This window comes from Corvus hawaiiensis, chromosome 17 (genome assembly GCF_020740725.1).
Source record: "Corvus hawaiiensis isolate bCorHaw1 chromosome 17, bCorHaw1.pri.cur, whole genome shotgun sequence".
Lineage (NCBI taxonomy): Eukaryota > Metazoa > Chordata > Aves > Passeriformes > Corvidae > Corvus > Corvus hawaiiensis.
The window spans coordinates 6160979-6449336 of NC_063229.1; the positions used below are offsets into that span (position 1 = coordinate 6160979).

The 288358-nt window shown below is 42.7% G+C and overlaps 3 long non-coding RNA genes across 13 annotated transcripts; 2 read left to right on the top strand and 1 right to left on the bottom strand.

Moving 5' to 3' along the window:
* The first annotated feature begins 71130 nt into the window (after positions 1-71130).
* Positions 71131-86814, top strand: LOC125334806. 2 transcript variants are annotated; one of them, XR_007207249.1, is made up of 9 exons: positions 71131-71462; positions 71547-71708; positions 74381-74599; positions 76559-76633; positions 78147-78231; positions 80289-80488; positions 84472-84696; positions 86423-86591; positions 86716-86814. It is a non-coding gene; the product is annotated as an uncharacterized LOC125334806 (long non-coding RNA). The 2 variants fall into 2 exon arrangements; XR_007207250.1 differs by lacking the exon at positions 74381-74599.
* A 184-nt stretch (positions 86815-86998) lies between these two features.
* LOC125334804 lies at positions 86999-203270 on the top strand. 10 transcript variants are annotated; one of them, XR_007207241.1, is made up of 15 exons: positions 86999-87099; positions 93737-93898; positions 125913-125995; positions 126350-126453; positions 136625-136856; positions 142364-142461; positions 150437-150520; positions 150612-150741; positions 162170-162263; positions 168201-168244; positions 170818-171665; positions 173723-173784; positions 176516-178138; positions 188326-188517; positions 198805-203270. It is a non-coding gene; the product is annotated as an uncharacterized LOC125334804 (long non-coding RNA). The 10 variants fall into 10 exon arrangements; XR_007207245.1 differs by lacking the exon at positions 168201-168244 and having other exon boundaries at positions 170818-171293; positions 171560-171665; XR_007207239.1 differs by lacking the exon at positions 168201-168244.
* Positions 203271-243115: 39845 nt separating this feature from the next.
* On the bottom strand, positions 243116-248993 carry LOC125335049. The gene is made up of 3 exons (XR_007207314.1): positions 248903-248993; positions 248759-248826; positions 243116-246426 (listed from the first exon to the last, which is right to left on the bottom strand). It is a non-coding gene; the product is annotated as an uncharacterized LOC125335049 (long non-coding RNA).
* Positions 248994-288358: the final 39365 nt, after the last annotated feature.

The following is a 288358-nucleotide window of genomic DNA, read 5'->3' on the forward strand; positions in this document are numbered from 1 at the left end:
TTTTTTTTTTAATGGAGAAAGATCATAGAATTGTTAAGGCTGGAAAAGACCTTAAAAATCAACAAGTCTGTCAACTCAGTACCATGATTTGAGTGGGTGTTATTCAGGCTCAAGTACCTGAATAACATCTCATCCACGCTTTGCTGGCAGTGGTGAATTTACCCAGTATCTCCTGAGGGAAGAATGAGAAGTTGAGGCAAGGGGGTGGAATAGAATTGCCCACAAACACATAAAAATCTGTGGCTAAGGTGGAAATTGAATTAAGCTCCTCTGAGGCTCCTCCTGTGACAGCTTTTTGTGTTTTGAAACCACAGCTGAGCAGCACCCAGTGCTCCCACCAGGGAACCTGACTAGAGGGTCATAGTGAATTTTATGCACATAAAAAACCCACTATCATTGAGGAATGATACCACAGGCTGTTTCTCTGGAATTGCTCATTGCTAGGTCCTGGTCTGTGGTATCTGCACCTGTGTAACACAGCTGGGCCAAGTGCAGCCTGGATTAGTGTCCTCACCTGCTGATGGGGCTGGGGCTCACATCCCCTCCTGAACTCCTTCAGAGCAGAAGCTTGGGGCTGACTCCTCCACAGCTGAAGTGAGGGTGCTACCTCCTTGCCTCTTAGGTGTCTTCTGGATTTAAAAACATTTTGGAAACGCTGTGATGCTTGGGTGCCTTTCCCTTCCATGCTCTGGCAGTGATACAGCAGCACCTCTTGGCATGTGGAGACTGCTCCAAGGTAAGGGCTTCTCTGCGGGCAGTTATGGGGCAGCAGGTTGTTCCTGTGTGAAGGAGCATCTCCTGCCTCCAGTTTCTCTTTTGGAACTCTGTGTGGGTGCCTAAAGAAACCCCAGCTTGCCATGTCTGGTTTGTATGGAGTGGGAAGAGGTGGGGCCCAGGGTTTGTGAGGTATGTAGGTGATACATGTGTGGCTTAAATTTTAAAAAGTGTTGTAAGGGAGGACTTGGGATGAAAGGCTGATTTAGGGAGGTGGATAAAATAGAAGCAGAGGGGAAGTAATGAGGAGCAGAGTGTTAAGTTCTTTGCTGGGAATTTAGGAAAAAGCATGGAACTGCAGAAGCTGGGTACTGCTGGTGTTTAGTTTGCTCTTCACACTTGCTTCCAGCAGTGCCCAAGCAAACTAAATTGGGAGCCATTGGCAGTAATATCCAGATTAGCTTTAATATAGTACTGGAAGGCTCTGCAGTGCAGCACCTCTGCACTAATTTAGCTCTTTGTCAATAAAATGAGTTCTTGTGATGTTTCCAGTAACTGAAGTGGCTTCTTGACCTGGCTGGGTCCTGCCATTGAGTGTGGGCAGCACAGCTTGGCTCAGAAGTGAGGCATGGAAGAAGGGAGACTTGGAGAAGCTTACTATCCATATTTCTGATTTTTTACTTCTCTTCCATACATCTTTTGGCTTCTTTTAGCTGAAGGTAGCTCTCCCTGCAGTGTTCACAGCTATTGCATTTTGTAGAATACCCCAGATAATGACAAGAGATCTTTTTCCTAAAGAAAACTTATCCCAGTAGAGGTCTAATCCAATATATTTATGTGACAAATGGTTGAAGCCTTGAAAATGTCTAGGTGGCTCAAAGATTCAATTAAATCCAGCCCAGTTCTAGGTGTACTTCCTAATTAAAGTATTTGACATCCACGCAGACATAAATATTTATGCTTAGTAGAACCTATCCCAAACAGCAAAACAAATTACTCTGTCAACATGGAAAACACAAACGCTCTCTTATCTGCACAAATAGCTTAAGTTTCAGCAGGTGTCATTTTACAAACCGTGGAAGAAGCTGTCAGATGTGTTTGGAAGAAGGCTGACAGTATGAGGGAAGGTGATAGTTTTAGTGGGAATGGCACAAGAATTCTGCAAGCAGCATCACGGGCCCAATTCTGACCTCACTTTCTTGGGCTCAACAATCTGGGCCATATTCTCAAATATTTGATCTTTTACCGTGCCTGGGTGCCACAAGGAGCCTGGCAGCACATACAAATGTGGCAACAGATCGTTTTTACCTTGGGAATTGTGAGTATTTGCTTGGTGGGTTCCATGTTGCTGCCTCCTGTGTTCTGGCCAACAGCCTCAGTCAGATACGTGTTATGCGTCCATGTTTCCTGGCTTCCTAACAAATCCAGAAACCATCCAGTCCCTCATAAATTCCAGTGTTATCAACCCACAATTCCTGCAGCCTCACAGTCTAGTACAGACAAGCACTTAGCAAAAATATTTTGGGGCTGTGTTTTGCTGCTTGCTTTGGAAGTTGAAGTTACTGGCATGAACAGAGTTCTTAATTTATAGCATTAGTTAATTTTCCCTGGAGACTCGGGATCCTAAACTATCCCAATTCTGTGTTTTGGGTCCTAATGACATAATGAGGGTGGTCATGATTTAGCATTCTTCTGGCTGGTGTAAACAAGGGATCTTGGATTTGGAAAGACCCTAGTGTTCAAACAAAAAAATAAATCTCAGAAGAAAGGTTCAGAAGCAAGATGCATGCAAGATTAGGTGTTTCTGTTTTGTTTGCCAGCCTTCATTTAACCCCTAAATTTTGTTTTCCCCTGTGCCTTACTGTTGAAAATGGGATTAAAAAAGCAAACCCAAATCTGGGGACATCTCATAGATCAGAACACACTTGCATTTATTTTATTTATTTAGCAACAGACATCTATTTTTAAAGGAGTCAATAATCACTCACATCCCTGCTTCCAAGCAGGAAGAACACCAGTCATAAATAGTGTAATAGACGTGGTGCCAGGTGAGCATCTACATATTTTTTCCATTTGCCTCCCTTTGTGCTGGTGATGCTCCAGGATCCCAGAAAACTAACTCTGCCCCCATCCTCCCCTCTACTTCTGTGGTCGCTTATGGAGTGGCCACCCCTTTATCCAGCCCACCTTGGCAGTTCCCTGTGTGAATATCCCGAGCTCTCCTGTTGGCCTCTGCTCCATCATGTAGGAGAATCCAAGCCACGCGCAGTGCTGCCGGCTTGGAACAGGGCAGGGGAGAGGCAAGACAGGGATGCCCCCAGGGAAAGCTTCATTTGAGTCCCTTTTCCCCAGGCACATTTGGAGGAACAGAGTGCATAGACCCGTGTGGGGATATTTATCAGTGTGCAGGGTGGAGAAGCCCGCCCAGGCTTTTCTAGGAGCTGTTCCTTGGGAGAGCAGCCCGTATTTACACCGCGGGGCCTCGTAGCTGGTTAGTGTTAACATTGCCTCTGTGAGCATTGGGGGAATTGCAGTAAATCTTCCAAGAATGGAGAGCTAGTTTCATCTTGTTCGACACATTGTTTCCTGATAAGAGCTGCTGGGAAAGTACTTCAGTTTTCTTGTCAGACTGTGCTCGCTGAGTTGCCAGGAGAGACTCTGAATCCACAAGGTCCTGAAAAAGAAATTCGAACAGCCAGGCTGTGGAGGGGGGGAACAGTGATGTGTGAAATGCCTGAACACCAGGGGCAACTTTCTGAAGTACAGACAAATGTAAAAGTATGTGGAAATATCTCTTTGTCTCTGCCTGACAAAGAAAGGTGAAGCTTTTAATTTTCTCTGTGATTCCTGGTTGCTGTTGCTGATTCCCCAGTTGTGCCTCCAGGTGGGGCTGAGCTGTTCAATCCTGACTGAAATTTCCAGTAGCCAAAAACTGCAGACAAGGGACTTGTTCACCTGGAGAAACTTTGGAGAGCCAACGTGACTCCAATGATGCTGCGTAGTTTAAAGGCAGTAAGAAAAAGGGCAAAACTGGTACAGGAATATGCTTTACTTTTTATTTTTGGTGGGGGGGGCTGAAGGGGTTTGTGTTTGTTGTAGCTTAGTCCTGCTGCAAATCCATTCCTTAAGTTATAGTTGGTGTTCCCATGCATCCCAAGATCTCTGATAATCTCATTGATGCTTCTTGGAATCTCAGTCTGTATTGCAGAACGTTGTTTTGAAAGTGTGAGCGTGTGCCAGCAAACACAGAGGCTGCTGTTCTGAAAACCCAAAGCTTGGATAATTCTTGAGCTCTTTATCTGTGCGTAAAGTTAAACATTGGTCTAATTTTTGGTGGAAAACCTGCACTAAAATTTTATGTCAACCTATGTTTCAACTCACAGCCTGTACATGGGCTCGACAGGACTTGATGCTGGTTTTTGACTGAAGTTCTTTCAGGCTCTGAAATTCGAGGGTTGCAAGCTCAGATAAAAGTAAACAGACTTTCCATGAACCACAGTGAACTGAAGCCATTATTCTCAGCAAAACTCACACTGAGTGGTGTTCAGCCCTGAACTGCATGGACTCCAGCAGAGAGTGAGCACTTGCTGTAAAACAATTGTGGGTGTTTATTTTTGGCATCTCTGAAAATCCTATGCACATGTGCATAGGTGTGTAGTGAGGATTTATTTGCCACTTGAGCTGTTAAGTATGTTCTGTGCATACAGCATGAGAAAGAAATTAAAACATGAGTGTGGAGAGGGGTATGGTTTTATCACTGTGTCTGTGTGAAGTAGGAAATACATTACAAACTCTCCTCTGAACGTTTCAATCTGACTTTCTGGTTGCAAGAAAGGATAAACACTTGTGAAAGAGCACACTCGTGACAGACACACACAGTGACAAACTTTTAAAAAATACATGTCCCTAATTTTCTGAGCAGCTGTTTAAAACCAGATACATGTCAAAAATTACCTTAGTGATGTCAGCTCAGCCTTTTGCATTTTTCACTACCTGTCCCTGGGCAAATTCTGATCCACCACCCTGCACAATCAGAGGAGTGTTTCTTCTACAAATTAAAGTAGTTAAGCAAAATGGGAGCTTGAATAGAAAAGTTTATAAATTAGCTATGAAGTTCTGTAAACATGTTTGCTGCTTTTTTTTTTTTTTTTTTTTTTTAGATTTAATTGCAGCTCTAAATGTTTAAATGTTTAATTCAGAGATTTCAGCAGCAGACATAGCTAAGGGTTCTGATGGGGCTGCTGCAGCACAGCCTCCTGTCTGTCAAATGGACAGTGCTCCCAGAAAAAAACAACCCAGATTCCCCAAAAGACATCTCTGTCAAATTGATGATGAGCTTGACTGGCAACTTGGAAAGATCTTGAGATGGCAAAATTAACCCTCAAATGGCCTGGGAGGCAAAGGGCATGGCATTTGAAAAGAGGGGCACACACAAGACTTGGCAGGTGGAAAAACCTGCACGACTCAGCTAAATGCAAGTCTTCTTCAGAAATGATAACTTTGGAACTGGGGGAGGGGATGCAGGTAATGCTGTTGGCTCTCCCCAGTTTTCCTTGGGGTGGTATGGGTTTTTAGGATGTATTTTCTATGGAAATAGCCATTGTGGATGTTCCATGTGAATAGCCACTGTAGCTTCATGGAAGTTCCAGGCTGTGTAATGTTTTTCAGGAAATATGCTGGAAGGTCCCAAGCACAGAACCTTAAAATATGCTGAGCTGGAAGGGACCCACAAGGATCATCGAGTCCAGGACCTGGCTCTCCACAGGACAACAGCAAAAACCTCACCCTGTCTCTGAGGGTGTTGCCCAATGTTGCTGGAGCTCTGGCAGCCTTGGAGCTGTGCCCACTGCCCTGGGGCCCTGTTCAGTGCCCCAACACCCTCTGGGGCGCAGAACATTTTTTAACATCCAACCAAACCCTCCCCTGGTACAGCATCATGTCATTCCCTGGGGTCCCGTCCCTGTCACAGAGGGCAGAGATCAAAGCTGAGCCTTGGGAGGAGCTGCAGACCCTGACCTCAGCCTGCTCTGGCCTCAGCTCCTCCTTGTATGGCTTCTTCTCTAGACACTTCACATCTTAGTGTTCCTCCTTTGGGCACTCTTTAATAAATTTATGTCTCTTATACTGTGGTGGCCAAAACTGCACCCCGGACTTGAGGTGAGGCAGCAGCAGCACATCCTCCTGCTTTTCTCCAAACTGGAGAAATCCATCACAGCTGGCCCTTGGTGCTGCACTGGTGCCACCAGATACTAATGAGCCACCTTAAAAATTCAGCAGTAGCTCTTTAATGTTACCCTGGAGAAAAATAAGGAACGTGAAAGACACACAATTGCCCTGCTAGTAAAGGGAGAGCAGTTGCCTGTGCTTGAATTTCCTTGTGTTTGAGTTTCTGTGCTTGTGTAGTGTCAGCAGTGTGACTCCTGGAATGGAAGGAGCCAGTTCCTCCCCTGGTGTGTGCCAGTGGGTCTCTGCTGCTGTCATTGGAGCAGAGTTTTTTACACCAGAGGAAGAGCTGACCTTCATAAATTGTAAATAGTCCTTGACAGAAGTACGTACCCATGGCCTTGTCAGCTCTCAAAGGTTTTGTGAGTGTTGGGTCTACTGGTAGATGTACTGGCAAACTTCCTCTAGCAGAGCGAGCAAAATCTTGTCCTTCCTGGCCTCGTATTCCAACATCTCCTGTTGCAGTAAGAAACCTAAAGAGCCACATCTGACCCAAAGTGAGTTCTGCTGTTGTGATTGTGTCCATGGCACAGTGGTGTTGGTTGGAAATTTTGTGTCCCTGTATTTCCCAGTGTCTGGATTCTTAGCAAAATTGTGCATTGTAGGTATGACTTGATGTCAGTAATAACTCCACCACTGGAAGTAATTGACTGTCTCGGTGAATTTAGCTTTTTTCCCAAGGCTTGCCAGTGTTTCTAGAGCTGTGAAAAAAACCTTACATTCTGGTCATAAGGAGATAATCATAGGTCTTTTAAACATTATTTTTAGGTCTTATAAAAATGTAGACTAAGGCAAAGATTTGGGGTTTTCTCTTATGATAGTCACTGGCCTCAGTCTGGAAATAGTCTTTGGAAACCAAATGTAAGTTGTGTGCAAGTCTTATGTTGCTTGTGGTGTTATGACAGCATTAGAGCCCCCTGTGCTTTCCCCGCTTCTTGGGAATTAATCAAAGCATGCTCGACATTTTCTGAGGATCAAAATAGATATTTAATAGTGGATAAATACTGAGATTGTTTTATTCCTAAAAATGAGCAATAAATTGCCTAGAAACAGTTGCTGAGAATGTAAAAATTATTTAATACCTATTAGGCAGAAGCTGATGGACCTCAAGGCACTTTATTAACAAGGAACACGGCTCCCACATAGTGTTGTGATTGATGTGAGTGTCTCCATGTACAGATGTGAAATACTAATGGAGACTTCAGGAGAAGAGTTAGGGCTCTCCTGGGGATTTATCACATTGCTTCAGAGTGGGGAGAAGCAGAAGTTAACAGCGAGTTGTAACAAAGGCTGTTGTAGGTTTTCTTACCTGCTGTATATACTCATTTAAGGGACAACAAATATTTGCTGAAGAGGAAATGGACTCTGAAAATGTGAAGTTTTATGAAAAAAAATGCATTTGGAGAAATTTGAGAATGTATGAAGGTCAAGTGGGGGCTTCTCAGAGTAGAAATTCCCTAAGTTTACAAGTTTCTTTTGGGGCTGCGGGATGAGATCAGGTGTAAACAGAACTGGAAGCTGTAAATTGGGCTGGCAAATGCAGCTCTGCAGCCTTCAGAGAGCCCTTCTGACAGCGTGGATGGTGCCCAGGAGAATCCTGGCTGTGATGGAGAGCCAGAGGATGAACAGCAGCCATTTGAGATAAATGCTTCCTATCGGTCTGTTCACTGGGATCATAAATACAGGTGACCAGAGTATTATCCTCTGTGTGAGGACATCCACCAGCTCTGGCTTTGTGGGTCGTTAATATCTCAAAGTTCTAAACTGGCACAGACCACAGTGGTTTACAGCAAGTGAATTAGATCAATTAATTTCCAACCCAAACCTAATGGGCATTTTAGAAAAGGATTTAATGTCTCATTTACTCTCTACAGTTATCTTGTTAAATGCCAATTAAGTATCTAAATATTTCTTACAACCTTAATGAATTACAATATAATAAGTAATAAATGATGACTACTATTCGCTAGCATGCTGAAGTCTGCTGTTAACTTGAGAAAATGAACATTAAATTTTCTTAGGACAGTTGTTTGTGCCAGTGAAAGAATTATTTTTAATAACACTGTAATTTTTAAGTAACATATCTGGTAGAATACAATCTTTTTTTTCTTTTTATTTTTTGGTCCGGTAGGATAATGTCAACAAGAAAAAGTTGAGATTGCCCTTTAAAGGTCACATATATGAATAAGTTTTTAACTTTTTTTTCCTCCTAAATTTTGCAAATACTTCTATTTCTTCCAATTAATTGCTGATGTAATTAACCCCATTTTCACATGCGATTGCACAGCTAAATTGAAAATCTGGCTCCACATTTTCAAACTGATGAAAATCTTATTGTGGAATTTCAGAGTACAGTAGCACAGGTATATTTTTCCAAGTGTAATTGGTGTCCTCCAAAAACATCTGTGACTTTTTAATTTTTTTTTTATTATTATTTGCCCGAACTACAACAGAATACATATGAGTATGCAGGTGCAAACAAAATGCTTGGAGGTGATTTCTCCCCCATTTATATTTGGGCTCTATCCTTTCTTTCCACTATTTGAGAACCGTATGCAAACATCAAGGAGGTGATTTTTAATCAATCCTTTCTGTCAAGCTCGAAGAGAAAGAAATCTTATTCTTAAGGACAAGCTGGGTTATGTTGAGGTAAGAGGTGCATAAAGCTGCAAAACCGTGCAAACAGGCTCAGGTGGGGTGAGGCAAAGGACAGGACTTCCCCAAGCCTGTGAGTAACCCCTGGAATGAAACCTGGGCTGCACAGATTCCACAGTAATGATGCTGTTGGGTTCTGGGCCTATGGCAGTGAAAGACCTTTCACTCTTCTGAGGCCTTGCTCCATCTGATGAAGTGAATGTGAAAAAATTAACTTTGTAAAGCCAGAAGGGACACTCCTCCTGCAATAATTTAGCACCCCAGAGCAGCCTCAGTTTCCAGCAGGATGAAGTGTCATGGCTGGCACTGGGTTTTTGAAGAGTGGCTGAATCTCCTGGGCTGTGTGGAGCTGTATCCTACAGCCATGCCCACAGCTTTCTGTTCCTACAGCAGAGCTGGCTTCTGGTTTTTTGTGCTTTCTTCCCAGATCAGGGGCTCTTAGGAGTATTCTGCAGGTATTGTTTCTAAGCAGTGTCTCTGTACATTGTATTAAAGAGAATGCAAAGGGATTTAATCTCCTATGCTGTATTAAAGAGAATACAAAGGTATTTTCAGAGTCTCTTTTCTTTGAGCATTGTCCTCCCTATTTATGTCAGCAATTAGTTTATTCTTAAAAGGAGGAAAATAGAAAAAGCAGCACACAAGCACTCAAACTGTGCAGCTCCCTAAGTGCTTTTTTCCAATTTATGAAACAAACAAAACAAAAAAAATTCCCTCCGAAGTTAAACTAATATGAAACAGCCCCAGCATTTGAACTTGTCGCACGAAGCTGGTTTAAATTTTAATGTGAGCTCTGGAGTAGATTTGTGTAAGGCAAGGTAAAGCAAGTCCCATGAAATATTGATTCTGTACATTTTCTTATGAATTTTTATACTCCAATTTAGTAAATTTTTCATCTTGCCTGCACTTAGAGGTTGCCTATAAAGTCGTTACTACCAATTGTATTAACTGTTGTAAATAAATCATCTTGGTTTGGGCTATTTGTATGAACATGGGCCGACAGGGCCCGGTTTTGTTTGAGCTGTGGCATGTTATGGCCTTAGTCTGAAAGGGCTAAAAAGGGATTATCAAAATTTAAAATCTGTCATGGCACAGTGGCAGGGCTGCAAAGCCCAAGAACATCTGTCAAAGGCAGGAATCTTCCTTCTGCATGTCCCACCTGGACCAGACAAAGCAACAGGGAGGGCTCTCCAACAGGAAGGTTGTTTTCTGTTTCGTGTCAGCAGAAAATGAGGTGGGAGGGGTGGCATTGCCACCTGTGTCTTTATACCTGCAGATTGAAGAGAAGAATAAAAACTATAAAGGTTTGCAATGCTTGGGTATAGCCTGACTTTGCAAAGAGTTTTCTTTAAAATGCCACCTGCAAAGGGACATTGGAACGCCTGATCTGAGGGAAATTGGCAAGTAAATATTTTTCCTTTGGCATTTTCAAGCTTCTAAATTCCACTTGTCTGTCTACGCAGAGCTCTATCATAAGCTCTAACTAATATCCTCCATCAAACCTAGCTTAGATGTTCACACTGCCTCCTCATCTCTAATTATAACATATTAAGTGGGTAGGTAGGCAAGATTCTGTTCTACTTTGTGTCTCTATATGAAACACAGAGAAACATAGGTTTTCTGATGCCTTTCCTTTTAAAAGAAGTATTTTCAAAACAACTTTTAAAACATTACATAACATTCAGCCGAATAAACTTAATAATTTATTTTCTATGAGCTTTTCCGCTGATGAGTTTGGCTGTTTCACAGAAACACAGCACGAGAGCCTCAAGGTGTTTAAATGGCTCAAGGTGTTTTATTAATTTTGAACTATATTCCAATTAATGCCTTTTATTGTTTTTTAATTGGTTTTCAATCCCCCTCTTCTGTTGAGACTCTGACTCAGTGAATTTCAGTAACACTCTGAGCTTCAGGTTGATCATGTCTGGACTCTGCTGTAGACACAAGTGCAGGCTGTGAGCTGTTAATGTTGTTGCAGCTCTTTTGAGTCATAAATGTCAGCAATCATTTGGTGAGGGCCTGACTTGAAGCAAGTTTTTGTATGTGCTTATACCCTGTAGTCTTGAAGGGTGCTTAAATAACTCCTTAAAGCTGGAGTATATGCTTCAGTGTTCTGAAGATGGATGACATGAATGTGGCTTGCTGTGGTTGATGTGTAAGTAAGAACAGATGGTTTTTCCAGATTCTAGTTAATGGCAATTAAACTCTAATTTGTTATTTTATACAGAACAAATCTCTGTTAAATTTCTGGTTTTGTAAATATTCTGAAACAATGCTTTTTGAGATCCTGTGATGAATGTTTGGGCTATTTTGAGATAAGCCTTATGGTAATTTGACAACAAAACATACCAGGTGCACTTCTCCTGATTCTTGGTTGTCTAGGTATAATTTTCCAAATATTTTTTTTAATTTCACCTACCTATAAATAAAGATTATAAGTTTATTTTCACAATAGCCCTAAGCATAACATTTTTCATAAAATGAACCTCTTAATAAAAAGAAATTCAGTAAGAGTTTGGAGATAACAAAACAATCCATAACTGATGGAAGTTCACTCAAAGTGTGCAAATAATCCTCTAACTTGTCCTCTTCTATCCAAGATGAGTCCTGCTCAGAAACCAGCTGTGCTCTGTTGGTTCGTGTGTTGCTTGTAGGTTGGTTTCTTAAATACATTTAAAGCTTTTTTTTTAAATTCAGAATATCAATAGTTTCCTAGGAAAAACTGGACTATTTTTCCAAAGGAGCAGCACCTCATTAGTTAAAAGGCTCTCTGCAATAATCACTTCGTATTCTGTTTAATTTGCCCTCCGTGGCTGGAGCTGACCTTTCAGCTGTCTGTGTATTCTGAGTGTTTGTGTAAACAGCAAAGGGCCCCGTTAATTACAGAGCCTTCCTCCCATTCAGCAGAGCGATGTCCGGCCTCCTCTGATGGTGAAGGCGATAGGAGAATCCACTGGGAGACAGGAAGGAGCCTGCAGAGAGGGAAAACGCTGGGGGGGGGGGGGGGAAGGAGGGAGGGAGGAGGCAGTGGGAGTATGCCCTGCACTAAGGAAAAGTGAAATGGAGCAGGGGCAAGGGCAGCATCTTGCACGGTGGTCTTGAGAAGCTGTGGAGGGAGATCTGGGGTTACAGAGATGAATTCTCTCTCTATGCTGGGGTTACCAGGGTTGTAGCACCAACACCTTTGGCCCGGGTGAGAAGTTCTCACCAAGCATTGATGTTGGGATGTGTGTCATATTCCCCAGTCCGTGCTGCAGAGAGATCTGACTGATGTGCTAAGGACTGACCCAAATATTTTCTCCAAACTTACAGCCACTCCCTGAAGCTTAGTGGAGTTAAAAAATCAAGCCAACCCCCTCGTGTTGCTGCTTTTCCCCACACAGCTGTCACTGAGTTTGTAGCTTGTCCTCTTCAGTCACGGCTCTCGATGATTTGGAGCCTGCCTTTCCCTTACCCTGGCCCAGCATTAGTGGGACTTTGTGCTCTCAGGCAGAGAGAGCAGGCCTCAGGCTGAGGTCCCTTTTCTCAAGGGACATGGGAGTTTTGAAAAATGATAAGTGGAATATCACTGCAGAAAGCAAGTGAGGTTGACAGCAAACCTTCGTGAAAGGGTCAGCATCTGCATTGCCTTGGTGTGGAGTGCCAAGACTGGGAAGGAAAATTAATTGTACAAGAAAAACAAGTTTTTCCTTTGTGTGTTTATTTTTACAACCCTGATTAGTGTTGGCTATTCTAAATTTCCACGCTATTCAGCCTCATTGTAGATATGATGTTGGAATGATGGTGACGTGTTTTGCTGGTTTGGGTTGGATGGCAGCCCTGCCTGAAGCTGTAAAATTTGGAGAGTCTCAGATGTCACTCTTCCACTGCAAACCTCCATGTTATTGATTCATTTTGTTTCAAAGATGCAAGTAAAATCGTGCTGTTTGATTGGAACTGACAAAGTGTAACTCAATCAGTTACATATGAAAGAGTTTTGAGGGTGGTTAGAAACCAATATTACATTAAGTTCAGATATTTAGACTTCAACATATATGGCAAAGCCATATATTCAAATTCTTAAAAGCTGTTTGGTCATCACACTACTCTCAACCAAAAATCTTTCTTCTGAATAGCTGCTAAATGCATCATTCTCAAATTCTGTATGTGCAACAAATAAGATGAAGACACAGCTAATTTTTATCAGGGAAGGGAGGATGGTCGTATGCAGGAAGAAAATCTTGCATGTTTCCAACTGAATTTTTAACCAGTTGGATATACAGGGTTGTCCTCTTGGCTGTGATGTTGCCCAGAGTGGTAATACCAAATCAGTCTGGTAAATGAAGCTGAGGGACAGCCCCGTGCTCACACAGGGACTGTTGTTGAAATATCACCGAAACCTTCCAATATAGTTAAATACTTTTACTATTTGTACTTTTCTTTCTATCAGTTGAGGAAGTAAAAGCTCAGAAAACTGTTTTGATAGAAAAATGTATGATTTTAAAATATGTTTTCTTTCATTTTTCCCCTGAGATACAACTGGAAGCAGGGATAGCCAACCCCTGCTTTGTGTGTTGAAGTGAAATAATGATCACATTAGAGATAAACTCCTAATGCAGGCAGCAGTTTTGGTGTGTATCTGCTTATTTGCTGAGGTTCCTTAACTCCTCATAACTCACCCTGAACAGACTCAAATGTCAGGTGCTAGAAAGTTCAGCAGGGAGCAAGGTCAGGCTCAAGGGCCCAGCATTTTCAGAGAGAGGAGCAGATTAAATTCTCCCTTCAACCCTCTCCTCTGAGATCTGCCACTCCTGTAAACCCATTTTAGCTGTAGTACCCAAAAGCCTGAGAAACAAACTAGAAACACCTCAGTGTGTATTTCTCCTAGAAGCAGGCAGTGTCAAGAAATGCAGTTCTGTTAGATGACCGCATTAGCCTTGAACTTTGCAGGCAAATCTAAATGAAGAGGAGGAGTTTATTCTGGCTTCTAGGAACTGATGGGAGCCCTGTGGGGCGTGGGTTCAAACTTTTAAATGTTCACATAAAATCAGATAGTGGTATCCGCCCCCTCAAAAGCTCCACGGGTGGAGAAGGGAAGAACATACCAATAAGCACACGCAATCCTTCAGAGTTCATTATACAGCAAGCATGTTTCAAAGGACCTTGAGAGCATGTTTCCAAGGGAGGGGTAAGGTCGATGCATGGATGGGAGAAGCCAATTGAAATCAATGGGAATTGATTTAGAGTCCGGGGGCACTGTGTTAAAATCTCCAGTCTTACGATACACCTTCATGAATATTAACAGCAGCGGGATCAATACGCAGCTGATTTTCAGATGTACAGCTGGCTCCTTTTCGTCTGTAGATTAAAGACACGGCAATCTTGCTTTCTTTAGATAAGACTGAGAATTCCAAAAAAATGACTTGTGACTTCAGATCCCCTTCTCCAGGGCCGTTTGATGAGGTCTACGATATTTTTCTACTTTTTAAGTATGCGTTTTCCTAGTTACGTTTATCTCTGGTGTCTGTTTCAAGGATTTCATGTAAATAAAGCGGAGCGGGCTGCTCCTGGGAGCACTGAGGTGGCTCTTTCATGTGCTTGGGAATGCTCGGGTTTGGGAAAGCCCTGGTGCCTGCCCTCCTGCCGGCTGCCTGCCAGCAGATGGCTGCCGCTCTCTGATGGAAGTGAGCGGCTCCACCGCAGGTTTTACCTCGTGCTCCGCAGAAAGTCACTGCAAAGCTCTCTGCTTGTCTAATCCGTGACAGCTCTGCCTCCAAACGTGCGCTCCGCCAGCCTGCGAGCCCGAATGACTGGCACCATCCACTCGGAAGAGCTCCGCAAGGCTCAGAGGTAGAAACCTCTGCTGCTGCTGTGAGTGGTACATCAGCTGAGCCTTCGCGGTCCCAGAAGCTGCCCGAGCTGTGAAAGTGAAATCGGACTTCTTCAAGTGTCCTTTTTCCTCCCTTAACAAAGGATACACATTATTTGAAACATCCTGAACGTTTTTGTTTGTTTGTTTTGAAAGTGCGGGTCAGGATCCAGACTTGGCAGCTTGTCCTGACTTCCTTCAGGAGCTGAACAAATGCCCCAGGTCCAACCAGCTTAAATTCTGGGAACATTTTGGTCTCCTCTCTACAGCAGACAAAGATTTCCATGTTCAGGCAGCCTAATGACAAAGAATCATGTCTCCAGTTTCTATATACATTACAAAATACTTACAGAAAGCTGAGTATGTCTCAGGGCTTACAGATTTAATGCTTTTCCCACTGGTTTCTTTAGGTGGTATCTGACAAACTGCATATAATTGAAAATATATTTGTTTTATTCCAGTTTTGTCACTATGGCTGGTGATAAAGATGTGGACACTGAAAGATATGCACATTATCTCTGGCATCAGATACTGGAGGAAGTTACTGGGATTCCTCAGAGAGCCTGGGCATGCCAAGGGTGGTCGAATGCACCTCAGGAATATGAAGTGGCCAGGTTTGCTCCTAGCCAAAGCTTGCTGTATCCAGGTGTTCCTGGTTATTCCAAAAGTGGCAAAGTTACCCCTGCATGAATTCTGGTGATTGCTTGCACTTCTAAAGGCATTGCTACATTTGCATGTTGTGTTTGTTTTGCATTTAAGGGAGTACAGGTTTTGAGACAATTTGCTTATGTTGTTTTTTTCCATGAATTATGCAAAACTGGAGTTTGGGGGCTGAGCTGATGCTTGTGACAGGGAAAAAAATAGCTCGAAAAATTAGGAAAAAAGCTAAAAAGTGGTTTCTGTAGGTCTATGTAGCGGTGCTGCAGTGGCTTTCAGAACAGTTTTTGAAAAACAGAATTGGTGTGGAGGAAGGCAATAGGAACAATGTAACACAAAATGGGGTAAACTTTGAGACTTTGTCTTTCTATACATTATTCATCACGGCTCGTGAAAGGCGACTTGGCTTCTCTTGTGTTTTTGACGGCCAGTTGGAAATGGTGAAAATGTTTGTAACTTCTATTGTGTTTTTTTCTAATTAGACAAGGCAAATAGTTTATGAAGAGCAAGGACAGAATTAATCATGGGCTCTTGCTCATCACAGCTGTGCTCTGAATGCCTGACAGAGGCACATTATGGCATATAATTCAACATATAGAATAAATGTAGTACAAAGGACAGAGTTTTGAAAGCATTTTCAGTGGCGATCACGTTGTTTTGCAAAGTCCTGAGCATAACTGATTACAATTGAACTGAATGGGAGCTGTGAGATGCTTTGGAAAGTGAAATCCTCGCTGGCATTTCCAAAGAGGAGATCTGAATCTGGATTACAGCTTTTTGTGCAATTTGGATATAATTTCCATGTCTAATTTGGTGGGTGCATAAATGTATTGAGTGTTTTCTGCAGGCAGTTGGTTACCTAAGCATCCAGCTCTCCCTTTCGGTTTAAAAGCATTGAAATCAGGAGGTTCTGATGGTACTTTCTAGTCATATGATTAAAGTCTTCTCTCTATGTCAATCTGAAGACTAGAAGCTGTATTTGTATTCCATATGAACCATATGTATGTTTTTCTGAATGATCCATTGCCAGTAGCAATTGTAATTAATGTTTCTTATGAACTTCAGAATGCATACATCTTGGTATTAGCTTTCTAATGAAATATTAACTTGCTTATTGCTCTTCAACTCTTTTTCTTTCACCTTAGAACAAATCTGAAAGACTTCTGATGTTCTTCTTCAATTTTAAAAGCCCTCTCCTATTTTTACCTCAGTAACTGTCCACACTTGCACATAGCATTACCCTTTACATTGTGTAACAGTGGTTTAGCTTTACAGGGTGCAGCTGAAGCAGGAAGCAGTGGCTTCTCAGTCTTTTAACTGAGCCAGACTTCAAAAATGATCAGTGATCACTTTCACCTGCAAATGGGCATTTGTTTGCCTTGTACCTACTTGCACTGAATAACTGACCTACAAGCACAAATTCTGTCTAGATGTGGAAAGCCAATTCATTTACATATTTAAGTAGCTGTGTCCACACTTTAGAGGTCTGTTTTGAGTCACTTTGAGCATGCTACTGACAGGCAGAAGTGTGAGCCTAAGTGTTAGTTCATAAAATATCTAGCAGAAAAGAAAGGGGTTTATTCTCTATTACAATATTGTTATATTGCAGCGATGTCTGTAAATTTCAGGCTGATGTGAAAACTGAATTGGATGAAAGTGTGTCTTGTTTGGCTCTCAGTTCATCTCTTGCTAGAACAAAATGTTCACAGGTTTCCATTGGATTCATTGGTGTTTGTATATAGTATGCTAAAACACCTGACTTAAACTCTGCCAGCTCTGGCTGGAAATACTGGAAGCATTGCAACTCCACAGATTAAAGTTTCAGAGAGGTGAGATAAGTGTCTGATCATGGGGGTGCCTCATGAAAACAAACCTGGTCTTTCAAAATCTGCCACAGCTGTCCCATGTCATATGGTGTGAGCATGTTGTGGCTGTTGGATCCAATGCACTTCTGATTATCAGTTTTAAAGCACCAGTTTTCACAGAGTGGAAGAGGAATCTTGGTTTGCTTATTTGTGTTATCAGCAGACAGGTTTCCAACGTGCTTGTCTCAGTGTCTGGTATCTCACACACCGGTGCTTAGAATTTGGGAGAGTTGAGATCCTCACAACAAGGGATGATGCAAAACAAACCCGCTGCTCCTTACTGCTGTTTGATACTTATTTCAGTATAGCAACTCAAAGTTTCACTGGGTTCAGAAGTGCCAAACCAGCATATTTTGTACTCCTCAAAAAAAAAAAAAAATCAGCTTCTGGAAGTGAAGAACATCTGCATCTAAAACACGCCAATTAGCAAGAAGACATGAGTGATGCTAACGCGCTCGCTCTATTTTTGGTCACTGTCTACGTGATCAGGAAAGAAACAGAGAATGCTATGGCTTTGATTAACTCTTCTCATTCCCTTTTAAAAGCATTTCTTCTTGTTTTCCGCAGTAAAAGGTTGGTGAACAAAGCAAGTCCGTGATGTATGAATATGGCTGGAATCAAGCAAATACATGATCATAGGCAATTTATTTGATATATTTACTAAATAGTCTGCAGGCTACTGAGTGGGATACACTGCATCCTGCTATACAGAAGGCCAGGAAAAGGCCCATATATTTACATAATTCATATTTGTACAGCTAAAGCTTGAATTAAAATCTCCAATTTTAATTTCATTTTGACTTCTGTCATGTCACTTGACATTGTCTTTTAATGTTTTCAGGATGGTGCTGAGTTAGTGGTTAGTTTTAGCACAAGTAACCACAATAATATGGCAGGTCCTGGTACCTTCTGCTCTACCAATCCATTATCCATAAGATTTTGAGACCAGTAAAATTGGTATGAAACTGTGTTAGCAGAAGAAATCTTAGTAGAACCTGTCCAGCTCTGTTCACTGCCAGAGAACAGAGATGTGGGGTTGTTGTGGTTTAAGAATGGCTTCCTTTTTAAGGGCTTTTTGTTTGTTTAGTTGGGTTTTTTTTCAGTAGCTTTTCGTACAAAATTATTGGTTTTTTCTGAAGTCACTAATTGAAAAGTCTGTTGAGAATATCCTTCAGACTACAGGAAAACATAAATTTGTAATACATCGTAATCTTTTTAGTTCATCCATCTGTGTGTCTAAATATTTCACAGCCACCAAAGTATAGCAGAAGGTGTGGTTTTAAGTTAATCAAGGAGATTCTGCCTTTTGCATAATTTGCATGACAAGGCAGAGTGAACATCTGAGCCCTCACTAAGGGCGTAACAGGCAACCATATTAATGCTGGTTATAGAAAGATTCTTCAACTGGAAGTTGAATTGGGTTCCCAGTACATCTAAACAGTAGGAAATAATTCAGGTGCTTGGGGTTTATGTGAAGTGCATTGGAAGTTGTTCAAGGCTTAGCTTGAGAGCTCGTGTGACTTCTCAGGCATGTGCAGAACGTGAATATCTTGGCTCCATTTGCTCTTTTACTTCCTTCCAGAGGTCAGGTGTTGTCCATACATGATACCAAGCAATTGCCATTCTGTTGGGGAAGATGAAACAGGAAAGCCTTATAAATATGATTGCCTGACAAAAGATTTTGGGAATATGAAAACTACAGGCAACATCGAAATGAAGGCCACCTTTGAAATACCAAGTCTTAGTTACTGAACAACTGGAAAACAATGGTATGGCCGACTGAAGGTAATCCCCTCTTGATTGAACAATACCCTCTGCTTGCAGGCAGGTCCAAGGGTCAGAGCAGACCCTACTAGCTCAGCAGAAGGGGTCCAAAGAGTAGTTTTTAGAAGTTAAGATGTAACACTCTATGGTAATATAAGAACTCTTATAGGCTGTATGTAAATGCTATAGGATTTGTATCTTGTATTAGATTGGTTAGTGAAAATTAGAATATTCAGTACAGAAGATGATTTATTGTATTGTAACCAAGATTCCATTCCATTCCTCTCTTACTCTTCGCACACTCTTACACTCTCTCTCTCTCTCTCTCTCCTTACTTACTCGCTTACTCTCTTGCTCTCTTGGGCCTGCTCAGAGCTGCCAGCTGCAGCTCTAAGCAGTGCCCCTATACCCACGCCCTTTGCAATAAACCGCATGTTCCAAGATCTGATTATAGAGATCTCTCGTCTCCATCCGTCCCGACCGTCCGTCTACGCCCGGTCCAGACTGAACCCCAGAACCTACACCATTCATCCCTGGTGGCCTGACTCAGCCCCTTGGAAGTGAAGTCAAAGCTCCCCATGGATTCTGTAGTGTTGCAGACAAAGCCATTAGCAGCAGTGGAGGCTCTGCACCTGTCAGAGCTGCCATACCTTAATGGCTTTGAAGCTGATTTACAAATACTTTAGTGTTGTTTTATCTCAAATGTTTAACAATTTTCCTGGTCCTGTCAGGTAAAACAAACTCAGGTGTTAATTATTGTTATTCCAAGTGCAGCATATGGGGAAATGAAAAATGTCTGGTGGGTACAGCAATAAAACAAAATCCTAATTAGTCTTTGGGTAAAACTGACATCAAAAGAGGGCACTAGTCCTCCACTGAACCCAGGTGTGGTGTGTTCCCAGGTTTCCCTCTCTGTAAGTGTGGAGTGCTGGTGATAGAACAATTATCTTTCTGGGGTGGAGCAAAATCTGTGTTTATTCATATTTGTAATTTCAGTGGCATCCTTCCAATGCTATTTATGAGACCTTGAATAGACTGTGAGATAAGGAACAGGGAAGCTCACTGCAGAACAGCAGTAGCCTCTATTTTAATCTGTCAGACCACAGGTGTGGAATTTGGCAATAGTCTTGGTGCTGGTGGTGTAATAGATGTGATCTTTTAAAGAGACAACTTAAGTTATGCAAAACTACCCAGAATAGGGCAGTGGACACAATCAAACTGCTTTTTGTACACCAAGAGTAGGGTGGGTTGCAGAGACCTCCATGGTGCTTTCATGGGCTCTGTCACAGAGTCCACTGAAATGAATGAGAAGATGCCTCCAGAGCTAAACTGTGGTGACTTTACTGGGTTTTGGGTCTTGCTCAGGTAGCTCATAGCATCATTTTCTGTGCTGCTGAGCAGTGGGTCCCTTAGTACCTCAAAATTGCATTGTTTTGGTCAGCAAGAGTTACAGATGGTGAGTTGGTGGAAAGAATAAAAAAATAGAAAAAAAATCAGCCTTTTTTTCTTGGTGATTGTTCAAGGCCCATGGTTATTCTGGTCTTTGTGTTTTGTGTGTGTTGGCTGTGTATCTTCCCTCGGGAAAGCAGATGGATAAGTCTGTGCAGCACTGGAAAAGGACTGCAGCGTGGTAGTTTAAACCCAGTTCAGCTAAAATGTAGGGAGCCAATGCCTTTGGCACCAATCCCCAGAGGCCTCAAACAGATCTGTTACGGTCACACTGCTGCCACTGCTCCACAGAGCAGCTGAAGCTCTGAAATGGCTCAACTCTGGTGTCAACTGAGCATCCTGAGAAACAGGCAGTGGATTTATGGGTGGTACCACTGCTCAGGTGGCTGTTAAACGAGGCTCTGAATTTATATATCAACTACAATCTTGTTCCAGCTACTTTCTTTGTTCCTTCACTTGTGCTTTGACTTAAATGGGAGTATATTTTCTAGAGATCCGCAACAAGAATAGGAAAGGATCCTGCATGTTAGTTATTCCAGTTGCAAATGCAAATAGTAGAAAAAAATAAAATCACAGGTTTTAAAGCCATCATTTGATAATGGTATTATTTAAATGTTAGGAATTTTTCAGCATTCCAGATTCCTTGAAATTAAGTAGTATACTCAATTTTATTCTTGGGCTTTTTAGGTTTCTCACTTCAGTGCCTTTGGTGACCAAGAGACTTTATTTATATTTTCATTTGTGTGCCAGTGATGTTGCTGTCCTGGCTTTGGCTGGGGTAGTTCATTTTCTTCCTAGCAGCTGGTACAGTGCTGGGGTTTGGATTGGGGATGAGAAAGGGGTTGATGTTTATCTGTTGCTGAGTTGTGCTTGTACAATGTCAAGAACTTTCCAGCTTCTTGTGCTGCCCTGCCAACACGAGGATGGGGACACAAGCTGGGAGGGGACACTGTTGGGATAACTGACCCCAGCTGGCCAAAGGGCTGTCCCAGGCTATAGGACTTCATGTTCAATCTACAAACAGGGGGAGGTGGCCAGGGGGCAGTGGCCGCTGCTCAGGGACTGGCCAGGCATTGGTCAGGGAGCGGTGAGCAATTGCACAGTGCAGCACTTCTTTTGTATATTCTTTTACCATCATTATTATTTTTCCTTCCTTTCTTGTCCTATTAAACTGTCTTTATCTCACCCCACCTTATTTTTTTGGATTTTCTCCTCCCTCCCACTGGGAGTGAGCAGCTGTGGGGTGTTCCACTGTCTGCCCAGTTAAACCACAGCCGTTGCTTAAGCTTCAGTGGAAACATTGAAAACCTCTGGCTTAAACTCTGAATTTAGGTCTGGTACAACTAGATAATGACTAGGCATCAAAGGCTTCAAATACCTTTGCATTATAATTGATCTCTCTTACATACCTATCAAAATTTCTTTCAAAATTTAAAACAGCCTCAGGCTTTCCCCATATAAAAAGTGGATCCTGCCTTTCGCATATTTAAAGAGTTGATTCCGGAGAGGTTTGCCAGTGTTTGGTTCCTCTTAAATGCTTGCTATTTCTGTACAATTCCCTGAAGTGTATGATGGTTTATTTGATTTCATTAACATTTGGAAAGGATTTGAGGAATTGCATGGTTTGGTCACTACAGTAAAAAGATAATAATGCTCTTGGGAGCAGCTGAATGTGGAAATTGCATGTGAGAAGCTGCATGTCCATCCTTGGAGGCTGTAACAGCCTCTCTCTACGGTGTGCTATAAAGTTTTAACTGCTCTAATCAGCCAGGACCATCACTACCACTCATGTCAGAGGAATGGCTCTCTTCTATGATAACATCTGAGGGCTGTTCTCATTGATGGCCCTGCCTATATATCATTTTCCAAGCATGAGACTATGTTCAAGCCCAAACTTGTTGCATATTGAAATAATTTGGAGAGAAGGCCACCACGAGAGGAGGACTGGCTGGGATCTGGCACTGGATGGGGAAAGCTTGGATTCACATTTCTTCTTTCCATGCCTTCAAGCACGTCTGTATTACAGGCATGGTTATAAAGCCATTTTCTTTACCCAGCCACCTCTTTCACCAGCTACAGAATGCCATGAATAGTGCCCCAATGCCAGAGCAGACTGCTTAGCCAGTTCCCTTCCTTAAATGTAAGGGAAGGCAGGCAGCAGGGGTGCTGGAGGCAGGTGAACTGCCTTAACACTCTGACTGGCAGTGGCAGCCCCCAGTGTGCTCTGGGCTGCTCTTCCAGGAGTGCTTTAAGCTCTCATAGTCCATGTGGACCAGCTGACAAGTGCTGATGTGGCTCCTGTATTTCAGCAGCATCTTACAAAGGTGTTTGTGGAGTCTTACAAGTTTTCATTGAGCTTGGCAGGAATGTGAAGGGACTTGTGGGATGTGGCACAGTTCATGCAAATCCCTGGTGCTTAGTAGTATTTAGATAGGCTTTTGCAAGACCTCAGGAGAGGATGCAGTGATTCCTATGTCATAACTTGTTGCAGTGGCTTGCCCCAGAGACCTTCCAGCATTGCTGGCAGCCATGGGAAATTGCACTTAAAAGAGGCTGCTATCACAGCAGCCCAGGCTGACAGCAAGAACAAACCAGCGTGTGGCCTGCAGCGTGTTCCTTGCTCAGGATCACTGCCTGCAAACCAGCAAAAGTGTTGGAAGGCTGGTGTAAGAATATTGAAGTAGTCTCATCTCTCTTTTTGAACTTGATCCTTATATTTTGAGAGAGTTGTGCACGTTACCCGGCATTTGAGAGGATAATACAGGGCTTTATCTCAAATCTTTGAAAACTGCTTCCCTTGAAGTCTGAAATGCTGTATCTGATAGTATCCACTTCTTGGGAGGAAGGCTGCCCTGCTCCAGATTCAAAAGGCAAAAGCTTAATTTTATCTTTCTTTTCTTTTAGAAGCAAATATTGTGAATGAGGCACAGAAAAACTTACCAGCCCACTGCCACTGCAGTCGCTTGTGTTGAGAATTCAAGCTACGGTTTACATCTCTCCCTCCCTCCTTTCTCTGCCCTTCCCTCCCCACCTCTTCTCTCAGCACCATACATGTGTTTAATCTTAGACATGGATGTAAACCTGTCTATTCCTTATTTTGCATCCTTCGAGTATTATTATAATCAGGTCAGTTTATTAAGAATTAATGCCCCTTCGTGAGCAGAGGATAATGGAATGGCCACATTTCCTCTTGTGCTGGACTGTGATTTACTAATAGGAGCTTCTAGGGAAAGGATCATAAAAGAGTGAGGCCCCCACCTCTGGATTAATATTTAATCAGGTGTTACGAGAGCCTTGTGTTGGATCCTAGAGTTGCTAGCAGAAACCTGCAGGGGAAATGAGAGGGTCCTGCATCTTAAAGGGGCAATGCCATTATAATTAAAGGCTTGATCCAAAGCCCTTGGACATAAATGAAAAGTTCCTGTTGATTTGAAGACCTTTGGATCTGGCCCAAAGGGAACCAAAAATAATGAATGTTCTTGCATGTGAGACATAGAAAGACAGGCTTACTTATTTATATAATTATTTCAAAGGTATCAAACAAGGTCAACATGCATGGTCTAAATTTAAAATGAATGGGATGGAAGAGGTCTGCTGCCAAAAACATGCATCAAACAAGCTGGGGGCCAAACTGCTCCAAACTTTTTAAATACATGAACGTGAATTCAGATGGCCTAGTTCTTGTATTTCATGGCTAAAAAAGCTACACTGAGAGAAGCGTGGCAGTTGACTTGTTCCAATTCTTGTTATGGTTTGTGGACTATAGCTCAATAATCTGTTTTTAAGTAGGCACAGATCAGCTCCCTTCAGCTTACAGACCTGCAGCTGCTTCCCTAAATCAGCTGTACCACATCCTCTGCAGCCCTGCCCTCCTGCAGGAGCAGCTCAGGTGGGATGCTCTGGGTGGGACACAGCCCTGCAGGCCCCCAGAGCAGAAAGTGCAGGTAGCCCATCCGACAGTGCATCTTGTAAATCTAATTTTTGCAAAACAAATGCCTTTTTCAGTTACCATATCGTGTTCCCAGTACTGTCACTGCGTTATCTCATAATAAAGCTGGGTGTATGGATTTTTAAGAGCTTGAAATATATTCTTGACTTGGAACAGGGTGTTGGGGGAGTGTTGTTGGTCAGTGTAGTTTATTGCTGTGTTTTAAACTTTGTCCAGTAAGAAAAGCCTTTGGCTGATGTGAAACCCCTGATAAGAAAAAGGAGGAAAAACTGAGGGTGGTGCTGAGGCTCTTCTCTTCAGATGAGGGGGGGAAGGAAGGGCTGCTCTTCTCCTGTAGTGCCTGTGAGAGAACAAATTTTGACCATGGCAGATCTCTTCTTGCTACAAAAAATACTTTGCTGTCTGGTGATGGTGTGATGAGGGGCTGCCCAGATGAGCTGATTTGTATGATTTTGAGCCATCCCTTAAAAGTAGCCCTTCAATCCAATATCCTCAGTATGTCTGGAAGCATGTCAAATCCCCCAGGAAGGTGGCACATGCAGGTGCTCAGTGTGGCTCACTGCATTTCAGAGCAGTCTGACATGTCCTAGGTCACTGTGTTTCCATTGATCTCAGTTTGCATCTGCTCTCCATCTCTGCTGGTTTTGCATTTGTGCTAAATATAGCACAGACAGGGGGGACAGATTAGGGCTGTGTTTGTATCAATAAATCTCTCCCTCTCTCTGAACACCCTCGGGATGCCTTGCACAAGGTAACTTGGTGCAGTGTGATGTGGAATGATGACATGGTGCCTTACAACCGGTTAATTTAGAAAATCTGCCAGTATTCCTTCGATTGATTTTTGGCTATTTGCATTTAAAAAAGTAAATCCTGTAACGGGAGTGTAGATTTAGCTCTAAAACACAGTTTAGGCGCTTGCATGAGTGATAAATCATTTTAGAGAACACTGGTTGTGCACTTTCTGTTGTTCTGTGTTTCTGCAATTGCATTTTGAGCATGAATTGTAGTTTTCCTGCAAACTTACAACCTAGAGTTCAACAGAGACCCCCAACATGTGGTGTCTTCCAAAACAACAGTGGGGCTGAACTTCTTTACTTTACTTCTTTACTTGGAACTGGATATGTTTAGTTCTAATAGCAATATTCTCATGAGCTGTATCTAAACCAAATATATTCCTAAAAAGCCTCTTCACTCCTTTTTCCCACAGTCATCTTTTCATTCATTTGATGCTTCTGATTTCATGGGGGAAATTGGAAATCTTTTATGCAGAAATTTTAAATTATTTGTTTGTGGGTTTTCCCCACCCTCTCTTTTTGGAATCAGAAATTAGATTTTACTAATTGAAATCTGTAACTACAGAAAATTTTTTCACTTCAGATTTACACTGAAAAAGTTGATTTGATTGTACCCTCAAGCCTTCATTATCTGAAGGCAATAGAAAATAGGGTGTATGTTTTTGTTGGGTTTGTTTTCATCATCCTGAGGTCTTTGCAGCTACCTCAGGCTCCGCAAAAAGTTGGGATGCCCAATTTTGGCATTTTGAAGTATTACAGTACAGTTAATGTCTATGAGAGTCCACAGCACAGAGGTACAGGGATAAAGAGGGCATGTGCCAAGCAGGAAGCAAGGATGGATGTGGAACCTGCATCCACTAGATCTCAACTGTGCTCCTGAACCACAGAGCTGAACATCTGCCTCCCTTGTGATGATTGCTCCCAGAGAAAGACTTTCCCTGAAAACCTCTTTCCAACACCATCTCTAATAGGCAAGGCTTATTTCAGCATTTTATTCCAGCTCATTTAAGTTTAGGGACCTTCCCTGTTGCTCATTAATCTCAAGGAAAAATGCAGATGAGAGAGGTTCAGCCAGTGTGCAGCCACTCCAGATGAATTTGGGCAAGGACTTTTCTTTCCTCCTGCTGGCTGGAGGTCAGGAGCCATGGCTGCATTAAAACACCTCAGCAGAGCAATGCCCAATTACACAGCCTCTTGTAAGGGCTGGAGATTGCAAGACCATTACTATTGGATAGGAAGAGCTGGGTCTCCCCATCGTTTGGTGGCAGATGAGAAATGATCAAAGAAAACTGACTGGTGTTTGAAACGGAGTAGGGAAGGGACTTTTGCTTCTAATGAAACACTAACAGCTGCTTTGTGATTCAGCCTGCTGCCCTTGCTTGAGAGTAGTACCAAATTGTCCATTAGTGGCACATAGCATTGCAATAAAACTTATGAAAATTATTTATTGCTACATCAAGCTGTACAGTTCCTTCTTACAAAGCAAGATATAGCAGAAATGGGGTAAAGGCCAAGCATTTAGCATTAAGTTCCCAAATACTAAGGTCTTACCTAATGTGCAATGTATCCTTTGCAATTAAGAGTGGAAGTTAATGAAGTTTCTGACAGTCCTTATTTTTTCCTGGGGAAACTTTGGCAGTCTGGGGCTGGCCACAAAGCAAGTTATCTGCAATTCATGCAAATCTCAGCTTTGCTAAGAAAAGCTTCATTCTTTTCTCAGAACATACCTATTAACCTTGCTTTCCTTTTCTTTTTGAGACAGAAGTTCTTTTTTGCAGAGGGAGTTTATTGGCTGTGCAAATCTCAACCAACCAGACCTCGTCCCCTCGATGTCTGAGAGCTTCAGTAGGTAGTGGCAGGTACCTGACCTGACCAGGCAAAACCCTCCCCCTTCCTGTGGTCAATGGGAATTCTTGTTAGAGTCAGGATTTCAGCCCTGATGTTCTCAAAGAGATATTGATTGCATGTGGTGGAAAACACAACAAGGTATTTTATCACAAAAACAAGCACAAATGTGCAAATAAAACCACAGAGATAATAAAGGTCAAAGCTGTTTAATGGACCTTCATAAAGTTATATACCACTTAAATACTAATTAACTCCAGTTTGGGGCATTTCAGTGGGATTTAATAAATAGGCTTGTGGAGAACCTCTGCACAGGGTTGAATTTCAGACTTTGCAAGGAAAATGGGAGTAGGTTAGTTTACATTAGGCATCTGTGTATTTTGTTCCCAAAGTATCATTTAGGAAAATGGCCACAAACAGCGCATGCTGTGTTATAGCTGGCAATTTAATCTGCAGGCAGGAACATATAAAATCCATGACAGGATGAAGTTTGCATTGCTGTGAATGTTGTATAATGGAAGCACTCAACAAAAGCTAGAAGGCTGAGCAACAAGTGGCATTTCAAACCTCTGGGTTTACCTCAGGCTCACGTATTTTGCAGGATGGATATTGTACTTTGGTTTCTAGTATTCCAAATGCACGACTTGTCGTGGAAACAAGGGGCTGCGTTGGCAGGGGTGGAGCCAAGTTGGTGTTACTACAATGCAGGAAAAAAAATCAATTTATTCAGTGGATTACAATTTATTTCATGGCTGGGGAAATATCAGTGTAAGTGATGATTATGTTCCCCAAGCATGCAGTATACTGGCTCTGTGTCTAATACAAACAATTACTGTATATGGGTTGCATGTGTGGTTATAATGTGGTGGTGTGGTGTGGTACTGAGATTTTATCACCTCTGGGCTTGTCACATTACTCACCAATTCAAACTTTCCCTTTGGTCAAATTCTTAGTATCTGTTCAGATCATCCCAAATGAGTGTGAGAAAACTTTTACATCACCAGTCTCTCATCATACATTCCATTGTTGGCATATCCTGAATAGGAATATTATAAATTCAGTGTTTGATGAGTCCTTAAAAGCACTCGAGGGACTCTACCTGGAAGGGTTGGCTTCTTCATTGTCAAAATCCCATGGAATAAAGTGTTAGAAGAAAAGAAAATTATCATTTTTTTAAGACTCTCCAGATATTATTTCTTTGTAATGTGATTCTCTGTGGCATCTCAAGATTTTTGGCAATGTAGAGATAAGTGGTTTGAGCTCCTTGAAAATGCCCGGGGAATTGCACTGTTCCTTAGCACGTTTAGTTCACAAGACACTGTACTTGCTACCAGTTTCTGGGCTAATCCAGCTGTCCTTATCATCTGTTCTCTGAATTTGCAAAGCAGAAAAATCAGCTTCAGTATTTCAAAATGTGGGGAATAAAAGCACTTCTACTCATTTCAACCTCAGCCCTGGATCCTAGTGATGCATTTGGAGCTGCAGGGTCCAAGCCTCTGTGCCTAGTCTCTCAAGGAAAGCAGAAGTGCTGTCAAACCCAGCCCAAAGGCTCTTCCCTCCCCTCGTGCCGTGTTTGGCAGGCAAGGAACCAGCCAGGTTAACCCTGACAGGAGATCTGGGTCAGGCATGAAAAGAGGCCCAGTCACAAAGTCGCTGAAAATGGTTAAAGCTCTGCTTTTGGTTAGCTAGGAGAGGAAGGAAAGAGGAAGGGATAGGACAGTGTTCCCTTGCCAGCAGGCAGATAAGGGTTACTATCTCAGCGTGGCATTTCAGTCTTGCCTCTTACTCCAGTCCCCTCCCCCCATCCTCCCTTCAGCTTTAATATCTAGGTTTGTCTGATTTTTAAACTGGGTTATTTGAATGTCAAACTTTCAATAACACTTTAACAGAGGTGTCCATTAACCCATGCTAAATTACAGCAGAACATCTCTGGAAATACATGTGACATCCACATGAATACCAAATGAATTCATTAGGATCAGCGCTATTACAATGAATACCAAATGAAACCCACAATGATGGGGACATCATCTCTCTGGGAATAATCGACAGCGTTCCTTTGGCACTAGTCAAAAACATCAGCTGTTTGTTTCCACTGATGAGAGGTGGCAGTCTAGGTTTTGGTTAGATAAACAAATGATGACACCAATAATCACTTAGTTGGTGGCTGTAATGCTTAATAATCACATCCTGATATCATGCACAGTAGAAGCAGAGCTGCACTTTTTATGCATAATGAATCCCAAACACTTCATAAAAGGTGATAACTTTCTTTGACCACTGAATATATTATTTATAAAAGTGCTCCCTTCCCTTCCCCCTCCCACCCTTGGAGATCCTTTTAGATTTTTTTTTTTATCATGTAGAATACACTGGTAGCACATCTTAGACTGAGGCCTCTTCTTATACATAATTTATAAAACAATTTACAAGTGATTTATTTTTAGCAATAAGATAAAATATGGTGTGAAGGGTTTTACCAACACAGATATAGACGGTTTGGGAGTAATACTCATGGAGGAGCCTGGGGTCAAGTGAAAATTATTTTTCTGTTTTTCCCTGACGTGTGAACTTTAAGGAGCTTCCTCTTGCACCCATTTGCACCGTGCACTAAATACTCACACTTCCCTAAAACTGCATGAAATTGTATGGCAGCACGTTTCAGATGGCCTTGAAAAATATCCCTTCAGCAAACATAGTGGTAGATAGTTCTTGTTGATAGACACAGTGGGAGTGTCCTTTCCAGATGCTCTCTGTTTTAGTGGCTGTCTCTGTCTGACTGACTTGAGGCCCTCCTGAATGCTGGAGCTGCTGATGCCCATAGAGGTGATGCAAACTCTAGTTTATAATTAACAACGCACTGATGAAGAGGAGGGGCTGTGCTGCCTCCCCTGCCCCAGGAGATGGCAGTGTTTAAGAGCAGGAGCAGAGCATCCTGCATGTCTGGAACCTCCTGTCCTTGCACCAACCCTGGTCCTCATCAACCAGGAATTCACAAATATGCTGGTGGTAGTCTAATGGAAGAAGAAACATGGGTTAGCCCAAGGATAGAGAGAGGGCTGTGTTGCAGCAGAACCTCTTTATGCCACTTGTGGTGGTCATTGGCTTGAATTACTGTTTTGGACTTGTGTATGGCAAGATGTTTGAAGACGTTGACCTTGTAGTTTGCTCACATCCCAGCCTGCAGCTCTGTGTATTGCAGTAGGAAAACCCATCTCCCTGGCTTTCTCTCATACTAAATATTATTTTATATCAGCCATGATTTTTCACAAACCTAAAAAGTCCATTTCTACAGGGATCCTGCCTTGGAGTGCTGGTAACCAGCACAGCATAAAATATAATCAGCATCAAGGACAACATGTGCTTATCTAGTAACCAATGAATGAGGTTCTGGCCTTCTCTTTCCAAGCCTCTTCAAAGAGATTCAGGAAAAATTTGCCAGTTCTCACTGGCTGTGTAGAAGCCCCAGTCAGGAATGATCCCTACCTGCTGTGGTCACCAACTGGTGGCTTTGAAAATTGAAGCTATAGGTTGGGTTCTCCAGCATCACAGCTGGCACAGCAATTTGTGACGATGCAACATGCACCTAATGAGCACGCTGGTGCTCTGGTGGTGTGTTTAGAGCTTTGCAACTGTGCTCTGTACATGACTGTGTAAGACAACAGAGAACAAGACTTCCGATCTCCAGTCTCTGCTTTTTGTGTAAAAAATCTAGCTGGCTCTGACTTCTGGCATTTATGTGTCAGAGCTGGGGAAATGTGCAGCTTTTGTGGGTTTCCAGGTGTAGGGTCAGGGCACCAGCATTTGTCTGCCTGGAGCTAATATCCTCTTGGAAGGCCATCTGAAAGGGTAAACCTATCACTACTTAACTAAAGACTTAAATCAGAACGGTGCCCATAGTTGTGTTGTGGCCAGAGACTGAAATGCCTATGACATGAGAGGAGAGCCCAGAAACTGGGGATATCCAGCCATTTCTGTGGGGCATGTTCAAAAAACCTGAAGAAGAAGTTGGAAACACAGTCTGGGCTGTTCTGGAGTCGCCTTGCAGAATTCCTTATGCATGCTCCACTCCTCTGCATCTCACCCTGCACTCCTGGGCTGCCTCTGAGCTCTCCATTGTGCAATCCTGGCCTTGAAACGGCTCAGCCTTCCAAGTCCTAGGAAACTAATTTCCTACTAACCTATTTGTTTAAAATTAGCATCTACAAAGATAACTCTGTGAGCAGCCTGGACTTTGATTTGGGGAGACTGGAGATGTACACCTCAGAAAACTGTAAATGCAGGCACTGCTTTCCTTTGCATCCAGAATTCAACAGAGCTGTCAGATAGCACATGAGAGATGGTTAATAATAAATTAAAAACATCGCAGCCACAGGGAAACTGCATCCCTCCCCTCCCCCCAAACTCCCCTGCTCTTTTGCTTTTTTTTACCCCATGGGCTTAATCAGCATCAAAGAGTAACAAATCCAATAAAATGCTTCCCTGAGCCAGGAACCAGCCTGAACTGGATACGCATACACACACACACACACGCACCAGCCTCTCTCCTCTCCCCCTGACTGCCAGCCCCTTTGCAAAACAGCTGACAGTTGAGGTAGAGATAGAACAAAGGAAGAAATGGGGAATGGTAAATCACAGAGACCCCCCATCTCTCGTCTGGCACTGGAAAGCTCTAACAGGCCTCCCGTGCTTTTAGGCTACCGGTACAGAAAGAGCTTTTCTTGCTCCTGACTTGGTTTTTATCGCACCAAGAACAGAGATTCAGGGGGAGGGAAAAGAAAGGGGAAAGCACACATGTATTTCTACTGATTTCTTCCCTTTTAAAACTGAAGTCAAACAACAGCAGCTCCATCAGTTGCAGCAGGTCATACATAGACCTTTGAGTTTATGGCCATGGTGCTCCTCAAATGCCTGACAGTGCTTTGCTTGGCTGAGAGCAGGTGATGCTGTGCCAGGAGCGTCCCCAGTGAGGGTCCATACAATGGTCCTCTTTCCACCCTGTCCTTGCACGGTTCTCCTGTGCAGGAACATCTCTTTTCAGAGCTGGAGGAAATGTCTATCAGTCCTGATCAGGAGGAGAATGTGGTGAGCTGGATCTTCAGGGGTGAAAATAGCCGTGGGTGTATTTGAAGTCAATGGGCTGACGTTGCTTTTCCATAGCTAAAGACTCAGCCTAAGGGATCACCTGTCTAGCACCAGGGTGCAAGTACTCCAGTAGAGCTTATGGCACCAGGAGATTGGAAAAAAATTAAAAAGAGGTTAGCAGGAAGAAATAGGGAGAACACAGCCTCAGCAAGTTCTTCATTCTGTGCTGCTCTTTGTGGATTACTTCTCGGGGTATGTCTGTGTCCCCTGAAGCTGTAATATCTAAGCACTTCCTAGTTATTAATACGGTGAGTGCATCTTCTCCATAGCATTGGAGAGAGAGTTGCCATCATTTCTGTCTGAGAGATGAAAACTGGAGCACCACAGGAAAGAAGGTTTTGCTCATGGCCATGCAGAAAAGCCTATGGCAGAGTCAAGAAATGAATCCCCATAACTCAAAATCTGCTATATCAGATCATAGCTGGAAGAAAATCCTTGCCTTTGGCCTGTCTGAACTGTAACACTTTCAGGTGAGTTCAGACATCAAATCTGCACTGTGCTGAGTCCAGCTTTCTAAATCTATGCTAGAGAATAACCATGCTAGAGATTCCAAGTAGCTGACAAACATCTCTGTCTACCAGGCTAGTGGACATCTGGACAACAAGCACTTTGAAACTTGAAAAGTCTGTGTAAATTGGCTGTGCATTTTGCCTGTGCACACCTCTTTCAAATGAGAGCCCCAAAACCTGCTCATGTTCGATGTACGTTGCCAGAAAGATCCCTTAGCATTTTTCATAAGAATATTTCTTTACACTTCCTGTTCTGTTCTAATCCTTCCTGTGTGTTGCAGTGGTGTGGTTGCTGTCACCCTGCTTACTAGCTGTATCTCAAAAGGTACTCTGCGAGTGTTGTTTGTGTGGACAGGGTAGGTGTAGGGTAAGAGGAGTTTGTGGCTCCTGAGCTGCCCAACTGGACAGGGCTGGATCACCCTGATCCAGTATTAGTCATGAGAGGAGGTTAAGGTGGTGTTGCTAAAGCCGTTCTCTCACAACACTAGAAGATACTGTCTTAGAGAGCAGAGTTCTTTGGATTCACTTTCTCTGCAAGTCTCCCCCATGAGAAGCTGTAGAACTGTGAACTCGCCAGGCTATAATGAATGAATTCGGAAACTACTAAAGAATTCCGATGGAAACACAGATGACATCTGCATTACAGCCATAATTAATTAACCAATCAATTATCATGATGAATGCTATTTTAATGAATCAGTTGCAAATCATTTTTGGTTCTTATGGTTTTCATTCAGAGCACATTAATCATGGCAGACTCTCTGGGTTGCAGAGGAATGCAGGACGTGAATCCAAGACCTTAGTACATCTTTAACAGAGGTGAGCCAGGTTCTCAGCAATCAGATCCAGATGCAGGTATGGAAAGCTCTCCTGAAGGTCAGAGGCTCTTCAAATTTGGGAAAATAATGCTGGCATATTATAGCCATTGGCCCAGAGCATGAAAGAAGCAGATAAGAAATGGCCCAGGACTGGGACGAGCTTTCAAACACTTTCAGATTTGGACTTTGCTGCTAATTCCATTTATACTGGAAAGAGGTACAATAATGTTTTCAAAATGTTGGAAAAACTATACTGGTGTGGGAGTTTTTGGGTTTGTTTGGTTTGGATTTTTCCTGATATTAGATTAGAATTCTCAGAGATTTCTATAAATTCAATTGGCTTTGGCAGTGCTTTCCAGGGGCAGGGCAGGGGCTGTCTGAGTGGAACCAGTGCAGCACCTTGGGTTAAACCTGTTCTTGAATGTCTGCCTGGACATTGCACTTATTTTCAGTGTAGTTTTCAGTTACTCCTGTGGAGAGCTTGCATGGTTCTACCATCTCTGAAAGCTTCCAAAGAGAGTGATGAATGAAGCACCAATTTAAATTATTGATTAGATTAAATTAATGATTCAGCCCTTGGATATAACATCTTTATTTATCCAAGGTGTTGCCAAAACTCACTGCTTGTTCCTGTAAGTAGCCAGAAGATGCACTGAGTTGGGGTGTTTTGTACAGTTGTGCCTAAAGCTCCTTGGAGCTGGAGCTGCTACAGAGAAGTGCAACAGGTACTTCACGACACCCATGGCACTGAAGTGGAATAACACTGGAAACACAGGCTTTTCTACTGCAGGAAACAGTGAACTTGTGACGTGGAGGGTAATTTAATTTGTATTTTTAAAAATTTATTTTAAAGAAGAGATGGAGTCTTGGATAAAAAGACTTCGGAACCAGTTTGAGGAGAATTATTGGCTCTTTATTTCAGGACATTGTATCTAATGAGGAGAATCAAAATAGAACAAAACCCTAAACCAGCTAGAAAATGTGATTTCATCCACAATGTCAAGCTTGAGCCTGAGGTAGTTTTAATTTAGGAATTGATCTCTGCAGTGTACCTGTTAGGAATAGCTTATGTCACTCGCAGCTAAGAAATACATAGATATCCTTCCTGCACAGCTGAGGGAACATCACAAGGTGGAGTTTGGATATTTTATTATACTATTTGTACTCACCCTGTTGGTGTAGCAGCTCAGAATGCAGTAAGAAGGTATCTTTAATGAGTTTAATGGTTTGGGTAGATAACACCGGAAACATTTTTGGAGACACAGGTATTATTTATATTATTAGTTCAGATAATACGTTTTCTTTCAGTGTTTAATATATGTTACACTCTAAAAGTCACAGGTTTGGCAAATGGGAGCTAAATATTTGTTTCATAAAGCTATACGAAAGTATCCATTGACTTTTGGAAGCCCTTGAAAATCTCTGTCTTCTGATGGGATGTGGGCATTCAATTCATGCAACGAATACAAAAGCTTGTGGGTAGTCCTGACATGGCTGTATGAAAAAATGTGGGGAAATATTTGTGGGATATTTTTTGGAGTCTTTATACTGCTTTACTGGCAATCACACGAATTTTATATCTGTCATGAAATCTGACATTTCCACCAATATGTTGCAAGGAGGTCATTAGAACAATTACTGAGATGTGGGAAAAGAAGTAGCATTCCATAGCATCAATTGCCAGCACTGCCATCTCTACGCAATTAAAAACCATGAGAACAAAAAATCTGACATTTTTCTGGCCTACGTATCAAGGGGGTGCACCCGCATTTGTTTTTGAGGTTTTCGGCATTGCTATAGCACTAGACGTACATTCTTGAAAAAGATGAAGCTGTTTTGGGAAAAAATTGAAGTCAAACATAAAAAAAAATTCATGGAAACTCTTCGTTTCATCCATTAGAACTCACTGACTTGATACACATTAAGATTTTATAGAAACTATTAAATTTGGAGGACTTCCCATGGGAAACACACAAGTTTTGGTAGAAAGTTTGTTTTTCTGAGGTCCCGTCAGATTTTGTTTCAGTTGTTTGTGAAGCTGAAGCAAAGAGTTGCCGATCCAATAGACAGAGTTGTCCATAGTCACCTCAGCCCTGAACCTGGCCAGTTCTGGTGGGCTGAAGAGGAACAAGTGAATTTGGGAATATCACCCTGGTGTAGGGAACTGGGGCTGGGGGAATGGTGTTTCTGGGCTCCCAGATCCTCACCTGTCTTCCTCTGGGGAGAGGGAATTTCCACAAGGGCATGGAGTGATAGGAAAAGGGGAGAAGGCCTGAAGGGGAAGGGAGGGCAGGTTTCGATTACATATTAGGAAGAAATTCTTTACTATAAGGGTAGAAAGGAACTGGCACAGGTTGTGTATTCTCCATCCCTGGAAGTGTTCAAGGCCAGGTTGGATGGAGTTCAGAGCAACCTGGTCTAGTGGAAGGTATCCCTGCCCGTGGCAGGGGGTTGGAATTAGTTGATCTTTGAGGTCTTTTCCAACCCAAACCATTCACGATATCCGTGTTTTAACCTATTACCAGCGACCTGCGGTTTTCACAGGCCTTTGGATCTCGGAGGTCTTTAATTGCCAAATGGCTGCGACAGATTTGAAAATGAATGTGACACTTTTCAACATGGAGTGGTAATGGCAAAATTACTGAGATGCTATTTCACCCTTGCTTGGCAGGGATGGGTGATGCTGAAGCCAACAAAAATTTTGTCAGGCTTGGGCTGTAGCAACCAAGGCTGTTTGACTTGCTGTAGTCCTCTAGGAAGGTATTTGGACATCTGAGAGATCGTAATTCATTCTGGAAATGACATATTTCAATATTAAAGTTGAATTTCACTTCCATGACATGAAGCTGATTTCTGAATCCAGATGGAAAAAATTCCGAAACTTAAATAATTGATATCTGGTTTCCTGACTAGCTCTATTTCTCCTGTGGCAATAAGCTAGAGTTCTTGAGAAAATCATCAAGGATTGAAAGAACTGAGGTATGGATGTATCAAAAAGCTCAGCCAGTCTCCCACTGTCAATAAGGCACGTAGGATTATTTCCCTGGAGACTCAGAGCCGAGCCTTCTGATGGTGTGGCCGTTAATAAAACAGGAAAAAATATTAGTGAGGTTTGTCTGAGACCTGCTTTGAGTTTATGGAAACACTTTTTAGTCTTCTTGGATCCAAATATGTGATTTATTCCCCTTAAGTCCTAAATTTAGCAGAAAATAAACCAGACTGGGCTTTCCTCACTTGGGTAAGGAATTTCTGTATGTTATGTTGCTGGACCTTGGTTTTGGGCTGTAGGGGCAGGATTTAGTTTGTTGATCAGCCAGACTGCATCTTCCTTGCCATGCCTTTGCAGAAAGCCAGGTTTGCCCACCCTCTTACACCCACATTTTTTCATGCAGTTGGGAGCATTAAGTTGGTAATTTGGACAAATGATAAACCTGCACGGGACGGGGGTCTGTGATGGGTCTGGTACCTCCTGTTGGGTGGGATCTTGGGGTGGGGGGCTGATGGAGTGAGAGGGCTTTATGGGAGCACCTGTTTGTGTTTGGGCAAGCCCCTTGACTGAGCCAACCTTGAGCCTTCAGACCAAACCTCCAGAGACTCCACTACTGTTGGAGAGGTGATGGCTTGCACTTTCCCAAACAGAGCACAGCGATGTTTCCTGTAATTCGAACCAAAGAGACAACTTGCTGCTTTGTAATCTGTGGGTGGGGGAGGCATTGTTGAGTCAGGAAGCCCCCAGAGGGTGCTGGCTTTACTGGTTTCAGCTGTGAAATCAAAACACATGCATGAGTCAGGCCAGTGGTTAAGTTCTGCTCACTTTGAGGCTCTGGCTTTGATTAAATTCATGTGTCATTTTCAAAGGTCCATGTTTAGCTTGGTTTTAGATCATGCTTGCATAATTAGTTTATTTAAACTATGTCTCATGTTAAATCAGATTTTGCCTGTGGACTTAAGTACAACTATGTAATAAGATATACCTATTAAACAGATGTTTAATCTTAATGACTATGTTCTTGACAATCAATTGAAATTGAACATCTAATAACTACATTGCAACTAGGCATATCTCTTTGCATTTAATAAGATACTATAGTAATATAATTATAGTAATATAGGATATTATAAATAACATATTCATGGCAATATACCAATGTTTTTATAATACATACTATATATATATAAAATTGTCTGAAAAATGAGGAGGTTTTACCTCAGCTCATCATTTCCCTGAAAGAAGAGAACAAACCCCCCCCCCCCCCACCCCCCAAATGTTATCCTCTTACAGCGGAAACAATTTGTATTGGCACTTTGCACTGTGTGTCCTGTAACAGCCCTGTGTCCCCAGGTCATCACCCCGAGCAGTCTCTTCACCTCAAGTAAAGTCCAAAGCAGTGGTGTGACAGAGCAAAGCTCCACCTTACGTTCATATATTTGGTGACTGGTGGGATACTTTTTTCAGACTCAACAGAAAGAAAGAGGACTAAGAAAAATTAGGGGAACGATTAGAACAGGGATGTGGAAACACTTGCTGGAAAAAGAGCCAGCCAACCCTGTCAATCCTTATTGGTACTCTGCTTCTACTTGTGTGTAAATGCAGTATTTCTGCATTTGTGCACCCAAGTCTCTGACTTTTGGTTGTGACCAATAAATGAGCCATTTCAGTAACAGATCCTACAGAATATCTGGTTGTTCCACAAATTTGATCTGATAGTCCCAACCCTTTATATTCTGCTACCAAGATGTGCAAAAATGATTTGGATAATCTCCCTTTGTCATGCTTCTGTACCATAACTGTATACTGATGGACATTTAAGTGTAAAACCAAATAGCTTCATAATGTTCTGTTCAGAATTAGCAAGAATGTGTCAAATAGCCTGTTGAAACAGTTGAATATTTTGGTAGTTGTGCAGTATTTTAGGATTTTATTTTTTTTAGGCTGTAGTTTGAAGAGGCCTGAAAGCCCATGCTTAAATCTATCTTTTCAGCAAATCTGTTGCACATGTGTTCAGTATTAAGTGCATGCTAACTAGAACTAAGCTGATTAACTTTTGTCTTATGGTTGAACCTACTCTTCATTGAACTGTATAGAAAACTTTCCATTGAATCCAATTAGCCCTGAGCTGAACAGTTTAAAAATGTGGTGGAAAGGCAGAGAGAGAGGGTGGGAAACAGGTGGGATAAAATTAGCCTGGATTATGTGGTATCTTTTGGGCTATTGAATATGTATAGAATGGAGCTCTTGTTAATGCAAATTACAAACATGTTTCAGAATCTGTTTTGTGGCACATGTACAGTGCAGTGATGGACTAGCAACATATGAAAGACATATTGATGATAGTAAACATTAGCTTGGCATTCTGGTCTCCAGCATTGCTCAGAACTGGGGGGAAAAAAAAAGTCCTCAAACTTTTAATGTTCCATAAAAATAGTTATCAAGGTCTCTTTTTGCTCAGCCTTCCAGATTCCTCTTTAAAAACTAGCCTGGCTTCCCTGAGCATCTCTTTCCCAGTGTATTATATTTTCCCCACGCCTGCCTACGTTAATTTTTGTTAATATTGTTGTTGCCATCTTTGCACTAAAAAATGCATGAAGGAGAGAGAAGTGTGTGTTCGTGTTCTCCCTTCCTCCTTTCCTCATCTAACTCAGAGGCTGGAGGAAGAAGACACTTTTTAAAAAATTCCTTCCTTCACGTGCCAGGTTTGCAGTGAACAGGCAGTGAACTCTCCAGTGGGAAAGCCTATTTTGGTGGCCTTCTTGTAATTGTATTACGCGAGGGCACCTCCAGCTAACAATGTGCTAGGTTAAATTAAGCCTAGAACTTCTCAAGAGACTGTTTTTACTACTGACTTTATTTAGCCCCCTTTACCCCCTATTTAGGCTGGGAGAGGATGCTCTGTGCTTTGTTTTGGGTCTTTTTTTTTTTTTTCTTTCTCCATTCTGTTGGTAATTTTTCCACACACCTTTATTAAAGACAGTGATTGCAAACACATTTGACTTAATATTCCACTCATGCTTTAAGTTAACAAGTAGTTCAAAGATTAATTACCATGTACCTTGCAGTTCATAGATTCTATTATGATATAGCTCAAGCAAAGGGAACAGGGGAAAAATCCAGCTGATTAGCCTGTGATTATGTGTTAGCCTGTGCTTGTGGTCTTTGGTTGGTTGTCACTGCATGATGCAAGAACTTCTGAGTGGTTACACTTTCCCATCTGTATTTATTTTGATGTAGTTGGTGAGTTTCTAGGACTTAAAAAAAATATTAGTGGCAGTATTTGTCAGGTTAGTACAGTTTCAATTGTTAATGCTTTAATGGGTGAAATTAATCTCAGTGGTGGGCTGAGGGCAGCTGTTAGCTGTGTTTCACATGTGGCTCTCTGGAGTGTGGCTCAGCTCTGGCTGGGAACAGGGTCATGCACTGCCCCATCACCCAGGGTGCAGATCCGAGTGGGATCTGCAGTGGGAGTGCTGGTGTCTCTGACAAGTTCGCCAGACTGCAGGGTGGAAGCCACCCTGGGGCTGTTTTCTTCCCAGCTTGCAGGCTCCAGGAGGGAGTGTATGATTTTGGACCTGCACAGTGAGACCACAGCACACTGGGCAACCTGGCCTTGATGTCTCTGCCCACAGTTTGGTCTGGAATTAGATTATCTTTAAGGTCTTTTCCAACCCAAACCATTCCATGATTCTATGATTCTATGCCATACAGATGCCCAGCTGAGTTAGTATTGTGTCTGGGCACTTTTGATTTAGTAGTACTGTGCCTAAAATTACACTTACACCTTATCAGACTGTAGCATCTGGTAAGAGTGGATTTAGCAATGTGCAGAAAGCCCCAGATGAAGAGTTCATCCTGTCGTCCCCCTGTTAATAGCTGGGGTTCTGTAGTTTAAGATTTGCAAAGTGAGACCTGTCAGAGCTGTGATTAGAATTTTCTTCCCGCTCTGTTCTCACTGCAAGCAGCTCACTGTTCCCCTTATTCTAGAGTAAATCGATTAGGACTCAATAAAAAGCACGGGCAGAACCCGCTTGTCACTTCTTAAATGTCTCAGCCTGCTTGAAGACTTTGCCTGAATCCCTGAGCAAGTGGGAGCTCTTCTAGTGTGAATTCCCCACATCTATAGCTTCTCCTGGCTAACAAGGGAAGGCAATATACATAGGACAGAACAGGTTTCTATTCAGCCGTGGAGAAAGCACTTGTGAATGTTGCAGGAAATGAGATCTTAAGTCAGTGCATGAAACAATCTAATCCATCACAGCCCCTAGAATGGCCTCTCATAACTCAGGGGCTGTCATACCCCTTTGTGTGCACGAAGGCAGTTGTGGAAGAAGTGACGAACTGCGCACATATTCTGCTAAATCCGTTCTGGCAGCTGAGGTAATATATTTTCAATGCCAAGTCACATAATTTTACTTTAGCTCATTTGACTCCAGGCTACAAAGCTATTCCAGGAAACAAAGGGATGGTGTTTGAATAATGAATAATAATGAATTTAATTCTGTGGGCTTGTGCTGGGCTGAAGCCTCTAGGAGGTTAAACGCAGATAAAGTAATGGAAAGGAAAAGTTTTACCTTACAAAATGGTGTTGTTTTACTCTAGTTGTCTTGACTTCATTAGGCGTTGATACATTTGGACAGATGCAGCTGGCATATAATTTTAAAACTTAGTATATTACTAGGTGTGATTTACAGATTTACACCTACAAAATACCATAGAATTACTCTCAGCATCTTCTTCTTGCCTTCTAGTTGGTTTTTTGGTTTTTTTCCCCTGTCCTGTTATTTTCTTCTGCTTTTCATAGTTGTAGATCTTCACAGTAGTGGCAAGGAAATCCGAGTGTAGCCTTGCACCATGATAATACATATGCACTCTTTTTTTGGTGTTACCAAACATCCTCAGCTGATAATTCAGTACTTTTCAGGAAATAAAGAAGGCCATATTCCCGTGGGCAGAGAGGTGATGCCTGCCTCTGCCTATACAACACTGAACATGCACCTGGTCCTGACACTGTTTGACACTTTTGGAATCAGTTTAGTATCAATGATGGGTGGGCAGACAAGGAGAGGGATTCCCCCACAGAGAAATCCTGGAAGGCAGCTTCAAAGAAGACTTCTGTATTTTTTAATTTGCCACAGACAGGATTGATTTAATAACACTGTGGCTTTAAAGACCACTGAGCTGTGGGTGTTTAATTGTACCTTATCCCTTTGAGAACCCCCTTTTCTTTAGCGTTTTGAGGGAGCATGAATTTATTTACAGTTGTTTAGGCTGTTTGTGAAGTTGCTTAAGACTCTCAAAGCTTTATTGAGGCAGATCCAGGAGAGCAGGGGCATGGAGAAGTGCTGCAGGTGTTTGTCTGGGAGGCCTCGCCCCATCTGGAGGGGAAGCTGGTGAACCTGTGCATGAGGATGTGGTAACCTTTGAGTTTCTCAGCACCTCACACACTTGTGTTTGGTTAGAGATGCTGTTCCAGCTCAGCTGCTTCTGCTGCAGGTGGGTCTTTCACTGCAGGTGGGGTCCTCAGACCCTAACGAGGACATGCAGGAGGTACCTGCCCAGGTGCTGCTCTGGGAAGGGTGAGGTGAAACAGGGAAGGCAGGAGCAAAGCAGTAACTCAGACTGAGGCAGAGGCTGTGTGTGGCTCCCCTGAGAGCTGCAGGAAAGCCCTGGTGAGGTGATCCCTGAAGATGGAAAGGGCCCCATGGTCAGGGAGAGAAGGACACTCATTTCTCGCTGGTGCTAAGTGTTTGTCTGGCAATCCTGGGCGATGTGCTGCTCCCATCTTTCCTGTGTAAACTGACAGCAGGTCTTCTCCACCCTAAATGATTCTATGCAATGGAAATCAGTGTGATGCCAAAGGTTCAACATCATTGTTAATTCACAGCAGAAGATCAGATGAACCAGGAAGGGGAAGTCACCTCTAGAAACAACTTTAAAAGTATTAAAAAGGAAAAAAATCTAGAGACTTGGTAGGCAAAGTGGGCTGTGGAGAGCCATAACACAAACAGTATTTTCTGATCCTATTTAAGACAATTTATAGAACAGCTACGTGTGGGATGTACATTCTTTATCTGCAGCCTGAATGTGGCAATACTTTGTTAATTTGTGAGAATGAGAAAGTGAAGCTGATTATAAACAGAAATGAAATAGTCATTCAGGCACCATGTGCATGGGACTTCTAGCAAGCTCCATTGGAGGTCCTGGCACCGAATATTTGCAGGATTATGTGTCATCTCGTGGATCTGTTTTCACGGTCCAAGCCATCTGGCATACAGGAGTAAACAAACAGCAGAAAAGATAATAAGTAAACTGTTCTTTAACTATTTTCTCCCCAGTCTAAATACATTAAGAGCCAAGGAATTTTGATTCCTGAAACAGATTAATTTTAGGTTACATTTAATATTAAGTGAATGTAAGTAATATTTGATATTTAATATTAAGTAAACGTAACGTTTCCACCTTGCAGGAAGGAGTCTCCTATTTCTTTTGTTCAGAAGGTTGTGCACAGGTTTTCTCCCAGCTCCAGCTTAGTGAGAAAAGGGGTGAGCTCAACCCTTCCCAAGGTTACTGTCAGGTCTCTGAATTGATGCTGATGCAGCTGGGTAGCCTTGAATGCCCACCACTAGTGCAGGCAGCTCTGAGTACAACTTCTGGTGTCACCTGGAGAAGTTACAATAATTTATCTGCAGAATGTCCATTGGTCACCACTGCCTCACTGGTCTCTGCGGCATTTCACAGGTGTTGTTTCATAACACTGAGCACAGAATTTCACCACAGGGAGGCAAATAAAATTGACCCAAACTTACTTCTTTCCTGGTTTCGCTGAGAAGAATCTGGCAGAAGGGTTACAGCACCCACCTGCTTGAATTCCCAGTGCTGGTTCAGAGAAATAGTATCTCAGAGTAGCTAGAAGGGTTCTGCATTTCATCCAAAAGTCTTTGAAAATTTTCTATTATGGTTGATTAACAGTACATTTGATTTCATAGAATCCAAGCTCTATTAAAGTAATCCAAATGTGTTTAGTCAAGGTCCACTGTTACAGCTCATAGCATTTAATTGAGTACTGCATTATTTAATAACTTTCCTTTTGCTGTAATCTCATTTTGCAGGAAATCTCACTCAAAAAGAGAACGGGAGTTTCTAGTTTTCCTGTCGATAGAGGAAACCCAGAACATGTCATCAGATAGGCTTCCCAATAAAAGAAATTAACTCAATAAATTTAAGTTCCCCTATTTTGTGGTGGGGAAAGGAGCTCCATCATTTGCACGAAATTATACTAGACAAGTATCACTTCTTGCTGTGGCACCTTTGGAAAGCTCTACTCTACAAATGGCTGTGCTGAGGTTATCACTTCTTCAGAATTACTTCAAATACAGCTGGGGAGTTTGGGCTGTAGGAGAACAAGGTGGGTTAGCTCAGGGTGCCATTCATGATATTCTAATCCCCAGCTCCCATCAAAGGAGTCAGTCCTTCCATCCTTATCCCCACCTGCACATCCTTGCCCCGTTTTTGGTGTACTTTGGCATCTGTGAGAGAAAGATGCCAGGCCAAGGAGTTAAACTGGGGGAGGAATATCACAGGGAAAAGACCAATTCCCTACCTGTTTACCTTTTGGATCCAAAAGAGGAAACTTACCTACTTTAAGGTAATCAAAGGTAATTAAAATGGAAATTTTGTCTGTTTGAAGGTGGAAACTTTGTAGGTAAGGTACAGTGAGGAAAAACTGACAGTCCTTTCCCTCTGGTCAGTAAGATTTTCAGGAAGTTGTCTCAATTTTTAGACACTGTGGGAAGTATCCTCCCATCCTAGATGTTTGTCAGAGTTTAAACCTCCTGTAGAACAGGAACAAAGGCAAAGGCAATCAAAGGTGCTTGGTGGTAAATTTGTCCTTTCTGAAAGGTAATAGCTTTCACTATTTTGAAAGTAATCAGAAATATTAAAGAGCAGGAATAAGCTCAAAGGGCAGGAGTTTTCTTGATACTTTTGGGTTCTCAGTTGCCTTGTTGGTTCCTTGTGTAAGTTGGTGTTTATGCTGTTTGATCTCATTTCCCAAAAGTATTTCCCAAGCTGTGCTCAGATGGAGGCTATGGGAAGGAACGTTCAGTGAAATGGAATCCCTCATTCAAGATGAAGTAGGATTTTTTTTTTTTTTTGTAAGCTGTTTCCTGGCAAGGTTTTCCTGTGACATTTGCTGGGAGGGTAACCCATTAATTTGAATCCAAGCACCAGCAGGAGCTAATCTGGATGACACTAGATCATGCTTGGCATTTGTTTCCACACTGGTTAGGTGCCATGTGAAATATTTCCAGTGTTGACCCATGTTTCCAGCTTTGGAAGCTGTGCTGGAAAGTGCAGTTATGCTAGAAGAGTTGTCTGATGATTTTATTTTATTTTATTTTTATGAAAAGTCCAATGGAAATGTTAACTAGTTCACAGAAAACTCAGGTGCAAGCACAGTTCCACACCTGTGTCAGTACCAAAATGAGTAGCTGGCACACAATTTCTGTCACTGTTATTTATGATATTTTTTGAGGAAATGCTTAACTTCCCAATTGAAGATGAGGATTTCACTCTGTCTATATACACAGCTTAACCTGCTCTTGAACCTCACAGAATTGCTCACCACAGCCTCTATCTGCACGTAAAGGGCTCCCAGAATGAGCTGTTTGAGTTGCAAACCTCAGGGAATACTGCAGAGCCATGCCTGGAAACAGTGGGTCAGGCTCAGAGCTGGCACTCCATGTCCTGTTGGGTAGACTTAAGTAGCCAGGATTTAAATACTGAGCAGGAAAATATTTTGATCACTCTGTTCACAGCAGCAAAGAGCAGCTGGTCTGCTTCCCATGGGCATTGATTGAGTTTAAGTGCTCCTCCCAACACAGAATCAGGGTATGTGATGAGAGAAAGCTTTGAAATTACATGGTTGTGGTTATTACACAGTACCAGTTTCATGCTTGTTCAGGTGCAGGGCAAACTGGTTTGGTTTTAAGGACGTGATGTTAAGTGCTTTCACGTGTTTTAATTTCTATTTAAATAAATAATTATCAGCAACTTACTGGGGTGATAAAGTAGGGATGGAGGAGTAAATGGCTAAAGCGAAAAAAAGGGAATTTGAAATCTTGAATGGACAGTTTAACATATGTTGAGATGCAAAAGGGGACTATGAGGGTGTGATCTGTTGGGGAAGCAGATTATCTGCTTGTTCTCTCCATTTTGCAGTCCTCAGCATAGGAGGCTTCTACTTGCTACTGTGTTATAGGTAAAGTATGACCATGGGATGGAAAAGAGTTGCACCAGGTTATGGCTGGGGGTGGTGAATGCCCATGGAGAGAAAAGGAATGGGAGGGACCCATGACCAGGGACAGGGCAGAGAGGAGAAGCAAGATGGAAACTTCCCCATCTTGGTGGCTGATATTTGTGTCTGGCAAGTGATAGTGCCTCACACATTTGTGGAACTGACTTATCTGGGCTCATAGAAGCAGAAACAGTTTTATGTCATGCAATCCTTTCACTGCATCTTCTGTTAAAAAAAAAAATCAGGAGCAGTTTCCAGCCCCTGAATTTTTGACTGTGTAATTTTGAAACCTAGGGTGAAGTCTAATATTCTGCTCCTTGAAGTGCTGTGAAGGTAAAATATTGAGATTCCAAGTTGTTCTGGCATCATAGCATAATTTTCAGTACAGAATCTTAGAATAGCCCACTGCCAGCTCTGGGACATGGGAATTCAGCCCCCTCAGTTCTGGATGATTAGCCCAAAGTATGGCCAGGATTTTGAGTGACCCGTTGAAATTCAGAACACACAAATCAGTTTTGAAAGATCCCTGGAATTTGGATAGAAAAGAACCTGCTTTTACTCAAATAATGGGAGATAGGCAAAGTGTTTTCCCTTGAATTGTTCCAGTTCTGAGTTCATCCTCAGTTACAATCAATGGATTCCCAACACCAGCAGCTGGACTAATTGTAAATCCAAGCTTTTAAAATTTTTTTTTACCAGATTAGGTTGTCTCAGGCCCTGCTTTTTGAGATCACTGGGACTTTTTCAGTTTTCTTGAGTAGAAGCTGGGTCCAGCCCCATGTTAGATGCCTGTCACACTGGTTCCTAAGTGATCTGTAATTCCAATGAGACCTTAGGTTTGATGAAGAAATCTTTAATAAGATTGCTTTTCTGTTTAAACAGCCCATTTGTAAAGGCTTCTTTCCCCACAACAATAGTAATTGGATTCCTCAGTATTCAATCATTTCATTGCAAGATGTTTCACTCTAAGAAAATAATTTCCAACCCGTGTTTCTTTTCTTCTTTTAACTTAAAAGAGCCTCTTGTCTTCTTTGTGGTCAGTGCAGCCCATTTGTAACTGCCTGGTACGAGCTGAAATCTGTACATTCTTATCTCCCTTGCTTTGTTTTTCTGTACCAAACTGTAAGCAAGCCCTGAAGTTCGTTCAGATTTGGGATCAAACACTGAATTTTTATTTCTTTTCTCGCAAATTCCTAGGGGGTAACAAATCAATATGCTAACGCTGTTGCATCAAGCTTTCAAATCTATGCAGACATCAATAGGCAGCTGTTCTGTGCTTTTTAGCATTTTGGGCCAAGTTTCTGATTTCAAACAGATTGATGTAAAATCAGAGGAACTTCATAGGAACTTCTCTGGATTTACACCCCTGGCTCAGATGAGGTCAAGCTTTTAAATTAATTCAGGGTCCGACTATTTATATAATAATTAGAATTTTATTAGGACTAGGAAGCCTGCACCTTCATAGCTACTCCCTCAGGAAATGAAGCCATAATTTTGTGACATTGTGGGCTGCCTGATATGTATAGCTGCTCTTATTTGGTACATGTATATCAAATAGTATTTGCTACTTCACCGATTTAATACAGAATAAAATCCTTTCAAGGTAATGTCCTCTGCTTTATATTTGAAAAAACAAATTAATCCCATGATAGGCTGTGATTTGCAATAAAGTTGATCAATGGGATCAACTCCACAAATTGCAGAACATACCATTCACATTGTTTTGAGTAATACTGTTGTTTTACCTTGAAGTACATTGCTGTTGCTCCCTGTGTTCAGTATAGCATCTTAAGACTTTTTAATAGAAAGAAACTAAATGAAAATTGATTGATAAAAGCTCCATCAAGGTGTTTATTGTTTTTTGCCCGGGGTAGAGCAGAAACTTTTGAAAGCCATGTCATTTGTATTAGATTCTGTTTTTCAAAGTGCATGGGCAATGGAGATGTGAACATAAAGGTAGGAAATTGCTTTTAATCATTAATAACTTGCACAGGGACCTTGTAGTACAAGGTGGAGTGTCCACCTTCGTGCTGGGTAATGAGGATTTGTTGCAAAAATTGGTGTGCAGAGGTGCAGTGGAGGATTGTGTATGCAGCTGTAGTACTGCCACTGGCATCCACAGCAGCTGGAAGCATTTGCAAATGAAACAGAAAATACCTGATTAACAAGGGAGCTGTTTTATAGTCAGGTACTTTACCAGAAGTGCAGCAGTAGAGACAGGATGTGCTTCAGCAGCAGTTGCCTGTAGGGCCTTTAAAGTTCTTAACCCTTTGGAGCAGGGTCTGAAACAACTCATCCTTCCCTAGTTCTCAGAGTATTCTGGTTTGATTGGGGCAGAACAAATCCACTTCCATCAGTGAGAGAATTTTAGGAGGGTAGGAAGTGTACACTCTTCTATTACGTAGGGCATTTATACCCAAAGTAAGAACATGGAGGAAGTAACAGGAAAGATGATGTGAATGGAAGGATTCTTCAGAGAATTGTGGGAGGACGTTTTTCTTGGCTGTAGTGAAGGGACACAGGCTTGAAAACACCGACTCCAGGCAGGAGTTTGCTGCATGACTGCCTTTGACCCCGGGCAGACTGAGGAACCAGCTCAGCTGTGTGTGAGTGAGCAGGCTTTGGCTGAACATGGGGGGCTTGGGCTTAATTTTTTTGCTGTACAGAGGTAATTTTTCCCCAAGTAACCCAAACTGAAGTTTCCCTAGTTCTGAAGATATGTGAATGTGTATGGTCAGAAACTTACTCCCTGCTGCTCATCATAGAGGGAGAAAAGCCCAGGGACTTGCTGCTTTGGCTGCTCAAGATAATTTTGCGCTCTCAGGTCTCCATGGGTCTTTTAGGATCATTAAACCATCTTCAGGATCATTAAATGATTTGGGCTGTGCCCACTCATCACATGTTAAAGGTAATTATTTGAAAAGGTAGAAGGGGATCTGGCCTCTCTGTAACCAGATATGAAGGCAGTGGAACTGGGGCCATAGTGGAGAGCTGACCCTTGGTAGTGGTAAACTGGTTTAGTCATGACATCCAGTTCCTGACTTGGAAAGCCTCCAATCCAAACAGAACATCAAACCCCAAACTGGAACAGGTTTGGGAAAATGGCAGCTGATGTGACTTGCTCGAGACCTTGCAGCAGCAATGGTGGCAGAACCAGAACTGAGGTCTGGAGCCTGGTGCAGAGGAGATTGCAATGGATTAATCTGCTCTATTCCTTACTCACAAGAGTGTAGTTGAATTTCTCTACTGGTTCTGCTCTATTTTTTTTTACAGATTGAGAATGAAGAATTTTGTACATGGGTCCCTGGTGGCTGGGGGGTTTTTCTGTTCTGTTTGTGCAGTATAGGCACCTTAGAAATGGCATTCACCCCAAGGCTGTTTCTTATTGGGAAGGTAACTATGAAAATCAAGCGTACAGTGTCTCTGCTTTCCCTTTTACCTAAGATGAATTTCAGTTTCTCTTCTTAGGCTGAAGGAAAAAGAAATAATTTTGTGGAATTGTGCTAGAGAAAAATGAAAAAAAAAATTGTATTGAACAGCATTCTACTTTTTGTTTGAATATGCTATCAGCTAAATAATTTATGTAAAAAAATTCAAGCTTCAGTTCTAGAAAAGATACTTGCAGTCAGAACATAGTTTAACAAAACTCAGTAATCTAAAAGTGAAAACATTATTTGGTTTCCACACACTAGATAAATCCATGTAAACTAATAAGATTTATTTCTCTTATATTTGGAGAAGGAACTGTTTAATAGGAGAAAGTTCAAACACTGTAGTGATAAAACCCACATTGCTGCTATACACAAGTGGTGAATCTGTAACATATTGCTTTACCCTGTAGGTAGTTTCTGTAGTCCTTACTCTGTGTACATATGTTCTTTAAAAAGAATAAAAAAGAATTAACAAACTTTCATAGCTGCGCTGTACAGCTTATCCTATATGATGGGATTGCAGTTACATATTTGAGAAATAGATGTTTTCAGGCATAGTTGCTCAGTGCATACAAACAATTGCAGTGGCTGTGCACAAATTAAACAGAAATGCACAGCTAAGACTAAAACTCTTTCAAGGTCAGGCCCTACAAATCCACTGCACATCAGCTGTGCTAAGAGTTGGCAATGGGGCTTGAATGAAACATGTGACAAACATATGGAAAATATATTCCTTTGTTTTGTGCATTTAAAAAATGGATTATACTCAATGTGCTACTGCCTTTGAGGGCTATAAGATAAAACGTTGCAAGGTTCATTGACTTTGAGATGGGAATCCTGGGTACAGCCCAGATGGAAGCCTGATACAAAAAGCTGCTCTTGTCTTTGAACATTATTAGCCCCAAAGAACTGAAATTCCTTTTAGGTTTCTTCCCACCCACTTTAAAACAATATGTGTGCAAAGAGTTTCCACTTGGTTTTGTTCCTGGGCTGACCTGCAGTTTAAGCACTGAGGAGAATGTGTTTTAGGAGAAGGTTGGCTTAAAAGTCCTCTGAATGGCATGGACACTGAAGGGTTTTGGGAGGTGTAAAAAGCCCATCTTGGACTGCTCTAAGGTTGCTCCAGTGCAGCTGTTCTGGTGCTTGTAGAGAAGATGGTTTAAGGAGGTTGTGTCCCCCATGGGCCTCATTCTCAGTGACATCTTGATAATTCTCTTTCCTCACCCTGGTTGGGCTGACAGTTATTTGCAGATCTGATGCTTGAGTTAGATCTCTGAGGTGATCTTGTCTAATATCTGCATTCCACTTTTCCACTCACTTCTTTTCATTTTATGGAGTTTATTTATATATGGCATCATTTCATAGTGATTCCTTAAAAATACTTGCACTAACAACTGTGGGTGGGAGGGAAGGTAAGTGTGGGTAGTGGTGGTGCTCAGAATCAACCCTCAAATTATACCTGCAGTATTTTGTGACACTTTTGGAGTCATAAATCAGCTGTTAAGCAGGCTGGTGTTTGACAGTGTGTGTATTCCTGTGTGATGGTGATCATCTCCAGGGACAGGGTGTGAGAGGGGCATGGCAGGGATACACTGACCTCTGGCATCCCCAGGAAGTGTCACTGTCACAGGGAATAGGGTACCCATGGCACTGCAGCCCAGGAGACACAGCAGCTTGTTGGCACCCCCAGGAACAGCCCCCCTCCATCCCCTCTCCTGCCCTTCCTTTGGGAAGCTCCCACTTCCTCCACTGCAATCCTGAGTGGAGGTAATTCGGGCAGGAAAATACTTTATTAAGCTTATTTTCGTACTGGTTTTGCTCCCTGAAGTGCTGATTGAAGGGGTTCTGCAATTCATTCAGGGCACCTCACAACTTACAGGGAAGTGGGACCTCCCTTTTTGGGGTCTGGGTTAAACCACACACAGGTAGGATTAGCTCAAGCTGTTAAACTGGTCTTATCTGATCTGGGGGTGAGGACAGAAGGTGAAAAGATGCCTTAAACTTAACTTTTTCTTTCCTTCTCACAGACTTACACCAAATAGGGAATGGAGAAATTGGCTTGAAAGCCTTTGTTTTTTCCTGCTCATTTTCTGTTATTTGTTGTTTTTCTTTTCAAGTAGACTTCCAGGCTGAATGCAATTTTCCTGTGGGAGTAGATGCCGAATTCTGTCTGTGTTTTCATCTCCATAGTTGACAATAATAAAAATTCCAAACAACTTCCCCCACATTCCCTGCTTTGCTGTTGTCATGTTTTCTGCTGGTTGACAAAGTCACCTCTGCGGCCTTAATATCAGAGTACATTTGTTTTGCAAAGTGCTGGGAGCTGCATGGCCTGTTGATGTTTTCAAAAGCTCTCACAAAAGCTGTTGATACACTGCATGTTGCATGGTTAAGAATTTAGGAATTTTCCACTCCCGCTCCCCAACTGCTTTTTGGATTAGTGTTTGTGTTTCTCTAAAGCACCCTGCAAACACCTCCTGTCAGGAGGGGATGGGAGAGAGGCTGAGGATACCAGCAAGGCAACCTGTCTTTCCTTGAAATATTACTTGTCCACTGGGAACCTGAAGGAAAATCGCCCCAGGAATTCCTTGTATGTGCACAACCCTTTGAATGGAAGTGAAATCCCAAACCATTTAGAAGGGTTTATTTTATGGAGTTGAATCCTTCTCTTTTCCTACTCCTCCTTTGCCTGTTTCCTCCTTTCACCTCTAGGCATTTCAAAGTATGACTTGCCTGATCACTAATTTGTTTTACCTGTTTGAGGATGGGAAAAAAAAATACCCAAGAGCAAAGAAAGAGTCTTTTGAGAGATGCTGTTTGGGGAATAACTGAGAAAACAGGAACAGGCTTCACTTCAGCCTGCAGCTGATGTGTGGCTGGAACAGGAGTGAAGACTCCTCTGGCCAAAGGAAGGAAGGAACAGCAGATTTGGTCTGACAGTTTATTCTAAGTGGTGTTGCTTGGACACTGCAGTAGCAAATCACCTGTGCATGAGAAGGGAAAGGAAGGCAAATCACTTTAGAGCACCATTATGTTTTTCATGTGGGCTTCATTTATTCAACTGCTTTTTCACAGATACTGGTCTCCTCACACCACGGTGTTACGTGTAAGTTACTCATCTTGGTCATCAGCTGTTACACAGTGGTGTAAGATGCTTTTGATGCTGCAAGAGGAAAGGCAAGATGTTCGTTGCATCCTGAGGAATTCTCAGGAGCCAAACAACAGAGCTCCCTCTAAACATTAAATTCTGTGCTCCCAAGTCCTGATTTTAAAAGATTGCATCTTGCAGAACTGCCAGACCATGAACCTTGCCAAGCATGAACTTCTACACGTTTCCAAAATGACAGGAAAAATAAAATTGGCTGAATTAGCCAGTGAACCAACTCCCCCTTTCCTATACCTTCAAGTAATAGCAGTAAACATCATTAAAACCATTCACTTTTTAGTCAACTATTGTGTGACTAAAACATACTTTAGACCACAAAATACATTTCGATAAAAGGAGTTCCAGGCTGGATGCATATAATGTAGTAATTCAGAAATTCACTGGCCTTCATTTCAACCCAGTGCTGTACAAATCAAATTGCAAATGAAGCCTGCTTCTGTTGGATGGTGCCAACCATCTGATAAGGAGATCTTGGCTGGCTGCTCCTCATGTGTCTTAAGGGGATATAAGAAATGAATATTTGTAATTTTTATTACTCTTTGAAAATACCATCTTTTTATGCCTTATAAAAACTACTTGATCAATTTTCATCTTAAATCAATTATCACAGGGCCTTTTCTCTTTTCTGCAGACTTGTTAAGCTTTTGTCTCTCAGAGTTTATCTTAATAATCACAAAAAATCCAATGACCCATAACAGGATTCACATTGTTCCTTGTAATGTTTTACTCTGTGTACAATTTGGACATGTCTGGTTCTGAATGGGGCTGTGATTGAGAGTCATTTAGGATGGTTGGGGCATGAAGAATATGAGCAGAAAGTCGGTGGTATCTCTTCATTTCCAACCAGGTCAGCATTTTTCCTTGCATCCAGACCCTAAGCTGCAGTTTGATTTTAAGTTTCCCTTGATGGCTGTTCTGCTTGGACTTTTGCTGTAAAAAGCAAATAAATAGATGGAATTTTGTTATTTTAAACTTGGCCTGGCAGTGTACCAGTGCAGGCTGCTGCTGCTGGGGCAAGGGGGATGCTGGGCAGGGGAAGGTGGGTGTTGCCCGTGCTGACTGCACCCCTGGGGAATGGAGCGTGGAAGTGAGGGTTTCATGCCTCCAAATGTTCTTGCTCTTCAAACTTTGGGCTCAAGAAACTTGTCTGAGTTGGAAGTCAACCCCATTCATGCTGCATTGATTTCTGTGCAGTGTTAATGAGAGTGAATTAGCACAATGGTGAAAGATATGTAATTTTTTAATCATGTATTTGTTAAATTTCTACTTGGCTTGTATCAGGAAGACAGATTATTTAGTAAAAATGCCTGGTTTTTTTAATTATTATTTTAGAACCAAATATTTAAATTCTATAAATGGATAATTACACTGATTATTAAATGTATATATCAATTCTATTAATGGATAGTTAACACTAATTATTAAATGTTTGCTTAGTGTCAAAGTTTTCTCAAAGTGTGTGCCTGCCATATGCTAATGGCAGGCTGGTTAATATTATTTATTCCAGCCTACATGTTTTCCAGCAATATGAATTCATAGAAGGAATTTTGTGTGTGTGAAAAGTGATATGTATTCAGAGCAAGTAATTTTTCAGTTTCCCATCATCTTCTGGAACGTGATTCTGAGGACTGTGTTTGCTTATTGTGACTACAATCCCAATTTACTGAGTTTCTTACAACTCCAAACCCCTGGGTTACATAAAGGGGTGTGGATGAAACCTTCAGTCAAGCAGAGCTGGGTCCTTTAGGTGTTTTACACTGCATTTTCTAGCACAAGGAATCAAGTGAGAAGGGGAAGTAGCAAGCAAAGTACAGAACAGCAGAACTATGGGACAAGATGTCTCCTCAATGATTATCATCATTATCAAAGTGTAATTTATCCAATTAGCCAATTCCATTAAACAGGTTCGACTGACTCTTTTCCTCCTGCCACATTTTAATGTGTTTATATCTCAAATGAGTGAAGGATGTATTGTTTGACATGACAGCTTGCTTTGTGTGCAGCTACCTCTTTATTTCAATCCAGTGACTGACAAAAGGTAGGAGTGGGTCTTTTTGATGTAGTGTAGGGAATTATTTCCTGATTTGACATGATAATTGATTGGGGATTTCTTATTATATTAAGGAATATTCAACTTGAGTTGCTCAGCAGAACAGCATTGGTGCATTGCAACAGGAGGGTAAAAATGAGGGATCAAAGAAAAAGACATATTTAAGCACTTTTTTTGTGCAGTGATTATTACATATGGTTAATAATCTTTCTACCCTCTCCTCTTCTTACCTTCAGCCCTGTACTTCTGTTTCTGAAGTGGCTTCAGAGCTTTTATTGAGAGAAAGTGGAACTTTTTCAAACAATTTTAAAGTAGTGCCAGTTGAAAAATACAAAGTGTGTTCATGTAAAACGTTGGCAATCTGCATGTTCTCACTGCAAAACTGAAGTTGTGATTTGAATTTTGGATTTTCCCCTCTCTTTTCAATGCCAAATAACAAATGGGTGTTAAAGGAAGAGAGAGGAAGGACACTGAGAAGGTCTTTGGTAGCGAAGGAAAGAAAGAAAGGAAGCAAAGAAAAATTCACACCACTCAGCTGAGCGAAATCTGGTTTCGTGGCATTAATGTAGGTTTAAACTCTTCTACGTAATCTGGGCAATTACATCCTTATCCTTTAAATTAAGATCATGGAATCATAGACTGGTTTGGTTTGGAAGGGACTGTAGGGGTTATCTCATTCCGAACCCCTGCCATGGCAGGGACACTTTCCACTGTCCCAGGGTGCTCCAAGCCCTGTCCAGCCTGGCCCTGGACACTTCCAGGGCTCCAGGGGCAGCCACAACTTCTCTGGGTACCCTGTGCCAGGGCCTCAGCACCCTCACAGGGAAGGATTCCTTTCTAATATCTAATCTGAGACTGTCAGTTTAAAGCCATTCCCTCTTGTCCTGTCACTCCAGCCCCTTGTCCAAAGTCCCTCTCCATCTCCCTTTTAGCTTATTCAGGCACTGGAAAGTGCTCTAAGGTCTCCCTGAAGCCTTCTGTTCTCCAGGCTGAACATCCCCAACTCTCTGTCTCCATAGCTGTGGCATTCCAGCCCTTGGAGCATCTTCATGGGCTCCTCTGGACAACACCAAGGTGCAGCCAATGTATTCTACTGTTGGGTAGAAATAGGAATATCAGTGAGCACTAGGGCTGGCAAGATGCAGGCAGGGGGCAAACACAGGCTCAGCACAGCATTAAAAAAAAAAAAAAAGGAACAAATGAAGTGAGTTGATTCTTTTTATAGAAATTTTTCTTTAGGAAGGAAGTTGCTCTGACTTCTGGAAGGAGCTGGATATTCCCTCACATTCCTGTGTTTCAATAAATGGAAAATACAGTGATGATGATGCTGATTGTTTTTAAAATGAAACTGTCTGTAGTTATCTCTAGAGATAATAATCCCCTGCTGGTTTAGTGCTTCCTTGATTTCATTTGTATAAATCTGGAGGGTGAGACATCTCAAGGCTGTGTCAGCTCCCCCACATCACCTCCCAGAGCAGTGTCTTATCTCACTCACCTTTCAAAATATATTCTCTAGATTGATCCTACAAGGTTTTGCTGGGATGCTTTAGTTCTCTGATTTTCTAATACTAGACCAAAAGCTTGAACATAGGAATATTTTCTCGCACTGATTTTACATTTTTACTGGAAACGAATGAATTTTGACCCTCTGATTTACATTGCACATGAGAGCCTGTGGCATGTCTGAATATTGGGGAGGGTTTAGCATCTCAGAGGGCAGAACAGCTGCTGCCTGCCATCCAGGTAGTCAAACAGTGCTGTGCAAAGTGGGTGGAGTGGATGGATTGTTAGATGGATGGTTACTATTGGATGGCTGGTTACTATTTCATAGCTTTTTTCATTTGCTGAGTGTGGGTGGTCACATGTGAAGGAGAAGGTTCAGGATTTGTAGGCTTATGTTGTTTTTGCATATAGGAGCCTGGGTAAATCAGCTTTTGATGACTTATGTGACAATTACTCCTTTCTAGGAGCAGTTTGGTCTCGCATCTACCTTTTAACTTTTTTATCCAAATACCTGAAAGTACTTTTCAATCATTTAGATTCATTATTTGCATTTTAACAAGATAGGAAATGGGAAAGAAAGTGAGGAGAGGCTGAACGTACAAGTCTGTTGCTTATAACGACACCAAGATCTAAACCAAATATGCCTAGTTCCCACTTCTTGTGGTTGAGATAATTGTTTAAGATTTTTGTGCATTTATTTTAGGCATGCATCATGGTTTACCCATGATAATTCTGTGTGGAAGTGCAGCCATGGATTGGACAGGGTAAAACACTTCTGGAAAGGGATTTGTAGAGCCCAGTTAGAGCTCTTTTCTCCAAATTCCGTCAGTATAACAGCTCATTGCAGAGCCTAAATATGACAGTGCTTCATTGGAAGAATATATTATCCAAATAACAAGTTGAAAAGGGTGTAAAGTGTAATGTGGGGGATGGTCACGAGGAGCAAACCCCCCAGGAGTGAGACGTGTGATCTTGCCAGGGTATGAAATTCCAGCAAGGGGTTAATCATCCCCCACTCTATATGAAATGACAACAAGCTCTTGGCAGCTTTCCCCATTCTTTATATAACACTTCCAAGCGCTGAAGCTTGTATCCTCCTAGTAATGCTTTTAATTTGTGCTCTGCTGGGGAGAGGCCAAGATTTAATCGAAATCATTAGAATGTCTTTGCTTGAAGTAGGTGAGGGCTCCTGGTGAGCTGGAGGAGGTTACTTCAGAATAATTAAAAGAAATACATAAGGTCACCATTGGTGTCTGAGCTATTCCAGACACCAGGTTCAAGGGGGAAAGGTTGAGTTTAATGACAACTCCTCTTAAGTAGGATGCTTGCACAGCCACATAGCTTTAATAATTAAACTCGGCCTTTTTCCCTTCCCACACACCTGCCCTACTGACTTTGTTTCTAGTTTCATCTCAGTACAGCAAATGTGGGCTCAAACCAAAACCCAGGAGCCAGATTCTAAGAGATTCAGGGCTTTGGGGACTCCACCACCTAGATCCAAATCTCAATATTCTGGTTTATCTTTTATCTCTAAAATGGGGTGAAGTTCACTGTGTCTGTAAGCGTGCACAAATGTATGTGTGAGAGAATGGGGTTGTGCGTGTGTGAACACGAGTGGGTGTTTCTTTACAGCCTCAGCTGAGATCTGCTCCTGAATGTTGACTCCCTTCATTTAAGTGGGACTGTCAGAATAGAGGTGCTGCTGCTTTCAGTGTGTGTTGGTGTCCATGTATGGATTATGGTCCTGTGTGTGCCTGAAAGACAATGCCATGCTCTGGGTATGTGCGCAGGAAAAAGAACTGCTGGGGTTATTTTGAGGCATGATACGTGTGCTAATTGCTTAGTGTAAATTAGAACATGCACTTTCTTTGTTGGTTGTATATCAGACAAAAAAGTGCTCATAGGAAAGCTGAAAAACATTAGTTTCATATTTCTTGCACTGTACAGTCCTAATGTTGTACAGACAGAGACGGACTGAACTGGCAAGTGATGAATTTGTGTGAGAAACTGTCTTTTTTGAATGACTTTTTATGCCTACATTTGAATACAGCCTCTTACAGCAGAGTAGGTTCAAATAATGAACTAATAGTGAATGTTAAAGATTTAGGGAATTGTCTGTGAACTTTTGACCCTGGGAATATAAGGAGGTTTGCTTTTCAGGAGAATTAGTCTAGCTGGGCTAATGGGTGCCAATAAGGGCTGTAAGCAGTGTGTCAGGGACCAAATCTTTTAATTAACCGCTGAGTGAAAAGTAGTTTGGGAAATGCAATAAGTCAGATTCAGGTCAGATCAAGCAGAATAATATGTGGGCAAAGATGAAATTAACATACTAGGAAATGCAAGCTGAAAATCTCCAAACTTTCCTTATTAGACTGATAGAAAATGGGATTTACTTTGATTGCTTCAAGGAAACGTGGCACCTACTTTTACTGACTCGTTCTAGCAAGATTTAGATTCTCCTGGCCAATATCATCTACAGATGAAAAAGATTAAACTGGATTAAACTGGAGACATACTATGGTCCAGCTTTGAAATGACTGTGACTTGTGGTGCAGGCTGGCTCGGCTCTGGCCTGTGCTCCAGTGGTTTTGTTCAAGTCTGAGTTGCCCACAAAGTTACAACAAGGATTAAATTGCTAGTGAGATACTGCCTCTTGTCTTCCTTGACAAATAGTGTTGCCTCTGAGCTTCTTTGCATTCTCAATTTTTCTGAGTCTCCTGTCTGTTGCTTTGACAGTGACATTTCAACTTCTCAGGGAGCAGTTTGTCTTTTTGTCCTGTGCTTGTGTCATCCCTGTCACAGCTGTGTCATGAAATCATAGAATTGTTTAGGTTGGAAAAGACCTTGAATATCACCAAGTCCAACCCAGCACTGCCAAGCCCACCACTAAACCATGGCCCCAGGTAGGACCACATCCACATGACTTTTAAATCCCTCCAGAGGTGGTGGGTCAAGGTGAGCTCCACTAATTATTAACACAACATAGATAATTGCATTCAGTATTGTCCTGTAGATGGAAGGATCTCAATTTTAATTCTACCTTATTAAAAAAATTAGTAGGATCAGAACTACATCTGGAGAGTTTGGAAGGTAAACCAGTGCCTGTCAGCGTATCATTGTAGAGTAAGGTTTAAATTATTAGCTTAATTCACATCTAATAGGATTTTAATCCTATTCTGATTGTTCTCTGTGCACAGAAAGTATTATTTTATAGAAGGGCTATGCCTTAAATTTTGGTGTGGAAAGCTTTGAAATTAATGGAAAAACTCCAAGTAAGCTTAGTGGGCTTTGAATCGATCAATTTTGAGTCTTTTCCATCAACACTAAAATTCAGATATGCCTTGAAAACTGTGATTGTGGGTCCCTAATTTCCTAAGTATCATTATCAACAAAGATAATGTGGCATCTGATCTGCCAAATAACTTATTCAAGCCTTCACTAATGTCTCAGTCATCACAAACTACTTAAGTAATTTATTTAATTGGAAACTGCACTAATTTCAGTGTTACACGCACTGCAGAGTAGTGAGGGATTCCATAAGATCAGAACAGCTTCCCAAGCCCCATCGCATTTCCTCCTTGCTTTCTGACTGGCTTGAGAGTTGCAAAGGTTAGCTAGGATAATATTTTCTTTCTTCATAAGTGTTGCAAGGTGCACGTCTTGCCAAAAAATCAAAGGGCTAAATTGAATTCACTGACTTAAAAATCAGTCCTGCTGTCAGCTACAACACGTTTAATTGTTCTGTCTGTATGTTGTTGGGCTGGAACAGTTTCAAACATTCTACCAATCATGAGCAGGAAAAAAAAAAAAAATCATTAGAAAATCAATTTCTGCTTAATTGAAGATCTTTCTTCCAAACGGGAATGAAGCAAGATTTATAACCTCGGATTCACTGACTGTATAATGATGGCACTTGAGCTTGTCAAGGTTTTTATTTGGTGGCATGGACAGCATTTACTTTTCCACCTGCTGTGGGTCAACACAGTGAGGACCCTGGGGAGCAAAGGGCTGTGGTACGAACTGGGGGATGCACAAGAGGCTGTGTTTGCAAATCCAGGGTGGGAAATAAGGCATTGTACAGGGGGGAAGCATAGCAGTAGAAGGGAATTTCAAGTACATTGTTTATTTATACGTTTCTCCTGCATGTTGTGAGTGGAAATTACAATGACTGACTCTTGGAGACGCCTCTTTGGCATCTGACTGCTGATGCCAACTCCAAGGAAATCCTGTGTCCCATTGCACTTGGGACAGTTCATTCTCTGCTCCCAGAACAAGTGTTCACAAGGGTAAACTCCTGTCACTACTCAGGCTGAGAGCTTTGCCACTGATTTCAGTAGGATCAGCATTTCACTTCATCTGAAAACTTGTAGCGTAATTTTCTTCTGTTGAAAACTGAGCAAATCACAATGTGGTTAAATGGCAGCAGGCAAGGAAAGCATAGGAAAATGGAACACTGATAAGAAAATTAGACTTGTTGTGACTGTAGATCCTTTCCCCTTCCTGGACCTCCTTTAAGTTAAAAATGAGTGGAAGAGAGTTGTGGTGTAAATACCAAGCAATAGCTAAAAGTGAATTTACCAAAGTTCAATAAACATAAAAATGATGAATTTAGATGTCAGGTAATTAACTCAGAATTACATGAGCAATAACCAAGTAATTACACCTTTAATAATGCATTAAACTTGTCAGGAATACTTAGTCATTCAACTAGAATTTAACAAGATAGCCTATAGCAAGTTACAGTAATTAGATATCACTACTGAAAACATTGACAGTTCCTAATTGATACCTTTTATTATAAAGTTAAATGCCAAACATTTCTTTTGAGTGCATGCAGGAGTAATATGAGCTGTGTTTAAGACCATGCTGCCTACTCTTATAAATTGTATGCAGGTATAAAAAACCAGCAACAAACAAAATCCTAAAAAAAAAAATATGTATCAGCTAAACCTATCAATCGCTTACACAAATGGGGTTCAAGGTCTCACTCCTGTGACTTTAATTACAACCTAAGAGAGTCTGCTCCCTGGCAGGTCTGTCAGCAGCAAAGGGAAAAGAGAGATGGAAGAAAAAACTTTGTGGAACAGGTAAAGAGAATAACATTTGCATCACCTGGAGGGTGCAGGTCTTCATGGGAATAAGGCGCCCTGCAGCCTCTGCAAGAGTAGAGCAGAGAAAATAAGCAACCTGAGGACTTGGGCTTGCTAACAGCTAAATCAGATTGTTTAGACTACAGGAGAAAGGGTTTTGGAGAAAGAAATTGAATAGAATTGAAACTATGTGTTTACTTGCTGCTTCTAAATGTGGGAGATGTTTCTGCTGGTTTTATGTTGTTCAGTCTATGCACTCGGCAAATAATTTTTTCTTTTTTTTTTTTTTTATTGTAACCATGCCAAAAAGCAGAAGTTTGTTCCAAGGGAAACGGAAAGAATAATGTAAAGAGAAAGTAAAAAAAGAAACATTTTTGTCAACTTTAAAAGTAGTTTTTCTGAAATAAAAACGTATCTTTTCATTCTATTTTATAAAACAACTTTTAAACCATTTCCTTATTTATAACAATAATAACCACATTTTGTCTGAATTCAGAAAGATTTTTGTTTTCCTAAAGTTCATCTCTAGTAAATTTCTTGAGAGAGAAAGTTTGCAATCTTACTCTGGATAGGTACTGGAATCTCTGATGCTTAGTGGAACCATCTGTACTTTAAACCAAACTAAGCAGAGATTGATGGTGTCTGTGTGGAGCAGTAGAGATCAGCTGGAATCATCACATACCTCTTTTGTCATTTCTTTTTTCATCTGTATAATTACAAGTCTTATCAGGCTGCATGCTGAGCTATGGCTGATTGTCAATAAGACCTCTCTTGATTGCATCGTATATAAATATTCCATGTCAATCTTGCAGGATGCAATTCCAGGGGCCAAACAATTGTACCTCAGTCCGTGGATACAAGGTCCTGGCCTTTTTTGTTACACTGATAATCAAATTAATTCCTAAGAGAGAGGCTCACAGATACCAAGTGGTTAATTCCCCTGCACCCTTAATGCTTCTCCTCTGCTCTGGTCTGTGGTGGCTCTGCTGAGCCCTCCTCTCCAGATACGTAAGATTATTCATGAAAATGAAACTACTGCATTTATGTTTACATGATCCTCAGTCAGTTGCATGGCAACTGGAATTGTCTTTACTTTTATGCATATTAAAAACACTCAACAGGTACCCTTTCAATAATTAATTGATAATGAATGTAGAGGCTGTAGAATGCTTTATCCAATGTGTTTAGGCTTTATCCAGTGGTTAAACTGGATAAACAAGCTTTATTTTTCTTGTTAGGACTTCTTTCAGAGGAGATGCCATGCGCTGTACTCAAAAACACCAGGCAGTAAACAAAACCCAGGAGGAGCTGAGTGACCTGGGCAGTGTCAAGGCCAGCCAAGTGCGTGTGTTTGCAGGGCACAGGACAGAAACTCTTGGGCAGAGCAGACTTCAAAATCTATGCTATGAGGGAGGCAGCAGCACTTTTCAATCCATTTTCACCACTTCTGATGCTCCTGGCACCCACCCAGTGCCTCTTTGGACTCCCCCAGTGTGCAGATTCTTCCTCAAAACTGTTGACACCAGAACAGCAATGCTGTGGCTTAAAGCAGCCCTGCAGGGCTTTCCCTCCTCTCTTCAGTGCCTATGACATAAAGGATTTCCATTGCATGGAGAAAGTGAACACTTGTAGACTCAATAAATATTTTTCTTGTTCCTTCTGGCTTTTTTCCTGGCCTGGTCCAGAGGAAAAAGAAAAGAAAAGGTCAACTCAGCTGTGTCTGCATCAGTTGGCAATTTCACTTCCCTGTCATACCTTTGGGCTTCTCTCAATAGAGATTTGGTGTTCCAAAAACTGCACTGGCTGAGACTGGGCAACCATTCTTCCTTGTTGGGAATGTGAGCAGGATTTTTCTAAAAAAAGAGACAAACATCTGTTTTCTGCATGGTTTTTATGCTTGTTTTAACATAAGATGAAGTAAGAGGTTTCTTTACTCTCCAAAGGCCTTCTTCAGCCTTGTTTAATTGGACCAGAGCCCTGAGGGGATGCTCGTGCTGTGTAGAAGAGTTGTACACCTGATTGTTTGGCCTTGCCAGCACTCCCTGAGTTCCCCAGTGAAGTCAGGCACTGCCTTGCTTGCCCCCTTGTCTGGAGCATATCTTGAGTCAGCCCTTTGTCCCAATGAGTATCTGCTCACAGATCCACACGTGGGGGGCAGAGGCACAGCGGTCTCGGTGTCCTCACTGACCTTGTGAGCAGCAGCAGCACGTGCAAAGGATTTAGCTGATGCTTCTTCCTTCCTGTCACCACTAATGTAACAGAAGAAGTCAATCACGTTGTTCTGTTCACATATGAATGCCCTCATGTGTGTGCATTTATATCCACGTAACACACACGAACCCCTTCTCTGCAATGGAGGCTCTTCTGTCAAACATGACTTTGGGGTTTGAGGTTCCTTAAAACGAGGTGTTCTCAGCAGCTGGGATGGGAACCCACAAGCCAATCTGCATATCTGTTCCTGCAGCCCCTCAGGTGGGGGCACAGTTACCATGGCTGCAGGATGCAATCATGGCAAGTCATATAAATGAAGGACACTATTGATTGTTCATTTTTGCACACACCATTACATGCACACACTTCTGAAAATAAGGCTCGGGGCATAATTGGTTGCCAATGGAGCTTCACCAAGTTGGCTGCATATATTTGGTTTCCTTTATTTTTACATTTTAGAGAGCTGTTCATGCTGATTCACAGAACCTGTCTTAGGGCCTTGAATTTCCTCCTAGATGTGTTTCTCTCTGCAGTGCTCTTGTGTTATGTACCTGAAATAGATGATGTGGTCAGCCTTTTAGATATGCTGGTTGTATTCTGCTTTAGCTCTACAAAGCAAGGAATTGAGTGTTCCCCCAAAAGGCTTCCCAAGTTTGTTGCCAGAAACGAAAGCACAGGAATTTCTTGAAAGCTTGAGACAAGATATGTGTGGAGGCAAGTTTGACTAAGTTGATGAGTTTACTGCTGAGCAAGTTGCTGGGAGAAAAAAGCAGATCCTCTCTTGAAATCCAAAGATTACACAGCATATTGAGGACGGATACTGAGGGTGGGCAGTTGCCTTGGGTGCTCTCCTGGCCTCTTCACCAATGTGAGCAGCCCCGAGCACCGAGGCACCTGTGTTGTCCCAGGCTGCCAGCTGATGAAGTGACAATGGGGTGTGATAATTTGCCAGCCAGTGCTGGATTCCAGAGCCACTGCAGCCCATTAACACTTCCTAACAATCCTTTATGGCTCTGCTTTGCTGAACCTGAAAGGCATTAGAGTAAGGGAAGGGTGAAGCCCATATGAAGTCATGAGTGTTCCTGGGCTAGCAAAATTAGAGGCTTTCAGATGATTTTTTGGAGCCAGTTTGAGGCTGGGAGACATGTGGCTAAAGAATTTTCTTCATGTGAGCCCAGCATGTTGTGTATGGGCTTTACACGAGGGGAGAACCTCTGGGCTGCTGCTCGAGTGACCTGCTCATCTTCCCTGACGTGGAGAGGAGAAGGGGTACAGTGAAGTAGCACCTAAGTATTTTTTATAATAACTTTTAACTTTAAGTGCTGTAAACTCTCAGGTCCATCCTTTTTTTGTAGTAGTAGTAGTAGTAATTTTGTTGAAAAGTCATAGTTTTGTGATACTTTCTTAAATATATTTTTAATCTAAGCTTTGTTCACTCAGAGGTTTTACTCAAGTAATGCCAGCAGGGGCTGTGGTAGCAGTGAGGGAGGCTTTGATGGCTGTTCTGGGAAATGTTCTGTTCCCCCAGCCTGTTGCTGCTCTCCAGGTATTTGCTGCAATGTCCTGGCCCTGAGAGTTTTGGTGATACATCTGGATGGCTGTGAAGGAGGACAGTAAATATGTTGGAGTGGAACCCCTATAAAAAGGATTTGGCTTTAGTCCATCCTATTTTGTTGCAGGCAGTTAAATGGTCAACATGAAGATGGGAATATCCAAAGGAATTAAGAGATAATGGGGGAAAGAATGTCTTAATTAAGACATCCTGCCACTTCTATCATTGTAGTCATGAAATGGTACATAGAAGAGTTTCTCTAGAGCTACAAAAGTTAGTCCATAATTTTTATCATATATTACCTGTATTTTAGCTGCTGTATGAATTATCCTTTAATGATGTGCACTGTATAATAACCTAGATAGATAGATACACCTTAACTATTATCTTTTGCAAATGGTGCAGGAGCACTGGGCCGGTGCATTACACTACAACTGAAGCAATCAGGCTGTAGATGTTTAGTCTGGAAAGGTCCAGAGAATATATTTCCCATACCACCTACTCACCACAAAATGTTTCCAGTGACTTACTTAAGACCTAATGAAAAAGATCAAAAGGCTGTATTACACTAGAGGAAAAGAGCAGGAGAAGTCGAAGTCATCAGCAGTGTCCTAAAGCCTGGGAACTGCAAGTAACTTGCTGAAATTCCCAGGAAATCCTGGGATGCTGGTAGTGGAGGTAAAAATCTTCAGTGATTGCTATCAGTAGGGCTTGGAGGAAAGTTCTGTCCTTAATCCAAGATCTTGTGATGAGCTGAACTCAATGTACACAGGTAAGATATTACCAGAGAGTAAATAGTGGCTCTCGTGTTACTGTAGGTCCTGATTTGCCCTTCTTGGTGTCCTATTCTTGTTATGGATCAGTGGTAAGCAGTAAAAGTCCTCAGTTTCTCCCCATTTGTGATCCTTGCAGCCAAGTAGTGGAAGCCCTGAAAGATGGGATTAACCCAATGTAAAGATGAGATGGGCATGCTGTGAAAAGATTTGAAGTTACATATTTATTATGTCCTTATTGAAATGACTAACCTTTTGTTACAGGATGAGAGAAGTGAAGTTAAGATGACCTGGCTGGTTTATAGCTGTGTAAGTACACAGTCTGCACAGATATCCCTGCTTTGGATAGCAATGGGAGTTTTCAGTGTCTACCAAAATCTAAATTTCAGTCTTTGTCATATTAAAGCCTGGACTCAGCAGATCTCTTCAGCATTGTTTTGCTTTCAATTACATTATGCACAAACTGGCTTAAATGCTTTGGACTCCCCAGTTTGATTCCAAGTGAGATAGAAAATGGCAAAATTTAGAATATGGAACCAATAGGTGCCCTAATCCCCTGATGTCCTTGGTGCCAAGTTGTGTTTCAAATCTGGCCCATGTGCAAAAGATCCTCTTCCCATTTTATAGTTCATTTAGTCAGGGGTGTTTTTGACAAAAAACAGCAAAATATCCTGGAATTACCTAACGTGCTTGCAAGTGATTGTCCAACGGCCTGTGCAGTGTTCCCATGCAGGGGTTATATAAAAATGTTCTGTTGCTATGTGAACTGGAGGTTTGTTTTGATGTAGCATCAATACCCAGGAGGGGAGAAAGGGGTGGGGGGAGGGAAGAGAAGGGAAGACACTGGCATAGTGCCAATCTCTGGAGTTTTTAGTCATGATAAACAGCTCACAAGGAGTCAGCATGACCCGCCAAGTAAACCCAAATGCTCTCAAAGAGCCGTGGGCTTCAGATATTGCTGACAGACAAGTACTCCTTATCAGCCTTTTTGTTTAAACACACAGGCAGAGCGTGCACACGTAGGAGATCTGCAGCAGCAAGGGAGAAGCAGGCCAGCAGAGAGGACTGCACTGGCAGATAATGTCCACCCAGATGTCCACAGCTGATTTCCACCCACTTTGATTTCTGCAGAAGCTTTGCATTTCCCCTCAGCTACAGACACAGGTCACAGTAGATCCCCTCTGCTGCTGCCTGTGGTGGATGAGTTGCTGAGTACAGCAAAGGCCTCTTTGGGTTCTGAAGGGAGGAATTCACATTCAAAACTGTTGACTGAGATAGAGGGGCCCATGCTTCTGTTGTACCTGCATCAGAGGCAGAGCTTCTCTGCATTTGGGCTGGTTTCTGTTTTGTCCTGCTTTTTGGGTTTTCCTGTATTTGACTCAAGTGAAAGGTTTGGGATGTATGGCTTTGAAAATGGATTTCATATTTATTTCTGATATTTTTTTCTCCTCATGCGCTGTCTCCTAGAAAGTGTCAATCTTGTTCTGATGGGCAGGTCAAGACATGAGTTCAGTGGTGGTTTGGGGAATGCTTGTGCACCACTTAGAACTCCTGCCTGATTTTATGGAAATCTGTGTGTAAGTGCAGCCCCCACAGTGCATCGAGCAGCCCTTTGCTAACAGAGACTGTAATGCACTCAATTTACACTTGCAGGAAACAACTACAGGGACAGTCAAAGATATAATTAATGTGAAGTAAGTATTCCCTGGCAGAACAGTCTTAGGGAATTGATGAAGCTGAAGAAAACTACTTTTCTCCGGTTACTCTCAGAGGGAATTTCAAAGCAATGGAAAATGTTCAGGAGAGTATTCAAATGTAAGAAGACATGTTAGAAAGATCCTACCCTTAACTGAAAGTGAACCATTCCAATCCTCTAAACCTAAAGAGAATGAAACAAGATAGATTGAGAAATTAAAAATGTCAACCAGAGACAAAAGATAAAGGGATTGAATCATGAGTCTTCCAGTGTTTGGACGAGTGTAATCATCTTTCCCTTATCCTCTTTGCTGTGTATACAAAGGACAGGTGATGGGGGAAATAAGAAGGATATTACAAAGCATACGTAGTCACAGGACATTTGAAAACACAAAGTATTTTAGTAGTAGCAACTGTGAGCAGAGTGGATTAAATAGGTGCTTTGGTGAATAGCTGAGTTAAACGATCTGCAAGCCCAGAGCTGTGAAGATAGAGCCCGGTATTGGTGGCAGTGAGACCGGGCGAGCTGGCAGGAGACATCTCTTAGGGGAGTGAAGGGAGCAGGAGAAACACTTGGAACAAGCTGTGCCTTGTATCCCTGAGACTGCTTGGAATGAGCTGGAGCCTCTGCAGGGTGCAGCGAAGCTCTGGGAAGCAATGCTGGCGTGGGCTCCAGGAGTGGTGCAGCTACATCGGCTTTGTGCCGGGGATGAATCACTCAGCGAACCAGTGGGGCTGATTAACACCAGGCTGGGGAAGCTCTTCTCTTTCTGGGCTGGAATGAGCTTTGTCAGAGTTAGTGAGGGGTTTTGTGTGCTGTATTTTGCTTTAAGGTGTTGAAGGGTCTTGGGGACTTGACTGTGGACTTGTATGATCAGGCTGAGTCCTCTGTGGTTCCCATGAAGCACACGCAGTTAGGGGAGTAATACCTTATGGTAAGCACAATGCAGACACAAGAGTTAATGCTTCCAGTCCATACCTGGTTTTTGACTTGACTGACTTTGTCACATTATTTATCACTCTGTGCATCTGTAAAATGAGGAGAGGTGGCAGCAGGTATCACCTTTCTGTGTGATTGGAGAGAAGTGGGAAAGAGATTGGAGAGATGGGGAAAAGGAGAGTCTAGGAAACAGGTTGATGCAAGTGGGTGAGGCTTCCAGAGATGAGGAGGTGGCTTATCTGATGGGGTAACCAATTGCTTCCTCTCTACTTAATTATTGTTGCTATCAATGTGAAGACCCAACAGCTGAAATACATATTTGATTTTGTGAGTGGGACTTAAGTAGACAGAAAATCAAATTGGAGCCAAGAACTAGCCTGAAGGCAGGCACATCCTAGTGCAAAAAAATTTTTAAAGGGATTTGAGCATTCCCTGTGGCGCAGCTTCCTTGTCCTGCTGCTGCTGATGCAGCATGGACTGGTTTCCCCCAATTTCCAGGAGACCAAAGAAATAAAATACTGTTCTGTCAAAACCGAAGTGCCTCTGGGCAGCAGATGAGGCAGATTTGGAGCTCTCTATCTTTTATTGGTTTTATTTTTTTTTTTTTTCCCTTTTCCATCCTGCATTTGCTCTTTAAGAAATTGTCATTGAGGGGGGAGAAGGCAAACAAAAGTTGACTTTTGTTAAGCGGTGGAGACTTGGCAGTTGTGTGGAGGTCATGGTGCTCAGTCAGTGTCAGCCTCCATTCCCCAGAGTTGTATCCTGTAATGTATTTATTTATCATTACAGACGGCCAAAATTTTTTTTTCCCCTTTCAGTTTGTTCTGTCCAAGGCCGCAGGGTTCCGACAGAGATCAACAGCATTCCCGCAGTGATGAAGCAGCTCGTCAAAAGCTGAATTAGATGTTAAATCTTTCTGAAGTGAGGAGGAGGAGGAAGGAGGGGAATCACATTGTGCTAAGAATTTATCATGTGTTGTTTCCTGTGAGATAATGTATAGGAGAAGATTTGTTATGGTGCAAGTTTCAAACTGCTGTTTCAGGGCTACAGTGTCTGCCAAGCTTATGATGTATTTGATCTTTTCTGAAAGTCCTTCTTTTCCTTTGCTACCTTCTGTTAAGCAGACTGTCTTCCAGGCAGGTAAACACTTAAAATGCTCCATCTACGGGAACATGTAGAGGTAAGCACCAAAATTTGCATGGATAAGAGGAATAAGCAGAAATAAGCTAGATTAGACTCTGAAGTCCAGGTGAGGCTCCTGCTCTGGACAGAAGGTTGGATACTCAAGTCAGCCCTGAGCTTTGCAGTTGGGTATGTTAGACAAGCTGTGCAGGTGTGCCTTCTTGGGGAAGCCTATGAATTTTGGTACGGACCTTCAGGAAAGCAAGGCCTTGCTTTGCAAAGGTGCTGCAAAATGCGCCCAGCATTACTTAAAGCCCAAAGAAGCAACAGCCTGATGGTGCTTCTGAAAACATTTATTGAACCATTCTGCATCAGTGACCCTCTCTTACAGTGCAGGTCACTTTCTTGAGCTTGCACACATTTAACATGGTGAAAATACTGTTTATGTTCTTTGTTTCCTCATGGTCCTTTTATCCTCAGAAGAACACAGAGTTGAGTCTCATTTATTCTTTCTGATATTCTGATATAATATATAACTGCAGTTGTTGAAAGGGCAGTCCATGTCCCTTATTAATAGACTCTAAAATGCACCCCTTTTAATCTAAATTGAGAGGGGGAAAGTGTCAGAAAGATTTTTCTCCCTGAATAAGTATGCTGGTGTAAGAACATTTGGGGTAAAATAGTTTTGCTCCAATTCCCCAATAAAATGTCAAGTGCAATGATAGAAGAAAGGGCAGTCCCGAAGTTTACTCAAAATTGTTTTGTTCCCAGTATCTAGGTCAAGATATTTCTGGTTTGCTTGAATCAGACTGAGTTTCCACAGGTCTTAAATAACACTGTTAATATTATAAGTGGTTTAGTTATCAGGCAGGAAGGAAGCTTATTGATCAGCAGGAAAAGCACTGTGTGCATATGAGCCATGTCTTCCTGCCTGGCTTTAATGAATCTGAAATCCAACAGCAGACATGGAAAGTCCCTTGTGCTGAGGGATGTGGGAAGGAAGTTTGTAACACACCTGCCTCCTGCCTCAGCTGCTGGCCTGGTCTTTACCAGAAGCACCTGAATTACCCTTAATATAACTTTTCCATAAAGCAATCCTGAAAGTATGATCCACTGTGTACTCTGCTTAGGAGGGAGTGAGGTACAGGGGGAAGTCACAAATTCAGCCACTGTTGAATGAATTGGGGCCCCAAATTTGGATTTGAACCCAATCTTTTTGCTATCAAAGTGTTGGCTTGGCCTCTGGACTAGGTGAATTTGCTTGTCAGATGCTGGTTCCCTGCTGAATATCCCTCTGGGGAAAACACATGACTGGTTTAAGCCACTAGGCTCAGAAAACTCAAGCAGATACCGAAAGAGTCAAGGGTGAACAGTGACTTTGGCACTACAACCCCTTAACCTCATCCAGAATTTGGGACCTCAATCAGCTACTCAGGTCTCTCAATTTGAGTACAAGGGACTTGGAGGTAAAATCCAGGAAAAAAGAAATTCTGACTTTCCTAGGCTGTTCTAAAAGGAACTTCAGTCCATCCTTCCTTTTAGAGGTTTGTGGTGTTGCCAAAGAAGTTCAGGGTAATCTGCCTTTGCTCAAAGCAGAAAGGTACATAAGTTGTGACATGATCTGTCATAAGAATGGCTCCCATCTTTCACATTATATTATTTACAGAAAATAGGGCAATAGCAGGAATCCCTGAGTGAGCATCATCATAATGAGATGAAAGAAAATCATGGTGTTTTCTCTGCCCATTTACCCAATGAAATTTGAACCCTTCCTGTGAAGCAGTGAGGTTTTGACAGGAGGAGAGGAGAAGAGCAGGCATCCAGAGAATTGCAGCACCTTTTGAGGATATGGGAAGTGTTAATTTGAAGCTGTCTGGTTGCGAAGTGGAATTTCTGCAGGAGTGCAGGAGCTGCCGAGTAGTTCAGTGAAGCATCAGTGGCATTTCTGGGGTGTGGTTTGGCCTGAGAGGAGACCCAGCAGTGGGCTCTGGGAGGAGTACACCCCACCTGGGAGTGCTTGGCACTCACCTGCAGCTCCTGCAAGGCTTTGAGGGAGATGAATGCCTGCTTTGTGGAGTGCAAGCAGAGCTGGGCTGAGCTGGGTGTGCAGCCCAGCTCAAGTGGGGACATGCCCAGATGCTGAGCTGCTCAGGGAGCATTGCTGATGGAAACAAGGATGCATAAAGGCTTGGGGATTGGGAACATTGCCTGTTCCAATGAAGGCAGCCACGGGGCAGGTTGTGTGAAGTGTCTGAGCTGCTCTGACAGTTTGCTCCTGCCAAAAGAGAGAAATCTCTCTGTCCCACCCAGCTCTTGGTAGAGCTTTGCTGAACCAGTTCACCACACTGAGTGCAGCAGTGGGGAGCTATCAGAGCAAGTATCTCGTGGGACTTCATCCTGCCAGGTGTTTGCAGAAGGTCACAATGAAGCAGCAAAACGAATCCTTCTCTGCCAAGCAGTTTTATTTACCATGTGTTCCTCTTTGCAGTTTCTGAAAGATCTGGAAGAAATTACAAGAGTGACAGTTGTGAGAGGAACGTACTCCAGATTGGCGGGGTTAGTTTGTGCTTTGTTACCACATTGCCTCTTCCTAGCAAAGTGGATGTGCTGGTGGTATTCCTGGATTTCTTGAGCTCTCATGCTAACTCTGGTAAGTGTGGAGAAAGGGAAGAATGAGCATCATAGAGGAAATAGCAGTTTAGTTTTTGGGTTTTTGGGGTTTTTTTTCCTTGTTTTTGTTATTTGGGGTTTTTATTTGTTTTTTTGCAGACCTGTGTTTCAGACTGGAAAATGCCCCTGTAGCCCACTTGGACAGGAGTGTTGTATTGCTTTTCCTGGTTCTTTATTTGTTCTATATTCCTTTCTGTTGTATCAAACTGCCCAGCCTGTGTTTTGGGGAGAATCTGGTCCTGCCTCTGACACTGCAGGTGACATAGCAAAGCCTCCCAGCAAAGGAGTGTAACTGTCACAATAATGTGTTTCCAGTGCACAGAAAAGAAATCCAAGAGAAAAGTGACATGATAAAAGATAAGCTGTGTTAAACAAAGATGCTTTCTGCGTATCACACCCAAACGTGTATTTCGTAGTACAGCAGAGCACACCTCATCAGAATCCCAGGGAAGAAGCAGACCTGCTAAAAGAATAACATTTTGGTGCCAGGGAAATTATGCCTTTAATAGATCTCTGCTGTATTTTGTAGAGAGATTTGCACCTACATTCAGCCTTGGCTAAAATGTGATGGCAACATGTTGTAGGAGCCAGTTCCTCCTCAGGGCTTCCTGTTACAACAATGGAGCTGTAAATGGTGTTATGGAAGTGGCAAGTGTCAGAAGGCAGCAGGATGTCATTGCAGTTGGGAGGTGGTTTTGATTAACTGGCCCGTTCACATGCTGAGTTGTCCAGGAGAAAATCTGGTCAGGTTGCTTTTTGGATGCTTGGAGGGGAGGAAGTTTGACTGTGCTCTACATGCCTCATTGCAGTGGATCCTGATCCTTATCCAAATCTACTCTGGCTAGAGCAGAACCTCAGGGAAGGAGTTCTTTTTCCTGCATGCAGCGTCCCCACACCTCAGGCACCTGCTGATGGGATGCAGCCCTTGCTGAGAGGCAGGGTGGATGGAAGGGACAGGTTTGTTCTTCCTTGAACTTGTCCCCTGCTGGCAATTCTTGTCCAAGAGGAACCTTAGCTCAATGTTTTGAATAGAAACCTTTCCGAAAGTTGCCAGCTTCAAGTGAAAAAGCATGGACATGGTGTTTTGGTTTTGCATAGATGTGTTGAAAAATATCACCTACAGCGTGTCAGAGTGACAACTGCTTGCAACCTTTTGGGTGCTTCCTTTCTGCGGCATTCAAAAGAGTAAAGAGCTGATCCTCTGTCACTTCTGTGTTTACTTTGGAAGGGATGTTTCTCCAGGAGAATTGGGATTGTCTCTGAAGAGACCAAGCTGTCACTAAAAGATTTGTGCATTCTGACCATATGAGGAGAAAAGCCAATTTTACAAGGATATGTCTCCGTCCTCTGTCCCTGCCTCCCCACATGTACCTCTCCCCACTCTAAAAGGAGACTGAAAGGAAAGAGGATGTTCAGTGGGACAGTGGATGGTGCTCTTGGCTGGTGCCAGCTGCAGAAGGACACAGCCTGGCCTGCAGGGACCATCTGCCTTGTGGAAGAAAATCCTAATGGATTTGTTTTAATTTAGACTTCAAAGTACTTAGGTTGGTTTTCTCTTCTGCATTCTACTCTCTGAGTAACAACTTTACTTAATTTTCTGACCGTGGAAGGAGGAATTGGTTGAATGAAACTACTTCACAATGTATGAGTGGAGAAATCCCCGTGCCAGGGGGCCCTGGGGGCAGGTGCAGTGCATGGAGGGGAGCATTGGGCAGGGTGGGATGTGGATGCTGTCCGTGTCCATGGAGCGATGAGTGGGAGTTTCCAGCCCCAGCACTCACCAGTGGTGCTGCAGGACCTGCCCTGTGTCTGTGGGCTTGCAGGGGAGGCTGAAATAGATTCTTGGCATCGAGTCTTGGATCTTGGATTCTCTTTGCTTAATGGATTGCTCTGTCTCCCTAGTGATACTGCTGCAGCTGCAAGCCACAGAGGCGTTTTGGCTGAAGTCCTCTTGGTTTAAGGGAGAAAATACTGGATAGATCTGCTCGGCAGCAGCAGGACTGAATGCTCTCTTTCCACCCTGACCTGGGAGAGTCCCAATTCTGCTGACCTGAGGGACACATCTCTTCATGTCCCAGGCTCTGGAGATGAGAGAAATAGTGTCTGCAAAAGTGTTTGGTTTATATAGAAAGATTTGAGGTCTCTGCCCAAGAGGCTTTTTTTGTGCCTTCTTTCCTTTTGAAAGTTACTAAGTTTATTTTTGTCTGTGTGAGTTGGCCTGGTTTTTTTAATATATGGGAAAGGTGACTAGAGCCCTGCATAGACACTTTTTTATATTTCATATAAACCTAAACAAATACATTAAATAAAGGTCCTTTCACCTCCAGCTTGATGGTTCAAATCCAATCGTGCTTGGGAACAGAAATGTTCAAGCAGTAAAAATAAAACATCTCCTGATTTATGAATAGAAGTGTCAAGCTTTGACTTGCTGTGATTACTGGCATCACATTATTTGTGAACGTTCAGACAACTGCCAGAAATCCACGAAACACATTTGTGAAGCCCAGAAGTTTCATAAACTTCAGCCTGAGTGGTTATTTGCTTTCTGGTGGATAAGTGGGCTGGCTAGAGTTGTATAACAAGGCCAGCTAACTAATGCTCAGGTCTCATAGCAATAATAATGAGTGCAAAGCTCTTGTTTCTGTTCCACAGCAGAAGGTGGCAATTCTGCTCCACTTTACACCAGACAATTGCCATTTGCTCTGGGGAGTTGTTGTTACTGGTTTGAGGAAGCCAAGGAAGAGAGGATCCAACCTGACTTTCAAACTTCACATTGTTTCCTGGGCCAGCTGTTGGGGAGGAAAAAAAATCAATTATTTGCTTCAAGGCTGAATTATTCTATTGGAGAAACCACAGCGGTGCTAACGCCAGGTAGTGCTCGTAGAGAACAGGAGGTGGTGGGAAGTGTGGCTGTGGTTCAGAGCTCTGTGCAAGGCAGAGCACATCAGCCACTCTATATTTGTACCAGTGTTCAAGTGCCTGAAAAAGCAGGGGGATTTGGCGAATCCATATGGATTTCACACCAGGAAAAGAGATGCCACAATTAAAGCCTAAATGCAAGGCATGATGGTGCTAAGATAACTCTCTCCCCAGCAGACCCTGCCAAAGGCCTACTTGTTGGGCATTCAAAGGCAACGAGGAATCCCAGGCTGTGGGAATCTTGGCTCAAAGCAGTAGCAAGATGTGGCCTGCAGTGTTGCAGAGCTACTCTGGTTCTAATTGTACATGATATTCTGAACATTTTTAAAGTGTTCTTTTCCTTTATGTGAGTCTTTATATTCTCTCACTGCTTTCTCTCCATCTGCAGAAAGTAAAATTTAGAAAAGGTTATTATAGCTGCTTTGTCACAATATATGGTACCTACATGGGGAAGTGACAGGATAGGGACAACGTGGCATCGTTTGCTTCTGCTACCACTCTGCATATGGGAGACTTTAAAACATTATTTGCAATTTCTGTTGGTATTATAAATAATAGATCAGGTCCACAATTTATTTGCTGAAAGTTCCAGCAGATGCGGTGTAATTAACAGACTGTAATCATTAGGTTTTGGAGAGAGGGTGACATATCAATTTTTAACTGTTCTTCCACTTAGAAACACATCCAAGTAGTGCTGCCTCCAGAGGGATATGCACATGGATGAATGCACTTTGTGCATGCCATTTTATATACATTCTCACTTTGCTTTCCAAGTATTAACATGTGTAAATCCCTTTGGCATGTGCAGATACGTGCAAGTGGGCTGTGCATCCATAGCATCTATTTGCATATGGAAGAAAGCATATGTGGAGTGGTGTGCACTGAGTTACACTTGCACTGAAGTCCTTTGAGTGTTTGACCTTACGAAGTATCTCTTCAAATTTGCAACTCAGTGATTTAGTTCCCTTTGCCTCCCAAATAAAGGCAGGGTGACTTCAGGTGGAGGAATAATGATTTTTTTTTTAGGAAATAAACCTTTGAGGCATACTGCTCAGTTGCCTTCCCTTTAATAGAGCAACATGAAAACCACAGAGGTGGCGAAACCGGTCTTGGTGGACAAATACAGGTGTAGCTCAGTGGTGCAGGTGTTGAGCTGGTACCCAAGTGAGTTCAAGTAATTACTGCTGGGGAGATTGTTCTTTCTACCCCCACAAGTAACCCTGTGGCTGCAGCACAACACCACGAGCTCTTTGCTGCTGTAGGTCTCATCTGCTCAACAGGCTTGTCCAACAAGTTGCATATGGCTCTTGGGGTCTTAAAGCAGGAGCGAGATCGTGGTGCTGCGCTGCCCATTCCCCACAGCAATGCAGGGCATGGCCCAAAGGAGCGAACCTCACAGAGGTGATCCAGCACAGTAATTGTAATTAGCTTCTGGCAATATTAATGCATGCATTTTAGTTTTGAGGGTGGTTGAAATAGACAAAGAAAGTTTTGAGAACTGCTTTTCCTTTACATTTTAGGAGGGCTTCTAATGATTTTGTCCAGTAGCTCCTAATTTATGCCAATAAATTCTATTCTTTGTGCATGGATGTAAATATGTGATTCAATATCTGAGATAATTTCCTTGAAATGCCAGTTAAAACCTGAGAAAATTCACTGGGGAAGCTGGTGAGGACCTTTTGGCAAAACGTTGTGTTTTCCACCTCTAAACACCTACCATTGATTACTTACATATTTGTTTGGGTTTTTTTTAAATGATAAGTAAACGTGAGCACCCCTGACTTCCCCCATGTAGGCAGTCTTGCCCACATGGATTTCTTTTTCTCTTCTTTTGGAGAAATCAAATGTTTCATTCTGTCTCTTACAGAGGCTCTAATTCAGCTTTCCTACTGTTATATCACTTTATTTAAGGACAGTGCAGGAGGCAGGAATCCGAACTGGCTGCCTGATGCTTAAGAAGGTGAATAATGACTTGGAGAAGACCTGGTGCGTATCTTTTGATCTTTGGGCTTCAGACACCCCTTCACCCATAATTAACTCATGTGTTGACTGATTACCTGAGTGATCAAGGGAGACTCAGCATGTCAGTGGAAACCAGGGAACTATTACTCTATGGCAAAACAGCAATCAAGCCAGCTCGTCTATGATACAAATCAGATACCTGCAAGAACAAGTCACATAATGGCAAGCTGTGCTGGAGATGGATGATATCCTAAATCATTATCTTCGATAGCATCAATTATGTTTGCAGGGTAAGCCCATGCTATCTTCATGGCAAGCCCTGCATCCAGATAGCAGCAGCAGCAACAACAAAAATTAAAATTACAGTACAAGTTTCTGATACTGAGGGACAGTGCACTATGCACGACTGGCCAATAAATCAAGACCATCCGTGGATTAGATGGAGGGGAATGGGAATGGTTATCATTCTGTTGGATAAAATGCACAGCTTAGGCTCTATAGATCATTTAAAATATATATGAATTTGAAATCAGCCAAAAGAAAACGTCAGGCATTTTTCTTCTTAGAATTATGGCATGTTTTTAAAGCCTAAGTGCTTTTCAGTACAAATTTTAGCATGTTTTGCATTCAAATGAAACATCTACTCTACGTGTGAAGCCCTTGCACAGACTGCCTGTAAAAGTGGAGGGAATCACTGGATTTATAGGTTCTTTTGCACATTCTGTCAAAGTCAGCCGTTCTGCCTAATGGAGCCCATGGAACAGGAAAGGCTTTCATTGCACAACTTTCTGTAAGAGACATAATGCTTGCTGCCTGACACATTGCAACGCGTAAACAAAGACTCGAAAGAAGTTTGTATTAAAAGAAGGAACCTCAACTGGGAAGGGATTAAGTTAATAACATTTTCTGTAATGTCTTTATCAGCATTTCTGTGGCCAGTTTGTGACAATAAACAGGAAAAAAAAAGCTCATGTTCAAGATGGAACTAAATTTCAGGCTGGTATGAGTGATGTACCTCATAACCAGTTATAATTAGAAGGGAGGCTTCTTAGAGCGCCGCTCCTCTATAAATCACAGCAGATATTACTCCAACTTGTACAACAACCATGAAATATACTGTGAAATTTGAAGCTCATGAAAAATAGGTTCTTTTGTTGCAATCTCATTCTTAGAAAAGCTCTCATTTGATACAAGCTTATGCCTTTTTTGGACTGGTTTCTTAAAATTAAGGTAACCAGCTGCAATTCTGTAGAAAAGTGCTAAAATTTCAATTTAGTAAACTCTTTTTTGTTTTCTATAATCGCAGTTTGTGCAAGGTGAAAGCATTGCATGTTTTGCTATACAGAGTCCTTACTTGGAAGAGTCTATCAAAATATCTCAAGCAAAAGTTTTCTATAGCAGAAGCTTCTTATCAAGCACAATTTTACACTAAAGGAATTAGAAATAGGGGATGATAGCTGAATAGATGTGTATTTTCTTCTTCTCTTCTGAATGAGTCAACTTTGACCTGGTCTGGTGCTCACCTGCATTATTCCAGACGTGACCATGGAAAGTCCACAGGGAAAGAACCCTAGGGAAGAAGGTCTTGCTGGCTTGATGTCTGAAAACTAAACAAAAACCAAGTAAGATTCCTCAAGTCTTTCTCTTGTACTAAGTCTTTTTCCTATCACTTTTTATTATATTTTTAATAGAAAATGGGTGAGTTTATTTTAGAAATGTTTTCTCTGAAAACCTATGAACCATTCAAGACTGTTGGCATGGTAGGGCTGTAGCTGCTTCTATTGATCCTAATTTAAAGCTGTAATTGCAAATAAAAACATCATATCCCCCAGCTACCTTAATTGAAAGGATTGATTCACAGGGGAAAAGCATGATAAGGACTTCTATGTGGGCCAAGTGCTTATGGGCATTTTAACACCCTCATTTTGGCATGGGTTTGTTCTTGTGTGGGAGAATGTCACAGACATTGAGGGCAATACCTTCACTCTTCTACTGTCTTACCTCATTTCTTGGGCTCCACTTGAAATAAAGCAGGGGACCTACACAAGACTCTGTAGGCAGCAGGAGGGTCCCTGGCTTGGCCTCCCAGATGTCAGAATTGCCTGGAGAAGCCACCTGTATATGCAGGTGTCCCTGGGATGTGCTCTAGTTGTGTGAAAAAAGGCTTACACTATGATTTGCTGTAATAAGAGTGAGATGGCATTGCTCAAGAGAACATATTCTGTCAGGCAACCCTCAAGCATGTGGGATGCACTTAGCTGCTTCAAAAATAAATCAGCATTTTTAAAGAATTAAACAAAACTCTTGTTTATTAGGTGAAATTATCAATTGTTTTGTCTTCCAGAGGTAAACAAAGAGCTGAGGGAGTCTCAGTCTCTCAGTCTTATGACCTTATGGTCACTGTCCAAAATACCAGCAGTGACGTTCCACACTGGAGAACTAAGAAAAAGAAAAGCAGATATTCAGCAGGGTTAGCCCAGTGTCTTTCCAAGCAATCCCTTATTTTGACAAAACATTTCCATATGGGAAACACTCTCACTGAGCAGATACACTGAAAACAGTGTGGTCAGAGCTTTACTGATATGGGCTGTTGAATACCCAGAACAGTTGAGAGGCTTCAGCAGAGCTGCCCTGCATGTCTAAATGTAAAACTGATGCCGGGAGCTGAAAATTGATCTGTAACATTAAACTCCAACCACAGAATGGGCATCACTATTTGTAAGGGAAGCAGATAGCTGGTATTAGCTCATCTGGGAAAGATGAGTAGCTGGACAGGGTCTGAAGAATTCCTGCAGATATGAAGCCCTTACCCTGAACTTTGTGGAAAATTGGTTCAAAACACAAATTTGCAGCAGATACTTATTTATGTAATGGGGCTGAGATGTAACCCTGAATCTAAATCCTTTTTTTGCTGGGCAGAGTTGGCATCTGGCTCTCCACTGATCCTGCAGGGCAGCCTGTGTACAGTTTACTAATCCTAGAAAACAGACAGACATACTCTTAAGAAAAAGCCTTCCTTTTTTCCTTCCCTTTTCCTTTTTTTTTTTCTCTATCTCTCTTTCTCTTTCCCTCTTTCTCTTCTTTTCTTTTTTTTTTTTTTTTAAGGGAAAATTTGTTGCAATAATACAAACCCATCATGCTCTCTCTGGTTACAGCTGAGTTGACGCTACATCAGCAGCAGAATATGTACAAATTAAACTGTAACAACGTACCAAGGAGAGGCACAGCAATATCACAAAAATTATCCACAGTACAATATAACTAATGTTGTGTGAAATGCATTCATTGGCCAAATGATGTCTAGGTGTAACTTAAGGAGTTACGCTGATGGAGATAATGGTTATAGAACAGAGATAAAGGAAGGAAAGGCGAGTGAAAGACAAAAGGTTGCAGCAAGGGCAGCCTGGCTGGGGAGGATGTTCAAGCAGGTGAGTTTGAACAGGAAAGCTGAGCTGCTCTGGAATGTAGAAGCATGTGAAAAGAACTCAGTGCCACCTTTCCTCCTCACATGTCTGGTGTGGAGGTGTGCTGCTGTTTCAGGCACACACACCCTGTGCTCCTTCTCATCTCCTTTTGTGTGGACTTCTTGCAGACATTTATCTAGAAACACAAGCTGCATATCTGTTAAATATTCTCTAGCCCTGTTGCTTCTAGAAGTGTCTGTGTTTTCACTTTCTAGATACAAAACAAAACAAAAAATCCAAAGAGAAGGGACTGATTTTCTTAGTATGTCCAAAACCAAGAAATGAGCTCAAACATAGCCAGCAAGAGGATGGCTAGAGTAAACACGTGCACTCAGAAGTTGTCATCTCATTTCTTAATCTGAGAGTCTTTGTGAAATGAGTAAATGTTTTGCCTGAATAAGAAACTTGGCAATTGGTAAGTCAATGTGATTTTCCTCTTTGTTAAACATAGATTTAGAAAAAAGTATGTCCAGTGACCCATTGTGCCATCATGCTTATCCAGAGATGTTTATCTAGACATGAACATTCTGTTTTCAAAGGAACTTAGGGATTAGCCAAGTAAATCTTATTTTACATCTAAATTGCATTTTCCAAAACAGTTCAGGTGAGCCTCCGCCTCACTGAGTGTCTCTTAAAAACCTAAGTAATTCTTAAAATCAGAGAACTGGACAGCAAAGTGGACTTGCCTGAAATAAAATCAATCTCTGTGCAATGTGTTGCTGGAGTACAAGGCCTGGTCTCTGATGCAGTCACATCCTCTCAAATTACTAGAAAAATAGAGTATTTTCATGGTATTCCTGACTATTTTTTACCTGGTTGGTTACAAAGAAAGAGCCTAGGCCAAAATCATGCAACAGTTGTTGTTCCTGATGTGTGGGAGCCATGTTAGGGGTTTTTTCTCATTATTGATATGCACAAGGATGGGAGGTAGACTCAGCCAAAAATGCTGGGATCCAACTATTTTCAAAGTCCTAAGATATCCAGAGTGGGGAGTTCATTTTGTCTACCAGGGAAGATAGGGGGTCCCCATGGATCATTTCAGTGGGAGGCAAAGCTCTCCACAGAGATGGGGTGTGCTGGACTGAGCATTTCTGCTCTGCTTCAAAGGCAGAGGAGGGAGGAGCAACGCGATAAAATCAGCGTTTTCAGCCCTAAATCTGACTTGGATCTGGGGGTTCTTTGCAAACCTTACAAAGCTTTTTCTCCAGCCAACCACCTCCACTCACCGCTGAGCACGTGCCAGGAATTCCCTAGCTGAGGAAGCTGCCAAAACCCAGGGAGCTGTGATAACTCTCTGCTATCACATCCATAAAGCCTCAGTCAAGGCTGCTCTTCCCCCAAGCGGGCAGGGGCATGGCATGGCCAAAGGGGAACATCCTCAGCCTCTAGCCTCTGTCATTTTGTTCCCTCTCTGTGCCACAGTTTTGTGTTTTTACAGGGCTATGATGGCTCTGTGCAGAGGAATTTCTGCAGTCCCTCTTCATTTGGGAAACAAACTTCAGCCATTTTCTCCGGGGGCAGGAAAGCACGCTTCTCCTTCACTCTGACAGGAGGGTGTGCAGTAACACAGCAAGCTCAACCTTGAGAAGGGGGAGAGGCACTCTGGGACCCGGACTGGTTTATATCTCAGCTGATTCTCCTCTTTCTGTCTTCCGTATCCCCTTAATAGCTTGACAGGAGAAATATAGGGAAGATACAGCCATCTGATTAACAGTGCCGGGGGCTGGGGATGGATGACAAGGAAAGGGAGCGCAGCGTGGCTACCAGCCAAGTTCCAGCAAGAAACAGAATATCTGGCTTCCTCTAATCTCTGGAGGAAAATTAAGTTACAAAAACCTTTAGTGGAAACTTTGCATACATTCAACACCATTGCCATGCCTGACAGAAAAAAAAAAACCCCTGATATATTATTTAGTTTATAGTTATAGAATTAAAGGCACAAGCTTTCCCACTAGGAATAAAGAAAAAAAATCCTCTTGAAAACTAAAGACAAAACCCCGTAAAACCTCTCAAATGTTTTGTGCTGTCAGAATTCTTGAGAAATTCTCCTTTTTGTGTTAATGGATGGTTGTGTGAAGATGTCTGAACACTTTCCCAATGAATTTTTTGCACTTGCATGTAGATCCCTTCTTGTTTTCTGAGCCATTTGCTCTGCCTCCTGCAGGAGCACTGAAGAAGAGGAGAAGGTGGAGGTGGGGAAAAGGCTCCGAATTGCCCTGGGCAGACACCACTGCCCCAGGAAAGGGCTTAGGCTTCTCAGGATTACACTGAGCCCAGCAGCCAAGGCCATCACTTTGCTGTTCATCAGAAATGTGTGTGTTACACACAGAGAGGAATTCCTCCCCCTCCTCCATGTCTGTCATCAATGTGTTGATGAAAAATAATGGAGTTTGATTTAAAAAAAATACCTTAGGTGTTAAGTGAGCTACAAGTTGGGACCTGTGCATATGAGAGAAAGGACTGATTAAAATGAAATAGCCTATTTATTGACATCTAAAGCCGTTGGAGTAACCATGATGAAAGTATTACTTACATGTTACTCAGTTTTATGAGAGGGGGAAAAAAAGAAGCTAGATTGGCTAGTTAGAACTTTTCTTCATTAAGTCTTATGGTATGTTGACATATGTACAAAGTGAGATTTTTTCATGTCAGAAACATGAACCAAGGGTCTGAACAGCCACTGCCTGGCTCAGAACCTTTCATTCCCCGGGCTGGCAGTGCTCTCCTCTTGCTTGCTGTCCAGGCTGGTGGGAATCTGGCTCTGTTTGCTCTGAGAGGAGAAAGCGCAGATGCATTCTGTACAATTTCCCTCCACCTTGTTGCAAGCAGCTTGCTCCCAACCTTCCTCATGGGATTCCTTCGCCAGCCTTGTCTGAAGGGAACGTTTTCCATGCAGAGGAACGTAAGAGCCATGTTTACATGCCATTTCCCTTCTGAGAGCTTTATTTCTCTTCAGCCTCAGGGACCTCAACACCAGCCAAAACTCAATATGGGGCTGAAATTGTACACTGGCCGTCCCCAGCCCCGGGCAGCCCTGCCGCGGGACAGAGGGGTGTGTTTGTGTAAGTGTGCACGTGTGCATGTGTGCACACAAAAACAGATGTGTGCTGTCCAGAATAAATGAGGCTATTCAGAGTGACACAAAATGGACAATTTATGGCCAGTTTTAGCAATTAGTCAGACCAAAGAAGTGAGGTGGGTCAGTATTAAAACCCTCACTGTTTTGTTTACTTTAAAAAAGCAACAGGGAGTTCCAGCTGATGAGCAAAGATACTGAGAAAGGGTAATTAAAGAGAAACAATCTTTGATGTTTGTCTTATTACAGTTTCTCTTCATTTTGTTGTGCTCCCCTTACATGGTCTTGAGAAACAGAGCTGCTGCTTTCTTTTAGGGAGGGCAGTGTGGGGGCGGCTGCATGGGCAATTCTGCTGCAGGAATTCACCACACGCTTCCTGCCAGGCTCTTGCACCTTGCAGTGAATTAAGGTCCTTCCTACAAAAGTGCTGGCACCTAGCAGAAATTTTAGGTATCAGCCTATAGGGCTGTCCACTTGTGTGACTATTTTTATTGTGGTAATGGGGGAAAAAGTTCCCCTGAAAAATATTGATAGCTCCTAAAATACTCCACCAGCCCAAGAGTAGCTTAAACTGTGTAAATTAAACCTTGAGCATGACCTGCCCCCCCACACTTCACCACCTCTGTTAGTATAAATATTCTGTTCCATTTGAATTAAGTATTTTGTCTTCTACTCAGGTCTCAGTTCTTCTGCTTCCAACACTTTATTCTGTGCCACAGTCATAAGATTACAGGTTTCACATGTGTTGTTACAAACTCCTGAGCAAGCCAAATCTTTGTGCTGTATGGAAGGTTTTTAAGTTCAGGTTGTACAGTAAGAAGATAAGATTTGCAGGACTTTTTGTTTTTCCTGGTCCATGGGCAGCCTTTTCTGCCTTTTGCATCATGAGTGCGCTCGGATGTGGTGAAGCTGGCTGCTGCTCATGGATGATCTTTCATTTGTGGGGATGACAGTGAGAGATGGAAAGTGCAGTGGAATGGTTGGGAGTTATTTAATCAAAGTCTTTCAATGAAGGAAAAGATATTTTAATATGTGGTTTGATTCACTGCAAATTTTTGGCAGTAGATGGGGCCCTTACTGTAATAAAATTCCATTGAGTTGGGAAGTCTCTTGGAGGTGGTACCCAGATGCAGTATATTGGAGCTGACTCCTGGAACATCATCTCTGATGCAGCTCAGGCTGTTTGTTGTCTCCGTGTAACTGCTCACAAGAAAAAACCCAAGAGGTGGGAAAGGGGAAACAACGTTCCTACACCTCTGTGCCCCACCTTTTCACTGCACTCTGTCCTAATGCTTTCATTCACTGTCTTTCTTTCCAAAAAGCTGCAAACCCACAGGCTCCCTGATTCTGCTCTTGCTGACCACGCTCAGGACACCACATGAGATCAAGGGTGAGCAGGAAGGGGAACGCACCCCTGGAACAGGATGGGGCAGAACCAGAACCTCACCTTCTGCCACAATGCTGTGAATTCAACATTTCACCCAAGCAAACCCACATTTCCTGGCAGTGCTGGGGCTGGCCTGGAATCCAGACCTGGTCTGCTCAAGGTAGAGCCATTATCCTAAAGTGCTTTTATTGATCTGTTGACTTTCTGTCTCCCTCCTTCTCTTCCTCTCTTCACCCTGCCAGCCTCTTAAAGACTCATATCTTGTCTCATACAACCAAGGTATTTTAAGGGGTGAACAATGATTTTGAAGTCAGATTAGACAAACTATATCTGACCAGTAAAACCAGATATCCCCTGAATGATATCTGAAGAGGGATCTGTCTACATCTACAAATCAGTCCCTCTTTCTCTTCCCCTCTTATTTTTTCTCCCTCTGTGTATGTCCCACTGTTCTTCAAACAATCAGTTTCAAGGGCTCATAGATCTCCTTTGTAGCAGCCTATCCCCCAAAGTGGCAATGCCATATTGTCATGCTTTATTTTCGGTTGGTTAAAGGGACCTACAGTAGTAAATCTATATCTGTGCTGTGATATCCTGCAGTATTAAAGGCTGAGATTTAAAGACAGGCCTGAAAGACTTAGTAGTTGATGCCTGTGGAAAGCCAAGAGGAGCTGTGTGCCTTACTGGAAATTTCAGGCACAACGTGTTAGAGTGCGATATATTACAGTGACCCGAGCTGCAAATCCTTCTGAGATGGAGATAAAGGGAGAAAGAATAATACTGGAGAAAATGTTAACAACACTGTGTGTTACCAAATACTAAGAAAGGGCTCAAAGTTGGTCTGTCTCTTTTTATTTCTTATTGTGGTATTCATAATTTCTCATGTTTATGGAAAATTGCAATTCCTTCCTAACAACATTGCTCATTAACCAATTGCTTAAAGTATGGGCATGTAGTTAATGCTCTGAAAAATACACAGGTAAATACAGAACAGTTAAAAAGGGCTAAATTTGATTATAGAAGTGCATTAACTTTTTAAAAATGTGAAGTGCAATGTCTTTCATGGAGCTGAATACATCACTGTTCATGAATGCAGTATTTGAAAAATAAAGAAGTTATTGATAGTTTATAGTTGGGTAAGCCTAAATATGCATACATGCTTTATAATGCACTCTAATTTTTTAATGTTGAAGCAATATAAATAAAAGCATATTTGAGTAAAAACCAGAAATTCACATTGCACTCTTTTGTTAGGCTGGATAGTACCACCATGAAAATAGTGTGAATGTTTTCACTGGGAAATATTAATGAGATTAAGCACAAAAACTTCTATAGTCACATCCCTTTCTCACTTCATTCATATCAGCATTAGTTTACTTTTTATGGAAATTCACGGAAAAGAAGATAAATTAATTTGCTCTAGTCAGTAGCTGCCTGGGCATTATTGAAACCCTCCTTTCAAGTGTAGCTACTGCTCTTGTAAGCCAGGAACAGGAGCAGCTCTGCATGTTTCAGGTGAGCAGTTGTGCAGGACCTGTCACGGATCACGTCTGGTGCTTCAGTCAATAATCAATGTGGGGAGTTTGAAAGCAACCTGCTGGCTGAAATATGTTCATGTAAAGAGTTTATCTAAGAAATATGAATATAGTGAAATGTGGAGAGGAAAGAAAATTAAAACCTGTTTTCATATGACTGAGGAAATGAAAAAAAAGTTGGGAATAACCTTCTCTGACCATGGGATGGCCACTTATGGACATAAGGCAGTGAACCTTGATTGATTTTGGGATTTGTGTGATGAGAAGCAGTTCACAATTCAGTGCATTGCAGATGCATTAGCCATTGTAATACTGTGTTAGTAACAGCAAACTTGCCTTTTGAAATCACAGGGAAAAGGGAATGGGAGTCCTGGAGGGAGAGAATTCCTTGGCAAGCACCCCTAAGTCATTTACCTTTTTGGAGAAACTACAGCAGGACCCCAACAACAGCCTGATGTGCACTGAGCTACAGCTCTGGACAGTGAACAGCAAATGCTTCACGTCCTGCATTGAGCTGGAGGTAAGAGCCAGAGTTGACTTTCCTTCCAGATAATAGCTTGCATTGATGCTGCTGATGGTAGAAAACATAACTCACTGTATTCTGAGCTAGGCACAAATCTGCATTTCCTTGTCCAATCTTACAGATTTTGAAGCAATATGTTTTTGAGGAGATATGTTTACCCAGTTCTATAGAAATCTTGATGAAAAAAGCTTTGGCTCAGCCTGTGAGATGCTCCTAAATACTGCTATAAGTAGACTGTGAAGTTTGTTTGTGTGTTTCAAAACCTAATTGCCCAATGAAACTACCTGAGTAAATTGGTTTCAGGGCTAGAAAAGGCTCATAACCATGCTTGTTTGGTAAGAGATCATACAAAGATAAAGCTGATGCTCATTCTAAAAGGTAAATTTGTTTTTTTACAGAGCAAGGTGAATTTGCAGACTTTCCTCCTGGGAGATGCTATCAGGACAAGCTGTGAAGTTGGATGTCTGAAATGGAGCAAGAAGATTTTCTAAACACCAGTACAGAAGTAAGCACTCTAAGTAATTTGCAAGCTAGAGAAAATGAGCCAAAAATCACTTTTCGAGACATAAATGAGCCTGAGCAGAATTATGTGAAACTCTGCCTCGTCTGACAGCAACACTGAGTACAGACGGGTGCATTTTGTGATGTGTCACTGCTGAGCATGAGCCTGTTGGGAGGCAGGAGCTCAGGCAGGTGAGCTGATCTGCTGGAGAAATCCTTTACCAACAGCAGTACTGTCCTTGTGGTCTCTGGGTTTTGCAGAAAAGAACTATGCATTAGAATATAGCATTTGGTATGTTGAATTACACAGGACTGAAGGCAGTCCCAGTGATGAGGATCATGAACTGGGAACTGCCTGGCCATTTCCAGTGAGTATCTGCCAGCCAGGGGAGCCAGGCAGCTGCACGCCTGGTCTGTGGGACGTCAGATAAAGCAAGAGGAAGCAGGAAGGGAAATATTCTCTGGTAAATCAGGGGGAGGAGAGAGGCAGAAGGAACCCCATGCACCTTTCAGCAGAACAGTTGGGAGCTGTTAGGTGCGAATCCCACAGAAGCCCGTTGTAATTAAGCATCCTACAAGATGGGGGGGGGGGGGGGGGGGTGCAATAAGCTCATCAGCAGCATCTGCACTGACTCTCTGCCCCCCCGGATACCCTTTGGAAATCTTCAGCGTGTTTTGTGTTTGTTTTGGAGCCAGAAACAAATGCTGGCAAATGCAAAGGTGTGAAATGTTGGCCAACCGATCCCAGTGTGCCCTACAGGGCACTGGAGGGAGGATTGCTCTAAATGGATGATGAGCACAGTTCAGAGACTGTTAAGTTAAAGCTTATTACCCTCATTAAGTGATGTGTGTAACGTGGTTTCGGGCTTCTGATATGGTAAACCCAACGTTTTCCAAATGTTTTGTTGTCCTGTCTGTTATGCTTGGAGGGGAATTCAGTTTCTGTTTTGCACTGGGTCAAATTCAGTGTGGAGATAAGGTTCCTTAAGGGAGTTTAGAGTTTGGGATTGCCTCGTGAAGGCAGAGGCTGTATGGGACAAGGTGCTCTGTCAGAACCAGGAGGGGTTTCCCTGGGAACGAGAGCGCTGGGGATAAAGTGCCAAGCCATGCTGGTGTCCCTGGCCATGGTCCCTGGAGCTCTGCATGGTAGGAGATCAGGCTGTGCTGCTCCCAGCAGTGTGTGAATGAAGAAAGATGGCTCAGGTTTAGCTTTCCAAGGATGAGGAGCACCGAGGTGGGGTGGAGCAGGATCAGGAAGCAGTTTAGACTCGCCAGGTACCATTAGCTTGAGCTCAGGACTGACCCTGCAGGACTGGGCTGGTTTGCACAAGAAGACTTGAGTGTCTCTGCCATGTGCTCCTCATCATTTCCATTATCTGTGTCTTTCTTTTATCTGGGGTACCACAGCTCCTTCCAATGATGGAGCATTGGCTCTCCAGTCAGCTTTAATCTCCAGCTGTCTTGGGAGGGGTCAGGTCGGGAGAGATTTGAGGTCCTCAGCCCTGAAGTGAAGCCCTCCCTGTTTCTGACAGGCCTGCAATTGAAACCAGCTGATCCCAAGTCCTTTTCAAACATTTCCATTTCAAACCACTGAAGTTTTATGTCTTTCTAGTAAATTTTTTCTTGAGCCTCATAAATCTCATAAAGTTCTTGAACAGCTAGTAAATTTGGCCATTCAGATACACGTTTTCCAGTAAAGAGGATAATGGTTGCTGTTCCTGATGGCACCTCCCCACCCTTTCAGCTGTAGGAATTCACCTCTTGCCTGTGGGCTGCTTGCACACAGCTTGGGCCATGCTAAGGAAAGCAACACGTGCAGGTCCCATCTGCAGGAAGAATCAGGGCATTGCTGGGCCCCTGCTAGCTTGGCCAGTGCCCCTACCCGTGAGCTGGGCAAAGTCATTTGTTCTCCTCACATCTCACATCAGAAGAAATAGGTTGATGTTCCCCTGCTCAGGGGGTTGGGAATCTTGCTCTGTTCAGGCTGGACAGAAAACGTTCCAGCCAAGTCTCTTAGGCTTGGATTTCCAGGTGGGCTTGAAAGGCCATGAGTCCAAGGACAACATAAACCCAGCAGTGCTCAGACTTCTTTTGGAAACACCAGACAAAAGTACTGAAGTTATTTAGAAAAACATGCTAGAGAAATAGAAAATTGCAAGCATATTTTCCCCTTTATTTGTTGTCTCCCAAATTCAAACAAGCTTATTTCCTTTCCTGCAATGCTGCTTTTGATAATCTTGTGCCAAAGGCACTGAATCTGTTCTTATTGCTGTCAATAGCAAGATGCCTGTTTCTTTTAATGGTTCAGCTATTAAAACACAACATCCCAGTTGTCTGGCTGTGAGCAATCCCAAGCTATCGCAGTGACAATATGGAACCTTTTTCCTCTCTGAATGTTTCTCTGCAAAGTTTGACCATTTTGGCTGGGGTAAAACATGTGTCTATCTGGGATTCTTTCCAAGGATGAGATTTTGACAGCTGTGCTCATGTTGGCAAAAATCCTGACATCTTGTGCTTCGTTGAAATAGCAGATTCTTAGTGGAGAGGGGTGGGAATCCGATTTCATAGATGAACACTTATGAATTGAAGACTGTGAGCCTGGCTGAGCTCTTTTCACTTGGGGGAAAAGGTTGAACCCATCCTTTGGGAACAGGGTGGAGCCTGCCTTTCTTCCCGTCCCCACCTGTGGGCACAGATGGCCGATGGGCAGTGGGGTGGATGGAGCTCTCTGTGCTGCTGCCAGCTTTGTGCAGCAGTGTGGGACATGCCTTGGACTGCACCCACGGAAGGGGGAGTCAGCCTGCTTGCAGTCCATGCCTAATGATTTTCATTTACATATTGGATGTTTTGGGCAGGGCTGGTGGGTGGTGTTGGTGCGCTTTCAATGAAAATCCACCTTTGCAAGCCTGGTCAAATCTTGGCATCATATTTCTGCCAGAGAGCTCGTGAAAAAGAAAGCCTTACTATCCTCTGAAATAACCTGTTTTGGGGGTTTTTATTATCACTATTGTGATAAAGTTGATTGAGTGGTTTTTGTTTGTTTTTTTCACTGGAATCTCCATCTTGAACTGGAGAAATATTTCCCACAAATGCTGTAATTATTCAAAGCTGATATATTTCTGCAGAAACCTTCAATCTGATGAACTGTCACTTTTCTGATGAAGAATCACTTATTTGGAGACTAGAACTCCTATTATGTCGACAAATAGGGAATGGTGGCACAGAAAATTGTGTCATGAGGTCAACCAGGAATTCCACTTAAGAGCCAAGGATAAACTGGAATGGGTCTGGTGAAACGTCATCAAAATTTTTTCAGAAGGTATTTTGTAAATATTATATTTATTTCAAACTTTCCAGTGGCCAGACAGTTCCTTTATATTTTACCAAGAAAAATAAATTCAAGAAACAAGTCACAAGGTTTTAAAACCACGTCAACAATTATTTTCCATGCCTGGTATTTCACTGGAAATCAAGGAAAAATATTTTTTAAAACACAAACAAGATAGTAGTCAAACAACAAAACCCCAAACAAAACATGCCTCCTTTTGAAAACAATTCAAGCAGTTTTGCTCAGGAAAGATTGTAGCTTAGGGTTAGACACACAGTCAGACATTCCTGCTTGCATCCATGGCAAATGTGAGGTCTTTTATGTAACTTTTAAAGGAAAAGCAGCTAATCTGTCTCAAATTCATCCTTGCTGTGCATTAAGTGATGTATACGCATATTTATCGTCCATCAGAAAGCACTTGGCTGCCTTTTCATGTGTTTAATCCCTCAAGCCTTGTTTTAAGGATTTGGGAGGCTGCTGAAGGACAAATGAGTCAGATTTGAAATGGTAGAATTTGGGACAGTCCCAGAAGAAGGAAACGCGGATGTTTGGGGTGACTGCACGTGGCTGTGATGGCAGGCAGGTGAGCTGAAGGTGAGCTCTGAGCATGGATTATTTGTCTTTGCACAGCCTGGCCTTGTCAGCTGAGTGGTCAAAAAAGTGATCAGCAGCTACAAAATTAAATGGGAAAAGCTGTACCTCCTCTACTTTGCTTATGGGGGATGGGGTTGAGGAGGAGAGCAAAGGATGCAGTTATTGTGTGGGAGGCTTGGTCAGGGGGGACTGACCGATGGCCTTAGAGGCCCTTTCAAAGCCATGCCTTAATGACAAGCTCTTCCCTTCCTCTCCCACTTGTTTTTTTGAAAACTAGGGCAAATATTAACACATCTGTGAGCGTTGGGCTGCTGTGTTGGAGTGCTTCTAACCCGTGTTAGTTTGATTAAAACTAACATCACCGTTTCCACACTGAGAAATTCCAGTGTCGTGTCTACCATAAATTAAACTCAAATTCCAACTTTGTCTTCTAGTTCTGCAGCAGAGCTGTTTACTCTGGAATAGCATAAGGCAGATGTCTTCATCTTTGCTGATTCTTAACAGGTCACAGGCATTGACTTTAAATAGCTAAAAGCCTTTAAAATAATTTTAAAACAGGCTTCCCCCTCCCCTACAGACCTTAACCTTTCGTTGGCCTTAACTAGAAACACCCAGGATAACATGATCCTAAAACAGACCATATAAACCAAGGAGTAGCTTTAAATATGTAACGTGATCATTACCTGAAACCAGCAAAGAGGTTGGAATAATTATTGCTTATGTTTACACTTCTGCATCTCAGTAGGTTGTGTTCAATCCTTTAATGATGATGATGAAAACATACTGCAAACACATAGTAATTAAAGAGAGCACTTAACCGTGATTCTGAAAGCACAGAGGCAGCTTTGAAGTGGAACTGGACACGGTGTCTGTTGCCAAAACGTTGCAAGAGTTGGAGCACCAGGTAGCTGGTAATTGCAGGTACCACACCATGTCTGTTTTGGCACCTGCAACATCCGCCTCCAGCACCAACCTCAGAATTGCTTCTTGTACATCAGTGAGACTCCTGCAGCCTCAGAAAGAGCTGATTGATGGTGGCTGAGGGATCAGACAAATACTCTTTTTAATTTATGTAAAGCCAACGTTGAATTTGGGCTTGTTTCTCCGTGGGGGACTTTTTGAGAGTGAGGCAATGTTTAGGAAAAGGGCAGGAGGAGGAAATTTGGGGTGACAGCAGAGTGGGCACTGGTTCAGGCACTTTGCCCTGCCAAGGCTACACTGTGGGTACTGACATGAAAGGGAGTTCTCAAGCCACAAGCTCCAAACCTTGTGTTTTAGGAGTGTTTCTGTGGGTGAGGGAGAGGGGCATGTATTGCGGAATGGATTCCTTAGTTTGTTTTCCCCATTTAAAACAACAAAACTACTCTTATTATAATAACTGCAGAAGGATGAGTGATGAGGCTTGTGCTGTAAAATCATGTTTGCTGGAGAAGTTGTCCTGTTTTCCATTGCTTAATTTCATCTGAAAAGGAAGGGCATAGAGGCTGGGGAGAACACAACTGCTTTCCTGGAAGTACTTTTCCAAGCACTAGATATGGGCTTTCCCAGGAGGGAGCAGTTTATTACTATGTAAGGAGAGCAGAGTTCAGAACAGGTCCTAATGTTTCTTTGGGGCTTAAAGGGATTCACTTTTGGTCATTGTCCCTTAATTTTATGCTCCATATCTCTTGGTAATTTTCCCTGAAAACCTGAATTCAGTTTCTGCCCCTGTGCTGGTGCCACAGAGACCACCTGCTTACACCATGAGAGTCCCACTTCTGTGGTGTTCCTGTCCCCCAACAATGTCCCCTTGAAGAAAAACAGCTATCAGCTAACACTCTACATGCCTCAGACAAGACTTTTCCGCCTAGATCTCTCAGGCAACATGGACAGTATTATGATCCTGCCTGTCACTCAGACCCGTGGATGTTATCTTTCACTCCTGTCTCTAGGTTCATGCCTCCAGGCAGCGTCGAACTCTGGCCACTTGTTTCTTTGTAGTCTCTCTAATATTTTGCCATTTCCGTCCCCTCTCCTGGCTCACATGCTTGCCCAGGCTGTCATTACCGTGCTCCCCAATCACTGTTACAACATTGCTAATTCTGGCCCTGGTAAATGCCAATCTCACCCTGTTCATGCATGTTCTTTGTGCTTCAAAATAATCACTTGCCTTGCCTACCCCTCTCGCTTCATCTCTCTTGCAAGTGTCTGCACTTGGTCATATCAAACATAGTCTATTTGGTTTTTTCCCCCCCCAAAAGGGGACCTTTTTCTACCCAATACATTATTTTTGTTTTGTGGTTAAGGTGCCAGTTTCGGCCTCTGATCAACCCATTGTGCCACCCTGTGTTCCCCAGCTGTTAAAATCAGAAAGCACCCTCGCGTTTCCCTGTGCCATTCAGGCAGCTGCACCACGCTCTTCCCAGTTTCTCTTCAAAACCTCTTTTTCTTAGATTGCTGTAAACCCTTCAGAGCAGTGGGGCTGTTGGTGTGCTGAGCTCTCTGTGTGAGCAGAGTTGGTTTCCATGGACTCCCCTGGTCTGCAACATCAGTTGCTGGGTTTTGGCTCGGTGTGAAGGCCCTCTGGTTCAGAACCCTCTGTTTGTGCTGGCTTTGCATGGTGTCTGTCACTGTGGGTTACTGCCCCACAAAGGGAATCCACAGGTGCTGCGGTAATATGAAATAATAATAATTTAAAGAGCAAGTATTAATAGCACCGTGTTTGTTGTTGCCCCTGCAGCACTGAGCAAGCACTGGTCCTGGAGGAAGTTGGTGGGTTTTACTCTCTTCGGAAAAAATGTGGTGGAGAGCATTCCCATCCCTACTCCACACCTCTTCCACTGGCCCTTTTCATTGCTCCATCAACCACTGAAATGGAGGGAAAGGCTTAAAAAGCAAGGTGGTAAGTGGTAGGACCAGCATTCTGCAATTCCACTTCTGGGTCTTCTGTCCACTCTGTTCAGAAATCATTGCTGGGCATTTTCAGAAAGTGGGTTGGGGTTTGTTTGTGAGACAAGACAGGGGAATGTCATTGGTCGACATCAATTCCACCCATTTTTCTTGTTGGATGTTCCTTGGAGAAGCCTGACCTTTTATGTGGAGTGCCCAGTGCCCTGGGCTGTGTGGCACAGGAACAAATACACACAGGTGGGGCTTTGCAGCACCCTCTGCAGCTGCATTCCCGCTCAAAATCTCCTGAAACTGCCAGCCACGTGAAACCAGAACAAACAATGGGCTTAAATCCATTTTCCGCATAAGAGTTTTGCCTGTGGAAAAAAAAGAAAAAAATCAGATGCCAAAATATCAGGCTGCAAATCCCAACTGCCAAGCAGTTCTTCTTCCTGTGAGAAGGAAGAACTCTGGTGAAAACCAAAAAAAAAAATTAATAATCCAGCCCTGTGTCGGGAACAAAGGTCGCTGCCTCTGCAGCAGCCAAGTGCGTAGCCCAAGGCCAGTGAATATCTTGAGCCTTCTCCCGTGGCTTTGGGACCTTTTACAAAAGCTGGGCATTTTTCCAGCACTGAGCCGTAGGAAGGACAGTTGACCCACGTTGCACTTGGGGCATCTCAGCCTTATTTCAGTTTCACATAAGGCTTTGTCTAGGTTTATTTTATTTAATGGGCTTTGCTTTTTTTTTTTCTTCTGGTTATACTGTCACAGGAAATTCTCACTGTTCTATTACCTTCTTCCTGTTGGAACTAGCCTTAAAATAAAATGAATAAATAAATACATATGCATACATATAAAAATATGCAGACAGGAAAGCTATTCAGATCTGCAGAGGCCTTGATAATGCTGCTGATGAGGTTGCCAGCTTTCCCCCTGTCTGAGCTGAACAATTCCCCACCACCTCCCCAACCCCTGGGAACTTAAGGGGAGGTAGTTGTGAAGTTTCTAATTCTGACTACAGGTGTCTGGTTTGAAAGACAGCACATGCCATGCTGTAACCTCATTTAGGAAAAGGGTAATTAAATAAAAATACAGATGTGTTACAGTCACAGTTCCTGAACAACTGAAATGCCCATTACTTTTTAAAAAGTAAGGGATAAATCTCTCTAGAGGAGCACTATCCTCTCATCAGGTGTAATATTATTCAGTATTAGTACTTTAAATAAGAAAAAGGGTTTTGAATGTTAACATTTGCTCTTAACCATCTCTTTACAGCAGGAACATTGTGTTTGAAAACAAACAAGATAGGAATGTCTAAACTCCCCTCCTTCTTCTGCTCTGCATATCTAAATATTCCTGCCAGTGTTTACTTGTTGCACTTTCTGCTCCATCATTTCAAGTTTTTAAGGTGCTGTAGATTATCAAAACCAGAGGAGTTATTAGACCTGCTCAGCTTTGTCATAACAAATTGGATAGTCACTGATCCTGCCCTGTTGAATCACTAGCTTAAGAAGTGTAAATACCTCTCTATATTCTGGATAAATTGCTTGAAAAGATTATTTTGAAAAAGATTAGGCAGCTTTAAGATGGACTGTTCCCTGCTCAGTAGTAATGATGATTGTAGTAATGATAACAATAACCTAACTACAGAATTCATCTGGTCTCAATCCAATAAAATATTTAACCCCAAGCTTAACTTTCTAAGCGTGCATGCATCCCTGCAGCAGAGCTGAGCACATGTTGCAGCTCTTTGCTCTATTGCTGCTTAATTCCAGCATGTGCCTCTCCTGTTGTTTGTTTGAGTCGGGCTGTTCCTGGGTTTGACCCTGGAATAAACCTTTGGGATTAGCAAATACTGAGGAATTGCTAATATATTAATTATCCAGCATAATTCAGGGGGTTGCAACAACAGCTGAGTGGTCTTACTGCCCTGATTGTTTACTGCATATTTTACAAGGTTGTTGGTCTCTCCTTCCCCCTGTTTAACCCCCTTTTCTCTTGTGCTACCCGAGGGAAGGAGATTCACAGCTGTGAGTGGACACTTGGCCTTGGAAGAGGAGTATGGAGGTGCCAAGCCTGGTGGCATTACTGTGAATCTTACTGTGAACCTTTTCAGAAATGCAGGGGGTTTTCCTAAAGCCTGAGCAGTTTTAATTGTGCTATTTCTTTGAACTCTCACTTTTATTATACTAAAAATATACCCCAGCACATTGCTTCTCTAGAGAGGTGCAAATCCACACATTTCTAGTCTTCATGGTGTGGTGGAAGAGCTTAAAACATGATGTGGTTATTATGTTCTGGGCTCCAAAATTGAAAAGCACATAAAAAAAATCTGTATTTCTTAATAATTTTTCAGGATTTTCAAGCCACTTTCAAGATGTTCTGAGACTCGACAGGTTTTGAGCACTTAGTGTAATTCCTTGAGCCCCTGAAGTCTAGCTTATGGAATCAGATTTCTACAGAACTTCACAGAAAATTCATCCTTCCTTGCTGTGCTGAGCATTATAGATACACCACATGAGAAAGGGTCAGGGCTTCAAAGTCTTTACCATTAAAATGATTGTGAAAGAGTAGGAACCATGACTGCAACAGGTTTTATCACCTCCGACCCCCTAAAGCAGCACCCAGCTCCTGGTGTTGCACAACTCAGAGGTGCTGCCAGTCTGAGCTTTAGGCTGCTGGGGGATTTCTCTGGGCTTGGTCCTTCCACCCATCTGTATTTGCAGCCATTTGAGAGCAGCAGTGGGCAGGAGGGAGCAGAGATCCCCAGCAGGCCCCTGAGAGTAGTGGCTTTCCAACTGGGCTCCTTGGGTTATTCTTAAACACCTACAAAATACATGAGAATCCTGTCATTGTCCCAACTGGGCTTTGAATCAGGGGCTCTTAAACAGAGGATATGCCATTCTTCTTTTGTTCCACACTCCCATAATGCTCTGAAAAGAAAAGAAAGGGAAAACAATGCTAAGTAAAAATCAAACCTGAAACATGCCTTCAGCTTTACCCCAGCAGCCAGAGGTGGAAGGGATGGTTAGCCAAAATTAGAGTCTCCTAGGCTTTGGGCTTTCTCGCTGTGAGTTATGGCTGCATGTCAGTAGCAGTAAGTAAAGCAAAACGCAGTAGCTAGACTGGTGTTCTGTTCAATTGCCCGGGGCCCCAACTGAAATTTAATAAGTAAATGTAAGATTTTAGTATTTTGGAATGGAAACTTTATGGTAACTTTTTCCTGCAGCTCCTGTTTAAGTGATGTATCACATGTACAGTTTGTGCAGTGCACCTTGGATGCTGAATCCAGCTCTGCTGTTGTGCTGCCCCTCTCCCAAGCTGCAGCCAGGTAAATCTTCAGGTCACAGAGCAAGCTGGTACTGAATACAGTTATGGCTGGGTTATCTTCCCTGCAGCTCCATCCACATGGACTAGGATGAGAATCCTAATGGCTGTGGCAGGTGGGACAATCTCTACTGATGATTTTTTTGAAGTCAGGGGTTATCAAGTCATGTTCAGGGTTGGCTTCTGGAGCGTAGATACTTTGGGTCATTGTTCAGATTTGAAAACACAAAGCTCTTCTTTGGGATTCTCTGGTTTTTGTGGGTTTTTTTTTAATTATTATTTTTTGAGACACAAATTTTTATTACTCATGTTCAACCACTAGTGAGGATGGAGAACCCTCTCATGGGAAAACAAGAAAAGTTCCATATTTTAAATATCCGTCACTTCTGTTTCCTGCTCAGGAATGGGTGAGGAGTGCATGCTCTCCTCTGCTGCCAGGTTCTGTTTTGCTGTATCTGTTACTTTACAGTTTCTTCATTATGATGGCTCACAGAGACTTGTCAGCTGTTCCTCATCTCTCTCCAAGCATGAAAATCTAGTCTTGAGGGGTGTGTTTAGAATCAGATCGTATCAGGAGCTGTTGGCAGGAATGCACTGAGATGGCAAAGGGAGCTTTACCCTTTTCCCAGCTCCCTGCTACTGTTTCCCATTAGCAGCAGCTGGCACAGCCCATTTGTCAGGGATTTTCTGTGTGTTACTCAATACCTCCGATATCCATGGCTGTCCTTAGGAGACGAGGAGGCTGAACAACTCTCAAGAACTGGTGAATTCAGTCTAACCAGATAAAAAATAAAGGATCTTCTTTATCTTTCACAATTGACTATCCCAACTTTATCCTTCCAGCGTGTGCAGATGATGTGCAAAGGTCCAAAAAAATATGGAGACCTCTCTCTAGGGAAGCACATCAAAACTAGCCATGATCTTTGTGTTCCTTGGGTAGCTCTTGCTTGCTTTTCCTGGGATAGGGCCCGAGTTGAGGCTGTTTCACTCTCCATACACAGCCACTGAGGACAGAAGTTACACAAACTCTTTCGAAAACCATGTTTCTGTTTCAGCAAAGTCTTTCAAGTTCAGTCACTGAAACGTCCCCCACAATAATAAACCCCTGTTCATTCCTTTTGCCTTCTCACGTGTGTGTTTATTTCTGTTTGCTCCTTTCCTTCTCGCAGATGGCAGATAAATCTTGTCAGTGCTTTTTTGGCTTTGCAGCCTTTTCTCAATCATCTTTCCTTTTGTATCTCCAGCAATGTGCAAATCTGGTGGTTTGCTATTTCTGCTAAGCGTATTTCTTTTCCATGCAGTCTCATTGTCTCAGTCTTGTGCTTTTTTGCTGGGTGAAAGAAGAGACAAATTTCCAGTAGGCAAAAAATAAACCAGCCCCAGCTCATGAAAAAAAATGAACCCTTTTTAATCACTGCTATAAAATGTAATGGTGTGATGTGAGTTCCTTGTCAAGGTTGGAAGACTGACCAATAGGTCCTCGAGAAGCATCTTTTGATCTGTCTCCTGGATCAATTGGAATTTTATTGCACATGAGGAGAACAATACTGCATGAGCCCTTGAAATGGAGTGAGCACAGATGACATTTTTATTCATTCTCAGCCAGATTGCCTGGTATTGTGTCCCTTCTGTGAAAAATGACACTCTGGCACCAGGCCACTGACTGCAAAGCATCTTGGCATGGGCCTCCTGTTTGTCTCAGCCTAAGCTGAGCATCACCAGAGATGCCAGACTGCTGGCCACAAGCTGAGGGTGTTAAAGCACCATCTTTATCAGCATCTTGCTGCCATTTTTGGTGGGAAATACTTGAGTGAGGAGAGGTAGTTCCTGACTAGATATCTGGTGGCATCAGCAATGGTAGCTGGCTCTCCCCTTGGGACGAGCAGCAGCTCTCCTGGCTGGCAGTGATCGGCACATTTGTCACAGCCCTGCCAACCCTAAACAAATTAGTGCTCAGAGCTTCTGAGTCTGGGCTTCCCATCTCCTTTTCCTTTCCTTGTGTCTCAAGTGGAATGTTTGAAAGCCATCAAGTGATTAGGAAGACAAATCTGATTGACTTCCAGTGTCATCTGAGCTGTCATAGTTGCTGCAACATAGCCAAAACCTCATGGATTTCCCTCAGACTTTTCAGAGGCCAATCCCTCAGTTTGTCTGACTGGGACCTGTCGTGGAATGTCTGGGGACAGGTGACACTGAGCTGTGGGTTCTATTGTAGCAGGACACTTGGCCATCAAAACTTGGTGTGGTACTGAGGAATTCCCACTATTATAGAATAGTCCATATCATAAATCATTTCTCCAGTGTCCCTGTTGGGGATTTCTGCCTTCTGAGAAAGGAGAAAGTGGAGGAAGATTTTCTTCTTCCAAGCACAACAGTTTAACCCACCTGGACACACATTCCTGAGTAACCTGCTCCAGGTGAGCCTGCCTTGGCACAGGGGTTGGGCTGGCTGATCTCCAGAGGACCCTTTCAACCCTAACAATTCTGTGATTCTGTGAACTATTAATTTTGTAGGGTGCCCAGATTTTTATTCAATTTAAATGGTTTTTGTTCCATCCAAGTAGGACTGCGGTAAGGTGTGCAACAGCCACCACTGTGTGCTAGGAGACACTGGACTGGAATCTGGGTGTGAATTTGTCCTGCCTGCTGGAACCAGGCTCCCTCTGTGCCTACTGCTGTGAAATAGGTATTTCCCTAACTAAATAGTTGCATTTTTGTGAAGGAAGGACAGTATCTTTGCCTTCAGCTCTGATGCAGTGTGACACGAACTGTAGGACCTGTCATCATTCATGAAGTCAGTTCTGTTTCAATGTTAATAAGTCCTTAATCAAGTCATTTGTTTCATCCAGGATGTCACATTTAGCAGGGAATTGTCAGATGCTTGAAAACTGGAATCATAGGAGCACTGTTTAATGCTAAGTGGTATCTGCATCATATCTGAAGCTGGAACATGCCAGGAAAACATCCTTCACATTCTGCACTAATATTTCCAAGCTTTCAGGACCAATCATGGGTTGGCTGGGTATGTACATTATTTCTCTCTGTTTATGTGTGGCATACTATGATATTCTATATTTAGTAACTCGTTCTCACATTGCTTATCTGTTCCTTATTTTCTTTGGCTGGTTCTTTCACTTTTTAAAATAATACTGTGCAGCATTGGACCAATCACTTGAAACCAAGATTGATGCTCTCAGTCCAACAGAAAATAATTGAAATTTAATACTGGTGCTCCTCATTCTAGTCTGTTTGTGATATGTAAGGAAAAAGAAGAGGCTTGAGCCAAGCAGCTGCTGGTGGGATTAAGTGGGAAGCTGTCCAGAGAGACCAGGTTTATGATTATCATCTCCTGTTCTTGATGTCGTCTTCAAGAGGAACAGAGCTAAGGGCTAAAATTGTATCTCTAATATCTAGTTCCTGTAAGCTTTTTCCACTTGAAAAGAAGAACAGGAAGTTATCGTGAACTCACGGCAAATATTGTCCCAATGCATTTTCCTTCTTTTACTTAAATTATTTTTAATATTGTGCCTGCTTCTGTCTGCAAATAGGTGCATTGACCGGTGTCAGTGGTAATAGGAAACACACCTGTAATATGCACCATCTGTTGCTACAAAGCAGCGTCATTATGTATAAAATATCTGCAAAGTGGAAGATTGAAAGTCATTTTTTTTGCCTTAGGGAACCGTTTGTATTGATATTTTAACTCTGCTCTACTGTTGTGTCCTTCTCGTGAGCCAGACCCCTTGTGGTAGTTCTGTGAAGACACAGAAGGAGTCCTGGTTGTATCTGTGGGGAAAACATTTTGGTTTGGGGTTTTCCCCAGTTTCTGTCCTGAAATGCTCAGTAAAGAATAGCTTAAAAAAAGAATCATAAAATACTACTTCAGATTTTATTTTGTGTTTCCACAGTTGTTCCTGGTTCCAATCAGTTGATCAAAAATACTGAATGTATTAAGGACCCATGTTTCTTCAAAAAAATGTTGTGTTCTCCTAAAAGCTCTTTTTCCCTATAAAACGTTCTATTTGAATTTAGTCCAAGTCATAATGAGTGCGGGAGCAATTAAAGTATCAGCCACTATAAGGAGTCTTGGGAGCACAGGAGACAGATAGGATCAGGGTTTAAGCTACTTAAATACTTTTTATGAGAAATAAAGATTTCACAAACCTCAGTTTTAAACAAAATAGTTGACATATGCTAAGCTCAAAGTACTAAACTTCTTCTCCTGCCCTCTCCCACTAAACAAATAACGATCTATGAAATATTTAAACTTTTTATCTGCAGCAAGAAAGAAAACACACTTTATTTCTATTTAAAAATTTTTGGCAGGTGCTCAGATATTTATGATAATGAGATCATAAAATGGCATGGCAAGGTTAGTGGGAAGGTGCAGTGGGAATTTTGAGTGTGACTTTGTAAAATGTCACATTTCTTAAATCGTAGTCTGAGACTCAAATTGTAGCCAGGGTGTTTGTTCGTTTCCCTGTGTCCTAGTATAGTTACTGTGCATTAGGAAACTCTTAAATCAACAAAGTGTTTGTGTGTAGGGCTGGATCATGCCTTCACATGCTGCAATCAGTTAAATTCCTTTGATTTAATTCTTGTAACCATTACCCTTAAAAAGAAAAAAGAAAGAAAAAGCCTTTTAAATATTTTTCATTAACACATACTATTAAGTGGGTAAGTGCCCTAAGTATATTTTAATTTAATTTAGATTTAACAGCAACATTTTTCCCATACTAATTAAATGCCAGTTTGTTATTAAGAAAATATTTATTGAAGTTGAACTTGGTGATAGATACATATCTATCACATCACTGTTAAACCTCATTAAATAGTGTTTTAATTGCAATTTGTTTTTAATTACCATTCATTAAGCATATTATTAAATCTAAATTGCATGCTTATGAAAGACGGGTTTGCCAATACAAGTGGCTGAGGCCCTTAACTACTGCCATGCTTTTAGGTTCCCATAATTTGAAGTGTGTAGGGTGAAAGTTTGATCTATTTATATTATTTCTATTATTATCTCCCTCGCTGCCTGTGTCTCCCATCTTTATTAACAGAATTAATAACATCTGAGGCAGTCAGGAGATATAAAAGGAAAATAAGAGTATGAAAAGTGGTGACAAAACAGGTCTTTGGACAAAGAAGCAGGAAGGAAACAACAGCAAAGAGGGAGCCCAGGTAGGGAAAACAGCAGTTAAACAGGGCACTGAAACCAATTATCTAAATTGGAAGAAGGAGAGGATGGGGACTGGGAGCCTGAAGGATACAGAGGGATGCTGTTAATGATTTGAATGTTAATGTGGCTTTTTCTCTTTGGCTGATCATGGGTAATGTGGCCAGGGTCAGCGTGAGACAGCCCAGCAGCTGTTCAGCAAAAAGATTTGCTGGTCCCAGTCTGGATCTGGCACAGCTGCCAGTGTGGGAAGGGCTGGTCATCAAGACAGGACAGAGCATTCTGCTGGTGGCTGTACGGCATCAGTTCACAATCACTAGCTACAGGGAAAGCCCTTTCAATTTTTCCAAATTTTTACTCACAGGCAGTGCTGCCTCCCTTTAGAAGTGCCACTCAAATGAACAACCACATGGGATATGTGAATTTGCTTTTCTTGGACATGTTTGCCAGATTTCTTAGTAGTAGTCCATGAATCTAAGGTAAGCTAAAAAAAATCCTGAGATAAGAGCTTTCTTTTCTGAGGATGTCACCTCTTTCAACAAAAAAGACCCCACTGAGTTGGGTTTTTAAAGGCTGGGTGGTTTTTTTAAATCGTAAAAGAGAAGAGTCTTTTGGAGCCTTTCACCTAGGAATGACACTTGATTTTTGCCAACAGGGAGGAAAGGCTGGGAAGAAAGGTGTGAGGTTATTGTTCTGCTGGAGACCAGCTCAACATAACCAGTTAGCAAGCTGGGGAACCATTCCCAAAGGGAGATGGAGAGGCAGTACCAGACAAAAGGCATGGGGTGCAGTGTTGGCATCCTCAACTATGCCAGTGTCTGACCCTATCAGAACACTCAGGGGGCAATTAATGGGAATGGGGGCTGCTGAACAGTGCCATAGGGGTGAAAAGACATTTGTTCATGGAAACAGCAGAGGCAACCTGATGTATCACCAACTTTCCCATGGGCTGGATAAAGAAAGACAATAAAACTCTGCACATTGATGCTCTCTGGCTCTGGTTCTGCTTGCATTGAGGATGGTTTTGTGCCAGGTTATCTCCACTGACTCCAGTGGATTATCTCCAATTCACAGTGCAGTTTAAATCAGAGGCAGGACTCTTTTCTCCTCTCTCCAATTCATGAACCTCTTTCAAAACCTTCTGTACCAGATGTTACAACTGTAAGCAAATTATCCTGGCAAATCAAAGTATCTCCTCATGAGTCTGTGTCACAGTAGGCCCTGGTGCCTCTATCTGCCTCTGGATCTTTTGCTCATAAACCATTAGTTATAAGTTTTTTTTGGCAGATGAGTATCTTCCATGAAAAAGCCATTTCCATTCCAATGCAACAGTGCTTTTATATGGCCTGTTTCAGTCCCTGTTGCACAACCTTTTTGCACAATGATTCATTATTCTATCCTTCTTCTTGATTTGCTGAATCATGGGATGACACCTTGCCAGCTGCTTTGTATGCCAACAATAACTTGCTCGTGTTTCAGAGATAGAGAAGGCTGCACAAATCCCTGCAGCACAGGGAGCCTGGACATTTGGCTGAGGGAAGTTCCCAGCTCCACATGGATGGGGAAGTTACCTTTCAGCTCCTGCTCTCTTTGGATGGCTCTAGGGAGCTGCATATGGCCTTCACTTGTCCTTACAAAGCTGGAGAAGGCTGAGGTTCCTGTTCCCTCTAAACTGATGGCAATCAGCCTCTCCGGCACTGTGGCCCCTTAACTGAGAGGACATAAATCAGTCCACGTCTCCATGGAGCACCATGTGCACTCACAGGCTTGCCTTAGCAGAAATGTGGAACAGTGGAGATGACTTCAAAATCACCCATACAGATACATCAGGTGCCTCTGTGGGATTTCCTGACACTATCTCCAACATGTTGAAGTGAGGAGGCAGCTAAATTAATCCCTTTCCTACTGCAGTAGCTTCAAGAGTGTGCATTCCCCCACGTGTCCCTCCAGGGCTCCTGGGTACAGGGGTGCTGGGTTACAGCACAGCTGCTCGCTTTCCATAATTCAAGGCTTGGGTAATGATTTTTAGCTTCTATTTAAAAATTAATTTGCTTTTGTCAGTGATGCACAGGATCCTTGCAGAGGCAAATGATGCTTTCCCTTGGCCATTTTAAAGTTCTTTCTGATTTGTTTTTGCTAGGAGATTCTAACTGTAGCTATTTATCTGATCACAGAGAATTCAGAGTCCACTGGGCATATTCACAGCTGTTCTGAGAAAAGGGACAAGATTTTGGTCAGAAAGGAATATATTACACTGCTTGAAAACAGGATTTTTAAAGGAAATGCTCTTGTATTTTTAATATTTTTTTTATTTGAATGCTGTACGGTAATTCTCAGTGTACTTCAGTTTGTAGCACAGCGTAGTAATACAAACCTTATGCACTTGAGACAGTCATTTAAAAGGCCCTTGGTTTTGTTTTGAAAACAGTAAACCAATGAAAAAACCTAGATTAGGAAGGTGGTGTCCTGCTAGACCTTGAGGGTACATTTGCACATCTAATTTTTAAGTGCAATTATTACAAAAATTTCATATACAAAAGTATTCAGTATTTTTAGGTGTTCTAACCTCAGACTTCTATAAGACATGTTCCTCCCCCTGTGCTTATTGCATGAGAATCTGTCCATGTGCAGATAGGCTTTGATGTGAGATACAATAAAGATCACATTTTAAGAGCAATGTGTACATGATTGTCTGACATATGGACATATGGAAAAGGACAACGGACTTAAGAGTTTTTATTAAGGGTCGTGGGTGTGGGAAACATTCTTCTGATGGATTCTATAAAATATTTGTACCTCTGCTTTGCTACTTCTCGTGCAATGCCTTCAGCCTCAAGCATCCTGCATTATTATTCCAGGTATTTATGTGTTTATTAGCTTGTGTCTTTATTCCTTGTGTGTCACCTTCTTGCCTCCCTGCCTCCTCTCCTCCCCAAGTGATTCTGCAGGGCTGCCCTGCCACAGAAGTGGGTCAGCCCAGCTCCAAGGGCTGCAGAGTGGTTGGATGGGGATCCACCTAGCAACACCACCACACTAATGCCGCGTTGGGAAATTTGCCCCACAGGAGTTTGTCTTGATTAAAGGCTTCAGTCTGTCTTTGCAACACAAACATAGGAGCCCCCATGCTGTTCTCTGAAATTTACAGCGTATTTTCTTTTTACTCAAGCATATTGAAGCAGAACAGAAGAAAGGATCAAAGGTACCGTAATGTTTCTATAAACAAGTACTACTTAGTTTGGTTTTTTTTATCTTGGGTTTATTTTTTTACAAACAAATCTTCTAGGCACATTAGGCTCAGATTTCATTTTATTGCCAAATCACCAGCTGGCAACAAAATCACATATGTCTGTGTAAATACAGTGGATGAGAAGCTGAACAGGAGATTGGGAGATGATTCAAGCAGTCATATTGGCTTCTACACCTTAAAATTTGACTATTTTATCTGTCTATTCAGCAATGTCCTGTACAGACCCCATTTCAGCATGAAATACTAAAATCTCAGCTTGGGGTAATTCTGTCTGTGGTTTTCCTCTCTCCTAGTGAATTTACAGGAAAACAGATAATTCTCTGGGACTATAACTCAGAAATTCATTTTTTGTTTGCTCACCAAGTGGTGACTAATCCACTCCCTGTTACTCAAATATAGGTGTAACTCTTGTGATGACTGATATTATTATGAAGCATTTTCACTTTGAGGGCCAGATGATCCTTTGAAGGTAATGCAATTTTGCAATTTGCTTCAGGGCTCGATTGGTGCCTTTTGGGTACATTCGGATTCACTTGGCAATGAAACCTCAATATTGATTAATTTGTCATTAAGGTCAGCGTTGCTATACAGCCCTTCTTTATTTGTAGTTAGACAATGGCATAGTCACTTCAATTTGTAAATTCAGTTTCTTCATGCACCCCATAATTCCCAGGGAAAAAAAGCCTGACCATTATTAGGCAAACATATAAAAAAGTAATCATCATTTTGCTTCTAAAAGCAGACGAACTAGAGCATCTTTTCAGACCTGGGGTATGAGACAGAGTTTTCCCCATGCAGTCATTAACAATGGGTTTGTTTTGGCTAAAATGATGCTCCTTTTGGGTCCCAGCTAAAAGAATATTTGAGTCTCATCAAGGGAAGATGTTCCTTGACAGAGCTGGGTAACAGGACTCCCTTTGTCAGAACAGTGGCACAGAAACACTCAGCAGCTCTCAAGGATCTGTTTGAAGTGGCGATCTTGCCCTCAGTCAATAAACTCTAAAAGAGCTTAATTAATGAGCAGGGAATGAGCTCCATTATCTGGGAGGTGGAGGACAGAAATTAAAGGGGTTAAGCAGTAAACTGGCTTTGTTTCTTGCTAAAACTTTTAAGTCTTTGTCTTTTCTCTAACATCCTTCTCTTAGGAGATTTTGATCCCAACTGACTTCTGGAAGTCTCAGCCTTACTACAAGTTGAGCTTTTTCTGTCCAGGGCTCCTAGTCTGATCTTTTTTTCCCACTGTTTCCCTTTAGTTTGTAATACAACCTGGGCTGTAACGTGTGGGAAAGGGGCTCCAGTTTTGGAAATATCAGTGCATACCCACTAGCTGATGCTTTTCCCAAACTGGCCAGAATAGAAAATACTTCCTGCCCCATTCAGAATCATCTGCATAGAAAGATAAAATGGGAGTTAACAAGGGTCAGGTTTACAACAGGGAAAGAAGGCTGCTAATGACCATTATCTATGCCACAGGTTTAACTTCATTACTTTTGCATTAAGTTCTTAATGCCCAAAGCAATAAGCAAACTGAGTCCTGTTGAACTGTAGTAACCTAATCTTTTCTCTAAATGAAATAGAGGGGAAAGCAGAGTCATTTGACATGGCCTTTATTTTGTCTTCTCTTTCCCCATCCCCCAGTCACATATTAGGCCTGTTGTGAGTTTCCCTTCCTTCTCACAGCCTTTTTCTTTTATCTCTTTCCTTTCTTCCGGAGTTTTTCTGAGTGTCCAAAGTGGTATTTGGTGCAGGATTTGATGAGAGGGTTTAGGCCTTCCATAAAGTGGATCTGGGGTTTGTCACATGGAGAAGTCTCTCTTGATAATCTTTTGAAGTACAGAATTATGCAAACTATGTCCAAAATAAAAAGCTTTTAATTTCACAGTTAAGACAAACTTGAGCTGGCCATGACATTGTGGGTCCCAATGAGTCAGATCTAGGGGAGAACACTTGCTGGGTGTTTTGAAGCATCATCCCACTTTTGCATCACAAGGGCATTACTGGATGATTATATCCCAATGTGACTGGTTAGCACATACCAGCCTGGACTCCAAACATTAGTTCATGTTCTGCCCATTCTCCAGTTGCAACCCTTGATGACAATGATGAAGTGCTCAAGGCCAGGCTGGATGGAGCTCTGAGCAACTTGGTCTAGTGGAAGGTGTCCCTGCCCACGGCAGGGGGGCTGAAACTGGATGATATTTAAGGTTCCTTCCAATCCAAGCCGTTCTATGATTCCATGATTTATGGTTCTGAAGTTGCACCACCAAATGTGTGAACAGTTTAGGCTTAGTGAGCAAAGAACAAACACCAACAGAGAATTAAATATAATTCATGATTCCGAATGAGATCAGCATTTCTGTCATTTCAGTTAATTTCCTACTCACCCTCAAATTTGACAAATAAAAAATAATGAATTTTCCTCTTCTGGTGTGACCTGCAGACTTTTGCTCCATAGCTGGGGAAGGAAATGCATTTGAGTAAGAAGAGGGAGCAAGACTGAATTTCGTAAAATGTGAGATTCCCAGGCCAACAGCCTTAGCTTTTGCCAAAGGATTAAATCAACAGAGCATCTTTTTAAGGTTCCCCAGCAGAATGAGATAGAGCAAACCAGTGCTGGCAGGTAACTGGTGCAGCTGCCCAGTGTGCAGGGAATGTACTACTGCTCCTAGAAAGAGGATCCCAAAGTGACAGGTGCCTGAGAAAAAGCCACACTAGGTTAGATAGATAGAAGAAAATAATATAAACTATGGAGAGTTCAGCAATGAATGTGAACACCTACATAAAACCCCTATCAGGAATGCAAGGTAATACCTTACCCTAATTCAGTATTATGTGGTAACCTACATATGAGAACCTTGCACTCTGAGGAATAAGTGCTGAAGGCTGAACATTTATCTTATGAGTTGTTCCCTGTTTAGAACAATCAGGGTTGCCAGATATTTGGGACTCTGAGAAAATTGTCCCTCTGTAATAACGTTTCCCTGCCATGCAGTACAAAGGGGTTTCGTTTCCTTGCCCCTTTCTGTCTTGGAAAGGACATATCAATGTGTTTTTTCTGTAGCCAGGGAACTGTGGCTACAGTGAGGCCCAAGATATTACAGCTAGGCTTGATATATCAGTCTGACAGCCATCATCTTTTTTAAGTGGTGTCTCCTCTCCACAGACCTGTCTGCTTCCTGGGTGCTTGACTTGACTCTGTAACTGCTTTTTTTGGCTTTTACTGGGTACAGGTTCTCCTTTAAATCAACAGCTTCATCACTCCTTCTCCTAAATGAGATGTTCCTTGTACTTTTAAAATGAGACAGTCGGACTGCAAGACATGTCAATTCAAGCTGCTGGGAATGCCAGAGGTAGGAAGGAGTGAATGGTGGATACCTCAGGTGTGTGTAAATGGGAGCAAATGAAATGGTCTCTGTTGTATCTTTGATACTGACTTGCAAAGCTTTGCCTCCCCTTGATGGGAGGGAAGGGAATGAACTTCATCCCTGCACTGGGATATCAAACTCCAATGTCTCCCACTCAGATAAGTTTCTGGCTTCTCCTGCTTCTCATTTTTTTCATATTATTTCTGATCGTAGTCTCCTTTTAGACATGGGAAACAACTTTGTTGGATGCCAAATTGTGTATTTACTCACTAAATGTCTGTTATTTTGAACAAACAAGCTGCTATAATTCTGAAGTTCAAGGTGAAGAGGGCTTAGGGAGAAGCAAAACTATTTTCTAGGTGCGCAGAGCAGATCAAGAGCCCCTGTGCAGTGAACTATATCTGATTCAACACAGCCCGCAAAATTAAATCTTGTTCAGCTTAAGCATTTAATTACTGCAGATGTTCAGGAGGTACTCTGTGAAGCATCACCTACTGGGGCCCTTTGGACAGATGCTGTTTGCTTTGACACTCCATCTGTCACTTTAAAATAATCACTGAAGCTTCAACTGGCATAACCCTGCAGGGCTGGCATCAAGGCATGGCACGGAAGAGGTTAAAAATGAGGCCAAGGTCACGGCATTCCATGCGTGGTAGAAGGTCAGTGGATGATGCTTCCCAGTTCCTGCTCTCCAGGATTTTCAGCAGAGAGCACTGTCTGTAGCATTACACAAGGACTTGAGTTTTGTTTCCTGGAGGATCTTTTAACACCTATGGTATCATCCCCTTGGCTTGTTAGACCCTTACATCCAGAGTGTACTTCGGAGATGAGCAAGATACAGCAGCAAATAATGGGTATGGCCTAAACCAAATGAAAAACTTGGTTGTTTTATATCAACAGAGATTTGGGACACCATTGGGACCAGCCAAAAGTTATTAATTGGCCTCAGAGAATTATAGTGCCTTTGGAAGGCTTATTAGATTTCTGCAATTTGTCAGTGTAGATCAGTTATTTGACCAGTGCCATCTCTCCTCTTGGCTATTGGGTTGTGGCATCTGCAGCTTTTGGCAGGTTGTTCATAAACAAGTCCCAGTCACGTTTGGTCAGTGAGATGTTTTCACTGAGTTGCCCATAACAGTGTCAGACAGCTGAGAGCTTTTCAGGGCACCAAGTTTATATCATTACTAGTTTAGATAGTTTGGTATTGCTGCCTGTAACAAGAGTGATTGACTCATAATTAATTGTACTTATGGTTGTTGCATTGTTGCCAAGACTGTGTTTGTAGAGCTTTTCCCCAGCCTGGTGACTTCTCTGCCACCTTGACACATTTACAGCAGGGATATTTAGCGTTCTAAAAGGGTTTAGAAACGACCTCTCATGAGGGAGACCTTGAGGTTAGATTTTCTTTTCATTCTGCACCTCACAAATAACCAGTTTTTGTATTAGTCACCCTGGTTTCCAGCAGGATGGGAGGGAATGACAGCTAATAAGCCATCTTGCTGCTTTATCCAGGTCACCAAGCAGGAAACATTCAGGACACCTTTTATTTTTTTCTTTAATTGTCAGTGACTTGGTTATAGGTAAATGTATCTTTTCCACTCCTCATTTTCTTCTAAGATCTAGGCCTTATCTAAGTAGATTATAAACATTGATTTAAACATTCAGTCATGCAAATATTTCTACAAGGTTCAGTAATAGCAGCTAGGTCAAATTAGTGCTCATAAACAACTAATTCTATTTCCTCTTGTTTATTACCCAGGCTTTTGGCATTGTTGTATAGTTAATTTAATAATTTCTTCTTCTCACCCCCTCTTTGCATTCAGTGCCTTCCTGACCATAGTCTCCAATGGAAATCCACCAAGGGCAGGGTTTACTGATGCAGCAGTTTGTAGACAGTGGTTGGGTGCTCTCCTCAGCTCCCTGAGCTCCTTCTGAGTGAGACCTGAGCATTGCAGCACCAGGAGCTGTTTCCACCTCTGCTAGTCCCCTCCTGCATCCAAACCGAGAGCTGAGGGATGGAGGTCAAGGGCTCTGTTTTTGTCCTGTAACGTAGAATCCTGTCTCTGTCTCTTTTCTGTTCTCCAGAACTGACAGACTATTGTTCTTTGTCATTTTTTGGTCCTTATCCCTGATTGAAAAGGATGTCTGACTTCAAGGGATGTGCTTTGTGTCAGGAGCTCAATTAGGCTTGTTCAGTGTCCCTTCTGGAGCTTCTTTTTTTTTAGTATCCCTTTTTTATGCTCCCAGGTCTGATTTCTGTTACTGCTTATCTTTTATATAGATTTTGTTCCCTTCTTCATCTGAAGGAAAATGGTTTTTTTCCTATTAAGTGGTGGCTGCTGCTGCTCCTCATCCCAGGATTTAAATAACTAGCATTTTTTCCCTGTTTTGCAAGCACTAAATTCACACGATATAACAGAAAACCAAGCCATACACTGTCAAACAGAGACACTCCCACAGCGTGGTGACCCTCTTTCTGTCACCTGCCACATTTTTCATGCTCAACCTACAGCTGTGAAACTGTTTTTCCCTCTTCTCTTTGAACAACAAAGTCCAAAGAACACTCCTCAGTTTGATGCCTGTCACAATTTGCAGAACATCCTCGGACAGAAATGATATTGCTAATAGTGAGAGAAGAGTTGTTCTGAAAGCAGCAGCAGCAGCAGCTTTTCATTGCCAACGCTTCCAGTGGGTCTGAGCTAATAAGAGCCATGCTGCAAATGTTATTTAATTTGTATGGGCCTGGTCCAGAGCCTTCCTCTTGACTTCAGGGCCATTGGATCAGGCTGCATGGTAGCTACAGCTTTGCCTTGTGACTCAGTATCACTGTCTTGGAACGGTCTCTGCCAAATCAGTCAGTTTTTCCATTAAAACCTTCTCCAAGGAGAAAAGTGAGTGTTCAGCTAGCTGTCTGCTAGCAGAAAAGCCTGATTTTTCACTTGTGTATTTTTCCTAAATAACTTTCTCCTCCTCCATGAGAAACTTCTGGGCTTCAGGTGGGACAATTCTCTGAGTGTCTCATAGATATCTGAGAATGTCTGCCTGAATCTTTACTAGCTTGTTTGAATGTTCCTTTTTGCTTTCAATACATTTCTATATTATTACCTGAGAGGAAACTAATTTTTTAGGAGTAAAATGTGCAGACCATATTTCCAGTTAATCTTCTGTGACAGTAGTTGCTGTTGTGTGACTAACTGACCTGTGACTAAATAACTACAATAATAAAATAATTTTAGCCTAACACTATAAAAAAGAAAACTAAAACTATGACTCTGTAAAGTAGTATTTTTTATGAGCTGAGCATATACTCCATTAGGGAAAAGGAGACTGTTTGCATTACCCAGCTGCCTCTTTCCATGTAGGTGAATTCCAAATATGGCTGGTTTAGGCTTGTATTTTTACTGTTGTTTGGCTTTTTCTTTTTTTTCCCTGAGGGAGAACTAGACCTGAGTTTTGAGTTGGATTTGTGTTTTATTTCAGTTGTTTTGTTTCTGGAAATTATAAAGGATGTGAAGTTAATCTGCCCAAATAACACACCTACTGCTCCTCTGACTCAGTTCGTTACCTGCTCTGGAAATTTAGTTGTTGCTTTATCCATCCTCCACTCAAGGCAGTTCATCCCCAGGAAGAAAGGGAATTCATTTCTCCATATGCAGATCAGTATGTTGGTCACAATTTCTTTCCCGCCCCTTGCTTTTTAACAAGCTGGGAGATGTGCAGAGCTATAGAAGGGCTTCAGCCAGATGGAGAAAATGTGGTTATGGACATGGGAGCAGTGACTGGAGATACAGAAATGCATAGAGAAGCTGTAGAGGAAGGTAACTGCTCCTAGAGATTCTTGAGTTCTCTGATATCCATCTGACTATCCCTGCCTAATGACAGGGAAGGATAAACACAGGCAATTATATAAATGGGACATACCTTCACTGTCTTCATGGCAATCATGAAGCTCCCTAAGAATGCAAAATTTCACTTCTGAGATAGAGCCGGGTTTTTGAATAGAGAAAAGATGAGATGGAAAGACTGAAGTCTCAGAGCACAGCACATTGAAGTCAGGACATGACTGGAACAAATTTCCCACAGCGCCATGCTCAGAAGAAGAGAAAAGAAGTAAACAAAAAACTATTGGCAGTTTGCAATTTTGCTGCTGTCTGTTCCTCGTGTTGGTTTTCTTCGTCTCTGTTCTAGGAATTCTATAGTAGTGCTATGAAGAATAATCAATTAATGCTTAGAAAGCAATTATAATGATTCCCAGTTTACACATGAATAAACAGAATGCAGCTTAGGTGACTGAGTCACAATCAGTTTTGGAGTCTGATAGGGCACGGGCAGCAACAAAGAGCCAGCTCAGCACTTGTGCTCTAATTGCTATTTTGCCAGAAAAGTTGGGGCTGGAGATCAAACAGACAGAAATGAGTTGTAAAACTCCCTGAATGTAAATGGTTGTGCACTGTTTAAAAAAAAAAATTAAAAGAAAAGAAAAATCACTACACGCTGTAATGATTTCATAACTGCTACATAGCTAAGACAAGACTTGCCTGAGGTCTCACAGGATGACCATGGGTCATACCAAGGACAGGATACAGATGTGACTCTAGTGCTGTGTTTAAGCACAAGACCTTCTTTTTGTCTTCTAAAAATTTGGTATTTGATTGTAGAGTCCCTTATCATACAAGCCCAAATGTGATACTTTCCTATGTGTTCAGCCTGAAACACAGTTAATATAGAAAGATCCTTTTTATGTGCATCATCGCTCATGATGTCTTGCTTTTATTGGCAGGTTCACAGCTTTAGCTCAGACGTGTGGCCTGGTGCAGGGATTGCTCACTGATGTTACTCACATTTCTGTGTGTGTGCACTGAGCCACTGCCTGTGGTACTGTGTGTTCAGACAGCAGAGGAGGTATTATGAGGATCATTCTTTTCTCTTCCAGGCATGAAGGTGTTACCATGATGTAAAACCAGGTCATGGTGAAGTTCCCCTTCACATCTGGGGATGTATTTTGTTACTTGAAAACCCACAGAGCCCATGTAACTGCAGAAGAACAAGCACAAGCCTTGCTATCCTACTTCATACACTATCAGCCAAACGAGCAAGCCAGCTTTGAGTCCTCCAGGGTCATTTTATTTTTAGGGCTGTTGCCTCAAGCAGGAAGAAAACAGCTTGATCTGTAGGCTCTGCTTTGAGCTTCCAGTGCTGGCAGCAAAAAGCAAGTTCTTTTGACATACAGGCTGAGTTGAACCAGTGGAACAATCTGTATGGGCCAGATTTTGAGTATCAACACTTAACCGTATTTTGAGTGTTCCTGTTCTGAGGCACAGCACATCTCCTTGTCTGTCACAGCGCTGATTTACTTTTGATCTCTTCAGCCTATAGTTGGCATTCCAGCTGTTTTTCTGCCTCTTTAATGGCAGGCTTTTTCTCCCCATGCTTTTTCAGGTTTTTCATTTTTCCTTGTTTGTCTGAAATCCATCTTGGAGACACTTGCTGCCCTGTTCTCTGATCAGTTTTGAGCCTCTGCCAGCTGCTGCTTCTGCTGCCAGTGGATGAAACAACTGAGTCACCACTTTGTGAATTTTGCATTTGCCTGTGTGGTGGCAGAGCCAAGGCCATCATGAGCATATCAAGGAACCACAACAAAGGCCCAAAATACAAACACTGGGACTTAACCTCAAAGCCTGTGCTGGAGCCCGATGAGGTGACAGCCAGCAAGATTCATACCGAGGGACCTCAAAGCCTTACCAACCTCAGTCCTACTTTAACCACGTCAGAGGCATGCACCTCACGCAGCTCTGGATCAGGGGAGAGGGTGTAAGGGAAAGGTAGAAGTGACCAAAGGACTGTTTTCCTCTTTCCACAGTGAATTTATCACAGCAGATGAAAAAAAAAAAAAAAAAAAATTCTTGGGGTTATCGAACTCAGCAAAGCTGCAGTGGAAGAGAGCAGCACTAAGTGCACAAGGGAAGGCAGACTGGCTCCTTCCCTAAATCATCTTGTGTGTCTTTGAGCCAAAATGCTTCTTTTGCCTTGTTTCAGCAGGTCAGGGTGGTTGGCAGCTCATTCTCCACACGGGCACCATTTCCCTGCACCAACGGCAGTGTCACCACCGCGCTCCTGAGCCTTGGCTTTGGCCTGTACCTGCTCTCATGGAATTGTCCCAGCACTGACATGCTGTCAGTGACTATATTTCCCTGTTTCTCATGCTTTCTAAACATCCTGCTTTTTAGCCTAAGAAACTTTGTATTAGGAAAAAAAACTGTCTCTGGTTGATCAGAAGGACCACTGCGTTTGGGCTTTTCGCACCTCTGTCTTTGGGACAAGAGCTTGCCAAAAGGTCGTTTATTCCCTGTGTGGTGATTAGCTAAATACCAGGTGATCACCAGCATGGGGATGCTGATGCTGGTGTAAGTTTTGCTGCTTAATTTTAGCTTGATCAGGGTCATCCCTATGCTGCCAGCAGAGGCATGGGGGCATTTAATACAACTTGAGCATCAGGGCTCTGTGGCTAGCTCCAGGTTTGTTTGGCTACCTCCAGGTTTGTTCACTTTGGCTGATGGCATAGGGTTTTTTTTAGGGATAGACAGCAGAAAGGCTGAAATGCACTCATCCACTCCTCAGGCAGAGGACAGGACTGTATCAGTGTGTCTTTTAAAATATCCTGGCCTGTTTGGTTTGTAATAGCCTTGTAGTAAAAAGATTTTTCATTCTTGGCCCTGATGCAAAAGGGAAATGGGTTCCTATTTGCATTGTCCCCACAGTGTTTGTGTAATTAATGTATGTGGGGGTTCTTCCTCCCCCACACTCTCCCAAGGTAAAAAATGACCTTGTCAAAACCTAGATTACAAAATCTTAGTTACTAAGCAATGGGTAGGGCCCCACTGGGATGGCATCCCGGCTCCTGAAATGGTATGTATAGTAAAAACTAATAAAAATGGTGTCAGAGGCTCTCAGGCTTCCAAGTCTCCTGCTGTGTGACCCCCTGATCCCAATTTATTAGCTAAACCCAGGGAAGCAGACAAACCTTTCTGGCTCCAGACTGTAGGCTCCAAGAAATCAAATAATGTGAGCTCCAGAGCGGTGGCTCCAGAGCAGGAGGGAAGGAAATCCTCATGGAAAACAGAGGGCTGAGTGTAGGGCTGAAGGGAGCTGCTGACAGGAGCCATCTGAGCAGGGTAGGAAAGGGAAACTTGCTCTGTGATATCTTCGTACCTCGACGTTCAGATGCTTTAAACATGTCAGAGAGGAAGTGCAGGGAGGGGGTGGGGAGAGAGGGGCTTGTAAGGAGGCAACCAGCCAAAGTTGTTTCCTTTCATGTGTTAGTAGTGCCTTTGCTCCGAGATCACCTTGTGCTGGTGACGGAGGATTTAGCAGCTGGGGGTGGCAGATGGAGTGGCAAAGAATGTGCCCTGTGGGTCAGAGGGGGATGTGCCTTCCCCCTTCCTGCTCCCCAACTGCAAGAATTTTCTCTTGAAAGCAATAACGGTGGTGCAGCTCATCATGTTGCTGCTACCCCCCTGGATTTCCTCTTTGGTGTGTGATACACATAGCAATTAAAACATGTTGCAGAGGGGGAGTGGGATATTTTTTTCCTTCTTTTTTTTTTTCCTCCTGAAGAGCTGCCAAAGCAAAGTGATATTGATGAGGATGGCTCGCTTCGATTAGCGGAGGCTGGCTATGGAACAGCCACCTCCAGCCTGTTTCCCTCCCCCTCTTCTCCCTTGGACAAGAAACTTCAGTATTTTCTCAGCTTTCAGTTGTCTGTCTGTTCTGCACCTCTAATCTATGCCCAAATCAAGCTTAAGTAGGGGTAAGAAGCGTAACAATAACTCTCCTTGTTTAATGCCAGCCATTGCGTTTGGAGTGCTTTGGCTTCCCAAGGGTGATGTTATCAGGAGAAGGCATTGCGCTTTCGTAAAAAGGCATGATTATGCAGTAAACCAGCTAATGATGGAAGTGAAGGGATGAAGACCATGTGGAGGGTGAGCTATGGCAGCAGAGCAGGCCTGTCCCATTTGCCAACTCTTTATTCAGGTCTAATTTGCTGTTTGGAAATGGATTCTGGGGTTCCTGAGCAGAGACTGGCCCACTGTTTCTCCTACTCAGTGACCTAAATGTTTGTGTCCAAGAGCAGACAAAAAGACAGGCCCATGGCTTTATCTGCCTTCATGACTTCTGGCTTGCACAAAAAGGGGTTGTGGTTTTATTCCTGCTTACCTGGAGGTGTCTTGGAGAAATACTTTCTGATGTAAGGCCAGGACAGATAACAAATTTGGGGGCTGGAAAAACATGTGTGTACAGGCAGCTTTTCTCCTTCAATGCTACAAGGAAACAAGGCTGCAGCTCTCTAAATCTGGGGTTTCCTGGCTCTGTGTCATTTCTTTTTAAGTCACTGCCAGGGTGATCAGTTTAAACACCCACATCATTTGCGTTTTTCATTGTCAAACACAAGAATTTTTGGAGCGTTGTCTAAAGGAAAAAAATATAACACGTTCTTCCTCTCTCACTCCTTAGCTGTGATCAGTGCGAGTCTGAGAGCAAGCAGAGGTCCTTGGTAGAGTGTCAAGAAATGCTTTCTCCCCTGGATACACACCACAGCCTAAAGCTGTCTCCAGGCTTGGCTCAGGTTTTGCTGCTGATACATAAAGGAACCTGAAATGTCCTTGGTGATCTGGAGCTTCGTGTTTGCCTCTCTGCTGTGCAGTGAAATAGGTGGGATTGTATTGAGGGAAAGCTGGGTGGTGAAGGGGCTGCTTCCCCAGGAGCAGAGCCTGGGATAAAGAGGATCATGGCTGGAAATGATGTTGCACCTGCACTTCCTAGGACTGGAGCTTTCCACTCCTCCCAATGAGGCTATGGCCTTGGATGGTGTACTTCATACATCCATGTGCTGTGTCCATGTGACTGAAAATAGAGGAGGAAGCACAGTCCCAAACAGGTTGGCTTCCCTCCTGCACACGCTTCAGTAGGAAGCAGCCTCAAACCTGAACTAGTAAGAGTCACCCTGCTTTAGGGCTTGTGTTGGTGATGGTGTGAGACATCATCTGGCTGCTGGTATGGGGGCAGTTGTACAGTGCAGCCATGTCCTTCAAGTGCTTCCTGAGGTTTGGGAAGGGGAAGGTAGCTCCTTTGGATGAGTGCTAATGTGCAGTTTGGTTGTGTGGATACTCAGTATCCACAATTTAAGGGCAGCAGACCTTTTGCCTGCCTCACTTGTGTGCTGAATCAGCCCAGAGGTGGAGAGGCTAAATTCTCCATAATGTGGATCCCCTGTAACCTTGGGCAAGTTGCCTTCACTGCACAGCCCTCACCATTTGTGGCTGAGCTATCACTTTTCTCAAGATAAGCTGGAATTGTGTGTGTTGTTGGATGACTTTTATCTTGCCATCACAGCCAGTGTGCACTTTCACTGTAAAAGGAACTGCTTTGCTTTATGACTTGCATGTGAGGGGGGATTATTTTGCAAGAGGTCACGGGAGAGTGAGAGAGTTATGATCAAGTTGTGCCCTCTGGAATATGCTGTGGGATGAAGATTTGGAGAGTGATATTTTCACTTTTCTTCCTTTCCCTTTTTTGATGTTGATTCAGAGCAGAAATGACCTTGGTCATTTTGTGTCAGCAAAGATGCCGAGCAGATCTGAAACAAAAGGAGAAAAGCAAGTCACTGTTTCAAGTGCATTTGTGGTTCAGTTGAATGAAAGCCCAGTGTTGCCAACTCATGATTTGATCATCAGTGCTGCAATGCATAGTCCTTTCCTATAGCTCCAGGTCTTGAGTTACAGAAGGTCTTAAAATACACTCTACTCACCACCACCCCCCCCTTTCCCTATAGGTTTCATGATTTCAAAGAAAATATGGGAAACATGACCTCAGTGCACCCTCAGGACTGAGGTGGTGGAAGGCAATGGATTAAAACTGGCTCAAACTGTGAAGAGATGGTGATACACAGTTCATATAAAAAGATTTTAAAAAAAAGTGATTTCACTATTGCTGTGTCAAACTTTGAGCAATACAAGAGAAGTTCCTGGATTTGGGATCTGAAAAGGAGCTTCAAGTCATCCATTTGTAGCTTCATGGATTGTGCTAAGTGGGTGGGAGCTGAGTTTGCAGAAATGTCATGGGATCTGCATGGCAGATGTGAAGGCAAGAGAGCAGCTTTGGTGAATTTTTACCAGCACTGTGGTCTTGGCCACATTTGTATAAATCCAGAGGAATACAGTTGTCTTGTGTAAACCAATGATTTCTTACTATTACCAAATCAAAACATGTGAAACGAGATCATCTTGTGTCTGCCTCTTACTTAAAGTCACAGTAAGAATTTTGGGTTTTCTCTCTTTTTTTCCTAATTTCTTTTTGATTAAGGGTGGAAAAACCTTTTAAGTCTCTGTGCATAGTGGGACACTGAATTGTCCTTGCTGACACCAAAACTGGTCTGTGCATAAACGAAGGGAATACTTTGCTTCATACTGTCAGCACTGTTGGATATTTGTGAGCAGGGTGAACATCCCCACATAGGAAATGCGTTAATTGGTCATCAGTTACTGCTTTAGGAGATCTGAAAGTTGCACATGGATTTGGAACTACAGCAAATGCTGTAGTCAGTCCTACAAAGCCAAGGAACAAACTAATACTCCAGTGGGAATGAAAAATCTCCTACTCCCATTCCTGACCTTGAGAACAGGTTTGGGAGCAGGAAAGGTGTTTTGTCTCTTCTTTCTATGTCAGTTGGTGCAGTAAAGAGATTTCCTTGGGAAGGAAAAAGATGTATTCTGTAGTCAGTAAGTTATGGGCTGGTTTCTGGAGGGCAGTGAAGGGCAAGGTTGGGTTAGACTCTGTCAGGGATACTTGCCAGGGTACATTTACTGACAGTGATTGGGGCTGTCAATGAGAATGACACTGGGGAGCACCCACCAGTACGTTTAAAACATGCTCTGTGAATTCAGATGTGAAGGAGGCCAGAGAAGATGTAAAGGACTTGGGAGGGATGTGGGAGCTCCTCCCTAAGGTGGGATTTTTGGATGCAATGACCTGTTTCTGTCAGGCTGTGTTTAAGTAGATAGGTTAATAACTGTTTTGGTTTTTACCATTAATCCTGCCTTTGATTAGTGCTTATGTTTACCATAGAGTGACCAAAGGACTGGTCAGAGGTGAATTTAGCAAAGAAAAATAATAATTCAGTGAATCCACCCTAATTTCAGTGTAACCTGACAGATTTTGCAGGAATGTTGTTGCCACTACACAGCCAAGGTAGGGTTGATCCCTCCTGCCAGTGTGTGAGACAATGATTTGGGGTATGCAAGCAAGCGGGTGTGATGCTCCTGTGATGGGACTGGCTCTCAAATGCTGCTGAGTTTCTGGGAGCACTGCAGAGCACATCCTGCCTCGTGGATGCCAAATACCTTCTTTTGCTCTACCCTGTGCTGGGAGTTTGTTTCTGCTGCATTTTTAGTTTTAAATATAAATTTCTCTGTTTTAAGAGAGAACAGCTGTCTTGGCTTAGTTGGCCAGGTTTTCTTATACTGAGCCTAATTTACAAGATAAGGAATCCCTGGTCTGTGCAGTTCTCTCTAGTTCAAACATAAGGGATAAAGCCAAAAGGCAAAGCTGAGCTTGGGGAAGACAGAAAAGCAGTTTTGATGCCATCGTGTTATCTCCACAAACGTTGCACTTCATAGTCCCAGTCAGAACCCACCACCTTCCTAAAGGGAGTGTGTCTGAGAGGCAGAGAGCTGGAAAGATGAGAGGAGCAGAAAAGCCCAAAACAGGGCAAGAATAAACACTGGTTTTTTAAAGCCTGAAGGGGATGGAGCATGTAGTGGTCAGGTTATCAAGCCTTGGATCTATAAATAAAGGTACCATGTTTATTCCCTTTGGGGCCACATTGTCAGAGAGACTTTTCCCCCCCCCCCCCCCCCCCTTGTCAGCCAGAGGAGCTAGACATAGTTTGTCTGGGAACAAAGTATGTGCCCCTTTCCCAGAGTCTGACACAGCTGTGGGGATGTGGGTATGACAGGGAAAGGTGCACTTCAAATAGACCTTTTCAGGCAGTGAACTCATTGTCACTTCAAAGAATCAGATGATTTACTGTGTCTGTTTATGGGCAAAATGTAACATCTTTATCTTTCTGTGGTGTGCTTAGGAGAGACATAACAGCCTGGTCATGTGCTGGAAAGAAATGACTCATTTCATATTGGGTCTAAATGAAACTAATGTATTACTCATTTTTATGCAACTCTATTAAATTGTACTTATTTAAAAGGGGGGGGGGGGGGGGGGGGAGGGAGGGTGAAGGAAGGACTACTACCTAAAGTCTAACCAAGATGTACTAGAAAATTAATTTAGAAATATGGTTGACCTCAGCTTCCTCATAATGAAAATCTGCTGACAAATCTTGTGATTTTGTTACTCTTTTTAAAGCAGCCCTTGGGATTGCTGGTAGTTCAGGTGTCAGGACCAGTTACTCATTCAGATCCTGGCTGGATGATTTTTCCATTGTTCTTCCAAAGAAAGACTTCATATTCAGTCATCCTTTGGGCTTTCTGCACTGCCTGTTGCTAGAGGATCTGAGTTCAGCCCCATTGCTGAGGTCTGCTGGTGGGGTGTGAAAGAGCTCTGCAGGCTGCTGAGCTGTGAGCACGGCTTCAGCAGCTCTGAACAAGGTGGTTGCTGCTCCTGCTGATGCTGAAATCCTGTGATGTGTCTGTGTGCCAGGTTAGGTTGATGTCTGCCTCACAGCCCCTCATGGATTTTCTGCTGACTGTCCTCTGCTTAGAGCAAATAAAACCCCTTCTCCTTCCCAGCACTATTTATCATTGAATTCTGATTAACTGCAGTGCCATATTCAGAGGAGGCAGGAAAATGGCAGCACTTTTCAATTAGAGTATCCAGAACAACCTTGTTACCTCTTTTACAATCATTGCTTTTATTTTCAAAGGTTAAGATCATTTTCAGCAGCACTGAGAGCCATTTTCCTTCAGTGCATATGCACAGAAGCCCCTCACACTGCGAAGCTGAGACTCAGATCACCCAGAGCGATCTCTGCATTCTCTGGTGTCCCTTTTTTCCATCAATGATTTCTATCCATGTCTGCTGAGTTCTCAGAATGGCAGATCTGTTCTGCCTGGGAATGGCAAACTGCTGGGCGTTTTAACCTCCTCCTCCCTCTCTCTCTGTGAAGTTTATGGAGTTGGGATGGAGCTGGTGGCTTGGTCACAGGGGTGTGAAATAGAGTGGCATCTACTCTGCTCTCCAGCAGCTACACCACAAGATCACTGTTCTGGGAGCAACCAGACATTATCTGGTGTGGATTTTGGTGAGAATTGAACTTAGAGAAGGGGCTAAGAAGAGTGGATATGATATTTCATATTAGGGAATTGGTTTTATCTCTGCTTTTTTATGGGGTTTGTGTGTTTATATTCTAAATCACTCTTTTGACCATTGAAAACAAAGGAGCCTAAAGAATTGGAGTGATTCTGGCTGGTTTAAGGAGTGGGCAGACCCTTCTCTGAAACTGAAGAGATCTAATCCTTGCCCTTCAGTCAGGTAAGCTGTAAAAAGCACTTGTGCTTCTGGAAATAAGGACTGAAAGCAAACCTAAGTGGAGCCCTCAGAGCCCTCCAGCTCAAAGGGTTTCAATAGATTTATCTTAGTGGCTGTGTGAGAGAGACTGGCTAGGAAGCACCTGGAAACTTATCTAATTTTCCCAGCTATTCCGGTTCATCTAATGAAAGATCTTATTTCTGCCTACACACACTGTTGTGCCTTGGTCCTTAGACCCTCAGTGTTGAAGCAAAGCACTGCAAGAAAAATATTTTCAAGATGAAATGGAAATACGGTTTCCTCCTGTTGTCGGTCCCAACTTTACCCCAGTTCTCAGAGGACTATGAAATGTTGTGCTTTATTAATGCCTTAGTAATGATGGAAAAAACATTATTTTTATTTTTCAGGATTTTTTATTCACTTTACGCGTTGTCAGATGAAAAAAAAAATGGCTGAGGTTTGCTGGCAGAGAAACTCTGGCGTGTTTTCAAAGGCCTTGGTGTGTAGCATAGTGCTTTTGATATATATTAAAAAAAAATCAGATTTTCATTGTTGCATTTCTAATTAAAAGCTCAGTGAAATGTAGGAGGTTTTACAGCAGAAATTAAAAGTAAATAAGAAGAGGATTATAGCCATAGAAAGAAGCTGTGGAGACCTAAGCAAAGTGAAACCAGAGTTCAACAAATTCCCTGCATCTTTATGAAAATCGCATCTATGAGTCAGCAAAACAAGCTCCTCTCTCATCTAAAACTGTTCATCTTGGCCATGTTCACAGCCGTGGTGCTTCCAAGCCCGAGCAAGGCGGGGCTGAGGCAGGCACAGGACTCAGCTGTCTCCCAGTCTGGGGTTTGGGGCTGGGACCGAGCACACGGCTCCTCTCGACGCTTGTGTGGAGGGATGCTGGTCGTGGCCATGGGAGCTGTGGATGGAGCTCTCTGCCTCATGTGCCTGGCTGATTAATCAGGAGATGCTCTGCACGAGCCTGGGGTTGCAGCTCGTCCATGGACTGTGCTCACCCCCTCACTCGTACACACAAACAGGGGCAGCTCTGGCAGTCGGAGCTGTGGGTAGCTGGTGTTCACATCAGTGGGATTTTGCATGCTGGTTGTGGCTAGAATTGCACCAACCCTTTCTATATTTATTTATTTATTTACTTTCATTTTTTTTTTTTTTTACAACATTGTGGAATTACTCCAGGCATCTGACTTCCTCTGTCAGCCTTTCCTTGGCAAAGCAGCCTCACCTCCCCAGCATTGTGACTCAGGATGCTTGTCTTGCTGGCTAAGGCTTTCTCTCCCTTCCTCCATGTCATCATACACCCTTGCCCTCCCTCCTAGCTCCGTCTCTCTGGCATGTTTAGCAGCAGAGCTCGTTGAAAAACACAACCATCTTCTTCAGTGTTGATCCTCTTTTGACATTCCCTGGCCCGCTCTTCCGAGCCGCCCTTCCCTGAGCAGAATCCCAAACAAGCTCCTTTGCCCGCTAATGCAGCGTTAAGATGATGAGCACTCAAATCCCTGAGATCTCTCCTTCCTCACAGAGGTTAAAGAGAATCGTTTTTGAAAACTGGAGCTTTCCGCCAAGTTAAAAGGGAGGAGATCAATGGGATCTGTGCAGCCCTGACACAGTGCCCCGGAGGTCACGAGCTCTTCCAGCACTGTCTGAATCACAGAGCTGGTTAGGTTGGAAAAGAACTCTAAAATCATAGAGCCCAACTGTTAATCTAGCACTGCCAATTACACCATTAAACCATGTCCCTAAGTGCCACATGTCCCATCTGGAAAGATTCAGGATAAACCGTGTGGGTGGGAAATGCAGGACTGCCACAGGTAGGAGGTTTTGCAGGAAATTTTTTGTGAGGAAGCTTCTGGTCCAGGATGGCTGGCTGGCTGCATTCCAAAATCGATGCCATCTGAAGATAACAAGGCATGAATTTCTTATCTATTTCCATTCTTATTAGCAGCCTGGAACTGGGCATGGTGGAGAGCACTTGGGTCCTGCTCTGTGGGCAGGTTACTCGGTGTGAGCTTGGCCAAGGGCTCCTCCAGCAGCTCAGCTGGAGGCAGGGACTGGGCAGGGACTCACTCAGCCTGGCTGGTGCTTCCCATGGCTCTCATGGCTGGCTGCTACCTCCATGGAGGTCATGTCCCCTCTTCTGGCCAGCCCTCAGTGAAACCTTCAGCCCCTTTTCTCCCCCAGGCAACACCTGGGTGACATCCCAGGAGATCACGGTCTGGATATCAGGAGTGACTTTAAATAGCAAAACCCTTGGGAATGAGGCCATGGAGCGGGAGGGTATAACCTGGTAGACAATGAGCTCATGTGCTTCTTTTTGATTTTGTTAAAGGCAATCTCTTCTAACTACAAAAAGTTTGTGCAAAAAGAAGACAAATGGTAGACACTAAATGCAGTTTAAGATAGCCAATAGTAATAAAAATAGAGGGATTTATTGAAATTGGACTTAATTTGAAAGTCTATTTTGATCTGGTCCCTGTGCTCCATTCATCATGTGGCTGTCTGGTCATCATTTTCAGGGCTGCTGACCCCTCAGCATGCAGAAGCTTATGCAGAACTGGAGATGTATTTGTGCAGGCATTCCTGTAAAAAACAGGGGTGAGCTCATTAGGAAAAGGGAGTAAAAGGGACTAAAGATCCGCACCAGCTCTGTTTGGACTAATTCATGTGCTCTCTTGGTGTACAGTGGGGTTGTACACACATTTCCAGTCCTGTCTTTTCTGCTCAGATTAAGGCCAGGCCTTAGCAATAGAGGCTGAGGCAGGGGTCTTGAAGACAAAAATCTGGTTTCTATTTCAGGCAGCGCCACTGCAACATGCTTTTTAAGAGGGCTGGTGGAATATGCTTTTCCCACAACCAAAGGGAAATGCACTCAAAAGGGAGTGTTAAGAGGCAGCCAAGGGAAAGAGGAAAGGGGTGATGTGATCTGATACCCGCTGACCTCTCTTGTATAGGCATATCTCCCCTTCTCCTGGGTACCCTGAGAAACACACAGCCCTCCACAGAACGGATGTTCTCTGACTTTTCTCCCCCACACCCCTTTTTCCCCTTCCTTTAGCCCTTGATCTGTTTAGAAAGTCCCATTTGTTTGCCTCTCTGGTTTCCATAACCTCACTGACACTGAGGCACTGAGGAGAACCCAGTGTTAGTGGCTTAGCCATGGAAGTTCAGCTCAGTCCAGCTGTGGGCAGTTCAGTGTTCACCCTTCCTTTGTTTTTTGGTTTGGGATTTTTTTTTTTCCACTACCATGTCCATTTCTGCAGAAGCAGCTGACACTTTAGTCATAGGGCCAGAGTCACAGATCTACCAAAGCTCTTAATACTCAGTTGTATGTTTGTGTGTGCATTTTCTTTTTCAGGGTAAGTACATCTTTTGGGGATGGAATAACAGTTTGTCCAAGAATCAACAGTCTTCAGGGAGCCAAATAGTTTTGCAGCCAAGGTTTGTGCTCTTTCCTTGAGGTTTGGGGGATGAGTTGCTTGCCTGTCCTCTTACATAAAAGAGGAGAAAATTGTCAGAATAAACACATTTTTAAATATACAACACCATCAGTCAGAGCATAAGAGGAGCTCATTGGCTGGAAAAGAGATCAAGGCAACCGGGAATTTGGATGGCCTGACTGAGGACTTTGGACTGAAAGGTTCTTTTTCATTCACTGGAGCTAGTAATTTTTTTTCTTTAGGTAATCAGCCAGGAAAGAAAAAAAAATATATCCTCCTCCTTCCTGCAGGCAGTGAGTCTTGACTCAGAATCCTATTTTGCTGTTTTGTAATTTTTTTTTTTTTTTCTTCACAGAAACAGATTGCTACTGGGTATGAGTCCTTGCCTCGGAGCACACAGGAGAAGCAGCCAGCATGCAGCTCTGCTTCTGTGGTGGTTCATTGCTCTCTGATTCACAAGTCAGTGACTAATTCAGGCTAACGATGGTCATCTGAGGACCAGACGCTCAGTTTTACAGTCAGGGTTAGGTCAGCTTTAATCAGCCCTGCCCAGGGAGGGAGCTCTGGTAGGAATTGGACTGCACAGAAAATCCTGGTGCACTATTTTTTGGTGAGCTGCAGGACATTTCTGTACAATTGGTTGTGCATATAGGGAGGAGAGGTCCTTGCAGCTGTTCCTTCTCAGGGTGCCATCAGGACTTTTGCAGTATAAATTCCTACTTCCTGGGCATAGCTAGGTTTGCAGTTTTCCCTGTGATTACACCAGGACAGGGGGAGAGGGAAGGTGGGACAGCTTTCCTGTGTATGCTCAGAGCAGCAGGACACTGTCTTCGACATCAACACAGAGCAGTTGTCTGTGAAATTTCATTAAATTTACAGGCAGCGATTGTTATTCCAGAGCAAGGAGAGGAGGTGGAAAGAGGCTGAGGTCCAGCTAGGAGTTGGCTAGACTAGTTCTTGGATTGTTTTCCACGCTGTGGTTATCCTTATCTGCATCTGGAAACTGGAGTGTGTTGTATGTGTTTGTAAGAGCAGGCGGATGTGTGAAGTGTTCTGGCAAAGTCAGAGACCTCATTTTCCCCTCAGTATAATGCAGCCTGATTAGATTGTTATTGACATGCTGAGAACCTGCTAGGGTTGTTACATCTCTGTGGAAAGGCATCTGTCTGTTCCTCTTCTCCCTTCTGCCTGGAAGGATTGCAGAGCTGGAAATGGGAAGGACCTTTCAGATGGCAAATCCAGCTGTGAAAGAAATCTGCTGGGAAAGCACAGTGTGCCCGCCAGCTGACCAGCAGTTTGACAATGTATGTGGAGCTGTGAGCCAATTAATAATATCAGTTTGGAACAATTAGTAATTCCCAAATAGGCAAAAAAGTAAGAGAAAAAGAAATAACCCACAATAAACCCCTCAAAACTGCTGTATTTTGCTGGATGGTTTTCATCCTGTAGATCATTACCAACCAGAGTTACTGGCAGTGTTTGGGTGGTTGGATTTGTCTGACTTACTGCACCATGTGAGAAATGTGCAGTGTTCCATGAGCTGTCACAGCTTTGACTGTTCAGGATAAAGCAGAGAGGTGTGTGCAGTGTCCAGAGGAGGCTGTGGATGTCCAGAGGAGGCTGTACAGTTCTGTATGGAGGTACCTGTCCGAGCTGCCCCCACTGCAGTCTCTGGTGGTGGGGATCTCCACCTCATGGCTCTGGGCAGCTGAGCGTGTCTGTGCTGCTCTCTGTACTCCAGCTGCTTCATGCTGGATCGGCTCAGGTATTTCTACCTAGTGCTGCACAGTGACTTCTAAACAAAAGCAAGAGAGGGTGTGGACTAACTGGCTTTAAAAACATTCTCCTTCCCAAAAATGGCTCTTGTGAACTTTGCACCGTGAGATGGTCAGATAATGGCAATTCTCACATTCAAGATTTGCCATTGCAGGATGAGGACAGACTCAGTATAAATATCTGGGATGTTGCTCTCTTTGATCACAGCTGACGCAACCTCAAAAATCCTCATCCTGAAAGCTCTCTGAAGACAGATTTGTCTCCAAGAATGATTTTGGGTTCAGCAAAATTGCATGTTTCAGTGAAATGATATTTCTTTTCGCCAGCTTATTTATATTCATCATAATTGTCTCACTGTGATGCCTCCTATTCATTTGCTGGATCCACTTGTCTTGCATCTTGTTCTGACTCTGAGTGCTTTTTAGGGTAAGCCTGCCTTTTGAGAATATGCATGATTGGTACCATTGGAATAGTTTTCATGTGCTTGCAAGAAGTGCATTGCTAAGCAAAGCAAGCAGGGGAGCTGGGAGAGATGAGTGGAAAATGACTACATGAAGAAGAGGGAAGAATTAAAATAGATGGCGAAGAGTTAATCAAATAAACAAAGGTTCCTTTTTTTAAAAAAAAACAACTCTTGCTCTTTTTTTTCTTTCTTTGAATAATCTCAGTCTGGTAATGATTGCACTGGCCAGCCCTTGGTACCTTTCTGTCTGATTACAGCTGGGTTGTAGTGGTAGTGATGAGTTACCACAACAGTCTGTTATTGGCAGTGTTAACTAATGCCCCTCATTAACTAAGAAAGGACATGGATGGGAATATTTTCAGGCTATTCCTGGCTTATAATGACTTAAATTTATTTTAAAATATTTTTTTTTTTAATTTACCAGGACACTTTTGTCCTGAAAAGGAAAGCTCTTCAGTCTTGATGTTTTTTGGGGTTTTTTCCCTTCTTCTATAAATTCATGCTTTGAGGAGAGTTAATATACTACCCAGTGAATTTTTGAAGGTCATGTTCAGTGCCACCAGCATTGCACAGAGGATCTTTGAGAACAGCTCTTTGTCTGTGCAGGTGTTTCTGTTCTGTGTTGCTCTGTGAACCTACCAAAAGAGTGGGTGCCTTTCTGGCCACCGTGTGTAGATACCAGAGATGATGCTGCAGTGTATAAATGGTAGCAGAGGGGACCTGTCAGTTTGCTCAGTCCTGGCTTGCAAAGCTCTAAAGGAGGCTATTTAGATGTGGGTGGAGAAGGAGCTCCAGAAGGGCTGGATCTGTGAAGGAAATATTACTTGTGTGAGTTTAGCAGAAATATGACCTGCTGCACTGGCTCCGTCTGTCACTCTGCAAGAGCTTAGGGAGGAATTAGGTGTTTCTGCATTTACTGTAGAGGATGAATCTTCTTGAGGACACAGACCCATAAGGTGGCAGATCTGTCCAGTGACGGGGAAAAATAATTTGCTTACACCTAACAAAGGAGTAGAAACTATGAAAAATAAACCCTTAAGGATTCTGAAATTTTTCTCACAGGATAAGAGCTCTTGTCCTGGGGTTGCTTTAGGCCTTTTAGTACTATGGAACTTCCCCTCCATGATCACAGACCCTGTAAATTGCATAGAGGAACAACATAAAAATCTTCACAGGCGAAAAGCTGTGGGGAAATACACTGAGGACAGCTCCAGTCCCCTACATTTTTGGCTATTATACATAATGTGGTTAAAACAGAAAATTCCCAGATTATCTATGAGCATGGGATGCAGACAACAGAAGGTGCTAAATGCTTCCTCACACCTTTGAAAGAAAGGTGATGTAAAGAAGAAAAAGCAGGCTAGAGTTACTTTTGGGCACTGATTGAGTAACAGAGTGGGATATAAGAACATCTAGTTTCTCTTTTAAATCCTCTCTGGATGCACTTGGTGTCGAGTGCAGGTTTTCCTCTCCCATCAGACAGCCTGTCATGTGTGCTCCACATTGATGAATACCAGCTCTGCCACACGTTTCCTGGAAAACAGTACATTAAGTCACTCCTCCTTGTAACTTTCCTTAAAATCAAGTACAAACTATGTATCAGTCATCATAAATAAATAGAAAAAACTCTGAGACTGGGATCATCTGTCTGCTGTAGAGGGGAAAGATATTCTCCCAGTGTATCCTACAGCTGCCCTTGCTCCTTTACTTTCACAACCTGTATTTATTTATGAGTATGCCCAGTATGTTTTGTGTTCCTTTACTCAGTCTTTTGACTGGGATAGGTGAGTTTTAAAACTTGTAGCACTTGACTGTCTCCCACCATATTAATCTGTGATTACTTTTAGATGGTCAAAGTCCCAGCACAGACAGGGTAAGGATGAGGAAAGGACCAGGGGAGATGGTCAGTGTGCACCTTATTCATCCAGTACACAGTGAGCTACTGTCAACCTTTCTCCATCAGGTCCCACACCTGGAACTCATAGCTCGCACAGCATTTCAGAGCTGTTTCTTTCATGAGGTCTGCTTGTGTGGCACCCATGTGATCCCCATTTCAGATTCTTGTACCTGCTTACAGTTCATCTGGTCCATTTCTGCAGCTTGTTCTTGCTCCTCAGACCTAGAGTTCTATCCAGCCTGTGGTTGTCTTCACCTGGCCCAAAGCATGTGTGAGAAATGCTTGTCCCTGATATGAGATCACAGCTCTGACCATCACCTGCCAATCAGCTGAGTTGGAACTTATAAAATGTAGTTGTGGGAAGAAAGAGGTAGATATGGAAATTGCTCCTTAATAGTAAACATTGCTGTGGGCTTGCATTGCTGTTTTCTAGTCTGTGACTTGTGTGAGGGAGCAGAAAGGCTGTCATTCAGTGGAGCTGGTGGTTTGGTACTGATCACCAACCACTTGGCCTTTTCAAATATGAAATGCTGCAAATGCTCCATCTGCAGAAGCCATAAAGTGATTGCTGGGCAGGACTGCTCTGAAGACGTTGAGTGGAGCCAGATGAGGGTAACCTGAGATCCTCACTGTGAGCCTTTGGGCTCAGAACCGCATTTGATCCAAGTTTACACTTGATGTGTAGTGGAAATAGGTTTGAGGGGAATGCCACGAGTCTCTTCAGACTCTGCTGGTCAGCTGCTGGCATCAGGTTGTGTGGTTGAGACTTACAGTCTTCTTGCATCAGCTCTGCTGCCTCTAAATGAACTGAAGGAGAAATCCAAGGAGAGTCTCTCTGACATTGTTCAGTTTTAAACAAGGCACTCAAAATTATAAATATTCTTGACTCTTCCTGGTGTTTGACATCAAAATGTCACAAGGTGCAAATATGACACCTGGCAGTCTATTGATGGGGGGAGAAGAATCCCACTTCTGCTTGGCATTTTGTTGGATGTAGGAGCAGTTGTGTGCTTGTAGTCTCAGTAGTTTTATTATTTATTTTAGCAACAAAAATAAAATATCTACAGGAACACACAACAAGAATTACAACAACTCAGAACCTGAAGCAGCAGTTGTTTCTTAGCAGTGGTAGATACTTGGGCAATAGTTGGGAAAGAGGTCATTAGAGCTTCTTTCCTTTGGGAGATTCATTCTTCTGCCTCAGAAATGCCTGTATTCCCAACTGCTTTTCTGTCTGTTAAATAATGTGGGCGTATGATTTGAGTCCTGAGACATAAAGGATGTAAGCATGTACCTGAAATTAGGCCTGTGTGTGCTTTCTGCTGAGTAAGTGTGTCCTAGTCAGGTATTTAAATTTTAAATGCACTGGGGCCCTCAATCATAAAGTAAGCAAATTTCAGCCTAGACAGCAGTGGGAGGAATAAACATTAAGCTCAAAACAAACTGTTATCAAAGTAGCTCTTCAGACTATGTAGAATTACACTTTAAGATGGGCAGAGCATCTTTAAAACCCTTTTGCAGTAGCTAAGAGCTTATACATTAGCTTTCATGAGAGGCATTACAGATGTCTGTGAATATTATATAAACACCAGCCTGTTTGCAACAGTTTATAAACTTAAATATTTTATAAGAAAATACTGAACATTTAACTCGCCTTGTATTTTTTATACAGCAATAAAAACACCATTTTTATCAAAAGTTGCTGGGAAGCCTGACTAATAATGTAACACTTTGTTATAAACTAGGAGGAAAGTTCACTGGTCTAGAATTAATAAGGTGTGTAATCTGTACAGGAATTTTTACACTACAGGGAGAGGCTGCTAACTTTGCTTGTGCATAAAGATGCATGTAATTTGTGAGAATGTTCTCTGATGCATCTTTATGTCTCTGTGGCTAAAGAGGTTTCCGTGGTTTTCAGCTGGACATTGCTTGGAAAAGGAAAATACCATGTTCACACATGTGAGACATGCATGGACCTGGATATCTTTGCTGAGTGACCGTTCTGCAGGAGGCAGGAAACTGCAAGTTTTAGACCTGAGCGTTTTCTCCCACTTATATGTATCAATGGGAGCTGCCTTCCCAAGATGGAAAAGTGTAAAACAACGAGTGAGCAAGGTTTAGGACATAACCCTTGTTTTTCACAATTTACCTTGACATTTCCAGCAGGAAGGCAACAGCTTTGCCCTCTCCAAGCAGAGCAGTTGTGTACTGTAAGTGAAGCACCATGTAGGCTTCTGGGGACTTTTAACACAGGTATACCAGGCAGCCGTGAGTTTTCAGAGGTATCAGGCTTAAGTAGCAGCTGAATGGAAGTTTGAAAATCACAGCTTGAAGGAATAATTAGGAGGAGGAAAAGTTTCAACTTCTAATTATTTTAAAATCCATATCTTGTTGTTAACTCAGTTTTAATTTTTTTATGTCTCTGCTGCTCATTATTGTCAGTGTTCTGATTTTACTGATCAATTTGATTACTTTCATTGTTTCTATTGCCCAAATATCTTTATCAAGATTGGCCTTTAATGCAAATATACACTTGGTTTTCAGTAGAAATTCAGCTTCTAATTTTGTAGGTATTTAATTGGTTGCTTCCCTTCTATACTCTACACTAACAGTTGCCCAAGAGTGTTGTTCCATTAAAGATAACTGTGCCTCAAGAAAAATTCTTCTTCAGAAAGTGCTGTGGGCCAAGCTGGGATGACACAGTAGTAGAAATGCTTGTCCCTCTCTAATTGTCACTATTGATGAAATGAATGTGTGTAACAGCAGGAGAAAGCTTTCCATGATTAGTAAATTCTTACCCTTTGTTTTCTCCAGAACACAGCAACCCATCTAGGCTGTAAGTCCATTTGCAAGGCTGAATGCATATTTTTCACTCTAAAATTTGCGCAACACTTGGTCAGTTAGAGCAGAAGAATAAGCAGCATCTGAGATTTTGAATTATTTAGGCATGTACCTTTCCTCACGGAGTGATAAGACTGTCCCCAAATGACCCACCAGCACTAGGTGTGAAAGAATTAACTTCTTATCCCTTAAAAGGAGACCAAAGCATTAACTGCAAGGATCCAGAGTTACAGGGTATTTGTACTGCTTAATTCTTCCAGGAATCATGGAACTGGCTTTGCTTAATGGAAGATCATGCGTGTTGAAGGGGAAATTCCTTTCAGATCTACACAGACATCAGGTCAAAAATTTGTACTGGCCAAAAATGTTACTGCAGTTGACTAAGGTAGGCTGAAAAATGGTGGCCAGGAAAATGCATGCTGGAATAAATGATAGTGTTGATGTGGCCAGATGTCTCACATATGTATGTCAGGATTAATTCCTATAGTTATTTCCACTTTACATTGGCATAAACATTGTAGAAAATAAGGTTAGCACTTGTGCCATCTACAGAGCAAATGCCAGTGCCAGCCAGAGTTGTGCAATGTTTTTTGTGTGTGTTTTTCCTATAGCTTGAACAGGAGTGTGGCTTCCTTGGAGCATGGAAATGTTGGAAGATCTATAACCAGGCTGGTCCCTACAGCTTGAAACATTCTGCAGGCAGTTCTTTTCTATAATTTTATATTTGTATTTCTATTTTGAATAATTCAGGAAGCCATCCAGTCTCTTTTGTTTAACGATTCTATCAGGCCACCTCAAGCTGTGAGGCTGCAATGGGTGAGACATGGCCCTTCATCCCCACAAGTTTTCTTATTTTTTAACAAGGTTTATGAGCTCCATTTGAGTCGTTGGAAGCTGAGGTATTAGATGACTTGGCCAAGGTCATACAGGAAATTTGGTCTGAAGAACCAAACATATGATTGCTGCTGGTTTCCAAGCCAGCTCTCAAACCACTGGGCATCCTTCTTAATTTCCAGTCTTTTCTGGCATTGCTACCAACTTTCTGGTCCAATTCCTCAACCACGTTGTGCCTCTCCTTCACTCCTGTTGCACATAAATCCAACCTCACAAGGTAACATATCAAAGAAATCAACAGGTATGCAGCAATTTCCTCAGCCAGTTTCACTTCTCCTTCACTTCACAACTTGCCCACCAACAAATTTATTTCTCGCTTGGAGCATTTCACTGAACCATTTCTATTCAAAAGTATCTGTTAGCACTTTGCTAAGCCTCAGACGGAACATCTTTGATCCACCCATTTCAAGATTAGATGGATGACAGAACCCAAATTCTAGCTCCAAAAACATCCATGTTTTAGAGGTATATTCAAAGCCCAAGCTTGGATTTGGCTCTCAGTGTGGTTACTTTGATCTGTCTTCAGATCTGGATGCCGTGTCCTGTGACATCTCTGTTTCTAGCACAGTATCTCATGTTCCTATCTGTGTGAGAGCTCTGAGACATGATGGGTGCCTCCGAGCACCTCGTGTGGGAAACGGCACCAATGGATCCTCTCAAATTCCATTCAGGTTGTGTTCATGTGCAATGGGGTTTTTTCACAGTTGTTGTTTTGTTACTCACCTGGAGGCACAGGGAATTTGGCCTTTTGACAGGAGCAAAACTGCAAGAAATCCCACTGTTTGTGGCGTTCTTATTGCACTCTCTGTTTTCCATGCAGCTGCTTCCCACTTCCTAGAAATCACATCACCACTGCTCCTCCCCCTTTATCTCCTGTCCCCACACAATGAGAACATGGTCTGGTTTTTTCCCCATGGATGGGAAAGCCAGGGCAAGCTTGGTACTGTGGTCTTTTGCACTAACAGAATTTCGGTGCAATTCACTCTTTCCAGGGAATTATTCTAGATTTATTCACCACAAAGCATCCAACCATAACAACTCAGTAATTTTAAGGCCTTAGGAAAAAATGTAACAAGATGTTCAAAAATTTTGGTTTGGGATAATTGGGAGTTGTTTATATCCTTGTGCTGCTGATTATGTTGTCATATACCACCATTACTGGTGTCCTCAGGAACAGGATTATCTTTGCTTGGAAACAAAACCTCCATTTTAACCACTTAAATGCTGGTTAATGTAGCTGATAAATGGGAAGAAAAATACGCCCTTGTTGTTACTGGATATATGAGACACTCAAAAATCATAGTGATGAGGGTTGAATAAACAGATAGATAGACAAATGAAACATAATCACTGTAATTTTTCTCATAAAATTATCAGGGCACCACAATTTTTCTTTAGACTCTTTAGGGCAGAGTCTCCCACTGCTCAGTAGAATCACTTCTTGCTCTCTCAGTTTGAAAATAACTTTCTGTGCATTCAGATCATACCAAACTTTCCAAGCTGTATCTTCCTGGGGTTTTGTACCCTCCAATTATTTCTGCATGCATCTGGAATTCACATCTCTGGGTCATGGTTATTCCCCTGGCTCACTGGAATGCCAGGGTTACCCATGAATTCCAATGGATAATTCTAGTAATGGAAATGAGCTGTGGAAGGTATGGGGCTTGTCAGTCCCGCTTCTCCTCTGCTTTCCTGGGACAGCTGGACCTGGTATTTGCTACTATTCCACTGGAATGGACTGGGGCTAAATATTCTTCGCAGCATTTTGAGAGTTAAAAAGAAGTTTAAGTATAAATCACATTTGCAATCATAAGACATTTTTAGATTTCCAGAGTGGCACATGAAAGCTTTCTTGTGATATTATTATTATTATTATTTTTATTATTATTATTATTTTGTTGGATGTTTTCTGTTTTTTTGCTTTAAGGCCCAATCAATAATATGTACAATAAATTCTAAAGTTTTGTACCAATTTCCAGCCAATCTGAGGTTTTCAGCAGTAATTCTCCTCTGATTTCATGGGATCTGGGACCTGGAATGCAGCAACCTAGATGTACTTTGTTAAGAGAAAGCATTGTCTGCATCCAGAGTTTTCATAACATCTAATTTAAATTGCATCTTGGATTTTTTGGAGGAAAAAAAAAAAGCATCAGACACTGTAGAGAGGAAAATGAGCCATTTCCTTAGCTTGAACCTGCATGAATTAGTGGTAAAGTGTTGATCTCTAAACTTGCAGTTTCTGAACCATAAAATCTGTTTATTTCACCCTATAAAAGAACATTTTAACTTATATGGCTATTTAAGTTTAAAAGCTATTAGAGAAGTGGGTGGGGAGAGGAAAAGAAGCAGCTTGAATCAGTAATTCAAGCTTGCAATACAATCTTCATCTGCTGCATAGCTTGCATAGAAATCCCCTTCAATGTGGATTTTCTGTGCTTGTAGCAGTCCCACCATACAGGAAATATACAGTATATATTTCCAACATTATCCATAATTGTAGTAAAGCTTATAAAGCAACCCATTCCTTGTGTGTTCCTGGTGATCTGCACTTACTGGATATTCTCAAGTATGCATTTAAAGGAGGCAAAAACATAGCAAGAGCTGGCAGAAGTCATCTGCAGTGACTTTCCAAAGGGAGTTGGGGGAAGGTCTTTATTGACCTGCTCTTACTGCAGGAACAGCAGTGGCTTTGATTGAAAACCACCCTACCTGTGCTTTCTTTTGTATCTGAATTTCAGGGGGGTTGTGTTTCCCTACAGATTGAAAATGCTGGGGCTAAAACCGTGTGGATACAGTCCCTCCTTGGGTGGGCAGGACAAAGTCACAGCACCTTCGGGAGAGGGATGGAGAGTGACAAGGAGGGACTGCTCCTGCTCTAGGCAAGGCAGGGATGGAGGGAGCCTGGATCCTTTTGTTGCACCCTCCTGCTACCCTGTGCCTTGGAGAATCCTGAAGAAAGCAGAGAGGGGCGTGTGCTGATTCGAATGCAAGGTGAGTGCTTGTCCTTTGTGCCAGGGTGGGGCACAGGGAGGGATGGCTTTGCACAGCCTCTGATGCTCAGTGACACACACACAGAGCAGCCTTGCTGCAGCAGTCACCCTCAGGGAAAGGGAAGAGAGGTTTTGATTCTCTGCCTGCAAAATTGGTAGCAAATTGTCAATGCTTTGAGAGGCTGTGCTTCACTTGAGCTGTGCAGGCCTTTTCCATCTAACTATCCCTGAACTTGCAGTACCTCGCTAAAAATAGTTCAAAGCATAACCATGAGTTCCCTGAACTGTGATCCTACCAGTTCTGTATTATTCGATTCACCATTCCTTTGAAAGTATTCATCCTTCCCCTCATAAAACTTAAATCAGCTTGTTCTTTGGTCCAAGAGTTGACATCATTATGATGCTACATCCTATGTAATGGTGTGAGAGCTGGAAAAGCATTCACAGCAAAACCACGCAGTGAATTGAATTTGCAGTGCCTCAGCCCTTGCAGTCTGAGCTCCCTCCTGCCCTCCTCATTTACTTGAACTTTTAAAACCTGTGTGCAGGTCCTTGGAAATACCCCACGATAACAGCACCACAGCCTTGAATATTTATCAAGGGTCTTTTTAATGTTCCCACTTTTCTTTCCATGACCCCTCTTATTTTACAATGTTTAGGGGAGCAAAAATGATTGTTTTACCAAAATAAGCTAGATTTCTTGCCAGGTTCAGTGGATAGAATCTTGTTGACAGATTTGGAAAAGATTATTCTTTCAGTACCTTTTGAATTATTTTTTTAAGTGTGTCTGCCATGTGCTGTTTCCAAAATCAGCCCGCATTGAACTGTTTAATATTATATGGCGACAGGGACAAATTAGCACCTTTCATTTTCCTATCAAAATTAGCACATCCCAAGAAGACATTTCAAGAGCTACACATCTCTTATTTAGAAATAAATGTAGGAATCTACTTAAATGTGTTCATCTCAAAATCTTGGCACAAATAAATTTTGAGGGATTTGCCATTGATTTCAAACATCTTAGAATTTTGCCCATTTTCATTGAATCATAGAAAGGCTTTGGTTGGAATGGACCTTAAAGATCATCTAGTTCCAACCCCCCTGCCAGTTTGCTTACATGTGTTTGGAGTTACCTTTCTCCCTCCTGTGTTTTTCATATGATGATTTTTTATTTTTGGTGAAAAGGTCTTTTTAGAGCCTGAAACACACCGCATCCCTTTGCCGGAGGGCTTCCTCACAGCATGAGATGGTGTTTTGTCTTTTTCATCCCTCTTTTCATGCCTAACTTGGCCTCTGGGTTGGTTTGTTCTTCCCTCTTCCTCTGGAACATCTGGAATGGGCCACAGCTGAAAATGGGCTAATGGGCAGGGTGCAGAGATGCTTCTGGTGATAGGAGGAAGTTCCTCCAGCTCCTGGCTGGTGTGTATTGCCCCTGGTCACATTGGCAGGGATTGCTGTCCTTTGTTTATTGCTGTGCCTCTCTCCAGCAAAGGACGCAACTTCCTCTCCAGGCACTGCTGGTATTCAAGGCTTTTTGTCTTTTTCGTTAGAAGTCTGAAGTTTGTTATCAAGTATTGGATCTTCCTGGGTGGCTTGTGTTTAGGTGGGTGTTGGAATTCTGACTTTAGCACCAAGATTGTTGCCACGGCAGGGGTAAAATGAAGTAGACAGTGTTTTGAGTTGTGTGCTGTGTGGCTGGGGGATGTGATGCTAAAAATAAAGGAAATAAGCAATATTAAAGTGTGCAGAAAATGTTTAGATCCATACTCCAGGACATGATTTAGTGGTGGACCTGGCAGTGCTGAGTTAATGGTTGCACTCCATGATCTTGGAGGTCTTTTCCAACCTTTATGATTCTACAGGCCTGATTTTGCTGCCATAGGAAGTGGCTCTTTAGATCATTTGTGCTCACTGAAGCTGCTATGCACTTGAGGTTCAGATTCATATTCTTTCTGCCAGTTTTGGTCCATGCAGATACCTTGGGTTAACAGAACAGAGCATACTAATCCAAGTCAATATGTCTGTGTATTTCACTTTTCTGTTTGAGAATATTAAGGCCAGATTCTCATTTATACTAAGCCCACTAGCAATATTCTGGCAACAGAAAGATGCCTTAGCAGGAATGTATATTAAAGTCTCTTTATACTTTTAATAGTGTTTGTAGTTTCACTTGGCTGCGGTACAGGAATGACACATGTCTATTCAAATGGCATTTGCCGTCCTGTTGATGGTTGCTGATATTCTTTATGCCTCTATCCCCTAACTAACTAGACCATGAGTCTGCTGCAGTCACAGCTTTCCAATTTCCTTAAAATGTGCTTTTTTTCCTTGAAATAACTAAACCAGGATTTAAGATTAAGGCAATTTTTCTGTCCTTCCTTCACTAGGTGGTGACCATGTTTGTGTCTGCATGAATCTCTACTAAATGTCCAGTTCTGCAGTGTCCAGAGAGATTATTCTTGCCATGTCTGTTGCTTAAATTGAAGAGTGGGTTCTTCATCTCACTATGCCTTGTACAGTGCAGAACACCTTTGTATTTTTTGGACTAAGAAAAATAAAACCTCTATTAGGAAGAAAACCTGTATTTTGTGCTGTTGGAGCAAGCACCTTATATATTTTACATTAAATCATCCCAGCTTTTACATGCTCAGGTCCATTTTCATTTCTATGCATTTATATCCTGTCTACCAGTGCCTTAACTTTCAAATGGGAAATTATCCTCCAAAAAGCCCAACAGTTTAAGGACAGAAGTGAGACCTGAGGTACAAGGCTTGTAGAGAAGCTGTGTGTAAACTTTACAGACTCAGGAAAAAATGTCAATATCAGCATCTACTTAGTATATTTCAGATAAAATACTGCTTTTGCAATGTCTGAAAACATGGCATAAGCATTTTATTAGATCTACAACTGTAGATCTGACTATAAGGTCTTGTGCTAAATTACCACACGTTCAACAATGCAGGCTCCAGAGAAATTTGGAAAAAAGCCTCTAAGACAAATCCAAAATGAGTCTCTGCTGGTTTGGAATTTTTGCTTTTTTTAAAAATAAATTTTAGTAAGGGATCACTGAAAAGTGCATTGCCTTGAGACTGACATAGAAAAAAATTATAATGCTCTTCTCTCTCATGGAAATCTGGAGCTCTCCAGCAGTTTAAGTCTCTTATTCCTTCCTTTTAAGTTCATAAGAACTTAATCCAAAACTTGTCTGCAACCTAGGACTGACTGCTGACTTGTTAGAGTCTCTGTCCCTATTGATATTAAATGGAGAAAATTGTGCACGAAGTGGATAAAAAGAAAAGATATGTGTCTGTCAAACTAAAATGACAGTATTTGGAGCTGGCAAGAAGTCAGATCTTAGAATAATTTATGTTGGTGAGAAAGCTTAAGGGTCTCAATGCACATAAATTGGCATAAGACTTAAGAAACGCAAATATTTATAAGATTCTCCAATTTAGTAAATGGATTCTTAAAAACTAAGGGCTGAATGCCTCCCCATGTATATAAAGAATGTGGCAGCACTCTGCAGACCTCCGCAGAACATAACATGTAGTGCAAAGCATTTCTGCAGAAAGCTCTTATCTCCTTGATACTCCTCCCATATCTCCTCATGGATGTTGCGAGTCCTTGCTGCAACGCTTTCTATCCAGCCAAGCTGTTCCCTCCATTTCTCCTTCATCTGAAAGTGTGTTTTTCTGCATTTCTAGGTTAAATGTTCTTCTTATGCTGATAGGTGACTGGAGGAATTTTCTGAGTGACTGATAAGAGAGAGATGCCCCTTTTGGGGAGTAGCTAGCACGAGGAGCATTGTACAGCTGAACGGGAATGCTAGAATTTAATGTCTAGTTCTGTCACCAAGGCTCAGCTGTCACCAGTTGTTTACTTATCACGCTATTTTCTGAAGGATAAAATATTCCAAACACAAACAAAGTCATAATTTAAGGAGCAAGAAGGCCTCTGTGGAGCGTCCGCCGCTCTCCGTGCGAAGAGGGGCGTCTCTCTGAAGGTGAAGGCTTCTCCCCAGCCCTCATTAGCTCCGTGCTCGCTGGCAGGGCAGGGGCTGCCGGGCTGGAGCTGCTGACAGGGAGGTGATGGAGTGTCTGCCGGAGCCGTGCGTGGCTACGGGTCAGTGCCTGAAATGTGAGAACAAAATGGGCCCGGGCGCTAATGACTGTCAGGTGCGCGCCAGGGCCTGCGGGGCGGCCGGGAATTAGCGCTTGGCACAGGGCGCGGGGCTCCCGCCTGCCAAGTCAAACACAACCGGGGCCTCGTGTAAATAAACAAGGGCAGAGGGAGCTTTTCCTCACACTGCTTGTGCACGGAGCCCGCGCACACGCGTCCCATCGCCTGCATGCACGGCTCCTCCAGGGCGGGACACCCGGGGAGCTCCCAGCGCCATTGCCCATTTACAGGCCAAGGGACAGAGCCCTCTCCTTGCCAGGGGCTGTTAAATCCCCTGGAGCATCTCTTTCCTCTGCTTCCTTGCCCATGCAGATGCTCACCTTGTAGGGTGTTGCTTTCCTTACCTCAGAAGCCGTCCTCCTGATCTCCCAGGGCGAGTCCCCTTTCAGACATCACCTCCCCTTTTATATTCCCAGCCCTCTCTGATGCACACCAAGATTACATTTCTGCTTTGGCCTGGATTATGTTTTCCAGGCCAATATATTATGCCACTTTCACACTTCCCTCCCTGCCCCATCTGGCTTCCATCCTACCCCCATAAAGATTATTAATATCGCCTGTTTCCAAGCGATTTATTAGCAGGGGCCTAACTGGTGCCATTTCCCATTTTAGTAGAGCACTGAAAATAATCCTGAGGAGTGTGCCCAGCTATAAAAGCGTACTTATACTGTCATATTTGCAGTTTCAAACATGCACCACTTGATAGTCTCAAAAGTGCTGTTTAATTGGGGTTTATGGGTTCTAATTAATTATACTATGTAAAAAAATTACTTGTCCCATTACAGCTCTCTGTGGTTTACTCTGAATAGCAATGTAATTTAGAGATAAATTGTCCTTCTCTATCCCCCTGCTCCCTCTCTTCCAAGCAAGTTCCAGAACAGTTTAATTTTCCTTTAACCCAGCAATGAAGCTGAGAGAAAGCAACATTTTGTTCAGGGGACACAACTTTTCCCCATACCCATAAACAGCTTTAAATGTGACTCGAAATGGTTCCATGTTATTTCTGCTGAATCAGGCTGGTGAAATTATGAATAATCCTGAGGCTTTGCACAGCTCGGGTCTGGGAGGGCTGGGATGTTGCAAAGACTTGAAAAATGATGGCTGCTTTGTGTGCAATGTGGATTATTTCCTCTGATTATACAGAGGCAATAGTGAAGGAAAGTGATACTGAGTGCAGGTTTTTTTGCTGGATGAAGGTCTAGGTTGAGATTTCTCTCCATGAACCTGTAGGAAAACAGTGTGGTAAAGGATCTGCCTGCCTGTATGGCATTTTGGTGTGACAAGCAGCAGAGGAAACCTCTCAAGTTAACTTTCCATTCTCTCTTGCAGAATCATGAAGCCTGGATTACTCAAACAAATTTTGAGGCAGTTTTCTGACTTTTACATGCTTCCTGTAATGACTTTGTGAAAAATGAGCAGCCAAGCAGGTAAACTCGTGGTTGTTTAAAATATACTATTAAATTACATCCCTCAGTGTAATAAATTTGGTCTCATGAGGCAAAACATGAAATATAGGAGAGCTGAATTAGAAAACATTGTATCCTGTGACAAGAGGGGATGGCTTTAAACTGAAAGAGTAAGTTTAGATTGGATATTAGGAAAAAATTCCTCCCTGTGAGGGTGGGGAGGCCCTGGCACAGGGTGCCCAGAGAAGCTGTGGCTGCCCCTGGATCCCTGGAAGTGTCCAAGACCAGGTTGGACAGGGCTTGGAGCAAAGTGGGATAGTGAAAGGCGTCTCTGCCCATGGCAGGGGTTGAAATAAGAGGATCTTTAAGGTCTCTTCCACCCCAAACCATTCTGCGATTGTATGACTTTATCTGGAAACTTCATTAGGGAGTCAGAATGTTAATTAATGAAAAAAGACAGGGCAAAGAAACCTTTTTAATTTGCCTTTTACAGGCAAGTGCTACTTATTTTAGAAATTTCATGTCATTTCAAACTTTTGTGTGTGACAGATACCTCCAAAATTATACCCCCAGCCCTAGGAAGGGAACTTGGTGACCTCTCCATGTCCCTGCTATTACTCTTAGCACTAAAAGGTTATGATTCCTAATGTGACTGCACAAATGAGTGTTCACTGGATCAAAAAGTTTGTTAGTCAAGCTTCACTAATTTGCTTATTTTATAAAATTAATAACCAACATGTCAGTTGCTGGAAACTTGGATCATCCTGGGTGTCCAGATCAGTCTGGTTCATGTGCTGGAGCAGAAGCTGTGAGAACTGCCAAATGAAGAACAAAAAAAAAAGGAAAAAAGAATCACAGTCACACACATTACTTATCAATCTGAAAAGTAACAAGATTTATACTTTATATATAAGAATTTTTTTTTTTAAAGTAATCCTCTTGTGCAGTAAAATCAGTTAAAAGAAATTTTAGTGCATATATCTAGTTGGTTATATTGAGAATAACTACAGCCTGCAGTGTTTCATGGAATGAGTTAACAAAACAGAGCCCAAACCTGAATAAACCTGAAAATCTCTGGGCAGTGTTTGGATAAGTCCAAACAAACCTGAATATCTTGGTGTTTGTACAGTGTTTATATTTGCTTTTATATGGCTTTTACTGCCTCAGAAAGCCATTTATGGAGAGGAAACAATGTGAAACCTGCTCTTCTCATGTGATTTTCATCATCCAGAGATTTAAATAAGTGGGATCTGCTCTTTTCGTGCTATTCTGTCCCCATAAATTACTCCTGGAGGCATTAAAAGGGCTTGTGAAAAACACAGTAATAAATAGCCAGAGCACAAATACAAATGTTGCAAACTGCTCATGCTGCTGTGGCAGCAGCTCTGCTGTGAATTTATTGAGCAAAACTGATGAGGGACCTCCGTACCTGTGTCAGCTCTGCTCTGTGTGGAGCCTCATTTTACACCGCTGAAACCCATGCTAAAAATCCTTTTTTTATGGGATGACTTTTATAACAGCATTGTGATTGCTCAGGAGCTGACTGGGTTACTCTGGTTATTCCAGAAGAGCAGAGGATTAAGGAAAATGAGGGGAGAAAGGAAATATCAGCTGCAAAAGGATTTTGTAGCCCACGCCACCTGCAGCAGCTCCCTGCCCTGGGTGGACCGTGCCTCTCTGGGCAGGGACAGCGAGGTTGTGTAACAGAGGAGAGCTCTGCCAGGTCCTTTCTCCTGACACATCCCAGACCACAAGTATGGCCCCTACATCTGAGGGAGAGGAGCAGCAGGGGCACGTGTGAGTCATGGCCCTCATGACAGGGGAATTCCTTGCTGGCTGCTGGCAGCTGCCACGCTGAGCGGTTTCCACTCCCCGAGCATTACGGAAAGAGCCCTTCTGAGCTGAGTGCTGAATTCTGATTTCTCACCTCCCTTCAAAATAGAAGATCCTGACATAGGGGTTTTTTTGATTAAACAGTTCTCATGACTGTTCCTTTGAGAACTGGGAGAAGCCCAGATTCACACAAGCCCCAGCGTATCCTTCAAAAGGTGACTGAGTCAAATTGCCTGTCCCCTTGATAAGAAAACGATGAACAAAATATTAATCAGCAAAACTGCCAGGTTGTCTAACTTTCTATGGCATTTAATTAATGCAAACCCTGGTTTCATCTCTTAAAAGCCCCCTTGATCTGCCCACAAGTGTGTATTCTGTGCTGGGAGCTGAGGCGGGCTGGTTCTGCCTGCTGCAGTCACTGCGTCTGCATGGGAAGCTCAGAGCTGCTGCTCCTTCTTACACAAGTTGGTGGTCAGTCCTTTAGGTTAAAAAAGTTCAGATTCGGGTCTTCTTTCATGAGTGTATGAAATGAGACAGACCTGTGCGTGAGGAAAGAGCAGAGCTCCACTCCTCACTCTGCTCTAATAGGGAGAGACAGTAAAAGTACCTGGAAAATGAGGATACATTCCTGAGTATCACTGTATTGAAAATAACACATAGCACACTTAATAAGTTTTTTATTGCAAAATGTAGATGCTACTGCAGTGGTATTTTTGAAATAGCTGGTGGCGTACCTGTAACTAGGATTGCTTGAAACTTTCCAGGCTACTTTATTTCCTTGTAATTCTGTCAAGCTCCAAATACTCACATTAAAATTTCCAGTGCTGGTATCAGCTCTGGTTGATTTACTTAGAACAGTTTCAACCCAACGCAAATAAAATTTTAAGGGAATTTGGAAGTTTGAGGCAAGGGAGGCATAGGTGTTCTCTCAATTCAGAATGAAATGAAATTATGAAATAACTGAATTTCCTGAATACTGGAAATTTGGAGCTCTGCTTCTACATACTCCTTCAGCAGGGAATGTTATAAAATACAAGTGGTTCTGATTTACCCAGGCACATGTATCCTGATTTCCTGAAAGACACAGTCAGAAGGCTGAACTGAAATCTATTGGGAAGATTTTTGTTCACCTTTAATTTTAAATAGAAAACTTTATAATCATTTGGGCATAATATACCATGCCAGGTACCTTTTGCAGTCTTTGGCAAATTTTGACTGATTTTGAATCAGGAACAAGAGTATAAGTATACATGAGTTTATATTATTACACATATATAATAACATTTTTATCCTATATATTATATTTATCATATATAAAATACATTCATATTTTAGTTTAAAATTGCATTTGTATATAAAATTTATATTTTATATATATATATACCTATGTATAAGGGGGACTGTTCTCCTTGAAAAGCTTATTATTTAGAAATGGGTATCGGGAAATCATGAAATTAGGGTTTCCTGCAAAGTGTTTATTTGGCTTCCCTTTGTACCTGTGCTTGGTCTAGTCTTTAATTACTTGACCATGTGCTATATTCAGCAGTGCACCCTGGTCTAATTCACTTCAGAAGGTGGAGCAGCTCAGGACATGAGTCAGAGCCGGGGAGAGCAGGAGGCTGATGCCTGACGGACTTTGCCTGTATTTGCTGTGGAAGCAGGGAGAGCTTAGTAAAAGGCAGAGAATTGAAAAGAAAATGTGAGATCTCATGGTTCAAGCATCTGAATCCTGCAAAACTTTCATCCAGTCTCAGAGAAGTCAATTTGAACTAAATTCTTCCCAACTGGCTATTAATTTTATTTTGCTTCCTGCGTTTCCATTTGCAGAGTACACTGCCTGTGCTATTTCTCCTGACATATGAAGCTGTACAACGTTAAACATTCTGAGAAATCAATTCCCAGACATCTCAGTTTGGGGACCCATCTCTAGCAGAATGTTTTGACCTGAATCTCTTTGTGTTTCAGTTTCCCATCTGTTAAACAAGAATAATAATATCCTCTCGTCTTACAGGGTGTTGTTAGGAGAAATGAGGGTTGTGAAGCACTCATATGCCATACTGATAAGAGCCCTAGAAAAACACACAAGAAAATTAGCAATTGTGTCTTGCAAGCAGGTTTGGAGTAGTATGTGGTAAATGAGGCCTCAAGCCGCATGCTGAATAATGACACTGAAACAAAATATTGAATATCTGCTCATTAAGTGAACACTGTCCATCCTGAGGTAGAATCTGGAAAACAAGGCATAATTCTATATTTAAAGAGTGACTCATAATGCAGATGAATAGGGGTTTATGGTTAACCTTAGTTCTGACGTTTCGATCACTTGGGTTTGCAGATCTAATGGGTGCATGTGCAAAAGGATACCTGTGCCTAAAAAGATACAAAATCTGAGTTCAAAAATGCTTGTTGTTCAATGAAATATGCAGGATCTTCATTCTGGTCTCTGCAAAGGAAATGTTTCCTGGTGCCTGGTGGGTTTTGGAAAGACACTGCAGCTCTCCTGTTTGGGAAAGAATTTTCAAGCAAATGTTAAAGTGTAGCTTGTTACCTCTCCTTTGTTTTTAAATGATGAGAAAAGCTTTACAGCTGGGAAGGCTGGTAGTGGAAATAGTTTTGAGATTAATGCTTGGATTCTTGCACACACCTGGATGGGCTCCTGCAAAATTTGCATGGGGAATTACAGCACGTTCTGTTATTAATACTTCTTCCTATGGCTTGTGGAAAAGGGAACTCCTAAGTTCTGTAGCAATCAATTGCAGAGCTTCCACGGAGCTAGACAGAGTACTTATTAAAGATCCAAGAATATTTTGGCAGAATAACAGAAAGGTATTAATTGGCTATGGATAAATTCTGTCTGGAAGGTAAATGAAGGGGTTTTTAACCATCATAGCAAAAGGATTCTTGAGTACCTTCCCTTTGGGAGGAGACATGGAGTTTCCTTTTTTCCCTCAGAAGATGTCTGGTAAAAATACAGAATGGGTTTGCAGAGCTGAAGATCTGTATGAGGGCAAATAGGGCTTAAGACCCTAAGAAATCTTTTTCTGGTCTCATATCTGGTATTTCTTATCGCTAAAAGCAGTCCTCACAAGGTTGACATTTATTTTCTCCACACGGGAGAAACTGACTCCTGGAGGGATGAAAGAATAAATCCAATCTCCTCAGCTTCATTAATGAGGACTCATGAGCAGAGCAAGGAATCAGAAAGACATCTTTCCAAATGAGACAGGTACTAGGTATGAAGGAGTAAAGTGCTCTGCCTTCTTGTGCCCCTCTACAAACCCTTCTCTGCTTTCTGAAGGATGGAGATCCCCATGGAAGAGGGATCCAGCATGATGCAGTGGTAGATGCTGTCTGTACCCCAGCGTTTGGTCTCCTCTTCCTTATTCTCTGCTGTTTGCAAAGTAGGCCTGAATTGGCATTGCTGATAAAGACTCCTTCCCTGACACAAAGAAGAGAGGAACAATTCCAGGCCACTTTGTAAGTCACTGGGAACAAAACATAGCTGCCCCTGCACCTTGTGAGGGGTGTACAGTGTGTCTGATTGCTTAGCCATCAGCAGGAGGCAGCTTAGGGTGAACCATTCCTGCTGCTTTGCCGCTATTAAGATCCAGCAGTACCTTGATGTTTCCTCACTGGCAATAATTTGCAGGATTAAACACTTCAGGCCACTCTAAAATTAGTTCCAGGAGGCATTTTTCGCTTTCATTTCAGAGCTCTTGTGAGCCTTTCCTACACTGTAAGCCTGCTACAGCTAATTACCTGATGGTTACAGTGCTCCAGAAGATTTCAAATATCTGTCTTTTCCACTGCTCTAAAGACCCAAGTGGGGTTACAGCACAGAACTTGTACCAGGAGTGTTTGCCAAACACTGTAACGAGCTCAGACAGCTTCGTGAGATGGGCAAATAAACCACTGCAAACAAAATTACCTTCGTCCACTGTCTCCATCCAAGATTCAAAGCAAACTTATTTTTGCACCTTTAAAAACATCTCAGAGAGCCACTGAAAGTAATGCTTTTATGTCTTGAGCCTCTCCATCTCTCTGACCTATTGGATAGGCTCCAGAATCACAGTACACATTTTCAGCCTCTAGTGCTGTGGTTTAAGAGTTTGCGAGGAATATTTGGTATTTTACTTTGAGAACACCTGAAGTGCATGGTGCTTCTGTTTGTCCAATGCAGGCATGTCACTGTCAGAGCCAGAGGTAGAATAATTTTTGGAGAAGTGAGAAATCTTATCACAGCAGAAAAAAAAAAAAAAAAAAAAGGACAGCTGGAAGAAGGCCCTCTGCAGAAATCCATTGGCAGCAGAAGATACAGATTTCTTGAAGATACAGTTCACTCTGCTTGGTGTTTCTGGCCACTCTTTTTGGCCCATGCTGACTATGGCCATGTCATCATCCTTTCTATTTTCTTCCCACCCTTCCCTGGCCCCCTTGAGATGTTTCACTCTCTGAATATGTGTCATGTACAAAAATCTTACTCTCCTGACCACAGCAGAAATCCAGAGGGGTTTGTTTCTTTACTTGTGATTTCAAAGGCTGACTTTTTTCCACTTGGCACCATGCCCCAAAAGAAATTATCTTCCTCTTGTACTTCTCCCAGTCATCACTGCTGTTAGGATCATTTAAAACCTGCTTGCTTATTGCTTCTGAGGCATCAAGGCAGGCCCAGCTTCATCCACCAGTTCCCAGCCTTAATTTTTGAGTTTGGTGTTCATGTTGTTAAACTGACTGCAATTTAAAACCCATTTCATGCAGCCAGGACCAGAAACAGATATTTTTACTCTTTGGGCCATCAGCCAACAAACTGAAGTTGTTCCTTCATTTACTCTGAATAAAAGATGTCCATCACCTTCAGGGAGGCACTTGGAGAAGCTGCCCACCACAGTAGCTCAGTGTTTTGTCAGCCATTGCTGGGAGCCTCCAGCACATCTCACTACCTCTAGTCATGTTTTTTTACCATAGTGGCCTAATGTGAAACAAATTTTAAGTGCCAAGTCCCAGTAGCAGGGCTTGGCTGTTTCAATATGATTTTCACTTGGAAATGATGTTTGAAAACTGGGTTCTGAGAGCGAGACCCAGCTCCCTTTGAAGCCAACAGGAGTTTCAGCCTCCACTTCCACAGCCCAAGGGTTGGGCTCTTTGTTCTTTTGTATAGTGCAGTTTGTGAGTAATTCCTATGATCCAAGTGACAGGCTGGATTTTCTAACATGTTTCCAAACTGTGCTTCTTCTGAGACCAGATTCCTGTACTGCCTCTCCCAAAATAAGGAGCATGGATGGAGGAAATCCGTTCAAACTGAGTAAACAGCTCGTGAGGGTAGGCCAGCAGGATTCATTCATGCTCATTCAGCCCAGGCTGGCTGGTTTGATTCCAGTTGGAGCACTCTCTTCATTACAGGCCCCCTGGGGAATGTTAATCTGTACAGTATAAACATTTATAAACATCTACTAAATCATTACACTTCAGCTGCCCCATAAACACTCCTGAATGCTTTCCTTAGGCAGCATTGGTTGGGTAATGTGTGGCTTTTTGGAATGAGTTTACGGGTGTTTGGCGCTGGTAGAAATATGGGGAGAGGGCATGGGAGGTTAAATAACATTGTTTAAGCTCCATGTCTTTTTTAGGATAGAGACAGAAGCGGATTGTGATGAATTAAGGTGGGCCTGGCTGGTAGATGCTGAGGACAAGCCCAGGTTGTAGAGGGGCTAAGACAGCCTGTCAGCTTTGCACACTGGATTTTAGTGATGCTGTTGCCAGGAACATCACAAAATGCACTTCTCACCAGTCCACTTGACATTTCCGGGCCAGGCAATACGTCATTATTCATCTATAACTGCAACAGAAAGTGCCTCTGAAAGAACTGCCTGATGCAAGGGAAAAGTGTAGACATAACTTCAGAAAACTGAGCCAGAACTAACATAACGCCCAGAACTGCAATCAGCTGGGCTGCAGGCCCAGGGCTCACTTGTATGTGTTTACAGGACAGATAAGTATATATATGTACTGGCAAAAATAAGTATGTTTGTGACCCAAAATGAACATATATATATTTGTGAAGTGAACAGGAATCAGTTTCAAATGCACACCTAGCAAAGCAAGCCTTGAACTCTGTAAAGCTGAACTTCTCAATTTTTTTTGTGATCTGTTCCCTAACCTGAAGGTGCTGGCATGACTGAGCATTCCCAGGACTGGGGTCAGAGTGATTCCCTCCCCACCTGTAGAAGTTGTATTGAATATAGAAATAGTAAGTAAAAAGCAAACAAACTAGCCAAGCCTTCCCATTATCAAATGGGTAAAGGAAAATTCCCTCAATTATTATTTTTGCTTGTTTGCAGAGGTCCGGAAAAGCTGGCAACTGATAGAGGTGTCATTAATTACCGTGAAGATTGTGTTCAAGTAATGTAACCTGAGCAGAAGTTAAACATGTTGTATGTGAGAGAGTGGTGTTTACTGACAGCCTGATGAGTAAGTAACAGCTTGATTTCTAAAAAGCGTCTTAGAGAAAATGATTTAATTGGCTATAATTATATCATATCCTACACTTGAGTGAATATGCCTGTGTGCACAGATCTGGTTTACTTGTACGTGTTACAGGTATGTGGCTGGGCACAATGGCTCATCTGCAGGAGCTGCTAACAAGAGCCTCCCTTTCCATCTCCTCCCTCTTGCGTTCATAACACACAGCCACTGCCTTCCAGATAGGACTACACCTATTTGTGAAATGAGAGCACAGAAAACAAGATTTTTTTTTTCCCTAAGTGGACCTAGATGCACAATGCATCCTTTTCAGAGCCCCAGGGCCATGGAACAGTGGCTGTGACATCTGCAGACTATGGCCCACTCTGCCCTGACCTGCTCGGACCCCAGCATCAGGCCAAAAATACCTTGCAAGGAAATGGGACAAGAAAAATAGTTTTATTATTTAAGTTTACCAAAACCTCCCTAAAACATGAAATCAAACCATAGCCATCATAGGCTAAAGGTGACTTTACCATATCTGCACTTCCAGCTTGCAAATCTCCCTATGTGTGTGTACATATCTCATCAGTAGTAGAGGGTGATTTTCCCACAGCTTTTCTGTGGCATGTAATGAGGTGAGTAATTTAAAATCTTCTGCGTATGGTCAAGGTTTGAGCTCACGGAAAGCATTACACATTATTAGTTTCAATTGGTCTTTTAACATCCCTCTTAAAGGGTCAATAAATGAGATTGCCTAGAGGTAAAGCCGTTGTTATCATGTGTAGGGTTACAGTCACAGCTGGAGGGCACGGGCAGGGACAGGCTGTCTGTCTGCCTGTGTAGGAGACTTCAGTCACCAGTCAGGGTTCTATTAATTTTATAGTGCCTTAAATTCATATTGTAATTATGAGAAATAAGCAGAGAGAAAGAGAGATCTCCTTTTAATATGTTTTTAAAAATCTGGAGCCTATTACCCCACTTAATTCCAATTATATTACAGCTGGACTTTTATCTCCATACCCTGCAAATAAACTCAGGCCAAGGTAACTGGGATATACGCTTCTAACTCAAAAACAGGAGCCTGTGGGCAGTAGACAGAAGAGACCAGAGGAACCAGCGTTAAGCCTCAGGAGTGTCACATTATGAATTTTAGGTTTTCTTTTTTAAATATCTGGGCTGAAATTTGGTGGCTTAATTCAAAAGCAAAACTGAATTCAGTAGTCTCACACAAGCCCCTAGTGGAAATCATTTATCCACTTGGAAAGATCACCATATGTTTTACCATGATGAGGTCTTTGATAGCAAAATAAGGCTTGGAATATCCTTAGCAAGGATGACTGGGAGATAGAAGCTTTTAAAAGTGAAGGGTGATGTACATCATTTCACTGCTGCCTGGGGTGAAGTATGATACAGTACAGCAATTGCATAGATGTGGGGAACCCAAAGCTGAAAAAGTGATAGAATTTGCCTAGTGGCTTGATTAGTATTTACTGAAATGTTCTCAAAGTCTGAAACTATGTTATTTGGATACTTCAGCTCTGGTCTAAGTGCACAGAAAGGAAAGCTCGCACAACATGGTTACTATAGAGGCTTTTCCATTGTGTTAAAAAATACTAGAAGAGGGGACTGCAAACATCACTTTATAGGACAGTGATGAGACTTACAGGATAAGTCTTAGGATATCAAGAACTCAAGGTGTTTTGCAGGCACAAGGCTGGTGCTTCCAGCCATGCTTATACTGCCCAGTGACCAAGACTTTCAGTGGCGTGTCTCAGTGGGTGTTTACTTGGGCATTTAAGATGACTGGTGTAATGTAAACTTCATTAGAGCCATTTAATATTCGCTGGGCATGATCTACTGCAGCCTTTGCCCGTATTTCTTCATAGCCCTGAGGGGTGGGATAGTGGTGGTGGGCACTGTTAGTTTAGAGGACTGAACACCAGCTGCTTAAAACCAGTTTGTCTCAGGCCCCTCTGCAGTGAGGCTGCGAGAAGGTGCTCTGTGTAAACCTCAAGCTCTTTTCTTCCAGCTGTGAGTAAAGAATGGGATGTACTGCAGCACCTTCAGTCTCAGGTCTGGGATGGGACACTTTTTGTTGGCTTGGCATGTGATGAGAGCTGTCCCCGGGCAGCCACACAGTCTCCAGGGAGAAATGTGTGCCCTTTGGTGCCACTCCTGCCCTCTGCTCCTCTTTCCAGACTTCTGGGTTTCCCTTGACTAACCTTGTCCTTGTGAGCACACTTAAATCAGCACTTTCTTCTCTTTTTTTCCTCAAATATAAATGCCATTAAATGCTCACTGGAGGCACTGTTGTCATCCTGGGTGAGTAACTGTGCCCACATAGCTGATTCTTATGCTGTTCCCATCAAATTGAGGACCCAAAACATGAAATTTTTATCCAAAAAAATCAGTCTCCATTTTCCCAATCCGTCTCCAGTCTTGCCTGCAAAGGGAAATCTGGGAGTGCCTTTCACAAAGATATTGACCAAATGACTTCCAATAGCAAATGGGCATATGGGAAATTAAAGATGGTTCATGAACAGCCAGAAACTGGGAAAAGAGGCAAGGTCAGCTGAAGAGAGCCTTATAATTTAGTTCCTGCTGCAGAGACAGATAAGTTGTACGTAGTCCTTAGGTTGACCCAGTGCATAAAAACAAATCATGCAGCCAGCTTTAGAGATAAGCACGGCTTCAGAGTTCCCTGGACAGTGTTTTCCAACACTAATGTACAGTCCAACCCAGGGACTTCAACCAAAGGAACAGATTTGACTGTGGAAATAGTTCTGCTTCCTCCTTTCCTTGCAGTGTAAGTTTGTGCAGAGGGAAAAGCCTACTCTTAAAAGATTAATGCTGTTAGTGTGATTTTGCTAAGTTGTTGTGTCTGTATCTCAGATTTTAGCAGATATTATGTAGTAAAACATAAGTGTGAGACTTTGTCTAACTTTACCCCTTCTTTTTCATGCAAATGCTTCTAGAGGTGGTCAGAACTGTATTTGGTACTGTCATGTGAAAGGCACAAGCCTCTCAAAGTCAGTCTCTCATAGGCTAAACTTGTCCCTGTCACAAAATCTGTGCTCTGCTTAGCCTGAAGTAGGCACAATACTTCTAGCAGGGAAGGCAGTAGTTGTACAAACCTCTACCTGCTAGAAATCTCCTTTCTCATGGCTGCTGTGGCTGTGTTATGAGAGAGGGACCAAAGGGAAAGCACTGCAAACAATGCTTTTGCCAAAGTAATATAAGCTCTTCAAGTTTTTCCAAACGTGTCAATTCAGCGCCATTCCTTAAGAAGGAGTGAGTAAAGGGTTTGATCCAAAGACTAGTTGTCAGTAGCAGTCCTGCCCGTTGGCTGCACTGGGGTTTGGATTTGGCCCTAAATCCTACAGCTGTGCCCATTAAAAATTAAGTAAAAAGCCTTGGCAAAGTATTCCAACCATCGTAAACAAACATGTTCCCAATATGAAATGCATTTAATGGAGTTTTGCAGCATTGGTCTCCTGGGCAAGCACATTAGTCTCTGTTTTCCCTCCCTGTCCTAATGGCCACAGCCAGAGGGGGGCTAGTTTGAACTGTGAAGGAGGCTGGTTTTTATCCACATTGAGTGGAGAGGCATAAATTGGCATTCCATATCATCATAAAAAAAACTTCCCAGCAATTATTAAAAGATTCTTATCTCTTGCTCCCTACATGGATAATGAGATCCCTCTCTGCTGGACTGAGACAGCCTGTCTCTCAGCTCACTTAATGAAATGGACCCAAGTTTGCAAATTAGCATAGCCCTGACTCCAAACGTAACCTCTTGTTGTCTAGTTGTACATCAAGGCCCCTGGCTTATGTCTTTTCTTATTAACACCCCGTAATCATGTCAACCCTCTTTAGTTTTCATTTCCTGTTTCCTTTTACAAATTCACTTTTGAGTTTTGAGCACAATGTTGGATGCCTTTGGATGCAGTGAGATTTTATTTTTGTCTCATTTTTAACATTATTGCAGTATAAGTTTATCAGTGGGTCCTGGGGTGGATCAGGGAATCTGTTTTCTGTTCCATATTTTTGCTGGTTGGTTGCCACGTGATCTTAAAGCAGCTCCTTTTGTATGTCTGTGCTCATTTCCCTTCCACTTTTTAGGGTTTTTATTTTGGACTGTAAAATCTCAGCAACAGATATTTTGTCTTGGCCTAAATTTGGTCGGTGCCTTGCAGAGTGTTTTTTTTGTTTCTGCAAGGTTGTCTGTGTAATAGACTATTAATAAAGAACAGTGATCTTGGGCCCTAACAAACACAATATGCTAAAGGCTTTCTAAGAAGTCAAGAAGGATGAACCCTTTGAAACTCTTTTTCTTTCTCTCTCCCCTGATGTGAAACTTCATTGTTGGACCTTGAGAGTAATAAATCAAAGCAGCTGAAAGAAGAAAATCGTGATTTCTTTTGCCCATGTATAGCTGACCCAATCTGCCTTTGATAAGGCAGTGCCCTTCCACTTTATCCACTACCCTACTAATTATCCTTCACTTTCATGAGCACTAAAATCCACTCACACATTAGAATAAAAAAAGAAACAGGGCTGTGATTAGTTGTGTACAGATAAGAAGCAGCCCACAGTGTTAGCTGGGTAATAACATTTTCTAAGACTCCTTTTTTTTTTTCCCTGGAATTCATTTCCTCTCACATCCATTGCAGTAAAAAGTACTTACAGTTTCTAACACAAAAGATAACTCTTCAATGCAAAGCTTTAGTGTGTGTCTTTAAAAGATTTACTCCTTTATCAAGTATTAATTTAAGAAAGGGTGCCTTGTAGGTAAGGCAACGACATCAGTCGTAGTCTTCAGGGCAGCAGATTTATTAATTTAATAGGTTTATCCATTTTACAGCTTGGATAATCATATTTCACTAAACTGGTACACAAGGAGCCCTCAGCCCATCTGACAGCTTTATTCTTGTGTAAGTTAGCAAGCACATTTTGTACTCATGACCTTGTGAATTGTACAAGTGCGAGGAGCTAGAGGGGAATGACAGACCAAATCCAAGGAACGTGTCAGCATTTCAGTTTTCCTGAACAAGATTTATAAAGGCAACTGTGAGGAACCTCAGCTGAAAAGAGAACTTAAACATTTGTTAATTTATTTGGTTTAAGAAAATATGCAGAATTTAAAAAAATGAAAGATTAATGGAATATTAATTTAAAAAATAAGGACCTAATATGTTTATCAAACACATCAGTTTAACAGTAGAATTGTTCCCCTGACTATAGAGGAGTTGTTCTTGAACTGGAACAACTGGAAAAGAATTGGGCTGGGTTTGTCTAAGGTAAATTCCTTTGGTACATGCTCATGTTTACTCTTCGTGTTTCTCTGTGCTTGCTGTGGCCACTAAATTCCCTCTATAAGTGTCTAAAATTCTTGGAACTGGCTGGGAATTAGAAGATTAAGGCAAGGATGGAGCGAAGATTTTCAAAACACCTCGATAAAAACCATTTTATAGTTAAAACCCACAGGAATATGTGTTGCTTGAAAGCATTTCTTGTTTGCTATGTAGGAAAGACAGCAAGCACGCACTTCTTTACCGCTTGGCAGTCCTATTGAACTGTTGGGAGAAAAAGAAAATATTTCCCTATTTGTTTAAAAGCTTCACTTAAAACTGCACTTTGTAAAAACCATGTTTCAGTGTCTTGATGAAAAGATGACTTATTCAGGAAGAAGATATTTCCTGTGCAAAATAACATTCAATTGAAAATTAACTTGTGTCAGAAAATATAACATTTGGGGCTAATCCTAGTCTGTCCTTTTAATAAAAGCAAAAGCTGAGCTACTTACACTGTACTAACTGCAAGCTCTTCAAATAAAAGAGCAAATACCTGGGACCTCATCATAAAATGGTCCATTTGGCAGCAGGGAAAGAACTGAAAGAATTGTAGACCTCAGGGATTTATTTTAATTTATATTCAAACTCCTTTACACATTCTTGACACATAAAGAGGGGTATTTTGTGCAAATCAGAATCAGGCCATGGAGACAGAAATTTCAAAAGCTTTGAGTATTAGTTGAACATGACAGGGCAGTGCTGAGATACAATGTGCCCTTAATTTACTCTCCTCTATACCCCTCACTTGCATTTCACTCATTTTTGACAGCAGGCGATGCCTTTTCAGCTTCTCTTCGCAGGTGTCAAGGTCTGTCTGTCCAAGTAGAATGCAGAGCAAAGTCAAACACTTGCTCTGAAAGTTTAAAAAACTTCATGCCCTCTTCCAGTCACTTGCACTTTCTGGTTTGTACACAGCAATAGTGTTTGGGTTTAAAGTGTTGTATGAGGATATTTATGTTTGCCAGAGAATTCCTTCTAAAAGGAAATATTATTAATCATATTGCATTTTGAGCTGTTGTATTTACAGCAATGTCTGAACTTTCACCATAAAGTACACAAACAAGTGTCACACAGAGAAAACATTTCTCTTGTTGCTAAAAAGTTAGTACTGCTGTCTGCTGTGCACTAGAAAGAAAAGATATTGTATGAACCTTCTGTTTGGCCCTTTTTTAATTTGCAGGGCCTGAAAATCTAATTGTGTGCTGCCTTTAGGCATGTTCCCTGCAGGTCTGGCAGGATTGCTCTGAGAAATATTTTTGGTTGGTTTTTTTTTGGGATCTTGTGTTTATTTTCCCATCTGGAAGACTGTGAATTGAGGTGACATTTCCAAGGCATTGTCATGGAACTGAAACTCCGATTTAATTTGTGACCATCTGAGGGACACGAAGAAGGTGGCCGGTTGTGCTAGAGGATGCCAAACCCCATCTTGCCTAAAACTGGCAAAAAAGGAACTTCTTGTTAGAGGTGACACCATGGTCCCAGCAGGCTTTGGAGCTTTTGATCTTTCCCTTTTCTCTTCTTCCAGACTGGAGCCTGTTGTTCACAGAACAGGCTCAATCACAGGGATGTGTTTTAGTTGGCTGTGGATGCGTTACTGGTTGGGATCCCTAATTATTACCAATTTGCAGATTGCCTGGAATGTCTTATTAAAATTCGTGTGGAATGATTGATCATAATCAAAAAATTAATCACCAATCAGCCCTGGCAATTAACATTGTCAAGTCTATTTGCATATATCTGGTAATTTATGCTGCTGCTGGAAGAAGGGACTTTTCCTGAATGTTATTGATTAGGTGAGAAGAGCCAAATGCTTCTTTCACTGGGACATGAGCCTTTATTAGATAGGGCTGATAATGTGTAAGGAACTGAAGTCTGCTGTGACATGGGCATCTTCAAGTGTCTGAAAGGCATTTCTTACATATTAAGAATGGCATATTTTGCTTTAAAAAAGCTTTGACTTTTGGCTCTTGTTTACTGTAGGTGCTTTAAATCTATTAGGATAAAAACACATCATAATATCAGCCTAGGCAGTGAGATTTTCATTGCAAGAAGTTACTTAATAGATGTTGTTATTTACTGTTATGAATAAGAAATTTGCAGGCTTGCAATTAATTTGATGAATTGTGGTATTTAAGCTACGAAGAACTGCATAACAAAGTCTTAGTAGAGGTTGACAATAGTCTGCACTGTTCAGTCAGTGGATTTTTTTAATACCTTTTAAATATTTCTGCATTGTTTTTCTTTTTAAATTAATATTTTTATTAATGTATTTGAGGTTTATTATCCAGTCATCAACACTGATTTTTTTTTTCAAATTTGCTTGGAATTGCTTATGGGATAACACATCTGTTTGAGATGTTATAAGTCTGGTCATGGTTTCTGGAGTTTATAACCTTTTTTTCACTGTAACCTTTGGTTTTGCTTCAACACCTTTCTGTGTCTCTCATACCTGGTGCTGTAACTGCAACTACATGAAAATGCAGGCTCTACTATCATAAATTAATTTTTCATTTATAACTGCTTAAATATTAAGAGCAAATTAATTTAAGCCAATAGGCAAAGTGATAACAGTTTATTCTCTGGCCATGTCGGCCCTACTCGTGATAGCACAATTAAATCTATTCCAATAACCAAAGAGGGTCAACAATTTAAGTGACAAAATTATACTGAAAAGAAAGGCCAGCAAAACCACGATTTTTCTCTCTAGTGTCTGAATTTAAAAGGCAGAACAATGCAAAATATGTTTAATTTAAAAATTTACATTCCTTTGATTGATATTAATTCTTAGTTGTAGGTTTGTTGTAAGCTCGAAATCTTTGTAGTTCATAGAGGATTTTAAAAGAACCTCTTGTATTGAAACTCTAAAACTCTGCTGATTTTAAAACTAAAAAGTGCTCTCTAAAATACATGAGTAAATAATAGGAAGCTCTATTCCTAACATAGCCAGATTGGTTTGTTCCTTGATGTCAGCTCTGTGCTTATCTCAGTCTTTCTTGAACAAAGATATTTTTTCTTATTTATCTGTCTGTATACATTAATCTGTTTTGCCGGCTTTGAATGCCTGCATCCTTAATGCCAGTAATATATTTCTCTGGGTTTCTTGACTTAATTTTTCTACCATTATTGAATCCTGAGGTTGATTTGAAATGGGAACAAATCGGGCTCCGGCTCCGATACAATAATCAGACCCACAGTTGCTCCTTTTTCTTTTGGTGAGCATTAAGTGATCTGAGAAGAGCCCCATCAAACCCCAACGATACCCTGAGATCTTGGATTAACCAGTTATCACATCTGTTTTTTGCTGAAGTTAGTTGGTAACCATGAGATCTTGTCACGGCAAAGTTCAGAGGTTAATTGAAATCAGAGAGGCATAACCCATTCAATTGTCCCGTTAATTACGCCCAGCTCCTGCCTCCCTCCTGCAGCCGCCCGTCCCCACCGGCCACAGGGGACAGCTGCCCCTGGCCTCCTGTCACCCAGCGGGATGGCTGGGAGAGCTGGAACGCCTGAGTCACTGGAGCCCATAAAAAATGCCTGCAGGAGGGGAAGGGGGCATGTTTTGGAGGAGAGGGAGCTGGTGACATCCCCATACATCATCCCCCAGCCACAGCACTACCAGTTTGTGCTGAGAGCTGGTAATGCTCTGAGATTAATGGCAGGTGTGCTTTGCTCAGTGCAGAGCTTTGGTTGGGGAAAATGGGGAGGAGTTGGTTGGGATCCTGGGAGACTGGCAGGGATTTCTGGCAGTGGTTTGCAAGGATGGCCTTTATGCTGCGGGAGTTCATATTGCATTGGAGGAGTAATATTTTATGGTTCAAAATATATCAATTTCCTTTCTTCTTTCACCAAATTGATATGAACAGTGGAATTTTGCTAGTAACTATTAATTATCAAATGTTGTGGTGGTAACTTTCTCCAGGGTTCCTGCAGTCAGCAGTTACGCACTATTTACCCTACAGTAACCAGAGAAGCACGGCAGATTTCAGAACTGAAGGGACATTAAAATGTTAAAATAGAGCTGAATCTTGTAAATCTATACTGACCTTGGGGAGAGAGGGGGGGAAATTATTGCCTTCAGTGGGAGCTGACTTTGGTATGGACAAAAAGAAGTCTTCCCACTTGGGGTAGTTTTGAAGTTTTGAGCATAGGATGGAAAATCACTTTGAGACATTACTTAGAGATGGGTGGACTACGAGTGTCCTAAAAGCTTCAATACTCAGATAAAGAATCTAAAAATCTCACCTTGTGTGTTTGTCCAAATTTACCTGATCTAAACCCCAATTTAATGAATATTAAGCACAGGCCTGCAAGACCCTTTCCTCCCTTTCTCTTCTCCCAGCTGCCTCTCCCAGCCAAAGCCCGGCTCTCCGGTGCATCCCAGCCAGGCTGGAGCAGAGACCCTGCTCTGTGCCCAGCTCCTGCTGTTGTGTGTCTGTACAAATGTCAGTGCTGTGTCCCTGGGGAAATGCAGTCTGCAGTCAGTTTGTGCTCTCACATGCTGCACAAACCCGAGACAGACCCACCCCTTGTCTTTATTCGCTGATGTTAATCTCAATTCTTTTTAATCTGGGTTCAAGTGATTGTTCTCAATACTAGGGGGTGGCACTGTGGGTATTACAGCCTGAAATGAGGGCCATGTTCCAATCACAGTGAAGTTTATAAATCACCCAAATGATTCTTAGGAGGAGTTCTCCAATCTCTTGTTACTCAGCCCCCAGAAATAACAATGTAACAGTGCTGGTAGAATTTTTTTTTTTCTACAAACCCTTTCAAATGAAACATCTTTGTATCTTCTTTCAAAAAAGGCAAAAGCAAATCCCAAACTGTTGAAATCTTGTTAATGAAAACTGATTTTTTTTTAATTTCACAGCTCTTATTTCTTTTCAAAAAAACAAAAATTCTCCTAAAAAACTCTCTTGGTTTGATAACCAGCAGCAGCATTTTCTGGTTGTTTCTTTAACTAAAAAAAAGATCAAAGCTACCTGGTTCTATTTGATTTTAATGCACAAATAGTACTTTGAAATGTGACTTACCTTCTGACAAGCAAATAAAAATTATCATTTCTATTCTGTATACACTTAGAGCTAATACTTCATAAAAGCTTCTCCTCTGATGGGGTGACAACATATATAGACTATACACAACCATGAAAGGTTTTTTCTCTGTAATTTATGTGTCCTAGCCACATACTGAGCCCATACACTGCGGAGGAGGAGAAGGTAAATCAATCAAGGGTGATTTCCAGTGAACAGCCATATCACATCTACCACCCATTTGCTCTTGGCTGGCTGAGAAATGAAGCAATTTAAACCTACTGGGTCACACTGAAATGGGGGCCAAAATCTTATCAATGTGCTGCACACAACGGAGCCTCATTTCATCTTCATTTCCAGAGGTCCATGGGCTGCAGCGTGTCCCCGCAGTCCATCAGTGTCTCTGGCATTGCAGCCAGCTCCTGGCTGCTCAGCTGATGCCAGAGGTGAAAAAAACAACTCTTTGGTATGAAAGGGGAGGCTCTAGATTGGAACTTTTTTGATCTACAGGAAAAAACACAGAAGAAAACACAATTAGTGTTCAGTTATAATGCAGATGTGAAGATAAGCCTGAGAAATCCAATGTTAAGGTGGGATGTGAGATGGGAAAATAAATGTTCTCCATTCACTTGCTTAATGTTTCATATAATCTTGGAAGTGTTCCACTGCCTGACCCTCATGTTTTCAGATTATTTCCACATCTGTCTCAAAGCCATACCCTCCTCAAATGGACCAAGCAGCTAGTTTCTTAGTTAAAATAATAAAAACAAAGTGTAAGAGCACCCCAAGCGTGCTGAAGCTCTCCACAGCTCATGCTCTGTGCAGAGGAGAGCACCTGGAAAGGCTCAGAGCCTGTCCCAAGCCTGCAGGCAGGAGTAACACACGGCTTGTGTTCGCTGCTAGGTTTTCCTGTTCCTTGTTGCTTCATATTAAAAATGAAATTCCATATGGACTTTTCAATGGTTGCTTGGAAATTGGATGTCTGACACCCCAGAGGGACCTACTGGAATTCTGTAGCTGATTGCATTTCTCCCTTCTCCCCCACAGGAGGAGTCAAAGGTTATGGTCCAGAGGAGAAGGAGTTTGTCGGCAGCAGGTTCTCCTCAAGCTGGGAGGAAGCTTCTTCCCTTCAGTAGTGTGGGTAGGTTGTGTGTGGATGTAAATGAATTTAGGAATCTGATCCAAAATAAACTGAAATGAACAAGAAATTTGAGGCTGACTCCAAAATAAATTGTTCTCATCCTAAACATTGGCAAAAGGAGTAAAAAAAAGCAAGCAGAAATAAAGAGGCAGTTCAGAGCTAGGCACAAATCTTCATCCAAATCTCTTTTGTTTTTTAACCTGCTTAAGGAAGAATAAAAGGGCTTCTCTGAACTATAACACTTCTAAACAGCTTTTTGAACACTTCAGAAATAAGAATATCTTTAATATCTCTTGTCATGTTGCTCTCTCCAGTGTGATGTTACCCTTCTCCCAAGGGACCTGGGCTTATCTATGCCAGGGTCACACAGGATGGTTCATAGCAAAATATCTCACCTGAATCTTCCAAAACATGTTGCAGTGCCCTGGGATGCTCGGTCTTGTGATGCCTGCAGGGATGTCAACACAGGAATGGGCAGGGAGACCCATTGCCAGCATCTGTTATTGAACTTGGGCTGCTGAAGTATGGCTCTGCACAATATTTCAATAAATCTTCTCTCCACTATTTAGTTAGGGAGACAGAAATCTGTCCTTGCACCCGGGTGTTGTTATGTGAAACAATGACAAGCAGTTAACAGCAGTATTTGCAATTCCAAATATTTAGAAATCATGAATCAGTTTTCCAGATCTTAGAAATAATGAAATAGTTTTTTAAGAAGAATATTTCACATTATGTCTAATTTCTGCCTTCTGAACTCTTTTGGGTGCGTTTGGTTTACTTGTAAAGTATTTCAAGAGAAATACATGGGTTTGAAGCTTGCTTTTAAAAATGACACTCAGCTTCTGACATATTCCTGTCTTCTAGATCTGAGCTTTAACAGCAAGACTAAACATTCTTGGTATATTTATATGTGCTAATAAATGCAAACTCCTTGCCAAAACCATATCCCCCACAATATGCAGAGAGCATCAGAAGTGAAAAGTAAATTAAATCTGTGACTGTTTCCTAGTTCTGTACTAGAGGTTGCACAAATTTAAAGCAAGTGTGGGTTATAGCCAAATTTTGTTGCATGGGTTTCATTTACAGTAACATTGCTGTTGTCAGCTAGCCAGTAACCTTTATTCTAGCCATCAAACATCATCATCATTAAAAGTTCAAGACATAGAAGAAATAATATAATAATATTTTTAAATTGTCTTCTGCTTTTCTGTAGGGTTTACCTTACATTTTTCCCCTCTAAAATTTGTTTTTGTCGTTCATTTGAATGGTGACAGCTAAAACTTTGAAAATGAAAGTTGAGGTTCATAACAATCATCTAATGGCTGAGGCCAAGGTGGTAATGAAAGCATCAGTCATCTTGAGACCTGTGATGTATTCACAGGAATTAACAAAATCACTTGAGCTGGCAGTGAAGGAGAGGTTGTCTTGTCATCAGGTCGCTCTGCCTGTATGCGATTTTATTTTAAGACTGTTGCTGCATTCTCAGGGTCTTTAAAGACTTTATATAGATTTTCTTTGAAAATGTGCTCTTTGTAATGTATAGGCATGGTTGTTTGCAAGCAGACACAGTTTGCAAGCAGGCCCAGTCCAGCTCTAGCTTGGTGTTATTAAAACATGAACAGTCTTTTCTTGGAGCTGGTTCTCACCTGGCCAAAGGATTGCCTCCTAACTGTCCTGTGCTGCACCCTGTGACATCTGTGTCCCACTGCCCAGCCCATACATGCGGGCAGGATTCAGTCCTCAGTGCAGCAGATTGCTCTTGCTCTGGTGATGGCAAAAATTAGATTCCCTTGACTTCAGCTGTAGTTGTAAAACTTGCCAGACACTGAAGACTTCCATACTTTTCTGTATATGAGCACCACAGAGTTTGATGGAGTTTGCCTGCTCCAAGGAGCTGTGCCAGTGTTTTTAGGAAGGTTTTTAAAAAAGAAAGTATATTCCAATTGTTGCCCTTAACTGAGATAATATTGCAGAAATCTGTGTAGCTGATTGGCCTGACCAAGCAAACAGCTTTTTGGAAGTCTCCCGATATGAAATATTCCAGCCCTTATATTGTTCTTCTACACAAAGTGCATGGAGAAAATAAGCAATAAAATACCAGATGGATTTCCTTTGAAATGTGATTACTATCCAGGTGCAGTCCCCACCTTTCATAGGCAAAGATTTCCATCATTTTAATAGTATTCTTTTAAGTTATAGTATCAGCATCTCCTGACCTATCGGCCAGCGCACCGCACACATGGTACTGGGGAAAAAGAGAGGCTTCACCTCTCAGTTCTCTTTTATCACTGGCTTTTTGTCCTGAGAATGGGAATTGAAATCCCCATTGGTGCCCACCTGGGCGGTGACTTTCTGGGGGGGGAGCTGTACTGAAATTCATTTGGTCTTCACAGAAAGCCAAGCAAGAACATTTTCCCCCCTCCTCTTTTCCTTGCAAAGAAGCAGACCAATAAAATAATAACAATAATAAAAAAAGGCATAACCAGTCTCCCCTCCCATTCTGACACGTTGAGTGACAAAATTCAGATCAAGTCTGTAAGGCAAAGTGAGAATGCAGTGAAAACAGGGGCTTTATTTTAAGGGCAGAGCTGTGAACTTTTTAACTCTCTCAGTGCTGCCGGATGTGCCTCTTCACACCATACACAGCTGCTGAAGGCTTCCAGGGACTGTGGGTGGTGGGTGAGGAAAGGGGAAGAGGTAGTTCAGCTATGCACAATATTTCCCATAAGAAATAAAGCAATAGAGTCTCACCTCACTGCCTGTTTTTCCACATGTATTGAGACGGGAATGTATTTATATAACCCTATTAAAAGGGAACACTCAGTAGCGAACTTGGTCTTTAAATAGCTACTGTTCTGCATATTCCCGTCTCCAAACTCCTCAATTTCAACTCACACCCACTTACATTCTTTTGACATATTCCTCAGGTTTGGGTTTTTTTAGTGACTTTGGGGTCAAATTCAAAACTTATTGAAAGCAGTGGAAAGACATTCGGTGAATTCAGTGGAATTTGGATAATACTCTTAGAGCTCAGATACCATGGTGATAAATGCAATAAATTACGTAGACAAAAGTGGCCCATTTTGGGCTAGCTCTGCTTCTACAGAAACAAATTAAACTGTTGCTGTTGACTGCCAGAGGAATTGGTTCTGCCCCTTCCTTGGTGGCATTTAAGCAGCTCTCAAAACAGTTTGCAAACAAGGGGAATATCTTTATCTCCCATTTACAGGATGGAATAAACTAAGACACAGAGCCACGACTAAACCTGGAAGTCAGGCAGTGCAAAAGAGCTGGAATTAGACCCAGATACCAGTCCCTGGACCACCCAGTGGAAAAAGAGTCTATTAGCTGCTAGCAGGCTCACAGACTCTCCTGGTGCTCCCAGATCCCAGCGGTGCCAACAGGAGTGGAGAGGGCAACCAATGTCGTCCCGTAAATCGCTGGGTGTTAATGAACTGCACAGCCCTGCAGCAGCCGTTTGTTTTTACCACCAAGATACATTATTTCATCCTTCCCCCCACCTCAGTGTCCATATTTTCCCTTTGACTCCTGTTACTTTGGTTCCATTTAGCAAGTACATTCTTGGTTTTTTTCCCCTGTGTCCCTCCAGCCACCTTAGTTTGCCTTTTTTTTTCCTTCTTTCCCTTAAAATCTTTTTTTTTTTTTCTCATTCGGTGCGCTAAGTGGATTTATGACCCATTTAGGCAGCTTACAGTGGCATTGCTTTTACAGTTCAGAGGCAGAAGGGCCATAAAAAGATTTACAGTTACAGCAAGAATCTGTTGCATATAAGTTCGAGATCCAAATTAGACAAAGGGAGCGGGGCTGTGTGAGTGGCCAGTAAAAGAAGCTTGGAAACAAAAACAAATGAAACTGCTGTTAGAGGAGGAGATTGGGGTGGGAGCAGAGAAGGAGGAGGAAAAGTTGCCTGTTAACTTCACGTTACTATTGCAACAGCTCTGTTAATTCTGTTATATAAAGCCCTTTTTCCTCCTTTTTTCCTCTCTCGATGTTGTTGTTGGACAGATTTCCTTTGCAAACACAAATCTCAAACTGGAGAGCAGCAGCTTCACACAGTAGTTGAGATTCCAAGGCAGATATTCCCAGGATGTTGGCAGCTGTTTTTGCTGCTGCTGGGACTCCAGGATACAAACACCAGAGAATAAGCCAAGTGGCTGAAGGAATAGGACTGTGGTCAGAGTGGAGGCCTTCAGGTTGCATTGCACGAGGATAGTCAGGCATTTAGTAGAAGCTGGAGACAGGGAAATAGATTTGATCCTCTCCCACACTAGATTTTTCTTGCTGATTTCAAAAGTAACAGAAGACCAGGCTTGACCAGATCCATAACAAGCTGAGGTAAAAGGGAGATTTTTGACACTGAAGGAACAGATGTGGGCTGTGCTGATACAGCTACAGGGCTTGGCACTGGTTGGAATGCTGCTGGAGCCAGCCCAGGTAGACTGTGCTTACCCACAGAGATCCCCTCCACTGGAGTTCTTGACATTGTTTGGTTCCTTGGACCTTGTTTTTTGGTGTCTTGCCTATTCTTTACTCACTGTGGGCTCGTAGGTCTCCAGTAAAATTAGTGCTAGTGGTGGTGGAGAGTTCACTGGGATCCTGTGGATGAAAAAATTCTCCTTAAAGATAGACCTTTAATCCACGTTCTTTGCTCCCACACATTCTCACATGGATGTTAATAATCAAGTTTCTGGATTTCTATAAGAGGAGAAAAGAAATCATAATGCTTTCCCTAAACCCTTCTAGATCTAGGTCTTCCTCCTTCAGAAGAAAAGTCTCCTAATAGGAAGAATGGCAATATTTTAGAGGGTTTGGCTGGTGTTTTCCTTTCTAGAGGAAAAGGCAGTAAGAGAAAAGTTTCAGCCTAAACCAGAAACAACATATCACTCAGACTCCTATTAAAATCCAACATCTAATTGGCAATCGCCAGCTGGACATCTCTTCCCCCTTTCCCCCTGCCCAGCCCAATGTCAATCCATAAGTGCATCTGGACCTCTCAGGGCTGCACCCGTGCAGTGCCTGCTGCTGGTTTTGTTTCCTGCACGTTCCCAGTGCTGGGCACAGCATCCCTGTGAGCTCTGCTGTGCCGCCAGCTGGCTCCCTGCCCAGCTGGTGTTCCATGTGCCCCATCAGCCCCAACTGGCCAGGCACTCGGGGCACTGATGGATTTCCGTGGCTCGCTCTGGAGATTTTCAGCAGGACACTGAACTGTTCCCAGTTCTGCTGTGTCAGGGCTGTTCCTGTCTCCTCCTTTTTCAATCTCGCTCACACCCGCTCTCGCTTCTGTCTCATTCCCTTTTTTCTTCTTCAGTGAGAAGGGCCTTGAACTTCTGGCAGAGACTTGACATATGAGAGGAAGCACTGAAAAGGAGGAAAGACCGTATTTTATGAGTGATGGTTAAAATGTGTTCTGGAAGTACAATTTTTTTTAAGTTGAGTGTAGTCGGGTGGACAATGCAGCAATTTCCATGAAAAATTCTTAGAGTAGTAAAAGGTTTCATTTTTCTGGGGAAAAAAAAGATTTAAAATTAATACAGTCTTTTTACAGACTTACCATTTCTGTATTTCTTGTTGATTTTTCCTATTCCCTCTTTTTATTCTTTTCATTCTTCTTTTATATTTATACAAGACATTTAACCCCCAGTTATAAAGTTTGAAGAAAAACTCAAACAACCAGTAAACTAGTAACTTTCCAACTTTAGTATGATTCTATAAATTTTAAAACCAAATCAGTATTTGAAGTTTGAACCAAGCTGGCAAAAAACCATGAAAACCATTATGGATCCATTTTGAAAAAGCCTACTCTTCTTTATAGAAATGGGTATATATTGATAGGAGAAGGTGGGTAGAGCAACCTTCTTTTTTTAATAAGAACATAGGAATTTGAAAGCTACATTTTGATGGCCATCAATGTCACAGGTCAAAACATCCAACACTGGCTGGGTCTGAGATAATCAGAAAAGGTAAATCAATTTTTCCCCTGTTGAAATTGTTTTGACTCCTTCCCGTTCTGTTGTACCTTCTATTCATCACCTGTTTCAGAACAGACAAAGGGTCATACAAGGGACTCGGTCACCCTCCCCACACCCTCCTATGCCCCTGATGGATCCCCTGTGGCTCTCCTGGGGAGCAGGAGGTGCTGCCATTCCCTACAGCCCCTGCACACACAGTCCCAGGGCAAATCCCACATCCCCAACACAGCCCAAGTGAGCTGAGTATCAGAAACTACTTTTACTTACCCAAGGAGGGGCCTCCACATCCCCTCTGAGCTGTTTTGCACTCTGAGAGTGCAATGTGCTCCGTAAACAAATAACCTGTGTTTTTTTAACTGGGTCATTATGAGCTGAGTCCTACCTCAGGCACGGGACGTGGGGAGGAAGTGGTGGGACCGGGAGCAGGAGGGGAGGCAGCGGCAGCCTCAGACCCAGAGGACTGCGAGGAAGCAAAATATGGAGAGCTGCCAGAACAAATGCTGAGCCTTTTGGGAAACCGTTCCGAGGTCTCGTGAAAAAGCCAGAGAACAAAGGGGTGAAGGAAGGCACTAATGATGCCAGACCTCCAGGAGAGCCCTTGGCCATGGGCAGGTAGCTCCAATCCGTGTGACCAGGTAGCACATTCCCATCCTGCTCTGTTATCACAACTTTGATGAGGTTGTCTGTGGGCACTGAGGCCAGAGCCTCTGGACTTCTGTAGTCCAGGAGCATGAAGCATTACAAAAATGAATGAAAAAAAAAAAAAGGGAAAAAAGAGCTTGAAAATAGCAGCAACTCTGTAAGTCTCTGTATGTGGTCTACCTTTTGAGGCTGGAATGAGTATCCTCAAAGGCACTTGTGTGGCTGACAGTCTGTGAGGCCTTGTCAAAGCAGAATGTTGTGTTAGAGAGAGCAACATCTGGGGATATTCCTGGATGTGTTTCCTCCCAGGCTGATCTCCTCGAGTTTATGGCCCTCTGGCTTGTTAATTAAATTTTATTTTGGGAGTTTAAATCATCGTGAAGACTCATTGTGAGAAAAAAATGTCCACCTCATCTTCTGCTTACTCAAAACTGATTCAAAAAAAGCTCATCTTTTCAAGCCTTGATTTTTCTAGAATTTTAATGTAATAAGTCCCCTTTTTATTCCACAAGTGCCTACATTCAATGTGGGTCTGAAACCTGAAGTTCCAAAGCCTGCAGGCGGCACCCAAGAGCACGGAATATGACTTCTCCAAGCTTTCTGTGTTCCTTGGCCAGATCCTGATCTCTGTCCCCTTACAAAGCTTTGCTGGGTGGCAGAGACAAAGATCTGATCCTGCATTTCAGTAAAATGAGGCTTCACTGATTTACAGCTGAAGAAAAATAATACCTGCCACAGTTCCTTTCTTCCCAGGGCTGATGGCTTGATTTTGTTGTTCAGTGGTCCATGGAAGGCTTTTTGGGTGCTGGCTTTTGGAGCTGGTATGGTAATAGGGAGTGCCCATAACAAGCTGGGGAGCTGCAGAGCCTCACCCCGTGTACAGGAGCAGAAATGACTCACAAACACACCAAAGCAAAATGGGCAAATACAGGCATACAAGAGCGGTACAGTAAATAGGATATCCTGCCAAAACACCATCTAAGTGGCCATTAATGGACATCTGAGTTTTGCTAAATAATTAATGTATCTGTTGTGTTTTTTTCCTTATAGATCTTTCAAAGAATTTAGTTTCTGTTCCTTTGCATTTAGTTTCTGTTCCCTGAGTTGTTGCTTGTGAGCCTGTCTTCTCAAGCATTTATAGACATGGTCTGTAAGGCAGATTTCTAATAGCAGTTCCTGTCTGTTATGGTCGAAAATCATTTAGCCCCAGGTGTGTAAGGAGGCAGATAGCTCTCTTTGTTCTCCTGGTGTAGTTTGGAAACTGAGATGTAACCAGCTGAAGTGGGCTTGCCAAAGGCAAGCTATAGGTCTCTATAATAGGCAAGAACAAGTCTTGTCCTTTGACTAACACAAAGGAAAACATTAATGGAGCTCTAAAATCTACTAAAATGAGCTGTCTGAATCCTGGGCCTCCAGGGGTTCTAAATAATACTCTTTTGTCCATCTCTACCCATAAAAAAATATCTATTCTATTGTTGTCTGGCCTGAAAATATCAGTTTGTTGCACTGGCTTTGCAATCTCACTTTGCTGACTCCCACAATGCAGAAATATCACAGAACCACAGAAAAGTTTGGGCTGGAAGGGACCTTAAAAACCATCTCATTCCACTCCCCTGGGGCAGGGACACCTTCCACTAGACCAGGTTGCTCCTAGCCCCATCCAGACTGGCCTTGGACACTTCCAGGGATGGGGCAGCCACAGCTGCTCTGGGAAACCTGTGTCAGGGCCTCCCCACCCTCACAGGGATAAATTTCTTCCTAATAGCTAATCTAAACCTACTCTCTTTTGGTTTAAAAATTATTCCCTTTTGTTCTGTCTCTACAAATACCATATACACTACAATATCATATAAATAATTGGGGGGAGAAATACTGGTAAGAACTAGTCCCCTCTGAATATAAGTTTTTATTTCCTTTTTCAGGTTTTCCTTTGTGTCTTTGTGGTTGGGCTGGCTCCTCCAGATGGCTGGAATAGGCTTTGTTTCTTGTTTATCACAACACCTGAATATCTGGAGAGTTTTGCCACCTTCATCCCAAATGCTGGCTGTTGGTTTGAGGAGGATGTCAACTGTTACACAGCAACTCATCCTTTTCATCACCAACTATTTTCCCTGAGTACCAATTGACACTTTGGCTTCAGCTTGTAGTTCCTGAAGGGACATAAACCAATATAATCATAGCATCAGTGGCTGGTTCAAACACAGCCCAATGCTGGGGCAATCAGCTGGGCTGACGTTTTGGGTTGGTCCTTGCTGAAGATGGGGAGTGTTCAGCAACATCCACTGCAGATGTGGGTGTGGATCCAGGGAGTTTGGAGGCCATTGTTGAGTATTGGCCGCACCAACCCTAAAAGGTGGACATGACACTGAGTGCTCTTCTCTGCTCTTAAAAATAGCAGGTAAGTCACAAATGAAGGCGTGAGCTTAGCTCCAAATGATGGTCAATTCCCTGAAACAACCCAAACCTTTCACCATATCCGCTTAGGACAAGGTGTTCTTCCTCTTCTGAAGCACAAAGGAAGGAAATGTATCTTCAGGAAATGTTTATTTTACCCATGGATTGTCTGAAGCAAGGTTTGACAATACCCGGAAAAAAAAAGTCCCCATAAAGTTAATATAAAAATAGGTGGGGTTATTGACAAAATGCATGATTTTTATGAGCTAGAGAGAAGAAAATGTGCTGTAATGCTCTGTGCCAGCTGCTAAAGTGCAGCCCGGCGACTGTGGTGCAGCTGATGTGTGACCTGTGGACCCTCCCGACTGCAGGCCAGGTGAGTCAGGGGACAGGTCCCTGTCCTTGTCCTCCCAGCCATTTGCACACCTTAACACAGCCACTCAAAAAGAGAACCAGTGAGATACTTAACAATAATAAATATTTACACATTGGAAGGAGAGCTGCTTCTTAGCGCCTAACACTGAGGGGTAATTTAACCCTCCAAATCTATAGGAAGCCTCTTTCTTTCTTCAGACCCCAGGAGATGTGTTAGGCACATTTCTTCTGAACACAGGCTCAACTGCCCCTCCTTTTTATTCCACTTTTCTTCTTCCCAGCTATGGAGAGCTGTAATGGAAATCTTGAAGGCAGCTGGTCTCTGGAAAAGAACCCTATGAGATTTAATGCCTTGACTTAGAATGAAGGAGTTAAAAAGAAAATGAAATAAATATTTAATTTAGTTCCTACAACAGAGATCTGCCCAGTGTCCTCCTCCCAGCCTTCCACAGAGACATCCCCTTGGTGGCTGCCTCATCCCAGGCTGGAATATCCTGAAATCCGCCACAGACCTGTGACCTCCTGCTCCTCCAGGCTGGCTCCAGTGAGCCACGCCGGGGCTGAGCTGCCTGAAATAGGCATGGAGAGAGGCTTCCACAGAAACCTCTAAATGGGTTTTAATGTCTCCCCGCCGTAGGATTCCCGGAATTAATTTGTGTCTGGCTTTTGAAATCAGGGATGTTGTGTTGAAGAAGATGGATGCTCCTAAGAAGTATTGGAAAGAATGAAGGGCTGACAGGGGTGGTTTATGAAGTGAGCCTGGCCATGGATGCAGAGTAGTAAATGTGGTTGGTTGATTGAGATCAGATTTTTTTTTTGCCGGTGGCGACGCCCATGTAGTTTATTTATTTATTTTCCCCTTTCACTCCGAGGCACCTAACAACAACACTGTATTTTATAAATCCCTGTGATTATAAATCTAGAAGGATGTCATTCTCGATTTCCTCAGAGGCCAGGAGTCTCTACCCACAGGAGACGGATGGGAGAAGCAGCCAGCAAACCTTCTATATTATTGCAGAGAATTGCAGGAACTGGTTTTGGTTTACACCGCATGGGGAATGCGGAGTCTGCACAGAGCATCTCCATTTACTGCTTCCTCTGCGAGCAGCCAAGGCAGGATTGCTGACACTCCTTCCACACAGTTCCCGAGCAGGGAATGATGCCCTGCAAAAGATGCAAAGCCGCGGATTTGCATCAATTCTTTCTGTTATCCTGCTTTGAGGATACAGCCTAAAAAACTTTAGAAGTGCTTCATACAACTGTGCAAAACTGGTGTGAAAGTCCAGGCTAGTTCAGCTGCTTTCTCCACTTCCACTCTGTGCCTTGTCCCAGCAGAATGGCTCCAAGAACTGCATGAAAAAAGCATCCCCTTGCTTTGTCTTGCAGGCAGCAGTGGCAGATGAGACTTAGAGTTCCACAAGGTGTGGGTAGCAAATAGAGATTGTTACTGCAGGATGCGTCAGGTTGTGCTGCAATGTTAGGAAGTGTTTTTTTCCACAGTTTAGAAGATGATTTTTAAAAGTAGGGGATTTAGTTTACATTTTTTCATGAGCTACAAGGTCAGTTGTGGAGAAGGAGCTGGATTTAGCTTCAGAGTCATCTCTCAGCTTTGAAGAAAGAAAAAACAACAACAGGAATGTTTGATTTTGGTGTTTTGCTTCATCTTCTTGCTGCCTTGGCCATGCGGCTGCTTGTGGTGTTGTGGGGGCAGCCCCACAAGGTCTCTGGTCCTTCCCTCCTCTTCCTATCATTCACCTCCTCCCCAGCCCTACCGGAGTCAAATATAAACTTTCTTAAAATGAACACAAGATTCATTCCACTTGACCAAGCCTGACTTCCCAGAAAACAAACAGAGAGGCCAGAGCCAGCCAGCCCCCTCTCCTGGAGCTGCCAGCCTCCAGAGAGCTGCCGGGTGACCCAGAGGAGTTCTGGGCTTTTTGTAGTGAAGAGGGTGGGAAGGAGAGGGAGCCCACCTAAAGGATTTCTGGGGTCTGCTGTAAAATCACAATGTTGCCAGGTGTCTTAATTGTCACAGTTCTGATTTTTTTCCTGTTTCAGTCCCAGTTGGATAACTGGACACAACTGTTCCCCTGCCCCGGAAATGGACCCAAAGGAATCAGGTCAGTAGGATCTATTAGTGCTGTTGATAGAAGAGGGTTCTTCAAAACCCAGCACTTAAACTAAACCAAACAGGGCAAAAGCCAATTGCCTTTTTTGACCCTTTTTACTGTTATCTTTTGTTTTCAAGGGGCAATCGTTTAAACTACAAAGGGGAGATTTAGATTGTTTGTTAGGAAGCCATTCTTCCCTGTGAGGGTGGTGAGGCCCTGGCACAGGTTGCCCAGAGCAGCTATGGCTGCCCCATCCCTGGAAGTGTCCAAGGCCAGTCTGGATGGGGCTTGGAGCAACCTGATCTACAGGGTGACATCCTTGCCCATGGCATGGGGTTGGAACTAGATAATCTTTAAGATCCCTTCCAACCCAAACCATTCCATGATTATTTTTATAAAAATGAAAAAAACAACAAAACAAAAACAAAACAAAACCCCATCCTCATAGAAGCTGTGTATATTCATTAGAAGAATGACTAAAAAATAAAGAAAAGAATATGCTGAGCAGTTTTCCAACCCAGTTTTGCCTCCAGAGTGGATTGACTTGGTTTCTGCTATGCAGAGGTCACTCAGTGCTGCACTGACCGGGGTGTGCCAGTGCTGTGCCCGTGCTGTGCCCTCTGCCAACGACAATGGACAAATGAGTGGACACTGCAAAGGCTTCAGCTGCTGCTCTCCAGGGCAGCTCTCCCAGACTCCAGACTTCCCCTGGCCTCTGTGCCAGGTCTCATCTGCAGGGACACTCTCTCTGGCAGATTACTCGAGGCAGTGAAGCTCTGTGGTGCAGCTGCCCTAAAACCACAGGATTGTGACCTTTTGGACTTGATGTCTGTGCTTTTCTTCTTAGACTCCCAACCCTGCAGGTGTTATCCCTGCAATTCCCTGGGAGCAGCTGTGTGCAGGTGATTCTCTCTGAAATAGCATGGGAAAGAAACAAGCATAGACAAAATAATAAATACACCTGTATAGGCCTCCCTTTCCTTGCAGGCAGGAGATGTTTTGGGACCTAGGTCAGAGTTATCTGATATGTCCCAGATCCCCTGTCCCAGCACTCGTCACCTTCTCTAGCTGACGATGTTTATCTGCCTTTCTTTTCCCAGGACAGGTATCTTTGATCTCATCTGGTCTCACTGTTAAACACCCTCTCTTGCAATGAAAGCATGAGCTTCTGATCCTCTCTAATCCCAAAACATCCTGTGTGATTGAGTCTCTTGACTTTCTTCATCCTACAAGCAATACCTGAAGTTATTTAAAAAAAAAAAACAAAAAACAAAAAATGAACAAAACAAAAGACCAAACAACCCCTCCTCCCCCCCAAAAAAAAAAAAAAAAAAACCAACAAAAGGAAACTACATAAGAGAGTCTTTACACTACAGCAAACCTGCTCTTTATGGAAAAAAAAATATCTTGAACTAAGCCAGCTGCAGCATTCCCTCCTGAGAGCTGAGTGCAGAAGGCAGCTCAAACACCTTCCTCTGTGGGTCTTCTCCTCTGCCTATGCTGATATTTGCAGGCAGCTTTAATGAGGACAAATATAGTTAATGAGGACTGGACAACACTTCTGCAAATTACGTGCTGCTAAGGATAGCATTCCAAGTTTAAAAATAAAAATCAAGGGAAAAGGTTTATTTTCACGTTAGATTTCAATTTGCTGCTATTTTCTTTTTGTCTTTACTATCTGCTGTTTTCCTCTATAAGCATTATCTATTCAAGACAGAAGAGATTAAAGCTGATTGTCAGGCCCCTCTGTTTTTCCTTCTTACTGTTTTATCTCCTAAGCAACTTTATTTGGTACAAGACAAATAATCTGAATTCCTGAAGTCAGAAACATGGAGTGGGAGTCCGGGAAACTGGCTGCTGATCTAATGGAGTTTTTGCAAGTGTGGTTATGGTCAGAAACTCTAAATATGGCACCGTGTTACTGTACACACGGTGACTGCACCCTGTGCGTCAGGGGCTGAGTCACAGCGCTGTAGTTTACTGACAAAAACAAGTTTTACTACTCCTGGTAGTGAGGAGTTGATAGAGCTGGGAGTGAAAGTGTTGAGCTCGTTGCATGGTCACCAGCTGAATCACAGAATCATGGAAAGCTTTGGGTTGGAAGGGATCTTAAAGACCCTCTCTTTCCATGGCAGGGACACCTTCCACTATCCCAGGGTGCTTAGAATGGGTTGGGTGCCTGACCAGGTTTTGCTGGTGGTGAGGGGGGGTGAAGCAGCAGAAGGGACAGGATTTGGCAAGTGGATGTTAGGATGTTGGTTGGCTTGTCTGGCATGAAGAAGCCTTGGAGGAGAGATCCCTTCTTGGTGATGCCTTAGGTTTTAGCGTTTATGTTTTTCATATCCTGTACTGCCTAGTGTGTAGCTCTGAAACTTCATACAGACTGTTAGCTACTGTTCTCTCATGCTGGTTAGATATACATATCTATATCTATTTGTTACATAACAAACCCTCTCTGGGCCTGAACTCAAGGACACCTTGTTGTCCCAGGCCCTGAAATAGGTAAACTGAGCCTCTGGACAGGGGGAACAAATTTGGGGTAATTATATCATTGTCTGAAATTATAATTGGAGAATTACGCTTGGTATGCAAATGGACCAAACTTATAAAAGTGTGAAAATCCTGTGACCTGGGGTCCATCTTGGGTGTAGCCTCTTGACTGCCCAAGGTGTACCTTCGAAGGCCCTTCAAATAAATACCTGCTTTTATTCTCTTAACCTTGTGTAGCCTCTGTTTTCAGGTAGCCACTTCAAGGCATCACTGGCACCCCATGGCGAGGCTGCATGGGGGGAGCACAGTCAGGAGAGCTGTGATGCCCGTGGCCATGATTCTTCTGCTGTGAAAGTTCTGGAAGAGTTTTCTTTCCAGCACCCTGCAGAACAGAAGTGTCTTTCCAAGCCTTCATGGAACAGAGCTGTCAGCCTGTGGCTCCCTCTCCTTCCGCTGCAGGCTCTCTCCACCAGCAAATGGACCAGCAACAGTTTGATTTTTTTCAGCTTTTGAACTGAAGTGGCTTGATCTGAATGTTAACTACAGAATCTACTTTAGTATAATATTTTTCCTCTTAACAGAGCCCCTTTCTTTAAATTTTTTCAATAATAAGTATCCACCAAGGAGGAGCTCAGCTGGCATTCCCATACTGTCCACATTCATCCTAACCTTTAGTATTTACTGACTCATGCAGTATGCATCTGAAGGAGTTATTAATGGAAAATATTAAAGGAATTTAGTTTAATATTTGGTAAATAGGAGGTGTCTTTTCTTTGTGCTTGGATTTCTGTTTCAAATGTCTATGTTTGTGTTATTTTTATTAATATATTTCATGGGCTGCTTAATAATAGTAGCAATTAAGATAATAACAATAAATACTAATAATACTGAGCTCTTCTGCTTTTCATCTAAGGAGGTCAAGACTCAAGGGTGTACCTCTGGGGCTGGTATAATGTAGATCTGATCTCCTCCTGTTATTTCTTTCTGTGGAAAGTTAGGAATATCATGTGAAGATCAGATCACCTCTATTTTGGCCTCTGGAATGTCTCTTAGGCATTATAAATGCCAGTAAGAAACATAAAATTGCAAAGAAAACAAGCACCAGGACATTGAAAAATATAACCACAAATACTGACCTATTTGGGATTTTTTTTCTGATTTAGCAGAATTCTATTAATACTGTAATTAAAGCTATTTTGTAGCCTGGGGGCTTGGGCACCTGGCTCTTATTAGAGCTGGATCCATAGCATGTGGTGAAAAAGGCCAAGAGGACAAGAGAGGAGATGGCCCAAAGGAGAACACAAGAGGGCACAGTGGCACCTGTGGTGCACTTATTGTTCTCTGGCTTTTTGAATTGTTGAGGGCAGGGTGAATTCAGAGCTCTGTTTACATGACATAAATAATTACGGTAACAGGATTCATTAGTGGGAACAGTAAAAATTTAATTTTGTCAACTTGGAGTGGATTATTTACTAGAATTTTTTTTTTTTTGTGTGGCTCAAAGATAGATGTGATGACTGTGTCATATAAGGTCAATATGGCAATAAGCCCCGCTGCAAGTTTGACAGAATTAATGTGGGCAGCCAATAAGAATGTACTGATTGTATTAAATGAGGTACAAAATGCACATTCCAGGCAGGTGTTTCTGCACTTTCCTCATCAATTCCACTCTTCTTGTACCGTATTGTGCTGATGGAAACGAATTCTGTGATTTCAGAAACAAAGGACGCTGATGCTGCTTTTCATTTTCTGCCCAAGGAGAATAAATGTTGGTGCAAACCTTTTTTCATGTGGCTGCCCAGAAATGACCCAAGTGAAGCCAAGAAGCTGAACATTAAGCAACCTCCCCCTGGTGATGCTGCTGAAATGAGGGGTCAGTGGTGAAAACTTTCTTCTGGAAGAGTTAATGGTGTAAATAGATATTTGTGAGGAAATGGTACAGAAATAAGCAGGACCCTATCTCAGATGTGAGGTTGAAGTTCAGAGATCACAGTTGTCCTTAGATGTCTCAGTGGGCAAAGAGCGTCCCCGTGCCATGATCACCTGCCTGGGTGGGTTTTTGTGAGGGGAGAGCTGGAGGAATAAGTCCAGCAAAGAGTTGCAAACAGCCTTTTTCGGATTTTTTCAGTGTTTCTGACGCTCACAGGAGGTTACAGGCTGGGCCTTTACTATGGGAATTGTGGTTGAACCCTCTGAAGGCTGTAATCCATGACATGGCATTATTTCACAATGAACATCCACCCCTTTTTTTTTTTTAAAGAATCCCTTGTCCTGAGGTCTCCCATATACATTATTTGTAAGCACAACTTCTCCTCCCATCCAAAGCAGCCTCTGGGGGTTTCTCTCCCTCCCAGAAGTCAATCAATCCAGTGCTGTACGCGGAGCCACGGAAGGAAGATGCGATACTACAGTGCACACAACAAAGTACAGAAACTAGATCATTAACATCTTCATATCCTGCCCTGACATCTCACAAATTATTTTAGACTTCATAGCCAATGTAAACAGGTTTGTTTTCAACTCCCGTAATTGCCTGCTAATTGAGAGCAGATGCAGGCCTTAACTTTCAGCAGATAAAGAGCAGCCTCTTCTCTGGGGCTTCGCATCTATCACGAGGTCTCTGACGTGTGCTCTGAGCTTCTCTGGTTAGTGATGCCGAGGCAGAGGGGGATTGGAATGGCTCCTCTTGCCTGAACCTCAGTGAGACAGAAGGGAAGACAGAGCTATGGGACTCATCAGTAACATCATCATCATTATTGTTTCATTTCGTACTCCAGTGCACTTTCTGCAATGGCACAGGTCTCCTTCTGCGGGGGAGCTCTCCGAATTATAGATGGGCTTCTCGTTATGATAGAAATCACTGGGTTTATGAAAAATGCATTGCTGTCATGTTCCATTATCTACTTCCTCCCATGCTGCAATCCTGTAGCTTGCAAGTCATTAGATTCTTTTTCAGCGTTCCTTTGAAATAATCCTTTCAAAAAACACTATTCATTGGGTATGACCCCGGAGAGATACTGTCTGGTACTAAAGCTCTCTTTTAGTTCTGCGAGGGAGACCTGTAACAACAAGATAAGTGCATGTATATTCCAAGTAATGTCTGGAGTTTGCTGCCTCTCATTAAATGCAATAGGAGCTTACAGTTCAAATGGTAGAATTTTGCTTTGTAAATGTAGGAGAAAATGGAGTTCAGATATAGAGGTAAATTTGCATTTGGTAGTGATTTAATGTTCCATGGTCTGTTTTAGCTCCAACTTAAATAGTACATTAAAACCATCAATAAAAAAGAAAAAATAAAAGAAAAAAAAAAAGAAAAAAAAAAAAACAACAAATGAAAAAACGTGCTAACTGCTGGGTTCAGAAGGAGTGGATGTGATTTTATTCTTGCTGTCAATGTGGCAGTGAGCTGCCTTTTACTTTCTCCTCTTCATTTAGCAAGTCAGCAGTAGCAGTTAAATGATAGCCCTCCGGTCTTTCTTCAGGACTGTTTCTGCAAATGAAAGCAGGAACTTCAAATCCTTGTGTTTTTCATGTCACTTACAAGGTGTTTTGTGAATTTTAACATTTTTGCATCTTTCTGTGAAACAGTGGAGGGGATGCCAGGATTTCTGAGTAAGAAGTGCCCTTTGTGAAGGGAGGCTGCATGGCTTTGTACCACTGGGTTCAGGAGGTCATAAAGGGATGTTGAAGAGAAAAAAACCTGCCAAAAATGAAAACGTTTGGTGGCTTGTGAATGATAAATGGATTGGAAAAAAGAAAAAGGGGAAGAGTTAACATCTAACCAGTGACTTTCAGAAATACCTAAAGCACCTGGTGTCTGGATTATGAAAAATTATTCAGTCCCAGAACCACAAACTCCAGGTTTTCACTGTGATTTCTTCACGAAGCACTTTTTTCTCTCCCAGGGCTGGCTCCAGGCCTCCCTGTGAACACACAGTCACCCCTGCTCACATTATCCCTCTCTGGAAAATTGCCACAAACCTTGCAGAATCCAGTCCTGATCTAGCAGCGATGTGAGGGGTTTAATAGGAGGGCAGGGGGCTTGCAGTCAGTAGCACAAGGCATAACAGACTAGAGCAGTGGTCCATTAAATCAGCATGCTGGGGCCCAGGCATTTACAGTCACACAGTCAGATGTTTCCAGTAATTATTTCCCCACAGCATTTTTATTAGGTGCTCCATAAATAATATTCACTGCCATGCTCTTCTCACGGTCTTTTATAAAAAAAAAAATAAGGTAGGAGAGAAAAGAAGGGGAATTCACTATACTTTCAGCTGGATTTTGAGGTATTTCTGTCTTTGAGCCCTACTGAAGCAGATATGAACTTGGAAAATATGGGCAAATTAGTTCCTTACTGACCAAACATTGTGGCTTAGAACAATCATTGGAGCAGCTTAATGTATGAATCATAGAACCGTCATAGAATCACAGAATAGTTTGGGTTGAAAGAGACTTTAAAACTCATCTTGTTCCATCCTTGCCATGGGCAGGGACACCTTCCACTATCCCAGGTTGCTCCAAGTCCCATCCAGCCTGGCCTTGGACACTTCGAGGGATGGGGCATCCACAGGTTCTCTGGGTAACCTGTGCCAGGGCCTCACCACCCTCCCAGGGAAGAATTTTTTCCTTATATCTAATCTAAACCTACTCCCTTTCAGTCTGAAGCCATTCCCCCTTGTCCTGTCTGTGCATACCTTTGTAAAAAGTCCCACTGGCACGTTTTTATTTCAGATTTAGATTTGTCTTCTTGTCATGGATCCCATGCAGGCCTGGGATTGACAAGCAAGCCAGTGCTGGGGTTGGAGCGGGATCTTTTCTATGTACTGTTTGTTTGTTGTTCACTTTTTTTGGTAGTATTTACGTAGTTCAAATCCAGGGTCATTACACCAACTAAAGGCACTGTCCTCTCCTCTGTGGAAGAGCTGCCCAAAGCTCAACACTGTCACTGTGTGTTTCATCTGCTCTGGACAGGCAGCCCCTATTGCCAAGCACCAGCTTTTCAATGTAGGCTACTGTGCAAAGGCTTTTTCCAGGAAATATCACTGCCTTGTCTCAGTTATAGCATTAATGTTAAGCAATACAGCTTCTTTCCTGGCACCAGCACTCGTGTTTTGCCAAGGGTTTTTACTCAGGTATTTAATTTTCAGCATCAATTTTCTATCCAAAGTAAGATTCCTCAAACGAACTCAAGGATCTGGAGACTTATTTTTGTACTTACTGGACTGCAATATTGCAACTAACCCCAAGCAGAATTCAGAGGAGCAACAGTAAAAGGAAGTGGACTAAATATTCATGGTTCAGGTTTTCTACAAGGGTCACAAACTCTTCCATCTGTGTGTGCAAAGCCTCTGAGCAGCCCAAGGTGGGTATTTATATAGATCAACCCACAAGTGCAATACTTCTGTCTAAGCTGAAAAGCTGAGTCAGAGGAGGTTTAGGTTGAGGATCAGGAAAGAAATTTTTACAGAGGGTGAACACTGGAACAGGCTCCCCAGGGCTGTTGCTCAGCACCAAGCCTGTCTGAGTTCAAGAAGTGTTTGGACAACACTCTCAGGCACAGGGTGGGAATTTTGGGGTGTCCTGTGCAGGGCCAGGAGTTGGACTTGATGATTGTGATGCGTCCCTTCCAACTATGTTATCATTCTATGCTATGTGTGGAAATGTGCACAGGGAGCACAGAAATTGTTAATAGCTGGGCAGAAAATAGACCCTCAGATAAAGAGGGTGGGTTTGCTGTCAGTGACTGCTCAGGTTGGGTGGCCTCGTTCCATGGGTGTCTCCATGAGGGTTCAGTGCCTTGTGGCTGTCCCAAAGGAATGGGGTATTTACATGCAGGTCATTGTCAGCAGACTGGAGGGATCTTAGCAGCCCTGGCTGATGGCTGAGATGTGTGGTAAAGACATTGGACCCAAGGCTAAGGTCAGACCTAACAGAACTCTTAGACCTTGTCTAACAGCGCCAGGTGAGGGAGCTTCCTACAGCCCTCTCACAGCTGGAAGATGCTCTGCTCTTGGCCATGGCTGTAGCAGTGTCAGGGACATCCTGGCAGGAGTAAGAGGCGAGTCCTCAGCTGCTCAGAAAATCTCACCTCCAGATCATTTCCCAGTTCCTTTTGTTCTCTGTTTCATTTCTGGACTGGGAAAGTTGCAGCCTTAAATTCAGTAAGAACCCACTCAATATAAATGTATGTATCTGTTTTCCTATGTGCTATAAGAAGACTCAGTTTGGTGAACCCAGGCCATTGGCATTTCATAATTTCCTCTTGCTCCAGCAGGTGAGGAATTAACCCATTGTTATTCCTCTCTAAAGGAACAGAGAAAAAGATATCCTCTGCAAAGACCATGATTTAAAAAAAAAAAAAAAAAAAATCTATTGGGTTTTTAAAGAAATATTTTATTGGAACCATAAGGTTTCTTTTTTTGAGAGAGAAAATTTGAAATCCGGAGTTTATTTTTCCTTCAGTGTCTCTCCTAAGAACCAACAGGAATTGAGATTTTTTTTTTTTTTTCTCTCTTGTGTTTGTGCCTACTTATTAAACACACATGTGGCCTGGATTCCTTGCGTAGGTGCAAAGAGGTTTGGAAAAAAAAAAAAGGAAAGGAAAAAAAGGTGTAACCCAGTCCATTGACCTGTCTCTTTGCCCTTAGGACTCTTTCGAACAGCTGTGAGAAAAAGAAAAGGGGGGGAGAGGTAAAAAAAAGAGTCAGTTTAACAAGCCAAATCCAGATGTTCATTTCATACACACACCCTGAACAGCTTTTGCATGGTTTATTTCGTTTTCTGAAACCATTTTTCACCAGCCTGTTTTCTCAGCTGGGAAACTTCTGGTGTAGTGTTTTCAAAAAAATATTGCATTTGGCATTACAAGAAAACAGAGCCTTTAAGATATTAAAAGGACAATATCCTTGTTTGACTTGGCCCAGGGAAGCAGGGCTATAGGAATTTTAGATTTTTGTACCACCCAAAGAATAGGTAAAAGAAATTTTCCACTCTTAAACTCAGTTTACATGGGAATTTGAGAGTTGATTTAGCTTGATTTTTTTTTCCTTTTAAAGACTTCTCTGTGGATTCTGTGTTGGTGTAGATGGACTTTGTTAATGGGAAGGAATAAGCAAAGTGATAGCAATTTGTTTGCTTCTAGATCATGGTGTACCGTGGTTCAAAACTCAGACTGATGCTGAATGAACTCTACTTTTGTTCTGCGTTATTCACACCCGTGTCCATGTAAGGTAGACAGACAAATCTGAAATTATTTTTCACTGGCACAATTGTTTTTAATTTAACATTTATATCAACTGTGTGGGCAGCACTGATTGCAGGGAGGATGGTGACAGAACAGGGTCTACACTGAGTTCAGTGGTACCCAAAGGCTGGGGGGTGATGAGCAAAATTAGGGAAGATCAAGTGCAAACCAGACCTGTACTGCTCTCACTCAGGCAATCAGAGGATATATTGCTCTGCAGAACACTCAGTGTAAAACCCCAGCTCCACTGAAGCCAGTGGATGATTTGCAGTTTGCTACCCTTCACAACTTAGGTGAAAAAACCTTCTTTTTTTAACCTATGTGATCCTACAAGTGCCATTCACTATTACTTACTGTTTTAGAGAGAGACTTGATCTGAATTCCTCCCTGTAAAGAAAGGTCTCTATCTTTACAACAGTTTTGCGCAATGCTTTGGTGATCCTTTTGTTCACCTCTTCTAAAGAATAAAAAATTGAAGATATTCTTATCAGAAATGTCACCATTCTGTACAGACCTCAGACCTCACCAGCTATGACCTAAAGCAGATGAAAAGAATTGTTAGTGAGAATTTGAAGACATAAACTGTGGTTAAATTAAATAGACAATGAAAAAGAAGGTATTGAACAATCCTGATTTATGAAACTGCAACATTATTTAAATGAGTAAATAGAAATGCTTAAAGCATTAAAATGTCCCACAACATGTTTTCCTTTTACTTTGCTCCTACTAAATAAGGACAAATCGTCAGGTGTCTCTTGCAGGCAGAGCAGGGCAGGGTTTGGGGAGTGTGTGCCTATCTGTGTGCACACAGGTGTGTGCATCCTTCAGCCTTTCGGCCCTGGTAGTGGAAATATCGGCATTTTGGTGTCAGAACACCACCAAGTGGGCTACAAATACTTGGTCCTTGAACTAATATTCTTTTCAGACAGAATTAAAAAAAAAAATCAGCAGAAATTTATCTAAGGTTTAAAGTGTGTTAGGCAGCTCATTTGTCCAGTACAGAACTAGACTGGAAATCTGCTTAGCAGTCCTAGTAAGTTCTGTTGAACTTTTGGGGGTCTTTTTAATGCCACTGACTTGGTACACAGATTGAATAATCCTGGAGAAAACATGTATTGTCTGTCTGTTTCAGGAGACTGGAAATTTGTGATGTGAAACAGGGCCCTGATGTGTTTTTCCCTGCTCCTCTTTATCTGGAGTATCCCTGCTCCTCTTTATCTGGAGTACAAAAACATGCGTGTGTGTTTCTGTATTTATGTGCATGCATATTTACATGTACATTAAGACACAGCTATAAAAAAGCCATTTACTTGATTAAAAAGGACAGTCTGTTTGTGTGAATATCAAGCCTAGAACCCAGGCACGTTCATATCCAGCTTTGGGTAATTAGACCTCTTAATACCTAATATCAGAGATAGATAAATCCAGGAACTTCTGCACAGATATTGTCAAGACCGTGTTTGGAATTATTCTGTCAGCCAGTGCATTTACAATGAACTTAGGAAATGTCATTTTAGAGGTATCAGGCTGTAAATTTGTACAAATACCACTGTATATGTCTCTTCTGGAAGGATGGCACCATGGAAGTGGTGTCAAGGTTGCATCCTGTGCTTGCACAGCATGTGGAGCCTTAGCCTGTGGATGGGGCAGTTTATGTACTGCTCCGAGACAAGTCCATAAAGATGATTCAGGAACTGAGAAGAAAATGAGGAGGTAATGCTGCTGCATGAGGAAATTTGGGATAACACAGCCTGGGTCCTTCCAGTCATGAAAAGGGATAAGACTAAGTCTAAGTGTCAGGGCTCTTATCGCTTTCTATCTTTCAGCAAACCAATGACCCAGGCCACATGGCCTCCCAAAAATGCCTTCTTTGTCTTGACAAAATATCATCCTGTAAACATTTCCAATCACAGCACTGAAATGGTTGCATTTATTATAACAGCCTGCCACAGACTTTGGTTCAGTAGTCTTTCTAGAGAGGGGCTAATACCTGCTCTGGGAACACCGTTAGCCATGGTGACAGATCCCAGCAGTAGTGTCTGGGTTCTCATTTGGTACCCCACAACACAGGACAAGCTCAGTGTTACTCCCTGCACTCCATGCGCCATCTCCCTTGAGTTTCTCTATAGCTTTAACCCAGCTTTGCCTAATGTTTTGCTAAATATTTCCTTTTAAAATGATCCAGGGAAAATCAGGAAATTCCTCTTTGTCTCTCCCTAAGAAATTCATTTTGATACCCCTAATTGTCACTGCAGGAAAGTTGCATGTCACCCTTAGTTGTCTTCTCTATAGACTCCTACTGTTATGGCTCTGCCAGTGAGAGGAAATGCTCTGTGTTTCAAGGGAATTTTTTGCTAATATTGTTGCACTGTTTTCTGGTGACCTCTTTGTCATAGATGGTGATGATGATGATGCTCACAGAGAATTAAAAACCCTGCCATGAAGGCACAAAGGGCAGGTGGTGCATTCTCTATTTCCAGAAAAGCTTTTCTGGTTTGTAGGAGTGAAAAGAAAAATTTTTCATTTAGAGGAGGACATTAGGGTTGAGGTAGGAGATGGGGATTTCAGAAGGTGATTGTCTGTATCAATGCAAAAATTATAATTGGTACTCTCAGAATCAAGGACTAGTTCACATTGAAACTGGCATTTGTAGATCATCTTGCCCCTGCTTAAAAGAGGGCCAACTTCAAAGGTAGCTAAGGTTTCTCAGGGCCATGTTCTGTCAAGTTATAAAAATCTGCCAGGTTAGGTGTTTTACCATCTTTTTATGCAACCTATTCCAGAACTTAACTGTCCTCCTTTCAATTTATTTTTTAATGAAGTAGGAATTTGTCTTGTTGCAACTTGTGATCGGTGCCTTTTATCCTTTCACTGTATCTGAGAAAAGTTGGACTCAATCTCCTGTGTAGCCGTCTATCAGTAGTAGAACACACCAGTTAAAGTCCCTTTTTTAACTTAGGTTTTTCAGGCTGAAAATATTCACCTCCCTCATCTCTTCCTCATGTGTTTTGCTATCTTGATAGTCTACTGCTGGACTCAATTTAATTTGTTGATGTTGTTCTTGCACTGTAAGCAGGGAAAACCATCCAAAAGGAACTGGGCCTCAGTTGTGGCTAATATTTCATATTAATTGTCTACTCTGTTGATATCAGATGCTCAAGCCTTGGCCATAACAGTAATATAATGGCTCTCGTTCAAATGTTGAGGTAGCAGGGCATACCTGCTAGGCCTGCTTGGAAGAGCCTCTCTCATAACACACTGTGCCCAGGTCATCCTGTCCCATTCCTTTGGCTCTCTGTGATAGCACTACACTTAATTGCCTTTTTTCTCATTGCTGAACTGACTGGTTTGTCCTGGACATGATGAGTTTGTTTTCTTCTTTCACAAAGTGCATGCACTCCTATGGGCTTTTACGAAGGAATCAGAGACATCCAGGAAAAAAGCAGAAGGAGCAGAAAGCCCTCAGTTTCTTCTTCTATGAATAATTTAGTGCCAAGTTAACTGAAATGTTTGAAAAAGAGATTTTTGGTGCACAGCTTCATTAAACCCTCTATCCCCAAATGGATTCTCTATCAGTGTCAGCATCCAACACTTCATCTTGTCCCAATCATGGCAAAGGCCTTGTGGAAATAAAATGCAGAGGAAGGGAGAGGCAAAGCAGATTATTGTTGCCATTAGGCACATCTGTGTGTGTGTGCATATGTGCTCTACAAACTCACAGTGAGGGCAAAACCAGGATCTGTATGAAAAGAAGGAACGAAGCCCCAGAGCATATAATCCTTCCAAAACCTGTGCTCCTTTGCGGGGTGGGCCACGCTGTTAAAGGGTGCTGTGCCACTCTCCAACCCCCCTGCTCTGGAGCACGAGTTTTAGGCAGAGGATTCTGTTCTCTTCCACTGAGCTTTTACCAGCACAGTGAGTGGGACCCCCTTCTCTTGGCAGAGGTTTCTGTCAGCGATCTGTCTTCTGCAGCTATTTCCGTGGGAAGGCCCTCCATCTGGTGCTTGGCAGGGAAGGGAACTTTCCTCTCAAATATTTTCTCTCTCTCTCTCTCTCACCCCGTTTAAGGTATACCCTTTGGAAATCTTCAACGTCCAAGATTTATTTTTGCACAGGGTACATACTTTGTTTTACGTGGTCTGGCTTTCTTTTCTTCTCACAAAACGCCACCCCTGTGCCCTGCTTATCCTGGCAGAGGGAGAAGAATGCTGTTTGCTTTAACATTACCTTGGGTCTCAGTGTGCAACAGGTCAAAAGATGTGACAAGTACACATACTAATCCCTTTCCCTTTCAGTAAATAGAATAACACAGATGGGAAAGTTTACATTGGGATCTGACACTCGCTCTGAGCTGAAGTTAAAAAGGAGATGGGGTTGGACATTACATTTCAGATCAGAGCAGTTACTGCACAAACTCACCTTCCCACTCAGCATCAAGTCGCTCCTGTTATCCTAAACCCTGTTTGCTCTTCTAAGAATGTCTCCCTTCCCCTTCTACTCTCCTTTCGAGAGTAGTATGTAGACTTGGCTAAGTCTTGGAAAGCTTTTGTAGAATAAAATATTCCCCAAGAATCAGTGATGTTCAAGTGAAAAAATGTCAACATTTTCCACTGAAACACCACCATCGGTGACTTTTTAAACATTTGGCATTTCTGAGCATTGAAATATCACATTAGAAAATCATCCCCACCAGATACCAACGAGATATCTTCTTAGAAATATTAAACTGATTTCAATAAAATTCCCTATTACCAGTTTTGTCATATCTAATCTGACTGTTAATATTTAATTTGATTCTGTTTTCTGTTTCTTTGTAGCCTCTGACATTGTGTGACGTAGCCCAATTTTTAATTTGCTTGCCTGGAGATTTGTCACTCTACATTATTCCTGCAGGGGACACACAGAAGAATAAAACCTAGGATTATGCCTCACATTCAGAGGGGAAAAGCTGCAGCGATGACTCAAAGGGCTTGTCCACATCACACCAAATATCCCTTTCTTGCCATCAGGTATGTACCATTTCACAGTGTCTTTCATGAGAACCTTCTGCCAGCTCCCCATGATCCCTCAAGATCAAGATTCTGATTGGGAACTCCTTAAAATTAAGTTTTGAGGATATCTCTGTAATGAGAAGAATATCTAGGATCTGTTCTTAAATACATATGGGCCTCAGAGGATAAACATGAAGAAATTGTATTTCCTACAATTTTTTTCTAAAAATCTCAATTCTATAAGCAAAGTTATATGTTAATTATTGAAAATAAGATTAGATATGCAATTAAAAACACTTTTTTAACTGAAAAAGACATATGTATGTACTGAGCTCACTAGAAATGAAAATACTCTATTTGATTTAGAAACTGCATCTATATGGTTTACCACAAATATATTCTTCATGAGAAACACACAGTGACCTGCTTTCTGATTAGAGAACTAACATTTGGGTTTGAGAATCACTGCCTGTTTCATCTGGTTTCTTTGAAAATGTGCGGTTTCAGAACTGCTTTTTCACACTGCTTTGTACATTTCTCCATGAGTTTCATGGCAGAGAGGTTGTGTACCTCTCTCAGTCTGGCACCTTCTGATAACTCACTGATGATTCAGAAGTCAAGATCTCAAGTCCAAAATTCAAGGTCTTCCTCTCCAACCTGGGAACAGCTCTGAGGTTCATTCACAGACCATGCAGAGGAGAGCAAACACCAAGTTCAGTTTGAAGAAGCTCAAAGCCTCAAATTTTGGTGGAAGGTCCATCTAGGTCAATGGAGAAGTGGTTCCCAACAGGGAGCATGAGGAAGACCAGCTTAAACTCAACACTTGTATTTTAGGCAGTAGGATGAGGTGAGAGAGATCCTACAATGAGGGCTGGTCTGCAGAGTGGTGTAGATACACAGGCCAAGGTTCAGGACACCTCAGATTGGGCAGTTTCCTGAGGTTTTAGGGCTGATCTTTCTTTCTATTGATGTTTGAAATGGGCACCTTCAGGGAAGCTGTGTGTCCCATAGAAGCTCTGATCTGATTTTGGAGATGCCTTTCTTCCTCCTTTGTAGAAAACCTTGAAACAGCAACTTAGTGATTACCTAAATTTGATTAAATGTGGATCAGGTGAGTCCAGGTCGCTTTTCCTACGTAGGGACCAGCCTTCCCATTGGTTCTGCTGGATGTTCAAGCTCCTTGTTTGGGGCAAGGCACCTAAATGCTTTTGTCACCCTGACCTTTACTCTCTGTTCTAATTTCACTTCTGACTTCTTGACTAAGATCTCTCACAAGGGAGAGCAATTAGTGCCCATCACAAGCAAAGCTTTTGCAACATGGGTGACTGCCCACAAGAAACACAGTTGAGACCACCAACTGTTTTATTTGTTTTTCTTCCAATTTCTGCTGATTGAGAAGCTCATGAGATACATCTCATTTCCCTGGAGGTCCCCAGGGAAGCAGTGGTCAGACAGTCCTTTTTCCAGCCTGCCTTGGGCAACGCTGGTAGCCCTGCTAAATTCTGCCTGATTGAGGCCTCATCAATGCTACTGGCAGCTTATTTCCGCCACCAAACTCTTATTATTTGATGGTAAACACTTTAATTCACTGCTATTCAGAGCCAGGTTTGGATAGGTTACATAGAGGAAAATGGTTTAGTGTCCTGAGCTACAGGTAATGGAGAATTAAACTAAAATCTCCAATAAAGGTTTTGGTGCTGGAGGTTCCATTGTGGGTGGGAGCCACTGTACTTTTTGAAAATAGCCTCTGCTCACTGCAGTGCCAGGTGAAGGTTTTTAGATCTATATCTATCTGCAGACCTAAGTTAAAAACTTCGAGATGTCTTTGGATTTCTCTGCACTATGTTATCATAAATTATAGAATCATAAAATACCCTGAGTTGGAAGGGATACACAAGGATCATCAATGTGCAGGTCCTGGCCCTGCACAGGACAGCCCCAGCAATTCCACCCTGTGCCTGAGGGTGCTGTGTGTTGTGCCCGCAGGTATTGCCCAGTGGAAAAGGTAACATCTAAACTGCATCATCCTTTTGCTAATTTGAGCAGGAATTTCAGTCTCCCTTCAAATCCCTCTCTTCCCTGCTTCCTCCAGTTTGAGGGAGGTCAGTAATTTGTTGGTGGCTGTTTAACCTCAGGAGGCCTCTTTGCTTTCCCGTCTCCTACCCCACACAGCCTGAGATGCTCTTGCCAGCAAGCTGAGCTGAGGCTCGCCTCATTTCCTCCCCTGTAATTCCACTCTTGCCTTGGATGAGAAAGGCACTGAATAGATTAAATTTACCTCTTCCTCTGTGTCTGGAGTATCAGTGCTTCCTATGTATGGGAACAGACCAAGTCACATTGAGTTCTAGGAGTGATTCAGGTAGAGACAGAGCCTTCACTTTAACTGGACCTTGCATATGAATATCTCAAAGAATTTAAAAATTATAGTTCTGCTGTGTAAATAAAACACGCCAACACTTCTGTTTTATAAAATTTTCTGTGCTATATTTAGGACTTGTCTGTACTGATGTTATTTGGAGTATTTCCACCAACTTTAGTTTGGGCTGAATTATCTTAGAAATAATTTTTGATGGCGTCATTTGTGGTTCTTTGTTGACTTCTTTAATTCAACCTATTTTAATATGAGAAAGGTCTTTGCTTCATAACACAGGAGGTGCAGCACAGGCCTGATCCCCATAACCTCACAAGCCAGAAACTGCTACAAGATCAAGTCACAAAATCTTTTTTTTATAAAAATGTCTCAATTATCCAGAAAATGTATTTTCACGATGAGGCTAAGGCACAGCATGAATGCCATTTCATGTAAAGCATACAATTAAATACGTGTGTGTGTAGATTATAAAACTGTTTGGGAAAAACAGCTCAAAGATAAACATCCAATGAGTTATTTGTCTGGTAAGATAGCCTGTGTTTATTCTCATTCCAGAGATCCCATGTCTGATCAAACCAGATTTATAACAAGACTTTTAAAATATATGTTATTTTTGGACCAAGAGAATAAAGTTTTCCCCTGCCATGATGCCTACAAAGGGAGCTGGCAATGCCAGGGAACACGATGTGCTGGGACTCCTGCTTATCACAGTTGTTCTCTTTTAGATCTCTTTTATTTCTTGTTTGTTTGTCTCTGTCTCTCTCTTGTCCTACATTTAGATATTAAGCTTCTTGGACAGAATGTGATTTGGCATTTATTTTTCCAACAGTCAGATTTATTCCAGAGGAGTTCTCGATTTGGGACCAATTGATGATGATAATAGATATTGAGTGTAAGTCACAAAAGAGAGCTCCATAGCTGAGCTTGATGCAAAGAGTGCAACATTAGGAAAGGTTTGTGAAAAAGGACAAATTTCACAGAATCTTGTTCAGTTCCTCTTTCAGTCTCTAATTCTGGATTTCAGGGAAGAGGTGACCACACACAGCCAGCAGTTTCCTCCTGGTGATACCTCTGTGAGGAATTAGCCATCCCTGGACACAGCAGGGAGCATTGGGCAACACGTTTATATTTCATGTGACTTTCCTGTGAGTCACATCTCCTTTTGTCACCAGAGCATCCCATCCCACCTCATCTCAGCGCTCTCTTTCTGAGAATGGACTCATCACTTCTAGGTTTCTTTTCCCTTGGCAAGATTCTCCTTCCCTTCACCTGATGCCAGTCCTGGCTTCTTCCTTGGCACCACTGTGGCACATTTATGCATTTGCAGAGCCCAAGTGTACCATTGGAACAGAGTCCTGCACAGAGGTAGGAGGAAGAGGTAGGTTAGAGTGGCACCATTCCCGGAAGACCAGCAGGAGATGGAAAATGTCCATGAACTCACTGCTGTTTTCAGGCAGACTACATTCTACCTATGTACTCGTGCCTAATGTTGTCCACAGATATTCTGGACCTTCGGGGTTGCCAAACCAATAGGAAACTAAAGCTGCAGTAGGAGAAGTAGATGGAATACAGCTGTTGGAGGATACATGAGCCTGTGTCCTTCACAGTCATGGAACTTACTGGTGCAGCCATGTTTTTTTATGTTCTGACAATTCTGAAAACAAGCAGAAAACTTTTTTGTGAAGAAAATTTTGAGTGCATTCAAAACAATCTGTCTTTAAAAAGTGTGTGAACTGAAAAGCTGTCAGTTCCTTCCGGGGTTAAATGGGAAATTGAATTTAATTTTTGTTCATTTAATTGGTTTTGTTAATTCAATTTTATTTAAGCTTGAAATTAAAAAAAAAAATCAGTGTTTAAAACTATTAATGAAAAATGAAGATATTTCCTTCTGAAAACTTGAAAACTAAACACTTAAATGTTTTATAGTTTGAGAGGGGTATTTTAAACATCTAGATTTTGCAGCAACTTACACTGAGCTGAGGAACATTTTTGTCGATGAGAAATGAGATTTTGGTGAAATCTTTGCTTTAACACTTCGAGCAGCTCTAGGCATCAATCTTGTCTCTCCTCCCTTCCTGAATATACTAAGATACTAGCAAAGACAGGACATGGCTTCACTCAAGACAAGGGCTGTACTATTCTTTGGTCCTAAGCTGACCTTCACAAGTAGAAGAAAAGCGTCATCATCTGTTACTTGGAAATTTTAACTTTTTAAGGGGTTATAATATGAAAGTGTCCATACTGCTGCCAGGAAGGCAAAGGGTCTGAGGAAAAAGGGAATCTGTATTCTCTGAATTAGATGGGACAGTGTGTGGCTGATATTCCCGAGAAGTGCAGTTAAAGTGCTGGAAGCAAGGTTAATAGTTGGACCTTTACTTGGAAGTAGGCCAGTAGAAAAGATATAAACGACCACATAGAGTGGAAGGTGAGCAATTAAAATTTCTTTAGAACATGAAGGCTGCTGGTCCTTCTCCAGGATATCAGGGTCAAGTCCAGGTTCACACTCACTGTTGGGCTGTACCTCACTGTGTAAGTCACAAACTCATTTGGAGAAGTCATTCAGTGAAATAATTTGCCATTCACCTAGGATGACCCATGGATGTCCTGGGATGTCCAAGAATGCAATATTATTTCTTTAATAAGAGGGAAGAGGCACTGAACCAACAGAGAGACATGTTTGGTGCATGTGCTTCTCATGTGCAATTCATATGCGATCTGTTAAAACCATGAAATATGGGAAAAAATGAACCCATGTGTCTGGAAAGCAGAGTCACTGTCTGACAGACCTCAGTTGTGACTTGAACAATAGAGAACTTTAGCTGTGGTGCGTCTGTGGTGCATCTCTACTCCCAGTGCTCTACTGGTTTGTTTTTATTATTTTTTTCACTGCACACAAAACTGAGGGGTTCTTTTCCATTTGCAGACTGAGGAGAACTTCTGTTGGAAAGTGTGGTTTCAAGTAGTTTAAAGAAAGAGTTTCTTTAACACCTTTCCCACTCCTTCTTACTGCTGAATGTTTTATGTTACCTTGATATCATAAAGATCCTGTGACTACAATCTTTTGATTATACCTACTACAGATTGTAAGCTCTCATCATGATGTGATAATATTTGGCAAGTGGTGACTTGTAAGGGTGCAGTTTTGAGTAAATAAAAAGAATTCTGGGCAAGATTCAGCCTTCAGGAGAGCAGAGCTGTCTCTCTGCAGTGGTTATAGTGACAAATGTAAAACATTTGTACAAAGGGAATAGATTAGTCACCAGCTGGTATTATAAGCCTTTCACATTATTTAATGACCAGAGTGGGCTTTAGGCAGCCAAGCAGGAGACTGTATGGCCCCTAAGTGCCTCTTACAGCCTAGTAAAACCAGGGCACGATCTTACCCTCTCTTATCTCTAATGCTACTTGTGAAACAAAACATGCTGGTATTTGGCTTGCTAACCATAGATGCAAACCACCGGAGGGCTTAAGGGTGTTTCATTAGATCTCCATTAAAAATGAAAAATCCGTTTTTAAAAAATAATCAGAATCCACAGAGCAAAGCATCACAGTATAAAACTACCCAGTCCTCTTTGCCTTTCCCGTGAATATATGTGTGTTTTGCTCTTAATTTGTGACCCTTACAACTTTTGGGAGTGGCAGAATACTTTTATTGATTTATCCATGTATTTAAATGGAGTTTTACAACCCTGCACAGATCTGGGCACAGGCTTGTGAAAGAGAGCTAGCAAAGGCTCGGGCCTGGTGGTGTTTTGTTCTGCTTTTAGGTGCAATTTTATCCATTGCTCTGCAGCTGCACGTTCCTCTTGTAACAGCCAGGCTCTCCAGACCATGTGCCTGGGAGAGTTTGCAAGTTGCCAGGCTAGCTAGAGATGATTGTGTCTGGCAGAATGTCTGTATGGGATTGGTGCTAAAGGCAAAGCATGTGCAGTGCTATCGAATGCTGCTGGAAACGGGAGACCTGGCTGGAGCCTCGCGCCGTTCATGATCCAAGGGATGGTGGTTCTGAAGTGACAGTCAGCTTGATAGTGGTTTTAAAGTATTTTCCCTTAGAAGAGACAAGTCTGGTGCATATCTAAAGCAAACTCTAAGAGAATTTAAGACAGATGAACTTTGGAGGTTTGGTTTGGGGTTTTTTTTTGGCTTGAGATTATTGAGGCAAATATGAGAGTGGTTAAATCTGAAAGCTTCTCTGATCTGTGTTAACACCACCTACTAGTGAGATATCTACATGTAGCTGCCAAAGACAGGTCCCTACCACCGTGACTAAAAGGAAAATAGGCAAATACTAAGATGTATTGGGAGATCAACAAAGAGTTTTTGGAGTCTACACTCATCAGGAAGAAGACGAAATGCTAGTGAGATGCTCTACATAGTGTCATTGAGACCTTGGGGAAGCAAGTGGCAGCAAGCTGAAGTCATCAGGGAACCAAATTCAAAGCAGTGGTTTGATACAGCACCCATGTTCAGCACAGGGATCTTCAGCCTTGCTCATTCAACAGCCTCAAACTAATTAGAAAGTTTCTTGCCTTAATAAGCTCCACTTTCACACGCTGCTCTGTCTCAGTCACAGGGCTCGTCATTGTCAGAAAAAAGGGGCCATATTCTGCAAACATTTACAATTACTCTGCTCTCCCAAGCTGTCTTTGGAAAGCAGGTAAATACCAAAGTTCATGAACATTTGTAGTGTTGGGATCTTAACATGGAGTGACTGAAACCATTTTCTTTTTAGCTGTCTGTTTCATCAACATGAGTTGAGAATTCAAGATCTCAAAATACTTGGCAAGCAGATAGCTTCAGCATCCGTGGGCATAACCTGACTTAAACATACTGAAAAACTGTTTGATCTTTAGTCTCTAAGGTGCTATTTGTTTATGTATAGACAAATCCACATTTTGAAATGAAAAAGTTGGTTGTACTAAGAAAAAAACTAGGGATTATGGTGCCTAAGTGTGTTATCACCGTATTTAACTCCACGTGGCCTTTCTAATTACCATTTCCCTGGTTTGGGACGCCTGTTGCTGGGGGAAGGAGCAGGATGTGCTGTGAGCTCTCTCGCCCAGCGCTGGGCCAGGGGCTCGTGCCGGTGGCCGAACGTGCTGGCTTTGCACGGCATTGCTGATGAAGTGAGCGTGTGCTTCTGGCTCTGAAGTGAAAACAATCACTCTGAAATCGCAGGGCTTCCTTAGAAATGTAAAAAAATGGGGTGGGAGCATAAGTTAATTGTGCTTTTACACACTGTTATACTTGTCAGTGTGCCAGGCTCTACATTTCTTCCAAGGGCGAAATGAAAACTCCAAATTCATGTGGTTATGAAACAATTTCAGTATGAGCACTCAGCAAAGAATTATAAAGTGGGAAAGATACAGTCCTGTGTCACAGCTGGTTGAGAAGGGTCTGCATTGATCAAGGCTTCTTCCAGCTTGGAGGAGTCTTTTGAAGTGTATTGAGACCATTCTCTGTCTGTATGTTGAATGTATATGAGGTCCTACAGAAAAGCTGATTTGTTATGACATTGCTCTGATCAGGAGATGAGGCAACTAGCAGAAGGCAGCACCATCATTCCAATAAAACTTGTTTCTCTGCAGCTGGAGATTTAGGATATCAGTCTGTTTTGCCCTGATTTACACCACGATAAATTCATACATTGGAAACTGGGCATGGCAAGAAATCACAGGTACTGCAGGGGACTTCTAGAGAAATAATGATCTCAGTGGGGGACAAAACAAGGCCCAAACACCATTTTCTCTGCTTATGAGTAGTGGAGTAGTGGAGCTTGAGGTACCTGAAGTCCTCTGTAAGCTAAGCTGGGGTCAGGCCCTCTTGGTTTTAGTCCTGAAACCGAGGGAGTGAGGCACCATTTTAAAATCACAGTATAAACCCTTGTGATTTTGTTCTGAGCCTCATGTACTTCATAGAGGCTGGATTTCCAAGGTCATTTGCATCACCAAGAAGGGAGAACAGTCTCACATGAGTATCTCATTGGACAAATAGCATTTTGCTCATTTTTGTTATTTGAGTCAAGGGAGAAAAAAATGCAGAAGGAGGGGGTCAAAATATCCCGAGGCTAAATCCAAACTGGAGCAAATCCATATTAAAAAAAGGAGTGTTCCTGAAATTATCACATGCAAATCTACTCTGTTCACTACATAAACTCAAATCCTTAAAGCTGTGTTGTAGCCTAACTCTCACTTGGATTCTTAAGTCCCATTGATAACACCATGTGCTAATTCAGGCACCCAGGTTTCCGTGTACTGTTCTTACCATGAAGAACAGTTGGTCTTGAGGGAAAACATTTACATAGATGACAGCTATTTTCAGGAAAATGAAAAGTACTGGGTGGAAAAGGGGGTTTTGACATTGTGTGAAATATGGGGTTTACACACAGTAGTTTTTGCTATGTGTATATAAATTGGTGATTTACCATATATTGATTCACACACCATTTGTAAGTGTCTAATTTATTTATTTATAGAGATGTATGAAAACCATGGGTTGAAAAGCAGTTTGCATAACATCTGGTATGTCAACAATGTAACCTTTCAATTTACTTGTTGGTAAAAATGTCAATATAATGAACCTGAACTCAGCATTGGTTTACACAAATTTCCTGGCAGACAAAGCAGTAATGATTTGCATGTCAGTGGAAGTGACATGTGCCCTCCAGTTTTAAGTAGTTTACACAGCTAAGAGGGATAAAAAGGGTAGAGCACAGGGCTGGTTCCTCACGTAGTTAGGCTGGCAGGAAAAAATCTCGTGTATTTGTGTGGCGTGAAATATTTAATCTCATTTTGACTTCTGATTTTTCAAATGTTTTCTGAGTTTTTTCTGAGTTTTCATTGAATCTGCTGTGGGTTTTTTGTTTGTTTTTTTTTTGTTTGTTTGTTTGATACACGTAAAAAAGATAAGAGAAAAAAGACCTTAAGTTGGTTTCAAGTACTTTCATAATTTATGTATGTTCTATAGACAAAGATGTACTGGGATGTGATAGAGGAATCCAATGGATTCCATAATGCTCTTAATAAGATGCCAACAGGAATGACAGCAATAATACATTGTTTACACCTTTTGTATTACTGCCTGTACAAGATGAGTCATAGAAATCACATCACTTTCTTTTTCACTCTGTGACTCACTGCCCAGCAATTTTGAAGCAGAAAAATAGTAAGTGCTGTTGATATTGAATAGTAAAGAACCTCGCTTAAGTGTGGAATCAAAGTCCATGGATGGTATCAGGTGTTCCTCTTTATTTTAGGGAGTGCAGGTTTGCCCAGAGAAGACATTGCCCAGCTCCTCTCAACAAATTACCTGTGTGAAAAGGCAGCAGACTTGGTCTTAGGAAAGTGCTGGTTATCTCCTTCCTCCTCTCCTGCCCTGGCTCTCCGTCCCAAAGGTCTGCTTTGAGATTTGAATTTCCATCAAGTTACCAAAAAACAAACAAAAAAAAAGGTGGAAGAGGGAAGGAGACATTTACTTGAACACTTGGTGTGTGATTTTTCTTCTTCCTTTCTTTTGTGTTTAGTTTTACAGCTCCAGATGCTATCTGCTTCCCATTTTTCTGCCCACACTATCCGGTTTGGATCTGACTTGGGGGGTGTATGTGAGAGGGAGAGGGTCACAGGGAAAGCTTTGTGCATCTGTCATTATCTGATAGCTTAAAAAAAAATTAAACCATATATAGGCCCACACTCAAAGCTAAGAAAAGGAAACTTACCAGCTTTTCCACAACTTGATTTCTTTTCGGTTGTCAAAGATTTCTCATATCTCGATGAATACACAGCCTGAGCCAATGCCAGCTGCTTGTAAGAGCTCCTAAAGTTTTTTCAATCTTTCTATTCTAGTCACTGAATACATTTTCTGTTTATCCATCATTAATATTTCCTTTATACGGATTTAAAAAAATACTGTGGAATGATATTTTACTTTTATTCCAGTTGGCCAAACTCCATCGTGGCAGCCTGCAGCAGATCCAGTAGCCCTGGGTGAGATGTGAGCCCCGGCCCCTGCAGCTCCTGAGTGGAAGTTGCTGCTGGAGCAGAGCTCCCCCTGACTCCCTCAAACCAAGTTTTGCTTAAGGAAACACAGGCCAGAAAGGATCTGCAGTGAATCCAACAGGGATGTGCACCACAGTGCCTGGCATGCAAACCTTGCAGTGGGGCACCTTTTCTCTGCAATCTAGCCACATCCTGAGATACTCACAGATTTCACAGGATTCGATGATCTGACTTTTAAAAATTGCTTTATTAAAAATTTATTAACTCTTTGTGTGACACTTCTGATTACCTATTTAGGCAGAGTTTTTTATTAATACATGACAAGCTTTAGGCAAATGATTTTTTTTGGCGGGAGCTTTTTAGCAAAATGAACAAATTCAGTGTCCTGTCTGGCAGATAAGATGCACCTGAAAGTATAGGTGAGAGAACCTCTAAAAAAGTTCTGGGGAACAAAGGGAATGCTGGGGAATATTGGGCAGGGCAAGGCAGATCAGGATAAGGCTGAGAAAAAATGTATGCATTTATACAGAGGTAATACTTAAAAGATCACTAGTTACACAAAGGTAGCACAGCTAAGGACTTTATTGGCTGCTGGGCATTATTTTCATGTACCTAATAACAAAACCTCTATAAATATCCGAACGGCGCTGAATTTGTTATATCTGTTTATTTATTTGCATGGGACTCCTGCAGCGTTTTCCCTCCAGCTGTGTCGACTCAGGACCCCATCTAGCTGGGACTCTGTGTAACATTCCACACAACACAGCATTATTTAGAGTCCCAGGCACACTTCCCACCACATAAAAATCAAACTGAGTTCTCACAGGTCATGTTGCTGGCCTGGCTGGTACAGTCCTCAAAAGGTCTTTCCCCTTTCCCCCTTTTGTTGGGCAGTTGCCCCTTTTTTCATCATTTGTATTGGAAAGAGGACATGACTGAGTTGAAGCTGAAATCCCATTGAGTTTCTTTGCTGTGCAGCCAAAACCTGCTCAGCCCTCTTTCCCTCTCCTGTATTTTCGCTGTAATGTTAACTTTCTCTGCTCCTTGTTTACACAGATGGAGGCAACACGTTCGATTGCAAAACCAAAAGCACACACAACTGCATCTCCAAACCTTCGGTGCATACAAGTGGCCTGCTCCCCCTGACCTCTCATTTCTCAGCTTTAGATTAAATCCCAGATTTCAGCTTCTCAACCTCAGGCTCCTGGAAAGGCATGAAGCCCTTGAGCCTTTGAAAGATGTGAGCCACTTGACCACTCTTCTTCATTTTAATGCTTGTTTATCTTTTCTACTTTTTCATGCTCTGGACTATTAACAAGACAAGAAAGTGCTTTTCAGGCTGCACAAACACTGTCATGTCAGCTGAGCTCTCCTGATGCACAGGCTGCAGTTGCCAATGTGTGCACATCAGATGGGTTTCTGGGGGATACTGGGCCCAGCATTCAAACCCCATCAGCACATGATCATCCATGGAGAACAGAGCTGCTTGCATTTATGTTTCCAGCAGTGCATGAAGACTGAAAGCAACGCCACTGATTAATGTGCATTGGGAAGGAAAGGCCCAGTAGCCACCTCCAAACGCCCTGAGAGACACCTTGTGCCGTAAAGGAAAGAGGAGTGACTAGGGGAGAGTTTGACCTGACTGGAAGTGGGGTGGGCAAGAGAACAACAACAAAAAAAAAAGTTTAGGGCAACAGTTAGTTCAGAGAAGAGGCTCAGGGTCGAGTTTCATTTTAAGGTTCTGATTTATCTGAGTTGAGCATGGCATCAGCTGAAATTCAGAATGAAACTAGGACACAAACTTAATTGCAAAACCAGCTGAAACCACAGGATGCAGTCACAGAAAATTCTCACTCGTTTGAGGCTGGCATAGGGTTTCACGGAGCTTCAGCAGGAGGTTTTGGGGGCCCCAAAATAGATTCAGGGAGTTAAAATTCAGTTGCTTTCCCAAATTCAGCCCTGGCCTAGCAGAAGTGGAGAAGGGGATGATTAGAGAGTATCCACGCAAGTAGGAGTGATGGCTGGCTAGCACATTGCTTGTCCACCTAACAGTGAGATTTGCAGGGGTTGTGTTGTAACTGTTGGTGTAAACAGACATGGTCATCCTAAAATACCTCCATCCAACGCCGTGGCCATGAGTGACACAGAAAACCGAAGGTCAGCAGCTGTTTCTCTTGCAAAAAAGAGTGAACCAAGAACCTCAGGCCTGTGGAGACTGGCCAGCCACAGCTCTCACGCTGCTCTTCTAATTGTCAACTGCCGATGGCCGATTCCTGGAAATAACCAGGGAGAGAGAGGCCTGTGCCTGACATGAACAGACTTGTGGTTTCACTGAAAAGCCAACACAACAGCCCAAAGCCAGTCATTCCAGCAGCATCGCTCCTTCGCCTGACACCGTCTCTCTGCTGCTCCCTGAGAGAATATTTTCTGCTACAGACATTTATCCCACTTCAGATTTCACTCCTCCTGCCACTATTCTGGTTTTGTCTAGAAAGGCAGACTTTGTCTGGCTCTCAGCAGCCTGAAGTGCATTTTTTCCTATACTGGATTCAGACAGGAATCCTGTGGGATGGGTCAAGGCCCAGGAAGGTGTTGCACAGAGACTCCTTCACATGGGTGCTCCCCCGGAACTATTGGGGAGTTCCTCCGCCTTGCTGTGACACCCTCATTCCACAGGGGATGGATCTGCAGGGGAGGAGCTGCAGAGTTTTTAGCTCGTCATCGTATTTTGGAAAGCAAAAAATATTTGAGATATGGGAGACATGTTGCCTTCAGCTCTAAACTGTGCTTTCCTTGGTTATCTAAAGGCATGGGAACTTCGTGAGGCCTGATCCTGTGCACACTGGCGGAAGCTGAGGATCTGAAGCAAAGCCTGTTTATTCCAGAACAGCAGCTCCTGTTAAGCTGAGTGGGGTTTTGGGCAGCAGAGAGGTGAATCTCATTTCTGGGATAGGTGAGCTGTTGAAACATGCAGGATTTTCTGCTGCCTTTGGCATCTGGAGTTAATGGGTTTGAAACTTCTTTTCACTTCTGCTTTTTGTGTGCATGCTTGGTGTGATGCACTTATGGTGTGGAGTTTTGCAATCGGGAGATTTCCCCATCAGTTTGGGTTTGTTTCTCTGATTTTTACAAGGGATGAACAGGCTCTCGCTTCAGGGCAAAGCAGACAGTAGTATATCAGGGCAGGGAAATCCAAGAAAAATAGTATCTGAATACTATTTGTCTTGCAAGCACATGTAGGCGTTTATTATTTCTGAGGGCTCTCTTGTCAGTCAGACATTGAACAATCATGACATCTGTTGTAAGTTACTGTCCCCCAGAGTCTCTTCACACAGTTTGGAGTTTGCTTTTTCAAATCCACCACAAATAAAGCCCAGAATTATCTCCCTGTCCCCACAAAGGCAAGTGGGAACCTCCTGGGGAAATGCTGCAGACTGCAAGGAGGTAGAGAGGTTTAGCAGAGGGGGCTGTTTGGGTCCTCTCTGCCTTACCATGGATTGAGCAATGAACCCCCCAGTTCACACCATCAGGCCCCTGAGGCCCACAGGAGATGATACAATGGTCATTTCATAAAAAAAATAACAAAGACCAAGTGCAAAAGCTGACCTACAGCTCCAAACTTTCAGAGCCATTATCCTGCACTGTGTCGGGGATCCCTGTGTTGGTGTTCACAGGTTTGCATGTTGTTGGTGCCTCCCACACTGCTGCTGGGAGCTGGGAAGGCCACAGCCAAGTCAGCTTTCCCTTTCAGCCCATCTGCCTGTATCGGGGAAGAAATACTGTCTGTTTGTTTAGGTGAGATATTAGTCTGCCCCCGGAGCTCCAGGTCACTGTAAATGTAACACAAGCCCTATTTCCTGTTAGGAAAGGGGAAAAAATATGCCTGTGAATTGTCTCTGATGTGCTGCCAATTGTCAGGGAAGATTCAATTTGGTGGAGAATTACTGTGCTCTTAAAGAGTTGCACCGGTGACGGAGATTTAGGGCAGCTGCTCCTTCCAGAAATGGGAGATTTGTCTTTGATTTTCACAAAACCAGGATTGTGACTTGTAGCAAGTTGCCCACTCCACATGGCATGAATGGCTTGGAGGGGAGGCTGAAAGAGTGGCTCAGGTTAATGGCACCATGGTGGGACAAGAAGGGGACACCTGTGCATGGCTGAAGGAGGGCTGGGCAGAGATTTGGGGTGAGGCTGGCAGGTGCTGGGGTAAAGCTTTCTGTCAGTGTTGCACTATGGTAAAGGAGAAATGGTGTTTTCTTGCCACCTAGCCAAAAAGCCAGACCAAAAGAGACAAGAATTTGCTCTGTGTGTGTGATGCACACATGTGTTCACTGCTAATCCAATAAAGCAAATATGTGACCTGTGGAATGACCCAAAGCTGTTACAATAAATAATGCTACAGATCACTCATATATTTCTCTTTCTTTTGCATCTGTTGAACCTTCCACAAAAGAGAACATCTAAATCATGTTAGCCTTAGTGACAGAGTAATTGTTAGCTAAAATCTGTATAATCCATAAAAATAACCCTAAAGAGATTTAATATTTATTCATTTTACTACTGCAGCAAATAATAGTTTGGTTGGCCAGAGACCAGGATAAATGCAGAAAAGCAATTTTAAGGGATATAAGGCATGCATTTTTGCCATTTGGTTCCCCCTCCTAGTTGTTTTTACAGAGCTAGAGCAGCAACTGGGTGGGAGTGAGCTGAGGGCCAACACTCTGTTTCTCTCTGCAGTGCTTGCAGGTTACAGCTCACTGTGGCCACTATCTCCCAATCTCCAGGCACTCTCCCTGGTACTGTCTGGGTATCACTGAATCAGCCAGGGCACGCCCAGCATCAGCAAAATTATCCTCCCTGCGGTCCTTGGAAATGGGGTAACTCCTGTGCTACAGTCCAGGCTTCCAGGCAATCTGTGGAGGTGGAACATGTTCTCTCCAGCCGTTTTTAAAATTCATCAAGGTTTTTCCTGGAGCGCTGGAGCTCGGCAGGGCAGCTGAGCCCGAGCCCGTCTGCGGCTGGGTTGCAGTGCGGTCGTACACATTCCCAGGGCTGCGCCGTGGGGACATTCCCAGCCCTTCCACTTTGTCCAGAGGTTCCTTCCTCTGTGGAAAACACAGAAACTGCTCCAGGTATAAATAAAGATTTTTGTTCTCCTTCTTCTACTGTGCCTCTGTGTTTCAGAGTAATGCTGTTGGAGCAAAAAATTTAAAATGCAACGTCTTGTTCCATGAAATGCTGCTTAGCAGAGACACGGGGTCAAAAGCCAGTGCTGCAGCCCAAACCAGGGCTTGTGGCTTCTCTGTCAGCTGCTGCAGTCCCTGCATGGGACCAGTCTCTCTCCCTGCCCCTCTCAAACACTTGCTGAACCCATCCTGATAGAGCTGATTAGTTGATTATTTCTCTCCTGTTCCTTTCAGCCTTTCTTTGGCTGCCTCCTAAATATCTCCCTGCATTCCTCATGCTTCCCCTCTTTGCATGTCTGCAACCACAAACATATGTAATAATAACTATATTTTATATCTGTACACTAACATTGAGGGAAATAAGTGATTTGTAGTTTTGCACTAAATGAAGGTAGAAGGGTATTAACAAGAAGCAAAGTGTTAGGAAAGCCCCCTCTTTCCATCTGCCTTGCCTGTATCCAGAAATTTCCTTTAGAGATTGCTTCTTCTTTCCAGTCATCCTAAATTCTATTAATCCCTTTTTTTATTTTTTAGTCAATTGAAAAAAAATGCCATTATTGCTAAGGAAGTTTGAGATCTACTTAGAAAGGGTAAAATGGATTTAATCTGGTCCTTGTGTGTAAATACATTTTAAGCTTCTTGGTCTGTCTGCACCAAAGATGTCAAAACGTAATCCTTTAAAGCCAACGGAAGTGATAGATCCTTTAATAGACTTTCTAGCCTACTGCTCTAAAATACTTCCTACATTGAAAAATATATGTTCACAGGAGACCAGTATTGTTTAGGACATAGGTGGGCATATCTGAAATACCCAGGCAAAAAGCGCCTGCTACTACAGTGCCTTGAACTGTTGGGAAGAATAGCTATTACTCACTAAATCTTGTATCCAGTTCCTGGGGAAAAGACCTTTTCTCCTGAAAACACCTGCAGGATAAAGTTTATTCCACTTTTGTCAATCTGAGTAACAAAGTAAGGATGCTATAACAAATGATGTCAGGGGCTGAAAAAGATGTAAGAGGATGGAAAAGAAATCATTAATTCACTGCACCAGCTCTGATAATAGCCAGCAGATCCCAGACTGCCAACACATCTCTTTTATCCGTGGGTTTATCTCCTCTTGGGCGCTGTTTGTTTTGTTTGGGGTTTTTTTGGGTTTGTTTGGTTTCGGTTCTTTTCCTTCCAGCATCTCTGAATCTTGTCTTGTCCCCTCTGTGAAAAGCCCCAGATACACATCTTTATCTCCTGCAAAAGTGTTTCCTAAAATTCTGCCTCTGCTCCTGCCCTGGCTGTGATGGGCTGGGGCTCCATTGGTAGCCCAGGGAAAACAGCTTAACAAGGTTACCACAGTGTCACTCTGAAAGTAGCCAGCAACTCTTTGCAGTTTATTATTCATGCTGTTAAGTATGACCTGGAAATTTGTATCTTTGTATAACCAGATGTCAGTTCCTTCAATTCCTACAAAGCCACTCTTTTTCTCCCCTTCCCCCTCCCTCACTGGCTATCCAGAGATGTGAAAAACGAACAACGTGAGTTCATGCTCCTGACAAGATGATTACTGTCAGGAATATACAAGCTGTGGTTTTTCCTTTCTGCATCTTGAAAGTGAAGAAAAAAGGCCTTTGATTTATCTAGAGTTCTGTTATTCTTTTTTTCGTCTTTGAGCTAGTAAAAGGTGTCATTATATTATCACACTTGTGTCCCTTCCATGTTTATCCTGGCCCATATTCCACTCTGCAACAACAAGAACATAAAACATCCCATGAGAAACTCTAGGTTAAGTTTATTTGACTTATTTTTTTTAACCTATGTTGTAATCAGGATTGTTTTGCTAACTTAGTTCACCGAGGTAGTTTTTGGTAAAGGCTAAGATTTGCTTAAGTGGCCAGAAAGAAAATACATATGACTGGTTTATGCCTTGCCACCCTGAATTGTAATGTTTTGTTTATTATGACTTTGGGCATGTTTTATTGGTGAGTGGAGAGGTCACAGCCTCACATTTGAAACTTGTATTTGTGCTTTACAGGTTCTGGGATTTGAAACCACAGGCAGTCACTGAACTTTTTGACTGCCTTAGGTAGCTGTGACCAAGTGGCCAGACCAGGTCCTCTCCTCTGCGGTCACCCTGCTGGGAGCAAAATGTGACATTGGCTTGGGACAGGAGGTCTCCTGAGGAGCACATGAGGCTGAAATGGCCCCACTGCAGTGTACTCTGCTCTCCTCATTCCCAGCCTCTTGTCATTTTTAATGTTCTTAAATCCTGAGCTTTCTAGTCAGTCTGTTCTTTTGGAAATAAATGTTTTTGGAAAGAAATATATGTTCATACCCCATGTAGAAAATATGGCAAAGGTACGCCCAACTTCTGTAGTGGTGGATCCAGTTATAACAACTCAGTAGAAAAGATTCTTCATTCTACAAATGGAAAAATGGTTTTGGGATGTTTCCAATGCCTTGTACTTCCAAAGAATCCAGTGGTGGAACAAAGGTGCCTTCACTTCAAGGGTTTTAGCCTCCAATTGCTCAGTGAGAGCAGTAGCATTGCCAGGTACCACCTGGAGATGTGGCAAGCGTGGAACGATCTGAGGCAAATTTGCTTTAAATCTGTTTAAAGTAAGAGGCAAATTTTTCCATATAAAGGATTCAGTGGAGTGGGGGATGTTAAGGTGTGTGCAGAACAGCCACATGCTAATTGTTGTGCTGTTTGATTTACAAGCTGAGCAATTATGGTGTAACACAAACATGTGGACTCACTGATCTTAAAGGTCTTTTCCAGCTTAAACCACTCCATGATTCCACATTTCTACTGCAGTCAGTGGCCTTGCAGCATTCCCCTCTGGATGCTCAGTGTGCAGATTGTTTACTGCCAGATATTTCATGTCCAGCCTGTGCCAGGGGTGTTCAAAATGAGCTCAGTCTGAGGTCCCCACCCCTGGAGGTATCAAGGCCAGGCTGGATGGAGCTTGGAGCACCCTGGTCTAGTGGAAGGTGTCCCTGCCAGGGGGGATTGGAGTGAAAAGATCTTTAAGGTCCCTTCCAACCCAAACCATTCTATGATTCTTCCATTCTTCACATACACTGCGTGTCCATGGCAGATGCCAAATTCAAAGCAGCATCTGAGAAAAAATGAGTTCTCACCAACCTGATTGACTGTACCTGTTTGATAGTGGGGAAAACTGAGGTCCAGAGAATTCATTGACTGCATTATGCCCACAGGAACTCCCAGACTGATGGTTTTCTGCCACTCTCTCCTAAATCCTATTAATCTGATGGCATTTTATGCCACTAATACTAATGGTACCAAAGTTCATGCAGCTATTCCCTCACAAAACAAATATTGCAGTGAAACTACTATAACAGCCCACCCCTGCTGACCACCATCAACTGGTAAATTGCCTTAAATATTTCTAAATTCAGTATGTTCAGTTTCATCCCTCTGTTTGAAGACTCCTTCTATGAATTACATTTTTTCCCAGGCTTTGGTGGGATGGTTAAAAGAGCTGAATTAGTCTGTAGATTCACCCTGGGGAGATCCTTGTTCAGTTCTCACCTCCAGTTGTTTTGTTCTAGGTAACATGAATAAGCTACTGAGGATCAGCCTTTTGACCTCTTTTTGTGTCTTGAAAAGAGTAAACAAAGTGAAATTTTCCTGCCTAAACTGAATGATGTCTTCAAATGTACAACTAATACGTCATAAATACAAAAATACACAGTTTTCTTGCCAAAATATGTATCTTTCCTTCCACTGTCTGTGTTTTCTGATGTTATTTTTGTCATGACCATTTACTAAATATATATATACACATTCTTCTTATTTACTTCAGTTCCCAGCCCCAATATTTCTTGTGGTTTGTCCAGAATTACACAAATAATTCATAGTTCATCCCTGAGAGCAAAGATGTGGCTGAAAGCCACCTGAGGGAAGGGATCACCCACGGACTCCATGAGGGCAGATGTTGATGGGCTGTGCTGGACACACCAGAGGGGTGTGGGTTTGATGAAGAGAATAATGAGTCCTCTGGAAGATATTTACAGATCTTTGGTGCCAATAACTTTACTGCTGGTCTCACAAGTGCATCAGAAGTGAGAACCAAGCAGTGTGCAGTCATATACAAAATTAAGCAGCCATGTATGAATGAATGAAGAAAATATGGTTAAAAGCAGGACCCTGTCCCAGCACGTGGCCTTCAGAAAGGAGAAGAGATGAACTAGAGAGCAACAGACATAAGGACTGTTGTCTCCTCAGAAGATACTTGGGATGCAAAGGAAACACAGTACGGTACTGTGTAGCAGTGAAAGCTTTTTTTGTACAGATCAGGATATTTTTACATTTGCTCCAGTTCTCTCTGCCTGACAATGGTCCCTTGCCCATCAGCCCACAGTGGGAACTCTCTCCACCAGTCAGTGTACATTGGCAGTGATTCTGCTTCCCACTCTGAGAACATCCCACTCTGCTACCAGCAGAAGCTGTGAGAGTTTGGCTTTGTTTGTTTTCCTTGCCCCCACTCGGAGGAGGTAGTTCCCGAAAATGCTTGTAACTGATTCTCACTTCAGGTATATGTTCCTCCCCTGGGTTCTCAAGCTGTGGTGTGTGGAGTATGAGCAGCATCATTCCTGCTGGTGCCCACAATGAAACAGTAGAAAGTCATGCAAGGATTGACATCTCAGGGGAGAAGTACCAGAATCGTCCTTTCTTTATCAAACCGAGTCCTGGAGCTCAGCTCTGGAAATTGTGTGTGGCAGATCAATCATCACTGGGGCTTTCCCCCCTCTTATTTGTGCATACTTATTTTTTCTAGCTTTTTTCCATTCCATTTTGGGCTTGATCCTGCAAGCATCAGCTGACATGGTTGTGCAATCAGCGCTCCAGTGTCCAAAAGTGCATGTTCTTTGTGGCAAAGCAGCATCTGGCTCTGGGCTCAGCTGAACTCTGGTTTCTCCTTGCTGCAAGGCAGAGCTCTCAGCTGTGTGTGCCATGCAAGGGATGACAGTTTGCTGGCCTGGGAGGGGACCAAGCCCTCGTCCCCTGGGTGAGCTGGCTTGCACGTTAAGTGGAAACTTTCATTATTTACCAACTGGTCAAAATGACTTTGCTATTGACATAGGCTTCATTATGTCAGCCATTCCATTCTTTGAAAACGTGGGCAAAAGAGAAAAAGAGTGATGGCAGGGAGGGGGAAATTCCATTTCTTCCTAAATTGAGTGGAAACATCTTCAAGAAAATTAAAGAAAAACCCGAGAGAAGAAGAGCAAAAGAAATAACTGTGGCCAAAGCCACTTTCCTTTCTCTTTTTCAATCTCCTTTCCAACATGCTCCTGGTAAAATCATTACAAAGGCCGTTTATTTTTAAAATTGAAAGATTGGGGAGAGTCATAATGAGATATTATGTGTAAAAGTTGCACATAAATTTCCTTCTGTCATATTTTGGGCTCGCCTAACGCATCCCCTTGGCAGGCCTGAAGGAAGCTGATCGCTTTAGTATAGATTGTGTGTGCTTCAATAATATTGCCCAAGGACAGAGCTACTGGGTGGCTGAGTTGGCTACATGCTGATTTAAAAATTAGCTGGGCTTTTATTTGCCACACTAAATTGTTCTCTCTCTCTCTTTCTCAAAAAAGAAAAAAATAAAATAGGGAAAATAAAGAAGTTTTGTAGCAGAATGAAGCAGCAGGTTTGGAGCAAGGTCTTTCTTCTTTCTTTTCCTTTTTGGGGAATGCAATTTTTTCACTCATTGGAGAGTTTTCCTGTTTCTCACCTTTATAGAGAGCCATGGAAGAAAGGCAAAGTGATTGTGGTGTGTGGTGTGTGATGCAGAGATAAGGCCAATGTCCTGTGTTTGCTCTGCAGGGTCTTTCCTTGCAGCCTGCCCTGCACAGATCTCATGGATATGGAGTTGGACAGTTGCAGTGTCACACAACACCCTGGTCCTGGTCTCAGGTCAAACACATCTGTCACCCTTTTTTAGCTGTAGTGACACAAGTTATTGAAAGTTTCTTACAGAAGGGTCCTGAAATGCTTTTTTAAATTGCTTTTGTGATTACACAAGTTTGAAATTTCCTGTCACATCTGCACCCTGGGGTCTGAGTCCCTTTTCTGAGCCGTAGGGGTCATGCCTGGGTTTTCTGCAGAATTTGGTGGGCCCTGATTTTATTTCTTTCTTCATATTTTGTTTTTATGGTCCCGATCTCTCTCTTTCTGAGGTTTTTTTTCCAGGATCTCATCTGAGGGATGTCAACAGTTGCCAAGAGCTGGGACATTTTCATTTCCTACCCTTTCTTGGTTGAAACCAAAACTGGTCTTCAAGGAGGCAAAGACCATCAAAGAGCATAAGAATAAATAGTAATTCATAGCAGTTTTGCTAATATGCTTAATTTAGAGCTCTGGAGTCCAAGTCCTAGCCACACCGCCTCTGTATTCCATTTTCTATGAAACACTTGACCTATTTACTCACTTTTTGACCTAGCAGTCTAAGAAATATAAGATGGAAAAGACATGACCAAAATGAGAGGTTTAAATAAACAGCTTTTAGTGTGGGAAAAGGCCAAATTTATTCTAAATGTAAACATGTATTTTGAAAATCTGAGTACCCTCATACTTTGGGCAAATCTGAGTGAATCTGAGCTTTACATCTAGTCTGTGTCTCAGTCCCGTGCCAAACAGAAACTGGAACTGGAGTTTGGAAAGCCAGTACTTTAGCTCAGATTCAGGTAAACATGCTCTGAACCAAACCTCCCAAGCTTGTCCTACTGGGAATTATAGTTAATTAAATTAAGATTTTAGTCTTCTTCACTGGTATCTTCATCTCTGGGTAGCAGCCTCGGGCAAGGTTGAAAGTGAAACTTGCTTCCTTTGCTCCAAGGCATCTTTGCCTGAAATCGACTCTGGAATCAAAAGCTCCATGTGCAGCTATTAAAGCTCCCTCACCACAAGCTGCTCTGCCAGCATTTCTGAATGCCCCGTCCCTACAGGTACCCCAGCGAGCTTTCATCTTGTGTGAACTGTAAAAGGAGGCATCGGGGTTTATTAAAGAGTTTTTGCTGCTAAGGTGTCATACATCACGCCATTAATTAAGAGAAATTCCTCTTTCCCCAGTTGGGTGGCTGTACAGTGCTGCCAGCCTGTATATATTACCCACCCTGGCCTAACCCAAATGCTGCATGACTGATTGCACCCCAGAGACATTCCAGCCTCCTCAGGTAATTCGATTGCTGAGTCTCCAAAGCCAAGGAATTAAAGAAACCTCTGCACTGGGCTCTTCTCCCCTTGTAATTAGTACCAGAGTGGGGTGCGGCGGGTCCATGTGTTCCCAATCACAGCCCACACAATGAAAATGTTTTCTTTCTGGGACAATCTGAAGAAACCTCACAGGGATCTGGGGGCTATATATATATATATATACACACATATATATAGGCATGTAATAATAATAATTATCCTCATTAGAACGTTAGCTCCAAAGCTTGGCAATGTGCTTTAAAAATTGAGGGGAGAGCTGGAGATGTGCCAAGGAATCGCTGCCCATGCACAGCCCCTCACGTGGCCCCAGTGTTGGGGAGCACTTGGAGCCTGAGCCCCAGGAGCTTCTGCCTTCAGCAGGAGGCTGATGTCCACCTCCCTTCAGCTGGGGCTGAAGGTAAGGTAGGGACATCCTTTGTCTGTCTTTTTTTCCCACTATGCACGCAGTTGGTTTTGTAAAATTTTTCCACCCAGCTTTGATCCCTTGTGTAGGGTTTCACTTGCCCAGGGTAGCCAAAGAAGCAGTGTGGACTCACCGAACAGCCCCCCAAATTTCTGTGCTTCTCACCCATGCTCCTCCCTCCAGGCTCCTGAGGATTAGGGACACATAATGGGATGCTGGATGGCTGTTCACAGAGGGTAAAAATATTATCCCTCAGACTGAGTCATAGGGTACAATTAGAGCTGTTCAGGAATTTTGTCATTAAAAGTCTTTGGGTTAGAAAATGCCAGTTCTTTGAAACAAATTTTTGGAATAAAGGGGGAGGTTTCTAGTATCAAAGAGGAATAAATTCTGGAATAACCACTAGCCCTGGGTAAAGGAGAGCTGTGTTCCAGTCCCAGTGAAAGTGCAGGTTACTTACACAGAAAAACCAGCACTGTAAAATAGCAGTGGAGGATTCTGTGCTCTCCTGGTGTTCATGCAAACTGTAAAGCAAGGGTTTCAAAGAGATCTGTCCTGACTGAGCAGGGATTCTTGGTTATTTCCTCTATTTCAGGAAGCACAACCAAGTTTAAGGACTTGATGTGTAGCACTCAAAAATGAGAACATTTCTTTAAAAGGTAATATTGAAAAGACATGCAGGAGGGATAACCTTCAGAAGAGCTCCTGCTGAAGTGACTCACCGCTGCGGGTGAGTGCAGGGCCATTCACAGAACAGTAGAGTCGTTTAGGTTGGAAAAGAACTCTTAAGATCATCAAGTCCAACATTTCCCCCAGCACTGCCAAGCCACCACTAAACCATGTTCCCAAGTGCCACTTCTACACATCTTTTAAATCCTTCAAGGAATGGTGACTGCCCTAAGCAGCCTTTTCCAGTGCTTGACAACATTAATATCCAATTGAAATCTCCCCGGCACAATTTGTTAGGGAGAGACCCAAATCTCTGCAGCTACAGGCAGACCTCGATACCAAAAGCACCTGAAAGTGATTAATGAACAGCCTGGCACTATCACTGCATTGCTAACTCAGTAATGCCATGAACACAAATCCCACACACCACTAGCTAACAATAACAGTTCACTCCACCATGAAGATAAAAGGGTTCTTTTGGAGATGGGATGCCTGACCTAGTAAGCCATTGTCCTGAATCCCACAAACAGCAGCTCTCAGGTGAGCATCACTCAGCACCCAGCACTCATTGCAGTTATCTAATCCTGCCCCAATGGGGCACCCCCAGGAGTAGCTCCAGCATCCCAGTCAATCCTACTGCCAGGAGCAGCAGAGCTGCAGGTATCCTGTCGGAATTTTTCTGTCGAGGTCACTCTGTGTCCTGGGCTGGATGGGGAAGGAAGGTGCTAGGAAAGCTGTTTGGAAGGCAAGTCAAGTTTCCAACCTCTGTACATTGCAGGATATAACAAATTAACCAGAGTAGACAACCATGCACTGTACCTCATTATGTTCACTGAGCTCACCTCCTGAGCTATAGTGGAAATAAAAGGCTTTTTTCATTATTTTAATAAAGCATTTTGCTGTTGCTCAAGGACTTTGGTTTATTACGTGATTGCTGCTTCATTGAAATCTACCCAGTTCTTTAAGAAAGGCCAGCTTTTATGAATACTCAGGAATTCTGGAAGAAATTATTGAACGAGGACTTTTCAACATTTTCATAAAGAAAGCTGTGTTTCTCATTTGAAAGTGACTTTATAATTTGTAATTGGAATAGTTTTTCTTTAGATAGGAAATAGTCCAATTATGAAATAGCAATATTCTAAATCTTTAGATATCTCTATTGACCTGATATCATTATGGTATGTATAATTTAAATTTATTATGGCAAAAGGAAAAGGTTTGAGATAATTCCCTTTAAAACAAAAATCTGTTGAGAGAAGTGATTCAGAAATTTCAAGAAGTCTTGACTGTAAGAAAAACTTTTCCCTCCTCTCTCAAGTACCATTTGCTTGGATGCCATTTAATGTCGGTTTTACATTTGGCTGTATTTCCTCTGTTTTAAAGATTTTTAGTTTGCATTTAAAAAAAAAGCTTGGGAATCCATGTGGTGGCCACTGAGGACTTGCACTACTGGCAAACATTGCTACAAGCTGGAGATCCAAGAAACCAAACTTAAGAAATCGACTCCTAGAGACTCAGTATCAGGAAAGTTTTCACACTAAGCCTGTTTTGACTCACATAGATTTTTGCTTTAAATTTGAGTCAGAAACAGAACTCAGTAAACTCGAGTCCCATCTGAAGGAACAGACAGCTTCTGACTCAGAATCAGAGTCTGCAGCTGATACCTGTGACTGTGTCCACTATATCACAAGACCAAACTGCAGTTCATACCTGAACACCCTCTCCAGCACAGAACTACAGTGAACTTTTTTGTAATAAACCCCCAATGCTCGGTTTGGAGTGTTAATTTTAAACTTGGAAACAAAATCACCCAAGTTGCATATCCACAGATATAAAAAACGAGGCATTTCATACACGCAACTTTATTTTCAGAAGTGTTTGTGCATTTGCCCACCCTATTTCGTGAGGACTAGTGCAGGGAGGGCTGTGCAGATGGCCAGAGCTGCAGTGCACAGCCACTTTGGGAGCACATTAACTGCCTTTGAGCGTGTGGATTAGGTGCACTTTTCATGCGTGCAATTAACCATTCCAAAATTTTGATGACAAAGGAATCATTATGTTCCTGAAAATGTTTATTATATAAATATTGTCCTTTCTGGTTCAGCAGTGTATTATTCTCATTCCTTTTCATACAGCCATACAGCTATCCCTGCCCTTGCTTTCCCAGACTGGTGTAACTGGCATGTGGAATGCAACAGCTGGTTAGGTCTGCAATGATCCAAGAGCAGCAGAAGACAAGGAGTGCAGAGGGGGCTGCTGTCTTCTGCCAAGTGTAGAACTAAGCAGCTGCTTTGTATTTTCACATGAACAACACTGCTTTGTTAACTGCCTCGCTGCCGAGGCACAGGGGGAGCAGGGGGGAGTTGCTGGCCCGTGGGGTTCCCCAGCGTCCAGAGACTGTGTGATCCTCCTCCCCCTGTTCCAAGCAGCGGCTGACAGCATCTCATACAAACCTGCCACAGATGGAATGATTGCAGGCCAGTGTTCAAACAACTTTATCTTCTCTTTAATCCATCCAGGGTGCCCATATGCGCAAGAATCTCCCCTTAAAAGAACATTCTTAAGATTGCAAATTCTCAAAAGCTGGGAAATGCCAATGGAAAATATGCTCTCTGATCATCTTGGATGAAATAAAACTCATAATACAATGGGGTGGAAGAGGCTTTAAGATGTCATCTAGTTCTCCATGGCTCACGTCAGGATTGGTTCAATCATCCAGCTGTTGTCAAACTTGTTCTTTAATGTCTAAAGTTCTCCTGACTTTTTTTCAAAAGAACTGTGGCTTTTTGGGATCCTAGGGAGGTTGCATTAAACCTGTCCAGAACTGAAGCTTTACATCTTATTATGAAGATGGGGAGGTGATTGAGGAAACTACTGTTAATTAAAAGAAAAGTGAGACTCCTCTGTTCTGAATAAGAGTATCAGAAGTGAGACTGAGAAGAGAGCATTTTACTCTTCAAAGAGAATACTGCCTGGAGAAATTGAGATAAGAGTTACGAGGGTAAAAGTTGAGCCCTGTGTAGTACATTTACATCCATTGTTGCTCCTACTTTACTGGTGCATGGGTGCTGTGGTAAGGGTAATTAGGAAGAGGCTAATCAAGAGTCTTAAGGTGTTGTGTCTGATGTGTGCTCATGTACAAAGGAAAGAGATGGTGTAGGGGAGGTGCAGTTGCAATCTCAAAAAGGGATTCTGGAGGAAGTGGAAAAGATGCACAGCAAATATTCCTGCTCCAGGCTCCATCTACAAAAGGAACAAAGGTCATGAGGCTGTGAAGTGCCAGAATCCAGCCCATGTGTGGCCTGCAGGTGTGGAAGAAGCGCTGAACTATTGGCATTTCTCCTCCTTAGCAACTGGGAAAGCTGGGACAAGAGTCCCTGATGGGGGACAGCACTGGAGCCTTGAGTAGTGTGGAGCACAATCTGTGGTCACTGTACTCGTGAAATTCTGTAGGAAATTAAATGAGTCTAATTGGACTGTGAACACGGTGTGTGTAACTTTGGGTGTCTGTGAGGTGGGGTGCTGAAAACAAGCTCTACAAAGCCAGAAGATTGCAGATGGGAAGGAAACATTTGCTTAAAACATGATGTGAGGAAATGGGATGGCCTTCACCCCCATGGGCATGTGGCAGGGGATCATGAAACACCAGGTTTCAAGTTGAGTATTTGCATTTATCTCCCAAACGTTGCCATGTGCACTCTGATGTGCAGGGCAAGACCTGCTGAATTCTAGACGAAAAGGCAATTAGAGAGTGATCCAACTGCAATGCTAAATGCCTGCGCTTTGTCTTCTGTTTATTCATAGCCTTCTGTTTAAAGTCATCCTGGAGTTTAACTTGCTAAACAAACCTTTCTTATTCTTAAGTCCTCCTGCCTTGAAGGATGGAGAGGGAGTGAAGCAAGGTGAGGCTGACAAACAGGGTGAACTGTTTTGGTGAAAACAGTGACTCTTTTTATAGAAATAGCAGCTTTTTCAGGAATATGGACCCAGGAATATTTTTAGGGAATCTGGGGGATGGAGAACAATTACAGCCAAGTCTGGGAAAGACTACCTTTCATCAGAATAAAGAGAGCCAACAGTAGAGAAGTGCAGACTGGACCAAAGCCGCATCCCATCAGTGCCCAGTGAGTGGGCTGCAGCCAAAAGCATTACCAAGAGCAGCTGGGAGCACAAAGCCATGGGACTCCAGGCTCCTCTCCTTGATTAGTCTGCAAAGCACTGAGGGAGTAAAGCTGTGAACTGCAGCAAGGGGGAAGTAGCTCTCCCAGAGGAGGCAGCGGGGTGCACTCCGGGACCAGCCTCTGCCATGGAGCTCATTTTGGGCTGGTCTAAGAGGTTTGCAGTGCCCTGTGTCTCTGGGGTGCTGGGCCCTCACCTGCCTGGAGGTGTTGGAGCAGGGCCTTGAGCTAAGAAGTGCCAGTAACTTCAGCTCTGAAAACAATGTGTCTCCCTTATTTCACCTTGGACACATCAATCTCTCAGTGACTTATCCCAGTCTTCATCCTCTAGGACCTCAGTGACTTGTCCTAGTTTTCCTCCTTCAGGACCTCATCTTTTCCCATCCTCATCATACTGCTCTGAGGAAACATCCGTGGGTATTTGAGAAGCATTTGGATGCTGTCCTGATGAGCCTATTGAAAAGCCCATGAGGAAATGAATAATTCTGTGCTTGATGAAGGGTTTGTAAGATGTGCCATATATAGTGCATGGGGCCCTGTGTTTAAGCAGGGGAAGCATAGAGTATGGAGGAGCTGCTCTTTCAGAGAGCAGCATCTGACCTTTATCCTCAAAATACTGAGAGGGCCTTGGAGAAAACCAGTGGGTGACCAGCCGTGTTGCAGCACGTGTGCCCCAGTGACTCAGGGTGCTGCTGTGCCTTCAGAACAATGTTTTTCTGTGTTTTCAGAAGAATGGCAAAGTATGTGTTTAGCTTTGCATATAATGAGAAGTTTCTCTGAGGATTTCACTGCCATTTACTTCAGATTAAGCACAAATATATCATAGCCAGCCTGAGGGAGTGAGCATGGGTTTGGGTGAATTTAAGCAATTTAAGCTTTGGTGAATCTTCAGGTGATTGCTAGATCTTGGCCCTCAAATAAATCACAGCTCCAAGGATCCCCCACAGAAGGGAGGCCTTATCACATCCAAATCATGTCCCCAGTAAAATATAGTTTAGAGATTACATCTGCAGAATCTAATGTGTGGATGCACTGGATTTTCAGACAGAGATATTGCACTGGATATTCAGTGCAAACAAATCTCAGTTATGTATCACTAACTTGTTTTATGACATGGCTTCAGGAAAAAGAGGGGGGAAATGATACTTGAAGCACACATTTTTAAAAACAAATTCCAGCTTTAAGGAAACCTAGATAAATTATGAGTTGATTCTCCTTCAGCCATTATTTACTAGGCATTTTTAGGGAATATCTATTTATTTATTGTCCTCTGAGACCACTAGAGAGGAAGGAAAATGCAGTTAGTCCATCACTTCAGTGGATAAAGAGGGATACAAACTCTTAATAAAGTATCGAAGGCACCCCAAGGGGACAAGAAGAGATTTGCATCCCAGTGGCCCAGCTGACAGAGCACATGAGTTACTGCAGCAGCAGCCAGGCCCTGTCAGAGAGAGGAGCATGATGAGAGGAGAGGGAGCAAAACATGATTTGTACTGGCATGCAGCAAACAAGCTAAGCTGTGTAAAAATGAATACAGAAATTAGAAGGATTAATGGAACAAGTTAGTGCAGGGTAGCAGGGAAAGTCCCCTGTCTAGGTACTGCTGCCAGGTCCCACCCAGACAGGTTATTTTTTTAAAACTGCCTTCTTTTGTAAGTGAAATTTCACCTGGAGAGCACCTCATGAACAAAATTCAATTCCTCCCTCCCAGCTCCATGTGGATAAGCCCTTTGAGCTTTTATATTTTTTCTTTTATTAAGAAAATCATGGTGGTTTTCACAGAAGCCTGAGATATTGGCTTGATGTAAGGAGGGCTAATGGCATGCTGGCCATCAGAAATCATCCAGTGAGTTCGTTTGCATCGAATGCTCCTCTTAACCTCATGTTGTAAATCACTTTTAAATAGCCCTGCCGCTTCACCCCAGGGCTGGCTGCTGTTCAGGATGGAGCAGAAGAGTTTCTGCTTGTGCTGCGAAGGCCTTTGAAATCACTTGTGATAAAGCTCTAGAGATGTGAGGATTTTACTTTTTAAATCACAAAGCAGGGCCTAAATATTTTTCTACAATAACAGTCTGCTAAGGAGCACGGTCTTCCTTTCAAGCCAGTCCACTCCCACCACCTCTGAAGTTAAACAAAGATATGTGTGCTATATTTGCGGCATTTGCCCCATTAGGTGGCTGGGCTTTGGGGTTTTTTTTGTCCTATACCTGGTTTTGATCTTGCAAAAGGCAATTACAACATTCACAAGATGACAGCCATTTCATGCAACAGAAGGCCAACTAATTGAGGGAATGGGATGATATTTGGAAATGAAAAACAAAGCTGTGACATGTAAAATTACGTATAAAGTGAGCTTTTTTTTTTTCTCCTTATAAAATTCTCAACAAGTGAACTCCAGATGTCAGCATTTAAACACTGTCAGGTATTGCTTGTATTAGTGTAGCATCTACAGACCAACAGGGAAATGTCAGGTGTTACACAACCCTAACCTGGGGGGGCCTGGTGTGCACTGAAGAGGTGGACAAGTCAGAAAAAGTGAAGAGCAGGGAGTATTGGCACTATTTCAGCTCATCTCTTTCTCCATTTAAATGTATCTTCAACAAGTTTCAGCTACCTGAGATTAATCAGAATTTAAGATGATGTAGAAGTTGGTGCCAGGGAAAAAGATTTAAAAAATCTTATAAAGACAAAAACCTTGAAATGTACATGGGCAGCAACAATCTGCTCATGTTCTGCTGAGTAGGAAGGAGGACAACAGAGTAAGCCTGGGCAGCTTCAGTGCCAGCTGTTGTCATTGCTTCTTGGAGGATTGAAGCTCCAGGGACAAGTCTACACCTCCATGCTGCTCCTTTTGGCAGGAGAACCATCACTGTCCTGTGGGTCACATCTTCAGCCTTACCAACCATAGTCACTCCTCAACGAGTGGTTGCTGTCTCTGTGTAGCTGAAAGAGTTTGGGTTATGCCACTTGGAAAGGTGAAGTAGCTTCTCTGCTGGTCTGGGGAAGAGGTGGGCAGTTTGAAGGCTGCACTGGCTCTGACAAGGGTGTGGGGTCTTTTAATGGATTTTGAATCTGTTTTCCATGGTTTATCATTTTTTCTTGATCTAGAAGAAAACTTAAGTTAGGTTTGGAGGTCGTACTTCTCCTTGTGTCTTCAAAACAGACTGGTTTGTATCTACTAAAGGAGATATATTGAACAGCTCGAGGATTTGTAAGTCTGATATTCCTGGACCCCTGTCTCAGGAGGTACTAGCACGACACCTTAGACAGATCCACTGGGAATGTTAGCTTTTTCCCTACTTAACCTGACAGGGTTTTATTCAGAAATGCAAATCCTTCCTCCCCTGCTCATCACCTTTATCCATGTTCATATGTCCTGGTGGGAGCACAGACAAGCAAGGCCCTACTTGTGATGACCTTCCCAGAAGGGTTGTCACACCCACCTGTCACCACTGGAAAACCGGGTGGCCAACATTTATCCCGGACTTTTGCCAGAAGAGAACTCTTGGTCGGGATGCAAAAATATTCCAGGAGTTATCCAACATAGAAAATGCTAAAAACACAGGAACCCTACTGCTAAGGAGAGTTAAAGCTAACTTGGACACAGCCAGAAGGGTGATGGCAATCAGAGGAGAGAAGAAGAAAAATATGTATACTTCAAAAATAATGTTTTGTTTAGACTGTTGAATTGTGGTCAAGGCAATGAAAAAGGGCACAGGGCTGTTGCTGGGAGTTTCCAGCAACAGGGAATGTGTGTGCAGGAACATCTGGTATGCTTGGTCCTAACACTCCAGGTCTTTTACCATATCCTGCCCAGCACTGCTGAAGTAAACCAGGTGTAAGTGATTTCAACAGAACAGCAAAAACCACATCTTACTCAGAGAAATCGTGTCTTGAACATGAAGGCGTTGTTCTCCAGGGCCAGAGCTCCTCTCCCTGCACTGGTAGTCCATGAAAGTGTTTAGAGAGGCCAGGAGCCCAAAGGAATTGAATTCAGGATCTTGAAAGCTTTGGCCTTTGCAAAATAAACCTTCAAAGGAGATTTAGAACTATCAGCAACAAAATACTTTTTATTCTCATCCATGACAGCCCCCTCCATTCCTGTCCCATGTTTATTTAACAATTTAAAAAATAAATCCATTGCTTTGAGCTCAGGCGATGGATATTTTTAAGGTCTGTGGTGTTATTTTTCCATGTACACTTTCCATAATACTCTGTATTTTCTTTTTCCTTTTGTTATTTTACTTTAACCATCATTTGATCTTGCTGGTAATTACAGCTTTTGCTTTTTACTTATATTGGTAATAAGATAGGCAAGGTGAGGAAATGCTGATGACAAAACCTCCTACACGCCTCCTCTTTACCTGAGTGGTCCCAATTGATACCTCTTTTCCACATGGGAGGTTTGGCTTAAAAAAGACCCAAAAGGCCATCTTTTCAAATATCAGCACTAAGACTGTTTCTACAGTGCCTGCTCTGTGTGCTGTTAGCTCAATGTGAGCTTCACAAAGGGTGGCATCATTAGAAAATTTAAAAAAACCAAATTCCTGGGATCTATTTAATTGCCCTCTAAACTGGACAAACACCAGAGCAAATCTGAACTATTTGCTCCAATTTGCTCTTGTGAGTTTAGCTCATTCCTTGCTTACTGGATAGTTCAGAAATCAGACCAAATATACAGAGCAGACCTACAATTCCAGAAAAAATCATGAGGCTTTTCTGCTGCATCCAAATAGTTGGATTTGATTAATATTGTCTGATGAGACTGATTGCCAATATCACATTATGTTGTTTCTATTCCCTCCTTGTGTGGCTGAAGCATTCCAAATGGGAGGTAGGGAGGAGGAGGAAACAAAAACCAAGAGCAATTAAAAACAAACAAGAAATCCATAATGACCTTTTTAAGCATATTTTTAAAGGGAGTTGCAGCCTGATGTTTTAACTGTGTGTCCTCTCTAACAAAGTATATTATTTTTGCTATGGGCCTTTTCTCTTTTATTTTAATAAATACATAACAGGAAGGCCCCTGCATTACTTAGGTTTTCTTCCATGCCCACAAGTGGATACAGCCAGTCCTAAACACCAGAGCACCTTAAAAATGGAAACCAAGAGGGAAAAAAGGCGAATTCAAATATCTACCTAACTGGTTCTCATGCCAGCCAGGCCACACCAGAGATGATTCCCAGCAGTTTCCCAGCTACATATAAAAGGAGAATAAAGCTTTAACTCATCATCAAGGCTTAACCCACTTTTCTCACTCAACAACAACTAGCTGGTGATCAAGTGTTAATAATCCAGCTCTGTGCATGAGTTGTACAAGTTTTCAATCTGGAACAGTCCCAGCAGGAAAAACTTCTCTAATTGAGAGCATCTTCTGTAATTGGGAGCATCTCCTGCCATTTCCCAGTGCAGATGCCAATGCCTTTGCCACGGCTGCAGGTTCCACTGGAATAGGAGGCAACAGTGAGAGATCATGTCTCACCAAATCCTTCTGTAGGATGAGGACACAAAGGGCTCCAGTGGAGAATTAGGGAACCCCATCACCCAAAGGCCATTATTTGAAGGAGATGATGTCCATTGTGTCAGCTAAAAGGAGATTAGTGTACCAGAAGACATGGGGACACATCAAGAGGTTGAGCAATGTCCCTGTAGTGTGAACACACACCCGGCACACAGATGTTCAAAGGCTGATGGCTCCTGCAGCACCGAGCACTGCACATCTCAACTGCACCAGAGTTTGTCTCTGACAGAGGTCAGATTTTCAGAGTTCTTTCCGTTTTTACTGATCTTACAGTAGGAGGAGAATGTAGTAGGGGAAATTAGGGGGAAAAAAAACTCTGCATGGATTAACTTAACTTTTCTCAGCACAGCCACATTATCAGGACTGCAAGTCAGAACTACTGACTAGAAGAAAAACGTATTAAGAACAAATGATAAGAAAAGAAGAGAAAGACGTTCTATTCATCAGTGTAGCTCTTACAGCTTATACTGCCCTTGTCCACCTCCTTAAAACTTATTTTACATTGGAGCTGTGCAGGTTGGCCCCATGAGGAGGACACATCGGACACCTTGAGGCTGAACATGTCGGAGGCTCCTCACTGCAGAACATCCATGGGTCCTCTGCAGGGCTGAATGTATCACACAGGGCAACTGATTCTCGACCCAGTTCACATGCCATTGCTTGTGCAAAACACGCGTCCAGCCACCAGGCTTGCATAAATTGGCTGTAAATAGTTAATTAAATGCATTTGTACCCCACCACCTGATTTGCATGCAGAATTGTCAAAACAGCCTGCTAAGATTAGACACAATGTACTCCCCGAACACAATTGTACCACTGAAACGGTCTGAAAATCTGGCGCATTGAGTTAAATTTTCACATTGTGCCTTCTTGTGTAATAACAATAATCTCCTCTGCCTTGGAGTATAATCGCAATAAAGAGCTTTTTGTGATTCATTCAGTGTTTATTCACTCAGTAAACAGCCCTTTATTGCTTTTTATACTACAAAGCAAATGAGATTATTGCTTAAATTGTCCGGTAGCAACTAGCTTCTGTCCTCTGGCTTGCTTATTCAGTTTGTTTTTGTGTTGTGGTTTTGGAAAAGAAAACTTGTTTAAAATTAGCTCCCCAATAAATCACAGTAACAATGAAGTGAGAGTTTCTGCAGTGTGAGAGATTTGTAGCTTTTTATGTTTGTAATGATGATGATATGTTTTCTAGCTTATTTATTCCCTTCTGCCTTTATTTTCCCAAACTCTAAAGTCTGCTGCTGTGAAGAAAACTCAAAGATGTTGGTGTTTGGGAAGGGGGAACTTACACTCCTTGGACTGCACAGCTGCCTTTGCAGTATTCCCAGGAGGCAAAGGTGCAGGAAAGAAGCAAAGAAAGTAAACAGGCAGGACTCTGAAGCTGAGAGTCCAGAGGCATTAACACTAATTCACATCCTGCCCTGTTCCTAAGAGCTTCAGTGAGTTCTTTCCCTATATAATAAGGTTGGTGATGTTATCTGCTTTGAAAAGTGCCCCAAGACCTTTGGATGGTTAGCAATAAACATTTCTGTTATTCGGTGACTCTCCAAGCAGTTCTCAAGAGCAGCTGTTCTTAGCACACCATCTCCCCATGAAGGTGTGTGGTGGAGCAGCCCTGCAGGCCCTCAAGGCTGGGAGCTCTGTAATGTTCATCGTGGAGAACGAGTCAGCTGTAGCCAACATTTGTTCATTCTCTCCTTTTCTGAGTGTGCAAATGGAGCAGCCCATAATTATTCCTCATCATGAGGCCAAGTGGAGTATTCATCAAGAGAACGGGAAAGACTATTTCTCTCTTTCAGGCAGTAGCACTGTAAATGGCATTTCTTATTTCAGTCCTGCCAGCTTTGAGACGTTAGCAAAGCATTTCCCTGATAATTATTGATCTTCTGTATTTATAGAAAGCTGGGACCAGTACAATTCAATATTCAGGAGATGCCAATTTTCTATGAATACCTAAGAATGACTTGGTCATTTTCCATTTCTGTAATTGCTTCTGTATTGCTGGGGCATGAATTGCATTCTTTAAAATCCACCTAGGAATGGAACACGGGCGAGGAAGCTCTGCATGGTTTTCTTGCTCCTCAATGAAGCCAAGCATGTTGTTTTCAATTAGGGCATTTCAAGTATTAATGTCCAACTTCATTTACTCACATCTACTGCCAGCTTCCACACTCAAATGGATAGCCTAAATTAATTGATCTAGAATTACAAATCGGGGCTCTCAATTTGTTAAATATGCAACTGCGTCTGTATTTTCTCTAATGGACTCTATTTTCTACAGGAGTCTTTGAATTTAGCTAGTCTTGACAGCTTTTGAGTGACCATATTTCTCCTCTGGGTAACAGTGTTTCCTAGATTTAGCTTTTTTCCTTCCTCTGTGCTGTTACATTCAGTTTTCTTATTAGTCTATAGCGCCTATTTTTAGAGTAACCTAAACAGTGACATGGTTCTTGAAAAGAGCAGGCCAAGTCCCAGCTCCACTGAAGTCCCCAGCAAAATCTTTGCCCATTGGCACCAGAAATGAGATGGTAAATCCTCATTCCCTAGAGCTTGCAGTGTGGTTCCATATCTCAGAGCCAAAGGACCTGATCTGGCTGTTCCAAGGACGCGTGAGCTGGTACCTACAGTGTGCCTGGGGCTTCTCTCTGTGCTGACTGGGGAATCATCTGCTGCAGAGGGTGAGGTCACTGATTGAATGGATATCTCCCACTACCTGAAACTGGGAGCAAGGCCTGGAGTACCATGGTATCACACTTTTGACAGCAAGGTGTCCAGAGGTTCCTCTTTGGGGTGCTACTGCATAAAAGCTATCCTGATCCTGGGCACGAAAAAATTATTTAAACCACCCATATTTCTCTGATGATAAAATAATAATTAATTGTCAAACTGTGCATAACATCATCTATACATGCATTAAAGGGGAGATGTCAGGGTCAGCACGGACAGTGAAGCAGTGTCCTCCTTTTGGGAGCGAAGGCCAGGCAGACACCAAACTGTCTGTCGGATATGTCCCCTCTGTTCACCCCATGCCAGTGGCTCCTGCAGAGGAGACGGCCCAGAGCAATGCACTGTTCTTCAGGTCTCAGAGCAGTGCACTGTGTTTTCCAGGTCTGCACTGGAAGTACATTGGAAATGCTGTGCTCCTGTGCAGGCAGTGTGTGCATCCCCCGTGCCTCAAGCAAAAAGTTTCCCTATGAGACTCCTGCCAGTCCTGGCACAGGCTCCCCTAGGGATGTGACATGTTTGGTTTCCCTGGGTAGGAACACACTCTGCTTCATAGTTTCCATGCATAAGAAACTTGCTAAGTGCACGGCCTCATCTATGATTAGATTTTTGTTTCACAGGGCAACAGTGATTTATGAAGCATATTTTCATGTGGTGACCGGAAAATGTTTCCATTTAATGATTGGGCAGTGTACTTTCCTTTATCAAACCTGCTTGAAAACCTTTTATTGTTTTAAGAATATATTTTCACTGGCGTTTTGCTGCTTTAACCAGTTTTCTTTTTAAAGGGGCTCTAGTCTGGTCTAAAGCTTCCAGGTTGCTGGATAAATGCGTTGTTTGTTGGAACAAGGTGAGGAAGCTGATGGTCAACATGCCATGCAGGAACTTAAAAGGGTTTCTTCAATTAGTAGTCCTGATACTGAGATTTTGGGTGCCCTTGATCATGTCACTTTGCTGCCTTGCATGTCAGCTCCTCACCTGAAAAAGGAGAACAGTCGTATTCATTTTCCCTTGCAGTCCCTCAGCCTGTTCATCCCTTCAGATTCTTCAGCAAACGCTCTGGTTCTCACTAGGCCAGCATGGTGAGGGTTTGCAGTCCTGGCTGTCACAGGATATTAATTAATCATTCAAATAAATCATGTCAAAGAAATATTAATTAATCATTGCTCCAGAAAAGAGCTCACCACAGACACTGTCTGTGGGCCCTTGGTACAGCCTCGGAGCTGCTGGAAGTTCACTGTCTTTCAAACAGGGCCCATGGACATGATTAAAAGAACTGCCTCAAATCATCCCAACTTTCTCACTATTAAACAGCAGCTGCAGCTCCTTCTCTTTTTGATTTTCGTTTCTTATTCTTTTTTTTTTTTGAACCTGGCAGCCTTAGTCAATAAGCCATAAGCACCGAGCTAAGAAGAACTGCTGTCATCAGACAAAAAGGCCTCCAAGTCCACATCCCTAACAACCTATTTTAATAACAAGAGCAATAACGGGATTTATTATGCATGCGGCTTTCTGCAATCATTTCTGAAGAGAAAATTAGTTTGAAGCCTCAGGCGACAGTTGAACTCTCAGAGGCGCCTAAAATAAAATAAGGAGGGGGGGTAAGGGGATGGGAGGGGGCTGAAAAAATAATAACTGGGGAAAAAAAGTGTGATGGGAAAAGTTATTGGAGCAAGAATGCTGGTAAACTTTATCTGTGATCTGGTTGTGTCCTCTGGAGGGAGGATGTGGTGGCTGGGAGCCGTGCAGGTTTGCTGGGCTGGGCTGTTGGGGACTCAGGTGACAGGAGAGCTGGCAGAGCATGGTCTGGGGTGGGAGCTGGCAGAGCATGGTCCAGCATGGAACCACCAGTGGTACAGCCCCAGAGCCTTGGTTTACTGTATGGTGAAGTGATGATAAATTCCAGAAGGGCTCTGTGCCAGGGAGTTAATCTCAGCTCAGGCAGGGGCTTAAAAGGAAAAGAAAAACCACCAAAACAAAATAAAACAAAACAAAAACCCCAAAACAAAACAAAACAAAAAAGGAAAGAAGAAGAGGGCAAGGGCCAGGTGAGCTGCTTGAAGCAGGAGGTGTGAGGGGCTGACTGCAGGTTAGGGCCAGGAGCACTCGTGGGATGGCCTGTCCTGCATGGACATCTGCCCCCAGCACCCACTGCCATTGCATCCACACCTGCCCCTTCACAACCACCAAAAAGTGCATCTCTTCCCAACCAGATTCAGGTGCACCTTGAAACAGGGGTTTTTAGGTGCTGGCATCTGCCTGCCCTGAAAGACCTGCACCATCCTCTGCTGAATGTAGGGAGAGAGAATGAACTTTGGGAATGGGAGTAGGGTACTGTTCCAATTCGCAACACTGACTGTGCTTTTCTCTGACCAAGAAGAGGTCAAACTACAAAGGTTCCTCTCAGACATGCTGGATTTTCCCCCAGTTTGCACCTGCAGAGCCCATGCCAAGACCCCACCTCATGCTGTTCCTGTGGCACGTGAAGGGATTTGAGGGGCTGGAGGTAGATGACAATGTTTGGGAGTTGGGGTGGCTGAGACAGCCTGAAACACAGAAATTACTTCACCACCACTATGGTGGCAGCTGCTTCCTGAGGGATATCCTGTGCAGGATGGTGTCTGTCTCCAGCAGGGATCCAGGGAAAAAGGTGGTACTTCAGGGATAAAGCCCTGTGGGGGACCTCCCTTCCTCAGAGAAAGCCAGCGCTGCTGGACTCAGGTGCTGCAGCTGACCCAGGGCCAGGTGCCCTCACACCAAACCAGGGTAGGTTTGCTTTACCCTGCTCCTGGCTCTGCATTCCCATTTCAGACAAATCCTTGACGGAACAGCAGGACTTGAGGCCAGTCAGCACACAATAGTTCCTTCTAAAATCTAAAATAAAAGCAACATCAAGGGAAAAGATTGTGATTGTATTTATGTGTGTCCTCATCAAAGAAAGACAAAGCCAACCACTTTTGTGTATGTAGGACTTCTTTTAGTGATTAAGAAAAGTTTTTCCCCCTCCTGAGGCAATGCATGAACTTCACTGCTGGAAATAGTGCAGACCCAGCTGAGACCAAGCATCTCAAACCTGCTATTAGATGCTTTTGGGGCTCTGGTTTGAGGACACATTACTTTACTTCAGCTCTGGAGTCTGAGGCCGCCCTTTTTGAACTGTAAGAGGTGGCCAAAGAAAATAACGTGTGGTTATTGTTTAAAAAGTTATCGTACCAGAAAAGTGTATGATCACTTAAAGGCAGCATCAGAGAGTTGGGTCATCTGCTGGCTTCATCCAGGGCCTTGGCTAACCAGCTAATTCCATAGTGATATTTATGGCTTGTATATAAAAAAGAAAATGGTCTGAAATCCTGTGGCTGTTTGGTACCCATGTCTTTAATGTCTAACTGCTTATTCATTCTAAAAAGTGGGATTTAATAAGACAGTTATTGTATGTTATTTAAATACCAATTGATTATTAAAAACATCTTTATTTATAACTGCAAATTATAAACTACTAGGGGAAGTGCAGCCAATCAAATCAGTGGACTGCCTGATGAATATCCTTTTCTAACCCCATCATTTTATATATAGAAAAGAGCTTGACTTATGCAGCAGGAATAAAACTAACTTAACTGCCTTTATGGGTCATTTCTTTCTTTGATGAATACTTGTAACTCCCTGTAACGGTAATAGGACCTTTGCTTTCCAACTGAGCAGAAAATAAACAGTCCTCACTGTAGGGGCTCTACTGCCTTTTTGGGGGTAAGCAGAGGCGGATGAAATGTTCTCTGCTTTAGTAATGCATGCCAAAAATATTCCTGAATAAGATCCCCTTTCCCTATTTCTTGGCAAATGCTGCCCAGAGGGTCCTGCCAGTGCTGAAAAGAAAAAAAAAAACCCCTGTACTCCACTCCTTGGTAGTCCCACCAGAAATCTGGGCTGAAAATGGATAGAACTTCTATAGACTTCTGTCACAGCAGTCTTTTAAGATTTTTCTCCCTAACATACATTCCTGCTTTTTGGTGGCTTTTTCACTGGAGAGAATAAAGACATGTTGTAAGCTAGAAGAAATGAGAAGTGTTCATCCCATCCCTCCCTTCCCTTTGGTTGGTTTCTTGATTTGTTTTACCTTTTTTTTAATTTTTTTCTCCTGATTAAGCTATAAGATTAATGAAAGGCTGGAGAGGAAAAAAATAAAAAAAATAGGTATGTCTTTCCTGCCTCCTTTTCTAAATGCAAAGTGCAGCTGCTGTTGCAGAGACAGGTTCTGCAACTCCAGCAAGCACTCACAGCACAGCAGGCCTGACTCGCAGCCAAGAAAGGGAAAATCTGATATGGTATTTATGTCTCTGTTTAGGGAAATTAACCCGAAATAGGGTGGTAGCTAAGACAGGAGACAATGAAACAGGAGAGAGGAAACTTGTTCTTTAAGAAAATAAAATAAAAGAGAAAAGAAAAGGGAAGCCAATTTAGGTGGGCTCCTAAACAAATAACAAACACTTCGAAATCCTGTATCCTGGTGGCTTTACAAATTAACTTTGCAAGGAAAATGGCTTGTTTTTCCTTTGTGAGCCTTGTTAACATCTGAGGGTTACACACCGAGGTGTTGTATCACCAGCAGGCATCAATCAGCACAACTCCCCTAAAATCAGTGTAACTACAGCCACTTACACAAGATCCAGGTCCAGGGACAGCACACATCCCTGGCAGGTGGTAAAGGCAGGACAAGCACCAGAGCCTACTGCATCAATGAGCTCTTCTTTCCACAGGTGTCTCTTTTTACCATTCATTCTTTTAACTTACTGATGCAATCTTCCAAAATGTATCTTGACTCACTACTACAAATTATTTGCAATTAACAGATCTATTGACTCATTGTTCTATTGTATCTTTTTCCCTTTTAGTGTAGTGAAAAAAAAATCCATTCCTAAACAAGACAAGATCTTTAAAAAGATCTTCATTATATTTCAATAGCAATCTCTCTTTTGTTGAAAGAAAATACATCTGTTTATTAATTAAGAGGAATTTGCTTAAGTTAGTTCCGCTGAACAAACACTTTGTGTTGCCACATGAGGCCAAATACTTTGAATTTTCCTGTGCTGTGGAGTGAAGCTCTGCTGTTACTGAACTGAATGCTCTGTAACTCGCAGAAAAAGCAAGAGTGGGCCAAGTCTTACAGATTTTATGGACATCTCTGTAACCTTCCAAATATTTCTAAGGTACCCATTCACACCAGCAACTGAGCTCCAGATGAATCAGTTATTATGAATACTTGGCCTGTTAAACCTCCTTTTCTCTGCCCACAGTCAGTGAAAAAAATCTGTTATCATCTCGCGCTTTGCTCAAAATTTCATGCTAACAAATTTCAGTCTGGCCAAAGCCTCATTTTTTAACAAGTTGTTGGCATTTATATAGCATAATGTGAAATTGGTAGTATAGATCATTAATGTCGTTTCCCATCTGTGCCACAGCACAAGGCAGGCTGGGAAGAGCCCTCTGCAGAGGTGTCACTGCACATCTAACTTTTTTGGAGTGAGATGAGCGAGAGAATATCACCCCAAAAACTAGTCCAAGTATCAGCTCAGGATTTTCCCCTGCAATGAGGAGAAAGAGTTTCTGCCCAAGTCCACCATGACTTGATTGGTTTTGTCCTCATTTTGCTGAAGGAGGTTGGTGTCAGAATGAGCTGGAGGAGAGGCTGCTCATCCTGCCAGTAATGTGGTAGCTTTCACAGACCCTCAGAAAAAAATATAGTGCACACTGTGCCTGGAAGCAGAGCCCTGGTTCCAGCGGGGTTGTTGCTCTTGAAAGACAAGGTCCCAGCTTGAACAGGATTTGGACCTTGACCCAACCCCTTCATCCAGCCAGGCTGGCCTTCAGCAGTGCTGGAGGAGGGCAGGATTTAGAGCTGGGGCTGGATTTTATAACTCTGGTTTGACTTCAGGCTTGTGTGTGAGAAAGGCTCTGGATGGATTTATACTGCCCCTCTGTGAGTCTCAGCATTGCAGTGTGGGGGGCTCTGCACAGGGACGTTGAGCTCAGCCAGCTGATGCTCTGGCTGCTTTATGGGCCAGGTAAAGCCACCTGAGTGCTGGGGCAGGCGTTCAGCTGTGTGGTTTTGGACAGCTAACCCACACTTAAATGCCATTTACACTTATTAACAGCAGCACGGTGACATCTGGTACAGTAACTCTGGAGGATTACGTGAGGCAGAGTGAAATAACTTCACCAAAAGGCAAATGCTGGAGCGTTCCCTTTTGTGTATTGAACATTCCTGTAGGCTCTCTACTTGCTCTTTTTGGACAATGCTTTCTTGGCTGGCTGGATTATTGTATATCACCTCTCTAACCTGCTGTATTAATTTCCATTGACTGTGAAAAGAACTTGTCAAATAAGGAGGAAAAAGGAGGGGGGAGTCTTTTAATCCATAAGGCACAGTTCTTAAAAGCACCTTGTTGTGTAGTAGCTGCACACAAGTGAAGAATTTGTCAAGAATACAGGGCTGCTGCTAATTGTCTGAATAAATTACAGCTTTGGAGCCTGGAAGCCACAAATCATGTCATTGTAGCACTAAGCCATTCCTTTATGGAATTGGTCTTTTATGACCTAGAAAAAAACTTTTTAGAAAACTGCCCTGCAGTAAAAATTAGAGAGAGAGAGAGAAACTCTGTGTGTGTGTGTGTGTGTGTGTGTCCATGGGGATGTGAGCAGGGCAGTCTGCAGCTCCCAGCAGCCTTTTCAGAGAGCAGGGCTCCCAATCTGCTCACCTTTTACACCAAGCCATTTGAAGCAGCCAGACCACAGGTGAAACCCTTTAGAGTGCTGGAGAAATAAACAGGACTAAGAGAATTTTTGTGTCCATGGGAGGGTGGCTGGTGGCCACTTCTCCAGGATGGATGTCAGCACATTCCTCCTTGGAAGGGCAATCCAGCCTCAAAAGAAAATATTAAAATATGTATAGCAAAGCACATGTTAGGGATTCCTATGACATTCACTTTCTTGCAGAGGACTTGAAAAAAGCACTATTGATTATTTTACCCATTAAGATTTAATTTTTTTCACAAGTGTGAAGCAACAGGTTCATGTTGCCCTTGTAGTGCAGGCACTTGACCATTGTGATTTTTCCTTCCAGCTTTAGCTACAGTATCAGAAAAAGGAATAAAGGAATTTTTTTTTTTTTTTTTTTCATTTTCTTCTGAACTGTCTGGTTCAGACTGTGGGTTGTGTCCTGCTCTCACTGCTGTCATTTGAAAGACTCCTACTGAGTTCAGCAGTCTTTGGAGGCAGGCAAGTCCATGTGCAGTAATCCAGTGTGGCACGATCTTTAAAGGGGAGTTTAGTTCTGTGTGAAGAATGACTCCTTGAGATAATTCCCAGTTCATACTGTGAACTAGACAATAAAGTGGAAAGTGCTCCCTGGAATTTCCTTAAGGCAACCTGAAGCTGTGCTCAGGCTCTTTCCCAGTTTATTAGTAGTGTTTGGCAAAGTACCTCAGGCTTCTTTGCAGACCACAGTAATTGGTTACCAGACACTGGAGGACAAGCTGCCTGATAAAATTCATAGTCTGTAATGAGGCAGACAGGCATGATAACACAGCAATAAATCACAGCCATTGGGGCATACTCCCGGGATGGCTGGCACAGGGGTTTCAATCAGAAGTCAAGAAGATTCCATGTCATACTCCCCTTCGTGGTCAAATCTCCCTCTGGATCCTCTCCAGGTGTCAGGTCAAAGGCAGCAGTGAGGAACTAACTACAGATGAAATGCCAGACAGGAGATGTGCTCAGACTTGTTCTACAGAGGATGCACTAAAATATAATAGTTATTATTATATACTTCAGGAAGTTTAGTTCCTATACCAGCTATCCATTAGTGCACTACATGCATAATTGATTGCAATCCTGGTACTTGCCTGGGATCATTCTCCGCACAACCCAAAAGTGACATGGGATAAACACACAATGCTGATTCAGTAAGTTGAGGAAATGCTCAGCAAAGCTGATGAAAATGTCTCAATGTCATCAGTGGTCCCAAATCCTCAATATCTGCTTGGGAGAAGCAGCTTGGGAACAGGGGTTTTACACCAACAGCTGCTCTTCTCACACGTACCCCATTCCCTGTTTCAGTAACCTCCATGGGCTGGCTAGCCCATGTGCCAAAGTTAGTTAATGAGAAGAAAGCCTTTCTTCCTCCAAAACCACAGCAAATCATTAGCTTTAATGCAGAACTACTTGTTTAGTAGTCCTGTTCATCAGGACATGCCTTTCCCTGCCAAAACTCCTTCTAAAACACTAATCCTGTTCCCAAATCTGGCAAATCGTAGCGGATTTCTCCATCACTGCTTGTTTATAGACTTTCTTCCACCTCCCTTAGAAAAACTGGGTAGGCAAAATGCTGACATAGCTGAGCTGGAATGGAGAGCAAATGTGACAGTTTAGACAGAGACAAGCAGATGGCTGGATCCAAAAGTATCAGCCTCATGTACAGGGGTCACAAATTCAACTCCCGTTCTTGGGTTCTGTGGTTTGACTTTCAAAGTGTGGAAAATTCTCTGTTTGAGAACAATCTTCAGGCACTTACAGACACTTTTGGATGTGCTGTGCAGAGCAGTCCCTGGAGAACCCAGGTGCCAATAGGCTCATTCACTTTTATTGCTGAAATTACAGGATGAGTTGAGCCCAGCCTCTGATGATGCCAATATTGTTTAATGTTCTGTATTATGGATTTACCTGAAGGTGAGTGATAGTCTGCTCAATTTCTTGTGTGTTTTCTTTGATGTTCAATGTCTTCTTGATGTTTCTCATCACAGCCCTTACACAAGGTATGGCTTTACAAGTAAGGAGCTCAGTGGGGGCTATCTGCACCAAGGATTTACACCTACCTGTGAGGCAGGCAGCAGAGTTTCAGGCTGTCTGGAGCCCTGGATGTAAGCAGGGTGTTGAAACAAGTCCAGAGGAAGCCATGAAGATGGTCCATGGTCTGGAGCACCTCTCCTATAAGGAAAGGCTGAGACAGCTGGGGAGATTCAGCCTGGAGAAGGAAAGGCTTTGGGGAGACTTTATAGCACCTTCCAGTACCTAAAGGGTCTCCAAGAGAAGGAGGGAAGGATTTTGGATAAGGGCATGTAGAGGTAGAACAAGCTTTCATCTAAGAGTAGGGTCAGATCAGATATTAGGAAGAAATGCTTCCCTGTGAGGACAGGAAGGTCCTGGCACAGGGTGCCCAGAGAAGCTGTGGCTGCCCCTGATCCCTGGAAGTGTCCAAGGCCAGGTTGGACGGGGCTTGGAGCAACCTGGGATAGTGGAAGGTGTCCCTGCCCATGGCATCTAGTTGGAAATAGATAATCTTTAAGGTCCCTTCCAACACAAAACATCTTGAGTTTCTATGATTCTATAAGCTTCCTATACACCCCTAAAAGAATTCAGGTCTCCCCATACTCTGTGCATCAGGTTGAGTTGCTCTGGCACCATTTAGGGACACTGAACCCCCATAGCACTCCTACACCTTTGGGAATCGTTATCCCAGTTATGGAATTTTCACTGTGGGATGTAATGGTGTCTTCATCTCTGGTCTCAGTTTGGTGCAGTGCAAACTAATTCTTTTGGCAGATTTTTCCACTGTCAGTGGGGGTTTGTATGGTGCATTATCAACGCTCCTCGCCCTGATGATGCATAGCACTAATCCATCATTAGAGCAAGAGTGTGCTTTGATGATGGATTAAAATAATTTATCATAAGAACAAGGGGCTATAATGTAACACCGTCAAAAGATGGCACCATGCAGGGACAAACAGATCAACGAGGAAATTCAGTAATGCTCATCCAATCAAGTGGATCTGCTGCCAAGAGGTTTTCTACAGCAAAAGTTTGGCAACCTGCAAAAATATCATTATTTTCTTCGCTGAAGCAACTCCTTGCAGTAATGGCAGTGATTTAAAGATTTTCCTTTTCAAACAATGAAGGCAGCCTCCCATTGCTAGCCACCCTTTTTGGGACTGAGTATTCCAGGTAAAATTACAGATCCTTTTTGTCCTCTTCAAGTCCTAATTCTTCACATAATGAAATGCAAATATAACAGCTATTTAAGCCATCAGTCCAAAGTAGGTTTGCTGCAGCATGGTTAAGTGACTGAGAGAGGGTTTAAAACTCAGGACACATGGTTATAGTCTTAGCTTTCTCTTGGAAGCACTACATCTGTAATTCAGCACTTCATTCCTGTCTAGTGCACATATGCTTAACTGTAGCCATATGTTTACGTGGATTCTTCAGAACTCTGTTAAATTAAGGATTAACTGAAACACCTATTTAAATGCCTTCCTGGACATGAGTTTATGGAATCTGGACTAAAAGCAAACATTGTACTAAAGGTTTAAGAAAAACTCCAAAGAATCTGTTTCACTGCCCATGGACAATCATATTTTGAGCCTCTGCTAAGAAATGGATTGTCAAAGGTCCTCTGTCAGGTGAAATGCAACAGAAAATGGATCTGCTGAAAGAACAGGACCAATAATTCACAGAATCATGGAATAAATCAGGTAGTAGAGGGCCTCAGGATGTCATTCACTATATTTCAGTCTACAAATCCAATAGTATATGGATAAGTTTAAAAAAAATAATAAAAACTAGAGTGATCTGAAACTTTCCCTGTGATTCCAGAGTTCGTGCATCTAATGAAGGAGGCACTCCATAGAATGAATAAAAGTATCTCTGTGCAACATCGATTTTCCAGTCTGAATGACAGTGGTTGCCAGTCTTCCTATTACTGTAATTGCTGGCTAAATGAACTATAATTGTATTAAGTGGTAAGTCTGAAATATGTATGTACTGTAAAAAGGAGCTCAAGCACTGCAGGCATAAAAATTTGATTTGCAGTATTTGGAATAAGTTCTGGGGGGAGGTTGGTTTTACAGAAACTGGTGCAAGAAAGTGACTTAGCTCAGAGGGGTCTGGGTTAGTGCAGGGGATGGGGATGTCAACAGGCACCATTTCAGCCACCAAAAATTGTAATTACTTACATAATATTGAACAAAATCATGGTGGATTACACGATGCTTAAGATTTTTGCTGCCTTTTTCTGCTTCTTTGACTGTAGCCACTCTTTTTCATAATGAAAGAATTACAGTAGTTTCAATATGGCTTTTCATCTTGATATGAGAACTAATGATAGTAATATTTTTAAAAGTCGAACTGAACTGTTTTCACTTATCCAAACCAATTGCTGCAGCAGTTGGGTTTGCTAAAATTTGACATTTCAGAATCATATTTTTCTCTAATTTCAGAAAGAAAAATTGTTTCCTTCCTGGGCAATTTAGGATCTATTTGGGAATATTTGTGGATGCTGTGCTTTGGAATGTGACTGAAAAGAGTATTAGTGAGGCTGAAAACATAACAGAAAGTGATCAAAATGCTGGCCATGAAAATTCTGTTGAGAAATCCCATAAAATAGTAATAATATTTTCATGAAAAGTTTTCTGAGTAAAACCCCATAAAATGTCATCTCTCCTCCTGTTAGCCTCACGCAATAGTGGGTAACCACATTCCTTGCCCAAGAGGATTTGCTGCCAGTTTTTCCAACAATAGTGCAACAATACACTTTATTTCCAGAATGGAAAGAAAAATGGACTTTTGTGGAGAAATGCAGCAGAATTCCAGCAGCCATGAAAGGAAGGGCAGCCTGGCCATTGTTCTCAGGATCTTGGCTGAGTCCTTGACACAGTTGCTGAAAATCTTACAGTAACATTATTGTAAGCAGCAGGGAAAAATAATCTACCCTCAAAATCTTGCTCACAGTTCCCATTTCACCAGCAACAAATTGATTGCTTGGCAGGAGAAATATCCCCCTCTTTCCCTGTCTGGGGGCACTGGGAGGAGCTCCCTGCTCTGCTCAGGGCATGAGGGCTCCCAGGTCTGAGCCACCCGCACAGGAGCATCCAGGGCAGGGTTGGACCCAAGGCTGAGGCTGTGCAGCCAAAGCATTCTTAAGGCAGGGCAGTTCTGTGCCTGGGAAACAGCCCATTAGGGCCACTGGAGCAGAGATGCCAATTAAAGCAGTCCTCAGGGTGACCTCAACCTGCCAGGCAAATGCCAGCCCAGCACCAGGAATGCCAGGCTAAGGGAGAGAAAAATGGACCAGCCGACTCCAGGGTGAATTGCACTTGGGCAGCTGAGGGATCTGCAGGAGCTGAGATTATCCTCAGAGACTGCTGCAATAAAGACATTTCCTCATTGTCTTTCAAACTCTGTTTTACCTGAATGTGGTGGAAAATGTATTTCATCATGCTCTGGGATGCTTGGGGAGGTTAAAATGCCTTTGCTAATCCAGCACAGGGATTGTTCAGGATCCAATCCTAATCCCTCATCAGGAGAGAGACTGGACATGCTTTCCTATTTGTACTTTAATATTGAGCTTGTTTATCTAAGCCTCCTGTCCAGGCAATGCCTGGGCAACCTGGATGGATGGATGGATGGATGGACGGATGGATGGATTTTCAAGAGGAACAAAATTCTCCAAATTAACTATAAGCAAGTATTTTAAGTGTTGTTCCTCCCTCCCTCCCTTCCCCCTACTTCTTCTTAGTGTTTAATTGAGTCATCTGTAAGCATTTTGGTAGGTCAGAAATGCAATTAAATAGCCTGTCTATCGTAAAATATTTGAGCAGTAATACCTGATAAAATCATCATTATCTTGGAGTAATTGACCACATCAGATAATTAAGGTTCCTGAGGCAAAGCTTCACCCCCAAAGGAAGTTCAGTTATATTAGAGCAGAGTCAAGACTGTGTTAGTGTTTCCATTATAAGCCTTATATTTTAGAGCTGTGTAATTCTACCAGTAAAATGGCTGTAGTCAGAGAGTGTAGTCATGATTTGATCTCTTTTTTTTTTTAATAACAGAGTAAGAAGAATACGAAGTATGTTGATCTGAGAGACTGAAAAAATCCTGCTGAAAAATGAAGTTTGAATAAGACTCTGCTTAAAAATAGAACACCCCACCCATTCCCCACCCCACCCCCTGAGAATGGCAAAATTACACCCTATCTACAGCCTGGTGAATAGTCAGCCTAAGATGGGTAAAATAATTAGCTCAGCAGCTCTCCACTGCTGTGAACGCCTTCATAGTTTGAGAGAAAGATAATTCTGACCTTGATGCCTTCATAGTTCTAAGCATTTTTTTTCTCCCAATCACAATCAGAAGCTGTAAGAAGTAAAACAGAGCAGAAGCCTCTGGTCTCAGCTGTAAAAGTAGGACAAGTATTTCCCTGTCTTCAGACATGAAGTAAGCAACAGCTTTGTCACAGAATTAGTCACAAATGAAATATATCTTAAACTTCATTCCACTGTGTGGAATGATAACTTTTCAGCATCTAGTAATTAACCATTTAGGGATTTCTTCAGCTATACACCACCTTTGGATCAGAAGGAGCTTTGTAAATAACCACCACTTGTGTCTCAGTCTCTACTTTCAAATTCAAAAAGGTGGAAAAGCTCCAAGTGCTGGAGTGTGAAGACTGTTACATCCTACATGTGTACTGCTAAGTAAAAGCACCAAGGCATGAACACAAAGCCTGGATTCTTATAGTCTAGGATGATCCTGCTTGAGCAGGGAGTTTGGACCACATGACCACTGCACTCCCTTCCAGCCTTACCCATCCTGCAGTTCTGTGACTCATTTTTTTCCCAAACAAAGGGCCAAGATGTTCTGCTGTGATTTAAAATAGTTTTTCTTGTGAAGAATTGGGAGTTCAGAGCAGGATGTTGTGTGTATTGGAGCCTTTACATTTCTGTGCAACCATTGGTGGTGGTGCTATTTTGTGCTTTGCAGTTTCTTTTCTCTGGAGTCAGTCTCAAACCTCTTTGATTTTTTTCTCTCAGTACCCTACAGGAATATTTTTTTTTGCTGCACTTGCGTTCTGATCTTTTTTTTTTTCTGAAAAGTGACTTAATGAAAAATACGTACCAGAATGCTCCGTGTGAGTAGCCTCCAATGCTGAAGATCAATAATAGTTTATTTGATCACTGACAGAAAATGCTCTTTCAATTAAGCAGGTCACATAAATAACTTTCTGGTTCCAACATTATTTGGAAAGGTTGAGCATAAAATAAATGGGATTGGGTTGGTGTGGACGTCCCTCAAACGGATTGGAGTAAAAAGCCACCTACGTACTTGGATGCTGATCCTTGCTTTATCAGGCTGTCCTAAGGCAGCCAAACTGAGTTTAGAACCCTGCGTAGGCTACACTTTTACATAGATTTTCATCACCGCTGATTTTGAGAAAGATGGCAGTTTCTTAAGACAAACTTTTCATCTGGATTTTTTTGCTTGTTCTAGCAAGAAACACAATATAGCACATCCCAAAATTAAATTGTATGCGTGTGCATATGTTTTTACCCCTCTTTCTTTAATATAACTCCAAAAAATGTCCCATTCTGCATCTGGCAGTTGTTTTATCCCTACAGGTTTCTCTCATTCTTATGGCCACACTTGACTGTGTTTTCCAGCCTGGGAAAGAGTTTATACTCACAGCAGCATAATTGCACTGTGTGTAACTATAGACAGACCAACATTAAACATCCCAGGCCAGGTCCAGTGATACTTCACTGAAATCAGACAGTGTTGTGCAAGTGAGGTCAGCATCCTTATAATGAAAACATATAGAACAACATATGGAAAACACACTGAAAAAATTGGAAAGCTACAAATGACATTTTCTTGTTGAAAGCTTAGAAAAATAAAGTGTGCACACAAGAAATAACAAGAAATCTCTGTTTCACAGTGGACACCTGAAGCAAACAGTGGGGATTAATGATCTGTAGGAGTGTCCAATATTCAAATCAAAACCTAGAGTCAACTTTTGCAGTTATCCTTAATTCACAAATATTGTAAGCCCAGAACTTCATCAAAGCCCTTTTGGATATTTGATTGTTCACAAAGCAATAGAGATGATCCTTGTTTGAATTGAGCTGGCTCTGCAAATGGTGCTGCTGTCCTTCCCCCTTTAATTTTTCCAATACCTGGTTTCTGTGGAACAAGTTGTGGGGGGAGAAACAGATTCTGCAGCTGCTGAGAAAAAGATCAGAGGCACCAACCTTGTTTAAAAATTCCACAATCAATTTAGGAAAAAAACAGTAAAACCCCAGGAAACTTCCCAACTTCACTAAGAAGTCCTCAGTTCAAAGATAGCTGTACTAGGAGGAGTCCACAGGATCTGCCTGTCAATAGGTTTCTTAGAGGAAGAAATGTTGAGGGTGGGTGTTTTTTCTGTCTCTGCCATTGAGAAACAACTTTATAACTGCAGAACAAGGTGAAACTACTAACAGGGGCTGGTGGGAGAGGAGGAAGGCAGTTCTTGTTCTGAGGATGACTTGGCTCTGTGAACTACTGCTGTTGATCTCGCAGCTGCTGAAGATTAGATGGAATTGATGCCTTTTCCTGGTCTTAAGAGGCATACACGGTTAGAAGGGGAAAAGGGATTTTACCTTGGTATTTATTCTTAAGGATCCTTAGGTGTACACGTCCAGGTCATATGCATCAAGATGTACCCCACCGAGTCTTTCCCTGTGTCTCTGTGTCTCTCTTCTCCCATGTGTGTGTCCCCCCCCAACATTGGGTATAACATTATAGGCTTTTCTAATTAGCAGATCTATCAAAGATTCCCCAATGAGAGGTTCAACTGAGCCCCCCTTCCCCAAGGAACCTTCCCCTGGATGGTTCTATCTTGGTTTACAGAATATGTTCTGGAGAGGACCTTGGGGTCTGGGGCACACTGATCCCTAGCTACAAAGCTTCTAAAATGTTTAGTCTCTTAGCTTAACAAACAAGTCCAAGAATGTAGGCAAAAAGCACTAGGAATACAGATGCTGTAAAAAGGTATAACAGGGGTATAAAAGAAAAGGCAAAAATCTTCATGGCGTCAGAATAACAATTTTCCACATCTTAGGGTTCATATCTGGAGGGTCTGAGCACCCCCAGGTTGTACGAAGCAGCTAACTGTGCTTTGGACCCTGAACTCTTGGTTGTTGTGATATGACTTTAACGTCATCCCAAGGAGTGCTAAATGGATTTAACTCTGCTAAGTCAATACACTCACAGACACAGAGCAGTAGGTTTCCAAAGCAGCCCCTGGAAAAGCTCCATGAGAATGCAGAGTGGATACACTCGTGTGATTTGCTTTTATTGCCTTACTTACAAAAAATACCCCTCAATATTGAAATATCTACAGCTTTAAATTTCCTGGAATGCTGTGGTGGTCTTTGGCTGTCATAACCACAGGGGCTGGGGCAAACTCCAACCTGTGGCCTTATTCAGCTGTACCAGGGTGAAATGATGGGCCTGTGCCCAGTGCTGGCTTGCACATGGCAGAGGAAAGTCAGTATGAACAAGGCAAGCTGGGAGTGTTGATCCCCTCAGCACATCCTCCCCACTTCTACTCATCTGCAGCTAGCAAAAATAATGTCTAGTGGTCACTGCTGCGTCTGTCCTCTGGGATTTAAATCACTTTCTAAACCAACTGGTACTTTCAGACGTGAATTTCACCCCTCAATAATCCACTGCATGAACCAAAACTTTTTTTTTTCCCTTTAATTTCAACTCTTATATTATGAGTAACAGTGAGTAATCCAGCTATGACTACGATTCATTAGTATGGCAGGATTGCTTGGAATATGAGGAAACCGGTCTTGAATCCTCTTTTGAGAGCCACTTATCCCAAAAGGCTTTTATTGTTCATGAAAAACCAACGCTGAATGGCAATACGCAGAGACAACACTTAACTTTCCGGCTCAGGAGTGTGATCTTCTTTGCACAAATGCATGTGGGATGAGTGCTGAATAGAAGCAAAATGAGCATGCAAATCACCCCATGCACCAACTGGTGTTTCAATGCCTGCAGAGCTGGGTGTTCACACAGGATCCTGCTCGCATGCCTATCTCCAGGGAATTTGAATGCTGAAACTGGCTTGGTGCCAAAGTACATATTCACTTTTGCACATGCCCTTCAAAAAAAAACAACTTTCCTGAGGATCAGCCTGGTGTGCTGAATAGCACACCTGGCCATCAGGCAGGAGGCAGGAGGTTGACTCCAAGCTCAGTCACTCATGGAAGCTCTGTAGCCTCAGTTTCCCTCCTTCCTCTCTGCTCTATTTTTCTAGTTAGACTGTAAATTATTTTGAGCTGGTGCAATGTCTTTTTATGTGTTCACACTGCCCTAATCCAAATCATAATGACGACAATTGTACTCAATTGATGGGCTTTTCTGAAATTTCCCTATCACTAACTTTTATACTACACATCACAGCTGCGAATTCCTAAGGTGACAGCACCTATTGCCCTGCCATTATTATGCATAATAATAATTTAACTAAAATAGCATCAGAAAATGTGCATTACACAAAATGAATTTAAATTGATTTTTTTTTCTCCTTTCTCAAAGCTTATTACTAATTGGTATTTTTAGAGCAGAGATTCATTTTCATACACTAAAATTAATGGGCCATATCAGCGGGTGTGAATCAGGATAGCTCCGTTGAATTCAATGGGTCCTTTATCATTTACTCCAGCAGAGAATCTCACCTATCATTCCAAAGAGCATTTTCTTTTTTGTAACTCACAAAGTAATTGCATTTTCAGCCTTATGTCCTGATCCTGAAAATAATTGTGCAAGACATTATGTAGATAAGAAGCACTGCTGATGCCACTGCAGCTCCTCGTGTGAGGAAAGTTACGGTTTTGCAGGATCAGACCTTAAAATGCAAATGAAAACACTGCAAAATCCAATGTGTTCCCAGTAATATTTTAAGAATGGCAGCACCTAATATGTAGCCCATTCTAATACCGAAAATTACTGCAAATCATGTTGTACAATAGAAGGGCAGAAAGCAGATAATTTAGGTGGCTTAATACCTTTTGTTTACTATAAAAGAAAATCCAATCTTTTTCTCCTGGAAGCTCTGTATCCCACATTGTCTGCAGCAAGTCTTTGAAATTCAGCAGGGGGACAACTCTTGGATTAAAGATGTGTTTTTTTCCTTAGCCCCCAAGAAATTCCAACTATAGTTTTGCTGAGACAAAGTGTTCTGAAATAGCCAATTCGCTTCTCACTAGAAAATTTGGCAATGAGTGCTGATTGAAATAGGAATTTGGAAGACTTGCTCTTTTCTTCCCCCCTTTCCAAGAAAAAAATCCTTTGCTGCTGGGTGTCCTGGATCTCAAATGTGATGTGTGTTAGCTGATGTGCTAACAGTGCAAGCCTAAATGCTGCTGATGGTGCACAAGTTCTTTTCACAACAAGAAAGCAACCCTTTTAAGGGATGAACAAGAAAGTTTTAGGTCACAAAATTAAGCAACCAAAATATAAGAATTAATAGAAATTCAGGATCTTTTATTAGCTGGCCAGTTTACAACAATACTACACACACAGTCTTCAATAACAGGATCACACCCACTCCTTCTTCTCACCACTGATGAGGTACTGAGTGCGTCTGATGAGCACAATTAACATGGAATAGGCTTGAGTTTACCATGGAGACAACACTTTCCCCCCCCCCATTTTTTGTATGTAATATATACATTACCATGTACTTTTTTTCTGCTTTAAGGCAAATTGACTTTGACATTTATACAAGAAGCAATAAAACTGATGCAGTCAAAGTATATTCCTAAAACAAGTTCAGTAATGTCTCTTCCAAACTACATTTGAGTTAGTGGAATAAATGCCTTTTCATGTTTGCAGTTGAAGCACCGGCCAATTCTGCCAAATGGTTTTTGGAAAATTGCCTTCAGAATTGACTTTCCCTAGGGAAGATTTGCTTCTATGGAAAGAGGAGATACTGGGAAAATTTGAAAGAGAGAGAAAGCAAAAGGGAAGGCAGAGGGAATAGGTTAAAGGCTAACTTTAAACAGGTGGCTCTAGTTTTTCTTTGCCCAAATTGTTCTATAATTTTTTTTATCCTAACACTTTCTGGTTAACTATAGCAAATTTCATTTTAGCAACAGTAATTCCATGCTAATCCACCTTTACCTCAGCTCAGGTTGGGTGTTTTGCTCTTTAGGCTTCCAAAGAAATTGTTCTCAGAACCAAATTCAAGTTTGGGAGTCTTGCAATTCCAATTCAGCTTACTTATGTGGGAGTCCTAAATCATTTAGGACCCCATGAATTTGCTTCCTCTCAGTTAAGAAAGGGAAAGATGGGGACTTCTTTCAGCAAGAAATTGGTGTTGGCTTGAATAGAGATGCTGGTTTGGACTCCCATTGATCGCCCTATTTTCCTCCCCCATCTGAATATGTGTGAAATGGGTGTCCTTTTCTCCAGTTGTCATAATCTATTTTGCTACCTGAAAGGGAATGTCTGCATAAGACAGTGCAGTAGCTACTGAAGGATGGCTTAGTTCATATATAGCCCTTCTGGGCTACTTTACAAGTTGGCAAGCTTTGGGAATCAGCAAGTAGTCATCGTTCAGGGAAGGAATCTGCTCTATTTCATGCGTGTTAAATGCTATTTCCTAGTCCATCTATGGATGACCTGACTGAAGGAAACATATTGCAAATGCATGTGTCATATATAATCAAGCCCAATAAATATCTCTGGTAATACATAGCATTTTCCATCTTGGATTTTGGAGGTGAAGTGTAAGCAGAATAATTTTGCACCCGTTGCAATGTGATGTCTGCAACTCGATGGGGAGAGCTACAGGAAAGAACATTCCAGTGAGAATTCCTAATGTCACTGTCTGCACCATAATTTTTGCTCTGCTGTCTTGGGATGATCCACACGCAGGCACATCCTCACTGCCCAGCTGAAGGGTTTGCCACTTGCACCATTTGCACTTGCAGTTCCTGAGCACCCAGAGGCTGCTGTGACTGCAGCTCCAAACTCCTGGAGATTTCTTCTGAGGCATCAAGGCACATCTCCCTCCTGTTCATCAGATCCCACAGAGGGGTCTGTGCCCACCCTTGGACTCTGACCCTTTGCACTTGACATCTAGGGTTTGGGATGGCACCCATGAAACTGATATGAGGAAAGGAGGAGGGAGTTTATTTTTAAGTTGCACCAGGCAAACAGCTGCAGCATTTTCTCCATGGCAGAAGAGCACTCACAGGACAGAGGGAGGCCTGTCTTACTGCCTCCAAATTTCTCCCCTCCAAAGAGTTTCAACCTTCCAAGACTCCCCCTTTGCAAACCTCCAGCTCATGTGCACTGGTGAACGTAACTCTAGAGTGTCGTGGAGGAAACCAGAACTATTTTTATTTTTGGTTGAGTAAACATTTAGCATTTAACAGTCAGGTGTTTATTTCACTTCCCAAACTGCCTCCGGCTCCAGCAATATTTAGCATGATCCTTTTCTCAAGGAGGGGGAGAAGAAAGGGGATTGAGTCAAATGCTCTCAAAATGGAGAGGCTTGAGGAATCACAAACTTGTATCCACTGCCACACATCCCACCTCAGCCCCCCTCCTTCCTTGCTCCAGCCCTCCTTGGAAGGAACCTGACAGGAAATATTTTAGAGGTAGAGAATTTTCAATGAAAATATTATTTCTCCATCTGCCCACGCTTCCGCCCTCGCAGGTTGTATGGCTAAGTGACATTTAGGAATGTGTATCCTGCAGGCCGCTCGGTTGCCTGTCTTCTCACATGTTGCTTTCCCATCAGAAGCACATCAAGGCACCAGGTCCTCCTGCCTCCCGAGTGTCACAGGAGACACTTGACCTTCCGGAGCACATCCGAACTTTTCGGGTTTATTTCTAACATCAGTAGCCCCTGCAATTGAAGGGGCTGACCCCCTGTCCATGAGCTCCCCACAATCTTCCTGGGAGGTGCAGGGAAGGGTGGGGTCCACCACTGCTCTGGGATAAAAACCCAAAACCCGTGAAACCTAGAGAAAGTTGGCTGATCTTACATGTGTGGAGCTATTCAAACCAGATGCTCGCATGCCTTCCTGCCCACGCTACCTTACCCACACTGATCCATTCCTAGCCCAACAGGAAGCTTCAGTTTTTTGTACCTTGAGCCATTTTCAACAAAAGTCATAAGAGGAGAGGGACACACGTGTGCTGCAATGACCTACAAGAGGCTGCAGTCAGCAAGAGACTTGCCTGCTCCTTCATCCAAGGGCTGCCATGTTGCACTTTTTTCTTGGGCAGGCTAAATTTATCCCAGATGGCTGGGAAGTGTTAAGGCAACATGGCTTGACAAATAGAGTGTGTCTAAGAGGGAAGAGGAAAATGACTGAGGTTAATTTGTGTTGGGAATTAACTGGGGAAAAAATGAATATTATTTTGACACATTTCAGCTGTGCCACCATCCCCTTTTTGAACTGGTTAATATAAAAGTAAGCACCCGTGTCTAGCTCTGTCTTGCTCTTCAGCCATGTTTCCCTCGTCCGAACTACTCCGTGCTCTGCCTCAAATCTCCTGTGTTTAAGCCCCTCATTCCTAAATCTTGGCTTTAAACCAGCATTCTTATCCCTGTTTCTAGCTTATTCCAGTCAAATCTCCCCAGTGGTTCTAACAGGGACATGCCACTTTTAATACACATAGGCCTCTCAGAGCAGTGGCCACAAGAAAGCCGTAGCAGATTAGGGAGGAAATCCTTTCCCAGAACCCAACTGATCCATCCAGCCTTGGCAAGAGGAAGGTCAGGTCCAGAAGTATTTTTTGCCTTGGTGTTACTGGAATAAGAATAAAAGTCAAGGTCAGAGGTTTAAAAAGGACTTCACTGAGGCAATTTTTTTTTTTTTTTTTAAGCTGAACATCTCAAACCATACATAAGTGGGTTGATTTTTGAAGAGTTCTGAATGTGCCTTGAAAATAGTGAAATCTGCAACGTTCAGCTATCGACTATAAATGTGCAGCTCAGGGCCCAACAAGCCAGGGATCCTAATGAGGCAGAGAATCTGGGCTACCATTTTGATAGGCTCCAGGAAAGCAGGAAATATTGAGCCCAGACTTGCAAAATAATAATCACTTTGCCAATGTTTCTGTTTATTTTTTCTTTAACTGCTGATTGCATTTCTTAGCCATTTATTGCCACTTCTCCCCCAAGTCCCTTGGCAATTACTGTCTTACAAATCGAGCCTGGTCACACTCGCACCTGACTTGACAACATAAAATGGTGTGAAAACTGCCAATAGAGGAGTTAACAAAACCTTTTAAAAGTTCCCACCCCTCAAATTACTAATTAATTATAAATGAGGCTCAAATCCACAGCCTTATATTAGCATAATTCCATGGCTTTTCTCTGGTCAGATAAACCAGTAAGATCAGAGTCACTGCTCCATACACAGAGGTTAAGCTTCCATGATACTTTTCCATCAGCAGTGAATTCATTGCTGCCTGTGCCTACCCTGAGTGCGTGGTGCAGCTGCTGCGCTGTACACTGGATCACTGATATTATTTTGGTTAGAAAAAAACAAGAAAAGGGTGTGCTTGCACCCCACAGGCTGATGCAGCCACACAAAGAAGCAGAAATAGCTGTGACAGAGGTGTGGAACCAGAGGAGGGGTCCTGGGGGAGCTTCTCACCCCACATCTAGGCTGTAGTACTTTGCCACTGTGCCTGGCTCTTTCACACCCAGAATACATTAGCCAGTGCAATTAAAGATACAGGAAAAACACATGTTAACAATTTTCTTACTGCAGACTTGTCAGATTTTTATTTATTACTTTTTACTCCCTGTGAAATGTGATTATTCTTTGGTAAGATTTCGAAGCTTTTTATAATGAGTAAGGAAGAGAAAAATCCCTTTGGTTTGGTACACAAGTTCATCAGAAAGGTGATCAGCCACATAAACACATACCCCTCTACCCCTTCCCCTACCCATGCATTAGCTCACAGCTGTGTGGATATAGGCTTTGAGAGCTGAATAACCCATTAATCTCCATGTGGAAAATCAATAAATTGAAAATAATTAGCTGGGTATGAGAAGAAGCAAAGAATCAGACAGCTGTTATTTAAAGCATGACTTAGGCATGTAGAAACAAGGTATAACAAGACATACAGGGAGCAGAGAAGGGAGGGGGGGAAGGACAGGAGGATTTGAAAGGAAGAATGGAATGGTGAATGCAGGGGTGCTGAAATGTGTGTTTGTGTACAACCCATTCCAGGTAGCTCCATACCAGCAGTGTTCTGCAGTGAGGGCTGTTCAAGGATCAGCAGGGCTTTGGGAAAATGCAACCCCCTGGATGAAACTGCTCACTAACAGGGCTGGAAGGGCTCCAGTAGTCACCAGCAATGGAAAAGGGAACAAAATTTCAGCCACTGTCAACAGGCATTGTCATGATTTGATTCATCTCCAAGCAGGCAGACAGCAGGAGCTGCAGTGGGAGTACAGAAACAGCAGCAGGATGGGCACAGGAATGGGCCACAGCCACGCTGGGCAGCCCCAGCAGCGCAGACACTGAATGGGTCAGGCACAACTTGTCCCTCTCCTCCCTCCTGCTCTGTGTCACACTGACTTGGTGACAACTGCTGAATAAAAACGCTCCGAGAGAAACAAATTAAGAGAACGAGAAGAATGTGCCTCACCAGTGGGGAGACGAAAACAACAGCACGCTGAGACAGATCAGCAATGTACCAGAGTGCTCCGAGCTCAGCTATGACAGATGGTCTCATGAAGGGATATTCCAGCTGAGCTCTTGAGTGCATTATTTTTAGGCTGAGATTTAACACCCATGTCCCTGGCCAAATCAAGGATTCTAGGCGCAGCTTTGAGTACTGAAGCACCAGAAACTTTACAAATTATTTTGCATTTTGTCTATGGTGGGAGCTCCATGGCACTCATTATGAGAAAAGATATACAGAACCTGAACTAGAAAACTGCTAGACAAGGTACAACTCCTTGATAGAAACCAACACAGAGAAAATTCCTTCTGGAGACAGAGACTGTTTAGAGGGAGAGATTAAAGCAGAAAAAAGGGAGGCCATACCCAAGGATGCCCTGAGAAGGATAAATGTTAACTCGAATAAAGAATTTCATTTGTTTGAAGAGAAAAAGTATCTCACCTTCCTTGCAAGTTGCTGATCAGAGCATGAAGCAGGTGACCACATCTTCCAGGAGCCTGAAACAAGACCTTTGGGGGCATTACACACTTAATTATCATTTAATTTAGCATTAAATTTAAATTTAAGTTCTCCAGGAAAGCTTACCAAGACTTCTGTCAGTCCACCTGAGATGATAGAGCAGTGATGAAGCTCTGCCTCTCTCCAAGGGGACTCCAGTGGTCACCCACCACCATTTCTGTGTGTGGAGAGACATAACATGTAAGGGGATTCCCAATTTCTATATTCAGCTAAGCATGAATATGACAGCTGGTATAAAACTGTAAAGTATGAAGGATAGGAGAGGCATCTACTTAAAAGGCTGCTCAAAACTCAAGAATTTCTATCTTGAGGCTGATGTAGCTTCGAGCTCAGATTTCCAGCTTTGAGCTTCTAGCTAGAGGCTGGATACAAATGGGCCTATTACCTTTCCCTCTTCGTATCTGCAAGCACTGGGGAGCAAGTTCTACCACATGCAGGCTCATTAATCTGTTTAGATTAAGGTCAGGAAAGGAAAGGAACCACCCAGCTCTGGGATGACTTTGGAGCTGCTCTTGAGGAAAAGATCCAGAAGCAGTTGTCTAAAAATTAGTGACTGTCCCAAACCATTGAGGGAATCAAATTTTCATGTCCTGGTATTGACATATCCCAGATCTGTAGAGGAGGCCAGATTTAATGCAAATTGGCTTGTTAGACTGGAGTTGCTTTATTCATCTCTATGCTCTGCTTTCTCAGGGTAACAGTGCTTTCTCTTCTATTAATCTCACTTTCACTGACTGTTCAAAGCCTGGAGTTTTTCTTCCACAGCCCTTCAAACCTCTGAAAATCACAGTCTAGTTCTTGCAGACCTCTACAAGCCTTACATTGTCTAGAACTGTGAGGACTAATCCCTTCTATTCAACCTAATGGAAAGCTTTTTAAATATAACCACTACCTTCTCATTACTCTACCAACTTCTCTTTCCAGTTTTAATGACTTCTCTTTCCAGATATGCCATTTCTCCTCATTTATAGGAATAATCTTGGGGCCTTATCAAAATGTGTTCACTACAGGGCAAAAATCAGGTTTACAAATCTTTAAGTGCAAAATTCATGCCTTTAGATGTAGCCTAATGATGGGGGGAGAGAGGCAGCAATGGCACAGTTCTGATCAAATTGCAAAATCAGGGATGTTGGGAGGGTTTTTTTTCAACCACTTCAGCCACCCAGACAAGGAAAGGACTCCAATTCCAGGCTGTGGGTCAATGCTTATTCTGGGGCTAGTTTAGATAGCAAGGGGAAAGGGAGGTGTTTCATCATCTCCACTTTCTAAACACAGTGTTTCCCAGGATTTTTCATTTTATTAGGTAGGATGACAGTTCATTCTGCCTATCTTTTGATATCCAAAGCTACTGTATTTGCCCTTCTCACTCAAAAGTCTGTCTGACTGCACTCGTGTTTCGGGAACAGATAAAAACTTGAATACTTCTACTCTGAAAAGGCTGCTTTTAATAGTTTGGATGGATCTATTTGACTAACTACAGAGAACAGGACAAAAAAGATTGGGTTACAATAGGAAATAAAAGGACTTGTCAGGGAAGAAGAGGATAAAAAGGGCAGCTGAATTATAAGGAGGAAGGCTGTGCTAGCACTCCAACTCTGTGCTGTAGGAAATAAGTAAAAATGCAGAAAGAAATCCAGCAGGGTCCAGGGAGTAAAGAAAGCTGTCTCTGATATGGGAGCCTCATCAAACACAAAAAACAAGGACTCCAAAAGAGGGGGTTGCAGTGAGGACTAGGATGACTCAGGCAAGTAGAAGAATGACAGCAAAGGCTGTATCAGGTTGAAGAAGAAATCTGGCCAACTCCAGTCAGCTAAAAAATTGTCCCTCAGCCCTCCTCCCTGCCTGAAGAGAGGCTGCTGTGGGGGCCAAAGCAAACCTGGTGTTGGGAAGGCTCCAGCATCTCTGCTTGGAGCAATAACCTTGTTCAGGATTATCCTTTTACTGTGTTTCTACTTCACTGACACTTCAAGCCACCAAGAAAAAATAAAATATAACTAAATTACAAGAGAAAAAAGCCGGGGTTGGAGCAAACCACCAGACTTCTGCTTCTGAAAAGCTTCAAACTCCCCCAGTGCAGTTGTGTCCAGGTGACAGAGCCCAGGACCTGCTGAAAAGCACTCCTTGGGAGTACAAGTCCAGACAGCTTTGCCAAGCCTGGGGAGCAACAACTGCGCTCCCTGAGCAAGCCAAAGCCCAGCAGTTTCTCAAACAGCAGCCAGTGTGAGGCTGTTACTGAACATACCCTGCTCCTGCCTCCAGCCCCTGGGCAGCAGCACGGCTGCAAGTAGAGTCTTGTGGTGGAGGGAAGAGAGAGACGGGAGAGCTCCCAGACTGACAAGCAGGTTTTGCGGTTTTGTTTAAGATGCTGAATCAGAGTTTCGCCTGGAGGGGGGGCAGAAGGGGATGGCTCATGGTTGGCAGGTGCCTGCAGGAGCACTGGGGCTGGCCTATCTCAGAGCCTGGCACACAGCCCCGCTTGGCTGGTTTCTGGTGCTCCGAAGGGAGTGAACGTCACTGTCAGACCCGAGCGTGCTCGTTCTTGTCGTGTGGCCCTACCAGCAAGGGAAGGCTCCTTTGAACAAATCTGCAGCAATTTGAAGAGATAATGAAATTCAGCATCCACCCAGGCTGCTAAGTATGCTGAATTGTGAAAGGTTCAGAGCTTGGTTTTGTCCTGCCACACTGTCCCTCTCTGCCTCCAGGAGCAGCTTCCAGCATTGATGGCACATCCCAGGTCCTGGCAATCCCTTTGTGGGGATGAACAGTTGCTCTGTATGGCCACAAATGGTACAAACACAAGCAGCAGTTCTTGGTCATTGAATTCAGAGTGGAAAACTGTCACGCAAGCCTGTTATCAGCTGAGAAACAACTGTAAAACAGTTGAAACAATCAAGAAAACACTGAACATCCAAAATGGGGATGGGCTGGATTTCCATCAGAAGCACATCCATATTCTGCCCACTGCAGGGAGCACTGGTAAACTTCTCACCATTTGGCAGCACTTCAATTATGGACTGCAGTGAGCTGGTCTGTAATTTTCTGTCTTTGCCATGGCTCATCCTCGTCAGTCCGGTCTTGTTGCACCATGGAGGGATGTACCTGTGCTTCCTGCCCTGTGCTGCAGTGCCAGCTCACTAGATGGTGCGTAATGATGCTGTGCCAGGCCTAAGGAAGCAAATCAGGAACATGCTGAGAAGAGGAAGTAGAAATAAGATGGTTTAGCTCCAGGAGGAGAAGGTTAGAGCAGGAGCAATGCCTTCAGGTCAGGATCAGGTGCAGGAGCAGAGCTGATTGAGGAAAGACTTCATAGCTCCCAGTGACCATATTATGCCAAGTTTAAACCAAGCTTCTTGTGCCCTCACTTCCCCATGTATTAAAATTCACGAGGAAGATAAATAATTACTTCATTGCCATCTGGTTTAATTCTGCTAGATAATGTAATCAAGGCTATTCTGTACAGGAGAAATATCGCTTAACTAAATATCATCTAAAACACAACCTACAGATTTTTGAAAGTCACCATTATTTGTTGACATTTGAGACTGAAGCAGCTGGACCAAGACAGCGCAGGTTACAAACCAGGCATTTCTCTGCGCTTTCACTGCTGCTTGAAAACTTCCATGAAAGTTCTTTTCCTTTTCTAAAAGAAAAGAAAAGAAAAAAGTAGCTGCTGAAATAGAAATTTCTTTTCTGCATTTTCTTGGAGAAGCTGCAGTTTGGATTTAGGGATGATTTATTTTCCAGATTTCAGGAAACTAAAAAAAAAAGAAATATTTGTGTTTGGGTAAAACCTTGCTTTGTTTTAATGTAATATCTCCTCCCTGCAAAAATAAGGCATAAATACTGCAAATACTTTTTGCATTGGCTGAAATTTTTGTTAGGAACTAACATGCCCATAAAGGAACACGCTCTCAATCACGTTCAGTGACTTCCCCAAAGCCACAAGGACAAAACAGCAAAACAAATCACCAAGCACTGAGATCCAAACCCCACACTCTGCTCTGGCCACGGGACCTGGCAGATCCCAATTAGCAACAAGGACATGAGATCCACCAAAGATAAGTGGGCCCAGCTGAGTGTCTGACTCTGCTAAGTCTCCCTCAGAGTGGTTATGTGGGTGGTGCAGAATTTGTCAAACAAGATGTTCACAATGGTCTCCCCGAGCACAGCAGAGAAAAAAATGAAGACAACCCTACCATAAAGTGACACATAACTCAGCTGAAGTGAAACACTCTCATACAACAGCAGAGAATAGCTCATTCCCCTTAGGCAAAACTCATCCAAAAAGCTAATAATGAAAACTTGAGGACTCCAAACCATTATTTTTACTTTGTAGGCCAGCAGCAGGGGTAGCTTATGTGGTTAGCAGCTGACTCTGGAGTTTTATTCTGGTTTTCACCACTGATCTGACTGATCTTGCAGTGTCACTGTCCTGGGCCTCAGTTTCCTGATCAGAGGGATGTGGGTGTAGGTCAATTACAGAATATTTAAGTCATACATGCAAAATATTCAGGATGAATATGGGTGGGTCTGGATGTTGAGGCACATGCTTCTGTACCTGTTGTCCAGACAGATCCTTGAAATCATAAAGCAACTCACATGCTTCAAGCTTCTGCAAGAAAAAAGAGAATACACCTGCAAATATATGGGATGCAGAGCTCAGATTTGCTGGTGTCAGTGGTTATGACTCAGAAATCATGGGAAGGAGGTCAAAGCCTTAAGAATGGCCCATTTTAACATGCACGCTGCTCTGTAGCTTGGGAATGGAATACAAATGCAACTCTTTCTTGGAAGGTCATTGAATTGAGCTGAACTGACCCAACCAGTTACTATTGGCTTGTGGAAAAACCGTGGACAGCAATATTTATGATGATTGCCCTGACAGGCTGAATAATTGCTTTGCAGCTAAAATGCTAAAAGCAATGGAGCTGGGTTTTCAAAAGTGTTTCATCAGAGCTTCCTAAATAAAATAATTGTGGGAAGTAACTGGAAAATGGAGCTGGTAGCTGGATTTGTGTTAATATATATGTGTGTATATATAGGCAGGGATATTTCTGTATACATGTATAAAGCAGTGCAGATCAGGAAAGTGAATAAGCAATCTCTTCAGACTGAAGGATTCTTCCTGAATGTGTTTATTGCCAGTACTGCCATTAGAATTATTGTTTCATTGGTAGCAATCATATAAATACACACATTGTCAGGGACCAAAAATGTAAAAATCAGATGAATAATCCATGGGATAAAGTACTCAGTGTAGTCTATAGAATAAAATTACAGCTTTTAATATGTACTTTAAGAGTTAATAAATAGTAAAAATAACACCATTTTCTTCCTCAAGTGTTTGGGTCTAAAGTAAGAATCTGTGCTTTTCTAGCAGTTACCTTACTGGTTATGGCCCACTCAGTGTTACTGCACCCTTTAACCTCAGCAACTTCTCACATCCAATACACTAAAAGTTTGCATTGGAGAGTTAAGAAGATGAACTACTGCAGTGAGTCATCTTCTAAGCATTTCTGACATGAGGATAAAACCTTGAAAGGACCATTTTTATACACTCATGCTGTAAAGGAATCCCTACTTCTGAGTTACCAGGTTGTCTTTGCTTCAGCTGCTGAGTTTCAGCTCCTCTTGGTTCTCAAACAAACTGAGATGTTTAAAAAATAGACCATGTTGGGCAAGTACTTATTTGAAGCTGGTTCATGAAGTTGAATTCTTTGGTTAATGGATCTTCAGGATGTTTAGATGTTGAAATTTCTAAGTTGCCCTGTTCACATAGACACCTCAACTGCCTGTGCAATAGTGGAAAGTGTACATGTGAGTGCTGAGATGTGGAAACCCCTTCTACAGCAGGTGCCTGACAAATGCATGTGTGTATTGACATGAACACCTTCATGGAAATGTAGTCCTCCAGGCCCAGCCCGTTTGAATAATCAATAGCCATCTTCATCCTCAGGTACCTCTTTATTGCAATGGCTAAGAATTTACCACATGCTCTTATGAATGCAAACCCAGATCTCAATCCTGTCCGATCACACTACACTGCAGCAGCCCTCCAAGGAGCTCTTCTTTTTCGTAAAGGGATTTCCTTCAGTGCTGATTCACAGAGCATTCTTTGCTGTGCTTTAGAGCCACCCTTCTCAGCAGTTGCAACAGCAGATATATAATCACTGCTCAGGAAATAACCATTGTCTGACTTTTGGGACAAACACCACTTCTGTGTATTCATGAATGCCGCAAAACCACTGAGTAGTCAAGTTAAACATAGATACTCTGGACACACATGTAAGCCAGACTCAACGTATTTTTGGGGTTATTTTTGCAGATTTTGGATTTGAGAGTAACCTAGGTTACTAAAATCTGCTCTGCTGAACTCTGCTCCGGTCCTTGGCTTTGAATGTCATGCCCAGCTTCCTGGGCACTTGCAGGACACAGAGGAGAAATATTCCTCTGATAGCTTTGGCAGGAACCTGTTTTATCAAAACCAACATAGGTGGGGGGATAAAGGCAGAGCTTTCCAAATTGGGGTCCAGAGGGACCCAGGAAATCTGCTGTGCTCTCAGAGATGGAAATACAGAAACTTCCACAGGTGGTGAGTAAATGGGACAAGAGCTCAGGATGACTTCATCCTTTTTACCCATTATTACCAGGTATTCTGTAATAGCACTTGCAGGCCTGCTGTGCTTGCGCTTGTATGGACAAGCAAATAGACACTGCTCTTGCCCTGAAAGGTTTAGACAGAGATCTTGAAAGCAAGAAGATTTCAGGCTTAAGGACAGTATGATAGAAAAAAGCAGCAAAAAGAGGGCAGTGAAGTGACTTGCTCAATATCAGGAATACTTTGGAAGTCTTCTTCTGCCTGTTCTGCAAGTTTAGACACTCATGGGCTGTCTCAGATAAACACCACAGCAAAGTGGAAGTCAGTGGAATTAGAAGCCAAAGCTCCTGTGATCACTCATAGACCACAGAGTTCCTGGATATCACCTACAGTTCCTTATCACTCACAATTTTAGGACTTATTTTTCTTAGTATCTCTCTGATTTCCTGCTACACCCCTTGTGAAGAAATCAGACTTTTGGGAAATTGTAATCTAAGTAGCAATAGTTACTCCACATCCTGGAAGTGATTTTGATGTATCTGCATATTTTTCTCTCTTCTCTATCATGACACCTGGGAGCATTTGCAAATCAGTAAAAAACATCATCCCATATCAGATGTGAATGATTTCCTTCTCACCCATCCCTATCCTCGCTGGAGGCTTCCACTTCCCAAGGCAGATTTGTCAGGAGGAATCTGAGTGGATAGCCAGCCTTGCTGGATGCTTTGAAGGGCAATACAGATTAATTTGCCAAATCATTAGGGAAAGCAAGGTGTTGCTTAAGCTGAAGGTCCTGATTAGGAAATGCCTTCCTCCACAAAGGTACGCACCAACCCCACCTGCACACGCAGAGTTCAGATCACTCAGATGCAAGATTGCAGTTGATCTCAGCATCTGCAGAGATGAAAGGAGCTGCAGCATCCAAACCATGCTGGGCCTCATTTAGGGAGATCCAAACTGGGAATTTGGATTTCACTGCAACTGGAAACAAACTGGTAACCAGTCCAGCCTGCCAAGCAATGCAGCAATTAATGAATGCTCCCATAACCTCCCTGCTAGGTTATTCCAGCAGCATGCTTTGCAGGTTGCTAAGGTTTCTTTCTGGAAACTTACACAGAGCCAGCTTGACACAGTCCCAATCCAGAGTCTGGGGAAAATAAATTAAGCTACTGGGCTGCCACTAACAGGTAACACTTCTGGAGTTGCAAATGTGCTTCAACCAGAAAAAAATCTTCAGGTGCTGTAGAGTGGAGGGACACACAGAGGAAGCCTTGGAAAACCTTCCATGGGACTCATTTGCCTCTGCCATCACCACCACCATCTTCCTACATGTCATCTATGCACCCAGAGCAAGTGCAATTCTCAACTTCCCACTGGCTGAACTGATGCTTGCTAATCACTGTAGAGATTATTTCACTTCAAGTACTCTGAAGTTGAACTCCACCTTATAAAATACTTTTTCTTTTTAGTGCTCAGTGCACTTCTGGAATCACCTCAGTGCCTGGCCACCTTGACACATTCTCCAGACTTTTCATGCTGTGACATCCCTTGAGATTCCCTACAGCATGTGACCCACATAAATGCATCTTACTTGCAAACTCTAGGACACTGTGTTCCCTCTCATCCTGAAATTCTTGACTCAGTGCATTCTGAAGTTGGCAGCTAATTCAGGTTCCCAGTTCTGAGGGGTGCTGAGAAATGAAGGGCCAAAATACAGAGGTACCTCACTGCAGGAGACCGAGGGGCTTCCCCTGACTGCAAATTTCTTAACAGAAAAATGTGTTTTTCTGGGCAGACCATCAGGAGAGGCAAAGAAAATACATTTCTTCTCATCCCACTCACTTCTGTGAAGGAATTCGGTCTGTACTTTTTGAGGTCCTGAAGGATTTAGAAACCTTTCTCGTTATTATATTTTGGACTGAGAATATCCCTTGGTTCTTCTCTATTTCTTTCAACAGAATTCTTCCTGTTTTCATAAATTAAGGATCTGGCCCCTGGTTTCCAACTCAACCAAGGAGGACTCAAGTACAATGAGACAGATTGTCCTCACAGGATTTCGAGCTGTGTAGAGAATCCAAAGTGCCAGAAATCTTGTGGGAAGGACTGTTTTCAGGGAAATTCCACCCCATAGTTTCCATACGTGTCATATAAGTAATGTCACCCCAGACCATAAACCTTCTGAAATCAGCCTGCTGCATTCAATATTTCTGGTTTATTTTTTTTAATATATATATATACATATATATAATTTTTTTCCCTTCTTCTTTAAACCGCCTCTCTTAAAATTAAATTGTGACCCTTGTGACACCAAGATTTCCCATTTCTGCTGGAAGTGTGGAAGGAGAGGGTTCCTCTGAAGCTGGTGGAAAAAGCACCAATAAAACCTGTTGTGGTTGTGTCGTGTGGTGTGGTACAGCCAAGTGACTTGTGAGGGGTTCTGAGGGCATATTTTGGAGCTAAACTCTGACACTTTAACTGGTTCAGAGCAGCAGGAAGCTGGAGGCTGATTCCTTTCTGGATCTGTCCTCGCTGCAAACTCTGAGCAGTCGGCGGTGATTTTGATCAGATGAATTCCTCCTATCAGGAAGAAAGGCAACGTATGCCGGTACTTTAATTTCATTTCAATTTGCTTTAGCAGAGATTTATAATTATTATAAGGAACGATTTTATAATGTAATTCAGTGTTGTCAGAGTAGGTTAGCTTTATGACCTGCTTTAAAAAATAAATGCGGCTTTAATTAAAACAAAACCAAAGAGAGAAGTACAGTCTTGTACCAACATGTTGCTGTCAGCACCCTGCTAACTGTCTGAATTGAGCTGCAAGCCTCTGCTCAGAGGCTCCTGTGCCAAAAACAAAGCTCGTGGCACATTTAAAGGTACCGCTGGCCTATTTTTAATTTATAGCTCAACTTGGTATTGCTGGAGGTTTTCTAATAACAATCGTGATGACTGTAAAAAATGAGACACTAAAGAACAGCCACGTTTAGTAGCTGACAGCTCCTACAGAAGCGAGGCTGGATGCAGCAGTAAACCTGACCCTCTTTTGCTCAGCTGCAGTGTATTTCCATTAACTGACATGGAGTCTCTTTTGGTTTAACCCAGTACGAGATCAGAATCCCAGTCATTAAATTTAGCCCTCCAAGCTGCCATCTTTCATGAGGTAAGATGATTTTGTTTCTACATAATGGATGTCACAGAGCTCATCTTCAGTACATGCTCACTCTGCTTGTAATTTTCTGTATTTGCATTGCCCGACATGAGACAATATTAATGCTGTATCACACTGAAGGCTCTCTGACATCAGCAAATAGAGCCACCGTGCAAACCAGAGCCTCTCCAACACCACACACAGCCCCCTTCTCATGCTTGTGTCTCCTTCACAAGGTCAGTGATATTAGGCTGACATGTTAAAACATTTTAGTATCACTTTGTCAGAATTCTTCATGTCTTAGTGTTCATCACACTTCAAGATCTGGAGAGCTGTTGCATGGCTGACACTAAATGGCTTGGTTAGGTGGTTATATAATATTCTGGAGGGTAAAATTTCACTCCCTAGAAGTCAATGGAGATTTTGATTTCACTAATTCCAGTTTTAACTTTAATAATTCTATTGATTTCCTTCTTATTGGCTTCAAAGTTAGAGAATTATCTAGTTCATAATCTATATTTTGGGACAGGGATTTATTTTTAAATTATTTTTACTCTGCCTTGATAAAATAATTCAAAAATCATATGAAAATGCAAGGAGGCAGGAGCTTCGAGGAGAATAGCAGGAGGCAGAACCAAACAGGTGAGGGACAGATTGCAACCTTTGCCTCCCACCCCTCTGTGCAATATCTTATCTGGGTGCTGAGATACATACAAGAGTCCACTACCACAGATTTTCCAGCAGGAGGTCTCAAGGAAGGGGTCTGCTGTAGCTGTCAATATTAATTGAGACCATGTGTGAGAATGTAAAGCCAAATATTTGAGGGATAATTTATAGCAAATGAAACATCTTCTCTACTATGCATTAAAAGAAGATTGTTCTGCAGGATACATGGGTGGAAAGAGTGAAAAGAGGCAACACTGTAAGAGGTAGCTCTTAAGAAGTTATTCTGGGGAAAAATTGTACTTTTCAGAAAAGCTATTTTTTTCAGCTAAGATTGTCTAGTCTGGCATTAGGACAGACAGCACCAGATATCAAAATTGCTTTTACTAATTGCCTCAATTTTTTTCTTGCAACATGGATGCACTGAAATCTTCTGTCTTGGTGTGAGCTGGGTAATTTTCACTTCTGTGCCAGATCCAAGCTGGACTTGAAAAGTCTCACATCCTAAATATTTTGTTCCATTAGAGAGCTGGTAAATCACTCCTTCAAAACATTTTAGTACATTTCTAGTCTTGACAATTTATGAGTCATCAAATTGGTGAATACCCTAAAAACCTTTCCAGAAAAAAACATTTGTAAAATGCTTTTGTTACCAATTTTTCCCTCCAGTTAGTGCATACCTGGTCATAGGGCCAGGATTTTAAAGGTGTTCCTTTTTTCAATCTTGTTCAATTTTTATGGCCAAATTTTTGAGAGAGCTCAGAATGCAGTGTTTGACTCTCTTGAGCTGCTCATGCTTTTGGACAGCCTTGGAGAAGTGCCACATTTCTGCTCTGTGTTATTCTGTCAAGCCCTGATTCACAACTTTATTTCAGGCAGTATCATGCAGTAAATAACACTGATCATTAGCAGCTGTATGTGCCACCTGAGGCACTAAAACGAGTCAGGAGAGATACAGAGTGGGTTCTAAGAGCTCTAATAACTCCTGAAACATTTCTCAAACACTTTTTATCGCCACACACCTATGATAGGTTTGCAGTTGTGAAATCCTGCCAGGATCCATTTGGGATGTCTTTGCCCTGCAACGAGGGAGAAGTCTCTCTGTGAGTAGAGGCTTGCACAGAGCACATGTCACACGTGCCACAGCAGTGGGCCTGGTGTTCCTCTCTACCCCATTAGCCTGTTAAAACATAAAAACCAAAAAAAAATCCACACTGTGTATCACAGGAGTCTTTGCTCTGGAAGACATGACAAGTGTCTAAACCATGAGATATCAAACTTCATTATGTACCAGGCTTGTTAATGTTCCCTGGGCAAGCAGGAATATTGTTTGTAGTCATGGACGAGGAGGAAGGGTCCTCATCCTGCTGTTTGAATAACAGGTGAGACACAGTTCCCCAGATAAGACTATTTTCCCTTTTGTCACAACATATAAACCCATTTTCCCTTCCTCCTACCTCAGGTTTTAGTGTATGTAAGAGCTCAGTGATGCTGGATTGGCCTTAATTAAACTGATTAACTTAATATAACATGAGTAATAGGTAAATAACTATTTTCCCACTTGGTGTCCTGTAGCAGAATAGCTCAATAGGAATAAAATGCTTTCACCCTTGGTTCACAGACCTGTCCAACCGACCCAGTGGTTCAGGGAACAAAGTAGAAAATAAACTCAGTTTTGTTCTGGACCTTGTCTGGCATACACAATAAAAGAGAACCCTTAGACCCCACATGAGAACTGGTGCAAAAAAGCAGTTTGAAGCTCAGTCTCTGTGTTGATTTATGCTGGATTCAATTTTCTGTAAACATATAAAAAATGGTGGCTTTATTTCCAAAGGAGCAAGGAGTCTTCCTCTCATTGCAGTTAGTTATAGTTATGTGGACTAAGCAGTGAACAGGGTGGGAATGATGTTGGAATAAGGAGAGGAAAAAACCTTTTGGTGTCCTATAAAAATGGTTTCTCCTTTTTCTTTTTTTTTTTTTTTTTTTGGTTTTCTTTTGTTGTTTTTTGTTTTGTTTTGTTTTGGGGTTTTTTTTTTGTTTGTTTTTGGTTTGGGTTTTTTTTCAAAAGCAAAAGGAGTTGAAATGCCCACATTCAAAAATCTCAGCCAGAGGAACTCCTTTCAGTTAAATAAAATCAATTTAACAATCTCTTTCTGTTTGGAAAGACAAAAAGAAGAAAACAAAGTGCTTAGATTTTTCCTGTCCAAATTTAAGTGAAACAAAATGTCCTCCTATTACCCCATTAGACCTAACATGAGGTATTGAAGAAATTACCCCTCCCCTGCTGCCCCCAGAGCTCTGTCTATAATGAAACACAGGGAAAACAAGTGCTAACACAAGTAGACTTTGTACTGTGTGAATGACTTCTCCTGTATTAGCAAAGCAGACTGCTAATATGATATGATGGGACATTACTAATGCAACAGAGCAGGGCTAATGCAAACAAAATATGTTGGAGTGCCTGGTTGAACTGAATAGAGAATTTGTTTGTCTGGGACCCAGAATCTGAAAATCAAAGCAAATGCCTCAGAAATAAATCTTACAGATAATTCAATAAACACACCGAGCCCATCAGATGCATCGAAGGGTTTGTGGGTACTGGAGGTACAGATGGGCCCATGAACCTCATTCCCACACTGACTTTTGAAGGGAGTTGGGTGCTTGGGTGTCCTTGGCACTTTGGAAAATCTCTTCTTGTATAAATAATATATGATGATAATTTACATTGACATAATAACTAAGTGTATGTGATTAGCAGTAAAACTGCTGTTCAAGGCTTGGGGAGTGCTGGTGTCATTGAGCCAAAGCTGTGTCTCCATCAGGAACTGTAGTGATAGGACAAGGAGGAATGGCTTCAGGCTGAAAGGGAATAGGTTTAGATTAAATTTGAGGAAGAAATTCTTCCCTGGGAGGGTGGGCAGGCCCTGGCACAGGGTGCCCAGAGAAGCTGTGGCTGTCCCATCCCTGGAAGTGTCCAGGGCCAGGTTGGACAGGGCTTGGAGCCACCTGGGATAGTGGGAGGTGTCCCTGCCCATGGGAGGGGGTGGGAGAAAATGGTCTTTGAGGTACCTCCCAACCCAAACTATTCTGTGATTCTACAGCAAGTTCAACTCTGAGAAATAGTTATAATGCACTTTAAAATTTTAACAGTGACTTTTTTCTTTTTGCCTCCTTGCCCTCCTCCCACTCTCAGCTGTTAATGAAGATATTGTCTGCTGTAAATGGATAGGTTTGAGCAAATGAGAGAATCCTGTCCCCATTTTCAGCTGAGAGTAGTATCTCCCACAGCAAAGGGTCTGCTTAGGCTTTGATGCATCTGCCTCCAAAGGCCATCTATTAAATGGAATCCTTCAGTTCTCTCTCACAACCTCAAGGGCCCTGAGCTGCACTGGGAGCTGCTTTGCAGCCAGGAGCAACCCGTCACAATTTGTTATTAAAACTGCAGCTCCCCACTGCTTGCTGCTGCTGACTACCATGAGGCTGGAGTCTGCTCAAGAAACGCAGAGAAAGCAGAAACTGAGCATATTCCCAAGCTCACCTTTTAATGAAGGCATATGGCATTCAGGATATTGTTATTCGTGTAGTAATTGGCAACGGCGTACACATATTTATGGTACCTCTCATCATGCTTAGGAAATTTTGGAATTGCTCCATTTTAATGGGCCATAAACACTTACCTGAAGTTAAAGTATATAACAAATACAAAGAAACATGAATAATTCTTTATAATTACAATCATATATTTATGTACACACACGTAGCCATCAGGCAAGGCAATTTTTTCTTTTAATAATTATTACTGAAGTAGAGAAAATTGTGCCTAAATTGTTCTAAATCCAGATTAGTAAATTTAATCAAGTCAAGAGAAAAACAAATGCAAGGTCCTGAGATTTTCGTAGGTATTTGGGGCTGCAGAAAAGGGCTGTAAGAAACAAGATAAGTTGTCTGCAATTATCAATTATATCTATATGTAGAACTTGATTCCAACATTTGCAATAAAACTGGTGCTTGACAAAAAACCTCATTTTATACAGGAAAAAAGCACTACTTTGTAGTCCTCTTTCTATTGAAATATTAGAAAGAAGTGGAGTTTTTTGTGGATTTTTTTTTTTTTTTATGTAATAAGTACCTGGAGTTTTCTCTGATCACTACAGAGAGATGTGAGTGTGTGGTTTATATCCTTACTAAGAAAAAATTATAATCTGTAATTGCAGAATTAAACTTCTGCTGCTGTACCTGTGAGCTACCCATAAGGATATTCAAGCTCCATTTTTATTTCAGAATCTTTTTAAAATTAATTTGACTTATTTAAACTAGAAAATAAAAGAGTTCATGCAAGAGTAGAAGTTTCATATGGAAATATAAGGGACAAGAGTTGTTAAAACCCACAGATTCAGATTTCTGTTATTGCTAAGTTTCATCAGTTTGAGAGCAGAGTCACTGAAAAGAAAGAGCTTGCTTAGAGGAGGGCATAAAAAAAATTGTTTGTGCCAGCATTGGAGTCTGTGTCTATAAGGACTAACAGGATGCATATTTTAACCCACAAAAATAAAAAAGTATATTTGTTTGTTTCAAATTCCCCAAAACTGACCCAGCAGTTCACACAGGGATATCTAGGATGTATTTTCAGGAGGGTGCTCAGCTGAGCACTCAGAGTACCCATGTTCTGTATGCAGGAGTTAAAGACCTCAGTGCAGATTTGGATAATGATCTGCAGGCACAGACCTTGTGATTCCCACACTTAGTGTTTGAAAATGGGTGTCTGAGACTCTTCTTTCTTTCTCACACAGTCAGAAATTGAAGTACCTTATTCCCAGCTGAATATTGAAAAATAATGCTTTCAGAGACCATTCCAGTGGGGCTGGATTTTGTATTTCTCTATTAGAACCACACCTCCCCTCTGTATTTCTGCTTCAACATCTGGTGCTGCAGGTAGGATACTCTGGCCCAAAGCATCTGGGCTGAGAAACGTTCTCTCTCCTCAGAGTCCCAGATCCTTCACAAAAACCCTTCAGAAACCATTTATCAGACTCAGCACTGAAATGTTCAGTAAAATTTACAGTGAACCACCTTCTTCCCCTGCCTGCACAGTTGCCCCAGACTCTCCCCAGCAGAGCAGTTGTTAACAATTTGGTTAATTGCTGGTGCTTTGCTGATGTTTGCTATTCTCGATCAGGCATAGTCAACCCCATTCATACCAATCTGAAAATTACCTTAGCCTATTGTTCAAAACTAAAACAGGATTTGTTTTGAAGTTTTAGAATCTCTCAAATAATTATTTCTTCTGGTAACTGACTCTCAGCATCCATACCAATGCCTCTTCATTAGCAGAAAGAGGAAATGAAGAGTTTTATCAATAATGTGCTGGCTGGCATCTCAGAAGATCTGCTGCAGTCCCTGGCTCTGCCACGAATCTCAGTCATGATCTCAGACAAGTTCTGTCATCTCCCTATGGGATTGAAGAGATGTTACTTCATTTCCTGCTTTTAAGATGTTGTATTCATCTAGATTGGAAGCCCTTCTTGAGAGCTTTGTAGGATTGGATGGAACCTGCCACGGTGCACCCTCATTAACATAATGGAATTAGATGATGCAATAATATTCATGAAAGTAATTAATGGAGGTAACGAAGAGATAGCAAGCAAAGGGGTGATCTTGCAACCTCAGACTGAAATCACGCAGTTCAGAAATCTTGTGAAGCAACTTGTGCCCCAGAGTTTACCACTTGAACTTTTTCAAACAGCAGTATTTCAATTGTTTGGCTAAAGCTGGAGAAATACCCAAACTTTTGGGTGCTGACGGGAAACCTCCAAACTTTCTGAGGTTTCTCTGTCATTGACATAAACCATGGTCTGTGGCTTTCAACAATAACAGTTGTGCTGATTTTAGCAATTCAAATCCAGATGCAGCAACTGAGCTTGTCAAAACAGAGGAGCCACAGACCACTTCTCTCTATGTGAATGTGCTGTCGTTTTTGGTAACTGATTATCTACACAATCACAGACAACCAAATACCCATCTGGTTTCTCTGATCTGCAGGAGCAACATCAGTACCACAACAGTCTACAGGGGATATAAATAATCTGGAGGCCTTTGCTCTGGAGTATTTTACTTGCATATCTAGTTGGACTGACTTCAACATGTAGCTGAGTGTGCTTTTACAGGTTTTATTGACATAAATTCTCTGCTGGAAAAGGACATCACTCCTAAAAATTAAACCTGCCAGAGGGTAAATGAAATGCCCATAGGATAGCAATTCGTAGAGCAATGGCAAATGCAATGTTTTAAATATATGCAGCTTTCTGGGCTCATATAGATGAAACACTTCCTTCTCCAAGGTGAGGCACTTACTACACCTGCAGGGATTGTGTGTAGACCACCGTCAGCACCTTCTGGCAGGTGCCAGAGTTGCCCAGAAAAGCAGCAAAGCCCTAATCCTCTTTGTCCAAATGTCAGGAATCAGCAGCAGGACTGTTTGGAAGGGCTGAGTAGACAGAGCATCTCATCGGCACCTCTGAGATTGCCCCCAGTCTTCAGATGTGAGATGATATTGAGGCCTGCAAGGGAAAGAATAACAATAATTGACTTAACTGAAGCTTTGATTCAACTTTATGAGCATGAGAGAGGCAATTCACACTCCTTACCCAGAAGCTACGCTCACGCTGGGGAGTTGGAAGGAGATATTCAATTAGAAGTATCACTTCGCAAGGGAAAATTCCACCTGGAGTGAAAGATGAAATGGGACATTTCGGTGGGAGCTGCATTTTGTTTGGGGGAGTTCATAGGAGAGTTTGTTTTGGTAGCCAAGCTCCTAATGGAAAGATAACTTCATCCTTAAATCTCAAGTGATTTCTGCCAATTCATAACAATTTACACCTACAGGGCATCAGCAAATTAAGTCCAACTACATCACTGTCATGTGAAGATGTATTGGGTACACTGGAGCATGGAAGGACTGACTTATGGAGTGACATATGTTAAGGAAAAGAAATAAAATTCAGGAGTCCCAACTCCCAGTTGCCTGCTGTAATAACTGTACCTTGTTTTTTAATACTCTTCCACTGCTGGAAAAAAATGAATTATTTACATTCTGCCTGACCATTTTTCTCTTTCCTTTTTTAGCATTTTATGCCTCAGCTTTAATTCATCCCCAGTATTTTTTCCATTTGAGTTCCTAGCAATAATATTATTAAATTTCATGTCTGCTTCCGTTTTTATTTCCATCTTTCACCAAAAAGATATAAAGTGAAATGAATCCAAAGGAGAGAGCTTTTCTCTTCAAACCGCTCTCAGTATCATCGTTTCCTTAATTAAGTAATTGAAGCTCTCCCAACACGCACAACGTCATTCAATCCACTGTGGTCTCTCACATACCCTGGTACTTAGACTGGTTCCTACAGGAGACTGTTTTTCCAGTCTATCAGTCCCTTCTGCATCTTTCCAGACCTTTCTCAGGCCTGCTTCTCCTGGTACCCCATGGTGCACAAGGAGCACGGCTTTAAAGAGGCAAATAACATAAAGACAAGATTACTTTTTTACCATTCTTAAGGGTCTCTATCCCAGGTCCTCCATGGGACCCATCTTGATAGGCCTGACATCCTCATATTTCTGTTGAACAAATTCCTTGCATTAGTTTTGTGTTTGTGCCCTCAGTTTTTTCCTTTGAAATTTGAATTCTTTCCTTCAAAAAAAAAAAGACATTTTAAATTAATAATTTTATATTAGCAGTTATTAATTTCCTCCTTTTACACCTTAGGCTGCCCAAACCTCTTTTGGCATCTCTTTGCTGAGCAGTTGCTGCCTTCCCTGGATTCTGGAATGCTGTTTTCTAGGCTGGAAATCTGAGCCAGAATTGTTTCCAGAGCAGAAACACATTTTTAAAGGATGAGCAATACACAGGCCATGCTAAAACTTGATAGAGCCTCGATACATCCACTCTTGTGTAGCCATGGCTGTAGTTGTTGGGAATTACAGACTTTTTTTTACTGTTTAAATTTTCTCAGTGGAAAATTGAGATTCTGTTTCACTACATTTTTCAGGAAAAGGATCCCCTCAAGAGCCTAGATGATATTTTTCCTGAGGCTGAAGGGAATGAAGGGCAGCTAATGCTCTGTGTTCCTTCTCCTCTAGGGACATTGGATCAATGTCTTCTGTTCTCACTCCACTTGCATCCTTGCACTGCCGATGCTGGTTAGGGGTGAGGAGATAATGCCAGTAATTGTTCTCTTCCCCATGAATTTAGGATGATAAAGAAGCTCCTATTGCAACTGTTTTCAAGCTCGGGAAGAGGTGTAAAGTAACGCGGGAGAAGGCAGGGAATGGGACTGAACTAAGGGTATGGTGCAACGGAGCTAAGCAATGGCTGGAACCGATCTGCAATAGAATTCCCTGCATAGGTGAGAATTAGGTAAGAAAGGAAATGAGTGAACTCAGATTTGGGATTTGGGGAGGAGCAGCTAGAGAGGGTTGTATTTGTATGGAGGAGATGTTAGATGCAAGAGCACTTAACAGAGTTTCAGGCTTAAAGTCTCACACCACATGGCACAATGGGATTTTTCAGAACCCCTAATCTCAGAGCCTTGACACAAAGATCCTGAAGTCTAACACCTACACTCATTTTTCTGCAAACATCCTCTGCTTCTCCCTGAAGTCTTCATTGTCCCAAACAGACCTAGCTCTCGCTGTATATCTGAATTATTTTTGTTCCATAATTTTTTCAGATTATAGTTATGACAACCTGAAGATGGGGGGTGGATCCAGATCCACTTAGAAGAACTAATTCCTGATGTAATCCATGAATGTGGGGGTTGTGACACTAGCAGGAATTTGTTCTACTCTTCTCTTGCTGAGAGTTTTGCAGAGTGGATTCGTGTGATGTTTTGTAGGCTGAGCATCCCTAAGCCCGACTTGTGACAGTTCAGCTCATGACACATCTGCTGAGTGAGTGCCCTCCCAGCTTATGGCCACTAAAGCAGAGGAATTTCACCATCGATCTGGAGAAGCACTTGAGACAATGGTAGTAGCAGGGCAATAAAGATTGCAATATATCATGGACTCGGCTGCTGGCTTGTATAGATCAGAGCTGCATTAAGACCATTACAGCCTGCCTGTGACTGATCTAAAGAGAGAAAGCCAGCTCTAGGAAGGCAAAGAGCTGCTGATAAAGAAACAAAACCAAACTAACTAATGAAAATTTTTTAAAACATTCAACATGACAAAATTTCTTCTGCCAGCCTGGACAAATGTCTTTGAGCTCCCGTTCTGGTCTCTGATCAGGGAGTTGGGGATTGACCCCCTGATGCATAGTCAGAAAAAGGAAACCTTTGCTGTACTCTGAACTGAAAAAAGTAGAGGAGTAAATCCCACCAGCCTAAATGTATCTACATTTACTGCTGTGGAAATACAGCTGAGGATTGGTCCAGCAGGTATTTAACTTTCCAGGGCACATGTTTGTCCCCTGGGCATTTCCTTCTTTCCTTGTCCCTGCAGATCACCTGCATTGTCTGGAGCTCTTCCTGTAGAACAGATCCACCGATAACCTGTAAAGGAGCCAAAGTAGGAGCAAAAGCGATTGCAAAAACCCAGTCACACACGGTGACTCCTTATCACTGCAGACAAGTCTAAGAACAAATTCCCTTCTCTGGCCCCTGATCTTTCATTGCCTGTTAAGAACTTTGCTGACATTGTCACCTTCTTACGGAAGTAAAAGATGGAATTTGACACTTTGTGGAGAAGAAAATCTCCCTGAATAGAGGAGAAAAAGGAAGAGGGACTTTCACCTGTGTGTCCCCATGCTCTCCCAAGTCACTTCGATTTGCTATGGGTTTGCCAGCACCCATTGGATCCTTTTAGGAGGGATACAATTAAGCAGCTCCATCAGTGCATTGAGCCAGGTGTGCTGAACCATTGAAAGGCATTTTTATCAGCAGGCGAGAACTGCGAGTCAAACTGGGGGAGCCTTAATCCTCCTAAGTAGAACGAAACCTCCCTGCAGATAAAAGACTCGCCTGACTTGTTCCAGAGGGAGTTGGTGACATGGCTGCACCCTCGCCCCCTTCTCCCTTAGGAAAATATGGCCCTGAGGGCAGAGTGGAAAGGGATGATCAAAGGGAAGAGCAGTTTGGCTGCCTGCTGCCAGCGACAGAATGGCCAACCCATCATTACTGAGGAGCAGTGCTATTAGAGGTGAATGTGAAGGGAAGGGAAGCACACTTGGGATCTTTGGCAGACACAGGAACTGGAGCTCTGCCACTGCGTAGGAGTGATTCGGGCTTGGGAGGGGACCTTGTTTCTTCCCACTCCTTTGGCAAGGTAAAACCCAGGTGTGTCCCTGGGAATCCCTAGGTTTTTAACTCATTTAGGAGTAATAATGGGAGGATGGTGGTTTTCACCCTCACAGCTTGTAGGTAACTCTTGAACTTCCCACTGCATCTTGCCTCTACAAAGCCCCTCACTCCTTCTCTTTTTCTCCTCTTCCCCAGAACACAAAAAGCAAATGTCCTCTTCAAGAGCTTCTGTCAAACTCTTTTTCCCCTCTGGCTTTGGAATATGGGGAGGAGGGCAAAAGGGCAAACTTCCTCGAAGTTTTAAAGCAGAGCTAGGAAAGTAAAATGATTCTCCAAAAAAAATGCGTGTAGCGGTGCTGGAGTGGGAGCAGGCTGGGCAAGTTCTGCACTTACTCCTCTGAGTAAGTGTGGCTGCCTTGGGACAGGGTCCAGCTAATTATCAACTTTCAGGAGTTTTGGAGGGTGAGCAAATAGCCTTAGTGAGACACTGGAGGGTGTTGGTAAAAGCACATTTTTCATCTGGCTTTTTAAGACAAGCTGAATGGAGATTTATCTGTTAAAGAGCTTGCCTGCATGAACTTGAAGCCTAAACTTCAATACATTCACATTACCTGTTCTCCTACTGCAGAGTTGGCAACTTAAATGTTTCCAGCACAGATTTGTGTTATCAGTCCCAAGAATCCAACATAGGGAGCCCACAGGGAGCCAAAGGGAAGCTGTGGAGCAAACAAGGATTTTTAATTAGTGCTGCTGCAGCTCACTGGGTTGGGGAAGGCTGTATGGAGGTAGAGAGGGTGCAGGGAGGGGGTTCACCTTCACCCTGGGGGTGAATCAGCCCCTGGGATAGACTTACTGATGATGGTCAGATTTTGAAAATGAATTTGTTGGGTAAAGACCATGCCTAGCCCTGGGTGGCCCTACTGTTCTCTAGAAAAGGGACACACTGCAGTGCCCACTGCCAAGACCAATTGATCCAGGAGCAGACAACAACCTCCTATCCCCTTTAACAGCCTGTGTTATGCATTTCCCAGGAGGAAATCCAGTTTTTCCGGGTGCAGATGAGCAGGACATTGGGCCATGGTTTCTCTGCTACTCTTTTGGGTAGCCCAGCATTCCTGTTGCTTCCAGCCTGGAGCCAGTCTTGTATGTGGATACAAGGAGTGGAGGTGAGCAATGATCTTTTGGGAAGCCCTCTGGTGTCTCTAGCAATCCAGACCACAGTCAGGAGCAACCAGGCTTTTGCTTTGTAAAAATTCATCATCTACCCATTAGCATTTTAGCCATCCCTTGGGTTGTCTGACTTTTATCCACCTTCTACACAGGAAACTGGATAATTTTTGATTTTTGAACCCTCAGAATGGAAGCTACAAACAGGGAATTTCCAAGGAGGCAAGTGGTTATTAATAATAAATATAAACAACCTGTTACATGTATGGAGCACCTCTCATAGAAAGAAATAGATCCCAAGGTGTTATACAGACATGTTTCTGCTTTTAGGAATCACTCTGATATGGATTTACAGCGCAGGGACATTTTATGCTCTACCAAAGAAAAATCACATTGTCCATCGCTGAAAGCAGCTGTCTCAGGGGCTGAATGAAACTGATACTTTCCAGAATTAGCAGCTAATAGTGATTATGACCTGTTTTGCATATTTTTATGAATATGCTTCAATCTCACCTAATACTTGGAGAGTCTGGTTTTCTGTTTGTTGTGATGAGCTCTATGTCTAAAACTTAGTTTGAGCCGAGATTCTACTTTTATTAAAGCACTCCAACAGGCACAACCTTTTAGCCTGCCCTGGTGAGAACAATATTTGCTTTCTGATAGGCTGGATTTCCATACCTTTTCTTTCTGTGTGTGCATGCGTGTGCCACGATGAGAAGTTTTAAAACAAACGGCGTTATTCCCAGCTGCTAAGTTCTGACATGCACTTTAAACAAGTAAACCCAGGGATGTGGCAGGCTGTGAAGGAAGGGAGAGCAAAACTGGCTTACGTGTTGCACTGATCACAGAATTATCATCTGCTATCACACAGTTTGCCATTAGACCCAGCTGCTGCCAACCTGACCGGTGCATTTCTTCAAGCTAAGCTAACAAAGCACTTATTTGTTATCCAGGGAACTACCTCTAATAGACTTCCAGTGAAATAATATTTGCTTTCCAACCCTACTTTGAATCCCACTCACTTTGTTAAAAAGATTGCCTCTGGCTGTCTCTGCTGGTCTAATCTAATAGTTTCTAGTTTGTACAAGCAAAGCGCTTTCAGCCAACTATATAAATAACTTAAAGAGAAGAAGACACTTTTACAGCGCTCTGTGCCGGGTGCTATAGAACATGACAGATTAGTAAATGACGCCTCAGTGGAGCTCATCTGGGAACCTCTGTCAGTTGAATATGAGCAATTACAATATTGTATTTGGGCTGAAAGGGTTGTCTGTCTTCTTACAAAAAGGCTAACAAGAAAAATAATTCCTGTCTTGCTTCTCCTGTGCATGAAACTGATCTAAGTGGCTCTCACCCCTTTTCCCTTCCCTCCCATTGCCAGCTCAGCAGCAGGAGGGGAGTGGGGGGAAGAGGCGAGTGAGGAGAGAAAAGAGAGTTGTTTTCTTTCTGTTTTCACTTTTGGTTTGAATTGAGAATGAAGAAAGAATAATATTAGGAGACGGGGCTCCCTGAGGTTTGAGAGGGGACGTTATATCATTATATCAAAGCACACTCCCTGCCTCCCACCCCTGCCCCAGCAGCCCCGAGTGCTGCCTAAAGAGCGAGTGCCCCAAGCCCCTCGGAGCTGCTCCATTTATCCCAGCTCACCTGCTAAGATCACCAAGGGCCTAGAGTTTCAAAGAGTTGCCCAAGGTTTACCCGTGCTATTCCCACTGCTGAATGTTTTTTAAATAGAAATGCTGAGGCTGAGCACCAGGCAACAGAGGATGTACCATCCACGCTGCGATTTCCAAAGGAAAAATTTTCACATCCCGTTGAAACTTCCTTGAGGCTCTTTTGAAATTGCCTGTAGGACTGGTGGGTCAATACCACATGGGCTCCTCTAGGATCAGTGAGGTTACACCAAGGAATCTGTCTTTGTGATCATTCAGTGAAGGATTTTGCAAACACCTACAGCCAAAGCATTTTTCTTTTTTTGTTCTTTTTTATTACCTTTTTTTTTTCCTGAAGAACCACCCCATTACCAGGAATTTCTTTTGTTTACATCCGTCTTTTTCTCACCATGCCTGTTACTGTGGCTCTTTCCAGGCCTGTGAGTAACTGCATGAAACTGCAAGCCCCTGAATGTGCACCAGCAGAAAATTGTGCTCTTAATTAGATACTCCTGCTACAGAGAGGAAAACAGTGTCATTCCACCTCCATCCTGCTATTAAAGCACTGTGTGCCATGTGCTGTGCCACCCTGAGGGTGACTATGGCTGTATCTGCAGGTATAACGGGAGGTTTGGAACAGGATGAAGGCACAGAGGTCTGAGCATTAAGCCGCCCACTGCTGTGTCAAACAGGCCCTGGCATTCCTGGCATGGAAATTGCTTTCTGAAGCCCAGTAGCTTCTCTGGAAGAAAACAGAGTCATGATGAGAAGTGACCAAGGAACTGCCATTTGCTGAGAGCAAGTCATGATCCCTGGGAGGAGAAAATAGGGTCAAAACACCATATTTCACTTGGGATAACGCCAGCAATAATATAATTTAAAACCTAGACAAAAATCCATCTAGAACAAAACTAATACAAGCCATTAAGATCTAAAATCTGCCTTTGGTTATGCCCATGCAGCTACACCCGATGGCAGTGCTGACTGTGTGCTGGCAGCACCAGGCAGAATGTGACCCACAGATTTCCCCACACTAGGTAACCATGCTGTACCAATGCTGAAAGCATCTCTGAAAACAGGTATATGAAACTGAGATTAGCTCAGTTTTCATCCTGAAATGTATATGCTGCCACAGGTCCCATTCATGGCTCATGGGCAGTTGCAGTGGCCCATGGACTCGCTGCAAGCCCTGTGAGATGAGAGGTGCAGCCATCACCTTCTGGTGCTTAGGAGGTGTTTAACAGGATTTTGATATCTGATTTCCTCCTCATTTTGCTTTGTTCGATCCCAGCTGATTTAATCACAGATTATCTTTTGTCAGATATGAAGTACCTGCGCAATGAAACAACAGTACTGAGTGTAACGTTACCTCCCGAAAAATACAGCCTGGGTGGAAAATTAGAGAACATGACAGGAGAGATGGATGGAATGAATGGACCAGCAGTTCTGAATCAAAGGGCCTGGGCTGCAGTCACAGACTGGGCCACCAAGTTCTTGTTTGTTCTTGGACGTGATCTTTCATCTCTCTTTGGTCTCTTTAAACTGTGAACTCCATGGGACAGGGCTTGTCACTCTGGCCATGTAGTATGCAGAACATGGAAAGTATTTGGTTTTAGATTGCATCTGGCTTTGCATTTAAAAATGTAAACCTCCTTCTTTTACATGAAAAAGTACAAAATAATTTTCAGAACACGGCCACTCACGTCTTCAGTTCTAAAAACCAGATCTGGTATGTTTTCAAAGTGCTGATTGCCATACTGACTGCCTTTTTTTAGGCCTTGGACATCATATTCTCAAATGTAGGTGAATGCAATTTTTTAAAACTCTGGAAAGCACATTTTATAAAGGAAACTTTGTGGGAAGTCTCCTGTTCCTGTGGGAAGTAAAAAAGGCAGAATTTGGCAGCCTTGGCAGACTTAGGATTGTGCTGAAGGGATCAATCTGTTTCAGATTGGATGCCTTGAACATTTTGCAGTTACTGGAGGGGAGCACTGGCAGCAGGAGAGGGACTGCCAGGGCAGAACAAGGACAGTGCAGTGTCTAGCGAGTTCATGAGTGTGGTGTCAGCAGTGCCACAAGCAAAGGCAGGGGCAGCATCTGAGTATCATGAGCATATTTTTCCCATGAAACCTTCGTAAAATGCGTGGTTGGATCCACAAACTGTTACAAGGTTGAGGAAAGCCAGGTCTCCTACTCATCATGCAGGAATTATCTCATAGCTGTACCTAGTCAGGGCCAGCCATTTGCCTGCCCAAAGCTCAGCCCATGCACCTCTTCTTGGAGGACCAGCCATGGTGCAATTCAGGCTCCCAGACCTGAATTTCTCAAACTCAGAATGGGATGAAAATCAGCATCTATATATCTTTCACATCCTTAATTGTAAAGTTGTTAACCTTGCATTTAGTGCTTGAATGCTCTTGTGATGGGCACTGGAGATAAACCTCTGAGAGCCAGACACTGAAATAACATTGTGAACATTTTTTTTTTTAACCCAGAGAGCTATTATTGACAGGATGTCAGCTGCTGATGAAGGGCCCTGAAATATTTTATGGGATGTGACAGCTAATAAAACAGGTTGTTGTTTTTAATTGTTTGGCAAGTTGCAGTGAATTGTGAACAGATGTGAACTGGGTGCAGAGGAGTCTGTAGGTTTCCCTGAACTTTTTCCACCTTTCACTGCCATCACCAAAACTGAACTTTAAAAATATTTATCTCCTTGTTTTCACTCTATACCTTGCTGCTTGGTCGTATTTGAAAATTGCACGATGCAACAAATAGTGCTCTTCAAAAAGCCTGCATCCCCATCAGCCAAGGCAGGGTGGGCTGATTTCAGTACAGGGGGATATGAAACGGCCATCATTTTCACATTAAATTTTACAAACGATCCTGTCACAGCTGATCTGCCTCTTGTACAGTTGGTGTGACTCTTCTGCACTGAAGAACACTTAGAAATGTCCTGAGACCTGCATCCTCCTGAGGCTGCCCAAGCTCAGAATTACCTGCACTGCACTGCAGATGTGCAGGCTCAGGGCAGGGCGAGAGGAGACCTGGGGGTTTTCATCCTGCTGTGCAAAGCTTCCAGAGCTGCTCCAGGGACAGAACTTATCCTTGGTTTCAGCCAGGTGCCCTGGCTCCTTCAGCCTGCTGCATAATTAGGCTCCTGACACTTTCCATAGCTCAATGTGCTTTTGGGAGGCTCCAAAGAGCCTCTCTTTAAGAGACCCAGAGGGACTGTACAGGGCTTGCATTGCCTGAAATGAAAGATGTCTTATCAGGTTACACCTTTTAGCTCCTATCTGTATAAGCGTGCTGATAAGTGATGCTTTCTCTTCCTCCATCTCTCCACTCCCTTTCTCTCTAATATAATCTTTGCCAGATCTAGTCAAAGCAGAATGGCTACAGGGGATTCACTAATCCTAGTTTGGAGCTAACCACCACACCACCACCAAATCATAAAAATAAAGATTGGAAGCACCCAAGTTTATTATTCATATACTTTAAGTCCAGCCTTTTCTTCCTGCTCTTGTGGTACATTCCCCCTCCCTGTGCTGGGACTCCTCCAGTCACTCCATCCTCTCCCCCTGATGTTCTGTTAAACAGTTATCAATTCCTGAGGGACACTTGGGATAAAATGACAGTCCTCCCATGTGCCGAGAGCTGCCAGGGTTGTGTACCCTGGCACAAGTACAACAGAAACTAAGCCTTGGCCTCCAGCAATGTAACACCCAGATAAACAAGTCTGCCAGAAAGAGGCCGGGCTGAGGCTCTGCGCTCGCAGTGCTCCAGGAGAGGCTGATCCAAACACTCCGGAGCTGCAGATAGCTGCAAGACAGGGTGTATCCAGGAAACCCAGGCTGCTCTGTGCTGTTACATCCCTCCTGGCAGCAGCCCAGTGCATCCCCCACAGCCACCCTCCCCACACCACGCTTGCCAATAATGCGAGGCAAAAGACACCGGCAGCGCCTCCGTGCAGACCTGGGCAAGGGAACCTGTCTGCTTTGCGGCTTCAATGGATTTGACCATGAGAACATGATCAATGGGGGCAGAGGGGAACCACTGGATTGCCCAAAGCCTTGGCTGAAGGTGCACCCGTGGCTGGTTGAACCCTGGGGATGGTGGGGACAGACCCCAGCTGTGACTAAAGTTCAGGAGCAAGATTGAAGGAACAGCAAAAAGCCTGTTCTCTCCTCTACAACCTGAGATTCTTTCTGCCTTTCTTAGAGCTGGGCTCCAGAAGCACCACCAGCCTCCTGCCACAAAGCCTCTCTTCTGCTTCTGGGCACTGAGACCTGGAAGGAAAGCCCTTCCTGCAAGGGGAGACAGTGGAAGAGATCTGGGCTGGCAGAGCATCCTGCAGAGGAGGAACAGGCTCTTCATGTACAAGTCAAGGAGATGGCCTGCCTTTGGGTCATTTGGCACTCCCTCAGACCCTGTCTCCTGAGTTACATACTGTAAATCAAGTACTTTTTGAGAAGAATCATGATCTTGAGACATCTGAGCACTGAACCGCTGCCTGCTTCTACCAATGAGAGCAAGCAGAGCCAGAAGAAGATGCCTCCCATCTTCTCCCCCTCCTTCTCTGAGCTGTTCAAGTTGTTCTCCTTTTGCTTTTCCAAGGCCTTTGGAAAGACTTGCAAGGATCATGTGCCCAAGGACTGAAGATCAGAAGTCCCCCAGCAGTGACAGGCACTCTCCACCCCCAGTCCTCCTCAGGCCAGCAGCCGCCCGTCAGGGGTGGTATGGCTTGTTCAGGGAGGGGAGGCTGGGCAGGGCTGCATGAAAATCTCACCTTCCACCTGCACAGAGCAGCCACTGCAGCTCCGGCCACAGAGCTGCTGGCACCTTCCACACAGCCCAGACATGGCTGCTGCTGTCCACTCTGGCTTATATTTCAATAGGGTTTGCATGGATTAGAGGCCAATGAGGACAGGCTGCTATAGGCACGCTTTCCTTCCTTTCCTGTGCTAAAAGCAGCTGCAGACAGCCAGGACATGCCATGAGCTTCAGCAGTGCTATCACCCACCCTCTTCCACCCAGCACGCCAACTGTGGGAAGCAGTGGAGATCCTAGAGGGTGGTTCCATCAGTATCATTACTAATTCATCATTAATATAATTACATTAGCATTTGAAATTAGGGTTATCCTCTCCTACTGACAGTTCTGACCCGCTTTATGGAAAGCCACGAGCAGCAATGAGCTTGCAAGGCTCAATGTGTGGATAACCTCTGACTGAGGAGTGTTCAGAGCAGAGGAGTTTGATAGCTAAACTGGACTGCCTTCAGTGAGGATAGAAAGGACACCCAATTAAAAAAATTCAATCAGTTTAGAGGCATATCCACAAAACCAGCGAAGACCAATCTTGTTTGCAGTGGAGACTGGCAGTCTTAATATACCCAGAAATATGGGCCATAGGGTGCCTTGTACATCATGTGTGTTCAAGGAAATCATCTTGCAGAAGTGTGAAGGAACTCTGTTCATAGACCCCATCACAGAGAACTGATTTTTCCTTCTGAAGCCTGTCACCAACACCAGGTAACAACGCCGCCAAACCAGTTTTTCTATGAACCCTTTTCTTCTGTCTTCAAACTGGAGAGGATGCTTAAGTACTAAGTTTAAAAGGGCACTTTAAATCAGAAAGAATGGTACACACCAGCTTGACTTCGTTTGGGGGGATTTAAAACTGATGAATGACTCAGGGAAAAAACTTCTGCAAACCTAGGCTCTGATTTCATCAGCTGAGGGACAGAACTCTGTCAGCTCTGCTGCAGACTCTGGCTGGAGCAGTCACATGCTGCAGATAGGAGGGGGAGGTGAGCTGCCGTGAAACTGAGGCATAATTGGTACCTAATAAGTGTAAGTGCTATCAGTGGTATTGTTAAATATAGTTAAATGCAGTTTATCCACCTCTAATTCAGTATTGATCCACTTCTACCGTACACCAAGGAGGCCAAGTGTGCTTGATTTTCAGTGCATCACTTCAGCATCGCTGACTGCCCTGGAACCTGTGGGACCTTTTGGAAACTGTGGTTGACCTCAGCAATTCCCACTCAAGATTAGCTTAATGCAAGTCCAGTGATAATTGCAGTTTCATTAGTAAAGCTCCAGCTCCTTGAGTCATTAAACCCTGTGAAGAACTCTTTTTCTCCTTGTTTCTTTAAACATTTATAACCTCCCTCACGACTCTGAAACAGGCACAAAAATCTGAGCTCTAAAACCTCAGGACCTAAAAGTAAAGTTAAAAAAAGCTTTGACGTGCTTGCAGTGAAACCCATTGCCTTTTTCAGCCTGACTCAGACTGCCCAGTTGCCTGGAGCTGGCAGTTCTCCTTCCTGCTCCCTTCCCAGTGCTCGTGTTGACTCTTGGATGCAGAGTGAAGACTCATGGAAGGGCAGACAGGGGTGCAGAGGCTGAGCTGCACTGCTCCCAGCACTGCCTGCAGCCCTGGGTCAGGCAGGTTAAAGCTGGACCAGGCAGTGCAGGTGATTGCTCACTGCAGATGGTTTGCATTCCCCACTGCCAGGACTCTCTTGGTGAGCCTCAGGAGCAGAGAAGAGCCGGCTTCATGTTAGCAGCACACTGAGATGTCCCCTGTGCACTTTGAAGCATCAGCCCTGCTAACCCTGCCAGTGCAGGCTGCTGGGGGATGTGTCAGACTGCTCATGATGCAGAGATCTCCTCACAGGACAGCATCATCCATCACACCCTTGCGCCTTCCTGGCTTCCCTTCGAAAGATGTGTACCAAACCAGGGCAGAGGGAGAGAGCAAATGTGCAAGGGATCCATCCTGCAGCATGCCAAGCCCCCTCCTCTCCTCACTGGCTCCCACTCCCAGCACCTTGCAGGATCAGGCCCTTTCTTATGAACTGTCAAGTCATTATCGTCTTTCCCTGTTTGGCATTTAACGTCTCTTGGCAAAAGATTAATGAATTGACTGCCTTTCAACAGGTTTTATGAAGCAAGACAAGAGCATGCCAGCACAGACAGAATATTAAAGGGAATAGGCAGGGAAGCCTCTCCTGCCTGGTGTGTGTCTGTGCAGCCTGTGCCTATGTGCAGGCACGAAGGGCTCCCAGGGAACTGTTGGCTCCAAGCACCAAGCAAGGGGGAAAATCGCAATAAAAGCAACATGTGGCCTTTAGCTTACCGCTTTACCTCGGATGAACCTTCATTAAAACTGCTCCCAGACTCCTGACTTCACACTAAACCCCCCCCCACACACACCATGAAGATGATTATTGTATATGTTCACATGATGGAAACATATGATTTAGGGATTGGGGGATTTAAAGCACCATTTATATCTCTGTGGTTATTTCACCCCAGTGAAAGAGCCCTCCTTGCCATGCTGTCAGCATTTGGGTGCACAGGATCGCTCTGTCACCTGCTGCAGAGGGCAGAGCTGTCTGCACAGGTGAGGGGGGAGAGAGGAGTGAGAGGTGCCTGCATGATTCATACAGGGAGAACTCAGTTAAAGGGTTCTGGTGACTTCAAAAACCTCTGGAGCAGCGACCTCCCCAAAACAGATTTCACGCCATGTAACATGTCCTTCAATATTTTTTATGGTTTTTAAAATATATGGATTGAGTGTTGATTTAGGTCTTTAAAACAAATGAACCATTTTATTCAGGTAATATCTGTGTTAGCAATGACTGAAACTATTGCAGTGATTATTTGCACATGAGGGTAAAGTAATGGAATTTCAGGCCTGACGAGATTGAGCCAAAATGCTCCTAAGTGTTAGAGAAATTTCAGTCCTGGACCTACTTTGAACTCCATGACTCACACACCAGACCTAGATTTTTAATCCTCTGTAGTAATTGAAAATATGTAGCACGGAATATCTGTTTCAGTGAAGTTTAAAGACAGAAAGCCACAGCCTGATGTTAGAAGGTCCTGACAGTGCAAAGTGCTGAGAGGTGCAAGGAATTTCTGATTCCCATGGGTGTGAATGCTAAATAAATTTGGTCAGCATCTCACAGGTTTATTAACAGTAGATTAGATGCATTAACAATATCAGAGCTGTGCGATGGTTTATCAATTGTTGCCTCTCCCCATACAACATTGCATGGTTACTGTTTGAATAGAAGTTAATAGTGCTGATCCCCAGCTGGAGTTTGATGGACTAGATCCATGGGAAACTAAGGGTGAGACTTTCTACAGTATCTCTAAAGCCATGCAGGATTTGTAAACCTCTGCAGATCATTGGCCTAGACCTGAAACACCTGCTCAAATAACCAAGAAAAGCAGTTCACAGGCAGGAGCTTCTTTGGAAAGCACCTGAGAGAGCCCATGGATCAGAAAAGATGACAGCCACTGCTCTAAGGGAGGTACCAAAAGGTAGGAACTGTGATAGCACTTGAAATAGCCCATTTGAGTGAGCTGTGGAAGGCCAGGACAGTGTGCTGAGGGTTCCTGGGGTGACACACAGCCCTGCTCATCTCACAGCAGTTGCCCCAGGGCTGGCTGCTGGTGGCCGAGCAACACTGCCCTTCTCCAGCTGCAGCACAGGCAGAGCCTTTGCAGCCACACAGGGGAACTGTGAACTTGGAATTAATGTCAGGGCTCCTCTCCAGCACAGGGAGACAAGAGAGAAACATCAGAGATCTCATGCCGTATGCTACCCGTGTGGAGATTTATGGCACATGGCATGTTAAGCAGGGAAACATTTCCGCTCACGTTTACTGCACACGGAAGTTATCCCACACTGCCACTCCTGCCAGCAGCATAGACGACTGGAAGACTGGAGAAGGTCCTTTTCAGGTGACAACACTCTGTGGTAAAAATTAGAGGCATCCTACTTCTTTTGATATTAATAATAACATGTGCCACTATGGGTTGGAGCCTGAGTCGCAGGAGTCATTCCGCTCTGGCTGTGCTCCTGAGACAGCTGTGGGGCCCTGAATCCAGGACAAACACAGTGAGCACTGGGGATCCCCCTTGGCAGTTTTACAGGGATACTTTTACATCAATGTAGAAGCTAAAAGACATTTTAGACACGGGCTGGAATGAGGCAGTGTCATCATGTGAGGGTCCCTTCCTTCCATCAGACAGGTACGGGAATGCAGGGATATTCAAATGATACTGGCACACACAAACCATTACGTTCCCTTGCACAGAGTTCATCTGACAGTCATTTTGCAAGCAGCTCTCTTTGATACGACATCGTGACCAGCGTGTTCTAACTGGAACGGTGACATCGCTCCACACCTTGAACCACCCACGTGTATATCAAAACAGCCTCAGCAGATGTGAGATCCCTGTATAGGCAGGAGTTTCCCAGGAGAAAAAAAAGCCTGACTGAACCTAGTTAGGGAGCTTGCAACACTGTGTTTTCTGTTGTAGCTTTGATATTTTCTGCCATTACTGCTGCGACCATGAGGCGAACTCTTTAAAGGCACAGAAATAATGAATACAGCACACCCTAGGCAGGGATTGTGACAAACTTCCACCTGCAGGAAGAAGAAAGGACATGAGTTAGAGCTTGTGTAATGTCCCATTTTTTCAGGGACCAATTCTCCACGCTCACCCTAAACCTGTATTTTTTACATAGATGCATTTAAGCCTGCTTTGGTGCAGTCTTCATGCTGTTTTCATGCTTGGACACCAGCGTTGGGGTACACACACCCACAGAGAGACTTTTGAGAACTGGAATTAGGCTTGTGTCTTCTAGAGTTTTGAGTTCAGAGAGCTTTTCATGAAATAGGAGACACTCACAGTGCAGATTTAATTGCAGCTTGGAGTTTATTTATTTATTTATTTTCCATCAGTATGCTTCCTTGAGGCTCTTTAGCAGAAGGCCTGGCACTCACAGCTTGCACACGCCAGCAGGTGCTGGTGACCACATTGCTCTGTAACATCAAAGCACACTTTCAATACCCAGGAAGGTTGGATTCTCTGCTCAGGGGTAAAATTTGCAGGTAGTTATTTGCACGTAAAATCCTCTCTGTGCATTTTGTGTGGGCAAATGATGGGGCAAGCCAACTACTCCCCATTGTCTGCCTTCAAAAATATTCACTTTGTGAGCCACCGTTGACTCTGCATAAAGTGGGTGTGAGCACAGCTGCTACCACACCTGTCCAGTGGAGGTTGAGGTCCCAGCCAGCCCCCTGTGCTCCCTGCCACTGTCCCACTCTGTGCCTGACCTCTGGGGCTGCTGGGTGCTCACGCCACTGAGAATGCACAGGAGGTGTCACTGCACAACAAGTGAAATGGGGACTCATTTGCCAAGCAGAAGTGGAGGGGAAGAGATATAGTTCCCCAGTTTACACATACGCACATATCTGTGCTAGTGTTTGAAAAGCACAGTTTAAGGGCATGTGTGATCTCTGCTGCAGAATGAATGGCTGTTCTCAGCCAGGCAGGCTCAGCACCCCTGTGCAGGTGACAGATATATGTGCCATTGCTCTGACAGATAAACCAGCAGTGTAAATACAGCTCACGGACTCTGTGTGGAGCAGTTCTGTGCCCTGGCTCACACCCATCCACACCAGGCTCACTGAGATCCCCACAGTGCTCACATTCACAGCCTCATCTACAGCACTAAGGTGGGATGCCAAACTCTTATGTCTTACCAAACCTCCACCTGACACCCCCTGGGCATGACCCACACCCCCTTCCCCCCATCACTGTAGCATTAACACTTATGAGAAAACAACAGCTGTCATCAGATATTGCCCCAATGGCCTGTTTTGTCTTAGGAAGGGTCATGGTCACCAGCTGCCCCAGGAAAGAGGCAGGAAGTCATCCCAGGCAAAGGGAATTTCATCCTCAGCCACACAGCTCCGTGGATCACCCTCAATGAGAAAGGCTCCTTGCTGTTCAGTACAATGCTTGAAAAGAAGGGATACTGATCATTGTGAAGTGTCCACGGGTTTGCATTAGGTCAACTCACTCATCTCCCTGCTGAAACGTGAATGACCATCCTGAAGGATGCTGTGAAACCTTTGTGCAAAGCAAGATCTGAGCCAATTTCTAAAGTTTCTGAGAAACCCAGCTAACTCTAGGGTGGGGAGGGGATTGTAGCCAAAGGACTTGTTGGACTATTTTCAGGAGTATTCCTTGAAAACACCAGAAGGCCAAGGAGTGTATACCTGTGTGTGTGTACACATACATCTGTGTCTCTTTCCTTCCCTTACAACAGCTTTTCCTGCTCATCCTCTCCCTTAATTGAGATTTTTAGCTTCGACAGTGGATCACAGCAGTAATTATTTTCTTGATCTCTTGCCACGCACTCTCTTTCATCTAAACTTTTTCACCCACTCACTTTTGTGCAACTAAATGAGACACAGCAAACACATGAGTGATGCATTCGTGCAGCACAGGGAATAGGAAAATTCAAACTGGGGCAGCAGGGCTGTCTCCAGCCTTGCAGGACTCCATGGAAAGTGCCTTTGGGACTTTACATAGTTTATTCTCCAACTGTAATTTTTTTCCCTCTGTTCTAAAGCCTGTTTCCAACCCTCATCATTACAGAAGTCCTCATGGCACTTAGAAATGAACCTAGATACTCTGTTCAAATTCCTGGAAGGACATCAAAAGAACTCCTGACCTATGGAGCTTGATATAGACCTCTCCTGGCATTTTTCTTGCTTCTTTAACCTGAGTAATCTGTCCAAAATAGCTGCCATTGATTCATTTCAGTTTCCAGCAAAACACAGGTTGTGTTCTTTCTGGTGGAAAAATATTTTGTCAGAAATATTTTGACTTTATTTCCAAACTGTGAAGTGCTTGCTAGTTCCTTTCTGTAATTATTATGCATTTTTTATGTGTCAGAGAGAATACCGAAATGAAAGGGATGCGCTGCTCTTGGCAAACCTGATCTCCTTTCCTCATTGTTTCTTTTCCATAGCTTAGGGAGGAGTATATCATTTTGTGCAAGAAGGGAAAACTCCTGCTATTTTCAGAGCTGTGAATGCTGGGAGTTCGATGACATGCAGTCACTGCGCTTGCCAATGCAACGGGACACCAGCTCAGCTGTACTTTTGGCTCAGTCCTGCGCTTTCTAGGAACCATTTCACAGCACCACCACCACTGCTGAGGAGCACGAGGGAAGGGGCAGAATCCTCCTGTTGCAACGCCCCATCCCGGCTTTTTACACCTGCACTGAGCTGACTTTTGACAAAGCAGTGAAACAACACTCACAACTGGAGGGAGAGCACTGCCAGCTCCCAGCGAGGAAGCACAGCCCTCCTTCATGTGGGGGGTGTTGCAGAGATCCGATCTGGGCTGCACTGCAGCTCCTGGCTCTGCTCCTGCACGCTGGAGTTGGCACCGTGGCCTCCAGCTCCTGGCACCTGTGCGTGCCAACACTTGTGCTGCTTCTGGGAGCAGCTCAACACCTGCAGCATGCTCAGACACCACCACCTGCCCTCTCAAAACCACTCTGGAGGGCTGCTGGAGTTGTGAAAGGTTTTTCTTCCTCCCTTCCACTTTGTGTGCCCCGTGAGTGGCAATGACAGAAGGCAGAACAGAGTTCGAGCCTTTGATGTTCACTGAACGTGAATGTTTCTTGAATGTGGCTGGTACCAACCCAAAGCTGCTACCAGGCTTCCCAAGCAGCAACTCTATGGAAATATGGGAACATTTCACCAGCAGTAGTTCCTTTACTGGCAGTCACTGAATACCACCTGCAATGAGAAAGCAACAGGTCTGAGAGCTGGTCTTAGGCTGATGTCTGTTATCATCTTCCTCTTTATCTGGAGGTATTTTTGTTATCTGGGAAAAAAACCCCTCACCCTAAAAAAAAAAAAAAAAAAAAAAGCCTGACAGTTTAGAGGCTGAAGATACACTCAACTTCGTACAGACATGGTTAAAAGTATCACTCAGGAATTACCACTCTTGACATTCTTCTGGGCAATTTTTTAGTTTATTTTTTTCAGTAATAAGTTTGTCTCCATATGGAGACGACAAGAAGATTAAGCCTGGGAATTTAAGGATTCTCAGGGAATGCTGTGGGAGGGAATGGGCTGTTCAAGCCACAATTGTTAGTGAACCCAGAACCCAGAACGCTTCAAATTTTCCCTAATATCATAAATTGACTTTTATAGAACTATAAACATCAGGCCAGACAGTGCTGGCAGGTGTGCCAGTGGCAGTGCTGACAATCTGCCAGGTGTGAGAGCTTCTAGAAACTGCATCCTGCAAAATGACTGAAACTGGGATGGCAAAACCAGGTGAGGATCCAGACGCACGAGCAGCATCACCTTTGCACTGGCATGCTGGCATGGCTAAAGGAAATTAGCTATCCTTCAGTGGTGCTATACTGTTACTAAACAGGTTATTAAGGTAAAAGGGAAATTAGCTTTACTATTAAAAAGCCTTTTTGTGATGCTAGAACCATTCTTTACATTAGTATTACCTTTCTAGGACAGTAAACCATCTTCCTGAACAATACAAACACAACAGTAGCAAGACTGAGCAAAAATAAAAGGCGATGGTTATTTCACCCTGTGTGGTTCCCCCACTTCCAGGTCCAGCTTCTTGGCACCAGACCAGGTGTCAAACTCCCCAGTACACATGGAGGAAATCAGAAAAGTAAGAGACTGTTCCTCAAGCTGCAGAAAAGATATTTGTAGGGTTTCTTAAAAAAATACTAAAATTCTAAATATGGAGTTTCTTGGGATGAATTGAACTTTTGGAAAACTGGTCATTGAAAAAAATCGACATCTGCCCTACACACTGAGGTGCAAAAGCAGGCAGGAGGACTTACCCTGCTGAAAAAATGTCATTTTCCCTGAGTGCATGTGCTTAGCCTGGGCTGGAGCCATCTGTTCTGAGGAGTGTGTCACCTTACAGCGAGCCAGCGTGTGTACACAGGAGCGTGTGTTTGCTGCTCCCTGACCCAGAATCATGCTGTTATATAAACCCTGGGATTATCAATAACCTCACATTACAAACCAGCTCCTGTTCAACTCATTAAAGGATTGTGTCTCTGCCTGTTCTGACTCGTTTAGCCTCTTTGGCATTCTTTCTGTTAATGAAGATAGCAACTCATTACTCCGCACAAGCTGAAACACCCATAGGTTAATTCGGTTTTCCCTTTTAGAATGATTCTTTTACAAGGATATTGCAGCAGTTCCTCCTGCCCTGGCAAAGCAGGTGCCAGGCCAGCCAGCACTGGGGTATTCTGACCTCAAATACATGAGCAGAAATCATGGCTGGGTGTATCTGAAGCACCCAGACCTGGGTAATCCAGCAAACTTTCACCACTCTTGTCTCAGGCTCGGGTCCCAGCTTTATCACATACGATGTTACATCACCTCCTTGCAATGAAACATATAATCAAAAACCCAAAAGCTGACTCTCTCTAGGGCATTGGGAAGTACCAGTTTTTAGGGAGAAGCTGAGATGCGACCTTGTTTCTATAAGCTTTTGCCATAATTAATTAACTTGTCTGTCAATAGGTTTGTAACACTGTCCTTTTTTCCTTCAACCAGCTCTACAATTTTACCAGGATGATGGGATCAGCAAAAAATTCTTCCTTGGAAATCCTAGAATTTGCTGTCCTGGTTCTTCTGGGCCTCAGCTCTTGTGCAATCTGCTGTCTTGCTCTTCTTCCCTCCCAGCAACTCATCCCACACAATCCACTGCAACTGCTCAAGGTCTGCTTTACAGACTGAAAGGCTCCTTCACTTCTGATTTTTTTTCTTTTTCTCTTAATAGGCTTTGTGGGATTTGACTCTAAAGCCAAAAAATCAGCCAAACTTGAAGGTGTAAAATTCCTCTGTGTTGGCCAGTGCTGTGAGTTTAAATCCCAGGGTAGCCAGGACAGAGTTAAAGGTGCTCCCAGTCTGACAGTGATGGCTCTGTATGGCCAGCGCCATCTGAGAACAAACCAGAGACACTTTTGAGGAAAAGTGTTTTACTGGCTGAATGAATGATTGCTCAAAAAAAAAAAAAAAAAAATTTCCAGGTTACTTTGCAAAGGAATAACCTGGACAAGACCAGAATAAAGAAGCAAACCCAACCAAAGTCCTTCAGAAATCACCTAGAGGGCAATGTGATTGGAACTTAAGCAAAATAAAGCAAAGAGGGGAAAAAAGAAAAAAAAAGAAGAGAAGAAAGCAGAAGAAATTAAAATTAGGAGGCAGCTATTTTTTTTTAAGCAAAGCTACAAGACTACAGGCAAAACCAAGGAAAATTATGTTGCTCTTCCTGTGGAAAAGTCATGAAATTCCAATTGAGAGAGTGTTCTGATCCATCTGAGGTTGGCATTTTAATGGGACTGGTTTCTCCAAGGTAGCCCATTACAGCCCCATTCAATAGTTCTAACCATTGTGGAAAAATGCCATGTGCCAACAGCTATTTTCCACAATTTTCTTCACAAAATCTGAAAGAAATGCAGAAAATTGATTTGAAACCCTGGCAGAGAGATAGAGAAACAGTAGCACAAGGCTGCAGGCCAATAATTTATGTTTCGAATGTCACCGAGTGCTCTGCCTATAATTTCAGGGGAGAATGATAGTAATTAAAAGCACAAACTCTCCAGTCATTTCTTACAAGGGAAAAAGCTGAATGTAGTATGTGTAGGGATTTCTTTAAGTGCTAAACTTTTCCAGTGGAGTTTCAAAAATTAAATCTAGTAATAATATCTGTCCTCCAGAGTTCTCTCAAGGAGCTTTCTGATGTGGAGAGCGGAAGCAGTTCAGCTACCATGCACATGCAGACACTGCTTGGATGAAATGTGGGGCTGTTCGACATGTCCCCATGACCCCTGCAGCCCAGAGATGGGAACAGCACCAAACGCTCCCTGGGGACATGCAGAAACTGCCACTGGTGTCACTGGGAGGGCAGGGAGGGCTCAGCATGTCCCTGCCCAGCACTCTGAAGGGTGGTGAAGACACGACTGAGCCAGAGGTCACGGAATCATAGAATGGCTTGAGTTGGAAGGAATCTTAAAGATCACCTCATCCCAATCCCCCTGCCAAGGGCAGGGACACCTTCCACTAGCCCAGGGTGCTCCAAGCCCTGTCCAACCTGGCCTTGGACACTTCCAGGGATCCAGGGGCA